General features: G+C 32.9%; 42 protein-coding genes across 42 annotated transcripts; 23 read left to right on the forward strand and 19 right to left on the reverse strand.

The window, feature by feature from the left end:
• Positions 1–595: 595 nt before the first annotated feature.
• On the forward strand, positions 596–2,631 carry K444DRAFT_668832 (uncharacterized protein). Its single transcript, XM_024887457.1, has 8 exons — positions 596–814; positions 866–912; positions 971–1,017; positions 1,093–1,277; positions 1,339–1,595; positions 1,649–1,945; positions 2,011–2,184; positions 2,242–2,631. Exons 1-8 carry the CDS (start codon positions 691–693, stop codon positions 2,488–2,490), a joined length of 1,380 nt encoding a protein of 459 aa, XP_024729249.1. The 5' UTR covers positions 596–690; the 3' UTR covers positions 2,491–2,631.
• Positions 2,632–2,814: 183 nt separating this feature from the next.
• On the reverse strand, positions 2,815–5,547 carry K444DRAFT_668833 (uncharacterized protein). Its single transcript, XM_024887458.1, has one exon. It carries the CDS (start codon positions 5,412–5,414, stop codon positions 3,099–3,101), a length of 2,316 nt encoding a protein of 771 aa, XP_024729250.1. The 5' UTR covers positions 5,415–5,547; the 3' UTR covers positions 2,815–3,098.
• A 3,865-nt stretch (positions 5,548–9,412) lies between these two features.
• On the reverse strand, positions 9,413–11,889 carry K444DRAFT_600885 (acetoacetyl-CoA synthase-like protein). Its single transcript, XM_024878639.1, has 4 exons — positions 11,610–11,889; positions 10,969–11,540; positions 9,777–10,916; positions 9,413–9,717 (listed from the first exon to the last, which is right to left on the reverse strand). The coding sequence occupies exons 1-4, from the start codon at positions 11,859–11,861 to the stop codon at positions 9,606–9,608; spliced, it is 2,076 nt and encodes a 691-aa protein (XP_024729251.1). The 5' UTR covers positions 11,862–11,889; the 3' UTR covers positions 9,413–9,605.
• A 615-nt stretch (positions 11,890–12,504) lies between these two features.
• Positions 12,505–13,293, forward strand: K444DRAFT_600888 (acyl-CoA N-acyltransferase; the record flags this gene model as incomplete). Its single annotated transcript, XM_024878640.1, has 1 exon — positions 12,505–13,293. One exon carries the CDS (start codon positions 12,505–12,507, stop codon positions 13,291–13,293), a length of 789 nt encoding a protein of 262 aa, XP_024729252.1.
• On the reverse strand, positions 13,278–17,734 carry K444DRAFT_573105 (uncharacterized protein). The gene is made up of 6 exons (XM_024877385.1): positions 16,389–17,734; positions 15,735–16,329; positions 15,464–15,681; positions 15,374–15,410; positions 14,987–15,318; positions 13,278–14,938 (listed from the first exon to the last, which is right to left on the reverse strand). Exons 1-6 carry the CDS (start codon positions 17,525–17,527, stop codon positions 13,528–13,530), a joined length of 3,732 nt encoding a protein of 1,243 aa, XP_024729253.1. The 5' UTR covers positions 17,528–17,734; the 3' UTR covers positions 13,278–13,527.
• An 853-nt stretch (positions 17,735–18,587) lies between these two features.
• K444DRAFT_620004 (uncharacterized protein) lies at positions 18,588–20,158 on the reverse strand. Its single transcript, XM_024881622.1, has 2 exons — positions 19,720–20,158; positions 18,588–19,650 (listed from the first exon to the last, which is right to left on the reverse strand). The coding sequence occupies exons 1-2, from the start codon at positions 20,009–20,011 to the stop codon at positions 18,758–18,760; spliced, it is 1,185 nt and encodes a 394-aa protein (XP_024729254.1). The 5' UTR covers positions 20,012–20,158; the 3' UTR covers positions 18,588–18,757.
• Positions 20,159–20,616: 458 nt separating this feature from the next.
• K444DRAFT_620005 (uncharacterized protein) lies at positions 20,617–21,638 on the reverse strand. Its single transcript, XM_024881623.1, has 2 exons — positions 21,102–21,638; positions 20,617–21,049 (listed from the first exon to the last, which is right to left on the reverse strand). The coding sequence occupies exons 1-2, from the start codon at positions 21,631–21,633 to the stop codon at positions 20,655–20,657; spliced, it is 927 nt and encodes a 308-aa protein (XP_024729255.1). The 5' UTR covers positions 21,634–21,638; the 3' UTR covers positions 20,617–20,654.
• A 6,653-nt stretch (positions 21,639–28,291) lies between these two features.
• Positions 28,292–28,917, forward strand: K444DRAFT_620006 (uncharacterized protein). The gene has a single exon (XM_024881624.1). The coding sequence runs from the start codon at positions 28,343–28,345 to the stop codon at positions 28,853–28,855; it is 513 nt and encodes a 170-aa protein (XP_024729256.1). The 5' UTR covers positions 28,292–28,342; the 3' UTR covers positions 28,856–28,917.
• A 3,223-nt stretch (positions 28,918–32,140) lies between these two features.
• On the forward strand, positions 32,141–32,896 carry K444DRAFT_636225 (uncharacterized protein; the record flags this gene model as incomplete). Its single annotated transcript, XM_024883970.1, has 1 exon — positions 32,141–32,896. The coding sequence occupies one exon, from the start codon at positions 32,141–32,143 to the stop codon at positions 32,894–32,896; it is 756 nt and encodes a 251-aa protein (XP_024729257.1).
• Positions 32,897–34,919: 2,023 nt separating this feature from the next.
• K444DRAFT_620007 (uncharacterized protein) lies at positions 34,920–36,656 on the reverse strand. The gene has a single exon (XM_024881625.1). It carries the CDS (start codon positions 36,305–36,307, stop codon positions 35,273–35,275), a length of 1,035 nt encoding a protein of 344 aa, XP_024729258.1. The 5' UTR covers positions 36,308–36,656; the 3' UTR covers positions 34,920–35,272.
• A 267-nt stretch (positions 36,657–36,923) lies between these two features.
• Positions 36,924–38,228, forward strand: K444DRAFT_620008 (uncharacterized protein). The gene has a single exon (XM_024881626.1). It carries the CDS (start codon positions 37,384–37,386, stop codon positions 37,744–37,746), a length of 363 nt encoding a protein of 120 aa, XP_024729259.1. The 5' UTR covers positions 36,924–37,383; the 3' UTR covers positions 37,747–38,228.
• Positions 38,229–40,678: 2,450 nt separating this feature from the next.
• On the forward strand, positions 40,679–41,287 carry K444DRAFT_481518 (uncharacterized protein; the record flags this gene model as incomplete). The annotated part of the gene is made up of 1 exon (XM_024873006.1): positions 40,679–41,287. A coding segment is annotated over one exon (609 nt), but the record flags the coding sequence as incomplete, so codon positions are not given.
• A 1,061-nt stretch (positions 41,288–42,348) lies between these two features.
• K444DRAFT_668841 (uncharacterized protein) lies at positions 42,349–44,178 on the forward strand. Its single transcript, XM_024887459.1, has 3 exons — positions 42,349–43,325; positions 43,384–43,599; positions 43,656–44,178. The coding sequence occupies exons 1-3, from the start codon at positions 42,711–42,713 to the stop codon at positions 43,854–43,856; spliced, it is 1,032 nt and encodes a 343-aa protein (XP_024729261.1). The 5' UTR covers positions 42,349–42,710; the 3' UTR covers positions 43,857–44,178.
• Positions 44,179–45,476: 1,298 nt separating this feature from the next.
• K444DRAFT_668842 (uncharacterized protein) lies at positions 45,477–46,794 on the forward strand (the record flags this gene model as incomplete). The annotated part of the gene is made up of 2 exons (XM_024887460.1): positions 45,477–45,591; positions 46,068–46,794. 2 exons carry the CDS (start codon positions 45,477–45,479, stop codon positions 46,778–46,780), a joined length of 828 nt encoding a protein of 275 aa, XP_024729262.1. The 3' UTR covers positions 46,781–46,794.
• Positions 46,795–47,514: 720 nt separating this feature from the next.
• K444DRAFT_543617 (uncharacterized protein) lies at positions 47,515–47,775 on the reverse strand (the record flags this gene model as incomplete). Its single annotated transcript, XM_024875978.1, has 1 exon — positions 47,515–47,775. A coding segment is annotated over one exon (261 nt), but the record flags the coding sequence as incomplete, so codon positions are not given.
• A 2,076-nt stretch (positions 47,776–49,851) lies between these two features.
• On the forward strand, positions 49,852–53,139 carry K444DRAFT_636230 (ankyrin; the record flags this gene model as incomplete). Its single annotated transcript, XM_024883971.1, has 5 exons — positions 49,852–49,911; positions 49,943–51,138; positions 51,263–52,191; positions 52,288–52,442; positions 52,522–53,139. The coding sequence occupies 5 exons, from the start codon at positions 49,852–49,854 to the stop codon at positions 53,137–53,139; spliced, it is 2,958 nt and encodes a 985-aa protein (XP_024729264.1).
• Positions 53,140–54,154: 1,015 nt separating this feature from the next.
• Positions 54,155–54,322, forward strand: K444DRAFT_488240 (ankyrin; the record flags this gene model as incomplete). The annotated part of the gene is made up of 1 exon (XM_024873160.1): positions 54,155–54,322. A coding segment is annotated over one exon (168 nt), but the record flags the coding sequence as incomplete, so codon positions are not given.
• Positions 54,323–56,310: 1,988 nt separating this feature from the next.
• Positions 56,311–57,808, reverse strand: K444DRAFT_543556 (amine oxidase B; the record flags this gene model as incomplete). The annotated part of the gene is made up of 3 exons (XM_024875972.1): positions 56,311–57,065; positions 57,113–57,422; positions 57,479–57,808. 3 exons carry the CDS (start codon positions 57,806–57,808, stop codon positions 56,311–56,313), a joined length of 1,395 nt encoding a protein of 464 aa, XP_024729266.1.
• Positions 57,809–58,637: 829 nt separating this feature from the next.
• On the reverse strand, positions 58,638–59,442 carry K444DRAFT_620016 (uncharacterized protein). Its single transcript, XM_024881627.1, has 2 exons — positions 59,112–59,442; positions 58,638–59,056 (listed from the first exon to the last, which is right to left on the reverse strand). The coding sequence occupies exons 1-2, from the start codon at positions 59,152–59,154 to the stop codon at positions 58,812–58,814; spliced, it is 288 nt and encodes a 95-aa protein (XP_024729267.1). The 5' UTR covers positions 59,155–59,442; the 3' UTR covers positions 58,638–58,811.
• A 512-nt stretch (positions 59,443–59,954) lies between these two features.
• Positions 59,955–61,650, reverse strand: K444DRAFT_600898 (carbohydrate-binding module family 18 protein; the record flags this gene model as incomplete). The annotated part of the gene is given in 4 exon segments (XM_024878641.1): positions 59,955–60,974; positions 61,006–61,013; positions 61,031–61,493; positions 61,543–61,650. The coding sequence occupies 4 exon segments, from the start codon at positions 61,648–61,650 to the stop codon at positions 60,063–60,065; spliced, it is 1,491 nt and encodes a 496-aa protein (XP_024729268.1). The 3' UTR covers positions 59,955–60,062.
• Positions 61,651–62,520: 870 nt separating this feature from the next.
• K444DRAFT_543636 (UPF0103-domain-containing protein) lies at positions 62,521–63,568 on the forward strand (the record flags this gene model as incomplete). The annotated part of the gene is made up of 2 exons (XM_024875979.1): positions 62,521–62,672; positions 62,725–63,568. 2 exons carry the CDS (start codon positions 62,521–62,523, stop codon positions 63,566–63,568), a joined length of 996 nt encoding a protein of 331 aa, XP_024729269.1.
• K444DRAFT_620019 (uncharacterized protein) lies at positions 63,421–64,180 on the reverse strand. The gene has a single exon (XM_024881628.1). The coding sequence runs from the start codon at positions 63,992–63,994 to the stop codon at positions 63,623–63,625; it is 372 nt and encodes a 123-aa protein (XP_024729270.1). The 5' UTR covers positions 63,995–64,180; the 3' UTR covers positions 63,421–63,622.
• Positions 64,181–64,690: 510 nt separating this feature from the next.
• On the forward strand, positions 64,691–66,166 carry K444DRAFT_600906 (uncharacterized protein). Its single transcript, XM_024878642.1, has 3 exons — positions 64,691–65,091; positions 65,141–65,900; positions 65,952–66,166. The coding sequence occupies exons 1-3, from the start codon at positions 65,047–65,049 to the stop codon at positions 66,047–66,049; spliced, it is 903 nt and encodes a 300-aa protein (XP_024729271.1). The 5' UTR covers positions 64,691–65,046; the 3' UTR covers positions 66,050–66,166.
• A 1,730-nt stretch (positions 66,167–67,896) lies between these two features.
• Positions 67,897–68,247, forward strand: K444DRAFT_636236 (uncharacterized protein; the record flags this gene model as incomplete). The annotated part of the gene is made up of 1 exon (XM_024883972.1): positions 67,897–68,247. The coding sequence occupies one exon, from the start codon at positions 67,897–67,899 to the stop codon at positions 68,245–68,247; it is 351 nt and encodes a 116-aa protein (XP_024729272.1).
• A 771-nt stretch (positions 68,248–69,018) lies between these two features.
• K444DRAFT_600909 (putative MAK1-like monooxygenase) lies at positions 69,019–70,645 on the forward strand. The gene is made up of 3 exons (XM_024878643.1): positions 69,019–69,185; positions 69,253–69,677; positions 69,749–70,645. Exons 1-3 carry the CDS (start codon positions 69,113–69,115, stop codon positions 70,532–70,534), a joined length of 1,284 nt encoding a protein of 427 aa, XP_024729273.1. The 5' UTR covers positions 69,019–69,112; the 3' UTR covers positions 70,535–70,645.
• A 354-nt stretch (positions 70,646–70,999) lies between these two features.
• K444DRAFT_647271 (putative maltose permease) lies at positions 71,000–72,963 on the reverse strand (the record flags this gene model as incomplete). The annotated part of the gene is made up of 8 exons (XM_024885310.1): positions 71,000–71,158; positions 71,210–71,521; positions 71,572–71,798; positions 71,852–72,214; positions 72,290–72,353; positions 72,407–72,582; positions 72,649–72,763; positions 72,814–72,963. 8 exons carry the CDS (start codon positions 72,961–72,963, stop codon positions 71,000–71,002), a joined length of 1,566 nt encoding a protein of 521 aa, XP_024729274.1.
• A 4,752-nt stretch (positions 72,964–77,715) lies between these two features.
• K444DRAFT_668849 (uncharacterized protein) lies at positions 77,716–79,395 on the forward strand. Its single transcript, XM_024887461.1, has 2 exons — positions 77,716–78,343; positions 78,401–79,395. The coding sequence occupies exons 1-2, from the start codon at positions 77,781–77,783 to the stop codon at positions 79,335–79,337; spliced, it is 1,500 nt and encodes a 499-aa protein (XP_024729275.1). The 5' UTR covers positions 77,716–77,780; the 3' UTR covers positions 79,338–79,395.
• Positions 79,396–80,981: 1,586 nt separating this feature from the next.
• Positions 80,982–82,281, reverse strand: K444DRAFT_647272 (uncharacterized protein; the record flags this gene model as incomplete). The annotated part of the gene is made up of 2 exons (XM_024885311.1): positions 80,982–81,816; positions 81,869–82,281. The coding sequence occupies 2 exons, from the start codon at positions 82,279–82,281 to the stop codon at positions 80,982–80,984; spliced, it is 1,248 nt and encodes a 415-aa protein (XP_024729276.1).
• A 1,421-nt stretch (positions 82,282–83,702) lies between these two features.
• Positions 83,703–85,938, forward strand: K444DRAFT_668851 (uncharacterized protein). Its single transcript, XM_024887462.1, has 5 exons — positions 83,703–83,869; positions 83,949–84,022; positions 84,073–84,503; positions 84,551–84,965; positions 85,012–85,938. The coding sequence occupies exons 1-5, from the start codon at positions 83,759–83,761 to the stop codon at positions 85,733–85,735; spliced, it is 1,755 nt and encodes a 584-aa protein (XP_024729277.1). The 5' UTR covers positions 83,703–83,758; the 3' UTR covers positions 85,736–85,938.
• Positions 85,939–87,719: 1,781 nt separating this feature from the next.
• On the reverse strand, positions 87,720–88,179 carry K444DRAFT_620026 (uncharacterized protein). The gene is made up of 4 exons (XM_024881629.1): positions 88,141–88,179; positions 88,063–88,082; positions 87,967–88,003; positions 87,720–87,909 (listed from the first exon to the last, which is right to left on the reverse strand). The coding sequence occupies exons 2-4, from the start codon at positions 88,078–88,080 to the stop codon at positions 87,752–87,754; spliced, it is 213 nt and encodes a 70-aa protein (XP_024729278.1). The 5' UTR covers positions 88,081–88,082; positions 88,141–88,179; the 3' UTR covers positions 87,720–87,751.
• A 1,483-nt stretch (positions 88,180–89,662) lies between these two features.
• K444DRAFT_219422 (uncharacterized protein) lies at positions 89,663–90,153 on the reverse strand. Its single transcript, XM_024871137.1, has one exon. It carries the CDS (start codon positions 89,954–89,956, stop codon positions 89,705–89,707), a length of 252 nt encoding a protein of 83 aa, XP_024729279.1. The 5' UTR covers positions 89,957–90,153; the 3' UTR covers positions 89,663–89,704.
• K444DRAFT_219367 (uncharacterized protein) lies at positions 90,154–92,060 on the forward strand. The gene is made up of 5 exons (XM_024871136.1): positions 90,154–90,371; positions 90,422–91,353; positions 91,417–91,743; positions 91,796–91,893; positions 91,951–92,060. The coding sequence occupies exons 1-4, from the start codon at positions 90,350–90,352 to the stop codon at positions 91,802–91,804; spliced, it is 1,290 nt and encodes a 429-aa protein (XP_024729280.1). The 5' UTR covers positions 90,154–90,349; the 3' UTR covers positions 91,805–91,893; positions 91,951–92,060.
• On the forward strand, positions 91,819–92,265 carry K444DRAFT_543462 (uncharacterized protein; the record flags this gene model as incomplete). The annotated part of the gene is made up of 1 exon (XM_024875967.1): positions 91,819–92,265. A coding segment is annotated over one exon (447 nt), but the record flags the coding sequence as incomplete, so codon positions are not given.
• Positions 92,266–97,425: 5,160 nt separating this feature from the next.
• K444DRAFT_620028 (uncharacterized protein) lies at positions 97,426–98,614 on the forward strand. The gene is made up of 4 exons (XM_024881630.1): positions 97,426–97,761; positions 97,835–97,873; positions 97,923–98,096; positions 98,151–98,614. Exons 1-4 carry the CDS (start codon positions 97,548–97,550, stop codon positions 98,507–98,509), a joined length of 786 nt encoding a protein of 261 aa, XP_024729282.1. The 5' UTR covers positions 97,426–97,547; the 3' UTR covers positions 98,510–98,614.
• Positions 98,615–172,831: 74,217 nt separating this feature from the next.
• K444DRAFT_706436 (uncharacterized protein) lies at positions 172,832–173,173 on the forward strand (the record flags this gene model as incomplete). Its single annotated transcript, XM_024888131.1, has 1 exon — positions 172,832–173,173. One exon carries the CDS (start codon positions 172,832–172,834, stop codon positions 173,171–173,173), a length of 342 nt encoding a protein of 113 aa, XP_024729283.1.
• Positions 173,174–194,623: 21,450 nt separating this feature from the next.
• K444DRAFT_620030 (uncharacterized protein) lies at positions 194,624–195,303 on the reverse strand. Its single transcript, XM_024881631.1, has 2 exons — positions 195,019–195,303; positions 194,624–194,967 (listed from the first exon to the last, which is right to left on the reverse strand). Exons 1-2 carry the CDS (start codon positions 195,230–195,232, stop codon positions 194,741–194,743), a joined length of 441 nt encoding a protein of 146 aa, XP_024729284.1. The 5' UTR covers positions 195,233–195,303; the 3' UTR covers positions 194,624–194,740.
• Positions 195,304–195,467: 164 nt separating this feature from the next.
• On the forward strand, positions 195,468–196,831 carry K444DRAFT_573140 (uncharacterized protein). Its single transcript, XM_024877386.1, has 3 exons — positions 195,468–195,931; positions 195,998–196,490; positions 196,538–196,831. Exons 1-3 carry the CDS (start codon positions 195,529–195,531, stop codon positions 196,590–196,592), a joined length of 951 nt encoding a protein of 316 aa, XP_024729285.1. The 5' UTR covers positions 195,468–195,528; the 3' UTR covers positions 196,593–196,831.
• A 126-nt stretch (positions 196,832–196,957) lies between these two features.
• On the reverse strand, positions 196,958–197,221 carry K444DRAFT_500413 (uncharacterized protein; the record flags this gene model as incomplete). Its single annotated transcript, XM_024873340.1, has 1 exon — positions 196,958–197,221. A coding segment is annotated over one exon (264 nt), but the record flags the coding sequence as incomplete, so codon positions are not given.
• A 9,552-nt stretch (positions 197,222–206,773) lies between these two features.
• On the reverse strand, positions 206,774–208,198 carry K444DRAFT_620032 (uncharacterized protein). Its single transcript, XM_024881632.1, has 3 exons — positions 207,669–208,198; positions 207,509–207,586; positions 206,774–207,459 (listed from the first exon to the last, which is right to left on the reverse strand). The coding sequence occupies exons 1-3, from the start codon at positions 208,030–208,032 to the stop codon at positions 206,894–206,896; spliced, it is 1,008 nt and encodes a 335-aa protein (XP_024729287.1). The 5' UTR covers positions 208,033–208,198; the 3' UTR covers positions 206,774–206,893.
• A 503-nt stretch (positions 208,199–208,701) lies between these two features.
• K444DRAFT_647276 (uncharacterized protein) lies at positions 208,702–209,879 on the reverse strand (the record flags this gene model as incomplete). Its single annotated transcript, XM_024885312.1, has 4 exons — positions 208,702–208,796; positions 208,862–209,525; positions 209,576–209,697; positions 209,747–209,879. The coding sequence occupies 4 exons, from the start codon at positions 209,877–209,879 to the stop codon at positions 208,702–208,704; spliced, it is 1,014 nt and encodes a 337-aa protein (XP_024729288.1).
• A 366-nt stretch (positions 209,880–210,245) lies between these two features.
• Positions 210,246–216,363, forward strand: K444DRAFT_600934 (WD40 repeat-like protein). Its single transcript, XM_024878644.1, has 6 exons — positions 210,246–210,665; positions 210,724–211,287; positions 211,351–211,401; positions 211,533–211,817; positions 211,877–212,039; positions 212,095–216,363. The coding sequence occupies exons 1-6, from the start codon at positions 210,651–210,653 to the stop codon at positions 216,000–216,002; spliced, it is 4,986 nt and encodes a 1,661-aa protein (XP_024729289.1). The 5' UTR covers positions 210,246–210,650; the 3' UTR covers positions 216,003–216,363.
• A 202-nt stretch (positions 216,364–216,565) lies between these two features.
• K444DRAFT_668857 (uncharacterized protein) lies at positions 216,566–218,473 on the forward strand (the record flags this gene model as incomplete). Its single annotated transcript, XM_024887463.1, has 1 exon — positions 216,566–218,473. One exon carries the CDS (start codon positions 216,566–216,568, stop codon positions 218,471–218,473), a length of 1,908 nt encoding a protein of 635 aa, XP_024729290.1.
• Positions 218,474–254,057: the final 35,584 nt, after the last annotated feature.

The raw sequence follows: 254,057 nt of genomic DNA on the forward strand, positions 1-254,057 counted from the left end.
GGGGGGGGGGGGTCGTTCTAGTTTTTCCCAAAATAGGTGAGGTGCCGCCATTACTCAATTCCAGCCAAAACACGATTTGCAGTTAGGTTTAGGCTGCTTATGCCCTTACTAAAAATTCTAAAAAGCAGAATTATTATTTAGGGTATAAAACGGTGATTTAGCCACTTATATTCCTTGCGACTTGTGGTTTTGGTAGAGGTATAATTGATTTTGATTTTATGGATTTTTGGATTGATTTTTTGATGGGGTGGAGTGCTGACTAATCCTGGCTTTTAGTGTGTTTCTACCGCCTAATGAAATCGAGTTATCGCTGGAAATTGAGGTTTGGCTGCACCTCGCCTATTTTTAAGGAAACTAGGCGGAAAGCCTCGCGGATTACGCTTTCTTTTGACAAAAACCTGCTGACACTCTCGGCCACGAGGCCGAGGACCAATATGCGTATTGGTTTTCGTATTTCTATTTTTATCTGCACGCTTCTTCAGGGTCATGGGTCGCGAGTGAAACTGGTGGCTGGAGAGCTGAAATGATTCAAATGAAGAACTCAGCCCCGGCTAGCACGGGCGCACGCAATCCTTTCTGTTATTTAAAAAGTTGGCGGCCACGGAAAGAAATTTCTTACTCACTTCTACAACCTCATTTTTCACAATACCCTCTACGTAAGGATTCTTAGTCAGGATTCCGGCAGACATCATGATGGCGACGGCTGGTATTAATCCCGAATTGGCAGCAACTATACAATATGGAGTGGACGTGGGCCGATTCAGCACGACTTCGAAAGTGACGTTGGTTGAAGTCTCGTTACCTGATCTCATATGTTTGTCAACTTGCTCCTTGGCATTTTAGCCAACTATTGACTAGATGCTAGCCGAAGAACCAGATTTTGATGACGAAAGTTTATTGCGGAGACTCGAGGTATGAATATGACGATTATTGTTTGGAGTGAGGGTCTTAGTTAAGAAGTTATTCTTAGACTATAAGAAATGAGACACCAGGCACGGCTGTAAGAATACGGAACTTGTAGGTAATTTCTTGAGGATAGTGATAAGTTTGGAGTTTTGTATATGCTTGTATCTTCTAACTCAGAGCTTCTAGTTTTATCCCATGGGCTGTCCATGACAAGCAGCTAGCAATCACTTCTGCTAGCCTCCTCCAGATATGCACCATAATCCGTGTTCCTGTGCTCTTTATCGAGGGACTACTACAATATGATTACTGGGTCAGGCCTGGAAATGGCTTATTCTTTCCTCGAGATGAAAACGGGGGATACTTAAAATTAGGTTTGTCCTTTCCGAATCCAGATTACTCCTTGCACAAGTTAACATCGGAGTGCTTAATCAGATCTCTTCTATCGGTGTCCTTCCTCTGGAGGTGGTCGGGCGTATATCTTCACAACATATGACTTTGCAAAGAAGCTTACAACAAATCTCTGTTTTAATGTCCAGCCAAATCAAATGCTTCTAGTCGAAAAGCCTGGAATTAGACTTGTACGGTCTTCTAGTGAAGAGCTATTGACAATTCATATACGCCTGGCATCGCAGATCCTACAAAGTCTCAATAAAGAAGCTTCTAACTTCAGAGTCCTCTTACTACAGGACGTAAGCATAAGGAAAATAAATTTCGGATGTAATACCTTCTGACTCCCGAACAGGAAAACAGGCAATTTAGTGCCGATCCCAAGGCCAAATCCGAAAATCTTCACAGGATTACCCAGCAACACAGGATTGCCCAGCAACTCCATATCGCTGTGGAAAATTTTATAGACTTGGAAGAGCTAATAAAATTCCTCATTGGGGCGAGCGAAAAAGTCAGACTTGCCATCGACCCGACTCCGGCGGCGGGAACCACAAATGAAGCTGATATGCTGTCATACCTGTTGTCCAAGGTCCACTATTCTAAGCGCTGGGTCTCAAACTATCGGGACCGAGCTAACATTCGCATCAATTTGGTTAGTTATGCATTAGCTTCGATTTAGAACTAGAGGTCTTTGACGGGACTTGCTAACAACTGCAGGCTTTTCACCTCTCTACTCAAACAGATAACAACGTCAACCTCCGCCACGCAAGACTGGCAAGGCGCGATACAAAGCTGAACACGTTGATCGCAACCCTCGCACGGAGAGACAGTACGGACATGCGAGTGATCACTTGGATAACCCTTGTCTTTCTCCCTGGGACATTCACGGCGGTAAGACCAAGCTCATAGAAACGGATGAGTGTGAATATAGAATCTGACTATCGATAGACACTCTTTAGTACAAGCTTCTTTAATTTCCAACTAGACAACAACGGTTCGCACGTATCAAGATGGATCGCGCTCTACTGTGGAGTTACAGTCTTCCTCACTGCAGCGGTCTTCGCCATTCGCTCTTTACTCTTCCGCAGCAAGACGAAGCTAAAGGTCGATGACATAGACAAACTGCTTCAGGAGACCAAGAAATTCGTGAAAGAAGATGATGATGACGAAAAGGAAGAGCTCAACGAATATATTTGAGCGCCCAGGATTGGGTTTTAGCGGAGAATGGATTCCGATAGCTCTGTTTCTTGTTTCATCAGTATCGAATGCTAATTGCTATTTCACAACCAAAAAATCTTTTCACGCGTGCGCTGTAACCTCAACCCTTTATTATATAAAGGAAATATAGGGAAAAGCTCAGGTAGGAAAGAAGCAAGCTAATTTTAGATCAGGCAGGGTAAATATTTGGGATCCCTTGCTAGGGGAAGAGGGACCATTCGGGGCCCTCGTTAAAACCTGATGATTTCTAGCAACCATGTGGATAGAGTGAGCAGGCCTGAGCAAACCTGAGCCGAGCCTAAGTGTTGCAATGTTTTGGAGGTTGACGACTTGATTTTTCAGCTTACGCGGGGTAAGCACTCTATATATACATCTGGTATATAAACTACAGTGTACCAGCGTACACTCAGTTCCAACACTAAGCAAAGGCGGCGCTGGTCACGTGAGAGAGAGAGTTGGGAAGAGCAAACATTCGTGTCAGGAAAGAGAATAACCCGGATTCCCCGCGACGAGCTGGGCGGTAACGCCTTCTACTTTACAACGAGAACACAAGATATTAATCACTAACTAGACAAATGCATTCAAACTTATTCATCTACACGAAAGAGCGCCAACGACATGGCGTCGGCTAGCATCGCACGGCCTGGGCGTTGAGTGACGCTGAGTAACCTGACCAAAGATGCTTCGCCAGAGGATGACGATCGCGGCCGTTTTGGCGTTTCATTATCCGTTGGCACCGTCAGATTGATCTGGTCGAAGCGAACTGGAGATGGCGATCGTGCCGCATTGCTTCGTTGTAGCGTCGGTTCTAAATGACTGGGCGAGGGAGATCGCGGTCCGGGAGGAGGAGACAACGGTATAGGAGAAACACCACGTGGTGCTTCGAAGCGAGACGAAGAGGGCGACCGAGATCGATTGGCTGTCCCCTTGCTCGGCCCGTCTTGTATCAAAGCGAATAGTTGTTGGAGCCACTTGTTCTTCTCTTCGGGTTTCATCGATCGAATAGGGAGGACCTCTGCTCCACCCATCTCCCTTGTCGGCCATGGAAAGCTGACAGCCATCTCCTTGAGAGTTAACGATGTGAGCTGTCGTAAGACGATGCGTAGCTGTGGCTCAATGTTCGCGATGGGTTCAAAGGGCCAGTCCGCCCGTTCCTGAAGGCGATCCGCGATCTGCATCATCGCACCAACCAACCACTCAATGGCGACATTGTCCGGGACAGTATACGCTTTGCTCAACAGCCAGCCCAGCGTTTCCGGTGTTCCCGATTGGTTGAGGATTGGGATGCTGCGTTTATCATGCTCACGTCCCTGAAGTTTGAGGATGAAGTCGTTGTACTCCTTCATCGCCGCCAGTGGCAGGCCGATAAATCGGCCACTATTGAGCGCATGGACGATTTCATCCCCCAAAGCGATTCCGGACTTGATACCGCTGTTCAGTCCTCTGCCAGGCCAGAAGTGAACTGTCATTGCAGCATCGCCAGCCACGGCAACGAGTGCGTGTGGACGATTAATACCCTGGACATCTCCCTGAGGAAGATGTTGGACACCCTCCCTGACAGCCTGCACCACGATTGGGATCCGCACGACATTGATAACTTCGCTTTCCTTGAAGCCAAACAGCTTCAAACCGTCTTCAATCGACTTCCAGAGCAGGCTCTCTCTATCCTCGGATGGCGCGAAAACCTGGCTTTCTTTGAAGCCGGCTGGCACTTTCCCATCAAGTCGTAAGCAACCGGGGTTCCCAAAAGTGACAGGCTGACCGTCAACAGAGACCATCTTGTGCCACTCCTCCTCTGTGAGTTGCATGTTAAGGTAGCCCCTGCCGTCAAAATTACTTGCGTTGAGGAGATAGCGAGTTTGCCCGAGAGTCAGAAACATATTCAAGGGCTGAGACCAGGGCAATCCCTCAGGGCGATCGAAAGCCAGACCGAGCGCATAACTCCTCCCTCGCTCTTTCTCATAGCCCTCGAAGTACGACTTTCGAACCCAGGAAGCAGCACCATCAGCGCCAAGCAACACGTGGAAGTCGCCAACTTTGGAGAGGCTATCTCTCTCTACCCCTTCCGGGTGCAGATGGATGAGGCCGCGGAACTCCTCAGCTTGACACCGTTTGAGGAGACGGTCCTCGACTTTTCGAATCTGGATGTTGGCAGAGCCGGGCCAAACGTTCTCTGGGCGTCCCTCGAAGAGGGCTTCTCGCGTTGCTATGCTCATCAAGGTCGTGACAGAATCTTGCAATGTCACAACTTGGTCGCGTCGCCTCGCGGTGGGAGGATAGTCGATGTAGGTGCCATTGGGACCGGTTTTCGCTACCCAGCGCCTTTCATACATATGGACCTCGACCTTTCCCGCACCCTTTTCGGCCAACGAGATGGCAGAAGATAGGGCCGTCGGGCCACCGCCGGCGATTGCGACCTTCAGATGTGCTGCAGGGTACTTGTAGACAATCGGGTCCCTCGGGAGTGAGTCTAGATTTCTCGCCATGGCGGGGTCGAAGAAGAAATCAAGGACAACTTTGGTTCGGTCGGAGAACATGACTTCTGAAACCCGGGCCTTGATGAGTAAAAAGCGCATACATTGCAGCAGAGGAGTCGCTGCGAAGGTGGCATGGCGGTTTGCGAATATCCTCGTCTGAACTGCAAAAGCCAATGCTGGGACTGTCCGATTGTGCTGATTCGACGCAATTGCTAAGAGCTCGATCTGTATCATGGGGTCTTTGCTCGTGTTGCCGAACCGGATCATGAAGAAGCGAGCCCTCTCAAGATCTGTCTTGCGAGCATCTGCTAACTCCCACTCATCCTCGAACGACTTTGGAAATAAGATGTCGTCGAGTGCAGGGGCTACCGATTGGCTCCTGCTTCGCCTGTGGAACACCGCTGGGGAAAGAGATCTGCCGCGCATGATGGTGATGGCTGTCTAGAAATTTCGCGAAGGACTACGAGAGGACTCTAGGGAAAACGATCGAGTCTTCCAGGTTGGTAGTTATACTGCAGCAAAAGGCGGCAGAATTGGCGAGGCAGTGTTTTGGCATCTAAAAAGAAAATGAAAGGTCAACAATTAGCGATTTATAATCGCCAGGTACGGGGGGTGGCTGAAGTGTCTCGCGTTTTGTTCGCGCCTGCGAGCGAGACAAAAAGGGGCCACAAGCGATCCTTCACCGGCAACCCCCAGCCAATGAACGCCGTGGCTTGCGGCTAGTGCTGACTTCACGTGAAGCCAAGAACTTATTTTAGAGTCTCGCGGCAAGCTTTCCCGCTTGTACTGTAAATTACGGTTGGCGAGACCTAAAATAAACTCTTGGGCAGCAATGCGGTCAAGGCGGCTGCGGCGGCACGCATGCGGCCTCAGCGAACAGAATTGCAAGGCTATCCCTAAAACGAGGTACGACGAATGGGTGCTATTCTTGGACTAGCTTCCTTTCGAATCAGGGGTTTCTTTTTCGTCAAGAATATGGAATCCTCCGGCCCCACGGCACTCCGAGCTCACAATGTCAAATCTATTCTTTTTCAACCAAAGATAGAGACGTATGAGAATAGGCTTTGCTCAGTAACCTCGAGTATGCTCGCGCTTATTCTATTTTCTACGATTCTTATCCCTTCGTCCGGTAAGACATTGCCACATCAGCGGCCGCATATGAATATCCCTAATTCGGCAGGAACATAATCCGAATCAGGGATATTTATGTGCGGCCGCTAGTGTGGCAATGTCTCACCGGACGAAGGGATTAGGGTATGTAAAAAACCGTATTTTATAAGTAAGACGGTTTTAATGCATGTTTTATATGTTTTTACGAGCCATAAAACACGGTTTTAATAAAAAAAAACCTACAGATCACATGATATTCACGTGAAAACTGGCCTAATTTGGCTAGCTACATAAATTTTGCTGCGAGATTTTCTCGGGCTTCTCCTTGACCAAGCCTTCTAATTTCCACCACTATTAATCCAACCACTCAACCACGCATCTATCATGACTCGAACGATCGGCGAAAAGAGAAGAAGTATGAAGCAGAAGACGAAGATTAGGCTGGTTTTCCACTATATAGCTATCATGTGACCCTTTGTTTTAAAACACCGAAATTATAAAATACCGTTTTTTATACGTAATAAAACGTACGACACAAAACGGTTTTTTAGGAGCGACATACCCTAGAACGGATAGTTATCTATTAGTTATAGTATATTCGAAGCCAATGAAGCTCCATTAGCTGCTTGGAACAGCACTAGAAGTAGCTTAGGAAGGCTACTGATTTGAGATCAACGTATCTACCCATTTAAATGTAGCGAGACAGGGGAGTCCAGGGCTGGCACATACCGGAAAGTCAACGGCACGAGTTTTTCATTGGCCTTCACTCCCTGTCTGTGGCTGGCTCGCTACATCTAAATGGGTACATTTGTTGTAGTTCAGACCCTCTATTCTGGGGTACATTGTCGCTACCGAGGCTTGCAGATCTGCCCTCAGTTGACGAGTCCTAACAACCCTGCAAAATTCCCGGCTACAACCACAGCGCCCCCGGTGGTTGCCCTGCCAGATTGGGGGCGTAAACCTAAAATTAAGCGGTTGCAGTGCCCAATCGCTTACGAGCCCGGCCTCAAAACTCCGCGTTTTTAGACTTTAATGCCGATCGTCCCCTATGTACTCTCCCCCCCTAAATAAATGTAACAGTGGGTCCAAGTGCAGGGGGTTTTTGGTATGGCGACTGGACCGTGCCAGGCTGGTTTTGCGGGGACCCACTGTTACATTTAATTAGGGGGGGGGGGAGAGTATAATCGTTCGGCGTTTCCCACCTACAATTCGCCTAGCACGCCTTGTAGGTGAGGAATAGCGATACGCACAGAACAGCGATACGCAAATCTGAGATTTGGTGGGAATCTCTCCTTTACTCCCTTTGAAGTCTCACAACGCAGCGTAATAAAATAGTGTCTAAGTATTGGGAATTGATCCCAAGGTGTAGGCCCTTTAGCTTAGTAAATTTTAAAACTAAAAAATTAAGGCATTGTTGTGATGCAAATCTGCCCGATTTGACCATACAAATTTTGGTGCGATTTGCGTATCGCTATCCCTCACCTACAAGGCGTGCTAGGCGAATTGTAGGTGGGAAACGCCGAACGATTAAATGCAATCGGCATTCGATGCATTTTATAGTTTTATAGAGTACGTCGTATTTGCCCAAATAACTCCATATGTGTTTCCAATTGAGACCTCTGATCTGAATTAAAATGAGAATCCCTCCATCTTTGGTCATTTGAAGCTTGGATTAACATCTTTGCAATAACTGCTCTTGGTACTCAGTCGCACATATTGCTCTGAGTATTAGAGACACATAAATTTACCTACGCTGCAGTATCTCTCACTCATTTTGCGTCTGACCACCTCTTAATCTTCTGCATGGACATGATTCAACAACTTTCAACGGAAATCGACCTGCGCTATCAAAAATGTAAATCAGCCAACACACCCTTAGAAGCAATATGTAGGATTCATGTTGAATCACGTCACAATTTGTCCTCAGCATCTCAAGCATAAATTTCATCAAAAGTCGTCGACTCAAACTCCTTCAACTGTCGTCAGAACTCTCTACCCAGTAATATCATGCTAGAAGAAATAAAACTTGGCTTTCTGTCACGATAAGGTGATGTTGCAGTGGTGGTAAAGAGCTTGAATTGAGCTGAAGGCTGTGTGCCGGGCTAAAAGCACTGGCTACACGCTAAGTCACGTGCAGTGGCACCACGTGACTGGTGCCACGTAACACTTTCCCTGAGATCAGTGTGGGCAAAAACTACTCAAGCTACTCAAGCTACTCTAGAGTAGTCTTGAGTAGAGTAGAGTAGAGTTTGAGTAGCATAATATGGTACTTGAGTAGAGTAGAGTAGAGTACTACTCTAGAGTAACTCAAGAGTAGTCACGTGCAAGTCACGAAAATATAATAAATCAATATTTATTTAATTATTAACAAATAAATAAGATATATATTAAGCAGCACTATATAATTTAAGCTAGAGCTTATATAAGGATACTTAAATACCACTTTTCTTCTATAAAAACCAGATTTCCCTCCTCGAAATCTTTCTTTTCTTGCTTTTTTTCTTCTCCTTTTACTTCTTCTAATTCGTCTTTAAATAACCCCCAGCTTTTTAAGTAAGATATTATCTTAATAGTACTCTTATTAAGTCTATTATATAATTTAAATAATAAGAGTACCTTGAAAGAAGAGTTTGCCCTTAATAGCTGAGGAAGCCTAAGAATATATTAAGGTTCTACCTTGCTTACTAAGCCTTGCCACTACTTGATTGGGCAGTGCAGTGGCGCTAGACTCGGGCCACCCCGGAGCCTTACCTAATTAGGCTAGCGTGTCACGTGTAACATCACGTGTAGTATCACGTGCATACTACTCAACTACTCTAGAATATTCTAGAGTAGTTGAGTAGAGTATTGAGTAGAGTATGAGTAGTGAGAAATTTATTTGAGTAGAATATAAGTAGGGCCCACTACTCTACTCTACTCTACTCATTTCCCACACTGCCTGAGATTCACTGGACGATATTGAGAGTGTGCTGAAGAACGTTTCCATCGCACAAAAGCTGATTCTTCTCCATTGTTCCGACCCAAATATTGAATAAGCACACATTGATCTAAATTATTTAATTATTTCAATTGTACATTTGAGAACCAAATGTGTAGCCTAGTCCAGGAAGCGACCATCTACCCCTTCTACGGCAACGAAGAGCTAGTGGGCTCGCCTCGACTTGTGTTTTGCAACGGGAACGCATACCATGACCCACGTTGGGCCAAACAATGTTCTAAGGAGTCAGGTGGTTTGGAGATGAGATACACAGTGATGACATGTGACAGGTGTGACCGGTAAGCACTTTCACCGCTGAAGACACAAAAGACGATATGGCTAACTTCCCACACGGACTACCCCCGGGATGGTAATAGTATTGCGGAGAAGAGTGAGAGCTGGTGAGCTAGCTCCACTATTCATATCATCGCCAGGAACACAGCTAGAATTAGTACGTTCCTTTCTCAGAAAATTGCTACAGGACCGTCCGTGATGCTCTCCTTCCAAAACCGACCAAAACATGGGTGCACTCAATGTGTCTCCGCCCATTCCCGGTACCACTCCAAACACTCCTTATTCATAACACTCGCTCCAACTTTGATATTCATCCCGCACAGAATCTGCTTAATCGCAATTTCGACCCTATATTCGTTAGCCCTCTTCCTCTCCCCACGAACCTCTCAAAAGAAAATCGAACTCACTTCTTCCCATTCCCCGTAACCGGAATCTCAAAACACTCATCAATGACGCCCGGAACATGTCTCGCACTCAACTCCTTCCTTATCACACCACTAATCTCCTTTCTCAACCCCTCATCACAAACCATCCCCTCCTCCATCTTCAAAAACAAAACGACCGTTTCATCAGTATCCATTTCTCGTCTTCGACCAACACAAATAGCATCCGCCACCCTCCCCCCAAAGTGCTTCAACAAAATGTTATATATCTCCGCACTGCCAAACCTCACACCACTCGGTTTCAAAATCCCATCGCTGCGTCCTAACATAACCAAGCCCTTCGTCTCTTTCTCGAAACGTACAAAGTCGCCGTGATGCCACACCCCAGGGAATGTCTCAAAGTAGGCGTCACGGTATTTCTGTTGTCCTGCTGCCGGGGACGAGGAAGAAAAGAAGGTGACTGGTTGGCAGGGGAATGGTGCCGTGCAGACGAGGTCGCCGTCTTCGCCGTCTGGGACGGGGACACCAGAAGGTGAGTAGGCGGCGATTGCCATTCCCAAACCGCTACATTGGATTTCACCAGGATAGACGGGGACGAGAGGGCAAGGGGAGCCGAAGAGGGAGATTATGTCTGTGCCACCTGTGATGGAGCCGAGGTTTAGGGAGGATGGGTAGGCTGAGTAGACGTATTCGAATGTTGAAGGTGCAAGGGGAGAGCCTGTGGAGTAGATCGCTTTGAGGGAACTTAGGTCCAGATTGTGTGGTTCTTGCATAGGAAATATGCGTTTTTGTTCCAGGATTGAGAGATACTTGGCGGAGGTGCCAAAATGCGTGATTTTCAGATCTTGAATCAAAAGCGGCAGACTGAGGTCGCCATGGGGATGGAAGGGCGAGCCGTCGTACAGGACTATTGCGCAACCGGCAGAGAGAGCAGAGATAAGCCAGTGCCACATCATCCAGGTTGTGGTTGTGAAGTAGAGCATGCGGTCTCCAGGTCGGATGTCACAGTGTAAGATGTGCTCCTTTTTGTGTTGGATGAGTGTCCCGGCGGCGGAGTGGACGATACATTTTGGTGCGCCAGTTGTGCCGGATGAGTAAAGAATATATAGTGGATGTGAAGGTGGTAGTTGCGCGAAGCTGGGTGGCCCGGAGAGATCGCCGGCACTGTTGGCCTTGTCAGTTGAGATAGGGGTATCACGTGATGGCATCAACTCACCTCCTCACAAACTCTTCATAAGTCCACATCTTTCCCTCCCCCACCTGCAACCCCTCAACCTTCACCCCATGTCCCTTGGCCGTCTCAAATATAACACCGGCTTTTAACCCTTTCAAGCCAGCGAGGATCTCCTCCACTTTCTGATGACTCGAATGCGTCTTCCCATTATACACCACGGCATTATCAACAAATAGCACCTTGGGTTGAATCTGAACCAATCTCTCGAGCACAGCGGTGACCCCCGTATCAGGACTGACTCCCGTCCACACTGCACCAATACTCGCAGCTGCGAGCATCGCTACCACCGCATTGGCGTGATTGCCTAGGAAGCCAGCTACGCGGTCTAATTCCACGACACCGTGGGACCGGAGAGCAAGAGCACACTTTTGCACTCGAGAGCGGAGTTGAGCCCAAGAAATGGTGGAGGACCCAGTCTCCGTCGCTTCGATAATTGCTGGGGAGTTCTCGTCAATCTTGAGCTTTGCCGGGTAGAGCAAGTTCTCAGCAAAGTTCAGTCGAGAGCCGGCGAAGAAGTCTGGGCGAGGGAATAGAGGCGCAGCCTTTGGCACAACCTGGCGTGAGATGTTAGGAAGAATTGGGAAAGGAACTTGATGATGATCACGTGATAAGACTTGACATACTTCACTGTAATGCTTCTCAGCAGTGATGCCCGTAAACTCCCAAACTTCTCCCCAAAACGAACCAATAGCGTTGATTGACCATCGGTACAAATCGTCGTAGCTCTTCAGCTTGAGACCGTACTTCTGGTTCACGCCGCGCATGAACTCCGCCATTCTCGTCGTCTCTGGGTCAGGATGCGCCCACAACTTCCTCTTTTCCTTTCCCGTGGCTTTATTTGTGCCATTAGCCATCTGTGGAATGTTTGACCCCATTGTGATGAGTATTCGTTGCTTTATTGAGGCAGTTGGAGTGGAAGAAACATGCTTGAGACTTTGGCCCAACAAAAGTTGATGGCCTGTCGGGGCCACGTTGATCCGGTCCCGCCAGCGGAAGCGGAGGGATTTGCCGAGGTTCCCCCTGAGGGCTCCGGCGCGGAAAGCGACAGGAAGAGCAGGCATGGCTTTCTCAAACCAAAAACTGTAGAATTTCTAACGCTGCGGAACATAGAAACTAAGAGTATTTTATATGTAGGTCCTCCGATCAGGGCTCTGTTGGTACCCCGACTTTACAGATTGCCGACGTTGCACTTGGGATTCTGCCCTTCTCTGGGCTGAACTTTGAGGTCAACTTTGAGCAAGTGACGCAATTCAAGGAGGCATGGGACCGACAGTAAGAAACGAGGAATTCTTTCTTCAAACAAAAAGCTCCATGGGAACGTTGTCGGCATTTACCTGTGTCTATCCCAAAGATTTATTTATCCATACACGCTGTGTTGTCTGACGCCGTCCTCCGTGACCTCACACGGACTCTCCCCCTGATCTCTTCCCACCGCGAAGTCGAACCCTCCTTATTGAACACTCACAACATCACCTTCTTCTTTCAACCAATTTCATTAATCTCTACTCAAAATTCACAATGGACCCCGCCTGGCTCCCCGAAGGCCCTCAAATCACTTCACCCCCAGCCCTCCTCCCTACCCGCTCAACCTCCTTTTCCGTCATCGGGCGCCACATAACCCTCGCTCTCCTGACCCCCTCCCGCATCCCCGCACTCTACACTATCTTCGGTGGCACCCAGAACGCACACATCTTCAAATTCCTACCTATCGGCCCTTACATCTCGCCTGAGAATCTCGGCTTGGAGATCTCGAGCCTGCTCGAGAGTGCTAACGACTGGATATATGCTGTGATTCCCACCTCTCGCTCTCCCTCTCAATTAAAAATGGAAGAGAAAGAGAAAGTGGATGGGGAGGAAAGACAAGAAGCGAGCAAGGAGGAAGTTCTAGGCATCCTGTCCCTTTCACGCCCCCTCCCCGCCCACCACACCATCGACCTTGGCGCGATCTTCTCCTCTCTCCTCCAACGCACAACCGGCGCCACAGAAGCCGTCTACCTGCTCCTGCGGCATTGTTTCGTCGACCTCGGGTATCAGCGCGTCGAGTGGCGGTGCAATGATAGGAATGAGGCTAGTAAACGAGCGGCGGTTAGGCTGGGGTTTAAGTGGGAGGGGTGCTTGAGGCGGGAGAAGGTTTATAAGGGGAGGGGGAGGGACACAAATGTTTTTGCGGTGGTGGGGGATGAGTGGGAGGAGATGAGAGGGGGGATGGAGCGGTGGTTGGAGGAGGAGAATTTTGATGAGTGGGGAAGGCAGAGGAGGGGGTTGGAGGTAGTGAGGGGGGAGGTGATGAGGGAGAGGAAGGCGTGAAAAGGAGGGAGGGAGAGAGGGTTGTAAAGGTGGTATTGAGGTATCTAGAGTATCCATCTAATGCCAGCCCTCGACCATGCTTCCGCTAGTAAGCTAACGCCACAGGCTATCCAAGTCCATACCGAAAATGCTGCAGACCTCCTGGTTCTCTCCCATAAACGCCAAGCTCAAAGATGCATTTTATTACAAAGCTCTGCCGAAAATATGCACAACTCCCCACTTTCCACTCCCAAGCTAATCCGGAGCAAAGCTTGACCTCTCCAACTCAACTGGTCTCCCCTCCCCTCTTCGAACCTGCCTCTCCATCTCCGGCAAAAGCTCCGGAATCCTAAACGGTTTTGTAACAACACTATCCATACCCGACTCCTTGGCTGTAGCAATCTGCTCGCTCCTCGCATTGGCCGTAACAGCAATAACCGGAACATGTCTCGTGATCACCCCTTCCTTTTGTAATTCTCGAATCCTCTTTACGCATGTCAACCCGTTCATTACTGGCATTTCGAGATCCATGAGTATGATGTGCAGAAGGAGGCCGCTGTTTTCGTTTCCGGCCCAGAAGCGGGTTTTCGAGAGGAAAGAGAGTGCTTCGCCGCCGTGGTTAGCAACGTGCACTGTGCAGCCAGCGCTGCGCAGCTGTTTCGAAAGGACCTTTTGGTTGACGATGTTGTCTTCGACTATCAAGACATGCTTCGGTGCCACGGGTTGCGTAGCTTTCTCCCGAGGTGTTGGTAGCGTGGATCCAGTTTGAAGTCGTGCCAGTGCCACAGGACTGATAATCTTGTATTGCGCTCTCATGTCGACTGACTGGGAAGTCATTCGACTGCGGTCTTCTGGAGGATTGCACCGCCGTGCTCGGAGATAGAATGCGAAAGTGCTGCCAACGCCAGCTTTGGATGCGACTCCAATTTGGCCGCCTTGCAACTCTGTCAGCTCTCGAGAGATAAAAAGTCCAAGACCCGAGCCTCCATATTGGACGTGGGTTCGTGGTGATGCCTGAGAGAAGCGTCTGAAGAGGAGGTTTCGCTCGTCTTCATCCAATCCTCGACCAGTATCCTCCACTTCGACGTACAGGTAGACCATTTCTCCTGTACCCCAGGCGGTGCCTAATGTGAGGTCTTTGCGGTTGCTGCTGCGGGGTAGATACTCGATGCCATTTCTCCCCGGCGGCGGCTCGATGGAAGCACCAATACTAATGCTAATCTTCCTCTTCGTCTCGGTCTGCGTAAACTTGATGGCGTTCGTCGTTAAGTTGATTAGCACTTGAAGAAATCGACTGGGGTCGAGTCTAACCCAATCCACCGCCAAATTCGAGTATGAAGGATCAACATAGAACCGAAGCTCCACGTCGCTCTTTTGGAGCTCGCTGTCGAACATCTTCAGTGCGATCCGGATTACTGATATAGGTTGAACTTCGACCGGGGTGACGAAGAGAAGGTCGGAGTCCAATTTTGAGAGAGTAAGGATATCATCGATAATTCGCTTCTGATGTTGAGCACAAAGTACAATCGTTTGTGCTGCATCCACATAGCCATCCACAAGCTCCCTTGGGATGGTGACGTTTTGGCTCTCGCCACCAAATTCAGAAAGAGAAGTTCCGATCCAGTCACCACACTGGATGATTGCCGACAGAGGGTTTCTCATTTCACTGGCGATGATAAGCGAGGGCCCGCAGGCTGTGTATCAAAAGACTTACTGAGACGTCATATCGATGAAGTTCTCCTGCTGTCTCTTTAGTTCGACGGCTTCCATCATCTTCCTGGTCTGGAACCCCTCCATCCATTTCTGACGACTGATGTCTGTGATGCAACCCAAGATACCGATAACCGTTCCATCATCTGCTCTCTCCGGGTATGCGGCTGCGATGATCCACGAAAAACCTTCCACCTTCTCTCCAGGAACGATCTCCTCGGCCACAAATGGGCGTTTCAATCGAAGCTCGAACACTACTGTTTCTCCGCCTAGAAGCTTCGCCCACTCACGGTCCATGATGGGATGATCGGAATCGTGGAGGACATTGTACCAACTCTGCGAATCCTTTTCAGCAACATGGCTCGCACTCTATAAATATTGAGAAACCTACCAGTGGATATGAGACATTCCGAGGATGCCCAGTCATCCTTGAATTCCAGCGTCAGCATGGAGCAGCATTTATTTAAACCAACGAACATACTTGTAGTAATCGTTGTTGCCATATAACAAAACTCCCTGTGGGTCAATATGGAACATCCCTACTGGCGCGAGGTCCGCCATTCTTCTAAATCTTGTCTCAGCTTCTAGCGCTTCGTGTGTTTGTACAGCGAGCTTTTTGGACAGAAGATTGCGGTCGTGTGTTGCTTGTTCAGCAGCTATTTGGCCTCGACGGATTTCTTCTTCAAATAGAAGTGCAGACTGTAATTAATATGAGTATTTGCTTCCCGTTCCTAGAAATGGTGGAAGCTTACCACCATCGAAGTAGCTAATTGCCTACTAAGAAGCTCGACAAAAACTTTGTAATCAGCATCAAACTGTCTCCGAGGATTTACACCAAGAATCATAAAACCGAGAACATTGTCTGACGTAGATCGGATTGGCAGGAAAATAGCTGACTTGCACGGATGCTTTCCATCCATGATTACCGTGATATCTCTTGAAATAAACTGCGGTAAAGTTCCATCGTCTGCTCGGAGCAGAGTCGGAGAGTCTTGCTTCACCAAATCATAGAAATTTGGGAGGAATTCTTCCATGCCCAGTTCATTGTTGATCCGTTTCGGAATGCTTGTGCAAGATTCTGGAACTCTGACTAGTCCTTCAAGGGTCCAGTTCCGAAGGTTCTGGCTCAGTTCTGACGACTCTGAGAATGTTTCATTGATATCTCCACCGGCAGAGTAGAGAATTGCGAAAGGTAGGTCGAGATGGTCGCCTTGAAGAGCAAGAAGCAGTTGATGCCAGAAGTCTTTCGGCTCCCGCGACGATGCGATGTACTGTCCAAGCCGGAGGAAGAATGCCATTCGCCTGTCTGCTATGACTTGTCTCGTGGAATCGGAGACGGGGTTGTAGCTGCAGACAAATCAGTTGGCCGGACTTCGATACAGTGAGCAAATGCAGAGTGTACTCACAAACCAATATCACCATCCCCGACACTAAATGGAATGATGGATATCGAGTAATATGTTTCCTCGAGATAACCCTGTCTATCGATGTAAAAACGAGCATCGTCAAGCAAGTACGACGTTCCCGTCTCGTAAGCCGCATCAAATGCCGGACTGAAGTCACCTTCCACCTCTGCCCAAGCGTCGGAGAATGTCTTGCCCATCATACCAGGATGCTTTTGTCCCATGACTACAACATAGGGTTCGTTATATAACATGGTTCTGTGCTTGCCGTAATACATTGCAGCAGGTCGAGGGTCGCTCATCAAAATATTGGCCATTCTGCGCAGTTCAGCCGACCATTGGTTGATAGGCCCCAGTTCGGTGGATCCCCAGTCGAAGTTGAGAACAAATTCATAATGGGAGGAGAGGGTGAAGGATGGGTTGGGCTTCGTGAAATCGATCCGGCCAATATCCTCTGGATGTTTCATGCTGTCCTGCCTTTGTGCTGGTTGCGCTCTTGGTGCTAGAGACGGAAATACTTGGATTTCCTCTTCCCGGCGAAGTCGGAATGCAGAAAGCTGTGCTTCCAAAGAGTCATTCGAAGTGATTGCGGGTTTCGACCAGTCTCTTCTTTCGACCCTGTCCATCGTCTGTGACCTCCCTGGCCTTGGATATTCCGACTGATGCCGATGGACAGCCGCATCCCCAGCATAATCGTCTTCTTCTCCAGACACCACTCTCCACCTCTTCCTTATTGTCTTTGCCTTCCATCTGAGCCCGTAGCAATTGGTTTCTGTGAAGCTTCCTAATCTTGTCGTTGCAGCAGCCCATTCGATAAACGCGGCACATTTGGGGTCCCTCTCTGATTTCCCCCCTGATATCACTCCCTTCCCAATCTTCAGTTCTAACAATGGCACTTCCCGCAACCTCGGATTGCAATATATCGGGATGGTTTTCGAGGTGCTCGCTAAGTCGAGGATGAACACTGGCCGATCGTCTATATCTAAGAGTTCCACGAGTCCCACTGACAGCAATCCATCTTTCGGACATTCAAGGGTGACATCGACGGTGGCGGTGATATCCGTCTCCGCCTTCTTGGGCAGATCGCTGGGGTTCCTTGGTACATCGCTGCCATTGACTGTGGCATCGCCCAGATCTGCCATCTCCCAGTGTCGACGGAAGTCCGTTTTCCTTTGTCATTCCTCCTGCCCCACCCTTCCGCAGATTCTTGGCCGAGGCCTGTTCAGTCAGCAACAACAGCGCGAGATTGTCACGATAGCAGCTGACACTCGTCTGCCAGCATCGTCCGCGCACCTGCCACCTCAACACAAAGAAGAGATACGTATGAAAAGATAGATCGGAACATCCTCACCGTGGCGCCGACGAATGCTAGGGTTGAGCACCGCTTCCGCGTGGACATGCCCAGTTCTAAGTTATTGGATTCCAGAACACTGTGGAGCATTGCAGCCAGGCTAAAGACACCCCAAAACCTTTTAGTCCTTCAGGTGGCGGATTCGGAGGTGACTCCGAAGGCGAGAGCGGAAACATCGAGAAGATTTCATCCGGCTTTGGGGCTCTAGATTCTTCATCGAATTTAGGATTTGCATCATCACTTGTTGTTGCGAACCAGTGCTTGCTCGGAAGAGATCTCCTGGATCAACCATTCCAACCCCCCTCCCAATGCGTGACGATTGACAGCGCCCCGACGCGCTGCGAGGGTCTCCGATTTCATCCGTAGAGTTGAAGTGGCTTGCCGAAGGATCGGATAGAAGCGCAGGCTTGCAGTGTTCGGGATGTGGGAGAGAGTTTTGCGCTGGTTGAGCACAGTTTTATCGACTAATTTAAAGTCTGGGACGACGTCAACGATGCACAGGAGCCACGTGACATAGCCCTTTCTTTTCCTCAGTCGCGAGTAGGTTTATTGCATCCGGAGGTGAGAGTATTTCCCGAGTCATAATTAAGGGTTCATATTGAACTTGTCTTCCAATCTTCAACGCTAAGTAACTCGTAAGCGCAAAATCGAGCTGGAAAGACTATCAGAAAGGTCTCGTTTTGTCTGAAAACTAGGCCGCCACGGCACGGCGGCGCGGGGCATTTTCACATCACAGGCGATACCAAACTCTGATCCAAAGATAGACATTCAACTTCTGTAATGAATCCTTCATTAAGCTCATTAAGCTTTTTTTTGTATTGCAAACAAGAAATCCACTCGAAGCAGAGTGTACCGTTTTCACTTGGAACTTGAAACATTCTATTTTCACTTTTTAGTCGTGACCTTCTTTGTACTTTCTGCAGCATTCATCCAACATCAAAGCCATATTAACGTTGAACTCCCTGTCTATTAACATGAACGCCACCCAGCCAGAAAAAATACTCGCCATAACCCACCAGCCTCAATACCTCCCATACGGCCTATTTTCCCCCCTTGAAGGCGCAGGCGACGCATCCAACTCAACCGGCATAACAGCAACACTGTACTCCGGCGCCGGACTCCTCAACGGCTCCCCATACTCACCCCTCATCTCCGCCACGCCCGTCCTCCCAGCTCCCATCCCCATAGCAGCACTCTTCTCCCCACGGCCATGAACCGAATGATCGTCAATCTCATACGTATCCACCTTCGGACCCACATACCCATACTGCCGCCTCAGCTTCTCTGCATCCCCGACCTCGTTCGCGGGCGCCTCATACGGATATATTTGATCGCGTCCAACGGGTCCGTTTGGTGGTGGTGGAGAAGCGGTGTTTAAGCGGATGGCTTCTTCTTTCTTCTTGAGACGCTTGTTGCGGAGGATGACGGCGGTGCCGAGACCGAGGGTGAGGAGCGCGATGATGGTTACGATGATGCCAATTAACGCTCCAATAGACAATGTTACTGCACCTTTCGTGTTCGAGGATGTTGAATTAGAGGTCACGGGGACTGGCACACCGGATCCGGATCCGGTTGTTGTGGCCGCAGCAGCGCTAATCTTGCTGGTAAATGTGCTCGCGTATGTGGTTGTCAGCGTCGTGGTTTCTTGGCTGGCGGTGAGAGTTGCTGTGTATGAAGATGTGAAGACGGAGTACACTTTCGGATCAACGGTGGGAGGAGGTGTGTAGCGGGCTGCAGAAGTGGTCGATCCTGTGGTTACGAAATTTGAGCCTGCGGTTTGTGCTGCTTCGTTTGCAGGGCAGGTTATGCTGGTGGGACTTTCGTGGCCGTAGTCGTCGATGATGCCGCAGGCCCAGGTTTCCGCTCCGCCAGCGCCGTCACATTTGATTGCCCAGTTCCAGGTGGTTTCGAAACCTGTGGTGGGGAGATTGGTTAGTTGGCTTTGTTGGAGAATTCGCACTGCGTGAGATGGATTGAACATACCAGTCACGCAGATGTCTGCGTTGCAAGACGGATCGTTCCATGTACGATCTGTACAAGTACCACGATACGAAATGCCCGCAGCGGGATAATAACAAAGTCCATCAGGTTGGCAGATATCTCCTTCACTCGGCACACAACAACTCGAATACTGAGCCCCCGTACAGGCCTCCCAAATCCAATCTGTAGGTATCGATCCATCGGGATAATAACACTGCTCAAACGCCTCAACAAACCTCAAGTGAGAAAGACCAAAAGTAACGAATGGAACGACCGAAGTCAAGAGAGAACGCATATTGAATAAAGAGTGGAAGGGCTTTCTACGACCAAAAGAACGTGGTACAAAAACGCGGAAGGAGAGAAACGAAATGATGGTTCTTCACATTTTACTTGTAAAAACAAAGGATCCGTCCCCCAGTCCAAAAGCCGGGAGCTTGCTTGGGGAGTGATTTTCGTTGCCGCCTTTCTGCTGGATGTGGTTACTGTTCAGCCCTGTGGCGGTTGTAGCTTGCACCAGCCTCATTTTTTGCGAGAGGCAATTGGATGCCACAATCTACGTGCCGTTGCTGCAGCGAACGAGATGAAAGATCAAGCGCCACTACTGCTGGTGGAAGTTAGACAGTGTCGTGAGACTTGGAGGCGGGGGGGGAGAGTGATCAGCTGTCTGTGCGGATGCTTGGCAAGGCTGTTTTTGGAATGGTCATTGCCCCCTTTTCGGGCTTGACCCCACGAGGGTTGGCTGACTTAAAAATGAGCAAATTTCAAGCATAGAGAAAATACTGGAGATCTTCGACCCAGAACCTGTCATTTTAACGTTCTCGTACTGAGAGTGCTCGACGTCTGTCTTGTGAAGTTGTGATGATTTGCTAGGAAAGACACTGAAATCGTGCACTTGGCCTGGAAACGACTATTATTTTGCAATTGTTCTGAATCTGATATTAAACATATTCTCGCAACCTATCCTCCTCAAAAGACACAGTCCACTCTTCGGACGCCATAGTTGGAAGCCCTCGTTCACTCGCCAGCAACCCTCTTTCTGACGGATCCTCTTGGTCTGATATATGCGCCATTTCCATCTCCTCAATTCTTCGGTGTCTGTCAAAGAAAACACGATTCTCATCGTCACTCCAAGTTGTAAATCGAACCACTTCCCAATTGATCCAAATAACGAATGCTGCGATCAAGAGCTGGGTGACTAGTGAGGCAGCGGTCATTGGTAAGTAGAATTTGAAGATGTTTTTCTGGATCGTGTCTCTCATGTTCAGATCGATGAACGCTTCTGAGGCGCCTTTGCTGAAATATGCAGACCAAGACTTGCAGTTGTTGTACCATCCTATAGAAGTTAACACGGAGTGTCGGGGATAGAGCAAATGAGCGCAACATACCTTGGAAGGCCCCGAAGAGAATGTACAAACTCCCGAGTGACCAAAATGTGTTCCAGAAGTAGATCTTGAACAGTTGGTGAAGGTTTTTCTCAGGCAACATTAGGCTTCCCGACATTGTGATGAGGAAATTCAGTATCCACATGCCGGCGAAAGACAGCTCCATGATCCCCCTGTCACCCAGACCCGTCGTTGGTGTATACCAAGACATTATGAACGCAATGACAACCGGAAATGCAACGGCTGCAATGGCAGGGAGTAGCAAAACCTTTTGTCGTCCGGTCATTTGCGGTTTCTGTCCTCGCTTGGGGTATTTCCAGCTGTAGTTTCCTCCATCCCAGGGCTCGATTGGCCTGAGAAAGATATTATCCCTCCGTCTTGCGGCGTCCCTGAGATTCCTCAGTCTTCCATCCAAGAAGTCGGCCAAGAATGCGTGACTGGACCATTGATCCGCAAAACCTCCAGCAGCGCCGCTCAATATTATCGCGCAAAAGAGCCAGTAGTACAATTGTCGCAGGGCGAGCGTATGCGGCATGTGGTAGGGAAAATTCTGATCGACATACGACTGAAGGAGGGCCACAAAGACATCTTTTCCATAGACAACGATTGCCAAAACGGAGTGGAATTTGTTGTGCCGCCGATCCCCGGCGATGTTTCGAGCTGCTGATTCAAGGAGAGGACTAACGGCTTCCCAATGCGAAGTCGCATCGTCTTGGCTGCCCTCCTCAAGAGGCCGCAGGAGCGTCTCGACATGGATTCCGTGCTCGAAATCCTCCAGCGCATAACAGATTCCGCAAAGGTATTTCTTCTCCACAGGCTGTATTGATATTTGCGGCCTCGGTGGATCAGTTCGCTCACGGATCTCACATATTCGATCGATGCGCTCTTTGATCTCACGACCAGAATCGAGTTTCAGCGCTAAATTCCAGAGGAAGTCGATCGGATTCACGAGAAGATGCGAGATCACAGCGACCCAATTCAGCCAAGGCCCGCAGTTCCATCTCCAGATCCTGAACACTTTGCTGGCACTTTTGGAATAGGTAATGTTGCCGAGAAGCAGGAAGAGAGGTATTACCCAGTCTGTGAGAGCGCTGACAACGGACCAGATTGGATAATTTCCGTACCCTACGCCGCACTCCTGACGGCATTGTTCATAGGATATGATAAGAGGGCCGAGCGCTGGTGAAGTGCCATTCAAATGGCGTGCCCGACAATCATCGATGCTCACAAATTGGCGCATGATGGCATGTGATCAAATAACAAGAATTTCAACGTTTAAGAGAGGGGGAAATGCAAGATCATCGCTATTTATGTTGAAGCTGGAGCCACCTCCAGGGTTTCGGTGAGCCTCTTGGTATTGGAGTCATCTTGACGCCCACGACTCGAAGAGGAGATGTCACCACATTAAGACAATGCGCCAGCGGTGGCGCAGCCTTGCTGCACCCGTCAATGGCATGGATGAGGCTGCACAAGAAGCAAAAACCAATAGAAATAGAGAAGTGCGGTAAAGAAGGATAAATTATGCAGCTCAGCTGAAAATGTGTGCGCCTTCAGCCTCATGTTTCGACCCTGGGCGTCAAAGAGTCTAGACTTTGGGGGTGTGCAGGTACGGGCTCCTTTAGCAACGCTACTGCATCTATTATTTTTTGAGAAAATCAATTCGACGATATTTCAAAAATGTACTATTATTAATAATATAACTAATACCTATGGTAGAATATAATTAAAACAGTCGATCTATATAGTGTTTTATCGCATTCCATGGTAGGAATGCGATAGGGTAGGAAATTCAATAAAATGCACGTAATATGCCCCCTGACATACTAGCCCTCCTATACACTTCGTTCATACTTCTGTTCCTTTATTATTATTAATTCCTTAATCTTCTATTATTAACCTCTTCGTAATGGCTCGTTTAAAGATTAATATCGATTGCTATCAAGCCCATATTCTTTGTTTAATTGAGTAATAGCTATTATATAAGGAGATTATTAAGAGGTTATAGCATGACTTTGATATCGATATTTCCCTTAGAACTCTACGCAATAGGCTTTCCGAATAGAAAGCACCTTCCCAACGCTCGATATTTGAGCCTTCTCCTCAGGTAAAGGCTCTTATCGCATAGTTCTTTTATAATATCCATACGACTAATACCAATATACTTGCCAACCTCTGGAGCTTAGGATATAATATTCCTAATCTACGATTATTATAGCAGGTTCGCCGAGCTATAGGGCTTTAATGTCGAATACTTAATTCGCAAGTTGAGCTAGAAAAGGAGCAACTTTGCTATATCCTCAAGTAATATATAGTAGATAAAGGCCTATAGGGCAATACTAGAAGTTATAGATACCGGCTTCTATATACTTATCTCAATTTCCTAGGTAATAGCAAGAAGTTTTCTAGGAATAGAATAGCTTCTATAATACAGGAACTTAATCCAGAAAGTATATAGTATTATTTAGAAGAGATAAAGGTAGCTAGGGGGGAATATAATATTTATAGGCCAAACTTTATTTGGTCCATTAATAGCTATTATAAGGTAAATATAGTATAAACTTAACTTCAAAAATCATTATTTTAATAATTACTAATATATTTACTTAGCTACGATTTTATAATATTAAGATATATACCGATATTAATACCTACTTACGATTTATATCTTAGATTTATATTAGAATCTCAAATAGTTATACTATAAGTAGTATTACTTCCTAATTTGGTATAGATATACCCCCTTGGAAATAGCCAATATTCACTTAGTTATAATTCCGGCTATATAATTCTAAGGTATTATAGAGAACTAGTTATTTGAATTATACTTAATTTAGGCAATAAAACCCCTAAATCTCTATACTATATTCTTCTTTGGCCTAATTAATATCATACTAATATATACTTACTTATATTACCTTCTAGGTTACTATTCTAGTTTAATACCTTGACTTAGTAGACGAAATAGAGATTATTCCACTTTATATTTAATCGGATAAAGAATACAAAACACTTATAATTACTAATACCCATTATATCCTTTATAAAGTAATATATCAAACAAGGAATATTAATCCATATTAGTTCTTAGATCTTTATTAGTTTGGGACTAGTATAGCTAATTAATGAATTAAGGCATAGTAGGAGCAAATTACAAAGGTAATTTATTTAGTCTAATCCCATAAAAACTGATTTAATTAGCTAATATTATATAGGGCATACTAAATAAATAAAAGATATTTTTTAAATAACTATATTCTCAAAGGCTTTACTCTCGCAAACTTCTCCCCGATTATATAGCTATACTTTTCGTCTATTTACCTATTATACAAGAGCAAACTAAAGAATTTATCCGGATTTGGAATATCCATTTAATTAGGAAATAGCCTAATCGTTCATATATTATTCCTGGCCAACCCTTCCAGAACTATATGTTTTCAGAGCAAAAGGGGATTAGGGACTATAGTATTCCTATTAATATTAATAAACTAAACAAACTATATAAAGAATATACTAGCTATAATAAAAATACATATTTACCAAAAGTTATACTTAAATAGTATAAGCAAGAACTTAAGGATACCGGCTTTATACTCCTAATTATAGAATCTATACGTAACTCGAATAGAGAAATAAATCACCTGAGTACCTATATATATTTAAGGGAATTAATTACCGACTACCTGATTAATATAAAGAATACTTATCCAAAGCTAGGGCTTTTATTAATACCCAAGGGTATATATAATTGGAATCTATTACTAGAGGTAACTATAGGATTAGAGGAGGCAAGGCTAAAGGATTATAATAACTAAGATAGTATTTAGTTCGTTAATAAAGGGAGAGATACTAGCTATAGAGATAAAGATCTCATCTATATTAGCTCTAATAATAAAGCAAAGGTTAAAGATAATATAGAAAATACTAGATTTACTATAGATAATATTACTTTTAATAGGGCAAATAGTAATTAGGTCATAAATAGCCAAGAGTATAGGCAGTTTATAGAGAATGAATATATATCTGAGCCTAAAGTAAAGAAGGAGAATAATCTAGAGATTCCTCCTATAAATATTAGACGGTTTGCCCGGTATTAGAGAAGTTAAATAAGAACATATTAATATATATTCCAAAAAAAGAATTAGCTAAAAACATTAATATTTACTAAAGTAATTAAATATAGAAGTTAATAGTAATCTACTTAATAAGTTAAATTCATATAGTTACAGGTAATTTATTTCCAATTTAATATTAAAAGATTACATAATTCGCCTCCTCAGAAAATTAACCCCTACTCCTTTAATTTCTATACCCCCTATAATTATTCTATTAACTTATTATTTTAGTAGTAAGAACTCTATAGTATAAATCAAATTCTCTATTAATACTAGCTTTATTGAATTAATAGTTCTTATAAACTTTTAAAGTAATTACAAGATATATTTAGTAAAAATAATAAGAGTTATATCTTAATATATAGAATTTAAATTTTCCCCCTTAATTCCTATAGCCCCTTACTTAATATTCTATTACCACTAATATAGGAAATCATATTTTAAGTAATAATAATACTAGGAATAAATAAAATAAATCCAATTTTAATTTATACTAAGGGGCATCCCTTATAGTTCTTGTATTTATTCCTTTTTATATATTAGTAATATACTATTATTAATAATCTTCGAAATAGGTCCCTAATATATAAATTCTTTAGGGAAAAAGTTATAGGAATATAGGTGTTACGAGGCCTGGCTCTGGGCTTGGAAAGCAGGGTAGAGTGGCTCTTATTCCGATAATACTAAACTAAGGAGAGAAGAATATACAAGTGTATACGAACGCCAGGTAAGCATGCGAACCAGCCTAGCCCAATATAGCCTAGCATACCACGTGCAGGGAGCACGTAACAGCCATAGAGCGTATAACCATAACAATAGGCTAAAGAATTAAAATAATATTAATATATTATAGTTCTATCCTACTAATTATCTTCATACTACTATTTACTAAACTACTAGATTTATTAGCTATATTCTTCTTCTAATATTCAATTATAAATCAAATCCTTATTCTTTTATCCCCAAACGTTTATAATAGATAATCTCAATCTATAAAACTCTTATTTTATACGGGAGGCACTATACCCCCCTTTTATAGTAAAGTATCTATTATATGGTATAATTAACCCCGCTACTCCTCCTCTAGCTCCTATTACTCCTATACTAATTATTATATTAGACGGTATACTATTTTCTAGTCAAACCCAACTTCAAAATACTACCGCCCAATTATTAAAAGATCAAGGAATTAATATCTTAGCTAATTCCTATCCTTTTTACTATTCCCCGGATATAGATCTCTCAGAGAAGGTCCTTAAGGCAGAAGCACGTAAGAGGAGGCAGTAGGCTAAGCTCGAATATTTAGAGTAATTACATAGTAATTTCTATTAGGAAGCTCAGGGCAAAAATACATATCTATCTATTTAACTCCTAATATTAATATATTATTTACTAATTTTATTAGATTTGGCCCAGAAAAGGGGTAAAGCTATGGGATCTCTTACTCTCGGCCAGGGAACATATATAAAGGCCTTTAGTAAGGGTAAATCGATAATCCCTCCTACTCCTATTATCGAAAAATGATACAAGGTCCTTATTTCTATTATACTATATACATATAAAATAGAAGAACTAGAGAGTAGCTTCACTAGAACGAGTATACCTACTTCGATTATAAAGAAGTTCCTTAACTTAGAAAAGTACCGGAAGGCTCAAAATATTCAAATTAAGCTATAGATAGTAGAATAGTTTAATACATACGTAAAGCTTACTTATAGAAATACACACCTCTTTACTAATATAGTTATTTATTATAGTCAAAAACTGGTATATAAGGATTTCGCTATATATTTAGCCAAGGCTTTTTTATTATCAATTCCGTTATTTGAAAACTGGGAGCTTAATTAATGAATTACGATCTTAGAACACACAAATATAGTCTCTTTTATAAGTAAAGTAAGCTATTATTTACTAGTATCCTAATAGAATTAGTACTAATATAAATAGGTTTGGCCAAGAGGCAAAAACAAAAGAATTAACCATATAACTAGCCAGATATTTAAAGCTAAAAAGGATATTAATAGCTTATTATCTCACTTCAACCAATTAAATAAAAACACACCAAAGCATATTTATCTTATATTTAATTAAGATATTAATATAATTCAGGAAAGAGATAACGAGATTCAGGATAAGCATAAAAGAGCTAAGGGGGAGTTTCCTTTCCTAGATTTTAGCCCCCCATTAGAAGGCTCTCCTAATACCACCCCTAATATAATATCTATATCTATAATTATATCTACGGCATCTTCTTTACCTGCTTCGACTCCTAATTAATAGATCGAAGCCCTATGGGAGAAGGTTGCTCCTTCAGAGAATGGGTCAGGTGACGACCTGAATTCTGACGATTTTAATTCGGACGATATGCCTACGCTAGAAGCTAGAATTACGGTTTCTCCTGCTCCTGATCCTACTCCTGATCCTGGTCCTGCTCCTGCTCCTATAGCTAGTAAGTTTTAATAGATTTAGATATACTAGTAGATCTGACGTTTTTACTAGCCTTCGCTCCCGCTCCACCCACTAAACCTCCTCAACCTCCTCTGAAGTCTATATTAAAGAGGAAGCGACAAGTAGAAGTGACTATATCAAGCGATAACAACGATAATAGATCAGATCTTGACAATAGAGGGAAGGAATTACCAGGGGATGGTGATTATAGGCCGGGGAATAGGTCAAGACATAGGGATAATCGGGGGCAGTTCAAAAAAGCGAGAACAGAGTAATAGTACTGGGCGCATTTAACTATAATACATGGGAATTGCGTATTTGGCCATTATTAGGTGTGTTTTCCATATAAAATGTGGCCATTAAAAAAATCTCGATTCATAATTCTCATTTTGCGATTGCGAAAAATAATAGATGCAGTAGCGTCGCTAAATCAGCCCGTAGCAGGGGCAGTTTGTAACAAGGGCGCGCAATTCGTTAGTTTTAGGCGAGCGAAATTCCCTCTTTGAGCAACATGTGACTTGTCCCCCTTTCGGCGATCGTCAGGACGCGCCCTTCCAAGGCCTCGTGGGTTGAGGGCCAAGTAAGTGAAATATTCTCGGATAGCTAGCGGTAAAGAGCCCTGAAGAGTACGAAGAGCATCAGGTCGGCTCGGCCATCGTGTAAGGAGAGGAGAAAGTAACAAGTATGAGGATCCCGACGTTCACTCCTCTTGAGGTGAATGTGTTTGTCAATGCAAGGCAAGTTGGACCTCGCCTAAGCTCACCCCCTCATATTGCGCTTCTTTTCTTCGTTGCCCCATCGCCCCCTCGACAATCCATTCGTCTTCCACAGGAGTTCAACCAAGACAAGACAAATACAGCACCAGGCCTTTCTCCTCCTCGCGATCTGAAAGCTTCATCTCCCTCCGGTATAAGTAACAGCCGTGGACTCCTATTCTGCCTCTTCCGAGATTTGCTAAACGTCAAAGCAGATCGTGCTCATCTCGCCTTCAACTCGACTTCCCTCTCCAGATTCACTTTCTCGTCACTTCGCCCCGGGTCGATCACTATTTGTGATCTCAATCTCCCAAATCGTACATCTTTTCAACGACTGCCACCCCAGGAAGAACCTCCCGGCAGTTGTACCATCGACTCATCGCACAATGTCACACGCCGAAGAGCTTCCCGAACTCATGACGCAGCTGGAGATTGGAGATGATAGCAATCCCAGGCAGACCGCAACATCTTCATCGGTTCCCTGGCCCTGGTCGAATATTCCACTCAAGACATGGAACGATGTTGCAGAAGACGGTGACGCCGGTCAGAACTCGACTTCCACTATCAGCTTTGAAGCTCCAACCTTCCCCTTGACCGAGTTCACTTGCTTCCCAAAATTGCCGAAAGAGTTGCGTCTCAAGACTTGGAAACACGCTGCCACGATTCCTCGGAATATCGACCTCTGGGTTGGACCATGGGGAATTGACAGTGCGCATGGGTTATTTGATATCCTGGATAGGCCGCACTATTACTACATGTCCACAACTCTGCCTCCCGCGATTCTCTCAACATGCCAAGAGTCTCGCCAAGAAGGCTTAGCCATCTACAAGCTTGCCTTTGGCACTGAGACTCGCGTGAGGCGTCATCACCATAGTAGCGATGCTTACATTTACATCAACTGGTCTGCTGATACTCTTTGTTTGATGAACCCAGACGAACTTTGTTTTTCTTACATGCCCCATAAAGGCATTATGCTAAACCTTGTGGAGCAGTGCAACGCGGGTCAGCTTCGTGCTGTAGCTTTCAACAAGGATAATGGTATATGGAACAAATACCGCCACGGAGACTTTCATTATCCCCGAGACTTGGACGCATTACTGTTTGTTATGAAGAGCCTTCGCTATCTTCAGGAAATTACCTTGTTCGCTACAACAAAACAACATGACGAGGCTTCGGTTTGGCAATGGAGAGCCAAGTTCGACTTTGCGACCTCTGTTCAGGAGAAGTGGCAGCTTGACTCTCTCGCACAAGCCAAAGATGAACTTGAAACGAAGCTCAAGGAAACCGCCGAAGACCCGAGGAACGGAAATCACGATCTCCTAATAATTCGATCATGCCAATTAGTTATACACGATCACCCAGGTTCGTATAGTGGTTTGGGATTTCCTACCCGTAGGCCGGTTAAGGGTGGCTTTTAAATTGTCGAGTTGGGAAATCGGCGGAAATTCTGGAACTGATTCATTCTTCCAAGTGCCGAAACAAATTGTGGGCGAGTCTCACGGTCTCAATGAATGGGGGGTGCGGGCGGTGGTTTACTAGCTGGACTGTTGGGAGTGTTTTTGGGTGACGTCATGCGAAATCGTCACGAATCTCTGCTTTTTGAGTTCAGGTTCAGACAGGCGATGCTATTAATCGATGTGAACCCGGGAAATTCCCAATTAGAGAAATACTGACTCCCTGGCTCTCTAACGCTCAGGGCTTAGAACCTGACTCGCATCGAGAAACTTCTAGGCCCTCCATAAAATTGCTTCTTCGAGGAGAAACAGATCAAGCAAATGAATTTAACTAGCTTGAGATTTCAAATTGAAGGAATTTTTTAAGAAACATTTAGCGTGTCTGTTCCTCGCTGGGCTGTGTTAAATGTCATCTGGTTTTCGATTTTGTACCCTTGAGAGACACCCCAAACACTTACAAAACGCAGGTCTTTGCAGTTTTCACACTCGGCCAAAAGACATCATGCATGTTCTCTAATGCCATCTTCTGTCTAGAACTGCTCTGGCCTCTTGAACATCTTTTCAGGTAGGCTTACTTGAGATCAAACGATTGCCCCCGAGTTTTTCAATAGGTCTATCAGGAGCAATCAATATGTGAACAGAGGAGTACAATTCAGCCAAGCTCGCCATTTGCTTTCTTGCTAAATTCTAGAGTTTTAAAGTCGGCGAGGTGATAAGGCGTTGTCCAGTGTTAACTCGGAACAAAAACGATATTGGCCAGTGCTGTGGCGTCTCAGTTACCGTCAGAATTCCAGATTGCCTCCGCCGTCCTCGAATCGGCTGCCTCAAGCAATACTATCAAAATGCCAGCGCCCTCAAGCAGCTGCATTTACCTGCTTCCCAAGTTGCCTAAAGAGCTGTGGCTCATGATATGGAAATGCGCTGATTTCCAAACCCGCAACATCAACGTCTGGATCCGGGAAAGAGGTGTTTCTACACAAATCAATGTAGGCAGTGCATACAGCTTCTAATTTTATTCTTGGCAACACATCTTCCTCCCATGCTCCACACCTCTCACGAGTCTAGACTTGAAGTTCTCAAGTACCACAAGCTTGAGTTCGGTGCTCAGGTAAGTTACAACTTCTCGGAGTGATATTCCCACTTCTATACCCGCTTTAGAACAATGCCCCACAGCTCCTGGAACACTTTGCCTTTCACTATAGTCTGAAGAAGTATGCTGGCTCCGGTCTCTGGGGAACAGTACGCAGTGGCCCACATCCACGCTCCTGGTCTGCGACCGTCTGCATTCCGGGTTTCGTATGAACTCTCGATCCACATACACTGAGCTGTCGATACGAGATTTGTCAATCCCAAACTGCACACCATGCAAGCTATGACGGCGGAGTTGCGGTACATCCCTGTAGAACAAGCAGCGAAAGAGAAGAATGTCGATGGCTCAGAGCTTGTCAAGCTTATTCGAAGAAAAAATCCGACTTTCCGAGCTAGTCCCGAGTCTCCCAAACCAACGCGCATGGGGTTGGTAGCCGAGTTAGAAATCGAGGGCGTGACCATGGACGAAAAGGTGCATTATCAATCGACCTCTCTTCTTGTCTTGGTTGAACCGCAGATATGGGTGAATAGGGGAGAGGAGGATGAGGAGAATCCTCGATCTTTGCAGCAGACCCTTTCTGCAATATATAGTTGAGTTTTGTGTGCAATACCAAACTGTTTTCCAGCCCAATGTTCACTTGAGTTCTTATAAATTTATGGTTGGTTCCGCCTCAATTTTCACCTTGACTGAGGGTGTCGAAGATACGAGTGCCGCATTTATAAATTTGCTCACCTCCTTAATTCCTCGGTTAACTTTGTTGACCTGAATTCCATTTTCCCCTTCGCCTTTCTACATCCGTTTTCAACGTCGCGAATTCTTTGAACAACAACAAAAAGCACCTTAAACTGCCTCCCTTGTCCCTTTAAAATCATCAAGGGACTTCCAGAATAATCGTGGTTTTCAGTCTTCCAACGATTCCACCGATCCTGGAGACTTGCTTCGTTGTAGCTTTGAGGCGACCTTTCAAGACCGTTGGGCGCCACGAGAGATACTCCTGTCCGAAGAGAATTAGCAGGGCCCTATCGCCAGCTTCGTTCTTCTTTTCTCGGGCAGTGCATCCCCCGACGTTCGTTGTTTGGTGTTTGCTCTTTAACTATCAACAGAAGCTCGCCTTCCTTGCACCCCTGAATACATGTGTATTCGATCTTTCCTGCATCACGACTAAAAGGACCCCTCCCACACCATGGCGACTCCCTTTCCTTGCTTTCCGAAGCTTCCCAAGGAAATTCAATTCAAGATATGGAAGGAAGCCGCCTTCGAGACCAGGAATGTCGGTGTTTGGGTGGTGCGAGTGGACTTTGGAGGCTTTCACGATGAGAATGACGATCACGATCCATATTACTTCAGAACGAATGTTGGACCACCTGCCATACTACACACTTGCAAGGACTCTCGCTCGGAGGGCCTGAAATTCTACCAGCTTAGCCTGGGTACAGTCTTTGAAGTTGAAGAACGCCGACACGCACCATTTACCGTCACATTCCCTCCCAGAACCTATATCAACTGGAATGGTGACAGGATTTGCATGATGTTACCTTGGTGCGAGGGTGATTATCAAACTCATCTCGAGCTTCTATCGCAAGCTGAGAACAATAACTTGAAACTGATTGCGTTCAATACATTCGGATCAACATCTCGTTATTCCAACGTTAATCGACTGATTGAACACGCAGTCCACGCATTCCACCCGGTAGAGCTCACCCTTTTCGACATCGGGAGCGGTCTGGATATAATGCGATCACGCTTTACATTCGATGTTGGTCATACAAAATCCCATAACATGAAGTGGACGAGATCACGCTTGGTCAAATCAATAAAAAGCCATAAAAGCACTGAAGTCGGAAAGGGAGTAGGTGTAGCTGATGTAGAGGGTGATGTTGATTGGCAATTGGAAGTTCACCTCTGCCGTGTTCTGTGCGATGGTGAGCCAAAGGAATGACTGGGACTGGCTGGCTATCATTGGGTCCCTGGATATCAATGGTACCTTCTGAAGGTCCGATGAACATTAATGGGGAGAATGGGGAGAATGGGGAATTGAGCAATAGCTGCCTTTTCAGATTTTGAAGAGTGACAAAATCAAGAAAAGATACCAAATTTTCATTCCAACCATCCATCGAGAAGTCTTGAAACTGATTCTGCTGTAATTCAAATCCTATTGCATAAGAAGATAGCAATATCATTGACAAACAGCTTCAAAATTCTGCTCGCTTTTTCAAATAAGCCTTTTTAAATTTGAAAGTGATGGACACCCAACTCAAGAGAGTGAATTCTTCCATGCAGTCAGTCAATGCCTCCTCGGTCGCTTAATATCCATATAATCCATAAATTGCCTAGACTTCCTCCTCCCTTTCTTCCCAGAAATTAACACCTTCTCCTCCTCGAACCCTCAACAACGACTTCCTCAAACAATTTCCTCTCCGTCATTAGAACTTTAGAGATCCTCAAAGTAACCAAAGCTTGTCTCCATCAATGCACATGCGGTAAGTCCCAACTTCTCGGAGTATCGGTCCTTGTAGCAATGTCTCAAGAGCTTTTGGGACATACTGCTCGCATTGTCTAATGAATCTCGGGAAATTATATTCCCTATTGTCCTGGAGTCCCCCGTGCGTTCTGCCCTCAATGTTCTACAGCTCCTCGAACATTTTACGCTTGATCATTAGCCCAGCAAAAACCTACATCAATTGGAAGTCAGATGGGATTTGCTTGGTTGATACCGATACCGATGCAATAAGATCTCTCGAATGACGCTCCAACTTCCTCGGAGATCTCGCGCATCTCTTTAAGGAGAGGCAGCCTCGTAACATCGCCACTAATTGCGAATCTTGTTGGGGCGAAAGTCTGGTTCAGGTAGCTCTAGACACCCCAGACTGGCGTTGAGGAAGTGTTTCTATTTGCAGCAAACCCGCCGGCTGTCAAGAAACTCGTACTGAAGCAGAAGACGGCGCTTTTTCAGACCACTGAAAGTCATCCACAGCTGTTACTTTCATAATACTCTGGACGCAGAGGGATGGAGGACAATAATGGCGGAGATATTCTATGGGACCCTGCTACTCATATTTGGGAACTTGAAGGGAAAGAAGATTGCTTGCGAAAACATTGGGTTGAGCACAAACAGAAGATAGCTGAGGAGGTAGTCGATTCAGCCTCGGAGAACACCAGCACATCGACTACGGTCTGGCGCCGTCCCAAAATAAAACTCTGCACAGTTCAGTTGAAACTTTTTCCTCGGGCCACTGAAGGAGCTGGCGCAAAGAATTGACACGATATGGTGGAGCATGGCAGGAACTGGGAAATTTCTGGGAAAGAAATGGGGGAATGAATGTCCCAATCTCTCGAAGCATTAATCCCTCTTCTTGCAATGTCTCACAGCTCTTCAGACATTCTACTCCCACTGTCTAGGAGTTCTTGGAACAATCTGCTGCTAATGCCCTACAATCTCAGGAACATTCTGCCCCTGAAAATATCCGAAATACTAGGTGCTAGATATGATTTCTCGAGAGGGGGATGTGCATTACATTGCAATACTTGGGCATGGGAGCCTTTACTGAACTACTAGCAGATATGCATATTACCTTTGATAATTTGAGAATCTTTTCATTGGTGCCACAGTTAGCCTTGACCCCATTCTTCCTGGTAAGTGACAGGATAAAAGTAGCTAAAGACAACGCCCTTTCAAAGACTGCGTTCAACTTTCAATTATTAAGGAGATCTATAGACTCCTTGACAAGGAATAGAAGAACTCGAAGATTCCCGGCCAAGGACAGCAGCTATCACTGACCGAAGAGATATAACCAATAGTAGACCGGAACTCCCAACCGTCTTCTCAGAACACCACAAAACAGAATTTCAACGGTTGGCCGTTAATAGCCCAGCAGCCTTCAACTCTCTAGCCACTGCCCGCTTACCCCATTCTTGTTTCTGGCCCAGGTGAGTCCTAGAACATCTTGTTTAGAACGGACGGCGTTGGAATTCCTGATATTTCCCTAGAAGTCGGAGTCCTTGGAGTAGAGTTGGGCGAAATTTGTGGCGAAGGTGTTGGCGACTTGGCTGGCAAGTTTGTTTGACACATGATGTAAGATGGCGCTTATGGTCTCGTTTGGCTCTTTGAACTACATAAGAGGAGAAAAGGAGAGGAGGAGAGAGAAGACGCGGAGAGATTGATGGTGAGAACAAGCAAGGGATTATTTCATTCTTAGTACCGGTCATTGGAAATCCAGGGTTGAACTTCGAATGAGCCCTTCGACGGTTTGACGCCAAAGCCGGGGGAACACAGGGACCAGGACCCAGCAATCTCAATCCCATTTATCCGAAAACTTCACGGCATGTCCGCATAGATAGTCTTCCCAGGTAGGAACTCCAGTTTCGCTACACTCCATCTGACGTTGGGACGAATCCAACTGGACGCTCCTGCCACGTTAGTGGCTTTGTTTGACTTCGCCTGCTTTGCCAACTTCTTCTCGTACTTCTCAAATCCTCTCATTAAAATTTTCTCCGCGCGTTCAAGATCTCTGGAATCTGCCATTCTGTCCCAATTGATGTCTCCTTTGTTGTTATATTTTCCCTCTCCCCGTATCACAGCGCGAATGATAAATGTCTCGGACATAACCAACAACTTCAGAGCCGCTCGATCTTCTCGGAAGACCTCACTGTTTATCACCCATCGATTGGCACTGAATAGATTGATCTGTTCGAGAGACGTAGGACCTTTGGATATTGCCACCAGAAGATCATCATAACGAAGGGACTCCACGTTGATGGCAATATTTCGGAGACTTCTTTCCTTACACAGATTGATGAAGTCGTTAAAAAAGTTGAATTTCTTGGTATTGAACAGCTGAGGTTCAGTGATGCAGACTCGATCTGCTTTCCAGTTGATGTAAGTTCGAGGTGGGCTGGTGAACGTGAATAGGGGTTGAATGTAATTGACGCCGAAGTCGAGCTTGTAGTATTTCAGACCCTCTGTCCGAGCCTCGTGAGAAGTGTGGAGGATAGCTGGGTGAGCAGAACGGGAAATATAGGCGAAAGGGCAAGCCCATACTTCTTCAAGTAGGTCTTCGTCCCACGTACCCAGTTTCTTGATCGAGATACAAATGTTGCGCCTTTGGAAAGAAGCCTCCCACCAGACCTTGCAACGGAGTTCGGGCGGTAATTTGGAAAAGCAAGCGAAGGCGGCGGATGGTTCTGCGGTGTCCTGGGGACCGTTCGAGGTTGTTGCTTGCTCTCTGCCAAAAGTTGCGGTAGAAGGTTGTCCATCCGGAACAGAAGCAGTTAGAAGAACTTGCTTCGAGGCAGGTTGAATTGAAGAAGGCGGATCGTCCATGGCAGGAACAGCCGCAGAGTCGTTGGACATGACTGTATGCCCACGGTCAGGCGATCTGGTGTTGAGAGAGGGACAAAGGAGGCTTCACGACGATGCGGACGAAGATAGATGACTTGGTGTGTACTGGCCTTTCAAGTGTATAGTTGGTGCTCGAGCAGCTGATCCGAAGAGCGTGGCTGGTACGCAGTTGCTTGCCGTCGCGTTTGGGGGGAGGATTGAATGTGGAAGCGGGTGGCTGGGAGGATGGAGCTTGAAGCTTGAAGACAGGAGTTGCCAAATCGTTGTGCAAATGCGCCGCGAAGATGGTCAAAAGCAGTTGAATTTTCGGTGACGGTTCAGGTATTTCTTTGGAGTGTGACAGAGAAAAAGTTCTCAAAGATGTCGTCCGTTTAGTGCGGCAAGGCGATGTCTGGTTAAGGTTAAGGTTGGGTGACGTTTCGGACCCAAACCTTCTTTCGAGATCAGCTCTCCCTACCCCAACCCACCTCTTCATCAACTCCGCCAATTTGGGACCACAACTCCGTGCGTAGACTGTGTGCAGTTTTGCGATGAGGTAAGACGTCAAAACATGTAAGGCTCAGTGCGCAAAGCTAATATTCATTTCAAAAGTTCGTGCTCCGCCTCTGCAAACTCGCCCATCCTACGCCTCAATTCAGGCAGCCCCACGAATAATTCTCAACGACCGATCACGTATTCACGCCGCCATGCCCCCAACAGAAGAACAAGGACAGGAAGAAGCCGTCAGGGAGTAAAGGAGGAAGGTAAACGGGCAGGTCGAAACCAAGACTCTGCCATTCGCGCAATAACTAGACTGTCGACTTCTCCATTTGCCTCGCGAGACGCGCACAAAATCTACGATCATCTCTTCGACTCGACTCGGGTCATGTTTGAGAAGAGATCTACTGGGCGAATTGGGAGGAGGAACTTGAAACCAGCAGCCCAGTCCCCGGCTCTACCTACTCTACTACGTACTCTGCGTTTGCCGACAGATCCATGAAGAGACAAAACCTCTCTGGCTCGATGAGTTCTGTTCAACTTCGAATGGGTGTACAATCTCCGGGATAAATTCTCGTTGCTGCCTTCATCCACGTTGTCGCAAATTCGTCATGCCCGCGCTCCCGGCCACACGTCGATGTTGTAGTTCGAAGACCAGGATATATATTACCAGCTCCCTGGACACTCGGGTTGATTCCCGGTCTTCGAATAGACGCACTCACGGTTCTTGGCTCGTCACAAGGCCTTGTCCCTCCGATACCCTTGCAGACTTAGCTCAGCATGGTAACGAATGGGAGGAACTCCACTACATAACAATGGATTCAACTATGCTTGGGTTCAAGAACGAGGCTAACTTTGCCTCGGCTGAGGCAAGAATTCGATGGGTACTTGCCCAAGTCGCGGCGAAAGGAGAAAGGGTAAACTTAGTTTCAGCCACTTTGAACTTGACTTCTCAATATCCCATCAGTGTTTAGTTTCTCCTGGCTTTGTTCCATTTAGTTCCAAGATGGTTATCACTCCTCCCCCAGCCTTGACGCCAGAGCTGCCCGGAATCCACGACCTCCCCCTCTGTGATTTCATATTCGACGAAAGATATGGCAGACATCCAATTGCAGCGTCTCGGGACCCCTACATTTGCGGCCTCCCAGGGAAATTATACAGTGTTACCGAACAGAGGGATCGCATGTAGTACTTGGCAAGAGCATTGGCACAGGAGATGGAGTGGGAAGTCAATGCAGGCAGCGAATTTGATAAAGCGATTTGTGTATTTTCTCTTAACACTGTGGCTTCGTTCTTCTCCTCTGCGTACAATGTCGGCAGGTGGGGAAGGAGGTTGATCTCTGGGGCTTAGATCGATATCACGATGGTAAACCGAGCAATCCTGCGACTCAACGGCGTTACCTCGCCAGAAAACGCAGTCTATTCAGCAGAAGAATCAGGTTAGCAGCCCACTAACAGCCGTGCAAAGGCAATCCTTACCGCCGCTCCTCTCCTCCCCATTGCCCTATCCCGCAACTGCAAAAGCTAGTATACCAAGCACCAAAATATTCATCCTACCAATACCCGGCCACGAACAAATTCCCCACGGCTACAAATCACTCTCACAACTCATTGACGAAGGCAAGAGACTGCCTAAATAGAAGTAACTAGGTGGAACAAAGGCCAAGCCGAGCGTCAAGCAGCATTTCTCTGCTACTCAAGCGGCACCTCCGGCCTCCCCAAAGGCATCATCATCTCCCACCGAAACGTAATCGCAAGCATAAGTTTCCAAATCAGGAATCTCTTTGGTATAGCCTAAGCTGCTATGTTATTTGGGCCGCATCCTCGGGGCTTTAGAAGTTGCGGTATAGCAGTCGAGCTCGTCTAAATAATATTGGAATTAAATTGCAAAAGTCCGAATATTCATTTACCCGTCGAATACCAACCACACTTGCATATCGATCACTTTAGCACAGTATCTTTTTAAATGCTTCCCGCTGGTTATATTCCCAGTTAGCTCCACGCTGCTTTATATATAATTTCGTAATAGATTAGAGGGTATTGTGAGGGGACAATACCGAACCATGTTACATGACTTGGGCTTATTAGCTAATAGGTTTTATAAACTTGGAAGTCAAGAAACCTAATAGAATCCAAGAGATGAATTCTAAATCCTTTTATTTTCCTTTTTTTTTTATGAAAAGCTTTCGGCGTTCGGACTTCTTAGAAATCCGAACTTGTAACTCACTCAATAAGCGGCTAGCCTAGCTCAGGGGCTCAAAGGGCTACCGCAGTGCAACGCTACTCAATACTTTGATTGATATCAGTCCATTAACTTCGTTGTTGACACTTAAATTTAATGGTCTCCGTAATAGCAGTATCAGCGTCTACTCGTTTATAAATAGCCAGATACTTGTCTACGCGGCGAATGTGTTGCCATCAGACTCATTGGCATCGACTCACGCCTATTCCCCAAGCCTCCGCAAAACCAGCCCCCACCCCCTCGGAATGACCAATATTCGGTTTGCCTCGGTGAACAAAACGGTATAAGGGGTGGCACCATGAAAACTGACTAAGCAGGCTTTGTCCTATTTGATGATTCGCGGGTTGGGGGGATGACACAGCCACAAAGTGGTGGCACACCTTCGGAGCCTGGAAGGTTGGAAATCCGCGTCAGCCATTTGGCCACCAACAATTTGAGCTGAGTGAGTCTAAAAAGGGAAAGTTTCTAGAAGGGTCTAATGTGTCTCAAACAAGGGGACGCGATACAAATTCGGCAAGCGTGGAGATTGAAACCCTGTGCTGTGACGGCTCGATTGATGGTTCAGCGCAGTGATCTCTTGAAGTTTGATCAAGCGCGTGACAAAACATCTTCTCCTCCCTATTTTTGGGTGTAGCTCCCTCCAACTGATTCCAAATTCCTTGGAGCATCAATAATGAACGAGAAAGTACGTTGTGAAAGTACATCGTGAAGCAAAATCACTTGCTGTGCCTGTCTTCTGACTCTTCGGGTTTTGAGGAGCCCGAGCGGTGTTACCGAGCAAGCCCATTTGCCATGAGCTCCGTTTATCTCCCCAGGTTGGCTGTGCAGCAGCTATTTGCTTCGGTCAATAATTGTTCCACGCACCCACGCTCCGGCTTCCACCGAGGCGGCGATGAGCAGGGGGATGAAAGGCGGCAAAGGTTGCGCCGGCTTCGTCGGTCTTAACCATCACGAAGGGTCGTACGGTCGTACCGCCAGTATCTAGTCATTTCAAATTCGCCTCACCTCAATAAGGGAGGTCTTATTAATCTTCACTTCCCCAGAAAACCCAAATTCATAGTTGTCACACTTCGGAGAATGTCTGCAGTTGCCAGGCTGAAGTCATCAATCTCGCCCATCACTGGCACCGCGAGAGAAAGACGAAGATGGCATCCACCATGACAGTGCAGAACAGAGCAAGCGGCGTTGACTCTCCTTCGCTTTCAAGGTTTTCTTTCGCATCGAGAGGGCGCTCTTACGACAATGGGCCTGCTGTTAAACAAAAAAGTTCCTTGAAAGATCTATTCAGAAAGCGGCAAGGAACATCGCCGTCTCCGCATCGCTCTTTTCAATCCTCTATGTTTACAAGGACGTCGACACCAACGAAATCCCCTTCCTCATCCCCGAACGAAGACAAGAACATTGCACTGTCATCCCAAGATCTAGCGATGGCAAATCAGTTACTCAAGAACGCCCAAAGGATAGCCTCAACTGGCGATCTAAGTCAGAAGGCGCGGAGGTGTCCACAGAAAGCATATCGTACATCACCAAAGCCAGTTCGACGTCAGTCTACATCTCCCCGCTCACGGCAGCTGTGTGAACCCCAAGCTTTCTGGCCAGAAGAGCTTGAAGACACACCCTTATTGTCTCTCCCAGAAGGCCTTGCAGGCAAAATCTGGCAACCCCAGCCGTCGCCCGGATGGCGGATAGAGACAAAACCTCGAGATCTAGAATTATGCATTCCAACAGCATTGCCTGCTTACTCTGCAATCCTACACTCGCCTCTAGCGACAAAACATTCGCGCATGGTGTATGTGGAAGCGGAGAACAGACCTAGGCATGGCGAGGATGCGATTGATTATCTTATGTTGGGCTTCGTGGCGGGAGGGGATCGTGTCTTGAAGATGCCAGGGCACGAGCGATGGAGCATTGGTGTTCAGTGCTTCGATGGAAGGCTCTATTTGAACGGTCATTTCGCCGATACCATCATGACTCGGGGATTCAAGCCTGGCCAACGGATAGGAATAGGGCTGAATTTTACTATCGGTGATCATGGAGGTCGACAGACTCAAGGCAACGTTGGTACGGGTGTTACTTCCTCCTCGATTGTCGTTGAGGTCTTTGTCACAAGTGACGGCGAAACAATCTGGAGTCGGAAAATGTACGAGCTATTGAAACGGCATGAAGGATTGTCGGATCAGGGTTGGGAAGGACTACATGACTTGTACGCTGCAGTCGGCACAATGGGGGAGGCTAACGTCGACGTTTTGTTGGAGAAGAACCACTGGAAGTACGTAGAGCAGGATGAATGAAAACGGGGAACTGAAGGCGCATCGGTGGTGCGAGAAACAGAATTTTCACCTGCCACCTCTGGCCTCTGACAATGTGACGGTGTAAAAGAAGACAAGGGCAGTAATGGGAAGGCCAACCAGTCTATCGGTTTCCTGCTCCACGGCAGCTGCTTGGGCAGGAAAGACACTCGGGCCCTACCTCATTCGCTACACCCTCCAAAACAGTGCAGGGGCTCGAAGTGTCTTCAAGCTAATTGGGGACACATGCCGATATCAACTCCAATCAAGAATGGGTTCTGGGGGTGGGTGTGCTGCAGTCGTCCTCCAAGAGAAGTGATGTGCGTGTTGTGGGGGCTGTGTGCAGCTGGATCATCCCACCCTCACAACGAGGCTGAAGCGCGTTGAACTCCGCTTTCTTCAGAAATCTCTTGGGGTTTCAACGAGATGTATATTCTATAATATGAATGCAATCATGAATTCCCCTCCGAGCCTCCCTACTTTTGAACCATTGGAGTGCCAAATCAAGTCTCACCAACTTGTCGAGCGTCCTTTCACACCATCTTCCCATGACTTGATCATCTTCACTCAGGATGGAAAGCCACGAATCGCAAAGAATGCTTCATCGTCCCAGATAATAAACACCATACAGCGCTCAAATAGCAGCTGTAGTGGAGTGCAATTGGACGCAGACGGTGATGCAGATGCTCTTCTGACCATCGTGTAAGATTTGTATTGAACTGGGATCGATTTATCGGTGGAAAATCGATATATTGGAGATTGACAATCTGTAGAATGACTAGTTTTGACTAGATACAGGAGAGTGATTCCATAAAAAACAGAGGGAATGGGTTCCCTAGCTATATTCCTGATTTCCACCCCACCATGTGATTTACCCCGCACTTACTTGGTGGTGGGAACGATTTACCAATCTGATTCCTGTACGCACGTTTAAGGAACGTAATCGAATGGCGATACTAATAAACGATTGGTGTGTTCGTACGTAAGTAATACCCAATAATTGGACGAACTGAATTAGTGGTTGAACCTGGAGTGGAAGGAAAGGATGCTAGCCAAGCTAGCTAGTTCAACAATTTGCTCGACTGGGCTCATATTGAAATATGCTAATCCACCTTATAGTCTATTCGGAGAAGAGGTCAATATTGAAGGAAGCCCATCTCAATCTCGCGAGGATTGGTCACACTTGTGGCCTTGCTTTGATTGCTGTTGCAATGATGATGACAACACAAACTTCGTAGCAAGGTTTCGCCAAGAGGACTATCACTGTACGACTTCGATTTCCAAGCATAAGAAGACACACGTTTCACGTACGATTGAGTGCAGCAAAATCTCTTACAGCCTCAATCTCCGCGAAAAGCACATACTCCTCGCTCATCATTTCCACAAAGTCGATGGAAAAGACAAGCAAATGATCAGAATGGCAACTTCTGGCGTCCCCTTGTCCAATATCGAAACAGTTCTGTGCAAAGCTTCATTACTGTTGAAGACACCACCTTCAATGTCCAATATCGAGTTGCTCGGCGGTATTGAGCCTCTCGCACGCATTCCACATCCCAAGGTCATCATATGTGCCATGCTGGAGTTTGTCGAGCAAAACTGTGGGAAACAAGTTGGCCGTTATCGAGATTGGATCGCAAAAATCGAGAAAGATGTAAATGCACAGCGAGATCCAAGCAACAGCAAGCTCAGAGGCTTACAATTCGACTACGATCCGTACGTGAAGTTGAGTGAAACAGGAATTGACCTTGGTGAAGTCAAACAAAAGCTTCAATACTTGTTGTCCTCGATTGAATCGCTTCAAGAAATGACAGGCTGTCCAGAGAGCTGCAATATGTTCTCGAAAGATTCACAGGCTCAGCAAAACAATGCAACTGTCTCGGAGGAAGCAAGGATCCGGAATTCACGATGGTGGCATCAACTTGAAGCCGCAAGAGTTCGATTAATCGCGCTTAAAGGCAATTGTCAATATCACAACATCAATGTTGAGAATTTGCGGGAAAGAGTTAAAGGCATTCTAAGCATGGTATGGAAGCCTCTGCATTGGTCCGAATCAGCAAAATCAGAAAACTAATTCATGTTAGGTATCCATTCTGCTTGCAGAGAGGGAAAACGCATGGGGCCGTCAAGCACAGATCCAAAGACAAGAGACATCAAATAATCAACTTAAAATCATTGAATATCAAACCAGCATGTTCGAACAGCAAGAGATCATCGTCGCTCAGACGAAGCGAGATAACACAGTGATGAAAGTAATTGCGGTTTTGAGTGCGCTCTTCTTGCCAGGAACCTTTATCGCTGTAAGTGAAATGTCGACTCTTTCCCGTAAACGTGGCTTTTCTGATGCCAAGTCCAGACTCTCTTCAGCGTTCCCGTCTTCAACTGGGACCAAGAAAATCCTATTGGTCCACATTTTAAGACATATTGGTATTTTACCGCGCCTATTACAACGGTTCTGGTTGTAGGTTTCTCGGCCTGGTTCTTAAAGATGCGGTATGACGACAATCTTGAGGAGAAACGTAGGGTTCACATCACGAAGGAAGAAGAGGCAGGATAGATTCATAGAATTCACACTTTCTCTCCTTGACGGGCAATTCTGAGAAGAGCCAATCCTTTTACGTCAAGGATTCAAGACTGAGAAGACTGAGCTCGGGTTAACAATCGGACGCGCTGCAAGTTGAGCGGCCTTGGCTACTGATTGGGTCTAATTAGCCCTTATATTTGAGGTTCACATGAGATATCTAAAGGCTCGTATTTGACTTTGCTCGGGGTATCGGTGTTCGCTTAGAATCGGAGGGGTTGAATTGCCCCCTCAATTGCTCCCACAAAAATATAGCAGGAGGCGGTCTTACCTATAAAAATCACAACCTCGTCCTCCCTTCTTCAATCTCATAACAATTCCTCACAATCACCAATTTTCACCTCTCTTGAATCGTAATCTCTTCATACGTCTACAGTTATTAATGCTAGCAACTATTAAAGCCTTCAATACCCAGTAACTACTAAAATACACATCGGAGTATTCTCAGAACTACCTACGAAAGCGCGCGGCGTTGAAAACCGTCCATCTGCCAAAATGCGAGGAACACCAAAATCGTTACGTTCAGAAAATTACACCAAATCTCAATGGAACGCCCGAAACTCTTCAAAGGTGCTTTACATAATAGAAAAGAAGCAGATCTAACTTTGGCGAAATTTTTATAATAATAGAATATAATGCGAGCATTAAAATTACGCCGGTCCTCGCTTATCGTGTTGGACGGATTTCAATGCCGCGCGCTTTTGTACTAGCAGTAGTTCTGGGGAAACAATAAGTATTTGAATATTGGATTTTCGGTTCCCCTAGCTATCTTTATTGACCTTCTTAAAGTACGGTATTAATTCCAGCTTTGTTTTAAGTATAAGTATTGTGGTGGGGATTCTGGCTCCATGGTCACGTGGCGCGGTCAGGTGACCTCCGGATGTCCGTACGTCCGGTTCGCATGAATATTACCCCGCTCTCTTAGACATCAACTAACCTTCACTCTCTAATTCCACGTCTCACCGTACGCTGTGATCCCACACTATGGAAGCCTATTATCTCGCGACTTTATATAAGTTTTATACTAAATTTTTTAGTAAGAAATACTAAATTTTAAAGGGCTATAATCTTCTAATTTTTTTATAATATATTATTTCCTCTATTTTATAGTAATTCTAACCCAAAAACTATATACTCAAATTCTAGTTTTAAACTATATAACTACTAATTAACGTATCGTAATTAACACGTATTGAATTAGAATCTTTATAGTTACTTTATAATAAGGGTTTCCAGGACAGGAAAATGGCTTAAATAAGACAACTCGCTTCCCCCGACTAAAGGGAAGGGCCCCTTTAGGCGTGAGGTCATCTCTGATAAAGAAAAAATCAAGCAAGGCATCGGGGAAATTAGTGAGGCTGAGAAAAGCGGTTTGATAAACTAGCGGAGATGACTCTGAGACCTCCGTAATTACAATAATTATTGGCTGTTTGATCTTGGCAAACACTTCTTTATATGGACATCATCTTTGAATATTGAGGATTGAAAGCTAGTAATGATTGGTTGCTAGCAATAAAAAAACGTGCGTAACCGGGCCTTCAGGTGACGCAGCGAAATTTAACGAGGCATATTCCCAGATAGTTTCACGTGCCCGGTATGCGGAAAATGATCGCCGCTTTGGAATTAGGCTGCAAATTCTCAGAGGTCGCCTTGGGTGACAAAAGTGAGGCGGCGATTGCGGTTCCAAACATGCCCAATCGGGGATATCAAGGTACGTTATGTGTTGGCCAGAGCTAAGGTGACTCAGCCTCACTGCTTCCTACTCCGGCGTTCTGCTTCAAATCATGTCATACCTACACGCATTTATCTACTAACTCCCAATCATCTCTCGTAGCAGTTTCTCTCAGCTTTATTAGCAGACGGAGTCGTGCAGCCGAGACTGGCTGAGACACTTGAATTGTAGCTGCCGCCGTAGAGTGTTTGCGACCTAGATGTCCAATTTCCTCAGCAATCTTTTATTTCTAGTCAGTACTCTTAGTCACAATTTTCTTTACAATTTAGGATCTTTAAAGCAATTCATACCAACAGCCATTTCCTGACAAACCTCTATCATGTTCATATCTCCGCTCTCAAGTAACAGTCCTCCATCAAACCTTGTACTTCGAGGAAAAGACACAGCGTCAGATTATTTTATTACGCTTAGTATTACCGAAATATATACTACCTATACTACACTTATCCAGTTAGGAAATGGGCAAATGACCTCAACCCAACAAGCCGCATCGCCTAAATCACAGTCCACAGCTTCTCCTATCGAACCTATTGTCTATAGCGGCAGCAATGGTATCTCGGGGGGAGATATTGCAGCTATAGTAGGATGTATTCTTGGGGTTCTTTTAGTACTTGCCGTGTTTTGCATTGGTCGGAGGGGAAAGCGGGGACCGCGGGGACCACGGGGACTGCCAGGAGAACCAGGAGAGGCTGGAATACCTGGCCCTGATGGAGTAGCTGGCCCTGACGGAGCAGCTGGCCCTGATGGAATACCTGGCCCTGATGGAGCAGCTGGCTCTGACGGAATACCTGGCCCTGACGGAATACCTGGCCCTGACGGAATACCTGGCCCTGACGGAATACCTGGCCCTGATGGAGCGGCTGGCCAGCCTGGTCGAGATGGGGCTGCTGGCCAACCTGGCCGAGATGGAGCGGCTGGCCAACCTGGTCGAGATGGAGCGGCTGGCCAGCCTGGCCAAGATGGGGCTGCTGGCCAACCTGGTCGAGATGGAGCGGTTGGCCAAGATGGTGCACCAGGAGAACCAGGTGTGCGGGGCGAACCAGGAGAGCGAGGAGAGCAAGGAGAGCAAGGAGAGCAGGGAGAGCAAGGAGAGCAAGGAGCGCCTGGCCGAGGCGGAGCGGTAGAGGCTGGAGCAGCAGGACACAGAGTGGTAATAATCTCTGGTTAAATTCTTCATCCCAGCGTGTCGCGCTTATCTTCTCTTGATGAATAATGTTCATTATAGTAGTTGTGCATCCTCCACCAAGTTGTACTCAAGCCACACAACATCTGCATTTAAAGTAATATACAGGTTGCTAGTTGTCATTGGTGATCCATTTCTAATTGTTAATTCTGATCCACTTTCCATCAACCCCACATCCACAGCACCCAACCCCATAATATTCCAAACTCGGAGAGCTTCGTTGCCACTAAACCACTCGATGCTGACACAAAGATCATTAGCAGTAAAGCGTAATTCATAGTCTGTACTAAGCTCTCGCCGAATTTTGACGCCTTGGATAAGTTCTTCAGAGGTAGGTTTGAACCAACCCGACGTCCGCTTTCTCAATCCTCTAATATCACTTATTACGGAACTAATGGTTGGCTTCTCTATATTAGCTCCTCTCAGCTAGGAGGGCTGCCAATCTCTTCTGCCACATTATCTAAATTAGATTGATATTATGCGGATCCAGTTTTAGGCAGTAATTCGCCATTCTTGGGCATCGACCAATCCGACGTTGTCCAGGATGGATATTGGATAAATATGCTCTCATTGGGTTGAAAATGGCTCAGTCTGCGTTTGGATAGAAGCATACCACTGACGCGGTGCTCGATAGCAGTATCAAAACTTCGAATGGTCGTTATGTAAAGTTGCAGTCATGTGCTCGAGAGCGATAGGCCTCTGATAACCGGCAGTCTCCACTATTCATACAACCTCCCATGCGTTCGCGCGAGGTAGAACTTTCCGTGAAGCATAATGAAGAGGCCAAATAAGAAACAGGCGCTCTTGCTGGAGCATATAACCCTTGCGCGAATTTTCACTCGGCGCATCTCGTAGTGGTAGATGATCTGGATCTCCGCGTGGATCTCACTTGAGCCCAAGACTCGCGGCACGAGTTGTTTGAACTCATATTGTACTGACGCTGGCGATACACTAACCTTTCGTTCGAGACGCGCATAATCGATTAATATTATGGGTACTGTACCAGAACCATTAATCTGTTACAACGTGGCTGTTAAGCCCGGTACGTAATCGGGCACTTTTAAAAATTTGGTTGCAGATGCTGGCAGTGAGATGGCCTCTATATCTATCTTTTGGAAAATCACTAGCTTCCGCACTGCCATAAATAAAAACTCGCAAGGTGACTTTTACCGCCCAATCTTCTGAATGCCGATAAACAGGCTCTCTCGTTCGCTCGAACCAAGCTGCTTGTTTGACAAGACGTCAATAAGATTGCTGAGCGAAAGCTTTATTGCAAGCGCATGAGCGCAATTAACTAGAATTGCGAGTAAAAGGTGACTTGTGCTAATCTCTAATCCCTTCTCCTTAAGCTTCTGGAAGGTGGTTTGAAATATTCCGGCTTCAGCCTCTATTGCAATGAGGTCGATACCCGACGATGCAAGCACAGCAGTGTAATCCATGCTCCAATGAACTGCTTCCTCTAGCCTCGCACTTATTGCAAGTTTGTTTCGATTTCGAAAGGATTTCTGAGCGTGCTAGGATCGAAGTCATTATAGGAGTCTGCCACCATTCAAAGAGTATATTTCCACGAACAAATATCTTATAGACGCCGCGCTGTCTTCCGATTTGAGCGGAGTTAGGACATGTTCTTTGGATAATCAATTAATGCTTGCCTTTTAATGAAGCCTTCTCCAAGATACTCGAGATTCTCTGAAACCCTTCTTCCACGATACTGAGACTGCCCTTACTGACTGCTGTCCTAACTATACACCCGCGTGCATTTGCATGCTCCTCGATGCAAATAGCTGTGACCTTCCCTGGATTATCCGAGGCAGTAGATAGAAAGGCCAAATTATCGACAATGTCACTCTCCCGCTCGAAAGTAAGTGTTCTCCCTTTCTGACCATTGCACGATCACCGACGGTCGAGTTGTGCTCTGGTGTTTCGGGGATACGATTTATCAAGGAGAGAAGAGCAATGTTCTCCGCAATAGCTAGATACTGTGAGACATCCATTGTGATAATATTGTTTATAATAGGCCATAGCGAGGCAGGTGTGGTGAGGTAAAGAGACTCGAGGGAGTGCCGGATTGAGATGACGCGGATGTGATGGTTTATAACATAGCTACGATATTCGTTCGTCGCGGATTATCGTCGATTCCAAGATTAACTGTGCGAGATCACAGTCAGTAAAAGAACAAGATCACACATTTGCAGAAGAGATAGACAGACGGCTGAGAGCACTGAGGCAGCAGGTCAAACCCTTGGCTAGATAATCCGAGGAGCAGCACCGGCGCTGTAATCAAGGGGTGAGGGGGACATGTGACCAAGAGATAGGTTTTTTTGGCCTTTGTAGTGCGATTGCTCAGTACCGGCGAGGTCCCGAGTCAACCTGAGGGTCAGTACCAAGCGTAGTGATGTGACGGGAGGATTGGTTGACCACCCGGCTGCCCCTATTCAGAATCAACCGCCTGAGGCCAATATTCTGTGGAGCCCGGCTTTCCGTACGAAGTAGAACTACTCCGTACTGTAACAGCCACCGTGCCACAATAAAGCGGGGGTGGCTGCGCAAAGCGACGATTTAGTTCTAGTACTTCTCGCTTAAATTCGGGCTTGACAGGCAGTTTCGCACATGGCTACACTTCAACTTTCGCTCGTTCCACTGGGTGGGGGCAGTGCCTCGCAAGGCTCTGCGCAAGGCTCTGCTTTGTTGGCATTGTGGCTGCACATATCTTCACAATGTATGCTGGCATGTGTGGGCGGTGTGCTGGCATCGATTTTTACCTGTAGCTAGGTAGGGAGGCTTTCTTAATACGATGCCTTCCGACTACGCAACCCGAATAATATGATTTTCCCTCCTTCTCCAACGGACGCCCGCTCAATTGCTCACTGGCAGTAGGATATATTACTACGTCAACTTCACCCGCCTCTGCACACCCGCCCTAGCCCGCTGACGATTATCTTGCTCGCCTTCGACTTCCCAAACGCTATTTCCCACTTGACTTCAACGCGCTCCATCATTCAAGGCCCGCGCGAGGCTACATGTAATCAGTGCTTTGCCGAAGGAAGCAGACAGCTATGGCGGATCCCCTGTCCATCGCGGCCAGCATCGCTGGCCTTCTCTCCTTGGCTGATGTGGTATTCGACCGACTCATAAAATAATTCCAAGTCCGCCAAGAATGCAAACGAGGAGATTCGGGGCCTGGCCAACGAAGTGAATCTACTCATCGGAGCCTTGAGCAGCCTGGAACGTCTCGCCAAGGGATTCAGGGACGAGCCGTTCGACAGAGCGTTTCGCATGGACCACATTGATGCTTGTCAGACACTACTTCAGTCGCTGAGGGAGAAGGTGCCCAAGCCAGACGCCAATGACTTGAAGAATAGGCTCACCTGGCCTTTCAAGTCGTCGTTTGTCAAAGAGAAGCTCGAAGAACTCACCCGTCACAAACAGCACATAACTCTGGCGCTGACCGCCGACTCGATGAACGCCCTTCTCCGCGTCATATCGGCGCAGAAGGATTCGCAAGATACAGCATCCGAGACCCTTGGCCACGCAAGGCAAACCCACGAGATTGTGTGCCGGATTCATCACGACGCAGAAAAGCGCAAAGTCTTGGAGTCCTTCCTTCAATGTAACCCTCAGTCCAACTACGAGATGAGTCTAGGCCTTCGCCATCCACGGACGGGGCTGTGGTTGTTGCGCATGCTGGACTTCCAGACATGGGTGTCGACGCCGGGCTCCAAGATTTGGTTCAGCGGCATACCCGGTGCTGGAAAGACGGTTCTTGCAGGCTCCATTATCGAAGCAGCTCTTGAACAGAGCACCGAGAAGATTGCCACAGCGTTTTTCTTCTGCGACTACAAGGATGCAAAGACACACGATCTCGTCAACATCCTCGGCGCCCTCGCTTACCAGTTGGCGATTCAGAAAGACGAGGCCTACGACATCCTGGAGGGATACTATGAGAAATTGCATCCTGCCCGAGGCCTACCCAGAAACCCTACAGCGTCCCAGCTAGCAGATTTGTTGGGAAAGATGGCTGCATTTTTCGGCCATGTCCTCGTTGTCGTGGACGCACTAGATGAATGCGGGAACTCGACAGTCGAGGTGGTGAGGTGCCTGGTTGAGATATCAGAGAAGATCAACCACATGTCGCTCGCTCTTCTAAGTCGCGACGAGCTTCACATCAGGTGTAGGCTTGACGGCTACTTCAAAAGCGTCGAAATCGCGGCTAAAAAGGACGATATAATCCTCTATGTGACATGCGAGATCGAAGAACGTATTCGTGGTAGGAGGCTCCATATCGAAGATGCCGAGCTGAAGGAGGAGATACTGGAGGGGCTAATCGATGGGGCGAAGGGGATGTGAGTTTATACCTTGCATTTGATCTCCGGAGCCTTCAGGTTTGAGGCAATTCTAATCTTCCCTAGGTTTCGATGGGTTTCGTGCCAACTGGATCCTTCGGATCTTGCAACGTGTTAAAGGCAGCCAGACGACTCTTGTCCAGATGGCGCTACACTTCGTGGCGTATGCCCAACCAGCGCCCACCATCGACCAGCTGCGCGAGCTGCTTTCAGTGCCTACATGTGGTAACTCCCTAGGACCTCAAAATTTGATCCACGAAGATACCATTGCCAAGCCGTGTAGTAGTCTTGTCCGGAAGTTGAATGACGGACAATACTACGAGTTTGCACACTTCTCCGTGCAGGAATTCCTAGAGGGTGATTGGCTCGACGACAAACACCAGAGCTTATTCAAAATCACCAAGGCACACTGCAACCAACTTCTGGCTTCCACTTGCTTAAGCTATATCCAGCTAGATAACTTCAGCCCCTTCCTGAAACTTGAATGCGCAGAGGACTGGGTTGAGTACGTTGAGAAGCAGAAAGAGGGGCACACCCTCTACAAGTACGCAAGCTTGAATTGGCCAAAGTTCGCAAGAGGCCAATGGCACGTCAAGGAGATCGTCATCTTGGCCAAGCGCCTCTTCGATCCTCGAAAGCCTGCAGTCTTCATTTGCTGGGCTATAGTGTTCTCAAATTGGATCTTTGGTTTCGATGACAACGACTACTACTGGACAGATGAAGACTGGCAAGCACTCGACGAAATTACCAGCAAGAATGTTACACCTCTATATTTTGCAGCAATGTTATCTCTTCCAGAGATATGCAAATTTTTGATTAACCACACAGCCGACGTAGACATTCGGAGTGGACTCGGCAGCCCCATACAGTGTGCCATTGGCGGCTTGTGGATCTTCCGGTGCAGTAGGTTTAGCCGCTCAATTGGGCCCAATCTGGAGGAGTGGTATATTGCGGATTATAATAGGGAGCCTTTTCACCAAGCTACAGTTGAAACCATCGACCTCCTCGTGGCGGCTGGGGTGGACCCTTCAATCATCAGTTTGGGCGACGTTGGTAGAACCTATTCGCTAGTTCAAATGGCAATGAGATTTCCTGTCGGATGTTTACCTATCCTCACTGCTCTCGTATAATCCGGTATGCCCATGGCAGAGTCTGAACTAGACATCCTGCCTGATAATCTGGGTGTGCAGTTATCAAAGTTTCCGGAATGGCACTCCCAGTTTGGTGAGCACTGCCAACATCTTCTGCGAGAGCTCAGTGGAGCGATGGGCACATCAGCCTTCGTGCTCAAGCTCTGCTCGCTGGTGTGGGGATTTTCGATCTCAGCGGGCTTTCAATTTGCAAAAGACCCTTATTCGGTTGATACGCAAATTTCTCTAACAGATGCTGATCTCTCGAGGTGCGCAATCAACTGCGTCAAGCACGGGACCGCCGAGACCCTCGGGAGATTACTTTCTGACGCCAGATTTCGACCAGCAGATATTGATGCTGAATATGGCGAATCATTACTGCACCTCGTCGTTAGATTGTGGTATGGAAAGCCAAGATTTATCAAGGGCACTCAGAACAACAGATCGACTTGGTTATACTCCGTTGGTGCTTGCCATCGAATTAGAGCACGTGGAACTAGCACTGTTACTCCTAACAAACTGCCAGAACGACGCACCCACTTGGGAAAGTCCGACAACGCATGTACTCCGCCTTGCAGCTCGAGCAGGGTCTCTGCCCTTATTTCAAGGTCTTCTCGATGCCGGGGTAGATGCTGATGCTGGAGATCCAGGCTTGTTTTCGCCACTGCATTGCCTCGGATCAGGGGCGACTCTTGAATTCATCGACTATCTTAAATCCCAGTACAAGGACGCCTGCGCGCAGCGCCTTCATGGCAGGCTGCCTTTGGAGAATTTCTTGCAGGCCTGGCTGTGTCAGGAGCATATTCCAGCTGGGGAACTGGATCCCAGACTGATTGATGCCTTGACTAGCCCGAGCGACACGCTCTCCTAGATTATGTCGGAAGGAACAGCGATCTGGCAATACGTAACGAAAGACCTCTTGCCAAAGGCACGACAATTAAAATTTTACGGGACATCTAGAAGACGCAGGGTTTGGAACATGGCGGTAGACTGTTTAGTTAGACTGGGGATCTTGACGGCATATGAGCGTGAACGCCAAGAATCCGGCCTTGTCGCCCTCGAGGCCGTTTTTAGTATAGGCTATAACAGCATGGAGCACTTATATCCACTAGAAAGCCGAACTATTGGCAAAGTCATCGAATCCACGGGATATTGGCGCAAAGTCTGCGATTCCGAGTTACCCACAAGGCTCCTCCGGGCTGCCGTCAGTTCTCAAGACATCTCCTTCGCCAACCTTCTTCTCGAAAGGGGCGCCAGTGTCCACACTCAAGTTTATGGCCTGTCCGTACTGGAGGTGGCGTGTAGATGGGAATTTTGTGAACATAATGAACCAAGTGAGGCTGCCCGAACACTTTTCCGATTGCTGCTAGACAAGGCCGGCCCCTCTCGGATCAACGAAATCAATCCGGGAGGGGCAGGTCTGGGCCTCATTCATCTTGCCCAACAATAATGGAAGATCGACGAGCTCATAACACGAGGGGCCAACATTAATCTCCGTAATGGAGCTCAGGAGTGTCAGCCAGCTCTCATACCACCTGCGGAGACGCTACGATTCAATAGCACTAGCTCTATTGAAGAGAGGAGCTGATCCCACTCTCACTGATAAATTCGGAGACAATGCTGTTTATGTAGCAGTGAGATGGAGCAGCAGCCCGGTATTTCTCGAAGAGCTTCTAGCCTTCGAGAATCCTCCGTGGCAAATCAATTGGCATCACACCAGCAGTCTCTCCATTATTCAAAAGTGTAAATTCAAGGGGTCGCCAATGGTATACTATGGACTTAACCTATTGCATATTGCTGCAGCCCGCCAAAATCTTTCAGGCCTCATATTTCTCACGAACAAGACTCCTCTATCGAATGTCAACTCCAGAACTGAGGATTTTCTCACTCCGATGCATTTTGCAGCCATGATTGGACATGCCGAGATGGTTGACTTTCTTCTCTCCAAGGGAGCAAGAATTAATGCACAAGACGTCCACGGCGCCACACCACTTCACATGGCTATCAGCAATTCCCATCTGGCGGTCGTCAAACTTCTAGTCCAGTCCGGGGCGCAATTTACCGAGGACAGGGATGGATCGAGCCCCCTTACATATGCGCATCGAGTTGGGGAAGCTCCTATGATCGAATTCCTTCGGCTGGTGCATCGACAGCAGGCAAGTCAGCTGGAGGACAATACTCTTGTGAAAGTTGAGACTAGAGCATTGCCAGCTCTGACTAGCCGATACCACAAAACGCTTGCAGCAGCATTCGAAACCGCCATTCTTACAGGCGAATTGGACTCTCTCCGCGAGCTAAACAGGCAGGGGTGTTTCCTCGAAACCGATATGCCCTCCTGCAATGGCTGTTCTCCCCTGCTCTGTGCTATCTTACGCGCAGAGCTCGGGATAACTCAGTGGCTGCTGGAAATTGGAGCCTCCCCCCTTAGGGTTTCTTGCAAGGCCCATGGTAATCTCTCTACTTTGGAAGCGGCCCTGAAAAAGAAATTCCCGAATCCAGTTCTCCGCTCTCTATTGGACAGGTGGCTTGATGCCGGCGGTAACGTGGTTGACGAGTTTCCTAATGCGGTCTATTCGGCTGTGAGGGCTGGAAACTCAGAGGGTTTGTCTTCGTTACTGGGCCACGTGAAGCAGAATTCCAGAATCTATGGGTGAGTCTTTATCGATCCCAGATCAAAGCAGGCCTAACTTACTTTTATTTAGAGAGAACTTGGGCAAGGATCCAGACAGTTTGCTCTCCTTGTGTGTGAATGGAGCAGCCAAGTTCTCTGCTGGGATGAACACACCTCTGCATAAGGCCGTTTTGCGTGGCAACCTCCAAGCCGTCGAACTCCTGGTCAGCAGTGGGGCTGGCCTGCTCGCGTTGAACGAGCGCTTCGACACTCCTTTGTGTTGCACTGCGGAACTTAAAGGAGACGTATCCTCAAGAATAGCTGAATTACTGATAAAAAATGGCGCCGCCGTTGATTCACCAGGTCTTTCAACCCCACTGGTTTCGGCAATCAACTGGGGTAAGTTCGAACTGGCTCAAACTCTCATTAAGGCTAGTACCTCTTTGAAAATGTCAGCTTACTGGGGCCTGAACCCTCTACACGTTGCTAGCTTCCGGTGGGGAAGAGAAGGCCCAAATCTGGCACTATTCTCTGATCTTCTAAGGCGAGGCTTTGACCCTTATTACCGAGCCACGGGGATGGGCCTAGCGACGTCAGCGATCCATAGCGCAATGTGCCGCAAACCTTTCACCGCTCTCCTCCTAAACAGTGACCTAAGAGTAGGGGATAGCGGGCCTTTCCCGTCAACCGAATTGAATATGCGCGGTTACGCATGGCTCACCGATATCTTTCGGCTATATCGCCGGAAGGTAGAGCCTGGACAACTCCGAACTTTGATGAACATGGAACACAGAGGCGGGTGGACACTTCTCTGCAGAACGGCAAGCATCGGGCTTCTTGCTGAAATGAGGACTCTGATTTCCATGGGCGCTAACTTAGACTACGAAGGGTGTCCGTTGGGATCTGCTTTAATTGCTGCCTGCGAAGCCGGCCGCCTGGGATCGGTTAGGTTGTTGGTTCGGAGCGGCGCTGCCATCTCTTACCCCACGAACCAGGGAACGCGGTCCGCGGTCACGGCTGCCAATGGGTCAAAGGCAATACTCAACTGGTTGTTAGTGTTAAGGTTTACTGAGCAGGGGAAACTCGAAAACCCGGCCGAATCGGGAGGGACGCCGTTGCCGTGGGGCGGTGTCGTGAAGGCTGAGCTTATTCTTAGCGGGCGTCGCGAGAGACGCTCTGATGAGTCGTCTCTTGACTACTGGTGCCGTCTCCTACGTATTCGGACAGAGCTGCGGGGAACGGTCATTTTCCCGGGGAGAGGTCATACCTCCCGTCCTTCAAGGCTACAGCCTGAAGAACGTGTACATGTTTCTTTAAACGACACTCGTATTCCTTCAATTAGCTGATATAACTAAATAGACTTCAATCTTCCAAACGCCGCGCGGCCTTCCAGATTTCAGTGCCTTTGATCCATTCTCTTCAAGCTCCACCCTACAGCTTTGCTGCAACCACCCCACCACCCAGACGCTCAGTAACTTCCCTAGCTCCTCTAACCCCAGACCTCACAGCTCCCTCCATATACCCCGCCCAAACATCACTCGTCTCCGTCCCCACGAAATGCAAATTGCCCACCTTCTCAGTTAACGCCTTCCCAGCCTCTGTCAACAATCCCGGCCCGGTGACAGGAGACGGAGCGCCTTTGCTCCATTCCTCCTTAGTCCACTCCTGCTCAAACACTTCAACTGGCTTGAACACCTCTTCTTCATTCCCATAAATCTTGGCAACTTGTTGCATGACCTGGGCACGGCGTTCGTGAGCAGGAAGAAGAGACCACGCCAGTCCCGGATCTCCGCCGAGGAAGCAGGTGAGAGAAAACTGGCCGTCGGCTGCGACGCTCGTGTCACGGACAACGCCAACGGGTGTTTGGTAGGAGAGTGCAAGGCCACACTTTTGGGTCTTAGTCCACCAGGGAGAAGAGTAGCAGAGGATGAGCTTGGAGTAGTAACCGAGTTTTGTGTTGGATGCGAAGGTCAGTTTTTTGCCGGTGAGTGATGGAGAGAAGGTAAGGTCTCTATAGAGAGGTGTGGGGATGCTGAGGATAAGCTTCTTGGCGGTGAACATCCGGGAAGTTGTTGTGGTTGCTGTTACTGATGAGCCCTTATCACAGATGGAGAAAACTGGGGTTGAGAGGTGGATAGTTCCTGGTTTGAGAAGGGAGGCGAGGCCAAGCGAAAGGGATTGTGTCCCTATGCGGTGTTAGTTTAGTCCATTTCGTATTTGTTGGAGAGTGTACCTTTTCTGAATCTCAAATACTGCCCACCACCTTTCCCGTCCGAGCGAAGAGTTTTCAATCCTCCGCCCTTTCCAGTGTACTCGATAAAAAACTGTGCACTCAGTTCTGTCGACTCAACACCCAGCATGACACGACTCCATATCTTGACCATATCAACAGTTTTCTTCATTCCATCTTTGGCGATGACGAATTGCTCCAAACTCATGTGATCATAATTTTCGTCACTTTTCCCTTTAGCATGATATATTACAGAGAGGTCGTGAATGATGTCCCGGATGCGTTCGAGGTCCTCGACTTCTGCATTGGTGAACTGTTTCTCTTCAGTCATTTCCTTCCGCTTCCTTTGTTATGGGCAAGGAAACTCACCTTGGGAGAGGCCTCATACGGGAACACATGAGTAGCACCATCCTGATCTTGGAATATACAATCGCCCTCGATGTTTTGCTGAACAATCTCAAGTCCAAACTTCTTCACCAAGGCAGTTATATGCGTCTGATTCGTGTCGTTGGTCCACGCCGCTCCAATATCGACGCATCCTTTCCCACTTGCCAGCGGCACGCTCCATGTCTTCCCTCCGACTCTGTTGCGGGCTTCGAGGATAACACAAGAGAAGCCTGCTTTTTGGATGTTGTAAGCTGCTTGAAGACCGCTCAACCCGGCGCCGACGACGATCACGTCATGGATCTGCTCTGGCATCGCTACTATTATAGATAATGAGGACGCGATCAAAATCTATATGCGGCCAGCAAAAATCAAGAATATAGATGGGAAAGAGGATAGATATGATAATCAGAAAAATAGCCTCCCACAGTTTTATACTTTTATCCAATCTCACCCCACTTTCGACACATCCTTGAGCCTTGCAGGGATCAGAATCAGGGTTTACTCAACAATGTCTCATATCAGACTCTGAAAGCCAGGCTCCTATTCACGGGGCTTTATTCAAGTCCGGAAAGTTCAACCGTGCGATGGATGTTGGAGGAGTGGGAGGTGGGGAGAAGTGGTCGGGTTCTCTTGCTAAATTTGCATGGAAGCGGGGCGGGGTTGGGCTAAGCGAGAGCTAAGCGAGCCAAGGTAAGGGGGGTTAGGGCGTATTCTTTGACCCACTGTTCGCGACGATTCGGCGAAAAACTGATGTTTTCTTCTTGCTTATGATATCATTCAGGGAGATTTCATTTCCACTCTATTAACTATCAGTTCCCTAAAGTATCGTGTGTTGATCACCGAGCCCAAGCCTATCTAGGCCCCTATTTCGATCCCGGTTGTACGCTCTATAGGTCTTATGTTGCTTCTTGATGAGCCCGACCTTTTCATGTTACTTTCGTAGCACCATAAGAGTCGGAAACCACCTACGTGCATTCATATCACGGAATTGCAGCATTTCTCTTCCCGCAAGTCTGCGGAACCCAGCATCAAAGGTCATTCATCATCCCAATATCAGTCAGCGTTTGGGTGCATGCTTGGCACTCTGTCTTCAAAGGGTAGGGCATGCCGTACCAATCGGGAATCGGGGTAAGCTGATCGCGTGAAAAGCAGTCTATATAAAACCATGCTTTGGGACAACGAACCGTTTGTCCATCAACCTCCCCAGGTTGTTTGGTAGATATCAGCAAGGTAGCCTTCCGCGTTGATGACGAAGACACGGATGGGGAGGTAGCCGGTCGAAATTTCTCCTTATGTGACAGAAATAGGGGTACTGCTATGTGCAGGAGGATGCCTCTCCTGCTATCGGAGAGGAGCCAGGATTCGACCCCGAGGTGGAAGTTTTGGAGCGGAGACATATGATGGAAGAAGATCTAAAGGAGTGAGGCTGAGGAAGTTCCGCGGTCTGCAGAGTATATGTCGGGAATTGTGGCTGCTGAGAGGGCGGTGTTATGCATTGGAGGGGAAGCATTGCCCAGATGGGCGGGACTTGTGGGCGAAGATGGGTTAGATGTAGGGGAGCTAAACACACATTTAAATGACCATATTAAAACAAATCAGATATGTGAAGTTTTACCTGGGAATTGCTGTTGCAAATTGGAGAAAGCCACCTCAGTCATTTTCTTGGCGGAATTCTTGCTCAGTTCAATCCCGAGGGAAACAGCGAGTACAACGGCTGGAGGCCTTTCTCTTGAGTCTCGGGAACAGTCGTGATTCTTTTGATGGCCAGTTTGCTATTGGCGGATGCACGACCCGGCCAGAGCGCCACTCGAGACGCCTCCAACGAAGGCGATTTAAACCTCTCAAGTCGGAATATGTGAAATCAGGCAGTACCTTGGATTAAATGTCTTCATCTAAGCCATCTGGTGATTTCTCTGCTTGAGGTTCTCTTGATCGATACAAATGGCATCGTCCAAAAGTAGCTCACAGCTGTCTTGCTCTCGCATGTGCCGAGTGAATTGCCAGAGGTTATTCCGTACTTTGGATGCTTTGCCCATCGAGGAGATTTTCCTTTGTGTTTGTCGAGCCGGCCCAATGTGTAGGAAAGCGTTGTATATGTTGTGGAATCATGAAGCGTGTGATTTTGGAATCGGCAGGCTATCACCGCGGTCTGGTCGCCTGGCAAAACGTCAATCAGACGGATTGCCTTAGTTTTTAGATCGAACTGTAGGGTTGAGTATATAAGGTGAGAAGTCTTATTGGTGGCCGTTATATCTGAGGTAGATAGAGCATTTGAAGCGAAGAACAAGATGGAAAGAAAGAAGTTTGTGTGTCTGGCTTCAAAAGGTGTCTGGGTGAACGCAAAGATTGCAGCCTTGGTTATGGTCGCAGAGAGCGAGCAATAAACACACCAGTCAGCCTCGACAACAATTTATGGACAGGATATTGCTCGGGGTTGCACGAGTAGAGCGAAGTGGGTGGGGATATAAGATATATTCTATATCTTGCTGAAAATTCACCAAAATAGCTTTGCAACTTACACCTGGCCAGTTACTCAACCCATCACCACAATCCCGGATTTCGTCCTTCAACCACAAATCCCAAAGGCAGGCTGACATCCTGTCGAACAATACGCGGCGCCATTCCCGCAGTATCCATACTGCGAACAACAATAACCCGCCGAGCAAGACACTCCATACGGTGCTCCGCATGCTCCGGCTGGGGGAGAAGGGCCCGGTGATGCAGACAATGAAGTGGATTTCGAGATTGTTTCCGTCGTAAAAGTGCTCGAGGAGGATTTGGAGGTGGTCTTGTTTCCGGGGGGCTTGGTGGATTTGCTGGCTTGTGATGATGTTGATTTTGTCGTTGTGGCTTTTGAGCTGCTCTTGGCGGTCGAGGTAGTGGATTTCGAGGACGAGGTCTTTGCAGAAAATACGGAAGTTTTTGTTGCGCTCTTGGCTGAGGAGGTGGTTGAGGTCGCAGGTGGGCACAGTCGTGGAGGCTTTGAGTCGTATCCCGTCAGAATACTCTTCACTGCTGAGTAGTATGGTCCTGCTGCGTTAGTGTCCGCAGTGGTTGCTTCCCAGATCATCACCCCACCAAATCTCCCATCGCAGTAGCACACATCGACCAGACTGGAGAGTTCGTTTAGACTGAGGTAGTAGTTGCTGGCATCGGGAGCTCCAAGCACCCCAATATAAAGCTTTGCCGCCTTACTTGCAGTTCCGTCAAGAAAGGTCGTCCAACTGTGGTACCCAAATCCACTCGTGACCTCAGGTTTCCCGTCAACATGGTTGGGATTCGCCGTGATCCAGCTGCGTGCTGAACATTGGGGTGTGTTATAGAATTGAACCCAAATGATATCAAACGCCACGGCTTTCATCAAAGCGCCCATGTTCGCATCAGGTGCAATGCATTGGGGAGCACCTGTAAGCAGATACGGCTTGCTTGCTCTTTTGAATAGAGTGCGAAGTCTTGATGCCATGGCAATGTAGCCAGCCTGAGTATCCAAATAGAGTTAGCGGGGCGACTATATTGGCTTGGAAAGAGACGAACCAGTTGAGGGCATCTCAATATCGAAATCAAAGCCATCGACTTCAACTTCTTGGCCGTTGGGTCCATCGAAGGGTCGTGGTTGACCACTTGCTGGCCATGATGGAGTTTGCGGCCCGAAAGCTCCCCAAAGAAAATCTGCAAAGGCAACCCCGTCAGAGGCGCCTGTAAGTTGGTATGTTTGAGATGCACCTCCTAAAGACAGAACAATCTTCTTCGAGTAGGTGCCTTGGCAAATCGGAATATCTGCGACCAAATTCGGGCACTCAGACTGGAGCTGGTTCAAGGTTGGATTGTTGCCCGGTCCGGGATAGACATACGGAGGGCCCCAGCATTGATTTCCGAAGTTTGTTCCCGGAAACCCATTTCCTTGGGCAGGAAAGATATTCACAAACGCAATTGGTATAACGTCGACTGTGGATTTTGCGCAGAAATAAGAAAGGCGCTGCTGGCCCGCTCCCTGGCCCTGTTGGGAATATGAGATGAGAATTAGCTCATTGAGTGGACAGACGTACCCAGTATAGAGCAATATTAGACTTTGAACTCGGATTGTATAATGCTTGACACGAATGGATGAAAATGAAGACAGTAATGATCGAAGAAAAGAATGTGAAGAGCTGCATGGTCGCAGCTAGATGGAATATTTACAGTTGAACAAACGAGTGGAAAGGTGCAAAGACCATGATGTATGCAACGGAAACTTAAACGTTGAGGCAATGAGCTGAGGAGCTACTTCAAAATGGGAATGTTTTGTGTTTCATCCATCGCGAATGTCTTGCGGAGGGCGGGGTTCTTTTTTTCTTTCCTCGAAGGGGAAATTACAAGTCAGCCACCGAGAACGCCACCTCCTGATTAGGAATGTTCCGTCTCTCTGTGGTTCCCCTTTTGTAAATATGAAGAGAAATTTGCCATTTGCAGCGAAGCATGATCGCGAGAAAAGAGAAGGCTACTGTACTAAGTCCCGACGCGTCGTCAAGGCACAACAGTCCCGGAATTCGGAGGACGATTACCACATCGAGACATCCGGCACTGGTGTTCATGTCCACCAGTCTCCATTCACAGATCGGGCCCAGGCCAGTCCGAAGATCGGGTCGACCGGGACTCGATAGTTGAGCGCGTTTTGACTCAGGGCGACGGGCGTCGTCGCGTCCATTCTCAACGCATATCCCGGAACTCACTGCGTCTCAGGACTAGAGGCTACTCTTGATAGACCGACATGGCGAAGAGTGCGCATGTGCTGATTGCAAAGTTGGAATCTGGTGGTGGGTTGTGTAGATGTCACTGGGAGTCGACGTTGTTCTTGATTCGTGAGGTTCAGACAAAAACGAAGAAAGATGAGTTCAGCCTCGTGCACGTGCCATCCCAGCCTCGTGCGATCATGCCTCGAACAGGTCACAACTCACCTTGAGTGCCTCGCCAACAACCACCCCGCATTTATCATCCCATTCAACCCTAAGATCCCGACCAGCAATTCCAACTCCACAAGCTACAAGATGACCACGAGAGTAGCAAGCCACGCCGGCTCGTGGTACTCATCTCGAGCCTCAACTCTCTCGAGTGAGCTCGACGAATGGCTTGCCCAAGTTCCCACGTCCATCGACGGAAAAGAGCTGCCCGTACCAGGCGCAAGAGTCATCATTGCGCCGTGAGTGAGCTTCTCTGTTCTCCCTCCCCTCCCCCAATCTAATAAATTCAAGACATGCAGGCTATTCCTACTCTGGCCCCGCAGCCGCATGGGCATACAAATCGCTCGACCTCTCGAATGCCAAAAGAATCTTCCTCCTCGGACCCTCCCATGCTCTATACCTACCCGGATGCGCACTCTCGAAGCACTCTAAATATGCCACGCCGCTGGGAGATCTGATTATCGATAAGGTGACTGTCAAGGAGTTGCAGGAGACGGGCGAGTTTGAGAATATGAGCACTGGGGCAGATGAGACGGAGCACAGTCTGGAGATGCACCTGCCCTACATCTACAAGATTCTGTCTCAGAAATTCAAATCTGCAGCCGAGTACCCTCCTCTGATTCCGATTCTTGTTGGCAACACAGATCCATCTGTCGAGCGGGACTATGGCAAAATATTCGCTCCTTATCTCGCCGACCCAAAGTCTATCTTCGTTGTCTCTTCGGACTTCTGCCATTGGGGAAGTCGCTTTCAATACACACGATACCTTCCAGCATCTCCCTCTTCAGCAGCCGCAAGTTCGCCGGGAGGATATGACTTGAAGAGACACGATAAGAAGCCCACGAATCCACCGATCTACGAGAGCATTGGACGACTGGATAAGATGGCCATGGACGCAATCGAGACGGGAAAGCACGATAATTTCCTTGGAAACTTGGAAGAAACAAAAAACACAGTGTGTGGAAGACATCCAATCGGCGTGGTGATGGCAGCGATAGAGGTCCTAGAGAGCGAGGGCAAGGTGACAGGTGAGGGAAAAGGACGATTCAAGTTCGTCCGATACCAGCGGAGCAGCGAGGTAGAGGATATCTCTGATTCCTCAGTCAGCTATGCAAGCGCATATGCTGTTCTCTGATAGACATAGACTCATAATCTCATTCGATGATTTTCCACGCCCATCGTTTTCACGTCACGTCTCTGCCCTGGGCTCAACAACCTTCTTCCACCCCTTCGTCGCCCAATCATCACTCCTCGGGAACTCCATCCCAGGCAACTCCGTCCCAAGAAATGCGCAAAGTGGCGCCCACCCCTCCTTCACCTCGTACACAAGCAGGTCTCTTCCTCTCTCCTTCGCCCATCTTTTCACATTCTCATTATGACCTCTAAATCCCCTTCTCTTCTCTTCCTCTCCCCTTTCCTCCTGGGGCCCAAAATGATAGCTCGTGAAGTGGGGAAAGAAGGTTGACTTAGGGGTTGTGAAGAGCGTGCTGTTCATGGATACCAGCCAGGAATCTTCATCTCTGACTGTTAAAATTATCTTGGCCGAGGGGTAGGTATCCATGAGCTCGGCGGCGAAGGTTAGGGCAGGCCAGTCTGTTGTGCTCTTTCTCGTCCATTCCTTTCAGTGGAGATTCTATGAAGGAAGACGGGTAGAGGGAAAGGGGGAAATACAGCATAGCTTCCGATAATAGCGTCGAAATCCTCTACCGTAATGGGGAGACCATCTATCTTGCGTTCGAGGAGGGCTTGCCATGCCTCCGTGTGGTCGTTTTTACGGACATCACGCATGTGGTATATGGGTTTTATGCCGAGAAGGTGGAGGGCGTCTGCTAGTGCTGGGAATTTTCAGTGATATATTGAAGAGAAGAGGATATGTATACATTGGGTTCCTGTTCGGCCCATTCCTAGGCAAAGGACTTCCACGGGGACGGTTCTTGCGCTCATCTTGAACAAAAATGGTATTCTATGTCAGATTCAAGGATTAATGTGAGAAAATAAGAGAAGGACTTGAGTTTTAACGTTTCCAAGGAGCTACGGAGTATACATTTATATGAGTATCAGAAGGCCGAGAAAGGAAGGTGAAGTGACACTCATCACGGGGTTCGTCACTTATCCGGATGTTTATCGTGAGCTTCATTGCTGATTGGAAAGCAGGCTGGAAATTCGGACAGAGCCGCTCACTAACTGTCTCGTCTTGGCCATAAGGTGCGGAGGAGCCAACATGTGAGAAAGGTTCCTCGAGGAGCTGGGAATAATCGGCTGAGATTGGATTGTACAGAAGTTGATGTAAGTGCTCAGATATACTGGTCTCGGCGGCCTTCGCATACTTTTCAGAACACATCTTCAGGGATCATCGCTATGCCTCGGCTATCTGCAGGGATGCTTATCGTGCTGAAAGCGCCGTCATAGATTCAAAACAGACTTCACTATTGGAACTTCCTCGTCAATATTTGCATACAGAGTTGACCGATTCTGATCTATCGCCTTCCTTATTAATCTGCATCTATGGCAAGGTATTGACCAATTATATCTTCATTCTCCCGCCAAACTCCGCTCGCCAAAGACTCCATCAATCCGAACATTGCCCCGCCTCTCCTCAAATTCGACATCAAAATGGTATCAAAAACCTCAATTGGGCTTGCAGATTTGCCCAACGAGGTCAGCCTCCTCGCTCCATCAAGATTCATATTTTAACAACCTATCGCAGATCATAATTCATATCCTAACCCTCTTCCCAACCCGCCAACTCCTCCCCCTCACAACCATCTCACACCGAATCCACGCCCTAATCCTCACTATAATCCACACCCGGATCCTCGCAATCACCTCCTCGCCCTCCAAAAGGGTAATCCTCGAATGCTACCACCCATCCGCCAAGTTATCAACCCCGTATTTCTTCTGCGACTACCTCTACACCGAGCCCTTCGCCCTCTCCTCCGCCTCCCCCACCTCGTCGCCCTCATCCCTTTCCCAACTCCGCAACCTCTACTCCTATTTCCGCCCCACACCCCCAGAAGGCGATCGCAAAGTCTGGCGACCACGGCCCTCAGGCGGTTGGTCATGGGTCCCAATCTCCTCTGTCCTTGACAAGGGAGAGGAAGAGGGGCAGGAAGGAGAGGAACTGGTCAGTCAGGATATATATCTAGAGAGTCACGAGCTGTTTACCCAGTTGCAGAGTGTAGTTAATGTTGTCAAGACGGGGCCGACGAAGGATTTGTTTTTAAGCTGTGTGACGGTAGGCGAGGGGCTAGTGAGGGTCTGGAGGGATTGGTTGAAGGAGAGGGCTGAGGGGGTGGCGAAGAGGAAGGGTGAGGAGGAGGAGGAAATTGAGAAAAGGTTATTGTGGAGCGATACACAGAAGCATGTGGGCTTGAGGTTGAGGGTTAATGGGAGGCAAGATGAGAGGGTTCCGGTGTTGGTGAGTAGGGATGAGGATCCGAATGTGGGTTATACGTTGCAGTACGAAGGTATGTGCCGTCTGCTTTCCGTCAATATGAGAGATACTTATAGGAGAACAGAATTGGTGGTCAGGAGTAGTCAGTTGCTGCTTATGATGGAGGATTCGCTGGACCGAGATATTGGGAATACGGGGAAGGCTATTGTGATTGTGTCATAAACAGTAACCAACTGGGGTAAATCAACAATATTTCTTTATGTACAGTACAGCTGCAGTCTCATAAGGTTTAGATGCATTTCCAATTGCCTTGAGGTGACTTTTGGTTCTTATGCAGGGATTACCAATCCCCGGTGCAGGAGGAAGGTTTTCCGAAGCGGACATATAACTCGAAAGAGTGAATTCTCCTCCTGAACGTTTCGTTGCACGTCGCAACCCAAAGTTGATGTCTGATATTGATATCGGGGTTGTTGAGTGAATCTCAAGCGAGGCGCCCTAGCACTCACTCTGCTTTAGTGAATCACCCTCTCCGGAAGTTTCGTTGCATATCGCACTAACGGCAAAATGCACCTTTTTGTCGGACCTGAACATTGAATTTTTGCTAGTAATAACGGCGGGGGGTTGCGCAAATCTCAAGTCGATCACCTTCACCTGCTGCTATTTCCCAGCTCGCAGCTAGCTAGTAATTGTGAAGTCTCTACTTAAACTAACTCTATACCTTTGGAATTTAATTGATTGTCTGTTTAGCCTGAGGTATCTCTGAGACTCTGAATAAATAGTGAGGTGCTTTATCGCTTTTGTTTGTTATCTTGAGATATCTTTGGAACGGCCACAATTAGAGAAACGCTTATTTAATGTAATCTTACTTTATGTAATTTTACAATCTCTTGAATTAGTCTTTGTTAAAGATATAATGGGCTCAGCAAATTCTCGATCTTTTTAATGTTGGACCATGGTAAAAGCAAACTTAGGTCATTTAAGTCTAATATAGATTCCACTCACTAGCACAATGAGATTTTCGCTACATTTTTGCACAACCACTGTTTCCCTTCCTGGCCATCCCAATATTGCTCACAGTGAGTGAGGGGCCGACCGACATGACCAAAATGGCCAACAAGTCTGCATCTGTTTCGAATAGCCTGCTCTCGAAGCGGCTCGGCACTCCTCTGTTCTCCGAATCCCCTCAATGCCTAATAATCAGTCGGCTAATCCTCATGGGAAACCACAGGAAAGGCGTCGGCTTCATGCCCGACTACTTTATCCTGCATAACCCGAAACCCATCCTGCATACAAAGCAACAATTGAATCTACCAAGCCATTCATCGTCTATAAGGAAGAACTCAGTCTCGAGTTCGCTAAAGGTGAATGTTTGTACGATATCTTGCCCACCCCGGAAGCTTATGAACTAGTCAAACCCCGCTTCCTAGTTCGTGACCCGATCCGCACATTTGATAGCTGGAAGCACATTGAATGGGTCGATATCGAGAGCTTCTTGCAATGCTATCGTAACATCTTCCACATGCTTCACGCCTCTTCATCTTCATACGTCCTCCCCTACGAGAAACGTATCTCTGCGCTGGAAAAGGAATTACAAGTTCTGTGTGCTTGGTGGGAAATTTCTCTCAACCCCGCGTGCTGGAATTCAGCAAGCCCTTCGGGAATTTCTGACTCCAGACGGAGTGCGAAAATAATATCTATGCCAAAAACCCACCTGGCCTCTTCTCCACCGTCAAGCCCAATTACCATATATCTCCTGACATTCCGTTATATAGCCTCGTATCAAACCACGAGAAAGAATAAATCGAGCGCTCGGTAGGTATGTCATATATCTAACTCTGTGAAGAAAGCGCAAGCCAAATTCGGAATGAGATGCTAGAGAAAGAGTGGTTCGGATTCGGCCTCGATGCCACGCTGCATGAATTTTGAAAGGCTTCGGGCGCCGCAACCCCGGCGACGCAGGCAAAGGTTTCCGAGGTTCACAGAGACCCGATTGAGAGGTTAAAGGAGATTAATGCTCGCGTTCTGAAGCAGGAAAACTACGCAAGTTTTCACGGGTAGCAGGACGTCTGATGAGTATACAGAGTAGGAAGGGACGCTTTGCTGCTGTTCTGGATGAAATCAACTTCCAGCCACCAGTCGGGTTTGTCGACGAACTTGCTGCCAATTATAAGAGTGCGCTTGAGATTGTTCTGGAGGCGGAACCGGGAGCGCTCAGTTTGCTCAAGTACTTGAAGCCTATTAGAAAGGAGGTTTCGATCATTTTGGAAGGACCGCAAGGTACGCAGGAGTGGACTATCGAGAAACTCGGCTTTGAGGTTGATTTCCTGGCTACGACGAATTTTTTTGGTGTTTCGGAGGTCGATGGGCTTTTTGGAAGGATGTTGGAGAAATTGAGGCTCGAGGTTGGTTTGCGTGGATGATAGTGAGGAGCGAGATGTCATCCCTGCGAGGAAGGACGGGATCTTCATGGTTCACTACTCAGAGAAGGAGAGTGTTGAATTGGATGTAGACAATATGGAAATCAATACGCTTTGGAGATTGGAGCATATCTTGAGGGCAGAGAGCACTCAGTAATGTGAAGGGAGGTTGTTTTTTATGGGATTCTCGCTTCGAGATTTTGGAGAGCAAACATGACTGCGACCGCATCATTTATAAGTAGAAAATAGACTCCAAGAGTCGCTCGGAGTGGATATTGTGTATAGTATCTGCAAAAATATCAATGAATTATGCGAGTAAAAAGCCATTAGCTCTTTCAGTCCTTCGATTCCCAACTAGATCCAAAGTGAGCTTAACTCTTTACCACAATCACTCTCGCTTCGGTCTCTGAAAGGGGGCCAGACAAAATCAAGGGTCAACAAACCCCTATCTTAATTGACCACATTCATCTTCCTGTTCGCGTTCGCTCTCGCCATCTCATTTCCAAAGACCTACCCACCCACCTGACCGCTCCGCGCGGGGTAATGCAATGTGGGGATTCTTCCGCTCAAGAGCCCCACAAAGGCATCCTCCCCCTCAACTGCAAGTTCACCAAGGAGCATAGAAGCAATTGATTCGATAGGTCTCAGAACCTAGTCTCAATCCTGCTGCTGCTGTCGGCAGTATCGACACCGAACTCGGGCAGTGGCGACCTAGTATTGATGCAGCTCGGAAAAATGTTTCTGGTGCTGAGAGCTTTATCGCTCTTGACATTTGAATGTTCTGATTCTTTGGAGAGAAATTCGAGAAAGAAATCTGTAGATAAACCTGAGTGTTAAAGTTGGTTGGTGGTTGAAAAATAAAGACAAAATGGCAGTCACGGTAGAAACCAACGGGGTCCCAGGACCACCAACTGGAATAAACGTGATAGTTGTCGGTGCAGGTCAGACCATTACCCATCCATCCCGCCTTCGTCACAAAATTCGATTTCGAACTGACTTTCAACACAGGATTCGGCGGCCTTACGGCAGCAATAGAATGCCACCGCCAAGGCCACCACGTCGAAATCTACGAGTCATTCCCTGAGCTCAAGATCCTCGGGGACATCATCTCCTTCGGCTCAAATGCCGGACGGATTTTCTACCGCTGGAGCGATGGCAAAGTCGCCGCAAAGATGCGCGCGGTGTCTATCGACCTGAGTAACTATGGTTTTAAGATTCATAAGTATGATACTGGGGAGGTAGTGGCGGATCAGAAGACGCCGCAGATGGACCCCACAGCTCCGGTCTTTAATGGGCATAGAGGGGAGTTACACGAGATTGTGTTTGAGTATGCAAGGGATGAGTTGGGCATTCCGATTCATTTGGGGAAGAGGGTCGTGCAGTATTTTGAGGGTGAGGGAAAGGCAGGGATTGAGTTGGAGAGTGGTGAGAAGGTACTTACTCCCACCCTCCCTCCAAATCGTCTTCCCTAAGGAGAACATGCGTGGAGCTAATTGAGAAATAGATAATAGCAGATCTCGTCGTCGGCTCCGACGGCGTTCGCTCAAAAGCACGCACTCTGGTACTGGGCTACGAAGACAAGCCCAAGAGCAGCGGGTACGCAGTCTGGCGAGCCTGGTTTCCAAACACAGACATGAAAGCCGATCCACGAACGGCGCAGTTCTGCGAAAATGGTGATACATTCAACGGGTGGATTGGTCCTGATGTGCATTTCTTGTTCAGCACGATCAAGAATGGATCGGATTGTTGCTGGGTGCTTACCCACCGTGATGAACATGATATTGAGGAATCGTGGTCTTTCCCGGGGAAGCTGGAAGAGGTGTATAAGGTGCTTGAGGGCTGGGATCCGATGTGCAAGGCGATTGTTGAGAAAACGCCCAGTTTGGTGGACTGGAAGTTGGTATATCGAGATCCGCTCCCAACCTGGGTTTCGAAGGAGGGAAGGATTTGCCTTCTAGGAGATTCTGCACATCCTTTCTTGCCAACCAGTGCTCAAGGTGCGACACAGGCGCTGGAAGACGGAGTCACCTTGGCGATTTGTTTGAAAAATGCTGGGAAACAAAATATTCCAGCGGCTGTGAGGACGTATCAGGAGATTAGGTACGACCGAGTGAAGGCGGTGCAAAAGACTGGAGAGACGACGAGAGATATGTGGCACAAGACAGATTGGGACAAGGCGAAAAAAGATCCGAAGGCAATTGAGTTGCCTAGGGAGGATTGGATTATGGGGCATGATGCTCAGAAGCATGCTGAGGCGGTGTTTGGTGAGACTGTGAAGAAGTTTCTTTGAGCCGGGTAATGCATTTGGAAGATATTGTTTATAGAATGGAATATCGATCTCCGCGTGAATCGAAAATGGCACTTTCTGTTGGACCACAAGACACCCAGAACGTGGTCCTGGAGCCAAATTAAATACTGGTCTGACTACATATAAGATACGAATTTGATGACCCCGCCACCTTCTTTGCTATATCCGGAAGTACAGTACTTACTGTGCAGAAGCTCCTCTGTTTCACTTGAGCCCCATTTTTACTATTCCTTGGCAGACTATAGGGTGCAGCGCATTTCAAACATCACTTAAATTGTCTTCCAAGATGTCTTCCAAGACGTTGAAGTTTGCAATGAATCATTGTATAATTCAAGATTAATTCGTCCACAATCATCAAGCACCACGTTCCTACTTAGGCTGCTTCTGATATATGCCTTCCAATTTATCAGCGATCCTTCCATTGTACTCTCACATCAATGTGGTCACTTATTTCACATTCGTCGTAGTCTCCGCGACTGCATGCGGGTTCGTCCAAACAACTTCCTCGACAGAGACTCTGGTCTGATTCTTCTCATCAACAGCAAAGACAGCGGGACCGACACACTTGTATCCGCGGAACTTGCGAGCTGGAAGTTTGGCCATGAACTACCCAGGAATTAGCAAACCCTACCCCAAAATCTTCAACAACAAACTCACCATCTCATCAATCTCTTCGAAAGTGCGGTTCTTGACCTCAGGGAGGTAGAAGTATGTCCAAAGAGCACCAATAATGCAACTTGGTGCCCAGATATACCCGTACTTGGGACCCCAGTTGAGCGCATCGGGGTTGATGAAATATGGGGCAGTGAAGGTGGTGAGCCAGGCGCCGAAGAAGCCGACTGAGGCGGCGATGCCGAAGGTGAAGGATCGGAGGCGTTGGGAGGGGAATTCTCCGCCGCAGAGCCAGGCGTAGGAGGAGACCATTCCGTTATAGCCCATGATGTAGAGGACTGAGATGCCAACGATGGCCTGGAAACTGTTAGTTAGGACCCTTGGAGCTTCGGGTTGGGGATTCTTGCCTTCCCAGTTGCAAGTGTGCCTGGATGAGTAGTGTATATAGCAGCAACGATTAGCTGGCAGAGGCCACAGATAAGCATTCCATTGACGAGGAAGACTCTGCGACGGCCCCATTTGGTAATGATACAGCTGTTGATAATGATGACGACAACTCCCACGGCGGTCAAAATACAAGAGTTCATAAATGGAGATCCGACCTTAGCCATTTGGAAGAAGTATGTTCCGTAAGCTGCAGGGATGTTAAGTTGCGGTACACGCAGATGTTGGGGGGCTGATTCTTACAGATCATATACATGGCACCAGAAGCAGCCTGAAGAGTGACAGCACCAACAGCTAGAAATGTTCGACGGCGGTCAATCGGATTGCGCCAGATGTCAATAATTTCAGTGTTAACCGCAAGGAGCTTCTCGGCGTCGATTGCAGCTTTCATTTCCGCGAATTCAGCATCCACAAGTTCGGGAAATGGTCTCAGCCATTTGAGAGCTTTCCGTGCGTCCTCTTCTCTATCCATTTGCAATAGCCATCGGGGCGATTCGGGGATGAAGAGCAAGCCGATGGACACAAGCCCGGGAATAACGTAAACAATACCAAGAGGTATGATATAAGCTTGCTTTGATGGGATGGATTTTGTACCGTTGTCGATGACTGTGCCAACGAGGGTGCCCAAAGTAAATGTTAGTAAGACAAAACACATTAACTAAAGCAGAGTTCAAGGCATACCAAGTGAGACCCATGTTTGAAAGGATGCAATTACAAGACCTCGATACTTTGCTGGTGCCACTTCCTGCTCAACAGTAAGTAATCTCCTCCGATCAATCCCTGCATCTTTATTCATACCTGCAAGTACAGTTGGGCGAATGTCATAAAAAGACCGTTAGCTAAACCAATGAGAAGGCGACCAGCGTACAGGCCGCCAATCTTATCCGTGGTCATCATGATGACATTGGCAACGATACACAAGACACATGCAGACCAGATAGACCACCTCCGTGACAGATAGAGAGCGATGGGGCCTGGAAAGAGTTAGGCATAAGTCAAGTGAATCCTCTGCTCAAAATAAAACCGCAGGCAATGCATACCAGCTGCGCTAGAGGCAAGGAAAGCCCCGAGAATCATCAAGGATGAGATCAATTGTTGGCGGCCGGGCGAGATATTCCATCCGGTGGGGGACAATGGGTCTTCATGCCCAAAGACCTGACAATGATTAGAATAGCTGGCTGTGCGCTTGTGATAGTAGAACATACCTCCAAGAATCCCTTCATTGCCTGAAGACTGCCAATGATACCGAAGTCTACTCCATATTGGAACGGGCACATGGACATGAGGGTGCATGCTGCAAGGCACTTCCAATGAGCCGCAAGGTTGTCCTTTCTGTTTGGTGTTGGTGAAGCCATTGTTGACTATTCTTGTTGAGAAATTGATCGTAACTCTCCGATGAAGTGACTCGATCGTAGAAGAAATCTTGTGAGGGAAAGAGCTAAAGTTAGAAAGATGTGCCAGTTGCAGAAGGTAAGAGATATAATGTAAAGATACTATGCAAACCGCAGAACTGCCGTCCCCTGCGTACATACAGCGGGGTAATAAGTCGAAGTCTACTCCTAGTGGACACATCTTTCCAAGAAGTTCGTTTCGGCTCATCTCGTGCCTCGACATTATTGCCCCGGTTTGTTGTTCGGGAGCAACCCTGGTAGTGAGGCGCGAAGCTATATGGTCGGAAGCATTGAAGCGACGCAACGTTCGGACCGTCACAAGGAGTATGAAACAGGGCCAGTCCACCTCTAAACCCCAAAGAACTGCCCTTCGGCTCCAACCGGATATCGAGCCCCAAAAAGCTAACTGGTGGCGTCGTCCACATGAAGAATCTAGTTAAGTCGATCAGATGTGTCGGGATGCGGCCAGTCAGCGCGAGGGTATCTGCAGGCAAGCAGTGTACAAATGGCACGGAGGGTGAAAACCTGGCCAGATAGGACCGGGGTCTAGGTCGCTTGACAGGAACAGCGCTAGGCCCCACATTCAACAGTTGTTGATGTGGGGGGACTGGAGAATTCTGGGGAAGTGGATCTAGACTTAGGGGAACTACCGGGACCGCCCAGGCGGGTTTGTCGGTTCGTCAGATGTGTGCATATATTTCTTATGTGAAGTCTGCGGCCGTCAGCGCCAAACGCCACATTCTCATCTAAATTTCTGGCACAATCAATATCAGATTTGCCAGATCAAAATCATTTGGAGGAGTAAGGCCCCGTGTCGCACGGCCGCACGTCTTTTGAATACTGGTAATTACAACAACCAAATGCTAGCTTTTATTACTCGATAATCGAAGCTACTGTAGTATTTGACAAATTAAAAGTGTTTCGCAAGAAACAAACACTCAATAATTATCGTAATTACGGAGGTTTCAGCCTCTCTTCGCCAGCGTATTCAGCCTCTATTTTTAGCCTCACGAATCTCCTACTTCTCCTTCCCTAATAATTAGTAATTAATCCCCATAATTTCAGCGTCTCAAAGCCTAGATTTATTTTATTATTAAATAAAAAAGTAATAAATAAAATAATTATGTCTTCTATTACTCACTAACTAAATAAATCAATGTGAGATGTATCCTATTAGAAGCGCAAAATATAAAGCTTTAGAAAGATGTTATGCTCTAGAGAGGCCTATTTGTTCCGCTAGTAGGAACAACTTTTATTAGCGAATTTTCTCATTAGTTTAATCTGAAATAATTTACTACGAAAAGTAATAAAAGTTAATTCCTCTTTAGGATTTCTAAAGTACCTTTTTTGAGGCAATGAATACTGATAAAAATACATTAACTTACATTATCTAATAGACTACTGCCAGTTCTAAAGTTACTTATAGTGCCTTTAATTGGGTCTCTCCATCCATCTGGACTGGCCGCACTCTGCCAAGTTTCGTTGCCGGAGACGGACATTGCTGCTAGCCTCCCTTGCCATTATTTTGGGTATTTGGGTCAATTAATGTATGATGCGGTTGCCCTTCGGCTTTGGAAGGACTGGTTGTATATTTCTAGAGTGCGTAAGTTTCTAGCTATTGGAAGCAGAGCAAGACTAACGGCCGTAGCCTTTGGCATCTTGAATAAAGAGAAGTTATCGCAGTAACTACAAATCGGAGATTGTAGTTCTGAATCGATATTCTCGGGCAGGTCTTGTGTTGTGTGAGGACATACATTTACCAGAGCAATTGGAGATGGACACGGTGTAAGAGGTGTGGTAGATAACTCGAAGGTATATGTTTGGGTGTTTGGTAGCCAAGATGACTTAATGCGAAGTGCGAAGGTGAGATGCAAAGAAAACTAAGTGCACAGGCAATGAAGATCGATATGTTGAATCACTAGTTGGAAAGATGGATTTTGCACTATTATTGTCGATCGTGACCCTCTTTGACTATCAAGGACAACGTGAAAGTGTTGGGGTTGTAGACTCCGCTGATTTCGGTTCATATACTAAAACAGGATTTCAGCAGAATACCTTGTCAAGATGAAACGCTCTAGAGTGCGAATAACCTTTATGTTGCATCTCCGAAGGTGATCTGGCTCAACCTGGCCAACAAAAAGCAACTAGAGCGTGGATCCGCACCTTAGATCGGGAACGAAGGGGGTGACGTATTGAAGGGTCGCTAGTAGATAAGTCCTTGCTATCCCCTGCATATTTATTAACATTTGCAGATTAATGCCAGATGGTGCATTTAAGACAGCTTGATTAATAATTGATTATTGAATTGATTGAGTCTGAAGTTTAATCTAAGAGAGGGAGAGGAATTTTTGAGATTATATTACAGTGGGATACAAACCAGCTTTGAATCTAGTGAGACATCGATTTTTGGAGCAAAATCACGTGAACGGCACCGTCTATTAACCATCTAACAATTAGGGGTCGAATAGGCAAGTGAAAATGCAAAGAGTAAAAGCAAGATTTCTCTATAATAAGGAGAGGTAGAAAGCTATATGAGATATATTTTTGAAGTATTAAGAGGCCCTTGACTCCCCCGTCGGCATAAAAGCGTATAAGAGAGCGTATTCTTTTAATATCTTAAGAGGTAAAACTAGTCTTTAATCCTGGAAGGACACCCCTAACACCCCCTAAAGAGAGGAGGGAGCGCAAAAAGGTAAGGATAGGTAATTAATTTTTTTATTAAAAAAAAAACCTCCCTTAAACCTCCAGCGGTTTTTTAATTCTTAAGATCAAGCAATAGTATCTTTCCGCAGTCACATGCAGCAATTTCCACACAAGCCACGTGGCGTAACCAAAAGCCTCGCTTTCGATAAGTGAAAATCTTAGTTTTAATTAAAACAAGGAGGTTGGGAAGGACATTAGAGTGACTACTCCCCGCTATTCACGATCTTGACTCAGATGTGAAAAGGAGTATACAAATAAAGGGATTAAATCAACATAATCTACACCAAAAATGATAAGGGGGAACTTTTAAAAGTGGACCAGCGGATGTAATTTAGGCTTCTAACAGAATGGACCATGTACCCCGCCCACGCCCACGCCTTCGAATCGAGAGTATCTTGCAGGAATTATTGCATAGCGACGCCTCGATAGCCACAAAGCAAATCATACAAGGTTTACAAGGCGATTTATTTTCAATGCCTCTAATTTATCTCAAAAAGCCGACAATACAGAAGCCACAATTCCTCAACAATTTGAGAGAAACATTACTGTCAACAGACCCTTAAGGGATTGTGAATTGGACTGTTACTGACAAAAATTCTATCACTCCGTTCATAATTCTCTTCAGTGGGGTAGTGTTATTAAGCAGCCGGAAGTGCCGGAGATAGGGAAATCGTACCATTTCCCCGTGTTCGAGCGGGGAAATTGAAGATTAGGTATTTGGTAGTGCGACTAAGCGATCACAGCTACTTGCGTCGGACCTACCGAACTCGCAATCACTTCCACTGCCGATGAACCGACCGATCATACAGACCCGAACCGATGCAGAGACTTGCGATCATGATACCGATCATGCAGCCGGAGCCATTCCCTTCTCAGATTGCCCGCAGTTTCCATTAGCGTCGTGAAGGGATCAATGCAAAATCAAAAATTGACAACAGAGACTGGTTGGTGAATAGACGTGTGGACCTTCTCTCCGGTCTGAGAGGGGTTTGTCACTGGTACGTGGAATGGATCGACATTAGTATGCAGTGTCCCACAAATACTCACTTCATGCATCGAACAGACCACCTTTTTAACTAATCCCTCCGAACCAAATCAGGGAGAACATGAATGTGAGTTTTATCTTGGATCGGCTTTTATAGCGAATGAGAACGGAACGCTTTTAGCCCAGGGACCCGAACAAACAAGGGGTCGACCTGACGATGACGACGGACAGCGGTTAGTTTCTGTGATGTCGACAACGGCGCGACATATTTCTCAGGCAAACGACGGCTCTTTTGCCCAGTAACTGACTAGAACAGGGCATTTCAGTCAAATGCTTGAGTAGTGTACTTCAAGTTCATAGTGTTTAGATTTTACTAGCGCCATTGGCGGTGTGTCTCACCATATTTGCAGGTGGTGAATTACCAGTCTGGACCAATCGTGCACCAGGAGGAACTAATTGGGCCTTCGGTAGTTGTCCCGTCTGCCGGCGTTTTGAGCACCCACTTTCGATCGCGATCTGGGGGGGGGCCGGGGGGGGGAGCAATAATAAATAATCGGCACGGGACGAGGGCTTGTTCGCTGATTCGCTCCAAGCACTGCTACGTATAGCAGCATCTAGAAGGGAGACCTTGTGCATCTCCCAGGTACCTCTCAGCGGTCCCTATGGTGCCTGCCGTGCCATTGTCCCTAGACGCACTCGCCAAGTACTTCTTCAGGGTCCATCTTTCAAACCATTGTCTCGGAACCGAATTGAGTGAAGCTTGGCGTCCTTTCTTGAGGTTGACCTTAACCCATTGCGGTTGCTTCATTCCCTTCATCTCTGTGCTGCTCAGCAGATGCTACTCGTCGCAGAAAATGGTCCGGCCCCCTCGAACTTCGATCGACTGCATGAGAGTTACGGTGGCGACGGTCCTGAGTTTCTTTCGCTTGTGATCAGTCTAGCAGTATAGACTTTGATATTATATCCTGCCATCAGCGCAAAATGGAAGGAGGTAAAGACATAAGCTTCATCTAACGAGCGATCGTCGCCTCTAATACGCAGAGCCAGGGTTGCATTTAGAGCTTGACCAGGCTTCACATCGTCGGAGAACAGAATGACAGAAGTCTCTTCTGTTACTGCCCAGCCTGATTGGAACTATTCTTTCTCGTCGCCCACACTTCATCGTTCGTATTCCCAATCGTCATTCCTTGTGGGCTCTTTGTCCTTCCAACCTCCTCAAAAGCCTCGCGTCGAGGCTGAATACAGCTGTCGGATACCAGTCTCCGTTCACCCGCCCGGTTCCTCGAGTCCTCGAACGGCCCATACTGACTGCTGGGATTCGCCATTGCTTAAACCAACACTGATCACCAGTGACCCTTACACCGTCCCACCAGCGTCCGGTAGCATCCCGATAAACAATTCATGTCCTAGTACTCTAGTTCCATCTAAGCACGCTGAGTTCGCCGAGGACGACGCTATGGTACAGGTTCAGCCTTCACGACATGTCGACTATCTCTCTTACGACTGGAAAGAGGACGATATCTGGTCGACGTGGAAACACATTCTCTCGAACCGAAAGGTGTGCAGTAATAGTGCGAGACTCGAGAACGCGGCATGGCGAGCATGGGCGAAGTCGAAGTACCGGCTTAAGTCCGTGTCCCCTGAGTCTGTGAATTGGTAAGATTTTCACGATCAATGCTCTAGCGGATTCGTAACCTTGTTAAAATGTACTAGGCTGAAGGATCGCGACGTAACATGGTTGTACGGTCCTCTCCAGACAAGCTGCGCCAAAATATCAACGCCACCTGCTTCTATAACCGGCGTCGGAATATCGAAATCGGACTCTTTGCTCAACAAGAAACCTATCCTGAAGAAACGAAGTGACTTCGAGATCATGCTTCGACTGTCGCCATCCTCGGCATCACTCCTAAATCCAGCAGCATTGAGACAAGGCATTGGCAATGAATTCCCCTCCGCCACTACATCGCGGGAACGGTCACCAGCAGCGATCGAGAAGCGACATATTCATTTCTATGACAAAGTTGAGCAGTTTATCGCAATGGGTGTCGAAGATGGCGATGGCGACAAAGACCCAAGAGAAATCTACAGTTATGATGATGATAGCTCGTCGGACGATGGACTTCTCATCATGAAAAGGCCATCGAAACCGAAGGTTCTACAACAAAGCAATCGAAACTGCTCGCAGACCAGCTTTAGTCCTAAGAGCAGAACGATAGCAATCCTGCCATCCACAACGCTAAAGTCCGGAGTAGATACTTTGGATCTAACTGAGCTAAAAACAAGAGACGACGGAAGGCTCTCTTGGTATCTCTCGCCGGAGACATCTCCATTAACAGAGTCAGCTATAGACATACTGCTCGAGAGCCACGACGAAATTGCAGACGTATCCTGGAACCTGCCCAGTGCGTCCGCCAACCACAAGAACCGTATCTCTATGGCACACGATAGTTTACTACAGAACTCTTCATGGGAGACGAGCGGATGCGAAGCGCATAGGCATCTGAGCTGCAATCCTCGTGGGATGTCTATGCTCTGCAAAGAAGGCGACAATGATGTGGTAGCAGCGGGTCTATTTGGGCGAGTGACGGATGGTATGAATACTGCAAAGGACATCGCATATGTCTTATGGAACGTCGGATGGGAGAAGTAGTCTTCAACCTCCCCAGTCCCACATGGCTGTACAGGTGGGCGTTACCTATGACTTCGACAAGGTTGTATACAGCTCTTAATTCTCCTTCCAACACATCATCACTAAGCCATTTGCTTATATGAAGATGACGAGTAAGAGTTGTTACTTTGTGTCTACTTTGCTCGTAGTTTTCTGCAATCCGTGCTTTTGGTTAATGTATTTTGGGGCATGCTCTCTAGGAATGTGGCGATAGTGAACAGAAGATACAATGTGTTGACCCCGAGGAGGTATGGTTTAGCAAAAGTCAAAGAAGAATGCAGCCAAAGCGAATGTAACCTCACTATTTAGGACATGCACTCTAGTCACATATCTCAGACCAAAATACTTAAGCAATAGTTGCGGTTGCCACGTTGTCCCCTACTTTCGTGAACGGGTAGTTGGGGTTACGTCACTACAGTACTTGCCAGCACGATGCGAAACGCACACGGCGCACCCTCCAGCACTACCTATCTCCTGGTTAAATCAACCTGCAGCCTCACCAACTGCTTAATTTCACGTGTCAAGGTCTCTTTGGTTGCTTCAAGCCACAGAAGCCTCCTCTCTAGCGCTACTATCTCCTCGTTGCAGGATCCAAACCCTGCCCTTTGCTCATGGGTGTGTCTTGCCGAGTTCTGTGAAAGCCACCAACCTGAACCCGCCATCATGTCATCCGAAATCGCGCGTGAAGTAGACTCTCGAAGAGGTTGTTCAAACGCGTTCGATATCGCTGCTCGGTATGGTTGTATGTGTTTTCCGTCTGCGTGCACAAATATTATCTAGAGAGTAATTTAAATAAAAGTAAATATACTAGAAACAGCATATTATTATAAATCTTTTAGGGGTAATTAGAGTAACTATTAGAGCAAATAAGCTAATTATAAAGAAGTATTTAAAATCTTTAATACTAGATTATAATAAGGTTTGCACTCTATTACTGATAAGTACTATTAGTATAGCTTATATAAGTATAATAAATGAAATTATATACTTATTTTATTAGAGATTTAAAATTAAAATTTAGCTAGCAACTGGAGAAAGCCATAGCGCTACTATCCTCTACAAAGTAGCAATATAGCCTCAATTCCTTCTAATAGGAATAAGAGCACTACAAATATACGAAACTTGCTATCTAGCGAGCAAGAGAACTTAGATGCGCTGAAACACAGCCTAACAACCTGCGCGAAAAAAAAGTGAATTTCAAAGCTCAACATAGGCCTCGTTATCCTCCTAATGAAGGGTCAACAAAGCCGGCTGAGAAATAAATATAAGCTGATGAGGCTTGCATGTGAGTAATAGGACCGTAGGTACCCACTGGAGTTGAGTTCGAGGCCGAGTTGCTGGTTGATGATAATATTTCGTAAAGTAGCACCCAGTGGGTTGATGCTTTTTGGGGATGAGAAAAAGTCACACCAGGTTGTAGAGAAAGAGATGCCGAGGACGGATCTTCAACTCTGCTTGAGAAGGTGTGTTGGTGAGGTGCCCAGGCGTTAGAAACCTACAGACTATAAAAGAGATCAGTTACTACGGTCTAACCAGGAACTGAAGGGGAAGAACGAGGTACAGCTCTTACTCGGAAGTAAGAGAGATAGATATGGAGGGTGAGTCCTTCTGCTTAATCGGCCTGCCCTATTTGGGTGGGGTTCCGACGCCCTTCAAGGTTTGTCCGCTAAGCTTGACTCCCGTTCCATAGCGGCCCTCAAATTCTGGCTCTACTCTCGTCCGAGGTTCTATGTCTTTCTCAGTACCGATATGACGCGACAGTTGCTGGAAGGATTCATCAGACAGCTGTCCAAACACTTGGAACGATCTGGATCCAGCTGTGACGCGCCTTGCTGCGATCAGAGCTCCCACCGTTGAGATGATCACTTGCTGGCCATCATCCACTAGGGATATATCCTCGTAAACATTGGCATGATCTTGGTTTGCTTGCTTAGAGGCATCAACGCAAATGTCTAAGCTTTGTCGGATGGCGTCCCTCTCTTCTTGCATTATTTCTCGCTCAGCAGCCTGCTCGTTCGATAGGTCTGTCGGTTGCAAGGAGAATCGGTTTAGTCGATTGTTGATATCTCGGAGTTGCCTTTCGAGATGAGTGGTTGTATCGGTGAGTTTCTCTTTGCATGCCTTAAAGGTAGTGGCAGTGAGTTGTTGAGCCGAGGTAAGACCACTAAGCGTGGTGACGGGTGGATGATGAGCAGACGAAAGGTTTATAAAGGCGTTGGGCTGGAGTTCATCTATTTGAATCAAGATTTTGGTGCAGATATCAAGGCACTGTTTAGTGCTGGTTCTCTCCTCCTGTATTTGTTGCCGCTCGTCCGTATCTGCATTGGAAATTCCCGTGCCTTCTGAGATGATCCGTAGTCTATTGTCAATACTTTGGAGGTGCTCTTCGAGGTCGGCAGTCGTATTTGAGATCATTTCTTTGTATTCTTTGAGCACTTTGATGGTAATAGCAGCCGTACGCCTATGCGGGAGAAACATCAGCTTCGTCTACACGGGGTATACATCAAACTCACATGTTTGCGTTGCCGAGCGCAATAGAAATGGTAGACTTATACCCCGCTAGCATGTTTTTAAATCCAGCGATATCGCCTCCCAGGTACTTTAACTTTGCCCAGTCCCTAAAACTCGTCCTGGGGCCACTAGAATGCTCTGCACAGCTGAGAATCACCGCTTCGAATTCCTTGCAAGCCTTGCCGCATCGGAGGAGAGGAAGCTTAAGCGCTGTAAAATCAACATCCGTGCTGACCGAAGTCTCTTGAAGAGACTGTAAGACTTCGTTAAGGGCTCTGAGCTCTTCCTTAAGCTCGCGCACATTCCTCTGGTTGCTGCGAAAGCTGTCGACTAACTGGTAGAGAATAGTAGTTGATTTAAAGGCAAACAGCGTCAATTGTAATACCCCAGAAGCAATGCCTATTGGATCTGCCATTCTAAGGATTGAGCGGGAAATGATAGGACGCAGAATTTGTACAGTATATGAGCAGGTCAAAAAGGCGGGAGGGGGCGGGGAATTGCGCCAAGGTAGGCGCGGTCAAGATGTTAAATAATCTGACGGTGGCGACGTTGATGGCTGGCGATGGCAGGCTCGTAGGGAGAACGGTTTGGGAGATGGCAAAGAGGCGAGGGTCGGGATTTGGCAGAGGCGATGAACGAGGAGGAGAGGAGCAGCAGCCTTGTCGTCGCCTTTCCTGCTTTTTGGCGGCAGGCGGCTGTTCCTCAAATCCCGCATGATTGGCAAAACCACATTACTAATCATGACCCCACGCTGTACGGAAAGCCGTAAGGATCAGATGTGCCAGCGCAACTTCGAACTTCGCACTGGTAGCGATGAGAAGCCTATAATTATAGGGCTTCCTTTTCCTCGCGACTCACGTGTCTCGAAGCTCACTTCTCACTTTTAACTTACTCGCCCTTCCCCCCTAATATCCTTCCTCTCCTACCCCTATACTTACATACATAAGAATAAGAATTAAAGAGAAAGAGTAAATATCCTAAGTAGTAGAAGAGGCTTAGTGAGAGGGGAGGGGGAGGGGGGGGGGCGTGTTGTGAGGCCTGAGCGATTTTTGGTGGGGTTCGAAGTTGCGCTGGCACATCTGATCCTTACGGCTTTCCGTAGCGCTGAGCCAATAAGCAGATGAGCCAATGAACTTCCACGGCGTGGACCACAGACGTACAAGTGAGACGTGGTCAAAGAGTGAAGATTGGTTGATTTCTAAGAATAGAGAAGGAGAGCGGGGTAATATGTGTGCCCTGCTACGGGCGCGCGGACCGCCGGAGGTCACATGACCTGCGCCACGTGACTAAGAGAACCGAAGTCCCTACCATTGTGCTTTTTACTCGCCTTTTGTATACGCGCCAAGGGCCGAAATATAGCTCGAAAATGAAGCCTTATTTTATAATAAAGTTATGGAAAGTCGCTTTTTAAGAGAGGGAAAGGAGGCTAGAATGGAATCAAACTCTCAATTCCATAAGTACCCTTCTAGGGCAGCTTTAGAAGGGTGCTAGCATATATCTAAAAGAGACTTAATTCTTGTCGACTGCGAATATGACTCATCAGTGTTCATAGGACGACTCGGAAGTTATCTGATGGGGGGTGTTCGAGCGGCCAACACAGCCACAACCCTACGGGAAATACCCACATGAAATAGACTCGCAAACCAGCGAATAATACTTCGTCTTGAGGTTGCTTCTCGCAACCAACCTCATCGGAAAGTTCTATCTGTACTAAAATCGTGGCTGAGTTCAGCTTTCAACCCCGAACTCAGCTAAGTTGCTAAGCGAGTTAATTCCGATGGCTTGCAGCATCAAGTCAACACAGCCTCACTGGCTTCCGTATTCTCCTGTCTGGGATTTGGAAAGACTCAAAAGGAAGGGGGAGACTCTGGCGAGAAAGTAGCAGACTCAGCATGTCCGAATCGGTGCAGCAAAGTCGCCAGAAGTATCGCGGAAGCAAGTTCTGGGAGGGGAGGCTGAAATTGAGTACGAGCTGTACTGAATGCCATAGGAGGAAGCAGAAAGTGCGTTATCCTTCTTTCATTTTGTGCAATGGATGGGAAGTAACTTCCGGAGAAGTGATATAGATTCTAACACTTTCAGTGTGACCAACAACAGCCATGTAGACAGTGCGCCAGAAGGTACCCACAGCCAGAATGCATTTATCGGGACGTGAAGTAAGCATTCTATCCTCAATTATAGATGGCTGGAAACTGAGGCAGCAGAGAATACCGGCCAATAAGCGAGAACACCCATCTACCACTGTGATCGCAACTCCTCTTGTGAGAAAGCCTGCTCTGGAGTCTGTGGGAGTCGAGGAAGTCACAGAGACGAAGGGCGCAACGATCTCGATCGCTACTTTACACCAGTTCGATACTGCAGAGGGTTATCAGCAAATGTTAAGCTCTATGGTCTCTCAATTGCAGTGCAATACACTTTCCGACCACCAGGTTGACCAAGATACTGCCAGCCCCAATTTGAGGGCCAAATTTACTTGGGAAGGCGGCTCCAATAACAGTGAAAGCCAATGGCAGCTCCAAAAGTCAAGACGCAAAAAAAGCAGTGTATCTCCCCACGATATAGCCATCTCCTCCGTAGATCCACTACACTTTCTTGGCATCACGCCGACAACTCAGAATGCAGGATTGCTCCATGCTTGTAAGACTGCCACTGAAGCTCCCTACAAATGACACTGACCGGTCTAGTCATCAACATCATAACCAAATACGTATTTTCGATTGATGGAAAGCCAGGACCGAATCATTACAATGACGTTTGGATTCCCTGGGCAATGAAAAGCCCACTGCTGGCCTACCTGGGAATCTTCAGTTCGGCATGCTACCAAGCAGAAGCCCAGAGATCGTCTCCTGAAAATGCAGCGCTTGCTCTAGGGTACAAGACCAAATCACTTCGCCTTCTGAATGAAATGCTCAGTGATCCAAAATTGGCAACTTCCAACGAGGCGATTGGTGCAGTGGTGAATATCATGATCACAGAATGGTATTGGAACAATCACGAGGTCGTCAAACAGCATATGGAAGGGTTAGTTCAAATAATAAAATTGAAGGGAGGTCTGGACGAGCTGGGACCAGGTCACTGTTTGCGAGAGATGATTTTGACGTACGTTACAATCACCACAAATTATCTCAGTACTGATTTCTTCAAGTACCGATTACTGCCTATGTGTCACATATGATTGGGAGCCATTGTTTGAGCACCTAGTCAAAGACCCGTCCGAATATCCAGTCCACATCAGCATCCCGTTCATTGACCCACCGTCAAGCTTTGTCGAAATCGCATCCCAGCTGAAAATCAGCAAGGAAACAGCAATCATTCTTGATGACATGCGCTTTCTCTTTAAGACAACTGTGCACCAACTAGACGGCGATGTTTCTGGGTTAGAGAAAGCTAAAATCGCTTCAACATCGACTTGGATTCAGCAGAGAATCTCCGATATGCCAGACGGATCGCAAGGCCCTCTCCTCGTCCAGGACTTCATCTACAAATCCTGCCGCATAGCAGCATTGGTTTACTGTAACGCAATTGTCTCTCACATTCCTCTGTCGAAAGCCTGTTCGCTCACAGATCTGAACCAACTTTGGGCCGTTATGTGGCAAGTCAAATTATCACGATGGAAGCAAATCCCAGGTATCTTTCTATTCATTATGTTGGCTGCAGCGCCAGCAGCCCAGCATACGCCCCATGGTAGATTTTTGAAGAATATGATGAAAGCGACGGCTTTGAGTATGATGCTGGATAGCTGGGAGGTGGTGGATAAGAGTATGTACACATATGTTAACTTGCAAAGGTGGTTGAGAAGGGGCAGCGAGGTAGCTATGGGGTCGAGTACGCCAAAGGCTCTGGAGTTCTTGCATTTTTATCGAATTTAAAAGTTTTGTGTGAGTGACATTCAACGTTGGAAAGTGCAGTGTGTCAAATGAGTAGAGTAGAGTAGAGTAGTGGGTCCTACTCATACTTTACTCAGCCAAAATATGTCCTACTTATACTCTACTCAATACTCATTGAATGTGTATCTAAGTAACTTAAGTAATAAGTCACGTATAAGCACGTATCCTTATAAGAGGAACCAGCGACTTAATTATTAGTTTTAAAACTTACCTTAAAAGGCTATATATTTTAGTAAATATACTATTATATATTATCTTATAAGTATTTCCTCTTTAAGAGCTTATAAGCTTAATATTATATTCGATTATCTTATTCTAGTAAATAATACTAATTCAGAAGTTCTTTAAATTAATATTATTGAAATTGAAAATAATATATATATATATAATATAATATAATATAATATAATATAATATAATAAATTCATTATTAATCCAATAAACTATATTGAGAAGTAAATATTAAATATACCGAGGTATTATTTAATATAGAAAGAAACAAGAAATAAGAAAAGAATTAATAATATAGTAAATAAATTATAAATAAGAAAATATAGGCCGAGATATAAAGAAGAGAAGCTCTTGAGTGCGGGAGCTTGGTATTCTAAATACTAGGACAGCCACATGCGTCATCGCAGTCACGTGACGCTAAATTTACCAGTGAAGCGGCTGAGCGTAACAAAAGAGAGAGATATATATATATATAAATCATCTAAAGAAGTATATAATAAGTATTATATATAAAGAAAATAAAAGAATTTTCTGAGTTTATATTTTGAATGTTTTTCCCTTATATTAAAAAGGGGCCTTATTATATATAGAAAAAGGAAACTTTATAAGAAAAGAAAGATTATAAAGCTAATCTCAATACGAGAAATTTATTAATTAAGAAAGTTAATAAATAAAAGTAAGAAAAGAAGTAAAGAAAATAGCTAAGAAATTAGAAAAAGGCTTATAAGAAGGCCTTTAGAGAAGTACAAAAAATATAGAAGTATAATAAGAAAACTAGTACTTATATTATAAAGAATAAATAAAAAGAAATTAATTAGTATTAATATTAAAAGAGAATCTTAAATAAGAAGCTCTTGCCCTTTATAAGGGAATATTAAAAGAGTTATTTTAATACTCTTATATAAGAGAATAATATAAGACCTTATAAGTTATATTATTAAGGAAAGATTTATAATTTATAAAAGATTATAAAGATATTTTGGCCAGGAAACTTATCTAATCTCAATGCAATTAAGAAAGCCTGGTTCTAAATAAAAAAGGAAATTACTAAGCAGGGACCTACTAGTAATAGAAAGAAGCTGAGAATGAGGTGAGAGAAATACTAGAAAGATCTTTTTCAGAGCAAGATTCAAGAGTAAATTATAGTAATTTCCGATTATATAAAGAAGATAATATATTTGGAAGGGGAGAATAAGTATAAAGAAGGTAGAAAGAAGGGTCAAGAAAGGTGGCTATATATTAGATAGTTATTTATATAGATAGAATCGAACCAATCAAAAAATCATCGAAATCGGAGGTTTAGCGAGGTAAGCCATATTTCAGGGGACCCTTATAGGGCTTACAGGGGACTAGGACGAGCTACAGGGAGATTAAAGTAAGACCTTACAGGGCATTTAGTGGCCTTTATAAAATAATGCCCTGTTCGCGATACTTTATGCCGTTTTCTTCGTACAAGGACCCCAATCTTCTGCTTGCGAGGGAGGCGGAGTGGCTTCAGGAGCCAGAGGGGAAGGGACAATATCGTAAAATCCGTCGCCACGTTAAACACACCGCCAGCCAAAAAATTGGGTTTGAAATTTAGGCACTTTCCGGGGACTGAGAGATTCCAATAGCTTTCTATAGGCCGACACATGAGAAGAAAAGTAAAGGCGCCCCAGAGGGAGTTGGCACATACAACAAACATAACGATATAGATAACGATCTTGAGGTGCTGTTCCGATGGGAATCGGAGATAGAAAAGGAGAATAGAGCATTTAATGAATAGTGTTACCATTCCGTATAAGGGTCCGAAAATTCCACCAACCTGGGGAGGAGTGGCTTAGAAAGACTGCCGGTAGAAGAAGGACTTTTACGTACGAAGAAGTATTTTTCATACTTAGTCATAGTGATATCCCACATGTGGTACCCTGATCCGTTTTTCGTTTCTGCGAAGCTTCTTAGTCTCGAATAGTACAATTTAGAATGGCTGCCGTCAAACTCACGATACATCTGCAAGATTGAATGTGCGAGTGCAAATGGCTGTAAAAGGATATCAATTAGCAATCGAAGCAGCGCACTCGGCAGGCTTGGAGGCGCACCAGTGCCAATATAATCATGTCTATCCATCATGGTCAGCCTGAATCTTTCTCCTTTTGGGACGTTGAAGCTGTACTTGCAGTCATCTGGGTGGAACTTCTTGATCAGAAATATCTTTGCATAGAATCTTGCCAGCAGAAACGGGATTGTAAGGATCGGAAAGACAGTGCCAACTATCACGATGCGATATCCAATGTAAGGAGGGTTCACGAAGTTGGGAGTGACTCCTGGTGGTGGGGGAAAGAGCACCGACGAGGGCTGTCGTCGAGTTCATGGCGAGAGTGACCAAGTTCAGCCTCCGTTCCGTGAGCGGTTGCAAGTCTGCGATGACGGTTGTGTCTATCCTCGTTTGCTGGACTCGAAAGTTCGAAGCATAATCGCCATCGGAGACCTTCTCCGTCTGAGGTTCCGTGTCCTGCACCCATGCGTGGAGGGTAAGATCACTTATACTAGAGATCTACGCCAAGGACTAATCAAGAAGTTCTTGTGGCCCTCTTCAGCGGAGTGCTCCATGTGGTGGGGGCGCGGGGTGGGAGGGATGATTGCGCGGGCGGCCGGTTTGGTGAGGGAGCAGGGGGTGGGGGGCTAGGGCGCGAGGGGCTTAGCGCGGAATGGGCTGGGACCGTTATTTTGGGGGGGGTTCAGGCTTAGAAGGTATCACCCACCAACCGCCCAAACCCCCTTTCCGCTCAACTTGGATTCTGGAGACCTTAACGCCACAAAATCGAAAATTAATGTGATATTCGCAATATTTCGAGTATTCTCTATAATCTAGCAAATTTTTAGAATTTTCCAAAGACTTTGAAAAATCGAGAAAATTTTGGTGGGGTAGGCGTGGGCGGAAAGGGGGTTTGGGCGGTTGGTGGGTGATCCCTTCTAATTCTGAAGGTGCCACGTACGCCATTGCTTTATAGCCAATAACGCCCCGATCTCGTGCGATAAGAGCCCATGCCATGGGCGATAGAGGCTCTGCTCTACTCCGTACAGCTTTCGCTTGACAGCGCTGGAAATACATTACATGCGATACACTCATCACCTTCGATCGCGACCTTCGTACAGCTGATTCTATGCCATGAGGGGAGCGAAGCAGGGCTCTGCCACAATGTAATGCATTTCCGAGGACACTAACGCCCAACAGCCTCGATTGCGCAATATCTAATCGTGGTTAGCTACAACTGGTCCGTCAGCCTCATTCCCTTCACCTCTCAAAGTCTCAATGCTCTATCTGCCCTGTCTCAGCCATTCAAGTCGAGGACGAGCTGACGCAGTCGCCTATTCGATTTAAGCCGCCAGCTAGTAAGAAGGCACTATATTTCTAGGAATGCGTTGGTGCCCAGCCCCCAACTTCCCCGTTCCACGATTGTTGATCGCTCACCGAAATCAAAGCGCCCTGTGGACTGTCCAGAATCACCGTTTGAAACCCGGGCCCCGAATGTCAGATTCCACGCTTCACATACTACTCGTCAACGAAGATACATGTGCGACAGCAAGAATGAATGCATTGGAGGAATTGGTGAGGCTTCGGAAGAAGAGAGCGCCAGGCGCTGGAAAGGCAGATGATGTGGTTGGTTGTGAGTGGCCTCTTTGGAGAAGAGAAGTTGATGCCAGGAAGCTGTTGATGCCCTGCTGGTCGGAACGCCCGAGTTAGGTAGCCAGCTGCACGGCATTGCGACCCGACCCTTCTTTGAATCTCCACAACGTACTGCGCCCCCGGCGGCTTAGAAACCACAATGGATACCAGATGCAGGTGAGGCCAAAGCCGATTTGACCAATGGAGCGGTATGCGAGGACTGAGAAGAGATTGAACCGTGAGGTTGGTCGAAAGATATCATGGGATCCATCTTGTGCGTCCTCCTTGTCCACTATGCGAGCTTCAGATCGTCCGTTCGCTGGCATGGAGTCACGGTGGACATTATCATTTCTCTTAGACTTGTGTCCGGATCCAAGAAGAAGTGCTCTCTCCCCCTGATTCTTCTTCTTCAAGACGCTGTTGAATCTCGTACCATTTCACTGGGGAAGAAACCGCTGCCTCATCTTGCCAGCCGGCATGCTTCAGGCCGAGATCTCGAATCTTGATTTTTACCATTTAAGCATAAAGTCGATTATCACAACTTCTGCATCCTGTCGATCTCTTTGGGGGCCGATATCTTCGACCATGATTGGCTAGCATTTTATCTAACCCAAACCTTCCCTCTTCACCACCTCCAATCCTCCTCACGACGACGAAGAGAAACTGGTGGAAGACTTCATACCATACAGAGATGGTACTCTTGAAAGGGGAGGATTTGGATGAATTCCTGGAAAATTTTTGGTATCCCGAATTCTCAACCCTTCGAGCGCTTAATACCAAGACGACGCTAGGCAATGTTAAAAGCAGAGGAGATGAGGTTTATGACGGGGAAGAGATCGACCTCTTCTTCACGGATTCTAGCGACGAAGACTCTCCACGTGAATTCGAGGTCTTGACAAGATACTGCCGAGGTACCTGCCTCGAAGACGTTCTATCAGGCAAAGGAACGGCCGGAGAATTTCGAGTAGTTTGGGTAGACGATAGGACTAGCAGTCCGGCTGAAACAAAGTGTACGCTCGCAAGGCAACATAAGAATCCCCTCACAGCCACTGGACTCTACCGAGTGTTGGACAAAGCAAGATTCGACCACGAACAATTGCCCGATGCCTCAAGGAGGCTCATGTACTTCTCCGACCTCAGTCCTGCCTGCATTCGGGCTCTTGCAGCCACAGTCTCATTTCATCATGCCCCTGGGTTGAGAGACGCTATCTACAAATATCTGGAATTTCAAACTTCGATCACTGTTCAAATCAGATCAGCTGGTCTCCTGACATTCCAGTTGGATTTTCACCTGCCATTCTTCATTTTGAGCAGGTCTTCACCCCCATTGGAGAGTTTTGACAAGATAAACACAAAGCCACGGAGAAAATGGACCGATCTTTCATTTCTCAATCTGGATAATCTAGATTCAGAGGCGGAAGGACGACTAATCGGAGAGATTTGGGGAATTCAAGAAGCTCAGATCTCTTTTGCTGTCGCTGGATATGATGATTGGCGGTGGATCGGGTATGGCTTCGTGGATTCCGAGGTCGACGGCATTCTGGCTGAATCAACAGAGCAAGATCTACAATTCGATCAGATTGCAGCGGGAAAAATCGATTCAACCCGGCCAATTCAGAAACCGAGAGACTACTGGATCAGAATTTTAGAAATTCGGATCCTCTATGTGAAGAAGAAGTGGGATCACTTAATTCATAAATTGGAGCTTGGAGTTGGCCAATATGTACGTTATCAACTACAGAAACGGGAAAGGTTTCCATCGTTTCAGCTGCTGACTTCCTTCTAGATGAAACAATACCCACTGACCTTGTCCCGTCGTTCCCGGACGGCGCAAGAGCGGGCCCGCCAGATGGAAAAGGCCTTTGATGTCAATTCCGAAACGATGGAAGTATTGGGCCGGATTGAAGGCGTTCTCTCGGACACCACAAAGGCATGGAAATCGTTTCGTTCTAATGATTCTCACATGGGCTTTTTCCATACAACAGAAGATGCAGCCATCTCAAGCCATTCCAAGCGATGTCTTCAGGCTATAAAGGCAATCTTCCAAGAGATGGAAGGAGATCATAACAAGATAATGTTGCTTAAGCAGAAATGTTCCGAGTTTTCAAGCACTGTGAGCCACAAACTCTATTTCTTTCCTTCCAGTTTACTTACAGCCGGAGCAGAGAGTCTAATATTACAAATATAGTTGAAGCTTCGCTTGATTCTAGAAAGCAAGGCTGCGGCAGACGAGAATGGTAAGATCTCGGAGTTTACCATATTGGTAAGTACTTGTTGGTACACGCTAGAAATCACTCTTGCTGATGCCGGCTTGCTTCAGGTCCTCTACCCTCCCGCACTTGCAGTAGCGATATTCAGCATGCAGAAGTCTGCAGTACCATTTGATTTAACTCCTCAAGCTTTTGCCTTTGCTCTTGTCGTCCTTTTCATCATGGTGTACGTCATTCGATTTGTAGGCAGGCATGTTTTGCCACATTTCAGAGTACTTCAAGAAATTTCGGCCGCGTGGCTCAAGAACAGGAACCTGAATGGTAAGGCTCATGCAGTTGCTGACATCGAACTTGGAGAGATTGTGGCAGATGTCAGTGCAGATAGAATCGTGGTTGGTGAGGAGACGAATAACTCTAGGTCATGAGAAGCTAATGTATGACTCGGGCTGCGAGAGGAAGAGTGGAAGATTTGTGTTTTTATGCGAAGGAAATATTACATGCACGATTACGTCTTTCCCAGCCTCTCGAATGCTTAGCAGTACTGGTATCCCCTTGGAATAACAGAGCTGACACTGTGGGATAATTTTGGATCTGTGAATCGAGTTAGTAAGGATTTGTATTTGCGTGCATTTGTGTGTAGAGTTTAACCATGAGACTTCGCACTTCGGATGCAAGACGTACAAGGCCAAAGCAGGGCTGTTATCACGGTGATATACAGTGCCAGCAGACATCCCTCGTATTTGACCCTGATTACCAATTTTTGGTAATGTTTGTACGGCGTGACTCCGATCAATTATATCCATGAATTGGGAAAATTTAGTGAACCCCAGTACCAAGAACCAGGTATGACAATTCCAGGGGGGTATGCCGTGCTTCAAAGTCTGCTGTCACATTCTGGCAGACAAACAAGACTAGAAGGACGATCTGCAGTCATCCGGCTGCTGCTTCCGTTGACGTACTCGATCATGATCACCAGATCGTAGTTGTAGGATTTACAAACTCCAGAAGCGATCCTTGGAGCTACCACTGAAAGGCACCCACCCGTGTCCTCTAGAGAATGTGGCAAATTCAGTTTGATGAATGATGCCCTGAAGAGCCAATGCTCGGATACTCGACCAGAATAGATTTTGTGAAACGGGAATCAAGCATAGTCCTTACGAGCCGGGTCCCACTAGTCTGTGCGTACAGGGCTGTTTTCAGGCCACACTTTACCCCGCACCCACCACAATTTCCTGAATACCATTAAAATGACTACTACGCCCCCGCCAGAATGGATTAATCAATTGATTCTAAAGCACGCGCACTGGATATATGCATTAGCAGATCGTAGAGAGTGGTCAACTCCTAATTAAATTAAATGATTTCGTATCGCGATTTGCGCTGTGAAGTGTGTCTAGAAGCCTGTACGCACAGACTAGTGGGACCCGGCTCGTTACACCTGAGCTCTGGCTGTAGTGTCCATCCTGGGGTCCGTAAATAGGGTGTCGCGAGGTCAAAATCAAGCGTTCACATGAAACTGCTGTGCCTGTCTGCAGAGAAAAGCAGACGCTCAGGTTCTGCTGACGTTTTATCCGTTCCGCCAGTTTGATTCGGAGGTACAGTCGGTCTGATCCAAAAGCGACAAAACGGTTGCCCTTTTGTGTCCATAATAACTTTTTAATCACAACCCCGAGTAATTAATACTAAGTAATGCAATTATAGAAAAGAACCAAGCAAATAAAACCTATTAATCAGATTTTTAATGCGATTTGTAGTTAATTAGTAATCGAGTTTTAAAGTATATGAATATTTCTTGCTTATTTCATTTCTGATTATATAAAACGCAAAAATATTTTACGAAAGTTATATATATATAAGTAAATAATAAAATTAAACTTAGACTTATAAGGCCTTATAAGGCCCTTTAAGCTTTTATAAGCTTAGTATATATAATAAAAGCTCAAATTATAAAAGTTGCTATTAAAGAAAATATTAAATATTAAAAGTATATGGGTGTGATGGGTACACGTGATGGCGCATGGACAGGTATCAGATGTCGTGGATCTAGTTTCCTATTTTGGGTAAAGCTTGGGATCGGAATCGTACGAATCGCATGGGATTTCCTAATTAAGTAAAGGGCTTCGCATACTTGGCTAAGTACTAGGGAATATATAGGGAGACGCTCCTAGCTTTGAAAAGGGGTATCGATTAGTCTTTTATTAGAATCAATTCTTGGAATCAGTTATACTTACAAGCGTCACTCTACAGCTTACTTACCTTAACTACTTATATATTATCCTACTATTACGTGCCTAATAATGGGTTTAATTATATATAGCCTTATATATAAGATATAATTTTTTACTCTTATTCCTTTATCTATTGAAACATTGCTATATTAGCGGCCGTATATAAATATCCCTAATTTGGATTATATTTTGGCTGAATTAGAAATATTTATATACGGCTGCTAATATAGTAATATCTCAGTAAACAAAGGAATAAAACGCAAAAATTTCTATATAAGCTTATATAAAAGTAATTACATGCTTTATAACTCCCGTAATATTAAAGGCATTAAAAATCGGAGATCAGGCAATTAATTACTATAAGATATATAATAATTCCGATTAATACAATTTATATCAGTTAGTATTTTAGTAGACTGTTTTTTTACTTTATTGCTCTTGGATCGAATTGACTACGCAGGCGCAGACTCTAATATTTGTTATACTGCCTTGTATTCTACTGAGTAAAAGTCGGCTACAGTGCATTGCTATAGGGCATTCCAGTGCAAACCCCTGCAATGGCGGTATAACAAACATTAGGGCCTGTACCAGTATATAACGTTACTTGAGGCTAAGCAATTCAAGCCAGTACTCTCAATAAGTGATTTAGCTGGACTTTCTCGCTAAAATTCGCGACCTGAACAATTTATAACTAGGTAATTTTGGAACTAGGTTAGCCCGGTTCAGTTATATTAAAAGCAGTTTTTTTTAAATAAATTTTTTTTGCTATATATATAAAAACGCGTAAAACTTAAAGTAAAACTATAGATTTCTATAGAAAAATCTTAAAAAAATCTTAAAAAATCTGATTTTGATAAGCTAAGCTTATTTAGGCTTTAAAGTACAGTCATAACCCCCCCTATCGGGCGAACCTGGTCCTTGGGAAGTTATGACCAGGACCACTCATTGGGAGTACTGGTTCAAGCTCTGGGCAACTAAATCAATACTTACAAATCAGGGAGAAATGTGTCGCAGGATAGTAACGTAGCATTTAAAGTAGCGGGAACAAACCTCCCGAACGTTTGCATTATTGCATGCAAAGCAGTATATCGTATTATCTGGCGCATATAGTCGGTCCGATCCAAAAGCAACAAAACAGTCGCCTTTTTGTATCCATAAAAACTTTTTAACCGCAACCCCAATTAATTAATACTAAGTAATGTAATTATAGAAAAGAACCGGGCGAATAAAACCTATTAATCAGATTTTTAATGCGATTTGTGGTTAATTAGTAATCGAGGTTTAAAGTACATGGACGTTTTTTACTTTTTTGATTTTTGATTATATAAAACGCGAAAATATTTCATGAAAGTCACGTATACCTAAGTAAATAATAAATTAAACTCAGACTTATAAGACCTTATAAGGCCCCTTAAGCTTCTATAAGCTTAATATATATAGTAAGAGCTTAAATTTTAAAGAGTTATTAGTAAAGAAAGTATTTCTTTATCCGGTAAGACATTGCCAGGCGCTAGCAAGGGGAGTATAGCTATATGCAAGCCTCTTAAAGTATAATAAAGCAAGGTGAGGCTTGCGTGCAGCCACACCCCCTTGCTAGCGCCTGGCAATGTCTTATAGACCAAAGTATAAAAAGTTCATGATTTTAATTACATATAACCTCGTATACTATACGAGGTATAATTTTTTACTTATATAAAACGCGAAAATTTCTATACGAGCTCATATAAAAATGGTCACGTGCTTTGTAACTCTCGCAATATTAAAGGTATTAAAAATCGGAGATCAGGGAATTAATTACTATAAGATATATAATAATTCCGATTAATACGATTTATATTAGTTAGTATTTTGGTAGACTTTTCTTTATTTTATCGCTTTTGAATCGGATTAACTATCCCTTCGTCCGGTGAGACATGGTCCGTACTAGCAGGGGAGCCTGGCTCAGGGCGAAAACGCGATAGATGACTAATAAGTTTCTAAGTAAAGGTACGCGTTTTCGCCCTGAGCCAGGTTCCCCTGCTAGTACGGACCATATCTCACCGGACGAAGGGATAGTATACAGGTACAGGCCCTAATATTTATTACACCACTATGAGTTCTGCTAACGAACTAGGGGACAGAAGCCCGTGCGTTCAGGGCATTTTCTCGCCAAATTCAAGTGTTGTTCAGGCACTTGAAACATCAAGTCACTATAATTGCTAGTATATATTTAAATTGTTATTCAATTTTAAAGCCTTGAATTCTGGAAATGAGTAAATATTTGGAGAATTATCACTTTTATATAGACCGAATATGCAATATCAGTATTTTATATTTTTATTTACTAGTAAAATACCCTGAACATACAGACTTTTGTTCCCTAGTTTGTAAGCAAAAGTCGGCTATAATACATTACTACAGGGCATTTCAGTGCAACCCTTGCAAAGGCGGTATAACAAACATTAGAGCCTGTACCTGCATACGGACGTTGTCTTACCGGACAAAGGGATACTATCTCATTTTTCTTTTTTTTAACTCCTATACTGGGTTACTCCAGGGGACCGAGCATAATTGCGCGATTCCACCGGAAGCGATTGCTCTAGTGCCAAAAATAGGTGCGGCACCAATCCTCAGGTATCAAATCACGCAAACTAGGCTTCTTTTAGAATAGCTAATATAAAATCGAATTGTAACCAGAAAGCAAAGCCATATACAACCACCCAAAAACAGACTTTTATATAATATATATAATATTTAAAAGATTAGTATTGCTACCGAAATTAAGCTATTAAAGCTCTGCTAATCTCTGATGCCTTTCTTTGCCTTGAAAGCTCTTTACTTTCAAAGAAATTATCCTTACTACTTTCGTTAGCTTATCGGGCCGGCAAAGTGGCCTATTAGGCTGCTATACCTCCCATAATATCGTTAAAATTAGTATTAAAATTTGGGGAATTAATATGTAAATGATTACACTTTTAATAGACCTCAGATATTAAAAAATTATGAATTTTCATATTAATTGCAGCAAAATGGGACAATTTTTGGCGGTAGATAGCAAGTGCGACGTCCAAATTCGCTTATCAATCGGTGAAGCCCTGTAGGCCCTAAACGATGCGCTCGGTCCCCTGGAGTAACCCAGTGTAGGAGTTTTGTAAGGTTTGAAGTTCAGACCCCTGCTAGCGCTATATGAATACTTATGGGCTGTACTCTCTCCGCCCCCCCCCAATTAAATGTAACAGTGGGTCCAAGTGCAGGGGTTTTTTGGTATGGCAACTGGACCGTGCCAGGCTGGTTTTGCGGGGACCCACTATTACATTTATTTAGGAGGGGGGAGGTACCTCCGTATGATTTTTGGAAAGTACTCCGTAGTGATTTTGGGCGGTTGGGTGGTCTGGGCGGTTGGCCAGTGAACCCTTCTATGGCCTTATCTTGTTTTAAAAATTTCCTGCTCATTCCAACGAAATTTGTTCAAAACTCCTATTAGCAGACAGGATTGGCCAATGATTTTGAAGCTGTTCCTCTGTTACTTACTCCTCTTCCTTAATTCATGGATCAATGGCACCAAGGGGGATCCTGCTATCCATCAACCAATCACCGCCCTCACGATGTCCCTCCAACGACTGGAGCTCGAGCCAGAGCGAGTACAACCCCAATCGAGCCTTATCTGCACCGCACACATGTGTCGATCCAATAACTCCGTTCCAGGAGATGAAAGTGGGTAGACTAGTCAAGCTCGCCGTCTGCGGGCCTTCAATGGGTAGAAGAAAAGCTAATAATTGATCGGTAGCCCCCGTCGAAGCGGAGGACAGTCTACGTCTGGGAATGTGTGAGGAAGAGGATACCGCACGGCACAAGGACTAGCTAACGGTTTGAAGTGTCAATGTGGACTTGCGGCCATTCGTATACAGACAGATCCATGTCCAGAGTGCTCCACCCCGCGGTGTCCGCACTGTCTGACGAGCAAAGTTCAAGTGCGTTAGATCAACGAATCTCAAGCGCATATCAAGGAGAAGGGCGCGGGATTGCGGTGATTGGGAAATGGGTATCTGGTGAGTTTTGAATGTTTTAAAGAACTTGGAGCGGAACTGACGGCTAGAATGTAGAACACAGAGCTCTACTCGAGATCGGATCCTCCGAAATATACTTTCCTTCACGGCTTCACTCGAATTCGGAAAACAGCTATGCATGCACCAGATATATTTGTAGCCAAGATGTGCGGTGGCTTAGATTGTACAGGGTTTGCAGAGAGGCAAATTGGCTCGAGAGCATCTCGCAACAGACTATCAGATGTGCAGGGCTGCAGGGTCTGTGGTCTTTTTGGACCCATGCACGAAACTTACGTTCTCGCTCTGGTTCTGCTTATTGGTCTATGCCGAATCAGGAGCTATATTTAAAGTTCTACCTCAGACAAGACCACAAATTCCAAAGCCTCCACGATGACTTCGATATGCGGCGCGAGTAGCCGGGCTAGGTAATCCCTTTGTCAGAAGGCTCCCTCTTTCCAGAACCGTGAATAAAGAGCTGTGGGCTCTTATAGCTATATTCAATTATACCCCACGCGTTAACCGGTGTAATATCCCCGCGGTGAAATACAGCTCTTATTTCCTTTTAAATAATATATATAAAGACGGGATACTGCCCCCTTATTAAGTGTTACTGTGAGAATCACTGATTTGGGGCTAGCGCGATCGCTCTGCTTAGTCAGGATCTGTGCACTTATATTCTGGAGCTTCACACTTCACTTAAGCTCTTTTCTAGCTAGTTCTCAATTAACTCTTTTACTATTAATACAACTCCCTACTCTGCAATCTTTACGTGCATTAGTTATAAGCCCGGCCTTGTACTAATAAGCTTCTAATTAGTATACCGCAAAGAGCATTCAAGAGCTCATTTAAGTAATTTCTTTAAAAATCACACTTTAGTTCGCATTTCTATTATTAATTAATTAATAAATACTCTTTTTATTAGTTCTATTCTTTCTATAGTTCAATTGCAATTATATTAGAAGCTATAATAAAGATTATTATTTTAAAGAACTATAGTTTCTAAGTAAACTAGTTTAATATTCTTTATAAAATAGCTAGTAATAAAGGTATTTAATAATAGAATAATTAAAATAAATATAATATCTTCTTTTAAGTCTTTTTCTATAATTAATAAATATATATTATAGGAAATAAAGATTTATTATATAAGATACTAGATTAAGGTAAAGAATGAAAATAAAGACTATTAATTTATAAATAAAAAGAAATTAAATCTCGAATTTTTATAGCTTATAATATTCGGAAATATTAAAGATTATTATTTAATATTCTTCTAAAATTATAAGATTAAGAAACTAGATTAAATAAATAAGCTAGTATAATATTATATAATTAAATAATAGCTTTATTAAATTATTAATATTAAGATTCTTATAAACTTTATTTTAAGATTTAAAGAAAATAAATAAATTCTTATTTATAAGATTTTTAAGGCTTTATTAATAAAATACAATTTTATAAATATAGATTAAATTATTATTATTAAAAAGTATATAACTCGGTTTTATTATAAGAAAGCAAAGAAAAAATTAGTTTAAAATACTAGTTTATTAATTAAAAAAAGATATTTAATTATATTAAAGCTTTTAAAATTACTAAAATTAAAAATATTTTAATAATAATTAAATTCTTAATTTCTTTTAATAAAAGTTTATATTAATTTAAATAAAATAAAGCTTCTAATTATTATATTTAAATAATATAACTAATAATTTTAATTAAATAATTTTAAAGAATTAGATTATTAAATATTTAAAAGAAAATTAAACTAATAAAGAATTAAATAATAAATCTAATTCAAATAAATAAAAGTAATATATATATAAATTATAAAATACAAAGTTATATTAAATAGTAAAAGAATTAATTAAATTAGTTAAAAAAGAGCTTAAATAAAATATAAAGCTTTAAAAAAATAAATATATAAATTCTAATTAAATAAAGTAATTATACTAGCCCTAAAATAGTAATTTTTATTATAATATGATTTCTAAAAAAAAAAAATATTATTATATTTTACTTGTTTTATTTAATTAAAAGACTTTAAAATAATAAAAATTATTTAATATATAAATTTTATAAAGCTGTATTAATATTTCGAACTAAATAGACTTAGTATATATTATTTTCCTAGATTACTAAATTTTAAAAAAGCCCTATATAAAGCTTATCTTTTTACTAATACTAGAGCCTCTAATTAAATTACTTTTCTTTAATATTTTTCTAAAACTCTTTTTTTAAGCTTTTAATTATTATAAATATATCTTATACTAGTTTTATCTCTTTTTATACTATTATTAAATTAATTCCGGTTTATAAATTCAAGATATTTTTAACCTAAAATATATTTTTATTTTATTTCTTACTAACTTTAAATAATATTAAATAGCTTATAAATTTATTATAAATATAATAGCTAATATTATATAATTAATTTTAGCTAAGATTTCAAGCTATAATTCAAATTAAGCTTACTTTTAAAACTCGGTATTTTAATAATCTTAGCTATATTTATTTATTTATTATTATATTTTATTTCTTTTCTTTCTTAGTTTTAAATTCTTAAAATATTAGAATTATTATTTTTTATTTTATTATTTTATTACTATTATTATAATAAATATAACTTTTAATTATTAATATAAAGCTTATATTTAATAGAATATTAAAATTAAAATTTCTATTAAATCTTTTAATACTTCTAATACTCTTTTACTAAAAACTAAAAAGGCTATAAAAAATCCTATATTTTTTTATTTTATTTATATTAATTTTAAAAGAATTTCTTATATAAATTATTATAAGTATTAGTTTACTAGTAATATATAGTATTATTATATAATTATAGAATACTATTTATATAAGATTAGTAAAGTTATTATTTAGAAGTAAGAATTATAGTATTATAATATTATTATATAGTACTAGTTATATAGTACTACTGCACGTGGCTTAATATATAGCCAGTGCTTTTAGCCCGGTATATAGCCTTTAGCTCAATTCAAGCTCTTTACTACTACTATAATATTACCTTATTATAACAAATATTAATATATAATTCCTAAATCTATTAAGCTTAATAGAAACTAGCTACTAGTCGAGTTATCTATAGAATATAAGGTTATATAACTATATCCTATATTTTATATTTTATTATTTATATTCTATTATCTATATTCTATATCTCGAGTTTCGTAATTATATATATAACTTCTAAAGAAATAACTATACTAATACTAGAATCTTTCTAAAAATACAAAAAATAATATTTTCTTCTCATTATATATAAATTCCTTAATTCGGCCTAGTACTAGATTTCTTAAATGCTTTATATATCTATATCGCTTTTTGAGGTATTAGTTATATACTAAAGGCTATAGCCTTTTATATATAATTTCCTCTTCTATAATATTCTTCTATTTCATATATTTATTTATTTCTATTTTATATATCTATTTCCTGCTCTATTTATATTTAATCTATTTCTTTATATTCAATTATATTATATTTGTATTAATTAGATACTTAAGGGCATTTAATAACTTTAATTTCGTTATAAAATTAGTAGAATTCGATTTTCTTTTAATCTATTTAATTTCTATAATCTCTTATTATTTATATATTTAGTAGAGATATATTATATTAATTATTAGGTATTTCTCTTAAATAGTACCTAATTTAATAAGGCATTTATATAACGATTTCGAATCTATATAAATAACTAGTAAAAGTTCCATTTCTAGTATTTTATTAATTATTAATTTAATAGAAGTACCTATATTAAAACTATAAGCTATACTATAAAGTTCCAAAGCTGGAATACTTCTAGTAACTCTCTTATATTTAATAGAGGACTAGTAGATAATATTAATATATCTAGTTCCGTTTATTAGAACTAGAATATATCCGATTTAGGAAAAGAGATTTCTATTATTTGCAAATAAAGTATTTATAAAAATAATTAAATATAAGAACTTCTTTACTAGCTTTATAAATCTCAGTTCTCTAGTAATATTCTCAATTTGCTATTAAATACACTTATTAAATACCTTAATATTAGTTTTTAAAGATTTAATAGCTTAAGCGGTAATTAATAGATTATATAAAGCTTTTAGTTAATAGATTAATATAATATATATTTTCTTAGTATATTAGGTAATATATTAATCCTTAATAAAGAGATCTTAATATATAGTACCTCTATTACTTATAATAATAGTATTCTTAATTAATATAGTTCGGAGGTTTTTATATTAATATTTCTATATAAGGGTAATTCTAGTAGTTTCTATATAAATAATATTTCTATTAAACTTGAGATTATAGTTAAAAGTAAAGTATTTATACTTTTTAGTTAAGAACTTAGCCTTATAAAGCTTTAATTACTTTGTCTTTATAAAATTATTATTTCTAATAAATAAGATATTATTAGTTTAAAAGCTAATAATTCCGAATAGTTACTTACTATAAAAAAGGCAAGGGTTATAAATTAATTATTCTATAAAAAGCTTATTAATATAGTAGAAATAGTAAGTCTTAAACTAATAGTTTCTAGCTTCCGGTATATTATATAGTAATTTTATAACTTTTAGAACCGAATTATTATTCAGATTCAGCTATCTAGTAAGCTTATAGAATAGATTAAGATAGAAATTGCAATTAAGTAAGGTTATTAATTAGATATAAGCTTGTAATATATTCTATAAGTATAGTTCTATAGTTCCCGTAATTATAATAGTAATATAAAGAATAATTCTCTGGTTAATTTATTAGATAATTAGTAATTATATTAATATTATATATTTCTTATTATTATTATAAGCTGAAATAACTAGTCTCAATTTCTTAAGTTCTCTTTCTGTATTTTTATCCTTAATCTCGTTAATAAACCTGAAGTTAAAGATATATATCTCCTTTAATATTTAAGATCTGAAAATAACCTTAAATATACCCTTTTCTAAAAGACTAGTAGTATGGTGGGGTTTTTCGTCTCTTGTCCCGTGACTACCGTCACGTGTCCTGCTTCCCAGGCATACTGGCGCTAGTTTAAGGGGTTGCATAAGACCTCCGTTCATATATACGATTAGCCTTCCCAATACATTAACCTTCGGAGCCCCTTATTCTTGACCATTCGTATTATTTCGTTACTGGTACTGAGAGTCTTAATATTATTACTTCTACTTATTTAGCTTCCTATCCTCTTTACCTCCACCTATACATCCAATGCCTATATATGGTCCGATATTCATATAACAATCAAATCCCCATTACAGTAGCTTTAACTTAATAAAAGTTCTTATATAGGTTATTATTCTATAGAAATACCGTAATATTAGAGTTTTATAAGGGTATCCTCTATTATACTTTAGTAAAATAGCGAGAATAATAAAAGGAATTATATCTGTATTACCTTTAGCTTTATTATAGAGTTCGGAAACAGATTTAAATTCGGGGCTATTAGTACTAACTTTAATATTCTTTTTATAATAGGGCTTTATAGAAGTTAAATAAAAGATAGTATTACTATATAATAAAGCTAGTATATAAAACTTCCTATCTATTACTATAAGCTTATATAGCCTATTTCAATTATTAGATTAATTGGTATTTCCTTTTTACTATATAAAAATATCCGAATTCAGGAAAAGTTTATAAATATTAGTAATATTAGAACTATTTCGGGTATTTAAAGCATTTATAATTTGATATCTAGTTTAAAGCTTTTAAATTTCTGCTATTACTTTCTTAAATACTACTAATTACTATAATATAGTTAGTAATAGGGTATTATATTTAGTTATTCGAGATAAAGTACTATAAACTAAAAGAATTAAAATAATACTATTAGATTCTATAAAGTTATTAATAGCTTTAAAAGCTATTTGAAATATAGTATTTTTATTAATTCTATTAATTTCGGCTATAATAATAAAATAAATATATTAAATCGGGCTATAATAGTATTTTATAATTCCGATAGAGTTATAAGCTTCTATAGAAATAATTTTAACCTTAGTATCTATAATATTTATAAATTAAATAAACTTCTTACTAATAAACTACTTTCTAATATCTATTATAATTTAATTAAAAAGGCCTAAATAAGTATTAATCTAATACTACTTTAGAGTATTCTAAATATATAAAGTACTAATATTTTATAGCTATTAGTCGGCTTAATATCGGGTACCTTTATTAATAATATAAAATATAAGCTTACTGGAAATATAGAAAATATTAATAATAATAAAATAATTAAAGCTAATATTATCTTTTAGATTAAACTTGAATTATTCCGGTAATTATTTGAATTTCTAGTATTACTTATAGTATTTTATAAGATATTTAAGGGCTTCTATATTAATATTATAGCCTATTTATTCTAATATATTTCGGAGTTTATTAACTAATAAATAATTAAAGTAATAATATAAATATTATAATTCGATATTTATAAGGAAATAGAAATTATAAATAAAGAATTCAGAAATAAAGCTTTATAATATAATATCTAGTAAAAGTAATAAAATAGTTAATAAGATTATTAAAATAGATTTCTAACTTATCTATATTAGCTAAGCTAAATAAAAATAGAGTTTTTATAAATATAATATAGAATTATATTTACCTAATTAGTATTTTTATTATTATAGATCTAATAGAAAATATAGATCCGATACTAAACTAGATATTAACTTAATCTTTAGTAGTTTCATTAAGTTCAATAGTATTATTAGTTTATTATAAAGCTTGGAATTAATCGGAACTAGTAGTTAAGAATCTAGAAGCTCTAGTATTAATTATAATTCCGTAAAAATAACGGGTATTATATCTAAAAATACTATTTATTATAAAGGTTTAGGTATTCTTTATAGCTAGCTTTATAGATAATTTATTAGATTTTAAAATATAATTCTTATTTATTAATTAGTATATAAGAAAAATGGAACTAAGATTATTTATAAAAGTATTAGCTATAATTATTAGTATAATAGAAGTAGCTAGAAGGCTTTTAATTAAAGTAAAATAGAAATCTAAATACTATTTCTTTATTTTACTTATTAATATTAGAAGAGCTTTAAAAGTACTATCTAAATAATTCTCTCTATTATTATTTTTACTATTTTTGTAATATTTTTTTTCTTTAACTTTAGCTACTACTAAATTCCTTATTAAATTAATAGAAGTTCGGAGCCTTAAATTAATAGAGGTTTTGAGTTCTAAATCGAGCCTTTTTAGTCTTTTATTTCTCTAGTATATATTTCCAGAAATAGTATTTAAATCTTCTATATATAAAATATAACTTATTTGGATAATTATTATAATTATAGAGTTTATAGTTATTTAAATAGCTATTTCAGAAGCTGTAGTTATAACTAGAATTATATTAATAATTTCCGAATAAATAGTTATTTGGCTATTCTTTTAAATAATATTATTAATTAGTAAAAAGAATTTTAGTATTAATCTATTATTTCTTTTTATAGATAGTAATAAATAATTAGAGCTTATTAATAAATTAGCCGAGATTAGAAAAAGAATTCGAAACTATATATTAGTATACTAATATATCTTAATAAAAAGTAATAATTTCATTATATAGGAATTCGGTATTTTATAAAGCAGATACTATAATAGGAATATAAAACAAATAGTAATATATAAAGTAGAATGGGCTTCTATAGCATGAAATTATAGTATATAAATAAGACGTGGAATTAAGAAATAAAGGTTTATTTATTAGTTTCTAAGAACAAGAAAAAAAGAGAGATAATATAAGTAGACTATAGACTATATAGATATCCGGAGGTTATATAATAGAACTATATAACTAATAGAAGTAAAATTTCTATTATAATACTAGTTTATATTATAATTTATATAGGTTATTAATTAGTAATTAGAAAAGCTTAAATATTATTTTTTCGGGATATTAAGCTATTATAGTTACTATTATAGTAGTATTTCACTTATCTAAGTTTTAATATTAGAAATTAGAGCTTTTAAAAAAAAACTACAAATATTTATATAAACCTCTTTATATATTATAGTATAATAGGCTATACTTATTAAAAATTATATTATTTTAGCGGTTTTAAGGTTTAGATTATATAGTAAAGGCTATAACCTTTTATATATAACTTGCAGAAATTATATAAGAAAGCTGGTTTTTCTATAGTTCTAGAAAATAATTCTTTATAAGTATTTAATTAATTAAGCTTTTATATACTATATATTATTTATACTTTACTATTTATACTTTTAATTTATTATTTTACTATTAAGTTACGTTTTATACTCTAGTATACTTTATATGGGTTTTTATTTTATTATAGTTTCCCTCTTATATATTTTATAATAAGTAATATAAGGAGATTAAAACTTTATAGTTAAGGTAATATTCTTATAAAGTTCTAAGAAATATCTATAAGGCGAATTATTAGCTTAGTAAGTTAGAAGAGAAAAGGGCTATTATAATATCTTAAGCCTAAGGCTAAAATATTAAGAATATATAAGTATTAATCTTAGTATCTTATATTAATTTCTAATATATCTAGTAACTTGGATATAGGTTAGCTATAAGATATAATTACTAGTATAGTATATAGGAATAATAGAAATAAAGGCTAATTATAAAAGAAAAAGAAGTAGAGGAAATAAAATAGGAAATATTATACTAAGATAATATAAATTAGATCTTAGTTAGAAATAGACTTTAGTATACGGAAATAAAATTATATTATTAATTTATATATTATTTTTAGTTATAGTAAAAGTCGGAATTAAAGTAGCTTTAATCTTAGTAGTAAAGCTTACTTCTAAGTTTAAAGAGGATATCTAAAATAGGAAATGCCTTTAATTTCAAATAAGATAGTAAATAGAAATCAGAAAGAATTAAAAGGAAATCGAAAATGAGAAATTATATAAATAAATTAGAGAAGCCTTTAGAAAAAAGAAAGATTACTAAATAAAGATAATAAGGAGAATTTAGAGAAATCAGGAAAAATAGTAGAATTAGAAAAATCGTTTTTGTTATTATTATTTTTATTATATTTATTATTATTATTTTTATTATATTTATTATTATTATTTTTATTATATTTATTATTATTATTTTTATTATATTTATTAATAGTATTATTAAATATATCTAATTTAGTAAAATTAAAGGAAAATACTATAGGTATTAAGCTAACGGAATAGAGAAGAAAGTATAAGTAATAGAAATAAGACTAGAAAAGCTATTACCTTATTACTACTAATACTAAAACTCGAACCTTAATTATATCTATTATTATTAACTAGTTTCTCTCAAATCCCGGTCCCTAAATTAAAAGATATACTTAAATAGGAAGTTAGCTCTTTAGAAATCTTATTAGTAGAAGTATTAGATATAGAAACTTTATAATTAATTATAAAAGAAATTATTAAGATTAATATAGCTAAAAATAAGTATATACTAGTACCGGATTTAAATCTGCTATTTATAAGAGCTTCTAAAGTATTATAGTTTTAGGAAAATAATATTTTTATATTCTTAAAATAATATATGAATATATATAAGAACTATTATATTTCTAATAATACTAAAAAAGAAAGAATTATTTATTATATCTCTCTTATTTATAAGAATTAGATTAAGGCTATATTAGAATACTATATTAATAATTTAGAAGATTATTAGGAAACCAAGTTCTTTAAGGTTTTATTAAAGGAATTCCGAGAGTATAACTAGGAAATACTTAAAATTAGCTATAACTTTCTTAATTGAATTATTATATAAGCCTAGAATAGAGGGATCTCTTCTAAGTCTTATATTAATATATTTAATAGAGTATTAAAGAAATTACTAAAAAGAAAAGAAATAAATGAAATTAGTTAGTACCGAGAATTTATAAGAGAATTATCTATTTCTATAAAAGATTATATTTTTAAGAATATAAACTTTAAGTCTATAGATATTTCTACTTATAAATATAGTAAGATATATAAGAAGGTAATAATATTCTATTAGTATAAAAAGAAGAAATACTATTTTAATATTATTAATAACTCAGATATATCTAGACTTAGATAAGAATACTTGAATATAATAGTTTATAATATAGTTCCTAAGCTAGAAAATAATTACTCTTTACTAGTTTCTCTTATTATATTTCTTGAAACTACTATAGATATAAGTAAGAAAAGAACCTAACCTATAACTAATTATATAAAACTTACTAAAAGTAGTAAATCCAAGAAAGATAATAGAAATAAAAATAATAATATTAATCTAGAATATATCTATATTTCTTAGTTCTATTACCTATTAATAAAAGAGCTTATAAACTATAAATATATTTACTAATTTAATAGAAGATAATATAAAGGGCTATTTAAGCTTAAATAAGAAAGTATTTTCTTTTTCCTTATTAGTAAATACCGGTAGTTTAATTAAATTATTTCCTAAGTCTAAAGAGAAGAATTTAATTATAACTTAAATACTTGACCTAAAAATATTTAGAGATTAATAGGGGATACTTAGTTTACTAAGCAAGAAAGAGAAAGGGGAACTAGCTAACTGGGATTTATATATAAAAGTAAATAAGTTATATCTAGGGAATCTAAATAGCTATTTTATTTTAGAGGAAATTATATTAGAATTACTAATACTTCAGATTCTGGAATTAATAAATAGTATTAAGATTTGGCTATAAATAGTATTTCTATTAATATTATAATAGGTTTATTATTAAAAAAAAAGGAAAAAGAGATAGAAATAGCTAAAGAAGTTTTCCGAAAACAAGCCAGAATAGAAGAAAAGCTATCCTATATAAGAGGCCAGAAAAATAGTACTTTAAAAAGTAATAGATAAGGAAATAGCCTAGCTAAAGATATAGATATTAATAGTTCCGGAAATAAATAGAACGAATTAGAAATCTAGTATATTCTTAACTATAATAAATATAGAACTTCTAAGATTAATAATATTCTAATAAGGCTATTAAAGAAAATAACTATTTTATTTCTAAAGATTTAGAAAAGAATAAGAATACTTATTAATGCCTTAAAAATACCGGATCTAGTTATTATATTTTAGAACTAATAAATTAAAAATAATACTTCCTATCTTACTATTTTATAAATAGGAAATACTATTATATTAAGTATAGTTATATATATTAGAAAATTTATAAAGCTAGTAGCTATAGCTTATATAATAGATAAAATATTTAAGGAATTAGAAATACTAGCTTAGATACCTAATACTAATAGAATTATTTAATTTAAAGATAATAGTATTAATATTCGAATATTACTGGCTTATTAATATATTATATAATCTTTATATTTCTAATTCGTATTTTAAGGACCTTAAGAAAGTATTAAATATAAAGAAATAATTAATACTAGGGCTAAAGTTAATATTTTCCCTAAAAAGATCTCTAGAAGTATTAGTAAAATAGTATATAATACTATAGATTATTAAATATTTATTATTACTAGGGCTAGATTTGGATTTATAGAAATAGTAAAGCTTAGAGCTAAAGTTATAAATAAAATAGAATATAAAGATATATTCTTTCTAGTTAAAAAAGCTCTAAAGATTCCATTTAGTTAATTATTCTTAGTAAAGATAAAAATAAATATTATATATAGAAATAATAGTTTATAAAATAAAAGATTTACTAATTCTAAAAATAACTAGAATATCTATACTATTATAGTTATTTTATTTTTAAAGAATACCGGAAAGTAAAAGAAAATAATAGTTTAAAAATACTAAGCTTCCAGAATTAAGAAATTAAGTAATACGGAATAGAAAACTAAAAATAAAAATAAAAAATAGAGCCTAACATTATAACTAGTAATAATATTAGAGGAAATAGAAAGATACTAGGATTTTTTATAAATTCTTTTATTTTAGGTTTAGAAGTTTAGGAAATTAATAATATTTTTAAAGAAACTAAAGTAAAAAAGGCTCTAATAAGAATATTATTAAAAGTAATTCCGAATATAATAGAAAAAGAAAGAAAGAGAATATTAATTAAAGATATTTCTAAAAAAGAAATAAAGTAGTATCTTCTAATAATAAAGAAATATATTTCCGAAGCTAAGAAATATAGAACCTAAGACTAGAAAAAATTCTAGAATATATAAGAACTTAAAAAAGATATATTAAAATACTAGATAAAAAGGCGCTCTTTATATCTAACTAGAAAGAAACTAAATAAGAAAGTTATAAATTCCGGAAATTAGATAAAAAGAATACTAGAGAAAATAGCTATAGTATTTAAAGAAAAGAATAATAATTATAGTTTATTTCTAGTTATAAAAATATATAAAATAAAGAATAAGAAAATTCGACTAGTAAATACTAATAATAGAACTAGAGAAGGCCCTAGTAAATATCCAAACTAGTTTAAAAGATCCAAAACTAGAGAATACTTATAGAAATATACTAGAAAATATAAGAACTACTTTTTACTAAGAATATTAGTTATTTCAAGAGATTTATAACTTACTTCGAAATATCTTAAATAATTAGATATTAGTAACTGCTCTAGAAAAAGAAACTAGCTATATTCCGAGAATTAATAATTAATTAAAAAGATATAATTATATTTAATTAGAAAGAAATAGGAAAAGTTTATAAGAATATTAGCTTACCTATTCTAATTAAAACTATTAAATATAAAGCCTAATAAGAGAAGAATTTCCTATATCTCAAAGCTCTAGTACTAGTAATAATAAAAATACTATTAGAATACTTAGATTATAAAGTTCTTAAGAAATATAATAAACCTTACTAAAATCTATAGTTCTTAGTTATAAAAAAGATTACTGGAATTTATAAACTAATTAATACTACTATAAAGATAAATTTAGTAACCCTATAAAATACTAACTTATTTCTATTTACTAATAAGATCTCAAAGAAATTTACTAGATATACTTATACTTTTCTAATTAATTTCTTTTCTAAATATAATTAACTTATACTAGATATTTATAATAGAGATTTAACTATATTTATAATATTTCTAGAGCTATTAAGAATAATTATACTATCTCAGAAAGCTACTAATTCTATTATATAGTTTATATAGGTTATTATAACTATTTTAGAGAACTTATTTCTCAAAATTACTATACTATTTATTAATAATATTAGAGTTAAGAGATCTTATATAGACTATAATAGGCAGCTTATTTTATCTGAAATTCGGCGTTTTATATTTAAATACTTTTAAAACCTGAATATAATCTTAAATAAAGTTAAATAAGCTAGAGCTAGTATTAGAGAAAAATCACAGTTCTATTATAATAATATAGTTATTATTGGCTTTATCTATAAAGTATTTAGAAGAAGCCCTTTAAGCTTAGGAATTACTAAGATTTTGAAATAGGAATATTATAATAGTATAACTAAAGGTAAGGTATTTATTAGAATTATTATTTACTACTATATTTGAATTAAAGGCTTTATAATTATTACTAAATCCATTTACTACTTAATAAAGAGAGATATAATATAGGACTAAAGTAATAAATAAGTACTAGCTATATAAATTCTTTAAAAAAAGCTTATTACTATTCTAATATTCTATAAGTTATACTATAATTCGTTAGAAAATTAAGAAATAATTATATTAGTAATAGATACTAGCCTAGATAAACAGGGCAGAACTCTTAGTTAATATAATAATAAAAAGAAAAAAAGAGTTATATAATATAAGTCTGAAATCTGAAATAATACTAAACGGAAATATAATATTATTAAGAGAAAATACTAAAGGCTAGTAAAATATCTATAGAAAGTATAATTCTGGCTATATAGAGTTTATTTTATTCTTAAACTAAATACTAATATACTTGTTATATAGCTAAATAAAGCGGCTATGGATCTTCCTAAAGCTCTAATTATTTACTAGCTAGTATAAATTTAATTATTTGATTTTAAAGTCAAGTATATTAAAGGAACTAAATATATTACTACTAATAGATTATTAAGATACTTATAGTAAGAAGGTAATACTAAAGATAATAAGGATATTAATAAATAGTTAGTAATAGAGCTTAATACTATTAGAATAGTATCTATTAGATAGAAGGTTTAGTTAAAGGAAATAGTTCCGGTTTAGTTATATAATATTATTTTAAAGAATTAGATTCCCAAGATCTTTACTAGATATTTAAATACTAGTATCTAGTTACTAGAGATTAATAATTAAAGCCTTACTATATTTGAAAATAAATTAGTAATATTAAGAAATAATAATATCCGGAAGTAATATAATAAAGGCCGTAGTCTTTTATATATAACCTCTAGTAAAGTAATAAATAATAGTACTAACTCTTATACTTTATTTAATAATTTGACTATTTTACTAGATTTCTTAGATAATAGCTATTCCGAATAATACTAGAATATTATATAATATTTTATAATATTTTCTAGACCAGAAGAAATATCTAGAGCCGAGTTCCGAAAGTTAAATAAAGAAGCTTTAAATTATAATATAAGAGATTAATTATTTTAGAGAGTTATATCTAAAGTATATCTATTTTAACTTATTATTAATAACTAAGAATAAAGAAAGATTATTATTAAAAAGCTATATAATAAGATTAGATATACTAGAAGAGAGAATATCTTTTATTTAGTAGCTAGCTATTATTACTAGAAAGGTTACTATAACTATATATAGAAGTATATTAATATCTATAAAGTCTATTAGTATAAAAGTAAAAGAAGATAAAAAGAAGCTCTATATTTAATAAAAGCCATATCCCTTTTCTATTACCTTAGAATTAATATAATTAAACTACTAGACTATAAAGGATATAACTTATTAGTTATTACTAGAGATAACTTTTCAGAATAGATTAAAGCTAGATCTTTAAAGAACCTAACTAGTAAAAAGATTACTAAGTTTATTTAGAAAGAAATTATTTATAGGTATAGTTTATTTGGGTAATTCAAGGTAAATAGTAGATCGGAATTTAAAGAAGTAGTAATTTAAGAACTTAATAAGCTAGAAATTAATAGAATTATTATTTTAGTCTATAATTCTAAAGGAAATAGTATAATTAAAAGAGGATATTAACTAATTATTTAAGTATTTATTATACTTATAATAAGTAGAAAGAAGCCTTAGGTAGATTTATTACTATATATTCTATTTACTAACCGAGTTACTATATATAAACTAACTAGATTTACTTCTTTTTATATAGTCTATAATAGAGAAGCTATATTACTTATAGAAATATACTTTCTAATCTAGAGAATACTTAGATAAAATAAAGTCTATAATAGAGAAATACTTCTGGAAATATATATAAAGCAAATATAAATAAGAGATAAAGATATTAAAAAATCTAGAATAAAAAAGAATAGATAATACCGAGAGAAAAAAGAGTAATTTAATATTATTTACTAAATTTATTTAAAAGCTATTTCTAAAAAGAATCTAGTTCTTATATATAATATTAAATTAATGAATTAAGATAAGTCAAGAAATATAAAGCTACTATACTACTAGCTTGGCCTATATAGAGTAAGGTATATAGATTAACTAAAAGAATATTATATATTAGAAGAGCTTAATAGTATTATATTCTAAAGAATATATACCGGAAATTAATTTAAATAATTTATTAAAAGAAATGAATTCTAGTATTTCTCTAAAAACAAAGTTAATAATAAGTATATATTTATAAATAAGTATTTTAAAACAGATATAGAACTAGAAAAGGAAGTAATTATAGAGTATTATAAGCGAAATAGTATTCAGGAAATTAAGAAAGCTATTAGTATTATTATATATATTTCAGAATTACTAGAATTAGAAAAAGTAAAGTATATTTTCTTTATAGAAGACTAGAAGAAAGCATTTAATAATAGAAGCTCTTCTTAATCTAGAATAAAGCTTATTACTTTTAATTCTTTATATATTTTTCATTTTTCTTTTCTAACTATTATTTATAACTTTTAAAGAATATTATTATTAGATTATTATTCTGGAAATCAAATAAGCTTTATTATTACTTATTTCTTACTATTATCTAATTATTATTACTAGATAATATTTCTAAAGTGAGATTCTATTACTAGATCTTGGGAATTAAATATAAAATATCTCTTTTAGTATAAATATAAATGAGAGATCGAGAGGTTACTTTATAAACTCTTAATTTCAAACTATAGCATTTCCTAAAAGGTTTTTATAGTATGAATAGTAACTATATTTAGAGATAGTAGAGAAAAGAAAAAGAAAAGGGGCCTTTTATATATATTTTACTAAACTAGAAATCTTCTAGAAGTTCTACTCGCCTTTTTAATTAGCTATTCTCGCAGCTTATACTAGTCTAAAGCTTAACTATAATATCTATAGATCTCGACTTTAATTTAAACTACTATTACAAGTTTACTTATAATATCTAAATAAACTTCTTAATTAGAAGTTATATATAAATAGAATAGCTAAACTAGAAGTTCTATAAAAGGAAAGGAAATCTTATTAAACCTAATAGTTATTTCCGAAGAAGTTTAATATTATATAATTCTGGAAATCTCTTAGATATTAGATAAACTAGATCTGCCTATTTAAAGCCTATCTTATACTAGAAAACTTATTTTTTCTTTAATATAACTATAATTGCTTTTAAAACTTATACTAAGGCTTAATTAATATATTATATTTTTATTTCTATATAAAGAGAACTTCTTTTATATAGAACCTATTTCTTAATTAAGATATTGTTTTATTACCAGAAACTAATTACTTCTTTAAAAAGCTAGTATAATTCGCTAATTCTTATTATTAATTTATTTCTTACTATTAAATATTATCTAAATAATTCCTATATTTTTAATACTAATTTAGAATATCTAATCTTTTTATATTCTATATTAATCTTAATATTAACTATTTCAAACTTAATAATAGTATTATAAACCCGATTTATATTATCTTATAGTTCTTGTTTTTATATACTCTAATACCTTTAATATTACCTTTACGGATATAGATATTACTTTAAAGTTCTAATTAACTAAATAGTTTTATATTATATAAAGTCGACTTTAGTAAATACTAAATAAATATAATTAGCTTTTAGAAGAGATATAGATTAGTTTTAGAAAAAGTAATACTTTATTCTAAGTTATTTCTTAATTCTATTATTCTGATTTCTTTTCTATTAATACTTACTTTATATTTTTCTAATATTTTTAGTATATTTATATATTTTATCTTTTATATATTTCCTATATTATTTCTCTTCTTTTATATTATTCTTTAAGTTAATAGAGATATCTATATATAAATAGAGGATTAGGGTATATCTATATTATAAAATTTTTATTATTTTCTTCTATATTCTAATATTTTAGATATTATTATTATATTTATATTTCTATTATATTACTTTCTTATTTCTCTATTATTACTATTTAGTTTACCCTGCCTTAATTATTTCCTTAATTATATTTTTTTTTTTAGATATATATATTTATATTCTTTTCTATAATAGAAGCCTAATTCTATATTTTACTTTCTATAATTATTTCTAATTTATAACTATATTACCTTAAATATATCTAATTATTATATCTACTTTCCCTATTATATATACTACTATTTTAGTTTTATTTTTTTATTAGAAAGAAAGAAAAACTCGAATATATATAATATTTTTATATAATCTAAAACTATTTTAATTTACTTTTTATTTTGAAATATACTTAAAAGAAATTCTTATAATCTCGAGAATCTTTAACTTTATAACCTATAACTATTATACTAATAATACTTTTATAATCTATTAAGAATAATAAAATGGCTAAAGTATAGATTTCTTAAGCTAGTAAAGTATAGTAGCTAGTTCTTATAAGCCGTAATATTATTAAAAGCTTATAGATTAATAGTATTAAAGTTCAGAGTATTAAAAGAGTTTGGGTAGTTATAGAAGGCCTACTAATATTAGAAAAGATAGCTATAATTGCCGAATTTAATATAAATATTCTAGATAAGCTAAATAGTATATATAATAAGCTCTTAAAATAGAAAGCCTTTATTAGAGACGGAACTAGACTGGAATTAACTAAGAAGAAGCTAAAGAACTACTAAGTTAATAATAGGGAATTCGAGAATATTATTAAAGGCATTTCTAAGATAGATAAGAGAAGCTTAATAAAATTAAGACTATAGTAAATAGTCTTAATACTAAGAGTTAGAATAGAATTATATTATATAGTAAAGCTTTTAGCTAATATATTAATAATATCTATAATAATTTTAGTAAAAATATCTATAAGAAGTTATATTCTCTCTTTAAAATAAAAGCTTTAGTATACGAAGCTATTTAGTTAATTAATAAAGCTATTTTAGAGTATATTAAGGATAAGAAGTATTAGAATACTAGTATATTTATTAAATTAGATATTACTAAGGCATTTAAGTATACTAAAGCTATTTCGGAATCTGGAGAATTAAAGTTTAAGCTACTATTAGCTAATAATCTTAAAGCTAGATAATATACTTTTAATACTTCCGGAATTCTAATTAAGAGAGTTTATAGTAATAAGCCTTTTCCTGCTTTCCGAAATAAGCCTAAAGAATAGGCCTCTATTATAATTTCAGTTTTAACTTAATCGGATCTAGCTAATAAAAATAGAACTAATTTAATATAGCCTAGTAAGAAAACTGCTAGTAAGACTAGTAGAACTAGTATAACTAGATAAGAAAAATCTGGTAAGAAAGAAAAGTAAGCTAAGTCTAAGACTTCTAAAAAATAGCGAAAATCTGAGTACTAGTTTAAGTATAAGGCTAGTAAAGTTAAGAAGAATAAAAAGGAAAGCAAGGAGGAACTCTCTACTTTAAAGAAAAAGATATTATCTAGAAAGACTCCTATATCTATATCTAGAACTAAGAAGCAGAAAACTAAGGGTATTAAATCCGGAGAATTTAATAAAGATATTTAGTATACCTATAAGATATTAGCTAAATAAAAGCTAATACTTGCTCGGTAGAATAAGTATATCTTTAAGGAAATATATAGTAGTATTTTGGGACCTATTTATAAGCGAGAATACTATAAAGTTAATAATGGATTTCTTAAAGCTCTCTATATAGAATATATCTAGTAGCTTACTAATATTCTCTCTATTAATATATAAGATATTAAGGATATTCTAAAGCTAGTTACTAAGATCTATATAGTTACTAAAGGCAAGAAGTATATATCTATTACTTAAATAAATAAGAAGATATAGGATTTCTTTTTTAAGATCTAGAAAATTAAATAATATAGATATAAGTACCATATTTCTAATTAATTCTGCCCAAATCTATAGTTCTAATTTAATACTATAGTTTCTATTTCTGAGTCTAGTACTATTAATCTAGATATAAATAGTTATATTTATAAGAAGAATTACTTAAAATAGATTAAGAAGTTTAGTATTTAAGAGCTTTTAATAAAGGAGATAGATATACTATAGTTCTATTTCTAAAAAAAATAATATATTAATATATAGAGATCTTAGTAATAGCTACTTTATTTTAGCCTCTTAACTTTTAATAGCAGATCTAATAATATAACTCGAATTTTATAAGGTATTAAATAAGTACCTTATTTATCTAGTTACTTATTTTTAGCTAGCCAGATATTTTATATCTGGAAACATTAATTATAATTAGTATAAAGGCAATACTGAGGATCTAGCTACTACTAAAGCTTTAAGTAGTGAATTTTACTTTAGTAAAAAGTATTAGAATATTAGCTATATTTTCCTTATAAACTATAAGAAGGCTATTACTTTTAGTAAGAAGTTCTTTAAAAATATTAATTACTCCTTTATTTTTAATAAATTTGAGCCGGAAGTAGCTAAGGAATTAGGTAAGTATTTACTAAAGGTAGTAAAAGAAAAGACTTCGAATATAGTCTATTTAACTAGATAAATAAATACCTTTAGCTAGGTAATCTATAAGTCTGGAATTATAGAAAAGTATTAATTCTCGGATAATATATAAATTAAAGAATAGCTTAATAATAATTTGCTATTTAATAGGCCTTTTATTATAGTTCTAATAAGTCTAGTTACTATTAAGGATAGAATATACGAAAATGAAATCTTTTATAAGGTTATTAAAGCCTCTTATCTAGAGCTTTCCTCTTTTATTAAAAGTTAATTTAAGAATACTATAAATAATACGAAATTTAAAAAAGCTATTTATTTAGAGTATATTAGTATAATTTATAATATAATTCGCTATAATAAGTCTTTTTATTACCTAGTAATAAAGACAGAAATTAAGTAATAATTAAAGGCAAATACTAATTAATATAGAGAACTATATCGGATTTAGTATAAAAATATAGCTAAGCAGATTCGGATTACTTTTAAGCAGGTTTGGGAGTATGAAATAAAACTATTTAAGGGTAATAAGTTTTATTTTAGGTATATAAAAAAGAAATTAGATTAACTAATAAAAGAGAATCCTGAATATTTCGTTATTTCGGATTCTAAATAGGGATTTTCTATTATTTTTAGTATTTAGTAAATAAGTACAAATAAATAGAGAGTCGGATATAATATAGCAGGCTATACTTATTAAAAATTATATTATTTTGGCGATTTTAAGGTTTAGATTATATAGTAAAGGCTATAGCCTTTTATATATAACTTGGGGAAATTATATAAGAAAGCTAGTTTTTCTATAATTCTAGAGAATAATCTTTTATAAGTATTTAATTAATTAAGCTTTTATATACTATATACTATTTATACTTTACTATTTATGCTTTTAATTTATTATTTTGCTATTAAATTATGTTTTATACTCTAGTATACTTTATATGAGTTTTTGTCTTATTATAGTTTCCTTCTTATAATATATATTAAGAGAGCTAATTATTATAAAAGTAATCTTATACTAGTTTCTTTAATATAATAGAGAAAGCTCTTACTAATACCTTTTATAAAAGCTCTATATATTAGTAAATATTAAGGAAAATAGTAAGCTTTTAGTTAAAACTACTATTAATTCTATTATACTTTTATATCTTAATATATATCTTTACTATTTCTCTAATTAGCTTTATAATAAAAGAGCTATTTAAAGGGCTATTTAAAGGTAATAGAAATAGTAAAAAATTATTAGTTTTAGCTTTCTATAATCCGGTACTAATAGAAGTAATTATAGATAATAAAGAAATAATAGATAATAAAGAAATAATAGATAATAAAGAAATAATAGATAATAAAGAAATAATAGATAATAAAGAAATAATAGATAATAAGAAATAATAGATAATAAAGAAATAATAGATAATAAAGAAATAATAGATAATAAAGAAATAATAGATAATAAAGAAATAATAGATAATAAAGAAATAATAGATAATAAAGAAAAATAGAATTATAAGTAATAATCGGTTTAATATATTAATTTCTTATAATACTATTATTTAGAAATATATATAATAAGGTAATAGAGCCTGCTTTAAGGTCTTATCTAATAGTAATAATATTATTAATAGTTCAGATATATTATTTTCTTTCTAAATAGTATTAATTAAGAATTATATAATAATAAAGTAACTATAGTTATATTTAATATAAATACTACTATATTATAAAGTAGCTTATAATTAGTATAGTTTATATTAATCTAGTTAATTAAATGTCTTAAAGTCGAAATTACTAAAAATTTTCTTAAATAATTTCCAGAAGTCTTTATTAATTAATTTCTCTATCTTATATTAAAATATTCTAGTATTAAAGTAATTCAGGAATTCCTTATAATTAGAGCTAGCCAGGTTAATACCGTTCTTCTATTTCTTTATCTGCTTATATCTATTCTATAGATTCGCTATCTCGAACTCTTAGGGCTAAGCCTTTCCCGGTATATATATATATTCGAGGCAGAAGGGGTTCGAGGGAGGGGTAGTTTGTAGTAGGTTTATAGAAAGGGTTCAGTAGTAAAAATATCCGGATACCCAGATGCCTGGTTCAGATATCCGGTTCAGATATCTAATTAAGATATCAGATACCTGGTTTAGATATCTGGTTAAGATGCCAGATATCTAGTTCAGATATCAGATATCCCAGATACCTAAAGATATTAAGGGTATTAAAGTAAATATTTCGCTCTTAAATATTTTATTTATAATAAGAAATTTAGAAAATAAAATATTATAATTCCGGGAGAATCTAAAGCTCGAAAGGCTCGATTTAATAATAAAATCGAAGTTGCAGTTAAAGAGTTTTAAAGGTATATATAGGATATATATTCCGGAAAAAGAGTTCTATAAATACAGGTATTATATAAATAGAAAAGATGATTTCTAAGAAGGTAGTTTTAGGGCCAAAAAAAGTTGGTTTTAAAGAATAATAGAAGTTAAATAAATAGATAGTTAAATAGTTAACTATTTATTAATTAGTAAGAACTAGAGTTTTCTCTTTTAGGCTATTAAATACTTTTTTATAGAATTAATAAATAATTCCTTCCTTTAATATAGCTAGATTAATATTATTAAGGGCTATTAGATGCCTCTTTTAGTATAACTATTTTGTCTCTAATCTATAAGTACTAACTAATTAATATTAGTTTATTAGTAATATATAACACTATTATATAATTATAAAATACTATTTATATAAGATTAGTAAGTTATTATTTAGAAGTAAAAATCGTAGTATTATAATATTAATATATAATTTCTAAATTTACTAAGCCTAATAGGAACTAGCTACTAGTTAAGTTACTTATAAAATATAAAATTATATAATTATATCCTATATTTCATATCTTATTACCTATATTCTATTATCTATATCCTATATTTCGAGTTCTATAATTATATATATAACTTCTAAAGAAATAGCTATACTAATAAGAAGTTTTCTATATTATTTTAAAGCTTATTTTTAATTTAATATAGTTTCTTTTATTCTAAAAAATAAAAGTAATAATTCTTATTATAATATTATTAATAAAGGTATTTATTACCTGAAATATATTTCTAATTATTTTTATATTATTATTTCAAGCTTTTATATTTCTATTATATAATTCTTTTTTATTAATTTTTTAATTACTTAAAATACTATAAGTTTCTTTTTTTTTAATTTTCTTTATAAATTCTAAGTTTTGAAATATTTATTTGTATTATATTTGAAATTATTAAATCTAATAAAAAGAATAATAATAAAAGGTCTTTTATTAATATTTAGACTAAAAAAAGAAATAGTTTATTTAGGTAAAAAATCCTTTATATAAACTTATTAATATTATAATAGAATACTTTTAGACTTCTTATTATTAGCTTTTAAATTCTATTATTTTAATAGGTTTTATAAATAAAAAATATAAATAAAAGCCTTTTTTTATATTATTTACTTATTCTTATTTTTATTTTAATATTTTAAAAGTTTAATAAAGTTTTAAAGTTTTTGAATTTAAATTAAAATAGATTTTTTATAAATTTATTTATAAATATATAATTTAAAAGATATTTTTATTATATTTGAAATATTAAAATAATAGAACTTCATATTTATTTTTTAATTTTCTTTAATAATTAATTTTCTTTAATAATTAATTTTCTTTAATAATTAATTTTCTTTAATAATTAATTTTCTTTAATAATTAATTTTCTTTAATAATTAATTAAAAAGTTTATTTATTATTATAAAATATAATTTAAAGCTTTTTAAAATCTGTAATATATATAGAGTTATATATAACTTAAAGATATATAATAAACCTCGGATATTACAGGTATTAATTAGGGAAATTGGCAGCCCTTTAATATTATAACTAATTACTATTTATATTATAAGTATTAGACTTATAAATTACTAATTATATATATATTATCGGGGCCTTCTATTTAGAGAAGGCTTCCCTAGACCTTATAAAAAAATAGAGATTAGTTCTATATTAAATTTAATACTATAGTTTTATAACTTACTAATTTATTCTATTATTTTATTATTTACTAATAAATACCTTATAAACTAATTTCTATATCCTTAAAAAAGGTAGTTTAATAAATAATTATATCTCGAAATCTGTAAAATATATAATCTCTTACTAAAGCTATTTCTATAAAGGAAGTTAACTAGATTAATTCCGATACGGGTAATAGTAAAGACTTATTTAATACTTTTAATAAAGTCTCTTAGAAGCCTCCGAGAGCCAGTAATAATAACAGAAATAATTCCGGTAATAATTAAAATACTAAGATTAATACTCGAGTTACTATTATTTAAGCTATAGAATAGAGCTTATATATTAAAGTTAAAGTACTCTAATAAAAGCAAGAATTAGTAAATATAATTAATTAATATATTTTATAATTAGAATAATATAAGAATATTTTCAGAAATACCTTATAGTTTACTATATCTTATAGAAACTCTATTTATAAGTTTATTTTATCTTTCTCGGTAATTCTTACTAAAGAACTTCCTAAAATAGAATTAGAACTTATTTCCTTTTCTAATATAATAAGCTTTGAAAGTAATCTTAATACTATTTATTAGAAGCTATTATATAATATTCTAAAAATATATTTGAACTAAAAGAAGCTTTTTAAGGTTTAAATACCTAATTTATATTATAGAAAGTCTTTTAAGAAATAGAAAATATTTATATTCTTTTAGGAAATAGTCTTTAGAATCTAATCTTGAATTTATAATAGATATTTTTCTAGAATTAACTCTTTTATAAATACTCTTAAAAATAAACCTTATAATACTTAGAAGGCTATAATAAAGTAAAGCCTACTATTATATAAGGTCTATTAGAAGTAATTTAAGGCCTACTTAGCTAATATATTTCAAGTACCTCAAATCCGTTAGTAAAATGCTTTTAAGAAACTCTGAGATCTTTATTAGAAGAATAGTAAAGTAATTATCGAATTATATATTTAGATAATTAGTCTCGAAGTTAACTAGAACTTATATTCTAAAAGAGACCGGATCCGGATTCTCGATATTACTTTATCTAATTATAAGACTTATTAGATACTTATATTTATTCTTTTAGAAAATAAGGCAGTATCTATTTCTAAATAGCTTAAGAAAGTTCAGAAAATAAAATATATTACTTATTTTAAATTAAGAAAAGTAAAGATAAGAAACTCTAATAAAAGTAACTCTATTTATAAAAACTTTAATTTAGTAAATTCTAATTTATAAGACTATTAAAAAAGAAAGAATAAATTCTAAAAATTATATAAGAAATCCTTAAATAATACTTTAGCCCCTTTAAGGCCTTAATAAAGTACTAGTTCTATTTTAGATATAGTTTATTAAACTTATAGATAGAAAGAATACTTTTTAGAAAGTATAAAGTATTTCAAGTATATTAAATAGGCTTAGTAGAACTCTAATAAGACCAAAACTATAAAAGAGTTAAGATATTTATAAAAGCAAATTAATACTATTATTATAGAGAAGTATTTCAGAAGAGACCTTTCTAAGAAATAGGGAAAAGGAAAGGCTAAATCTTAAATATTAATAATTTTAGCTATAATAAAAAAGATATATTACTTTATATAATTATTTAAGCAAAATTAATATAGCTAGAAGTAAATGCCTTAAAAATATATAGCGGATTCGGTAATACTAGATTAGATTATAACTTCCTTAATAATAATTAGGCTTAAAGTCAGGACTTTATTATCTTAGCTAAATATAACTAAGAATTTATAACCTTTTATAGGAACCGATTTAAGATCTATTAAGCCTATAATTTTAAGGTATTTATTATAGATAATTATAGTAAGATATATTCTTTTAAGCTCCGGTTTTATAAATATAAGAATATTAGCTTTTATAGTCTTATTTTTAGTATAAAATTTTATAAAGTAACCTTTATATAATATATAGACTATATTAAGAAATAATAGATATATATACTTATATAGCCTAATAATATTAAGATCCTAATACTAAAAGAGTTTAATAAGAAATTTAACTAGTATTTTAAGCTAGTACTTTAAGTTTTATTCTTAATTAAAGGCAAATATAACTATTCTAGATATAGGCTTTATATATTTATAATAGTTACTAGATCTTTACTTTATTATATAGTTCTAGTAATACTAAATAAAAGTTTTTAATATAGTAAATTAATATCTTCCGGAAAGAAGCCTTAAAAATACCTATTTATTTCCGGAATAATAAATACAAAAATTTCTTAGAGGGTTTTACTTGCAGGCATTTCCGTACCCGGTTCGGGCCAGCTCGCTATACTTACTAGTAATACTAATTCCAATATCCCAGTAACTCTAATATTAATTTTTTAGTCTATATATTAGATTAAAAAACAACTATATATCTAATAAAGATAATTTTTTTATATAATTATAGGCTATACTAGACTCTATAATTATATAATAAAATATTTTTTTATACGATTATATAGTATTATACTATAAATTAAAACGTGATTTTTAGAATTCTTTTTGGAGGAAACTTACTTAATACCAAAGCCAAAAAACACCAAAAATTATAGGGTATTAATTATATTAATTATTAATTTAACTACCAAATTAACTACTAAATTAACTACTATACCAAAAGCCATATATTAAATATTAAGAAAACAGGTTAAAGAGCTTGCTAGGAGGCTCCGGAAGATACTAAAGTATAAGACGAAGCTATATTTAGAGAAGGAGGCTCGAATACAGGAGGCCCTAAAGGCATACTATAACCTATCCGAAACCAAAATTACTAGCTTACGGATTATAGCAGGCGTATTTAATGTCTCTTATACGACTTTATATAAAAGGGAACAGGGAGTAAAGCCTCTTTCGGAGAATAGAGGACATAATATATACCTAAATAAGGCCTAGGAAATAAGCCTAATATAATATATAGATATAGCTATTAAGAGAGGTTTCCCGCTTTAATATAATATAGTTACTCGGGCTGCCATATAAATTCTAGAGACTATAGGCCTAATTAATAGAGATAATAATCGCCTGGGGAATAATTGGGCTCTTTATTAGATAGAAAAGCAAAAGAAGCTTAGGAGATATCATACTATATATATAAAGCCTATGGATTATTAATAAAAAGAGGCACTTACTCCAGAACTAGTCTTAGAGACGTTTATATGGCTCTAGGCTATTTTGGATAAGTACGAAATATAAATATTTAATATATATAATATTAATAAGATTAGTTTTTATATTAGATATATTACTAGTTTAATAATAATTATATATAAGAATATTTGAGAGATAAGTACTACCCGATAATTATATTTAGTACTTTATACTTTATACTTATTAATTAATAATTATAGGTTTATATTAAAGATCCAGCTAAACGAGAGTTAATTATAGTAATAGAGTATATTTCAGCCAGAGGTTTCGCAATTAAAGCCTTTATTATTATACCTTGCAAGGTATTTAAAAAGAAGATATTCAATAATAATCTCTCTAATAATACAAAAATCGCCCAGAGCAAAATAGGCTATATAGATAACGGGCTAGCTATTAGCTAGCTATAGCACTTCTACTATTAAACCAAGGATATACAAAAAGGCAAATATTGTCTTCTTATCTTTAATAGCTATAATAGCCATATGACTTACGAATTTGTATTCATTTATAAGTAATTAGATATAATACCCTTCTATTTACTAGTATATTCTATATACTTCTATTAACTACTAGATATAGGCTATTTCTTATAAGAGAAGTACTAGTATAAGCGCTCTATTAAAGACAGAGTTTATATAGGGAAAAATAACTTTATAAAAACTATATTTCTTTAGGTATTAACTCAAATTCATAAGAAAACCTTTACTAAAGGAAATATCTAATTATTATTCAAAAGAGCAGGCATCTATTCCCTTAATCCTAAGCCAGTTCTTAGGGCTATAAAGCTTTATACTAAGAAGAAACTAGGCAATTAGGAGATTAAAGAACGGCTTTATACCCTCGATAAAAACTGCCTTAATAAAGCTATTTACATATCTATATTAAACGAGCCCTAAGCTAGAATAGAACCTCCTAATTACTTAATATAGGAGAAATAGCCTAATGCCTCTCCTGATTTTGAGCTTCTTTATTCCGATATTCCTTTAAGTAATAACGAAATAAAGCTTCCTCTACTTAATTAAGCTCAAAATTAAAGTACTAATAATACTAATAATCTTATTTAATCCTTTTCTGAGACTAATATTACCGATTATAGTAAAGAGAACTCTGGAATTAAGGATCTTAATCTATAATAGTATACCAAAACCGCTTTTATATAGACCTTCTATGAAGTAAAAGGGATCTTTATATATACAAATTTTCTCGAAAGATATAAAGATACTATATTATCTCCTTCTTAAAAGCTTTCAAATAAGAAGTTTAGAAAAGGGGCCCAAATTAAGGCTAATTTGGGAGCTATTACCAAGCAGTAGTTACGGGACAAGAATAATCGAGATCTCTGGGCTAGTAATTCCCCTTTTATAAATAAAGAGGATTACGAATAATACATTAAACCTATTTATAGAGGCCGTATAATCTCCTCTATAGAAGGTCTATATAATATTAAAGCTAGAAATAATAGGGAAAAAGAAGACGAACTTACTAGAATAAGAAAAGAGCTAGAGCTAGCCGAATGCCAGTATAAAGCAGTGGTTGAAAAGGAGGAAAATAAGATTAGAAGAGAGATTAAAAAGGCTCAAAAGGCAAAAGATAATCGAAAAAAGAAGAAATAGAAGACTAAGGAAAAAGCAGAAAGAGATAAGAAGAAGAGAATAGAGGAGGAGGCCAAGAAGGCTAGAAGACAGGAAGCTTTAGTATAGGGAAAGAAACCACAGGGCAGGAAATATAAGATTAAAGCTATTAATACTCAGATAATACAGGAAGATATATAGACTTCTAATTTTAATAGTAATATATGATTTAATATTAATAAATATAGTAATTAGTTAATATACTATAAACTAATTTTAATAGAAAGTATAAATATTATTATGATTTTAAAGTAAATTATTAATAATTTATATCAGAACCCTTTTATTTGGCAGAAAGCTTTATTAGGCGATTATAGACTTAATTAAGGGCTATAATAATCTAATTTTATTATTTCGATATTTTATATAATTAATTTAATAATTAATATTTTATTATAAATGTCGGAGTTAGTAGTATGTCGGAGTTAGTAGTATATCGGAGTTACTGGGTCCGACTTGCTAGTGCAAGTCGGCCCTAGTAAAGCGAGGAATTACCGACGAGTAATTCTAATAAAGCTTCGGAATTTCCTGATTTTGGTAGTATTAAATACTTTATTAATATAGATAATATAGTTCTCTATAGACCTTTATATAACCTATTAGAAACCTAACTAAAAGTATTATATCTGTATTTATAAGATATATTTTATAAATATTAGATAAGGCCTAATAAAAGCCTAGTAAAAATGTCTATTTTTTTTATTTCCAAGAAAAATAGAGGGCTATATCTTTATATTAATTATTATAGACTTAATTAAATTATAATTAAGAATTAGTATCTATTTCCTTTTATTAATAAAACCCTTAACCGGCTCTAAAAAGCTAAGATTTTTATAAAGCTAGATCTTAAAAATATATATTATTAGATAAGAATTTATAAAGAATATAAATAGAAAACGGCTTTTAGAATCTATTATAGCTATTTTAAATATCTTATAATACCTTTTAGGCTAGCTAATATACTAGCTATATTTCAAATATATATTAATATTATATTTATAGGGCTTTTAAATTATTTTATAATTATTTATTTAGATAATATTTTTATTTACTTCTAAAATAAAGATAAATACTATAATTATATTTACTAGATACTTATTAGGCTATATAAAAATAACCTGTTTTATAAACTTAGTAAATATAAGTTTAATATTAAGGAAATCGAATTCTTAAGCTTCCTTATTAGAATAGAAAATATTTATATAAATCCTAAATAGGTCTATAGTATTATTAAATAGCCAGAACCAGAATTATTCTATAATATTTAAATATTTCTTGGATTTACTAATTTCTATTATAGATTTATTTATTATTATTCTCAGATAATTATAGGCTTAATAAATCTCTTAAAAGAAATAGAAAAGGGCCGGAAATCCGATTCTTTTATATAAATAGATAAAGCGGCTAAAATCTTTAAAACTTTAAAAAAGCTTTTATTATAATATTTATTCTAGTTTATTTTAACTTTTCTAAGAAGATTTATATTAAAATTAATATATTGAAATTCGTAATTACTAATACTATTTTATAATAAGTTAATTCTAGTAATAGCCCAAAGAAATATTAGTATCTAGTAGTATTCTAGTTCCGGAAACTTTCCGGAATTAAATATAATTATAGTACTTATAATAGAGAGCTACTTATAATTATTAAAGCCTTAAAGTATTAGTATTATTACTTTAAAGAGTTCAGGTTTATAATTGAGGTTATTATAGACTATAATAATCTCTAATACTTTATAGAAATAAAGTATTTAGAAAGCTATTAAATATATTAGATAATATATCTTATAATATATAATTTTAATATTATTTATTATAGAGATACCTTAAATTCAGTAAATAGATCTAATAGAAAATCTAATTATAAAGAAGGTTCTATTAATATAACTTGGCTTTTAATCTTTTAGAATAAGCTAAAGAAACTTTTATAATTATAATTTAGAGATTTTTATAGATATCTAAAAAGAGAACTTTTTAGAATAAGTATTATTTAATACTTACTATATCTATAGTAGCTAAAAAGAAATATTTACTATAAAACAAATAGATAGATTATTTTATAAATCCTTTAATTATAGAACTAGTTAAGAAATAAGATATAGAAGAATACCTTAAAAGTTCTATTACTATAACTAAGATAATAGAGATATCTATAACTATATTATTTAATAAAACTAAAGACTTTTTAGTTTCCCGAATTTTTAAATTAAATAGTTATAAATATCTAATTCTCTATATATAAATATATATAGCTACTAAAAGAGCTATAATACTAGTTCCTTTATCTAAATCCCTTCTAGATATTATCTAGATAATTCAGAGAAATAATTCTTAATATTAGAATATTATAAAATAGAGGCTTAATAAGAAAGATATTAAAGGGAAAAAAATCTGGAAAAATAATTCAAGCCTATTTAGATACTATTTAAGAATTATTATATCTAATAATTCCGCTTTATATTAAGAAGTTATAAAGCTTTATTATAATAACCTAATAGCCGAATACTATAGAATAAAGAAAACTCTTAAGCTTTTTAGAAGGTTCTAGTATTAGAAAAATATAGAAAAAGATATTTATAATTATTATTAAAAATATAATATTTACTAGAAAGTTAAGGTAAAGAGGTATTTACTATATAGTTTACTTAGTAGTTTATTATAGCCTAAGAGACCCTGGAATAAGATTTCTATAGATTTTATTATAAGTCTATTATTATATAAGAATCTAATAAAAGATCCCGATTTTAATATAATTCTTATAGTTATTAACTAGTATTCTAAAATAGTAAAATATATTATATATTATAAAATTATTAACTCTCTAGAGCTTATTAAGATTATATAGAAATATATTTTCTCGATTTTTAGCTCTTCTAATAGAATTATTTCTAATTAAGAAATAGTATTTACTAGCTAGTTCTAATTTGCTTTCTGCTTTTATTTAATATATAAATAGTATTTAAATATAGCTTATTATTCTTAGATAAATAGTTAGATAAAAAGGCAGAATTAGGCTCTAGAATACTATCTGAAATATTATTATAATATCTAAAAGAATAACTAATTTAAGAAGTTATTTTTTATAGAATTTATATATAATAACTTAAAATATTAAGTTTTATAAAATATATCTATTTATATATATTATAAATACTATCTCTAATTTCTATAGAATTCTAAGAATAGAATTATAGAAAAGATATTAGCTATATATAGAAGGCTAGAAACCTTTAAAATAAAATAAAGAAAGCTTAAGAATTTATAATATTATATATAAAGTAACTAGAAAATCTATTATAATAAATATTAGTTAGCTAAATACTACTTTAAAGAAGTTTAAATAATACTATTAATAAAGAATATTAAATTTAAGATAGAAAAGCTTAAGCTAAAATTTATAGATTTATTTAGAATTCTTAAATATATTAGTAATTTAGTATATAAATTAAAACTACTAAATATATATAATTATTTATATCTAATTTTCTATATTTCTTTTTTTAAAAAGTATATAATAAAAAAGAATTAAAAGCTATATTTATACTTTTCTAAAAAACTTCTGAAATTAGTAAATAATAATAAAAAATAAGAATAGAAAGTAAAAGCTATTATTAATTACTAATAAAATAATAGAAATAAGAAGTAGTAATATTTAATTAAATAGAAAGCCTAGTCTAAAGATTATAATATCTAGTTATCTGCTTTCTCTAATTTTAAAAATTCTAAGAAACTTCTGAAATTATATAATTAAAACTATAGCTTAAAATCCGAAATTATCTTTTAATAATTTCTTAAAATTAAAAAGAATTCTAAACTATTAAGAAAAAGACTACTTAAAAGAAAGAGAAAACTTAGATAGCTAAGAAAAGGCCCGGAATAATAATAGAGATATTCTTTCTCTAGGTTTTTTTATTTATAAAGGTTTTCTAGAATTTTATTAAGGCTTATAAGAATTATATTTAAATTATTAGAAAAAGGTTTAGAATTAAGAAAGATTTATTATAAGTAAACTAGCTATAAATATCTTAAATAAATAAACTCTAATTTCTATAAATTTCTAATTCCTAAAATAAAAATATTAAATACCGGCCCTATTTAGAACTTAATAAAGAATTAGATAATACTTTCCGGAATTCATTTATTTCTTAATAAAATATAGTTATATTATAATAATATTAGTATTAAAAATATTAAGAGAAGTAAATAAGGAACTTATAATTATTATATATATTTTATAAAAGGCCTGAATTTCTAAAGTTAGATTTCAAATAGCTATAAATATTATATTATTAGTATTTAAAGTATTAGTAGTAGATTATTTGAAAATCTCGATAATAATCTTAGTAATAAGATTAATATCTTAAAAGTAGACTTTATAATATTTCTTTAAGAAATTAGTAAATATTTAAATATATTAGAAAAAACTTACTTTTAAAATACTAATTTAAATAGTATTATTATTTGCCTTATTAAAACAGAAAGAAGAATTCCGAAGTTTATTAGTCTTTTTCTAGTCTTCGAAAATCTAATTAATAATATTATTTATATTAGTATAATACTATTTAAAATATTCTTTAAAAAATTTCTTAAAAATTATAATAGTATTTTTCCAGAACCGGCAAGTCTCTAATAAATAGTAAGAAATCTGAAATTATATTAGTTTTAATAGATATTAAAGCTAAAGAACTTACTAATATATAAGACTTAGAATTCTTATTATAATAGTTATAATTCTTTTTACTAGATATTATAATATATAAAATAAAGGAATTAATAAATAAATATTTGAAATATTTCAAGTATCTACTAATAATAGAAAAGAAGACTATAAGATTACCTTTATACTTGAAATTATATTAGTAAATAAAAAAGCTGGAAAAAGATATTATAGAATTAATTAAAAATAATTAAAAAAGATTTAGAGAAAAGTAAAAGAGGCTAGAAGATAATAATAGAAGAAGTTATTATATATATAGTTATTAGAAAAAAAGAAAGTATATAGTAATATAAAGAGGTTCTTTTATAAAGATAAAGAACTACCTAAATTAACTATTAGTTTTTATATTAGTTCTAATCGGAATTTAATATAACTAATTAATATATATTTCTAGAAGCCTATAAATAATCTTTAGGACCTTAGAAATATTTATATAGGTTTCTTATATAAATATTTATTAAATTCTAATATAAGATCTAATAAATAGTATTAATTTTATAAAATAGTGCCTTAGTACTTTAAATTAAGCTAATTAGAATATTCAGATTCCAAACAAAATTATAATTACTGGCTAGCTCCTATATCTGAAATATAATTACTCTTTCTTCTTACTTATTTAGCCCTAATTTAATTAGACGGTTTTTATATCTATTATCCAAATTATATTAATAAAACTATCTCCCGAAATACTGGGAGTTTACCTTAATTAAATAAATAATCGATTAAATATTTACTAGAATAAATTAATAGATCTTGGAAATATAGTTATAATATATATAGAGTTATATATAACTTAAGAGTATATAATAAATCTCAGATATTACAGGTATTAATTAGGGAGATCGGTAGCCTTTTAATATTATAACTAACTACTATTTATATTATAAATATTAGGCTTATAAATTACTAATTATATATATATTATCGGGGCCTTCTATTTAGAAAAGGCTTTTCTAAACCTTATAGAAGAAATAGAGATTAGTTCTATACTAAATTTAATACTATAATTTTATAATATACTAATTTATTCTATTATCTTATTATTTACTAATAAATACCTTATACTAAAAAAAGTAAGAGACTATAGCAGAACTAATAATATAGTAATCTCAATACTAACTTTTATATTAGTTTAGGAATTCCGTAATATTAGGTTCTTGAAAATAGAATATTTCGGGGGCTATAGCAAATAGTATAGCCTATATAAGATATATAGTCTGAGTTTTATTAATAAAGAGGTTTACTAGGGCTATAGGCAGGGCCGAATAGGTACTGCTCTAAAGGCAAGTAGTAATATTTATTTTAGTATTAGAAATAGAGCTAGAGAAATTAGTTATAATAGAGTTTAGACTATAGGCAAGAACTCGTATAATAAAAAGAATAAGTAATAATAGTAATAAATATAGTTCTATAATTAGAAATAAGGTAATCTCGGTAGCTTAAGTAATTAAAGTTAATAATATTATAAAAGGGGGTAATAAGTTTTAATTTTATAGTAATTACTTGATTTTCTAGAGAGATTATAATATATAAGTAATTGCCTTAATTTTAAGAACCGGTCCTAAAGCCTTAGTAAAGAAGCTTTTTATATAAAACATATAATATATAGATTACCTAGCTATTTATATAAAGAATTACTAAATATAAGGTTTTCTGCTATAGATTCCCGAAGCTATAACTTTAATATATACTAATTTTATACTGACTTCTTTAGAATAAGCTACTAATTTCCTAGTAAAATAGTCCGGTATAAAGGGATCTCCGGGCCTTCTAATAATTATATATATATTATAAATAAGTATAATAAGAAGGTTAATAATTAAAAGATATAATAAAGGAAATAGTTTTATAAGCTACTTTATCTATAAGATTAATATAAAGGAATATACCTCTATAATTGCAAGCAGATAAGATTAATAGCTAAGCGGCTAGTATTTTAACTTTGGAAAACTTATATAATTAAAGCTAAAATATATAAATGTAATTAAGAGCAAATATATTCTTAGGGTCTAGAAGATACCTATATAATTTAAAGATACCGGCTATTATAATTTGAATCTTTCCTGAATTACTAATATAATGGGAATTTAATTATTATATAGTTTTCGGAGTATATATAGGCATTTAAATATATGAGAGAAAATAAAGGAGAAATAATAAACTAAGTACTTAAAAGTAATACTCTTAATAGTAGTAAGAAGTAAAATAAAGGTTAAAAATAAAGGGCTTTAAAATATAATATATTAGAAAGGCTAATTATATATATAAACAGAAGTCTTATATAATTCCTTAAACTAGTACTAGTATATCTGGGAAGTAAGACACATAATAGTAGTTACGGGATAAGAGAGAAAAAACCCTACTATAATAGTAGCTAGTAAAAGTTTTATTAAAGAAATTTAAGAAATTTATAGATATCTTTTTTAAAAAAATGTTAAATATTTTATTTTTATATTAATTATATAATTATAAGATTTAAATTAATAATTCTAAAAGCCCGAAAAGCCTAAGGTATTTCCTGCTTTATTAATAGTTAACTTATAAGCTATAGGAAATCAAGTATTTCCTTAAAAAGAATCTTTAATAGAGCTTTATTAAAACAAGCTAGTTCTCTTTTATATTTCTAATTCTTTTTATAAAGAAGGCTAATAGAGCTTTCTAATTCTATATTAACTATTATAAGCTAAATAACTTAATATAAAAGAATTATTATTCTTTTTCTTTTATTTATAAAACTCTTATATAGCTAGCTTAAACTAAAGTCTATATAAAGCTAGATATTTAATAAGTATTTTATTAAATTAGAATAGATCCAGAATTAGAAAAACTTATAATATTCTATATAAGATATAGAGCCTATAAATATAATTATTTTTTTTGGAAAGGCCTAACTAATAGCTCTATTATATATTAAAGATATATAAATAATATTTTTTTTAATTACTTTAATATCTTTTATATAACTTATTTAAATAATATTCCAATTTATTTAAATAATTTTCTAAAGTATAAAAATTATATATAAAAGGTTTTTTAGTAGCTATAGAATATTAGCCTCTAAATAGATATTAAGAAATTAGAGTTTAAGATTACTTATATAAAGTATCTAGACTTTATTATTTCTATTAAGGATATTAAAATAGATTCAGATAAGATAATAGTTATTAAAAACTAGTAATTACTAATAATAGTTAAGGAAATATAAGGTTTTCTAGGCTTTTATAATTTTTATTAGTATTTTATTACGGAATATAGATATATAATAAAGCTTCTAATAGCTCTAATATATAAGACAGTTCTATATAAATAGATAGATTAGTATTAAGAAAGTTTTATTAAGCTAAAGCAAGCTATATTCTCGGTATTAATTCTATATTATTATAATCTAAATCTTTCTATTATAGTTAAAACAGATATATTAAATAAAGTTTTAGCCGGTATTCTTTTATAATAAGATCTTTAAATAAAACTCTAGTATCCGATAGTGTTTTTCTCTAAAATTATATAATTAATAGAGCTAAACTATAATATCTATAATAAAGAGATACTTGCTATTATTCTTTCCTTAATTAAATAGTAAACGGAACTAGAAGGCCTATAAAAGGCATTCTTTATAATTTATTTAGATTACCGAGCTCTCAAATACTTTATAATTATAAAAAAGCTTTTAGTAAAATAAGCTTATTAAATAAAGTATTTTTCTTGCTATTATTTCAAGCTTATATATCGGGCAAATAAGTCAAATAAATAAATAGATATCCTAAATAAAAAATATAAGAATATAATTATTTAAAATAAGATAATAATAGCCTATTAGATTCAAATTCTCTTCTTATAATAATAGATTAATAATAATATTATACGGGATCTCTAATTAGCCCTAATTAAGGCTTTAATAAGCCTGGCTTAGAAAGAAATCCAATATAATAATATCTAGCTTATAGATAAGCTATTAAATGAAAACAGAGAGTTATCGGAACTAGAAAAACTATAAAATAAGGCAAGAAATAAGAAGAAAGGTACTTAGATATTATAAGGCGGCTTTTTCTTATAATATAATAAATTATTTATATCTAATAATATAATAATACCCGAAATACTCTTATATATTACTCTTATTTAGAAGATATATATATAGCCTTTAATAGAATATTTAGAAAAACCTAAGCTTTAATAGCTTCTTTAGGCCTGCTATTATTAGCTAGGCCAGAAAACGGATATTAATTAATATAGAAATAACTATTATATCTACTAATAATTCTATATCTCTAGAAATAAAGAGCCAGATCTCTTATATCTATTACTAGTTTCTAATTACTTCTAGTAATATATATTAGAAGATTTCAAGAAGTGTCTAAAGAATAGAAATAAGTAAAATATAATAGTAATCTTTATTAATTATCTAGGCAAATACTCTATTATAATTCCTGTTTAAAATATAATTATAACTAAGGAATTAATATTCTTTTTATTTATTTATATAATTTATTAAATTAGTATTCCGGAGACTATAATATCTAATTAAAAGCTCTAGTTTATATTAGATTTCTGAAGCGAGTTCTATAAATATATTAATATAAAGCTTAAATTATTAATTATTAACTATTTCTAAACTAATAGCTAGATAGAGATTATTAACTAGTATTTTAACTAATAATTATATTTCTATATAAACTACTACTAGAATAATTAGAACAAATAAATAATAATAATTAATTACTAGTAAATCGCTCTAGTCTATAAAATTACAAACTAGTTTCCGTTTCTTATAAAAAAGAGCTATAAATTACGGATATTATTTAACTAGAAAACCCAAATATAATTAAATATTTCAAAGAAAGAACTAAATAGATAAGAGGTAAAGGCCCTAGTAATATAGCTCTATAAATTATAATAAAAGATATAGGAAAATATAATACAAATATAAGAATATTATATTACTTAAACTAATAAATACTATTAACTAGTAAATTTCGAAATAAGAGATAAGATATAAATTACTATTAAATACTAGAAAAATAATTATTCGAGCCGCAAGCTAGCCTATTAAATAAAAGAACTATATAAAATTCTGAAATAAATAGAATATTTCTTTAGATTTAAGCTACTAGAATTAATAAAAATATATCTAGTATTTCATATAGAAAAGCTATATAAAAACCCGGATAATTCTCTTTCTAAATAAGCGAATCCGGAGCCTCTACTATTAGAATTATAAAACAGGAAAACGGAATATAAAATTCAAGAGATACTAGTAATAAAGCTGTTTTATAGAAAGCTAAAATACCGAGTTTAGTAAAAAGAATAGAATCTAGATCCAGAATAATATCCTATATCCTTAAAATAGTATTCTAGCTCTTTAGAGCTTTTATAACAAGAATCCCGAATAGCTAGAACTGCCCTAAAATCTCTTTTATTAGTTAAACTATACCAAAAATAATATATTACCAGAATTATATAATATAAATAGAAATTCTTTAAGTTATATATAAAAGACTTCTAGTCTTTAATATATAACTTGTAATTTGAGAATTTAATAGAAACTTTTAAAGCTCGGAAATAAATTTACTTTAAGAAAAAGAGTAATATTATAATTACTATAATATATAATTAGACTAGAACTAATAAGGCATCTGGTATCTAAATAAGATATCTGGTATCTAAATATAGTATCTATAGTTATCTAATAGTTAAATATAACTCCGAGCTTAAACTAATATATAGGCCTATATATAACTCGTAATTATTTAAATTCGAGACTCTTTCGAGATTCTTTTCTTTATTTAGCTTTAAATTATTGAAATAGAAATAGTCTAACTATATTTTCTAGACTTTAGATCTTATACTTATAATATATATTATATTAATTATAAGTTGCTTTTCTTATATAGTTTTTAGCTTAATTAGATATTTATAGAAGAACTTGGAATTTATATAAATAATTAGTAGAACTTTAATTTCGAGAGCTTTATTAATTATAGACTTAATTAAATTACTTATATTAAAGCTATAAGTTATATTATAAAGTTTAGAGACTAGAATACTTTTAGTAATTCTCTTATATTTTATAGAGAACTAGTAAATTATATTAGTATATCTAGAGCTATTTACTAGAACTAGAATATATCTAATCTAAAAAAAGAAATCCCGATTATTTATAAAAGAGGCATTTATAAAAACAATTAAATATAGGAATTTCTTATCTAGCTTTATAAAATATAATTCTCTAGTAATATTTTCAATTTATTATTAAATATATTTATTAAAAGCTCTTATATTAGTTTCTATAGATTTAATAATTTAAATAATAATTAAGTAGTTATATAAGACTTCTAGTTAGTAAACTAATATAATATATACTTTTCGGGCTTATTATATAATATATTACTTCTTAATTATAAGGTTTTTATATATATTACTTCTATTACTTATTATAGTTATATTTTTAACTATTATTATTTAGAGGTTTCTATCTTATTATTCTTATAAAGAATAATACTAGTAGAATTAATATAGATAATATCTTTATTAAACTTGAGATTATAATTAATTATAAGGCATTTATATTTCTTAGCCAGAAATTTAGTCTTCTAAAGCTTTAGATACTTTATTTTAGTAAAGTTATTATCTCTTATAAATAGAGTATTATTAGTTTAGAGGCTAATAATACTAAAGAAGTAGTTATTATAGAATAAATACAAGTTATAAATTAATTATTCTATAGCTCGTTTATTTAGATAATAAAAATTATAAGTTTTAAACTAATAGTTTCCGGCTTCTAATATTCTATAAAATAGTTTTATAACTTTTAATACTAAACTAGACTCTAGATTTAGTTAATTAGTAAGCTTAAAAGGCGGATTAATATAGAAATCGCGATTTAGTAAAATTAATAACTAAATATAAACTTGTAATATATCTTACAAATATAGTTCTATAGTTTCTATAATTATAATAATAATATAGAGAATAACTCTTTAGATAATTTATTAGATAATTAGTAATTATATTAATACTATATATTTCTTATTATTATTATAGGCTTAAATAACTAGTTTTGATTTCTTAATCTTTCTATTTATTCTCTTATTTTTAATTTTATTAATAAAGCAGAAATTAAAAATATATATTTCCTATAATATCTATAATCTAGAAATAACTTTAAATACTTTCTTTTCTAGAAGGCTAGAAACTTTAGCTTAATAGAAATACTAGTATATTAGGGTTCTTATAAGATTAATCTCTATTATACTTTAATAAAATATTAGTAAATATAATAAAAGAAATTATATTTATATTACTATTACTTTTATTATTGCCTTTATTTTTATTTTTAATATAATATTCGTAATTATATTTAGAGCTATTAAAACTGGCTTTAATATCTTTTATATAAAAGAATTTTATAGAAATTAAGCAGAAAATAATATTATTATATAGTAAAGCTTATATTATAAAACCGGGTTTCTAGGCTTAGAAAATAAATAAAATAGTTTTATTTCAAGAATATTAAACTAAAAAGAAAAGCTCTAAATATAGAAGCTCTAGTATTCTAAATACTAGTAATAGCTATATATATTATTACTATTATATAATACTAAATTTACTAGTAAAGTAATATATATTATAGCTAGTATATATAATTCCCCTTTTATTATTACTAATTATCTAATTAATTTATATTTCTTTTATATTATACTAAAATATTTAAATTAAGTATAAGTTTATAGATATTATTTATAAAAGGGCTATTATATATATTTAGAATATCTTCGATTTAATACTAAGCTTATAGCTTTTAAATCTCTATTATTATCTTTTTTAGGGCTATTAAATATTAGGAAATAATAGATATAGAAGTATTATATTTGCTTAATTAAAGTAAAATATTATAGACTAGAAGAATAAAAACGATTTTACTAATTTCTATAATATTATTAAAAGTTTTAAAGGCTATTTATAGGGCTATTTCCTTACTAATTCTTTTAATTTTGGCTATAATAATTAAATAGATATATTAAACTAGCCTATAATAGTATTTAATAATTTCTATAGAGTTATAAGCTTCTATAAGAACGATTTTCACTTTAGTTTCTATTATATTTATAAGCTAAATAAACTCTTTACTAGTAAACTATTTTCTAGTATCTATTATAATCTAATTAGAAGAACCTAAATAAGTATTAATCTAATATATCTTTAGGATATTCTAGATATATATAATACTAATATTATAGAGCCAATAGCCCTTATAATATCTAATACTCTTATTAATAATATATAGAATAAGATTTCCGAGAATATAGAATATATTAATAATAATTAAGAAATTAAAACTAATATTATTTCTTAAATTAAACTTAAATTATCTAAATAATCTTTTATTTATCTAGTATTATTTATAATATATTATAAGATATTTCAGGGTTTTTATATTAAATTTATAGCTAGCTTATTCTAGTAAGTTTTGGAGTTTACTAACTAATAAATAATCGAATTAGTAATAAAGATATTATAATTTAGTTTCTATAAAGAAATATAGATTATAAATAAAAGATTCGAAAATAAGGCTTTATAATATATTATTTTAAAATAGAAAGAAATAACCAAAATATTATATAACAGATATATAATATCTAGTAAAAGTAATAATATAGTTAATAAGATTATTAAAATAGATTTATAGCTTATTTATAGTATTTAAACTAAATAGAAATAGAGTTTTTAAGAATATAATATAGAATTATATTTGCCTGATTAGTATTTCTATTATTATAGATTTAATAAAAATAAAAAAGCCTATATTAAAATAAATAATAATTTAATTTTTAGTACTTTCATTAAATATAATACTATTATTAGTTTACTATAAAGCTTAGAATTAATTAAAACCGGTAATTAAATATCTAGAAGCTCTAGTATTAATTATAATTCTATAAAAGTATTAACTATTATATTTAGATATATTTACTATTATAAAGGTCTAGATATTTTCTATAAATAGCTTTTTAAGCTTTATAATATAGTTTTTACCTATTAACTAATATATAAAGGAAAGAGAAATAAGTTTATTTATAAGGCTATTAGTTATAGTTATTAATACTTTAGGAACTTATATATTAAAAGCTTAATTATTAGATAATTATATATTTGAAATAGTTAGAAGACTTTTAATAAAAATAAAAAAGAATCTAAATATTAGTATTTGTTTTCTATTTCTACTTTATTTATATTATTAATTATATTTATTAAAAAGCCTTAAAATCATTATTTAGATTATTTTTATTATTCTAGTATATCTTCTATTTATCTTTTATATAAGCTATATATTATAGATATAAGTAACTAAATTCTTTATTAAAGTTTCGAGAGTTTGAGGCCTTAAACTAATAGAGATTTCTAGTTCTAAATCGAGCCTTTTCGTTTTATTATTTCTCTAGTAAATACTTCCAGAAGTAGTAGTCTAATTTCTTATATATAAAGCACGATTTCGGGATATTTGAATTACTATTACTATAGTAGGGCTTATAAGAATTCGAGTAGCTATTATAGTAGTTATTATAACTTCTGCTTTTATAACTATAACTATAATTGTTTTAATAGTTTCTAAACTAATAGTTATTTAAATAGAATTATTAATTAGTAAAGAAAATAGATTTGCTATTAATCTATTATTATTTCTTTTTATATATAGTAATAGAGAACTATAGCTTATAAATAAGCTAGCCAAAATTTATAAAAGAATCTAAAACTATATATTAGTATATTAAAGAGCTTTAATAAGTAATAATAATTTTATTATATAGAAATTTAGTACTTTATAGAATAATTATAAGTTCGAACTATAGTTAATATAGCTTATTAATTAGAATCTATATAACTTCAAATATCGACTTTTTAAAATATTTAATTATTATAGAATTTAAGTTAGTAGTGTTTTATTTATTTAGGTTTTATTATTAATATTTAGAACTTTTAAAAAAGTTATAAATATTCGTATAAGTTATTTTATAGATTTATTAAAATAAGCTATTATTATAAAAGAAGTCTTATATTAAGCCCTTTAATATAATAGGAAAAGCTCTTATAAATACCTCTTATAAAAGATCTATATATTAATAAATATTAAGAAAAATAGTAAATTTATAATTAAAACTATTCTTAGTTCTATTATACTTCTAATCTAGTATAGATTCTAGTTATTTTTCTAATAAGCTTTATAGCTAGAATTATCTAAAGAGCTTCCGGGTTAAGTAATAATAATAATAATAGTAATAAAGGAGATTAGTTAATATTCTATATACCTTATTCTAGTAATAGTAAAGTTAAAATTAAGATTAAAATAATAAAAGTAATAGTTAAGAGATATATATAATAATTAGTTTAGTATATTAATTTCTTATAATATTATTCTTAAGGCTTGCTTTAAGGTTTTAATAATAAGAGATAATATTATCTATAATTTATATATATTATTCTTTCTTCTTAATTATATTAACTAGAGACTATATAATAATAAAGTAATCTTAGTTATATTAGATATAAATATTACTATATTATAGAATAGCTTATAGTTAATATAAATTATATTAATCTAGTAATTCAAATATATTAATATTAAAATTAATAAAATCTCTCTTATATAGCTTATAGAGGTTTTTATTAATTAACTTTTTTATTTTATACTAGAATAATCTAGTATTAAGGTAATCTAAAATATTTTTCTTATTAGAGTTTTCTAAGTTAATACTATTTTTCTATTTCTTTATCTATTTATATCTATTCTATTAGTTTACTATTTCAAATCTCTAGGGCTAAGCCCTTCTTAATATATATATATATAATTTGTAATAAGAGGAATTTAAAGGTAATTTGTAGTTTATAGAAGGATATTAGTAATAGAGTTATTAAGGTTTATAAATATTTCATTTATAATAAGAAATTTAATATATTATAATAGGGATATAAAATACGGAGTAATATAGGAGTAAAGAATGGGCTTCCATAGCGTGGGATTACAGTATACGAGTGAGGTGTGAAATTAGAGAGTGAAGGTTGGTTGATTTCTAAACTAAGAAGGAAAGAGGGGTAATATATAAGCGGGTTGCGGACTGTACGGATGTCCGGAGGTCACATGACAGAACCACGTGACCAGGGGATAAAATCCCCACTATAATATGAAATATCGAGTTTTCCGAAAGAGTTCTAAAACTCGAAGGGGCTTAATTTAATAGTAAAATCGAAGTAGGAGCTAAAAAGCTTATAGAGCTTTAGAAATATATATTTCTAGAAAAGGAATTATAATAATATATAAATAGATATTATTAGTTACTAAAAAGATAGTTCTAATACTAAATAAAGTTAGTTTTAAAGAATAATAAAATCGAATAGACTAAATAAATAGTTAAATAGCTAATTGCTTATTAATTAATAAGAGCTAGCTATTTTCTCTTTTAGATTACCGGATGCTTTAAATTATAAAATTAATAAATAGTTTTCCCTTAATATAGACTAGATTAATTTTACTAAGGGCTATTAGATATTCTATTTAATATAATTTTCTATTCTCTAATTTATATATATATAAACTAATTAATATTAGTTTACTAGTAATATATAATACTATTATAGAATATTATAGAATACTAGTTATATTAGTTAGTAAAGTTATTGTTTTCATAAATAGGAATTATAGTATTAAGGTTCTAATATATAATTCCTAAATATACTAAGCCTAATTAGTACTAGTATCTAGTATATCCCGTTTCCTATATATTCTATATCCTATATATAAGAAACGAGGTTATATAATATAAATTATATAATCTTCAGGAAACTATACTAATAGCTTCTTTTAAAAAATACTTAATAATAAAAGTACTAATATTAGTAATAGCTTTTATTATATTCTTAAAAAAAATATTATTAAAGCTAACATAAGTATAATTCGAGTAATAGATAAAAAGAATTAGTTAAATTATATTTAAAATATAAGTAATTACTAAGAGATTAAATAAAAAAGGCTATTAAATTATAAAAGAAGAGTTTTTTTCATTAAATAATTCCTTAAATAAAGGTATTTAGATTTCTTTTAAAAAAGAAAATAATATATATAATTTACTATAAATATTAATTATATAAAAGGAAATATAACTAAAACGAGCTTATAAGCTATAAATTAGTAAAAGGCTATTAAAGGTCGAAATATATTCTTTTTCTTTACTTACTAGCTTAGTATTTTTAATATATAAAATACTCTAAACTTTAAGCCCTAATTATTATATTAATATTACTATTATATTAATCTTGAATCTTAGTTAGAAAAAGTATAATATATAAGTACTTTATTTAGCTATAATATCTGTAATATCTCTCTTTATAAGAATAGTACTTGTTTTGCTCTATTTTATAGCTTAAATAATTAATAATAATTAAATGAGTATATATTAGTATAACCGGTTTCCCAGAGGTTATATAATTTGTATTATATAACCGGGTTTCCTATTTATAGGTAATGGGATATAGAGGCAATAGGATATACCAGATACTAGTACTAATTAGGCTTAGTATATTTAGGGATTATATATTAATACCTTAATACTATAATTCCTACTTATAGAATAATAACTTTACTAACTAATATAACTAGTATTCTATAATATTATATAATAATACTATATATTACTAGTAAACCGATAATATATTTGTTTATTAATTTAAAGAGTAAATATAGCCTATATATACTAAAATTAACAAGTAAACTACTTACTTAACGGATAGATTACTTTATACTCAATTCTTATTTCATATAATATACTTAACTAGTCTACTTCCAAGGCTGCTATATATATTTTACCTATATAATCTTATTTCTATTCTTCTAGAACTCTAGAAAGCTTATATCTAAAACTTTCTATCTCTCTACTAAATTATAGCTATATAGCTCTATTATCTGTCTTCTGCTACTAATATTTAAACTTGTTTATCTCTAAGTATACTAGTTATATGAGACTATAAAATTATTCGATATAAGTAGCCTATTCTATTTATTACTAGTATATGCCTTTTAAAGCTTAATAATAATAGTAAGCTGAGCTTAGTTAAGCAAACTAGTAATTAGGCCCAGAAGTATATTATTCTTTTCTATATATAGAAACCGGATAGTAATAAGGTCAGCTATAAAGACCTGATTAATAATATAGGCAAAAATAAACCTGGCTTGAATAAGCTCTGTTTTTATATAAAGCAAGCAGATCTAGATAGACTGAATTATATCTGAATTAATACTTATTATATTAATAAAGCAGATTTTACTGAACTTTCAGGAGCTATTAATTCTATATTTCATTAGTACTAGAAAGCTACTCTATATTATATATATCTTTCTGATATTTCTAATCCCGAGAATTACTTATTTACTATAAAATCCTTTTCTACTAGTAGATAATTTAAGTAGAGTTAGATACTTTAAGAACTAATAGTATTTTTAAAAGTATTTTTTTTTTATAAAAAGGCTAGTTCTTAGGAAGTAAGGTCTCTAGAATACAAGATATCTATTATATTACCGGAATTCCTTCCAAAATCCTTTAAAAAGAGTTTCTAGCTTAATTTTTTATTAATAAGCAATTTTTATAAATATAAACTTATTAGATAATAGTTAAAGAAAATGCTATATATTGCCTTTTAGGCATTTTTAATATCTATATAATACTTATTTATAATAAGAGGTAATATAAGATACTAGATAGGTTTTAGAGAAAAATATATAAATTCTCGAATAGAATTTCCGGAACTACTATATAGACTTATCTTAAGGATAATAAAAAGGCCGAAATTCTAATATAGATATTAATAGTACTATTTAAGGATAACTATAAATTAGCTTATAGAGGATATATTTCTAGTATTAGTAATTAAACTTTTTAGAATAGTAGTTATATTTCCTGGTATTAGAAAAGCTCTAGATAAATTCTATAGATATATAAAAATAGTAAATAAAAAGTTAATAATTTTATCTAATTATAATATTTAATTCTAATATAGTTAGTATAGGTAAAATAAAGCTAGTTACTTATATTATAGCCTTATTCTTAAAAGAAGACTTATAAATAGATAAGGCTCTTGCTTTCTTCTATTATAACTATAATAAAGATACTTAATATAATATAGCTAGTATTTTTTAAAGTTTTATAAAATAGCTTTCTATTTCCCGTAATAATATATACTTATATAGTATTTTAGCCAAGATATATATAAAAAAGCATTACTTTAGGTTCTCTTCTATAGAATTATTAAATAAAGAAGCAAATACTCTTTTTTAACTAATTATATAATCCTATAAAACTATTACTTTTATTATTAATATACTAGATAAATATAATAAATCTTTAAGGGCAGTTCTAATAGAATAGCTTAATAGTCTTATTTATAATATACTAAATTTGAGAATTCTGATTTTAAACTAATGGAATACTAAAATCGAGTATAAACTATCTGAATTAAAGGTAATACTAGAAGTTAATATAACTAAAAATCAGAATAATATTAAGAAATTTATACTAGTAAAACTTAATAAAAATATTACAAACCGAGCTAGATCCTTCTTAGACTAGTTATAAAGTAATATTATTGAGACTCTTTTCTAAAAGAGTAATGAAATATAAGTATATCCTGGTTTTATTATAAATACTTGTAGTTTTATATTTTAGTTTATACTAATAATTGAATTTAGGTTTTAGTAAATATTGCTTCAAATCTCTCAATTTCTTAAGCTTGAGAGAGAATAAAATATTTAATCTAGCCTTAGATTACTTTCCTAAAAACTTATTATAATATATAATAAGATTTATATAAGACTATAATACTAGAAAAGAATAAGCTAATAGTTACTAGATATACTTTTTAGTAAATCTTCTTTTCTTATATTTCTCTTATATCTAATTATATACTTGCTATTATATATTAGGAATTTAATAACTAGAAGCTTTAGTAAGTTAATATAACTATTAATTTTATACTTAGCTTATATTTGAACCTTATTATCCTGGATTAAACTAATATTTTCTGTCTATTATATCTCTTTATATATAAATACTTCAAAAGAAATTATTAAGAATTAATATTAGATAGTATTTGTTTAATAGCCTATATTTGTCTATATTTATTTATATATTCGAATACTCGAAATATCCTGCTATTAGATCTTATAAAATATAAATCTTCTAAGATTATATTAAGTTAGGGCTCTATAATTATAGCTCTGAATTTACTAATCTATTATATATAATATTTCTAGCTAAACTATTACTATATAATAGATAATACAGATAATTCTACTTTTTTGGCTTTATAAATAGAGTTTATAGATTCTTTAGAAGATATTAGACTAGCTTATAGAGAATAGTATTATATAATAAAGCATTATTAGATGCCTATAGCTTTCCTAGAAATAGCCTTTCTAGAAATAATATCTAGGTATTATATATTCGATTTGAAATCTATTTATTTGGCCCTATTACCGATTTATACTTTTAATTTATAGAAGGTTCTTTAAGAATTTAATTCTAAGTCTACTATTAATATAAACCTTATAACCCGAAAAGAGTTACTTTTATTATCTCTAGTAGTAAAGTATAGTAATTAGTAAATTGCAAAACTGCTTTTAAATTATAATACTAATATAAATATATTAAATAGAAGAAATATAGGCAGAAATATACTAGCTATAATAGCTAAAAAAGATAATAAATTAATAATTCGGCTATTACTAGATTATAATACCGATATTAATATAAAACTTAATAGTATCTATAATAGTACTCTTTTAATAGTAATATTATTTAATAGAGAATCTATTATATATCTATTACTAGAATATAATACTAATATTAATATAGTTAGTAGTATTAATAGAAGTATTCTAGTAGTAGTAATATTAAATTACAGGAAGTCAACTACTAAAGTATTATTAGAGTATAAAGCAAATATAAATATATAGTTCTTTACTAGCTTTAGAGATTATAGAAGTATACTAGTAATAGTAGTAATAATAGATAATAAGTAAGGCATTCTATTCTTATTTAAATATAGTATTAATATAAATATATTACTTTATAATACTTATAGGAATATATTAACTATATTAGTAGCAGTATTATTAAACTGCAATTAGCTAAACCTTATAGAGCCAGAAGAGAGACTAGATAGTAAAGACTTGCAAATTATAATATTATTATTTGAATATAATATAAATATTAATACTTATATTAGAGGTTTATATAGAAGTATATTAATAGTAGTAGTATCTAGTAAGGGAAATAGAAGTAAGTTTATTATTTGAATACTACTAAAATAAGAAGCAGATATTAATATAAAGCTTAATAGTAACTATAGAAGTACTCTAGTAGTAGTAGTATTTAGGAAAGGTAATGAGCCGGTTATCTGTTTATTACTAGATTAGGATATAGATATCTATATATAACTAAGTAGCTTCTATAAAAGTATACTAGTAGCTATAGCTGCTTTAGAAGGGGAAAAGTTAATAATTCGGCTATTACTAAAGTATAGTACGGACCCGAATATATAGCTTAGTAGTAAATATAGAAGTACTTTTATAGTAGTAGTAGCTAGTAAATAGAAAGATAGTAAAGTAATTATCTGGCTTTTACTAGAATATAGTATAATAGCTAATATATAGCTTAGTAGTAATTATAGAAGTATACTTATAATAGTAATATTAAAAGGTAATAAATCGATTATTTGGCTACTATTAAAGTATAGTATAGATATTAATACTTATACTAGAGATATTAAAGGAAATATACTAATAGTAGTAGTAATAGAAGAATTAAAGAATATAAAAGAAATTATCTAGCTATTTCTTAAATATAGGACAGATATTAATATATAACTAAGTAGTTAGAATAAAAGTACCTTATATTAGAGAGCCTAGTATAGGAGTACCTGCTTTAGAAGTGCCTTAGTTAATAGCTATAAGATATTATAAGAAATTAATTATCCGGCTTCTATTAGAGAATAGTATAGAAATTAATAATAAGCTTAATAGTCTTATAGAAGTACTCTAGTAGTAGTAGTAGTAGTAGAGAACAGGAATATAAAGATAGTAAGGTTATTACTTGAATATAATATAGAGGTTAATATATAACTTAATAGAGATTATAGAAGTGCTTTAGTAACAGATATAAGAAGTTGGGTTTATTCAGATTTAGAAAGCAAAAACAAATAAAACAAGTTAGTTACTTAATTACTAATTAAATATAATATAGATATTAATATATAACTTAGTAGCAGATATAGGAGTACTCTAGTAGTAGTAGTATATAGCAGTAGTAAATAAGCAGTTTAGCTACTTATTAAGTATAATACAAATATTAATATATAACTTAGTAGTAAGTATAGAAATATCCTAGTAGCTAGAGTATAGAGAGGTTATAAATAGATAGTATAGCTTTTACTAGAGAATAGTATAGATATTAATATATAGCTTAGCGGCTCCTATAGAAGCGCTTTAGGGGCAGTAGTAATAGGGCCTTATAATAGAAGAAAGAAGATAATTATATTATTACTCGAATATAGTACTAATATTAATACCCGGCTAAATAGTACTTATAGAAATATATTAGTAATAGTAGTATTATATAAATATAATAACCAGAATAACCTTAACTCGGTTATCCGGTTACTAGTAGAATATAGTATAGATATTAATACTTTACTTTAAGGGAATTACAGGAATATATTAGTAGTAACTATTATAAATAGATATCTATAAAGTAAAGCAGCTATCCGACTAATACTTGATTATAGTACAGATATTAATATATTATTTAGTAGTAAATATAGAAGTGCTTTAGCTATTATTACTACTGAAATAGAGAATTGGCTATATAGTAAATTAGTTATTAAGTTACTATTAGAGTATAATACAGATATTAATTTATAGCTTTATAGTAATTATAGGAGTATTCTAGTAGTAGTAGTAGTAGCTATAGATAACTAGAGTTATAATAAACTAACTATATAACTACTACTTGAATATAGAACAAATATTAATATAATATTTAGTAATAATTATAGGAATATACTAATAGTAATATTAGTTAAAAGAGTAGCAAGCCAATTATTTAACTATTATTAGAGTATAATACAATTATTAATAAGAGTATTCTTATTACTATAAGTAAGAATAAAGATTCTAGAATTATTTTACTACTAGATTTGTATTCGAGATTATAACAAAATAATTAAATAAGCTAAAGCTCTATTTTCCGTTTTATTAGAACCTAAATTAGGGTAATAGTTCAGTAATTATAAAGTAGTACCAGGTAGTAATATAGTATAAACAAACAAGTTTTATTATTAAGTTAACCGATATATAAGCTATATACCTGTTAGGGTTCTCTATATAGGATAAGATATTTAACTTGGTAGTTTACTTAGCTAATATATACTAGTATTAAGAATAGTAGTTAGATATAATATATTGAGATATTTCTTTTCTTTTCCCCTATTTCTTTCCTCTAATACAAAACAAATAAAACCAAAATAAAACAAAATACTTACTCTGAGATATAATAGTCAAGCCAGAAATGGCCTATAACCCAGTCAAAATTCATAAAGTTAATTACTAGGTAAATACTTCAAGTTCTCCGGCTATAGGCCTATATATCCCTTGCTTGTAATATCAGATAATATTTAGTTAATAGCTAGCTATATAATATGGACTATTTTAAAGAGTATTCTAATAGTAGATTACCTGCAAGTTATTATACTTAATAATAAAGGACTTATTAAGATTAATTCGAGGTAAGCCAAATCTATTTTTTCCTATTTAAAATATTCTCTAATACTCTATAGACTTAATTTTATTAGAGATATTACTAATTCTAAGTACTATTTTGCTATAGGGAATATTATAGCCTAATTAGGAATTAAATACTATAATATAGTAATAGTAATAAGTTATAATACTGCCTTTAATATCTATTAGTAAATACTCGAATTATTATTTAACTATATACCGGAATTTATTAAGTTTACTGAAATTCTATTTATAATTATATTAGTAATTAAAAAGAAGGCTATTATTTATAATTCGAGGAAAGAAATATAATTCGGGACTAAAGTAATAAAGAATTTCTTTAAAAATAACTTAAAACTAAAAAGTATAAATTTATTCTTAAGAATTTTCTATTAATTACTAATATCTCTTCTAATATATTATAATTACTTGAGATTAGAAGTTTATAATAGCTTAAATAAAATAAAATAAATAATAGAGTTAATTATAAAATATAAGAAATTAGAAGATTTTCTTAAAAATTAATAAGTAAAAATAAATAATATAAGTAAAGCTATTATATAACTTTAATTATATCTTTTATTGAATTCTTTTAATCTTACTATATTAGATATATATTATAACTTTAAGTTTTATTTTATTTTATTTTATTTAATTATATAATTATAATTTCTATTTATTACCTATAATAAATCATATTTCTATAGAATATATATAATAAATAATACTTTTATATAATTTACTAGAGGCTTAATATTAGAAAATAAGAATAAAATATAATATTAAGCTAGAGATCTTAGTATTAGTTTACTAGAAATACTAAATACTATTATATATAATTATAAAATACTTATTATATTTATTATTAGTAAAGTAGTATATTATAGAAAATTAAGAGTTTAATTCAAGAAATTAATCTCCTGAATTATATTACTAAACCTCTATTATATTTAATTGGGTCTAGTCTATAGAATAGGCTATATATATAATATAGTATATAATAATCTATAAAAGTATATTTAAATACTAGAAGCTTTTTAAAATATTAAAATATATAGTTTCCTATTTAAATATATACTAGTTTTCTAATTAGGTCTAGTCTTATGCTTTCTAATTATATTATATATTTATATAATATTCTTCTATTAATATTACTGCTTCTATATATCTATTTCCTATTAATATATCTCTCTTCTATTAGTATATTTCTTTTTTCTATTTTATATATTACTTTATTTATATTTTATTTATTTCTCTATATCTAGTTATATAATATTTGTATTAATTAAATACTTGAGGGCATTTATAGGCTTTAATTTCATTATAGAATCGGTAGAATTCAATTCTTCTTTAATTTACTTAATCTCTATAATCTCCCGTTATTTATATATTTAGTAAAGATATATTATATTAATTATAAGTTACTTTTCCTATATAGTTCCGAGCTTTATAAAGTATTTATATAAGGATTTCGAGTCTATATAAATAACTAGTAGTAAATTAATTTCTAGGGCTTTATTAATTATTAATTTAATTATAGTACTTATATTAAAACTATATATTATACTATATAACTTAAAGGCTAATATATTTCGGGTAATTCTTCTATACTTTATAAATAACTAGTAAATAATATTCGTATTCTAAATAATATTAGCTAAGGCTAAAATATATTCTATTTATAAAAATAAATCTCTATTATTTATAAAGAATAAATTAGTTAATATAATTAAGCAGAAAGTGTCTCTTTATTTAGCTTTATAAATTATAGTCTCTTAATAGTATTTTTAACTTATTACTAGAAGTATTTATTAAATAAACTAATATTGTTTTCTATAAATTTAATAGCTTAAATAGCTATTATAAGGTTATAGAAGGCTTTAGGTTAATAAACTAATATAATATACGTTTCTTAGGTTTATTAGATAATATATTATTCCTTAATTATACGGTTTATATATATAGTACTTCTATTATTTATTATACTAAAGTTCTTAATTAATATAGTCTTAAGATTACTATACTAATACTCTTATATAAAAGTAATTCCGGTAATATAATTAAAGGAAATAAAGGGTTATATTTGCTTATTCGAGGTAAAATACTATAAACTAGAAATATAGAAATAATTCTATTTAATTCTATAGTATTATTAATTATTTTAAAGGCTATTTATAATACTATATCCTTATTAATTCCTTTAATTTTAGCTATAATAATTTTATAAGCTTATTAAACTATATTATAGTATTATTTAATAATTCTAATAAAATAATAAGCTTTTATAAAAATAAAAATAATTTTAGTTTCTATTAAATTCGCAAGCTATATAAACTCTTTACTAATAAACTGCTTTCTAGTATTTATAGTAATATAATTAGAAGGGCCTAAATAAGTATTAATCTAATACTATTTTAGGGCATTCTATATATATTAAATATTAAGGTTCTATAGCTAATATCTTATTTAATACTATATTTCCTTATTAATAATATATAATATAAGCTTTCTATATATATATATAGAAAATATTAATAATAATAAAGTAATTAAAGCTAATATTGTCCCTTAAATTAAACTTGAATTAACTAAGTAATTTATTATATATTTAATACTATTTATAATATCTTATAAAATATTCGAAGGCTTATTTATTAACTTTATAGCCCGCTTATTCTAAAACGTTTTATAGTTTCTCAATTAATAAATAGCCGAATTCATAATATAATTATTATAATTCAGGTTTTATAAAGAAATAAGAATTAAAAGTAAAGGATTTCAATATAAAAGTCTTTAGGAAAGTATTTTATAATAAGAAAGAATAACTGAAATATTATATTATAAATATATATTATCTAATAAATATAATTAGATAATTATTAAAATTATTAAAATATATCTTTAATTCGTCTATATCTATTAAGCTTAATAAAAATAAAGTCTTTAAGAATATAATGTGAAATTATATAAACCTAATTAGTATTTCTATAACTATAAATTCTAAAGAAGATAATATTTTAATTCCAAACTTAATTTTAATATATCTTTTAGTAAATCTATTAAGCTTAATACTATGATTTATTTATTATAAAGCTTAGAATTAATTGAAACTGGTAATTAAGTATTTAATAGCCCTAATATCTATTATAATTCTATAAAAGCAATTAGTATTATATTTAGATATATTCTCTATTATAAAGATTTAAAAGTTTTCTATAAGTAATTTACTTAATTTTAAGATATAACTCTCTCTTATTAATAAATAATAGTAAGAGTAGTTTATAAGCTAATTTATAAGGTTACCGGCTATATTTAATAGTATATTAGAAGGTTATAAATTAGAAGTAATAAAAAGAATTTGAACTAAAGTAAAATAGAAATCTGAAGTATTCTCTTTAAAGTTCTTTATATTTACTAGTAAAGTATTAAAAGTACTATTTAGTTTATTTATATTATTTCTATTATTTTATTTATCTCTTAGTTTGCCTTTAATAAAAGCTATATAACTTAAATATATTCTTATAAACTTTTTCTTAAACCCTAAAGAGTTTAGAGCCTTGAACTAATAGAGGTTTCTAGTTCTAAATTAAGCTTTCTTATTCTATTACTTTCTATTAATATATTTCTAGAATTAATAATCTAGTTTCCGGTATATAAAGCACGACTTTAAAGAATCTATATAATTATTATCTTAGTTATAGGGCTTATAAGAGTTTATATAGTTATTATAATATTAATAATTCCCGAATTAATAACTATTTAAATAATTATTTAAATAGTATTATTAATTAATAAAGAAAGTATTAGTATTATTTAAATTAATCTTCTTAAAGGCTATAATTAAGAACTATAGCTTATAGAAAATCTTACTAAAGTCTATTAGAGGATCTAAAATAGTATATTTATATACTTCGAAATCTTAGTAAATAGTAATAATTTTATTATAAAGAAACTTAATTATTTATAAGGTAAATATAAAGCTATATTATAATTAATATAGCTTATTAATTATTAATTAAATAACTTTATAAATCGATTTTCACGTATATTTCTTTAATATTAAAAACTATATAATTATATTTTAATAAAAATCTAACTAAAGAAATAACTATTAAAAGAGAGAATTTAGCTAGAGAAGTAGTTATTAAAAAGAAGAATCTAGCTAAAGAAGAGACTAGAGCTAGAAAGAAGTCTAAGAAAGAGCTTATTAAAGGAAAGGCTAGAAAAAGAATAAAGTTAGTAAAAAATAGCTAATAAAGAAGAAATAGTCTACTATTTTTATAGAAAATCGAAAATTCAAGTATAAAGTAAAGAAAGTAAAGAAAGAAAAAGAAAATATTAAATTTATTAATATAAAAAATAGTACTTTAAAATAAAAGATAATATTTAGAGGTATTCTAAAAGATATATTAAAGTTTAAAAAATAAAAGATTCAAGATTTTAATTCTAGTAAGATTTCTAATAATAAATATAAATATAATATATTAAAAGAATAAAAAGAAATACTTAGTAACTAAAATAACTATAAATTTAATAAATTATATCCTACTATTTTAGAACTAATTTATAAATAAAAGTATTTTAAAAGTATTAATAAATCTATTAGAATTCCCTATACTAAATACTATAAATAACTTAAAAGTATCTTTAAGCTTAATATAAAACTCTTTATAATAGAGAATTTTATAAATTAGCTCTTTTTAATTTATAATATAACTATTTATATATAAAAGAAAGCCTAGAATAAAAGAATTTAAAGTAACTACTATTTATCTAAAAAGCCTTTTATATAAAGATATATATATAAGATAAAGGAACTTAAGATATTTATTTATTTCTTTTTGAAATAAAGAACCAGATATTTGTTTAGAAAAAACTATAATATAGAAATAAAAAAGAGTTTTACTAGTTTCTTTTCTCAAAAAGCTAATCTACTATTTTATATAGACCGTCTAGTCTATATAAGCTATACTATATAATTAAAAACTAATAAAGTATATTAAAAGTAAAAAAAGATTTAAAAAAATAAAGATATTATTATATTTAAATAATATTATATATTATTTATATATTTTAATAAATATAAGTTATTATAAATATCCTTTATATTAAATATTTAAAAAGAATATTTAATATAAATAAAATTAAAACCTTAATACTAAGTTTTAATCTAAGTATTTAAGTATTTAGTTTTATTATATAAAAACTATTAATAATAAAACATTAATTTTTTAATATAAAATTTATTATTATTTTTAGTATTCTAATTTTAAAATTAGAGTTAATTTAATAAATTTCAGAACTAGTTATAAGTTATTAAAATTTAATTAGTATATTTATAATTTCGGATAAAGACTCATTTTAAAAGAGAAGTAATTAAATCTCAGGCTTAAAGAAAAAGAAATAATAAATCTCTCGGTTTAATAAAGAGAAGTAATAAATTTATTAGTTTAATAAAAAGAAGTAATTAGTAATATTACGGCTTAATAAAACGGGATATATTATATTAAAGTATTTAATTCTATATTAAAGTAGAGTAATTATTAATAAATAATTTATTAAGGTATATTTAATTAATAATAAGGCATTTTAATTTGAAATCTAATAGCCGTAATAGTAATTTTATTAATAATAATTACGGCTATAATAATTTAAATCTATAGTTAAATTAATTATATATAATATTTAGTTTTCTCTTTAGTTTTTAGAAAATTAAATACTCGGTATTTATTTAAAATTATAATTACTTTATTATTAAAAATCAGCTTTTAACTAAGTAATTTTATTATTTTTACTTTATAATTAATTAAAATATATAATTCTAATAAATATAATTAAGGAAAAACCTTTATTTAATATTTTTAGAAGAAGTCTCAAATATAAAAAGATTCTAAAAATTAAGGTTCTTGAATTATATTATAAGAAGAATATTAAGAAATAGAGTATATTTATATTTATCTAAAAGGATTTATTTAGGGCCTAGTAATAAACTTATAATACTTACTCGAATAAGGTAAATATTATTATTATTATATTATATAAAACTATTAGTTTACTAGAAATACTAAATATAGTTATATATATATTATAAAATAATAATTATATTTATTTATTAGTTATAATACATACTGCTTTACTAGTAAATTTAGCATCGCGTAATAGTAATAATACATATAGCTATTACTAGTATTTAGAATACTAGAGCTCCTATATTTAGAGCTTCTTTTCTTAGTTTAGTATTCTCGGAATAGAACTATTTTACCTGCTTTCTAAATCTAGAAACCCCGTTTTATAATATTAGTAAAATAGTATATTTTAGAAATAAAAAGAGATATATATTATAGTATTAATATATTCTCTCTAAATTTGCTATATCTAATTGGGTTTAGTCTATAGAAAGAGCCGTATATATAATATAAGGTTATATATATAATAAATTAGTAATATAGTTATTTTAATAAAAACTTTATATAACTTATAAGAGGCTTATTATAGAAATAGTTCCTTTTAAAAACTAATTACCTAAAAGAAGTTTAAGGCTTTTCTTATAAATATAATTAAGTTTTCTAAGACTTAAAGTTAAGATACTTTTAAAATAATTATAAAACTATATACTTAAATAATTATATTTAAGACTAAATTTAGGGCTATAAATAAATCTAGTTATATTTAGACTCTTAATATTACTTTAATAAACCAGGAACTTAGGAAGATATTAGTTTTTATATTTTATAAAAGATTAATTATCTCTATTTCTTATTAATTAAAAATAATATAATATATTAAATATATTATTAATTATTAGTATACTAAATAGAGATAGAGTTCTAGAATTATAAATAAATAATATAAAGCAAATAATTATAAAATTTGCTTCTTATTCTATATAAAAGAGAAACAGGTAAGCTTCTAAAAAAAAAGCTTGCCTTATATATTAGCTAAGTAATTATATAACTAAATAAGTAAATATATAGCCTGATATTATATAACCTTCTTTATATATAACTCTTATTCCGATATTAATAAAGATTAATATTTAAAATATAAAGCAAGTATTAAAGAATTAAATTTAAACTCTAATACTAATAATAATATTTAATCTTTTAATACCTCAAAGAGAGATAAAAGAAAGAAGAAGAAAAAAGCCTATAAGTTTTAAAATAATTCTAAAAACAATTAGGCTATTTCCTTTAACCCTAATTCTAGAATCTAAGTAAATTATAAGATTATTTATTTTACTTATAACTAAAAGAGATATTTCTCTAGAGATAAAAGATACTTGAAGTATATTAATTAGGCCTAAAAGTTCCCTAAAAAGGCTAAGGCTAAAGAAGATATTATTATAACTTAATATTATATAAACTAGATTATATAAGCTAATTAAAAGTAAAGCTTCTTAGCTAGAAGTATAGAAATAGTATTTGATATTAGATTAAACCTATATAACTTATATTTCTTATAAGTAAGTAATCTAATCTAATTAACCTTTATAAGTTTTATAAATTTTAACTTAAGGTAATTATATAATACTACAAATTTTACTTTATATAAGAGACTTCTTATATAAATAATATAAAAAAAATCTATAAATAACCTTAATAATATTATATTACTCTTAATATCTTTATATATATAAATACTTCTTATACTATTATTCTTCTAGTCTCAAACTATTCTTAAAGCTTATATATTACTCTTATAGTAATTCTTATGTCTTTCCCTCTTCTTTTAGGGTTATATTTAGAGATATCTTCCTTATAAGAAAGCTAATTCTTCTCTAAAGACCCTAGTAATAGTTCTAAAGATATTAGTCCAAATAAGCCTTAATAGTCTCTTTATAATACAAATATTCTAGCTATAACTTTCGGTTTATTATATCCAGTCTCCTTTAGAAGTTCTTACCCAACTTCCGGGATAATAGTAGCCTCAGACATAATAATAATCCTCGACGTTTAGAAGATCTAGTTATAGGCCCGGAACCATATAGAAGGCCTTCTGGATATAGAATATTATAAAGAAGTTTCGGTAAAGCTGGGTATAAAGTGGTATAGGAAAGGCTACGGGAAGTTCGAGGTACCGGAGGCTTTGGATAATTTCTTGGCAGAGGGTAGAGAAGAAGTTGATTATGGCTTTTGTGCCCAGATACTAAGAGTAATATGAGACGCTAGAGTCGGGGTTGCTTTAATATTAATTAAACGGCAGGTTCGAAGGATGCTTGTATTAGCTAGGCTTGATTCTTTTATAGAAATCATTTCATTTGACGAGAGTAATAGAGGGCGACTAGGCTTTGCAAGGTGAGATCGGAGAGTAACAAATAACTGTACGAGAAAAGGAAAACAGGACAGGGTAGAGTTATCCAGGCAACAGCCATGGCAATAGGGAATAAGGCCCTCTATATTTAGCTGCCTCTCCATATTTGGCTGCCCCTGATAATGCTTGCTTAATCTGACTAATACTCGTATAGTTTTCGTATTCCGACCCCCCTAAAATAGCAATATAACTATCCCGGATCCGGGGATTAAAACACTACTACCTTAACTCTAAGAGTAATATATTAATATTAATATTTATTTTACTAATTAATAATATTATTCTTAAAACCTTTTGAATTATTATTTATTCGTAAATTATTAATATAATTTTAGTTATAATTTTAAAACCTGTAATAATTATATTTTAAAATCGTATTTTATATATAAGAAACTCAAATATTATTTTCAGAAATATATATTAAAGAAATAAAAAACTAAAAAGATTTAATTTAGATTTTGAAACTTTTATAATTTTAAGAAATACTTTAATAATACTTGTATATAATATATTACTAGAACTAAAAAAATAATAAATAATAAAAATAGTAAAAATAAACTAGAAAATAAAACTTTTAAAGCTTTATTAATAAATAAATAAAAATAAATAAAAATATTTAGATTTCTATTTTATTTCTATTAAAAACTTTTTAGCTACTTTTACTATTTCTGCTTTTATTATTTCTATAACTAATCCTTTTATAAATAACCTTATTTCTCTTTTTTTATATATTAAATAATAAATAATAAATAGAAACTATATTTTAAAGCTTATTAAATAAATAAAGAATACTAGAATATTTGTAATTAATAATATATTAAATTTTAAATTTTAAATTTTTTATAAAATTATAATTAATATTAGAGCTTTTAGATTTTTAATTATTAGTTCTAACTAATTCCAAACTTTATAATAAACCAATAATAATATTTAATTTAATAAAACTATTAAAGATTAAGTTAATATTTAGTTTAATATTAGATTTATATTTTTTTATTAAATCTATAATAATAAAAATACTAATTAGATAAATATAATTCTATATTATATTTATAAAACCTTTATTTCTATTTAGTTTAATTAATATAAATAAGCTAGAAATCTATTTTAATAATTTTATTAATAATTTTATTATTTTTATTAGATATTATATATTTATAATATAATATTTTAAATTCTTTATTTATAATTCCTGCTTTTTTTTTATAGAAATTAAATTATAATATTTATTTATTAATAAACTCCGGAATATATAGAAATAAATAAGCTATAATATTAATATAAAAGCCTTTAAATACCTTATAAAATATTATAAATAATACTAGAAATTCGAATAATTACTAAAATAATTCAAGTTTAATTTAAAAAATAATATTAGTTTTAATTATTTATTATTTCTAATATTTTCTATATTTCTAAAAAGTTTATATTTTATATTATTAATAAAAGTACTCGATATTAAGCTAGCTAATAGCTTCAAAATATTAGTATTTTATATATTTGAAATATTTTAAAATAATATTAAATTAATATCTATTAAGGCTTTTCTAATTAAATTATAATAAATACTAGTATTAGTATAACTATAATTTTATATTATATAAGTAATTTAACTAGTAACTAGTTCCTATTAAATTTAATAGATTTAGGAATTATATATTAATATTATAATATTATAATTTTTATTTCTAAATAATAATAATTTTATTAACTTATATAAATAATATTAATTAGTTTATATTTAGATTAGAATAAGATTTATTTATATATATAAATTAGATAATAAAAAGAATTAAACTATATTTATTTAAGATTCGATTTCTTGAAAATAAAGCTATTATTTTATATTAAAAAAGAAATAATTATTAATTACCTTTATTTATAATTCGATTTTATAAAAAGAAAAAAGTATTTAATTTTATTAAGGCCTAATTAAGCTATATTAAAAGAAGGAAATAATAGTTACTTTTATTTATAATTCGGTTTTATAAAAAAAACCATTTCTTATTAGTTACTAAATAGTTAATTATTTAATTACCTAACTATTTTATAAAACTATATTTTTTACAAAAATTACTCTTTTTATAATTACCTAAATACTTGAAGTTCTTAAGCTTTAGAACTATTAAGTTCTTCCGAAATCTTAATATTTTATTTCTTATTATAAATAAAAAATTTATTTTAAATATAATAATTTCTATTTATTTATTTTATAAATTTTTCTTTTTTTTATAAATTATTATATTTTAAACTAAATATAAGCCTATAAAATATATAATAATAAAACCTATTATAATAAATAATTCCTTTATTAGATTTATTTAATTTAATTATTCTATATTTATAAGAAATAATAATTTAAAAAAAATAGTAATAAAATAAAATTATGAAATTAATCTAGATATTATTATAATATAAGAAAAATTCGAATTTTTAAATACTAAGCTATTTTAATATATTTTTTGTAAAATAAATAATAATAATTTTTAGGAATTATTTAAATATAATTTTAAAGATTTTATTTATTAAAAGAACTTTAATAAGCTTAAACTTCCGAAAATACTATATTTATATAAGATTTTTTAGTATAATAATATATATAATAAAATACTAGTATTTTTATTATTATAATTATTTTATTTTTTATTATTAAAGAAAATATATAATATATTTAGATAAATAAAAATCTATTAATAGCTAAATTAGATTTTATATAGTATGTTAAATAAGTAGAATAGAGTAAAGTAGTAGGTTCTACTTATACTCTATTTATATTCTACTCAAGCTACTTATAAGTAGTATAAGTAGTGTGAGTAGGTACCCACGTGACAGGTACACGTGACAGACTAGCCTAATAAGGTAAGCCTCCCGTCTAGTACTACTCTAGTACCACGTTTCTACCCAATTAGGCAGTGGTATTACTTAGTAAGTAAGATAGGAGAAATCAAGATCTAAAGAGTATAACTAGTTTATTATTATAAAAAATTAGTACTTAGCTAGTCTTATATAAGTCCTAACTTACCTTTACTAGGGCTACTTAATAAATACTTGTATTATTTAATTATTATTAAATAAATCTTAATTTATTATTATTATATAATAGCTACTTATAACTACTTATACTACTTATAAGTATATATTCTACTCTACTCAAATTTTTAGGACATTATACTACTTATATTCTACTCACGCTACTTATAAATATTCATAAGTAATATAAGTAATATAAATAGTTCTTTAATATACTAATCTTATAAAAGAACTAATTCTATTAGGCTTTATTATTTTTATAAAGAATAAATACCTAAAATCTATTATTTTTAATATTTCTATATTATTATTATTATTTTCTTTTTTATTATTATATTCTATACTTTTATTAGATTTATATACTAGTATAAAAGCTTTATTACTATTATTATAATTATATTTAAATACTTTCTAATTATCTTTTTTATTTTTAATTACAAAATTTATTAAAAAGGTTATTAAGATTTATATTAAAGAATAAAAGTATAATAGATCTAATATTAATTTTAATTATAAATTTTTTTTATTAATATTTACTAATATATAAAGTTTTTATAAAAAGTACTAATATAAGCTTTTTTACTATATTAAAGAAAGTAGCTTAAAACTACTTTTATAATAATTAGCTCTTTTAATATATATATAGAAAGGCTTATATTAATATTTACAGATTTTTTAAAGACTCTAAATTCGAATATCGAAATTTCAATAAATAAAATACTATTATATTAGCTTTTATAATAGCTAAATTTCCGGAAAAGATAATATTTAAAACTATTTAATTATTAATTAATAAATTATATTAATTATAATATAGTTTTATATCTAATTTATAAAATATTGAATTTCTTTATAATAAAATTATTATTTTTTATTAAAATTTCCGAATATATAAATATATAATTTCAAATCTTTCTATAAGTCTCGACTAGCTTATTAATAAATTCTAATCGTCTATTACTATATATAAGAATAAATAATAAGCTAATTTTAAAACCTTTTTTATTAATTAATAATACTATTTTTAGAATTCTTTAAATTATTATTTTCCCGGAGATTATTAATATAAATCCAGCTATAATTTCGGAACCTATAATAACTATTTTAAGTTCTATAATTATAATAATTATATTTTAAAGTTATATTTTATATATAAGAAATTCGAATACTATTTATAAAAATATATATTAAAAAAATAAGAGACTAAAAAAGCTTAATTTAAAAATAGAAATATCTATTAGTTTAGATTTCGAAATACCTGTATTTTTAATAAACACTTTAATAATATTTATATATAGTATATTACTAAAGCCGAAAATAAAGAGAATAATAAGAATAATAAAAATAAATTAGTAAATAATACTTTTAAGGCTTTATTAATAGAAATAAATAAAAAAGAAATATTATTTAGATTTCTATTTTATTTTAATTAAGAGCTTTTTAACTGCTTTTATTACTTTTATTTTACTAATAATTATAACTAATACTTTTATAAATAACCTTATTTTTCTTTTTCTTATATATTAGATAATAAATAAAAACTATATTTTAGAATCTATTAAACCCTTAAATAGAAAATACCTAGACTTTTATAATTAATATTAGAGTCTTTAAATATTTAATTACTAGTTCTAATTAATTCCAAGCTTTATAATAGATTAATAATAGTATTAAATAATTTAATAAAAGTATTAAAAATTAAATTAATATCTAGTTTAGTATTAAATCTATTTTTTCGATTAAATTTATAATAATAAATATATTAATTAGATAAATACAATTCTATATTATATTTTTAAAAACTTTATTTTTATTTAGTTTAGCTAATATAAATAAGCTAGAAATCTATTTTAATAATTTTATTAATAATTTTATTATTTTTACTAAAAACTATATCTTTATAATATAATATTTCGAATACTTTTTCCTGTTTTAAAATACTATATTATAAAACTTTATTTCTAAATTCCTTATTTATAATTCCTGCTCTTTTATTAAAGTTGAATTATAATATTTATATTATTAATTTAGTTATTTATTTATTAATAAACTCTAAAATATACTAGAATAAGCAGAATATAATATTAATATAAAGGTCCTTAAATATTTTATAAAATACTATAAATAATACTATAAATATAATTAATTATTTAAATAATTTAAATTTAATTTAAAAAATAATATTAGCTTTAACTATTTTATTATTATTAATATTTTTTATATTTCTAATAAGCTTATATTTTATATTATTAATAAAAGCACTCGATATTAAGCCAGCTAATAGCTCTAAAATATTAATATAATATATATTTCAAATATATTTAAATAATATTAGATTAATAATTATTTAGGCTTTTCTAACTAGATTATAATAAATATTAGAAAGTAGTTTATTAATAAAAAGTTTATTTAGCTTATAAATACTATAGGAATTAAAGTTAAAATTATTTCTATAAAAGCTTATAATTCTATTAAAATTATAAAATATTATTATAATTCGATTTAATATATTTATTTTATTATTATAACTAAAATTAATAGAATTAATAAAAATACTATATTTTAAATAGCTTTTAAAGCTATTTATAACTCTATAAAACCTAATAATATAATTCTAATTCTTTTAGTTTATAGTTTTATTTCAAATAACTAAATATAATATTCTATTATTTATTATATTATAGTAATTAGTAATATTTAAAATAATAATAATAGAAATCTAGAAGCTTTAAGCTAAATATTAAATTACAAATATTTCAAATATCCAAAATAGTTCTAGTATTATTAATATCTATAAAATATTTCTAAATTCGAATATTTTTATTTAATATAAAGAAAAGATTAGTTAATCTAGTAATTAGAATAAATTATATAAGCTAATAGCTATTAATAAAGAGAATTATATATTAGCTTTATTATATAATAATATTACTTTATATTTAATCTTTATAAAGCTCTTTTATATAGGAGATATTAAAATTATTATTAATAGCCTCAAATTTAAATCTATTTCCGAATTTTATAATAAAACTAAAAGTAATATAAATATAATTTCTTCTATTATTTCTGCTATTTTTCTAAAGTATAATAAAAGATACTTTTATAAAACTTCAAATATTATAATATTTCTATAAAATAATAACGTATATAAGAATTCCTACTAAATTGAAATTATTAGCTTTTTAGAAAATAATATATTTAAAGTCATTTCCAGATTTCAGATACTAAAAAAGATATATATTTTTAATTTCTGGTTTATTAATAAAATTAAGAATAAGAATATAGAAAAAAAGTTTAAAAAGTTAAAACTAATTATTTAAACTTATAATAATAATAAGAAATATATAATATTAATATAATTATTTATTATTTAATATATTAGCTAGAGAATTATTTTTAGTATTATTATTATAATAATAAATATTATAAAATTATATTTATATAATATTTTATAAGCTTATATTTAATTATAATTTTTATATTAATTTACTTTATAAGCTTATTAGAAAGCTAAATCTAAAAAATAATTCTATTCTAAAAATTATAAAACTATTATATAATATATTAAAAGCTAGAAACTACTAGTTTAAAACTTACTATTTCTATTATATTAATAAGCTTTCTATAAAATAATTAACTTATAAGTTTATTTTTTTTATAATAAGTAAATTTTCGGAATTATTAGGTTTTAAATTAATAATATCTTATTTATTAAAACTAATAATTTTAAAAAAATAAAGTAATTAAAGTTTTAAAAAACTAAATTCTTGGCTAAGAAATATAAATATATAAGATATATAATAATAGAATAATATATAAATAGTTAAAATAAATAAGCTATAAAATAATACTTATAAATATAACTAATTCCAAGAATTAATTTTAATAATAGACTAATTAATATCTCTTTTTAAAACTAGAAATACCCCTTTATATATTTTCTAATATTTAGCTAAATATATAAAGCCCTTTATTTAATTAGAAAATATAATTCTATATAATTTATATAATTCTAATTATAAGCTTTATCTAAAATAGGAAACTAGATCTATAATATCTAATATCTATTTATATATTATTATATATATCTATTTATATATTATTATATATATCTATTATAAAATACTTTTAATTATAATCTTAAATTTAATAAAAGTATTATTTATATAAATATTACTAGAATTATTCTTATATAAAAATACTAATATAAAAATCTCTAAATTATTTCTATAAAAATATTACTATTATAAATAATAAAAGTATTATTTATTAAGATTCTTTTTTTAAAAACTACTATATTATTAAATATATTAAAAAAGTATATATTATATTAGTTTATTAATTAAAAGCTTTATATAATTAATTAATTATTATTTAAGTTATAAAATTTCCTAAAACTAATATAAAAGTATTTAATAAATATATTTAATAATAAATTAAGAATATTATTAGAGAACTAAAATTTATAAAACTAATAAAGAAATTCTTATATTTAATTATTTTTATAAATAATAGAAATTTCTTTTTCTAAATTAAATATATTTTAATTCTAATAAATAAAACTAGATATACTAATATTATTTATTAGTTCTCTATTAAATATAAAAGAATTACTAGAAGTATTCTCGCTTTAGAACTTTATAATATAGCTTATAGCTTTAATATAAGTATTTTAATTAAATTTATAATTAATAAAATACTAAAAATAGAACTATTATTAGTAATTTATATAAATTCGAAACTATTATATAAATACCTTACTAAATTAGATATTATTTGAAAGAAATATCTAATAATTAATATAATATATTTTTATTAAATATAAAAATTAAAAAAATTAAAGAAAAATTAAATTATATTAAATCTATAATAAAATTAAAGCTATTAAATATTCTCAAGTATTTAATTAATATAAATATAATATAATTAAATATAAAAAACTAAATTAAATATAAAAAACTAAATTAAATATAAATAAAATAAAAAATAAATATATAAAATAAGAAAATATTATAAAAAAGAAAATTATATATAAAAAACTATAGCCTTTAATATATAATTAAAATTTTAAAAATAATATAAATATATAAAATATTTGGAAAAATCTATTAGATCGAATTAGGAAATTAGTATATAATTAGAAAGAAATATTATTTTTTATATTTTTAGAAAAATTTTAATATTAATATAATTTTTTTTTTAAAAAGCTATATATATATAGCTATAAAACTCGAAATAAGAAATATAAATAATAAAATATAAAATATAGTTATATAACTTTATATTTTATAAATAATCTAATTAGTAAACTAGATTTTATTAGATTTAATAAATTTAGAAATTATATATTAATATTATAATATTATAATTTTATTAATTCAATATAATTAGTATTTTTATATTTATATAATAGTATTATATATTAAAACTATTAAAGAAATATATTAAACTAATAAAAGTAAAAAAGATTTTCTTTAAAATTAGTAATAAAATCTATTAATAATTCTTATAAATAAAATAAATAAGAAACTTAATAAAAACAAAAGAATTCTTTATAAAAAAAGTAAATAGTTTATTTTTTAAAATAAAAGATTAAATAGTAAAGCTAAAAAGAAAATAAATAAAAAAGCTAATTATTAAAATTAGAAATAAATTAATTCAAATATATTTATATAAAAAAAATATTAGTTTACTAATAATATTTAATACTATTATATAAATATGAAATACTAGTTATATTAAATTAGTAAAGTTATTATTATTTAGAAATAAGAATTATAATATTATAATATTAATATATAATTTCTAAATTTATTAAGCCTAATAAAATCTAGTTTACTACTTAAGTTATTTATAGAATATAAAATTATATTATTATATCTCGTATTTTATAATTATATATATAATTTTTAAAGAAATAAATATATTAATAATAATATAATATAATATTTTTATTTTTATTTAAAAAGCTTATTTCGAATATTAAAAATAAGTTCTTTATAGCTTATATAAATTATATGAATTTATATATTCTTATATTTTTTATTTCTAATATTTTTTATTTATATATTTTATTAGTTTCTAATATATTAATTCTTTTAGATTCGAATCTAAATTAGAATTAGAGCTATAAAAACTAATTAAGAAATTAGAATTAGAATTATAGCTATTGGAATTTTTAGTTTTAATAAGAATATCTTTTTCTTATATAATTAAATATTATAGTTCTTTATTTAATACTTATTATTTCTATAATATATATATTTATTTTATTTATAATATAACTGGTATTTTATTAGAGATATAAATTATATTTAATTATTTATATGAAACAAAAAGAAAGATTATAAAATTATATTAATAGTATTAATAGTAAATATATTTATAATATTATTTTATTTAAATAATAAAGCTTTTTTCTAGAATTATAATATTTAGCTAATTATAATATTATTTTAATAAAAAGTTATAATTTTATTTATTTTATTCTAATTTTATTTTTATATCTTATATAAAATAGATTTAAATTTAGTAATAAAAATATAAAGCAAATTAGTATTTTATCTAAAAAAAAATATAGCTTATTTTCTATTTTTATATCTTATTTAAATCCGAGTAAATATAAGAAAGTTAATTAAAAATTAAAATATAAAACTAGATTTAATTATTTCTTATTTAAAAGAACTAAAAAAGAATTATAACTTTAAATATAAAATTCGAGATTTAGATAAATATAATAGAATTAAATAATAGTATTACTAATAACCTTATTATTAACTTGTAACTTAGCCTTAATTAATAAAAGCCAGATATTAAATTTATAGATCTAGTTATTAAATTTTTCGAAATATAAAAGAAAGAATTTTTGCTTTATATTTATAAAAGAGAAAAAAGAATAAATTTATAAAAGAATAAGCTTATTATCTTATTATTAAATAATCTCAACTTGTTTTATTATCTCTATTTAAAGCTTAGTAATTATATTAATAATCTGGATTTATAAAAGTTATTTTATAATATTAGAAAAAAGAAATACAAATTATAAAAACTTGAAATAAAAAAGAATTTAATAAGCTTTTAATTTCTCTAATATATAATAGTTCTATAACTATATATATTAATAGTACTATTATTTAAATTACTATAAAATCGTATTTATATATAAAATATAAGAATAGTTTTACTTTTTTTTTATAAGAATAAGAATAGATTTAAAATAATATTATAAGACTAGATTTCTGGATTTAAAAAATAAAATAAAGTAATTTAATTCCGAGAATTTTTAAATTAAAAAAGAAAATATATAAATATAAGAACTTAGTATTCTAAATATTATAGTTATATAATACTAAATTTATTAGTAAAATAATAGAATATAATAATAATAAAAAATTTTATAATTTTTTTTTTAAATTTAACTATTTAATTTCTATTATAAAAAAATTCTTAAAAAATAATAAACTTTTATATTCTTCTAATAAATAATTTTTAGAATTTAATTTTAAACTTAAAATAAATACTTTTCTAGAATTAATTTTATTATAAGTACTTTTAAAAATAAATCTTATAATATTTAAAAGACTATAATAAAATAAAGCTTATTAGTATATAAGATTTATTAAAAGTAATTTGAGGCCTATTTAGCTAATATATTTTAAGTACCTTAAATTTATTAATAAAATACCTTTAAAGAACTTCGAGATCTTTAGTAAAAAAATAGTAAAATAATTATTATATCTATATATATAATTCTTAATATAAAGATATCTCGGTATATTTTTAAGAATTAGTAATAAAAACCCTATCTTTATAGCAAGTTTTTATTATAGGAGGCTATTTAGCTATAATATATATTTATAAAATCTCTATAATATTAAGGAATTAATACTTGTATCCGGTACTATAGCTTATAAATATTATAAGATCTCAAAAATATATAGCCTAAATCCCTAAAATCCGCTTATTTATTATTATTAAAATATATATAAGTAATTTATTAAAAGATATTCTATATCTTAAGAAGTTATATATCTGGGTATTATAGAAGCTGGAATTTCGAAAGCAATATCAAAAGCTTGAAGTAACTGTGCCATTGACTGTATTACTACTGCAACCGACTGGCTTTGCCGTAAGTACGGCGGATCGGAGGCCAGGAAGCCATTGAGTCGTTGCAATTATAGTTCTGAAGTGACTGCTGGTTCTGAGAATTGAATCGGGCTCTTTTATTAGCAAATCGGACTCCTCGCTCAGGACCGATTAATTACTGTTACCCCCTGTTTGTTAATACGAGCGGTTAATTAATCGGTTCTAAGCGAGGAGCCCGATTCGCTAATAAAAGAGCCTGATTTTAAAATAATATATAAATTTCTAATAAAAGATAAAGGCCAAAATTTAATTAAATAAAAAGAATTAATAATTATAAGAGACTTAAATAAATTTTTCTTAGATTAAATTCTATTAAAGATTAAAATATATATATAATTTTATATTTTTAAATTAAAATTATAATAAAAAGGTTTTAGAGTTCTAATAAAAGGCTAAAGCTAATATTATTTAATTAATATAATTAACTAAACTATTTGTAATAAATTATATTAATAGGATTTTAATAATTTATAGGTTTTAAAATATTTTAGTATTTTAAAAATTTGCTTGTATTCGACCTCGTATTTATAAACCGGAGTTCGCTTAAGCAAGCGATTAAGCAATCGGGGCCCGCAATTGGGCAATGGGGACCCCGATTGACTAATCGCTCGTATTGACGAACGGGGTGGAACAGTACGAATATTAAATGCCGACCTGCAAATGCTGACTTTGCAGGCAGCCGCCAACTTCGTCAATCCCACGAATAGCAATACATACAAGGGCGCCATTACATTCACGAGCCTTCTGCGACTCCATTAATATGGAAGCATTTAGGAGCAAGTACTTTCTACGCCGAGATCTTTAAATATCTGTAGAGACTAATCAGGCACTCAGCTATTCCAATTATCGCTAATATACACGAACGACAAGCCGCATCCAAATGCCTGCACCATAGCTGCCCGCAACCTGTACGGAAGATCTATTCGAACTATTCGGCCATCTCCCAAAGGAAATTCGGCCGATAATATGGTCGTTTGCTGTATAAGGAGGTGCTCGGATGACCTAGCTTCGTACTCAAGATTGGGGCGATTGCGGTTTGATTCTACTGCTTGCTGATTTTGGCCCGGGGGGAGGTCAATAAAGGCGGAAAGGGTGCGGAGAATCTGCATGAGGGAGAAAGGAGCCGACGAGGTGAATTTGATACGTCCCTGAAATGGGAGACAAAGTTAACGATTTTGGCGCAAGCCCTTTTTGGACTACCTATTCTAGCACTGTCTTCAGGCTTTACCTACGACTGGTCTCCACTTACCTGGTTTCACCTGGCGATCTTTACGTGTCTATCTGCGACTTGTCTCGGGCAGGGTAGGGAATAGTGTGACCTCAGTCCAGTGCCACCGCGGTGCCACCGCAGTGGTGCGGTGCAATATAGCCATAGTCTAGTTTAGTACAGATGTACCGCACCGCGGTGGGTATAGTGTAACTGCGGTTGCACCGCAGTGCAACCGCAGTTTAAGGGGCAGTCTCGCTTAAAATTACCCAAGGGCGTCAAGTGACTTATAGTAAATAGAAAATAGCCAAACCTTAGCGTAATTAAATAATTCTTTCATTATTAGAAAGGGTTAATCTAGGGCTTTAAAATATATTAAAAAATTTAATTTTAGGTATAGTGGTTATGGAAATATATCTAAATACTTAATCGGAAATTCTTGAAGCTATTTATTGAGTTCTCGCTCTAGTACCGGAAAAGAATTTTTCTCTAACTCAAGCCTTTCTTGAATTCCTCTTAATTAAAACGCTTCCTCTTAATTAACTACTATATAACTATATCTCCAAAGGCCTAATTAATACTTCCTTTTAGGAAAACCACTTAGTTAAGCTTTTCTAATAAGAGAAATTCCTTTATAATTAACCTAGAAGCTTCCGAAATTAATAGCCAAGCCTCTATAAATTCGATTCTAGCCCTTCCCGAAACCTCGAATATTTCTTCCGAAACCTTTAAATTCCTCCAAAAGCCTCCGAATAAGAAGATTCTATATATTTTCTGAATATTTAAATAAATAAGAGATATAGATAATATATAGTATATATTCTATAATATAGCTAGTAAAAAGAAGTAGTATTATTAATTTTGCTTATAAAATTACTAAATTAGTAATAGAACTAGTATTATTAGGGCTTATTTAGATATATATAATATTAGAAAAAAGTTCTCTATAAATATTAAGGTAAAGAATATATAAATTACAATTAAAAAAGCTATTAAATTAGTAGCTTAGAACTCTCAGAAATATAGAAAACTTAATAATCCTCTTCTATATTATCCTATATTCGGACTACCCTAAGTAATTGGCTCCTAGTACTTCCTGGAAAAAGCAGGTCACGTAAGGAATACCAGAATCTCTTTCTTTTAGGAAATCGCATATCAGAACGTAATTACATCCAAATCCTTAGGGCTTAGCTTAGGATAAGAGAGAAGAAGCTCAAGTACCTTTCTCTATATTTTAGTAGTTCTGGAATATAAGGGGCTTTTATTACGATTTTTTAAAGCTCGGGAGGGGGCAAGGGAAATTCTTAAGGTACTAGCTAGCTTTCGGGGCTCCCTAAAAAATACAGGTTATATAAGGAATACTAAAAAAAAAAAAGCTAGCCTTATATTACTCTTCTCTTCTTCTTCTCTTTATTACTTTCATATTTACTACTTTCCCTTTTACTTATATTATAGACTCTTCTCGCTTTTATACTACCTATAAGTAAAACCGGCCTGCTTCTGACTTTATTATAGAGCAAGGCAAGTAATATAAGACCTATAATTACTATTAAGTTTATATTTTCCCCCTTTTCTAACTTAACTAACCTATTAATAAGCCCGGAATATTACTAATCATACCTAGTAATACCCTATCTTATAAGAACTTAATCCAAATATTCTCCCTATTTCCCGGTAATAATAATAGTCTATTACAAATATCTCTATAAATAAGCTAGCCCTATAGTACTAGTAACGGATCCGTTAACCGTCCATTATGGCCCCAGTTAATATCTTAGAGGACCCTCCTATAAACTTACCTATTATATGGCCTCCTGGCTTCCTCTTATACTTCCGGCCAGCTCCTATATATATAACTGGTCTGCTTACGGGTTACTATATAGCTTGCGGAGCCCTCTATTTTAGTTATATAAATAATTGCTTTAAGGCCTATTATAAGAAGGGTAATATAATACTTCCTTTAATCCGCAAGCCTTCTCTATATCTCTCTTACCTCTTTATAAGTAATAATCTACTTTACCGGGCCTTTCGGGTAAATATCCGGGTATATAATTATACTTTTGCCTTTATATTAGTTAAGTATAAAAAGGATATATAAATCAACTTCTCCTATAGGATCTAGTACTTTTAGATTCATAGCAAGCTCTTTTATTTCCAAGGCCTACTATAGCCCGCTTTATATACTAAATCCTCCTTTATATAATTCTTCTTTTATAATCCGCTCTTTATAACTAATATACAGGCTACTAACTTCTCTTACTTAGATTATATAGTTCTTTTATAGCTTATAAATATACTTACGGATTATAATCCGTTTATTATAGTTTATAAGATAGCCTATAAGTATTTTATAAGCTAGTAAACCAATTTCTGGATTTTACTTAATCTATAAATATACTTAATTCTCAAGTCAGATACTAATTATTATTATAAGAACCTCCTAATAAGTAATAAGGTTATAGCCCTTATTCCGGACAAGTATATAAATGCAAGCTGCCATAATCTAGTACTTATAATCCGTAAGGCAGGCTACGAGTATCCGCAAATATATATAGTTAATATTATATATATAATATATATACTACTTTACTATATCTTACTTTTCCCATATAGTAACCCGGGCTAGTACTACGGTTTATAGTTATAAGACTATAATAGAACTTATTAGCAGATATGGCTTAAGTAATAGATCTTTTACTAGTACTATCTCTATATTTATCTAGCCTTTTCCCTATTCTTTTATACTAGCCGCCTCTTTTAGTAATATATTATTAATATATATATTACCTATAAGGCTATCTCACTTAACTAGCTCTACTTATATTAATAGAATATTCGTATAAATATTTATATAGGACTTGCGGATATTCTAATTCGTAAAAATATCTATATAAATAATATTAGCTATTACTTTATTCTTCTATTAAGCTTTATAAGTAGTAATTACTTTATATAATAGCTCTTTTAAGACTTAATAGCTATTATATAGTACTTTAGTAAGCCAAGCTTCTTTATTACCTTTATAGCTAACCTATACTAGCCTAAGATTATAAATTACCTCTTAAATAGGTAATAAGTAATTAATTATCCGGATCTTCTCTACCGGATCTTTATCCTAAAAATAAGAGAACTTCTTATAAACCTCAAGAACTACTTTTTTAAATAGTATACGGGCTATATCTATATAATTAAGTACTAGAAATATAGCCTTTTATATATATATCTACTCTTATTTCTTAAGAGAAATACTTTTTTCTTAACTCCTAATTTATTTAATAAGATTATTTATATTAAGCTCCTAGACCTATTATAAGATTCTATAGGCAAACTTATAGCTATAATTACTAGCCAGATATCTTATAGGCCATATAGCCTTAATAATAATCCAAAAGCCCTATATATAGTTTATAAAATACCTATAGCCCCGCTTATATATTAGAAAAAGTTCCCTAAAGCATTTGCAGCTATAATAATTATTTATAAGAATAAGTATCCCGAGTACTAGTACCGGGATAATAGCCATATATTTATAGTCTATAAACCAGGCTTTCTAGACCAGGAAATCGTCCGTAATAACTACTAGGTTATTTCATATAACCCGTATCTCCTCTAGAAGTTCCGCTTATATATTAATATTAAGATTTATATATCTATATAAGTAATTAAGTATATCTATAAGTATATTTATAAGAGAATAGATTATATAACTATTACTATCTTGGGAATAGATAATAAGATTATCTAGTATCTCTAGGCTTAGTATATAGGCCCTATAGAGGCTTTCTAGTATCTATTTAAGTACTTAATATACCAGGAGTTTCTCCCGGTTTAATATCTTATAATCTATCTTTCTAGATAATATATAATCTATTTTATAGCTAATCTCTTATCTAAATAAATTATGAACCGGGCTATAAATACCTGCTTAATCTTAATAGCCTTTTTTAAGTATAATATAATATATGAGGACAGATACTAGTACTTATATTACGAGTTCCTATAGTACTTTATATAGGTTATTAAGACCCGGATATAGAAGTACTATAAGCAAGAGTATAGTATTAGTTATATTTACTACTATAGCCTAGTTTCGGGCAAGCGGTTCTACTTATAGCTCTTACTAATAGTTATATATAGTCTATAGTTCTTTAATAAGCTCTACTTAGTTAAGGGTATCCGTTATCCTATATACTATACTACCTATATTACCTGTAGCTTAATAGAAAATAATTAGAAATAGTTCTAGTACTTTAATAAGGCTATTTTATTAATAACCGGCTATAGTTTACAGATACTCTTTCTTATAGGTATCCGCTAGTAGCTAATTACAGATATATAAGTAATCTGGGACCGGTATAAGAAATATTTCTATAATAACTTAGTCTATAAGCTTGCCTATAACCCGTTAATTAACTTCCTATTACCCTTAGTTAATTCTTACTATAATTATAGCCTTTTCTTACTTAGTCTTGGCCTTATAAATCTCTAGTAAATACTTATAAATATTACCTTGCCTGAGAATACCTTTAACTAGACTATAAGCTATTATATAGCTAATTTATAAGTTAATTATACTCGTAAGATATTACTAGTAACCATAATATAAGCCTAGCTAAATATAGACTAGTACTCTTGCTTCTAGATAATTATAATAATAATTATAGATAATTTATAAATGATTTACTTTTATTTATAGGGCCCGGGTAAAACTAGTAAGATATTTCTTTATAAGACCCTCTATTACTATTATTATAGCCAAGATAAGATAGTCCTATATATAATATTAATAAGTATTATAGCTCTTTTTTTCCCGGATAGATATATGTCTTACTTTTAGTTCCGGATCCCGCTCGAGCTTAATAAATTATCTATAAGTATAATTATTAAGACAAACTAGCTCGGAGTACTCTTATAATCTATAGACCTAATTATCTGGGACGAGGTATTTATATAATATAAGTATTACTTTAAGGTAATATACCGGCTAATAATTAATTTATAATTAGTTATAAATAATATTCTCTTTAGAAAAGTACTTATAATTCTCGGGGGAAACTTTACCCAGATCTTACTAGTAGTCCTATATAATTCGCAGGCTAATATAATACGGGCCTACTTATAGTAGATATAAATGTGGCTATGGCTCTATTAGTTATTATTACGGATTAATATATAGGTCCGTAATAACTTGTCTAAGCAGGATTTTATAAACTAGATTAGTTATCTATTATATAACTTATTCTTAAATAAGTAAATTATACTCTCGCCTTTTATTTCATATACCTAGTTAGTTACAGACCTAATTAATTATATTTACCTGTAAGAATAACTCTTATAGGCCCTATATAATTACCGAGTCTTTAGTAAATAAGTAATCCTATTAATCCTAAATAATACAGTCCGTAAACTTAATTAAATAATCCTAGATATATTTCTTAGCCAGAAATAGATATATTTTATAGTAAATTTGGCTAATATAAATAAGGCAGATCCTGAAATTATAGAATTATCTCTAGAGATCTTATAAAACATCTATTTACTAGATCTACCTCTTTCTAAGCTATAACTTAAGATTAGTATATCCGTAATATTCTTATAGAATCTCTATTTATAGAAAGGGCTTTATAACGAATTATAAATATTAATTTATAGCTTTGGGAAATTCTCGATTTATATATAATTACTAGGTAGCAACTTTAATAACTAATTATAGACAATTCTATGGATTAAGCTCTAATTAATAAATTAGTAATTATCTTTTATACTTTCTTATAAGTAGTTTTTATTTACTTTATTTTTTATAATAATTATTAATAAGTTATAGGGCTAGTTATTTAAGGTAATAGGAGTGGATTTATAATTACTAGTCTTTTCTTATAGCTAGTTCTATATAGTAGTCTTATAAATAACCTTATAAATAAGGCTTTATATTCTTTTATTTCCTAATATAAATTATATAAGTAATATAGTATACCCAGAAATATTATAAGGTCTTATTTAGCTTTTAATTTACTTATAGGCTATTCTCCTTTTTATATTATTTATAAAGGCCTTTACTAAGTTATATACTTCCTTTAATTCTAATCCTATTTAAAATATATTTAGGGCAAAATTATTAATTAGCCCCGGAGCTTATATAGGGCTACTAATTAATAATTTTAGTAAAGTAGTCCTAAACTCATTCTCTTTTATATTATCCTATATTTAAACTACCCTAAATAATTAGCTCCTAGTATTTCCTAGAAAAAGCAAATTATATAAGAAATACTAGAATCTCTTTTTTCTAGGAAATTATATATTAGAATATAATTATATCCAAATTCTTAGAACTTAGCTTAGGATAAAAAAGAAAAAGCTCAAGTATCTTTCTTTATATTTTAGTAGTTCTAGAATATAAGAGACTTTTATTATAATTTTTTAAAGTTCGGGAAGAAATAAGGGAAATTCTTAAAATACTAGCTAGTTCTCGGGGCTTCCTAAAAAATATAGATTATATAAGAAATACTAAAAAAAAAAAAGCTAGCCTTATATTACTTTTCTCTTCTTTTTTTCTTTATTATTTTTATATTTACTACTTTTCCTTTTACTTATATTATAGATTCTTCTTACTTTTATACTATTTATAAGTAAAACCGGCCTGCTTCTAACTTTATTATAGAATAAGACAAGTAATATAAGACCTATAATTACTATTAAGTTTATATTTTCTTTCTTTTCTGACTTAACTAACCTATTAATAGGCCTAGAATATTACTAATTATATCTAGTAATATCCTATTTTATAAGAACTTAATTTAAATACTCTTTTTATTTCTCGGTAATAATAATAGTTTATTATAGATATTTCTATAGACAAGCTAGCCCTATAGTACTAGTAACGGATCTATTAATTGTCTATTATAACCCTAGTTAATATCTTAGAGAATTCTTCTATAAACCTATCTATTATATAGCCTCCTGGCTTTTTCTTATACTTCTGGCTAGCTCTTATATATATAACTAGTTTACTTATAAATTATTATATAGCTTGCAGAGCCCTCTATTTTAGTTATATAAATAATTACTTTAAGGCCTATTATAAAAAAAGTAATATAATACTTCCTTTAATTTATAAGCCTCCTCTATATTTCTCTTACTTCTTTATAAGTAATAATCCGCTTTATTAGGCCTTTCAGGCAAATATCCGGATATATAATTATACTTTTACCTTTATATTAGTTAAGTATAAGAAAAATATATAAATTAACTTCTCCTATAAAATCTAGTACTTTCAGATTTATAATAAGCTTTTCTATTTCTAAGGCCTATTATAGTCTGCTTTATATACTAAACCCTTCTTTATATAGCTTTTCTTTTATAATCCGCTCTTTATAACTAATATACAGGCTACTAACTTCCTTTACTTAGATTATATAGTTCTTTTATAGCTTACAAATATACTTACAAATTATAATCCGTTTATTATAGTCTATAAAATAGCCTGCAAGTATCTTATAAGCTAGTAAACCGATTTCTGAATCTTATTTAATTTATAAATATATTTAATTCTTAAATCAGATATTAATTATTATTATAAGAACCTTCTAATAAGTAATAAGATTATAGTTCTTATTCCGGACAAGTATACGAATATAAGCCGCTATAATCTAGTACTTATAGTCTATAAAACAGGCTATAAATATCTATAAATATATATAATTAATATTATATATATAATATATATATTATTTTATTATATCTTATTCTTTCTATATAATAACCCGGGCTAATACTATAATTTATAGTTATAGGACTATAATAAAACCCGTTAGCAGATATAGCTTAAGTAGCGAGTCTTTTACTAGTACTATCTCTATATTCGTCTAGCCTTTTTCCTGCTCTTTTATACTAGCTACCTCTTTTAGTAATATATTATTAATATATATATTATTTATAAGATTACCTTATTTAACTAGCTTTACTTATACTAGTAAAATATTTATATAAATATTTATACGAGACTTATAAATATTCTAATTTATAAGAATATTTATATAAGTAATATTAGCTATTACTTTATTCTTTTATTAAGCTTTATAGGTAGTAATTACTTTATATAGTAATTCTTTTAAGACTTAATAGCTATTATATAATACTTTAGTAAGCCAAGCTTCTTTATTATCTTTATAACTAACCTATACTAGCCTGAGATTATAGATTATCTCTTAAATAGGTAATAAGTAATTAATTATCTAGATCTTCTCTACTAGATCTTTATTCTAAAGATAAAAGAACTTTTTACAAACTTCAAGAATTACCTTTTCAGATAATATACGGGCTATATTTATATAATCAAGTACTAGAAATATAGCCTTTTATATATATATCTACTCTTATTTCTTAAGAGAAATACTATTTTCTTAACTCCTAATTTAGTTAATAAAATTATTTATATTAAGCTCCCAGACCTATTATGGGATTCTATAGGTAAACTTATAGCTATAATTACTAGCTAGATATCTTACAGGCCATATAGCCTTAATAATAATCCAAAAGCCCTATATATAATCTATAAGATGCCTATAGCCCTACTTATATACTAGAAGAGGTTCCCTAAAGTATTTATAGCTATAATAATTATTTATAAGAATAAGTATCCCAAATACTAGTACTAGAATAATGGCTATATATTTATAGTCTATAAACTAGGCTTTTTAGACCAGGAAATCATCTGTAATAATTACTAGGTCATTTTATATAATTCATATCTTCTCTAGAAGTTCTACTTATATATTAATATTAAGGTTTATATATTTATATAAATAATTAAGTATATCTATAAATATATTTATAAGAAAATAAATCATATAACTATTACTATCTCAGGAATAAATAATAAGATTACCTAATATCTCTAGGCTCGGTATATAGGCCCTATAGAGGCTTTCTAGTACCTGTTCAAATACCTAATATACTAGGAGTTCCTCCCGGTTTAATATCTCATAATTTACTTCCCTAGATAATATATGGTCTGCTTTATAGCCGACCTCTTACCTGAGCAGATTATAGACCGGGCTATAAATACCTGCTTAATCTTAATAGCCTTCTTTAAATATAATATAATATATAAAAACGAATACTAGTACCTATATTATAAGTTCTTATAGTACTTTATATAGGTTACTAAGACCCGGATATAGAAGTACTATAAGTAAGGATATAGTATTAGTTATATTTACTACTATAGCCTAGTTTCGGGCAAGCAGTTCTACTTATAGCTTTTACTAATAGTTATATACGGTCTATAGTTCTTTAATAAGCTCTACTTAATTAAGGATATCCGTTATCCTATATACTATACTACCTGTATTACTTATAGCTTAGTAGAGAATAATTAGGAATAGTTCTAGTATTTTAATAAGGCTATTTTATTAATAACTAGCTATAGTTTACGGATATTCTTTCTTATAAGTATCTACTAGTAACTAATTATAGATATACGAGTAATCTAGGACTAATATAAGAAGTATTTCTATAATAACTTAGTCTATAAGCTCGCCTATAATCTATTAATTAACTTCCTATTACTCTTAATTAATTCTTATTATAATTATAGCCTTTTCTTACTTAGTTTTAGTCTTACGGATCTCTAGTAAATACTTATGAATATTGCCCTGCCTGAGAATACCTTTAACTAGACTATAAGCTATTATATAGCTAATTTATAAGTTAATTATATTTATGAGATATTACTAGTAATTATAATATAAGCCTAGCTAAATATAGACTAGTACTCTTACTTCTAGATAATTATAATAGTAATTACAGATAATTTATAAACGGCTTACTTCTACTTATAGGACCCGGGCAGGACTAGTAAGATATTTCTTTATAAGACTCTCTATTACTATTATTATAGCTAAGGTAAGATAGTCCTATATATAATATTAACGAGTATTATGGCTTTCTTTCTCCCGGACAGACATATATCTCACTCCTAGTTCCGGATCCCGCTCGAGCTTAATAAGTTATTTATAAGTATAATTACTAAGACAAGCTAGCTCGGGGTATTTTTATAATTTACGGGCCTAATTATCTAGGATAAGGTACTCATATAATACAAGTATTACTTTGAGGTAATATACTAGCTAATAATTAATTTATAGTCGGTTATAGATAATATTCTCTTTAGAGAAATACCCGTAATTCTCGAGAAAGATTTTACCCAGATCTTACTAGTAATCTTATATAATTTGCGGACTAATATAGTATAGGCCTGCCTATAGTAAATATAGATCTGGCTATAGCTCTATTAGTTATTATTACGGATTAATATATAGGTCTATAATAATCCGTCCGAGTAGGATTTTATAGACTAGATTAGTTATCTGCTATATAACCCGTCCTTAAATAAGTAAATTATATTCCTATCTTTTATTCTATATACCTAGTTAGTTACGGACCTAATTAATTATATTTACCTGCAAGAATAACTCTTACGGGCCCTATATAACTACTAGATCTTTAGTAAACAGGTAATTCTATTAACCCTAAATAATACGGTCTATAAGCTTAACTAAATAATCCTAGATATATTTCCTGGCCAGAAACAGATATATTTTATAGTAGATTTGGCTAATATAAATAAGGCAAATCCTGAAATTACAGAATTACTTCTAGAGATCTTATAAAGTATCTATTTACCGGGTTTACTTCTTTCTAAGCTATAACTTAAGATTAGTATACCCGTAATACTCTTATAGAATCTCTATCTATAGAAAAGGCTTTATAACAGGTTACGGATATTAATTTATAGCTTTAGGAAGTTCTTAATTTATATATGGCTACTAGGTAGTAACTTTAATAGCTAATTACGGACGATTCTATAGATTAAGCTCTAGTTAATAGATTAGTAACTATCTTTTATATTCTTCTATAAGTAGTTTCTACTTGCTTTATTCTTTATAATAACTATTAATAAGTTATAGGGCTAGTTATTTAAGGTAATAGGAATAGATTTATAATTACCGGTCTTTTCTTATAACTAGTTCTATATAGTAGCCTTACGAGTAACCTTATAAGTAGGGCTTTATATTCTTTTACTCTCTAATATAAACCATATAAGTAATATAATATACCCAGAAATATTACAGGGTCTTACTTAGCTTTTGACTTATTTATAGGCTATTCTTCTTCTTATACTATTTATAAAGGCCTTTACTAAGTTATATATCTCCTTTAATTCTAACCCTACTCGGGACAAGTTTAGGGCAAAATTATTAATTAGCCCCGGAGCTTATATAGGGCCGCTAATTAATAATTTTAGTAAAGCGGCCCTAAACTCGTATTAATTAATAGCTTTTAATAATATATAAAATAGTTTAAACCTGAGTTTTATATTAATTTAAAATTAAAAAAGGAAAAATTAAGATATATTTTTAAAACTCTAAGACTAAGATCTATTTATCTTTTAATATTTGGACTTTGCCTAGTAATAAGCTAATCTTTAGTATTATTACTTATTATATATCTAATATCGGGATATTAAAACGGGTTATACTTACTATAAAAGAAATAGAAAGTAATTATAGTAGATTAAATCTTATACCGGTTCTTCTAGATATAATTAGGAACTAGGGAATTATATTAAAGCTAGAATATATTATAATAGATAATATAAGTAATAATAATATAATAATACTAGTATTTTTAACTAGTAAATATTTTATATAATAATTTTGCAAGTCTTAGCTAATTTAAATAAAATTACTTTATAAGTATAATATAATTTATAATTCTATTATTTATAGAATTTAATATTAAAGCTATATAATTAATCTATTTATTAACTCCTTTATTTATATTACGGATAAGAAGAATCTAATAGAGGAAAAAGAGCCTGGAAAGCTTAAATAAACTCTTAAGAAGATTAATTAATAGAGGAAGTTTAAACTAATTAGTAAACTATATAATATTATTATTAATATTTAAAGTAATATCTAAAAAATACAAGAGTTTTTAATATTAAATAAATAAAATTACCCGATATAAGATAATAAAATATAGTGGAATTCTATAGTATATATAATTAAAAAGGCTATTAAACTATATATTAAATACTATTAATTAGATAAAGTTAGAAAAAACAAGCTTTTAGAAAAAGATTAGACTATTTTATATAATATTTATAAGCTCCTAAATTAACTTATCTAAACTATACTTATACTAGAATCTTTTATATCTATACTAGATAATATTTTACCTATAATAGACTTTATTCTTAAGCTTTTTAAATAAGGTAAGGCTTAATATAAAAAGAATAAGTATAATAGCAGAATTAATATAATAGTTAAAGATTTAAAGTTTAAAAAATCTCATATATTAGAAAATACTAAGCTATAAAATAAAATAGGAAGAATGCCTTAACCTTTAGTATTATTTCATCTAAGTAATTCTGGCTTAGCTTCGTTTTATATCTGTTTTTAATATCCTGTCCTTAATAGATTATACTCTTATACTAGCTATTATATTACTCCTTCCCTAAAGAGAAGTCTAAATACCCTTATTTAGGGAATTATTTAGCTATAGTATAGAAAAGAAAAAAGAGGAAATAATAGCTATTAACTCTATTTTATCTAATCTCTATAGCTTACTTATAATTAAAGTATAGTCTTGACTTTACTAGAATAACCTAGTTCCTAGTATATTCTGGCTAGTTCTTAGTATTTATTACTTGTATTATACTTATACCTATATTAATAATATAGTCTAGAAGTATTATATAGGCCATAGCTAATATTAGGACTATTATTATCGGGCAGTCTTTGAATAGGGGTAGTAAATTAAATCTATCCATTAATATAGGCTTTAATATAGTAGCTTGCTTGCCTTTCTTCTTAATTAGGATAGTAGTATTTGGCTTAATTATACTATTTTTGAGCTATTTAATTAATTTCTGGGCCTTCTCGAGCTTAATATATATATTATCAAGTTATTTCTCTATAATAGAGACTTATATATTAAGGGCAGCCACTTGAGCTATTTTATTATTAAATTCCTGGGCCTTAAGCTATATGATTTTGGTTTTATAAGAGCTTCTAAAGAGTTTTCTGACTTCTTAAATAGTATTATCTACTAATTCATTAATATCTATAGGGTATTACTTCTTTAATTCGGCCTTTAGGATTATTTACTAGCTCTTGGTTTCAGACTAGTACTTTATATAATAACTATTACTTGGTATTATATGTTTTCTAGTTATAATAGGTATCTTAATACTAGTTTGGCTACTTTTATTATAGTTAGAGTCTCCTTTATTACTAGAAGTCTTTCCGTTCTTAGTCTTTTTATTATTAGAATCCTTACTATTATCCGATGTCTTATATTTCTTAGATAAGCTAGCCTTACTCTTTTTTGCCTTCTTAGTATTTGGCTTTATAAGGTTAATTAGGTAGCTTTTATTAGTACTATTTATTTCGCCTATTTAACTATTAGACTTATTATTACTAGTAACTAAAACCTCTATTTTATTATTATTAGAATATTTTACTAAGATATTCTCTATAGTAATTTCAGGTATATTTTCAAGAATAGTACGAGCCATATTTTATATATTAACCTGTTCTTAGATAAGAGAATTGCCATTTTCGTCTATAAAGGTAGTTTGGCCAATAATTATATTAATAATAATAGTAGCTACTAAACTTGAGATACTATTACTACTACTTAAGTTATTTAGGATCTAGTAAGTAATCTTACTTAGTCCGGCTACTAATAATATATTACCGGAATTTCTTATCTATTTCGCCTTTATTAATAGTTCTATTAAGGTAATAATAGTAATATAAATAATTAAGGTTATAAAGGTTAAAGTAGTTAGGAAGATTTCTTTTAATTTTTAATAATATTTTAAACTAATATAGGCAAGTATTTACTTTTAGCTTAGCTTTAAAAAAAAAAAATTTATAATTTGCCTAAATAGCAAAATATAGCCTAGTATAGTAAAAGAAGGTATTTTACCCAGATTTCTAGAAAAGAGAATAGATACTAATATAGTAGAATAAAGGAAATATACTAGGGTTTAGATAAAACCCGGGAAATATCTAGGTTTTTCTTTTTTTTCTCTGGTTATAAAGGCCTTATTATTAAGGTTTATTATTATCTAGATAGTTTTTATTAAACTTGTTCTTTTTAGTATACCAAATTTATTTATTTAGCTAGATAAGAGGTCCTGTTTTACCAGGGTTCTACTTATAGAATTTATATAATTCAAATACTAAGTTCTTAAAATTTAATATAAGATACTATTTATTATCTATATTCTATTTCTTCTATTTAATCTTATAGTAAAGCTTATTATAAAGTACCTTAAAAGAGAGAATCTTTTTAATTTCTTATTTGAGTTTACTATTAATTTTAGTAGAACTAGGCCTTATTAGTCTAGCCAGATAGCAAGTTAGTAGGATTCTTATAAAGTCTATTTATATAGAAAATTAGCCAAATCCTATATAATAGGGAAAGATCTAATTAATATAAATAGCCGATTATTTTATTAATCTTAAATAGTCTAGTAAGGGAATAGTCTAATTTATTAGATAAATAGTCCGTTTTCTATATCTTTTTAATTATATAAACTATATTTCCTAGACCAAAGTTTGGTTCTTACTATTTCTTATTAGCTTACTTGGCTTAATACTCCTAAATTACTATTATATATTCTCGGGCATAATTAGTAGTAGTATTAATTCTTTTAGCCTACTATTATATTTTTTCCTAATTAAATTTCTTTCTCGGTATTTTGAATTCTATTATTAGTAGTATCTAGTTAAAGTTTAGTCTGGGTTCATATCTATAGTTAACTATTAAGAGAAATAAGCCAGTCGATTTATATAGGCAGGCGACGCCTATAGTATTAAGTACCGGAAGTAAATCTGCCTAATTATCCTAAAAGTAATTAATAAAGGAGCAAAGTCAGGTATTAATAATTTAGTTAATAATTTCTATTTATTTATTAGTTTGGGTATATTCTATAATTAAGAGCTTTAGCTTAGTTCTAGTTAATCTTAATAGTTTATTTATAAAGTCTAAAATAAATTAGGGTTCTTAGTTACTTATAATAGTAAGGAGAGATTCTCGGAATCGCCAGATATAGTAGTAAAATAGGCCGGTAATAGTTCTAGCTATAGTATTCTTGGTTATTAGTAGGCTTATATATTATTTGGATAATTAATTAACTATAATAAATATATTATTATATTTCTTATTTATAGAGCCAGGGATATAGAAGTCTATAGATAAATTATCCCATATTCTCAGGAGAACTAGTAATAGATATAATAGGCCTAGTGTTTTATATCTTAGCTTATAAGACCTTTAATATTCGTAGTAGTTTACTATAAAGCGGTTAATATCTATAGAAAGAGTAGGCTACTAGTAAAGTCTCTAAACTAGGATTTTTGTCTTATTTTAACCGGGATATATAGTAGTTATTATACTATGAATTTATTATAGGAGCCTAGTTTATAGATTATTATATTCGTCTAATATAATAAGTCTTTTATTATAAAGTATATAGCTATTTAATATTTCCTATAAATTTATATTTTTCCGGGCTTTCTTATATTTGTTTTCTAGGGCTAGGTTTATCCAATTAGCTTATAGAACTTTAACTATAACTAATAGCTTATCTATTTCTTTTATCTTAGTAGGAATATAAACTATATCTTTTATTTTAGTAGAAGCGAGAATTAGATCTAATAGAATAACTTATCTAGTTCTCTTAGCCTCCTTAGCCTGCTTCTGGATTAGTATAAGCTTGTCTTTTCGAGATAAGATATTAGTAATAGTATTATTTTTACCTGGCTAATAGGTAATCTAGTAATAGAATTATAATAGGAAATTCATCTATTAGATTTATTATTTATTTAAGGGTCTTTTAGTACTAAAATACTCGAGAGCTTTATAGTTAGTAATAATTAGAAAATTAGGTAAGCTAATTAGTTCTGCCTACTATTTCCGGAGTTCTTGGATAATAGTAAGGAGTTTCTTATTATGAATTTCATAATAGCTCTTGGCTTCTTAAAGAGCTTTAGAATAAAACGAGACTAGGTATTATTATCCGTTCTCTAAACTTTTTTGAGAGAATATACTTATAATAGCTAGGTCCGAATAGTCGGTTTCTAGGCGGGTTTCCCTATTATATTTGAAATAAAGAAATATAGAGGTAAAGAGAAATAGATTCTTAAGCTAATTAAAGATATTTAGCTAGATTTTATTAAGTATAAATTTTAGTAAAGTATTTCTTTTGGTTAGATAGTTTAGGGAGCAGGAGATATATCTATAGGCTTAGATAAACCTATAGTAGAAGTTATAGAAGCCTAAAAATAACTATATTTCTCTTTTTATTATAAGTTAATACTAGTTTTAGATAATAGAGGTTTTAATAGAGTTTACCTATATACCCTAATTCGAGATAATAAATCCTAAGAATATTATCTTAGAGACTTCAAATTCGTATTTACGGATATTAACTTATAATCCGGTATTCTAAAGCTTTTATAGAACCATTCTAATATACTATTAATATTTCTTCTTATTTTTAGAGAAAATTAATATATTATTAATATAGGCCAAGTAAAAGTTATCTAAATAGTTTATTAGAATAGTATTAATATATTACTAAAAGGTTACTAGACTATTATAAAGTCTAAATAATAGAACTACTAGTTTAAAGAATTTATATCTTATCCTAAAAGCTGCTTATATTATAGAAGCTAGTTCTATATAAATTCGGTTAAAAGTATATTAAATATCTAATTTAGTAAATACTAATAATTTGGCTAATTAGTTAAGAGTCTCGGTAATAAGTAATAAGAGATAGTAGTTCTTTTTTATTATAGTATTTAGCTATTAATAGTTAATATAAAATTATAGGCTACTGTTTTTCTTTTTAATAAATAAGATTAGTAATAAGAAGAAGAATTTAGACGGCTTAATAAAACCCTTTTTTAGATTTTTAATAAGATACTCTCTTATTTTTTCGAGTTTACTAGAGCTTATTTTATAGAGATAGGCCGTTTTTATTAAGGGGTCTAGTCTATTAAAATAGAGCTTATAATTAAAGAATCGAGACTAGGGAAGTTTATTTATTACTTTCTTAAAGAATACTCTAGCTATATTATATAGCTATATAAAGAGAGATATCCGGAGCTTTTAAAGTTCTTTAGGATTAAAAAATAATATATTACTAAGAATATTAAATTTATTTATATCTAGGGAATATATTAGGTTACTAGTTTAAATATAGTACCTAGCAGACTATAGTATTAGTTATCTAATTACTATAGGTAATAATAGATATTTCTTTGGTTTATAATCCTATTTCTCAAGTATATAGTTAATCTCATTAATAGTAGCTTGACTATTTCAAGAGTATTAAAGTCTAGCTCTTTCTTTCTTACCTAGTATTTAGCTTTTCTTATAAGAAGGTCTTATAGAAAAGTAAGAAGTATATTCTTTTACTTCTCGGGTCTGGTTTTACTAGTTCTTTTCAGGATTCTAGTTAGAATATCTTTAGAATAATTATCTTTTTAATATTTCTTATTAAAATATTAGATTTTCTAAATAAGGTCCGGCTAATTTATTTTATAATTCTCTGGCTAATAGAATTAATTCTATTAATAGTTTAGTAGAATATTATATTTTACTAGCTATTTCTTTCTCAGGATTATATTATAAGAGCCGAGATTAGTAATAAGCAGGTATTATTAAGTTTGGGAATACTAATTAATAGCTAGATTTATAGTAACTAGATATTAAATAGCTTTACTAGGTTATCTATTAAAACCTCGTAAGGAAACAGGGATTTTGAGTTTATATAAGGGTATTTATAGTACTTTTATTAAGGGATAAATATACTTTTAGTTAATTAGAATATATATATTTACTCCGGTATTTACTAAATACTAGAAGGTTATAGTTTTGCCTTTCTAGTATACTTAATAATTAATAAGGAACTAGTTCCTACTAATTAGCTAAGTAAGATCTACAAGTTTTTAATAGAGTTCTTATTCTAGAAAGGCTATCTCTATATCTAGAGCTAGACTTTTCCTAACTTATTAATATTATATTTCTTATTAGATAGTAAATAGGAGTTAGTATTCTTATTATTTATCCCTAAATTATTAGCTTTCTCTAAATAATTCTTTTTAATAGGTATAATCTTATTAAAGTTAGAACAGGCACTTTTTATATATCCAGGCTTTCTATAGCTATAATAATAAAGGCCCTCTGGCCAGTCTAGTCTCTTTTCAAATTCTCAGCAGACTACTTTCTTTAGCTATAAGAATACCGGCTACTAAGATTAATTTATTAGATATAAAGTTACTATAGCTTTTTGGATCCTGGCAGGCTTTCTAGCCCGAAATAATATTTAATAGCAAGTAGTTTCTACTAGTTATTTTTCCTGGAATTATTAATTTTTAATTAAGAGAAGCCTATTCTCTTATTTCATATATTACTTAATAAGGTTCCTGGAAGTATTAAACTTCTTATTACTCAAGCTCTTAAGTAATTCGAGATTTATTTTATTTATTAAATTATTATATTAGTTATCCGGTAACTTCCCTAGTTTTATTATTAAATAAGTAAACTTTATCTAGAATACCAGAAATAGCTTATTTCTTTATCTCAAATACTAGTATATCTCTTTTGCTTTCTAGTATTCTATCTCTTTATTTTTACTATAAGCTTATTAAAAGATCTTAAAGATCTATTTAATAGTTAAGATCTATCTAACTAATCTAGGTTCTAGTTAATTACAAATAAAGTTACAGGCGTCTCTAGTAACTAGTTATACTATATAAGTAATTTTTAGTAATTTACTATTAAACTTAGAAAAGTTCTATATTAGTTTATTTCTTATATTAAATATCTAGTTATTAATCTAGTAATTATTCTTACTTATAAATAGGGCAAAATCCTTAATTCTAATAAGCTATAGTTAATTACTATAAATAGAAAATAAGAAAGAGCCTTAGTATTAGCCCCTAAATAGTATTTCTAAATATTTACTTACTTGGATCTTTACTTTATTATTTCTTCTTATATTAATTTTTCTCTTATATAAAATCGACTAGTAATTACCTCTAGCTTATTAACTTTCTTAGTAAATTAGTTAATATATAAGTGGAATTTCTAGTAGTATTCTATTTATTTATTAGCTATAAGGCAGTATTCGTTAATAAGATTATCCTATATAAGTAATCTTTACTAGGCCTTATCTGTTTTTTAAAGTATTTATACTAATTTTAAGTTCCAAGTTAACTAGTTACTCTTTAATATCTTCTTCCGAAATAGTATTATAATAGCTTTTCCGGTAATATAGGTTTATAATATTAAAATCCGGCTTCTCTATTTTATTATATTAGAGCCTCTTATCTAATATACCTATAATAGTAGTACTTGGCCCCGGGCCATCTATAGTAGCTTTAGAAGAGATATTAGCTATAGAGATAAATACTAAGTAAGTTCTTCTTATTTAATATTAGTAAACTATAACTAATTATTATCTTATCTAGTTTTAAGTCAGTAGACTAAAATCGACTATTATCTTTTCTTATTTTAAATTAGTAGACTATTACTAATTCTTCCTATACTAGAGAAAGAAGCCGGTTCTTTTATTCTTATTAGTATTAAGGGAATATTATCTGCTCTAGTTAAGGATCAGGCTCTGAGGTTAACCGGATTATAAAAGATAATATCTTTCTTCTTTTATATTAGTAGAGGACTAATTACTAGAAGAGAAATATTATCTGCTCTAGTTAAGGGTCAGGCTCCGAGATTAACTAGGTTATAGAGAATATTATACTTCTAGTTAAGATTTCTAGTTCTTTATAGTTCAAGGAGATTATTAAATATTAAAAGCAGTATTCTGTCTTTGCTTTCCAAGAATAAATACGGATCCTTTACCGGCAGTATTATATTGCCTTTATAGGCTAAATCGAGTAAGCTTAGTATTATATAATAGCAGGATTAATATAATAGTCAAAGGCTCAAAGTTTAAAGAATCTCATATATTGGAAAATACTAAGCTATAGAATAAAGTAGAAAGAATACCTTGACCTTTAGTATTATTCCGTCCAAATAATTCTGGCTTAGCTTCGTTTTATACCTGTTTCTAATATCCTGTCCTTAGCAGATTATGCCCTTATACTAGCCATTATAATAAGATAATAGTATTAATATATAATTCCGAATAGGTAAAAATAGAAAAGTATTATAATATAACTAAGGAGAGTTCTACTTATATTACTACTATTATTTTGAATTCTAATTTGAAGTAAAAGTATATAGAAACTAATTAGAATTATATATAGGTTCTAAAGATATAAGCTATAATAGAAGATTTTTGGGAAAAGTATAAATCCAATTTCTACTAATTTCAATTAACTAAAGCTTCTACTTAGAATGCCTTTAGTTAGTAGAAGAAATATTACTAAGATATATTAAACCTTAAGAACAAATACAAGAGATATTATATAGCTAAGTATATATATAATATTAATTTAAGAGTATAGTAATTAGAAAAGACTTAGTAAACTAGTTATTCTAATCTTAGCTATATAGTATTGGATATCTTGAGTATTCCTGCTATATTAGCTGACTCTGAGTGTCTGTTTTCTAGTACCAAGTTACTGATTTCGGATCTATAAAATAAGCTCGGTATAGTGTGGTACGGCAGGCCGTACTTGTCAAAAATCATGTTATTTTGGCGGTTTTGAGGTTTAAGTCACATGGCAAAGGCCGCAGCCTTTTGCATGTAACTTGCGGAAATCACATAAGAAAGCTGGTTTTTCTGTAGTCCTAGAGAATAATCCTTTATGAGTATTTAATTAATTAAGCTTTTATATACTATATACTATTTATGCTTTACTATTTACGCTTTTGATTTATTATTTTGCTGTCAAGTCACGTTTTGCGCTCTGGTATACTTTATATGGGTTTTTGTCTTGTCGCAGTTTCCCTCCCACAATAGATATTATTGAGGCCTTTGAGTACTTGAAATCGTGGTATAAGATTAAAGGGTGGGAGGCTGAATCAGAGTAGTTGGAGAAAATTATTAGTATTAAAGCTAGTATAAGCGGATAAAGTCACGTGAAACTGGTAAACTGCGGTTTAAACCGCGGTTTGGAGGATATAATCGTAGTTTAGTTTAGTGGAGAGATGCCTCAGTTTAGTGTACTTAAATCGCACCGCAGTTTGATAAAAAAAATCTGTACCGCAGTCTGAAACCGCTGTTTGCACTATGCCCTACCCTGGTCTCGGGACAGTCCATTCCACAGTCCGACTGTCCCCAATTCTACCGATAAGCCCGATTCTGCCGATTTTTCTAGCGCTGTTGCCACTTGGTGGTGGTTTGTATTATCGCACGATAAGCTTTGAAATTCAATCAGAAAAACTCTAAGTCGAAAAATGGAGGTATATATATATATAAGGACCCAAGATAGCTATATCAATATAATAATTATATATTTAACTAAAAACTATAACTTTACTAATTTTCACGTAGTAAATTAAGGTATACTAGACTAATTACCCCATTTTTATATATAGAAAAGGCTAATTTGAAGGAGAAATAAGAAGTGAATTATTAAATTAGTGAAACGCTACCCTAGCTAGCCTACTAGTTCTTCTAGTACCAGGTTTAACTACTAATTTAGTACTCTCTACTCTTGTTTATAATACGTTACTTGCAAAGCTTACCAAACTCACTAATATATTATTATTTTAATTACTTTTGCTTTATTAGCTAATTTATATTATATCGGAGAAAGCGGGCTCGGTATTATTAATATTACTAATAGGTAATAGAAATAAAGGCCCTTACTTAAGACAGTTTCTTTTCTACTTTCAGACTTTACTTTACTATATCTAGTTATTCTATATACTATTAACTCTCAATATATCGCTTTTATACTAATATATTAGATTCCGTTTTAATAAGAATAAAGCTATAATTTTAGTTAGTAATTTTAGTAAAGCCCGAAAACTAACAATATACTTACCCTTTATTATAAGCTTCTAAAAGGTAATTCCATTATCTATATATTTACTAATTACGTTATATCCCTTGTCTTTGCCTTCTTCTTCTTCTTACTAGTATCCTTCTTGTATTATTTCTCCTTCTTCTAGCAGTTCTGAGATGCTTGCTTCTTTATAGGTTTATGAATACGCTTGTGAAGTAGTTCAGTCAATGGAGGAGCGGGAGCCGGGGGGGCAGTTAACGTAGGACGAGCTGGTGTAGTCGATGCAGGAGGTGTATGCTGTGAAGCTCTTGAATCGTAGGAAACTGGGAGGAATCGGAATCGTTATCGGAATCGTCGTCAGGTGAGGATATTTCAATTGGAGTTCGAATCTGCGAAAGGTTAGGTTCGGAAGGAAAGGAAGGCGTACGTTCAAGACGCCGTAGAGCCTCAGAAGCCCTAAATGCCGCTAATGCCTTCAAAGCTTGAGATTCAGGAAGCCTGTGATGCTCGGTTTGGGTTGAAGTTGAAGTTGAAGTTGAAGCTAAAGCTAAAGCTGAAGTTGACGGGCTGGCGGGAGCAGGTAATGAAGGTGAAATATCGTCGATATCAAGGATGAGAACCGCGGGGAAGCTGTCAAAGCACCGAAACACGCTTCACTGCCTAGCTTATCGGTGAAATTGGGGACAGCCGGACTGTGGAATGGACTGTCCCGAGACACGTCGGTCTATCTGGGCGACTAGTCTCCCCGTGTGAGTGATCTCATCTGGTTGTGAAGTCTCATCTGGGCGACTGGTCTTGTCTGGGTGATTAGTCTCCCTGTGTTCCCGCGCGTGACCGGTCTCTCCGTACGTGACTGGTCTTGCTGGACGACTGATCTTGCCTGGGTGACTGGTCTTGCCTGGGTGACTGGTCTTGTGTGGGTGACTGGTCCTCACAAGAGTGACTGGTCTTGTGTAGGTGACTGGTCCTCACATGAGTGACTGGTCTTGCCTGGCTGACCACCGAAACCATTTTATGAGCATGAATAACCTTCGCATGCCACTCTTCAACGATTGAACACTCCTTATCAATCTACGACCCCGTACTGGAGTTCGTCGAACACTGGTATTTTCAGCGCTGTTAAAGTGAGAAGCTATAGGATGGGAGATTCCTACTTCGAATAAGTGAGAGACACATATGAGTGTTGTCAGTCGACACTGGTACTTGGCACACTGACAGGGATCGGTAGAGAGGCAGTGGCATATATTTCTACTGAGTCTTCCTCCAGTATCACTTCTCGACGGTGTTGCAGGCAGCTGCTATTGTGCGTCGACGATGTATCGAAGGCAAATCCAGGTGGCATTTGCTTGAGCTTATTAATTTGTATAACAAGAGAGATCGAGCTCGTTGAAACTGTGATGGCATTGAGCCAACAGCTACTTAAGTAGAAAGGATACAGTTGACTCCTCATATCACTCAATATTCCAAGTAACTGAATATTTCTGCGTGCGACATTTCCTCGAAGCAAAGAGTGAAGAGAATAGAGCGTTGGTGGAAGTTAGTTGAGGAATAGAGATGACTTGGTATTTAGGCTTGAGACTTTGACTAGCGTCGTAGTACTCCTCTTACCCCCGACGGGACGCTTTGATGGCAGATCTTTCGTTTGATCAACACTATAAAGTTCATATTTGACAAACGATACTGGCTTCCTCCCTGTGCCAAAACTTACACCACCTGAATTTAAAAATCTCGACCCACTCCTTTACCCTGTTGATCCTTTTCGTGTGGATATCATTGCCTCCAGACCTGATACTTCTTCTACTGTTCCAGACTTCCTCAGCTGCCAAATCAGGTACCCAATTGTCGTATAAGTCTCCGTTGCTCGAGGTGGTATTTTGCCCACTGGCCACTATAAGAGTTACTCATGGAATTTTGTGTTTTAGGAGAGAAGATAATATACGGTAAACGCTACTAAGGTCTTTAGGGATCTCGACCCACGCTTTCCAAATTCCGTTATCATACCAAAACAAAGGATAGTCGACCGGAGAGAGACACACCCATCTACCCAAATGCCTATGCCAGCGGACGGGTGAATCTTCATGATCAGAAGGCGGGGGAGGACATGGAGGTGGATGACATTTACGCCGTCGACGACGGCCGTAGGCAGCACCCATTACGGAGGATTTATTTCGTCTTTGGCAGCTTCATAGTCATGGTAGGCGATTGTGGTGCTTTGAGAGGCGGCTATGAAAGGGTGCACGAGGCTGTGTATACTTGGGCTGAAAAAGGTTTGGGTAACCTTGTTGCCTTAGCGCTTGCATTTTGTTGCCTTAGCGCTTGCAACATCTTGACGAAAGCACAGGATTAGGCAGCTTTAGGAGCTTGACCACACATAGCCTTTGTATGAAAGCAGTTACTACAACTATAAATTACCACGTTCAATTCCTAAAGAGTTACAGCTTCATGAACAATGTCAGATCCCGTTCTTCCACTGCATACTTTGCAACATCGCTCCAGTCCCTCTTTCTCAGCTTGTAACACGAGCAAAGCTTCTGTCACAGCAACACAATTGAATGTCCCCCAGTATGACTTAGAGCAGCGTCCATGGAAATATCTTGGTTATCGAGTGTTTTCTCGGTGGGTTGCGTCCACAGACGCATTCCTGATTGTCCGGCAATTTTCGACCCTGAACGCCAGAATCATTCTAGCACTCCAAGACGACATCAGTTTGCTAGAACAACAACTTGACACCATCGAGAGGAAATATTCTGAAGTTGGCCCTGACGATTATAATAATGGTTCCTTCCGTCAGGAAATCTTCATGGACCGCAAGATTCTACTTGATAAGATCTTCATCGCTCTGGAAAAGTACAGTAGGTCGCGTCACAGACTAGTCCCACGTCAATTTTATATATTTGAATCTGATATATCAACTTTAGACAGCTTTATCAATGAGTACTACAAACTACAGCATCACCCTCCTGCTCCAAAACTTGATATCAGAAGCGTCAAGCGATGGCTCGAAGTGAACCATCCCGACGCAATCTCTAAGGATGAGGCTGCGTATATTAATCACAGCGATGACCTGATTTCTGTTCGACCAAGATCCAAGTCACCTATACGTCGATACCTTGAGTCTGTCTGGTGGAGAACAGGATTCTTTCCAGGTATCTTTAAGAGGCAACCAAGCGATGAGCTCGTTGTTGATGGATTAACCTTTTGGTATAATGATGATAATATCGAAGCTTTCGCATCGATCGTTATCGGTATTGCGGGTCTGATTATGTTCATTGTCCCCTTCTGGGCTCTCGATGTGATTAGCAACACATTATCCAAACTTGGCCTGATCACAGGATTTGTAGTCTTGTTCTATTGCATGGTTACCTTATGTACAACCGCAAGATCATTCGAAACTCTTGCGGCGGCTGCTGCGTAAGTGTTAAATCACTCCTAACCTTCACTGGCTAACAAAATATCAGGTACGCAGCAGTTCTTATGGTATTTATACAAGTCAGCTCTAATACTGCTAAGTGAACGGCCATGTAAAATGGTAGACCTTTATTTCACGGCTGAGGAGGAAGTTAGGAAGTTGTTACGAACTGGATACCAAATGTTATTTCTTCCTTTCCATTTTGTTATGCAAGCTCGGCTCCGTCTAAGTCCTTGTAGGTAAGGACGATCCGCGAGACTATAGAGGCGCGGGCGTCAAGTGAAAGATTGTGCTCTGAACTGAGGATACAAGTGTGATAATATTATATCTAATAAGTAGCTGGTACTGTATCTGCCCTCATACTGCCTAGCGCCAGCAGCTGCCTACCAGGCAGTTACCTGGCACGTGATCTGGGATCCAACTGGATAGCCGGACCTTGTAATACCTCTCTGATCACCTCAAACCAACGTATTATCTTATCATAGCGTTCCCAGGCTATCGCCCTCACTCGTCGTGATTTGAGTGCTGGATGACGCTTCTGGAAGCCCCGGGCCCAGTTCTTGCCCGGAGGCTTGGTCACTTTATTCGTCAAACGCTGGCGGGCGGTACTAAAGGCAAGGGACGGTAGACACTTAATTCGCACAGAATTCCCGAGGTCAGCCATTAGTTTCAAATACTTTTCGAGGGCTTTCTCCTCCGACGGAGTGAGATATTGTTGGCCTTGGGCCTTTTCTTCTTTCGAGCGCCACCTATGATCACGATAATAAAGGGTAGTCAGAGGAACTCCACTGCGTTTTGATGTGGCATCGTATGTTCGAGGCTCTCCTGGCGGGGAGGCCTCTGCAAGGGCTTTACTAGCGCGGTCGCTCATAAGGCATTACCTCCGTGCCTTAGGGGATAGGGATGAGGGATTAGAAGGATTGAGTGGCAGATTCTCCAGAACCAGAAATGTGGCTGCCTGTGGAAACATCCGGAAGCACGCCATACTACGCCACAATTCCACGTGATATCAATAAAATACGTAATCAAAATACGATTCACGTGGCTGTGAATACAGTACTAGGTAAGGGCGATAAATCCTTCCTCGCTTCTTAAGATGCGGCATTTTGTATACCACCCACTTTTGTCCGGATAAATCCGGCAGGCAGGTTTCCTTTTACTCTGTATCTTCAAACTTTAGAATTAGATTTGAACTTAATAGAAGCTCTAGACCACAGCCCCGAATTCCGGGGATAGGTTAATAGTTGTAATAAAGCAATGGGTAATAGCTATAGCAGCTTTTGACGCTCTCAATGGAACGGTCGACGGCATGGCCCAACTGCCGTATTTTTCTAACTACAAGTCGAAACCTTGTAGGGAAATAGCTAAAGAACAATAGTAAACTAATTATTACTCTATATATTTATGTGGTGGGGATTTCAGAACCCCAGACTATGAAGTTTTTCCGGCACGCAGGGATGGACGTTACCAAAAGAAAGGAGTATTGGCGAGATATGTTGAGTTCCTCCACTAGGGACGCGGTCGCATATCTGGTTACGACAAAAGAAGCCTTGCTTTCGAATTTACAGGCGCTGTTGGGAATAGAGCAATGTTCGGCTCCCACGCTGGCGCATCCGCTCCCTGGATGCTGGGAAGCGCTAGCGAAACGGATGCCTCAGCCTCAGGCCGAAATATTTTTGATGTCGATGATCTGACCAAAAAGGTCAGAACATCAGCCATAGGCAGCCGAATTTTGCTCTAGTCCCAATACCGGAATCACGTGCATAGCGCTGAGCTCTGTTACTTTAATTATCTATGTTGCCTAAATGTTGACCAAAGCAAAATACGCAAGAGTATAGTTTTCCTAGTTGGAACTACCAGGAAATACAGCCTGCACAACACACACAGAGCACATGTGAGTTTAGCGTTGATATAAAAGTAGATGTTACTATACCGCCTTGCAACGTACGTAAGAAAATGTCTTGTTTAAGTGCTGCTACTGTCTCTCTACTCTAAAGGCAGAGACACGAAGGTAAATATCGATTAAGAGCTAGTAGGGGTTTTATGATTTCAGGAATCATAAAACCCCTGTCTAGTCTTGTGAAAAGAACAAGAACTAAGCAGAATCGCATATCGTGAGGACAAGTGGCACTATAAAAGGGCTTATAGAGCCCAACCTATTTTAGATCTGAAGGGGTCCAAATCTGGCTCCCCACCACTTGGATTCAAGGGGGCCGATTCAGGCCCTCCATTGCCCAATTAAGCCCTTCCTTCGGCTAAGATTTTGGAGGATTGAGGGTTCAAATGCGGCTCCCCACCACTTTGGTATTGGCGGGAATCGATTCGAGCCCCTCGCTGTACAACCATGGGCTCAAAATCGGTTCCTATGCCCCGTTGGCCACCATACGAAAGTCCTCAAAGACAACCATCCGAATAGAGGGTCTGAATAACAGACAACTCTCAAATGCTATAAGCTTAATACTCGAAGTGCATCAAAACTGACCTGGGCAGATCACCTTTTGGTATTAATAGATACTATAAACATCAAACGAAACGACAAGGGGAAAAGAAGAAAGAGAAAGAATAAGGGAATAAACAGGAGAATGGATACTCTAATTACGAAAGCTTACGAAAATAGGGCAATTCGCTAGCATTAATATAGCTTTGATTATTTGCAAGCATGGTTAATATACTATATATAAATCCAGGGTCTATATATTACGGCTACTATCTATAGCAGAGATAGTAAATAAAGCAAACATTTGCTTTGAATATACTAGTACTAATACTTATTTTTAGCAAACTGCCTACTGTGGGAGGGAAACTGCGACAAGACAAAAACCCACATAAAGTATACCAGAGTGTAAAACGTGACTTGACAGCAAAATAACAAATCAAAAGCATAAACAGTAAAGTATAAACAGTATATAGTATGCAAAAACTCAATTAATTAAATACTTATAAGGGATTATTCTCTAAGTCTATAGAAAAACCAGCTTTCTTATATGATTTCCGCAAGTTATATATAAAAGGCTACGGCCTTTGCCATATAATCTAAACCTCAAAACCGCTAAAATAATATGATTTTTAATAAGTACGGCCTTTGCCATATAATCTAAACCTCAAAACCGCTAAAATAATATGATTTTTAATAAGTACGGCCTGCCGTACCATACTAGCTTATATTTATATATATATATAAAAGTATATATATATATTTATAAAAGCTAGTAGATATAGATTTTGAAATAGAATTCTATAATTATAAAAAAAACTTATAAAGTTATTAGATTTACTTAAAAGATCTAAAAAATAACTAAATATTTCCTATATTAAAAAAGATAATATATAAAAAAATAGCTTTTAGGGCCATTATACAAATTTCTTAATTATCTTTTAGTAATAAATAAGGTATTCTGGGTTTTTATTTCGGCTATAGAAATAAATAAGTAATATATTTTTATATTTAAACTTCTAGTAATACTAGATAAAATCTCTATATATAAAGCAAATAACTAGTAAGTAATAAAGTATTAAATATAGTAGCTCAAGTTCTTTAAAAAACTTAATCTAATAATTAAAGCCCTATTTTTTATATTAGGTAAAGAGTTTAGTACTATATTTTACTTATTAAATATATTATATTTCTTTATAAAATATTCTAAAAATTAAATATATTTCACTTATTATAAGTTATAATATAAAGCTAGTATAATATAAAATAATAGCCCTAATATTTATAAGCTTATTGGCTACTTTATTTCTTTTAATTCTCGTATATTCGAAAGCCTATTTAATTCTAATATTATAAGTAAATATAATTCCTTAATAATTATAAAAGGCCTATTATAAAAAGAATAAAGTATTATCTAGGAAATATCTAATAATTAAAATACTATTAATATAGAGCTATAAATAATACTAGCTAATATCTAGTAAGAATTTAATTATATAAAAGAGCCCTTTCTAGGCTCTAATAATCTCTATATTAAAGATATATAAAAGTATATTAATTAAGCTAAAACCGGTATTAATTTATTATATATTCTAATAAATAGTAAAGCTATATTCTATTAATTTAATTCTTTATTTATTCTTTTTAGAACTATCTAAAAAAAAATAGTAATATCTTTAAATAAAAGAGCTATTTACTAGGCTTTAAAATTATTCGAAGCTATCTTTTTATTAAATTTCTTAGTAGAATCTGTTTTACTATTAGAAGTAAAATATAGTATTATAAGTTTAGGGCAAGAAATATTCGGAAATAAAATACTAAGCTACTAAACTTTAATTTTAGGGCGTATTTTAGTACTTATATCTTGGCCTTTAACTATATTAAATAGAATAATATATCTAATAAATAGGTAATATTAATTAACTATTTATAATTATATTATAAAATATAGCTTTAATTCTTTAAAAGCTATAAGAGCTAAAAATATACTAGAGTTCCGATATAATATAATTATAAGAATAGTTCTCTAAACTAATAAGATTTTATAATAAGCGAGAATAGGTATCTTTTCGAAAACATTTATATATTATTTATTTCAAGTACTAATAGTCGAATTATAGGCTATTTACTAGATTTTAGATATTTATTTCCGGCTTTTATATTATGCTTTAATACTATAAAATAGTAATAGTAAAATATAGATAATAACTATTTTATAAAGGCAAGAAATAGGTATTCTTAGTTCTAATAAGGCTTTAAATATATTATATAACTTTATAAACTTTTATAGTCCGTTTAATAATATAATAATTAAATATAAGTTTTTAATTAAACCAGATATTAAACTAGTAAAGTACTAGCTAGCTATCTTTAGCTAGAGTAATAATAATAGATTTAATAATAAGGTTATTATTAATTCCATATAATAGTATATATTCTTTTTTTTCGAATAAAATAAATTATTTCGAATTTCTCGAATATAAAAAAGATCTTATACTTGTCTCTATAAATAAAAATACTATAGATATCTAAGCCTAGTAATTTAATATTATTATTAAGGAATATAGAAACGCGGTATAAATAGAAATTATTAATATATCTGAAATATAAAATAAGATCTTATATAATAAATTAGGCTAGATAAAATATATAAAGAACTAGTAAAAATAAAGAGCCCTATAGAATATTATATTTAGTAATATAATATCCGGTAATTAATTTCTCTAGTTTAATTCGGACCTTCCGGTTTATAAAAAAGCTTTTTATAAGCTTAAATAGAAATAATAGCTAGCCTTATTTAATTATATATATAAGTAGTCTTTTAATAAATAATATATTAAAAGCGCCTTAAATATTTATAGTAACTATAATTACTTCTATACTATAAGATATAATAAACTTAATATTATAAATAAAAGTACTAATAAGATTTATAGTAAAGTACTTTAAAAAATATTCTTATATTAAAAAAAGAAAATACTATAAATAAGAGTAATTCAGGTAATATATCTAGTAATAATTTATTCGAGACTCTTTAAAATATATAAAAATAAAGTAATAGATCTCTAGAAATAAACTAAAAACTTATTCTTTTTCTTAACTTTTAGTAATATAATTACTTTAGCTAGCTTCTATAATTCTGGGAAATAGTTAAGGGCTAAATAATAGTTAAATAGCTTATAAATAATATATTTAATATATTTCTAATAGGCCTTAAATAGTTAAATAGTAATATTATTTATTTCGGGAAAGATATTTAAAATACTAATAGTATTTTATATAATTTCTTTAAATAAGACTATCTAGTTCTAGTTAAGATTTCTAGTTCCGTTATAGTTAATAAAAGGGTTTTATTCTAGGTTATTATTTATATTAAAATATCCGAAAACCTTTTTATAAAGGGCCTCGGCCTTTTCTAATATATCTTTAATTCAAATTCTATTAATTTCTAATAATAATATCTTAAGATTAGAAGTAAGCTTATACTAGTTAATAGTTTTATATAAGTCTGAACTACTTTTTATACTATTAATTCTCTATTTCTAGTATTTTTCCTTAGTCTTATATACTAAGTTCTTGAATTCATATATCTTAAATAAGTTATTTCTTTTAGATATAAGATTTTATATTACTAGATATAAATAATATATCTTCTAGTATTTAGTAATTTACTAAAAAGCTAAATATTCTTAGCTATAATTCGGCTTTCTGGCTATTTCTATTAAGGAAATAAAAACCTTAGTAAGTGCCTTTATATAGCTATTAATATATATTTTATTTAATAGAATTTATAGATTTAAAAGCCTTATTATACTATTTTTAATAAGTCTAATAACTTAGAAAGCTTAGATTCCGGTATTTAGTATTAGTTTTACTTAAGAGAAACTAAGTCTTATTTCGGAATAATAGTAATCTGGGTTTTATAATTCGATCTATTATATATATTATTATAAATAGAAATATAAATAAATAGAATATTAGAAAAAGTCAAATTTAGTATATATTCGAATTCTTAAATAGATTTATCTGGTTTCCTAATAAAGTTTATATTACTAGTAATTATTTAGCTAATAAGTTTCTTAGATTAATAATTAGATTTAATTTCTAATTTAAATATATTATATTATATATTGAAATTATTTCTAATTAGGTAATTAGATAATAGTATAAGATATAAGATATAAGTAATAATCTCCGGTTTTATTAGTTATTAATAGTAGTTAAAAATAATAAAGCTATTTATATTTATTTAGAAAAGATTATAATTATAAATCGAATAATATTATTATATTCTAATACTATTTTCTTTATAAATATAAGTTATAATTCTGGGTCTTTTAGCCTTAATAAGTTCGGGGTTTTTATTATTCTATAAGTTAACTAGAATATAATAGTTAAATCTTAAATAGTTTTAGGTTTTAATACCCAAATAAGTTTATGGTTCTTAAATATAAATAATATTTATATTTTTTATATATATAATTTAGAGAAATATAATATAGTAAAAGAAACTCTTGGCTATATTTATCTAATAAACTTATAAATTCCGGTTTCTGGGCTATTAATTAAGGTATTTATTATAGAGCCTTAACTAGCTTTCTAATATTTAATATCTTTATTATTAATATTTATACTTATAGTTTCTCTAAAGCTTTTAGCTAAAAGAGTAAGGTTATTAAAGTTTTTATTTAAGGTAATAAAGTATTTCGGGCGGCTTAATAGTAAGATAAAAAAGAGTAGGAAAAAGGTAATAGTAGCTTATAAGAATCTCTTTTTATAGGCTATAACTACTATATCTTTCTATTTCTTTAATTTAGTAGTATTAGTTCTCTAGTCTTATACCTAAAATTAAAGTTATTAAAATATAATAGCCTTTATAAAAGATAATAATATATAGAATAACTAGAACTCTCTATTATTATAATAGCAGATTATATCTAGCTCTTTCTTAATAAGTTTAATAACCTTACTATTCTTTTAGTATAATACAGCCGGATAATAATTATATTTAGTAAAAGAAGGTCTATAATAGTTAGTATAGCAGGTGTTTTTTATATAGTTTACTTTAGAGAAACTAATATATTTATTAATTCAAATATTATATATATTATAATATATATATCTTATATATTTTATAGAATTATAAAAGCCTTAATAGCCCGGGTTATAATATAAAATAGCCGTTTTCTTTTTAATTATTTTTAAAAGCTTACTAGTATTAAAAAGTCTAAAGGCTCTATTAATAGGGGCTAGAAAGGAAATAATTTAGGTAATTTTACTAAATTAAAGGTCCGGTTTATATTAGGAAGATTAGTAACTAATAGATCTAATAATAATTTATATATAGACTTTTTTTTAATAACTAAAGTAATATAAATTAATATATTACTAAGTCTAGAAATAGAATAGAAGCTAGATAAAACTTCCGAAATAATATAATTATATTAAGTTTCGAGGCATTTAATTTTCTTTTTATAAAAGATTTATAAAAGAACTTTACTATTTTTTTAGGGGCTAAAAAGGTCCCGAATAGTAAGGTCTACTAGAATAATAGCCTAGCTAGTTCGGATTAGTATAATTAGTAAAATTAAAGCCAGAGTAATACTAGTAATCTTGGCTATAAGTTTCTGGTAAAGTATAAAAGGCTTTAGCCTATTAAGAAGAGCCTATAGCTTTACTAAAATAAGGGGATATTAGTTTTTTTTCTTTGGATATCTATTGCCTCTAGAGCCTTTATTAGCTAAGTTCGAGTAAGAGGAAATAAGAGATATTTCTCCGGAAATTAATATAGATCTGCTTTCCGAAAAGAAAGTACTAGTCAATTTTGGGATCTAATAATCTGCCCCTGAGTTTTTTAGGGTCTTTACTATATTTGTAAAGGAAACCGACTTGGCTAAGCCAGAGAATAATATATTAGAACCTGGCGGGCTCTTAATACGGAAAGGGATAAAGATATTTGTTTCGGCGAAAAGAGAGCTAGTAAGGAAGCAGATAACTTTGTTATATATACCTTATATGGCTTTATACTTCTCTGGTCTATTATATATAGTAATAAAGGCGTTTACTATAATAGCGAAGTCATTTATTATAGTATATTAGATACAGGCTTTGTATTTGAGAGCTTTCAGCTAGCCAGAAATAGCCTTGGAAGAAGTAGTACAGATACGAGTACTACTACCTAATTCGAGACGGGGAGGAGAATTCATATTTAGGTCCTTTTGTCTCTTTATAGTACGGTTAAGGTTAGAGGGTAATTGAGGTTCTTGCGGGTATATAAAATCTGCGGTTTGGCTCCCGGAATAGGAGGAATTCGAGTTTTTGGGGGTAAGAGACGCTATTATTACCTATAGTAGTATGCAAAGTACTGGGAAAGATGAAATGAGGTCTAATATATCAATTAGGATGGTTTTTATATGCCCTTAGGGCTTGTAACAAAAGTTGTCGAGCAAACAGTGAGTTTGGGGAAAATGTTATAGGTGAAAGGATCAGCTGGGGGTTTATTCAGAGGCACTATAGAGATTCATGTATCTGCTATACGGCACAGAGGGGTCAAAGAACAGGCTTGATGTACGTGAATACGACACTTGTCCTATCCCGGGAGGGTAATATAAGGCAGAATTTATCTCGGCGCAGCTAGGAGATTCATACACTACAGGTAAGTACGACCGACCCAGGACAGGCCTATAGCGGTGCTCAGGCGGTTTTGTCACGCCGCATGAGAGATACCACGATAAAGGGTGTATCACAGCTTCAACATTTGACGTAGGTAGGAGACAGACGAGGGAAACGAGCTTTCAAGGCAAGGATAGCAGAAAGCTGCATTGATGAGTAGCGTCATTCTTGAGCAGCATAACTCTATATAGCCCGGGTATTCCAATGGCATACGCGGCCCAACCAACACGCCACTAAGCATTGACAGCTGAAACCCCTACGAGGCAGACTCGGGTAATTGAGGCAAGTCGTTATGCTAGGAGGTCGTTGCTCCGCCGTAGGAGCTGTCGACCTTTCCTTGACGTACGCGCTGCTGCAAGAATCTCACTGTCGCTAGCGAATATGCGGTCACCACAAGCCACTCGGTCAATGCGGCCCAGAGGTTCCTGCTTGCATGAAGCTTCTCAATCAGGGATCTCACCCTCAAGGTTTGTGCACTTGCCACCTCCTTTAGTTAAAAAAACATATTATACGAGTGTTCTAGCAAAGAGCCTTGACTAATAAGAAAAGACTTTGTTATAGTCTGTACAATCAGGGATGGATATGTCCGTCTGAAGCCCAAGGTGAAGATTAACAGGTCACCTTGTAACGCAAAGGTAGTTTTGATCCAGTAAGGAGAAGAAAGGTTATTCGAGGGAAGCAGCAATGGGTGGTGTGGTAGGGTTTATACTAATAAAGGACGGGTTCGAGTGCTTGGTTCGGGGACGACAATAATTCCATATACATCATAGGGCAACTCTGCAAGGTCTCAATCATCTCAACACGAACCATCGAACCTCCAACCCACCCTTGAAACACAACATTTTCTATTATCAAAATTACCTCAGAACTCCACTTGGAGCCATGGGGCTCTTCAACTTCAGTCCTCTTCAAATTCGAGGTCAGACCTAACACTTGTACTATATTGTAAATGGATAAAATTAGAGTATTGGTATTTAAACTAAAGCTCTAAGTCTAATAGTAGTAAAGTAGATAATATATATTCTAAGGAAATAAGCGAAATTATTTCTACTTGCGTGGTCAAGTGTATAACAATTGATCAGAAGGGATAGATCAACTGTTGACTCTTACAGTAGCTTAATCACTCAGTGTGTGTAGCTAAAACGCGAGAAGTTATCAATGTGAATAAGTCAGAACTAGCACAGCGAAGACTTTTAGGATAGCTCAGTATATAGCAAGAAATGAATTCAAGAACAAGCCTACGTAAAGAAGCACACTTGGCAATCCTATTTAGCTCAAAATGAAGCCCATTTCCAGACCTCAAAAGATAGCAACCGCATTCGGCGGACTCGCGACTCCACCAGGGACCTTCAGGGGCACACTACACAAAAAGAAGCTCCACCTGCCCTTGCGCCTGCACATCTCACTCAACCCCTCCAAATCGAACATTTCCCCAATCGGCATTCCCCAGCCCGCCAGCAACCACTCATGCAAACACCACATCCCATCTCTGTCCGGCCCTCCTTTTACTGGACTGCTCTCAAAACTGGGACAATCGCCCGCTACGGCCGCGAATTGGTTATCCCACAGGAATTTCAGGGTGGCTTCTGTGGACTCGACGCCGATAAAGTCGGCCGTTGCTCGCGCCGCTAGAGCTTTCTGCTCGGTGTCATCGAGGGTGTTGAAAGCAGCGGTGAAGCCGGCGCGAAGGAAGAGGATATCGCCTGTGCGGAAGACGATTTTTTGGTCTGTGATGAGGCGTTGGAGGTGAAGGAGCGGGATTGTGGTTGAGGAGAAGGGGTTTAGCTCAATTGAGTTCTCCGATGCCCATGATGCATAGTCGAGCAGGACACCGCGGCCAACGATGCCACCGCTCTCTGCCCAGGCTAAGTAGAATCAGAATATGTAGTCAGGCGAGGAGAGGAGAGGACCCGCCATCGATACCAAGCACGGAAGAGCTCATGATATCTTCATGAGTCCGATTATTGAAGTATCGTTTCTCCTTCAAATACCCTTCACATCAACGTGAACATTAACATATGCTTCTCAACCGCGCTCGCCCCCACCCCCCTAATCTTGCAACAACTGAACTTACCAAAATGCCTAAACCCATCCCACTGACTAGTACTCTGCGTATTAAATGCCAAGACATCATCATTCACAACTCTCAACTCCTCGCCTTTCGCACGGTTAACGACCTGATGATGGAATGCGGTTCGCTTGTAGCTGGGATACAAGGGCTTGTTCAGAGGCCAGTCGAGCGAGATCCGCTCTCCGGTTTTGATTTCCAGCGCCGCGGCGGCGACCACGGGGGGCGTGAGGAGGTTCAGCATGCCGAGGGAGTCGCTGGGCCCGAAGCGGCCCCAGGCGTTACCGCGTGGACCGCCTGCTGAGAGGGGAAGGGCGGAGAATGGGGGGAAGGCGTGAGGTTCTGGTGGAGGGCGAGCTTGAGTTGACATATTTTGATGAGATGAGACGACAGGCGATGAGGCTGACCGGAAATCGGGGAATCTGGGAGAGACCACTCAGGCTTCGGTGATATGTAACAGTGCTAGTGACGAGGAAGACGCAAATTCGAGGGTGTGGTATTTCCAACATTCGGGGGATTATTGTCCCTTATCTTTCAGCCCGGTGAAAGTCGGGCGTGAAAGATGAGTGCTTTCGCACACTAAAATGGAGCGCGCTTATTACGCAATAAATACCTCTGCAAAATGATTCGTTGGGATCTGTTTTACAACGTGAGACCAGTGTTTACGATTTTTATAAGAAAATTAGACAATTAATATATCACGTATATTATTTTCAACAAGGGTAAGAAGAGTGCAAGAATAGTCCATATCACGGCGGTTACGCAGAACAATGAAGAAACAAATATGCGTTTATCCTCCAGCGATCGCTCCTTTGGACGCTGGACCTCTATACTTCTTTTTCCTCTTCTTCCTCTTCCTCCTCTTCCTCCTCCTCACCGTCGCCCTCATCGACCCTATTTTTACCTGGGAGCCCAAACTGAGCCTCAACTTTCTTCAATTCAGCCGGACAAAACTTCCGACATAGTACTTTCATATCTTCAAAAACGCTGGTCAATCTCATTAATGGTCTAGGCGTCATAAGTGGGTTGAAATGATCACTCACACCTGGCGCTGGCCGCTTGAAGGGACTAGCACAGAGAGGGAGATGTTCCACCTCATCGAATACAGCAAGTTCCTGTCATCCCAATCCTCCTCTAAAGCACCCAATTTAGTAACAGGTCTGCTGCATTGGTGTGTTCGAAGTATTGAACGGACTGACCTGGCTCTGAAACGGGGAAATGCTTCTTATATGACCTCACATAAGTCCTGTTACTCAATCGATGTCGGATCGGCCTCCAATACCCAATCTCATACTCATTGTGCGCATAAATACTACCTGCATCGAATGCAAACGGCTCACCCGTATTCATATCGTCTGCACAATTCTCGTCCCAAAGATCACCATGAATGAGGCATGGCTTGATACTCCTACCCTCGCTCTCCAACGGCTTCAGCAGCCTCGGAATCACAAACTTGAAAAGCAAAGATCGGACGGCATTGAATTCAACCCACTCGCCGTGTCTCTCTTGATCGATATCCATGGCTCGCCCCAGAATCTTGCTGAACATTACTTCCCAGGAGGATTCCCAGCCAGTGAGCTGTGGGAGTCGTCCATGGCACGTGGTCACATGGAAGCCGAACTTCCCAGTCGGAGACACGGAGTTCTTGTGGAGTTCAGCGAGACGCATTGTGAGCTTTCCTGGCGCGGGGGGTTGCTGTCCCACCTCTCGGAACTCGGAGAGGAGGAAGTATCCTGGGCCTTCCTTAAGCGGTCCCCACGCGTGGGCTACGGGAATAAAAGATGGCACCACGGCATGCATCGCTGTTGCTGATTCGTATTCTCCTTCGAGCATGTTTCGGCCTGGGTTCTCGCTCGGAACTATCTGTGATTGAAGTCAAGCATGCGGCTAGGGAAGCGAAAATTTGGTCTCACCTTCAGCATATAGTTTCTTTTGACGCCTCCAGGAAGCTCGGTGACTAATTTTGCAGTCAGGCCCCACATGGAGGAGCCATAGTGGTAAGCTGTCAGAAGCTTTGTGCCGGGGATTGGCAAAGCTGAGGGGGTCAGACATCGAAATCACAAGCAAACAGCTTTCTCTCATACCAGCAATTATGTTTTCGTCAACTGGGAATTCACCTCCAACCTTTGGGGGTAGAATCTTCTCCACAGGTTGCCCAGCATTCTTCGAATGGGGATGTACGTAGTCTGTTACAATAGTAGGGTCATCAGGATCCATTTCGCTCGTTGGAATGCTCGCCTCCAAAATGCAGGGGCCGGTCGTTCGTGGTCCTTTTGGAGGGTGGCAAGTTCAAGGCGCTTCGAAATAAATACAGCCGAGTGCGAGGTATGCAAGTATAAAAAGGCCAGATCGATAAATGGGGCGAACAGAATCGGGAACTCCATGTGACGCTTTGTTTCGAGTTTCGAATCCGTACTCGGCGTGGTGTGTTACACGATGGCGACTCTCGTGCAACGATGCAAGGCGAGCTGAACCAGTGAGAAAGGGGGTCTTGGCGCTGTCGTTCTTTTTTCCCTGCACGCGGCACCACACCTCTTCCTCGTCCACGCCCGGTTTGTGAGGCTTTTCTTTCGGATTGCTGATGGCTTGCAGAATCGATGCGCTGTCAGAGATGGGGAGGGTGGGATGATGGGGCGGCGACGACGATGAGGCCAGACAGCCAGTTCCAACGAGCTCTAATACGTCGCTTTGCAGCAGCGGGCGTACTTCCGGGCGTACTTCAGGGCGGCCCGGAACGCGGGATGAGAAAGAAGGCTGAATGGGTCGGGCCGCAAAACCTTTGACTCGCCCAGCTTCCATCTCATTCACCCTTCCTCATCGTGGTTCTCCCTTCGGCTATGGGCTGCTTTCGCCCTTCAACCATACTCGAAACTCGGTTCGGCGCCTAGAAGTCACAAGCTTTCCTGTCTATGCAAAGTGGGAATGATGCTAGATGATTGAAGAGGAAGTAAAGTGATCTTACGTATACTGCTGCAGCCTTGCATAGCTATGGATGGAGGAATGGTTCGTTCTGCCCTACTCTATTATTATTTATGATCCATATATTCACCTGATATGTTAGTTCAAGAAGAAGCTCACACGGCCCACATTTCTACAAAGTCGTGATACCTTTTCATTTCCTCCCGCATATGAAAGCACCTTCGAAGAATACGACGAAGATGCTAGCAAACAAGATGCTGGCCCTTCCGACCTCAAAACCCGGGATTTCTTTCAAAACAAAGACCGTGGAGAAAGGAGTCACTCCGTCCCTGAGACCCGTCAAATATCTCAAATAGTGACACCGCCACTGCCTCCAATACAACAGGCTAGTGGAAGCTCCAAGAAGAGGCCCAAAGATCCCATAGGATTGCACTCCGTGTCTTTACCTCGCAATCCGGTCGTCGATATCATCTTCCTCCATGGGTTAGGTGGCTCTGCATATAGATCGTGGTCATGGGGGCATGATCTGAGATATTTCTGGCCGCAGTGGCTTTCAGTCGAGTCTGAACTGTCGAATGCGCGAATATGGAGCTTTGGATACGCCGCTGGCATTGGAGGGTCTTCGAATATGATGAATGTTTTTGACTTTGCGAAAGACTTGCTCTTCAAGATGAAATACGAACAACAAAGCCCATCTATAGGAAGCGTAAGTTATAGTCTTGTGGCGCTAAAGTTTGTTCTATGCAAAATACTGACCCTCATCTTATAGGTCCCGATTATCTTCGTTACGCACTCAATGGGAGGGCTCGTCGCGAAAAAGGTAAGCAGCTTCAATTCTTGACTCCCTTCTATCGAGAAATATGCCCTAATCCCCCCTTCGGGCATCGAATTATCATCGTTAAGTTCTCTGGTTTTTAATATTCCCTATGGCGAATTTGATATCTCGTGCAGGCGTACATAACGGGACAAAACGACAAAGGATATGTGGATATGATTTCTCAGGTGAAATCAATTGTCTTCCTATCCACGCCACATCGAGGGGGCAATGGAGCAGAACCACTATCGCAGCTCCTGCAAGTGTTTAACATGTCCAAGGAATACATCAGAGAACTCGCATCTACCTCGCCTTTTCTCCAAAATATCAACGATGATTTCTCGAACATGTGCCAAGATCTCAAACTCTTTTCCTTCTACGAGACACTCAAAACATCTGTCCTTACCGGGAAATCATCATATGTGAGGCTCTTCGAAATTGCTTGGCACTAGTAACTACTCCGATACTAACCAAGTCTTAGATCGTCGATAAAGACTCGGGCGTACTCAACCTTCAGAACGAGACGAGCATTCCTATGGTGGCCGACCATCACACTATATGCAAATTCGAAACTCGCGATTGTCCTGGATATAAAGACATTCGCAATATTCTGAGTAGTTTGATCCCCCCATGTATCAACGATAGTGAGTTTGCGTTAAAGAATTGTCTGTCAATCTTCTATAAGCTGACCTCTCGTAGGCTTTCGAAGTCCAACAATTGACGTTGCGACTGAGATCAAGGAACTGGGCAGCGTACTGTCGATCAGCGAATCCGAAGTAGCCGAAACCGCCGAGCGATATAAGTCAAAACTGAAAGATGGAACGTGTAGTTGGATTAGACGTCGAAAATGGTTTACGAACTGGCTAGAATACGAGGAAGATGGCCCTCATATCCTTTGGATCTCAGGAGCGCCGGCAACTGGCAAGTCCATTCTGGCATCATACATCGCCGATACCGTTCGCAGACAGTGGGGAGAGAACGTTTGCCAATACCACAATTTCGACTTCTCCGACAGACCAAAGCGCTCTGCCTCTTACCTTCTCCGATCGGTAGCTTTTCAAATTGCTCGAGCCTCATCCCCGCTCCGAGCTAGCCTGGTTCGATTAAGCGAGCAACTTGGAATTCCTTTCGTGAATATGCCCTCTACCACACTGTGGGAAAAGCTCTTCTGCGGCTTACTTCTTGATATGACACTGGCTAAGACATTATACTGGGTTGTAGACGGCATTGACGAAGCCGAACCGGGTGCTTTGCAATCTATTTTCCAATGCTTGAAGAGTCTCGATTCGACCACCAGATTGAAGATTCTTCTACTCAGCCGACCAACGACGGATGTCACCATGCGCATAAAGCAGTTATCGTTCAAGTGCACTATGCACAATATTTCGACTGTGGATACTTATGATGATATTCGAGCTTATGTGGAAGATGCCATAGTGATAATGATTCCCAAGGGCGTTGCTTCACGTCAAAGGATTGTTGACAAGGTAATGATGAAAGCTTCCGGGAATTTTTTGTGGGTGGCTTTGGCTACCAAGGACCTCGAGGAAAAGTGGCACCTGCGAAGCGATATTGATCTCACGCTTAGCGGGTTTCCGAATGAGATGACTGATCTCTACTCGCATATGATAAAGAAGATCGAGAAACAGCCGCAGAGAGTGATGGCAACAACCTTTCTCACTTGGGCAACATACTCCTTCAGACCGCTCCATATCCCAGAATTGAAGCAGGCGCTTCAACCCCAGTTTCCTGATTTGACTAGCTTGGAGGACACTATCAGTCATATCTGTGGCGACTTCGTACAGATACAAAGCTCGAGGGTGAGCTTAATTCACGAGACAGCACGATGGTTTCTGGTCAACCATCATACGAGCCCTTCGGTATCGCTAGAACCGGCCGAAAGCCACAAGTATATCACAAAAGTCTGTCTGAAATATCTCTCATCCAACAAAGAGCGACAGTGGCGACAAATTCTCAATATTGCAGAGATACGACGAGCTAAAGTTGCTTCACCTGACAATTCGTCCAATTTACTCTATGAAACGGAACCTTTCCTATCATATGCAGCCACGTTCTGGGCCTATCATCTCAGTCTTGCAGGAACAGACTCTAAAGAGTTCCGCGCAATTATTTGCGAGTTTTTCGACAATGATGCTCTGACATGGATCAATACACTGGCACTACTGGGCGATCTGAAATCTCTCATGAAGGCTGCCCAGTATCTCAAAACCTTCGTTAAAGCCAGTGGGAAGACTCAATCCGAGAGGAAGCAACGCGAAATCCCAGGCGATGATATCGAATTCCTAAGGCTTTGGACGTTGGACTTAATCAAGATTGTCGGCAAATTCGGGAGTAACCTTATCCAACACCCGTCTTCAATATACAAGCTGATTCCGCCGTTCTGTCCTGCCAATTCTGTCATTCAAAGGTCACTGAGATATGGTCATGGTGGTTTGTCTGTGGTGGGAGTATCGTTTCCGGACTGGGATGATTGCCATGCCCGGCTTTCAGTCGGCACAGACGAGTCAGGTTCGAAGGTCTTCGCCACCAGCGAAATCTTCGCAGCCTTGGTACCGCAGGCTAAATGCCTAGTTGTTTGGCACGCGGAAACTTACGAAGAGTTACGGAGGATAAATCACGGGGAGTATGTCACCGAAGTTGCTGTCAATAGGAAAGGAGACCTTGTATGCACCTCAGGTTTGAGCAGCATCAAGATATGGGAGGTTAGCGCCGGGAAGGAGCTTGCCACCATTAAGAAACATAGCGATGATCGAGTGCTTGCAGTTGAATTTGGTATCTCAGACGACCATATTGTGATTGGTTATCAAGACCAGCTGATAGCTTGCCACAACTGGCGGCTAGGAGCCCTGGTATACGCTTTCCGTACCATTTTGAAGGGAGACGAAAACGGTAATCAGGGTTTACGGTGTGTGAGCTTCAGTCCCGATAGAACGCAGGTGGCAGTTGGGTCACGAGCTCGTCCGGTAGAACTCTGGGACCTGAACACGATGTCTCGCACTCACAGATGCGTCAAGAAAGACGAGATATCTCATTCAGAACAAGAAGTCTTTCTTCAGCCCGAAGTCATCCAGTGGCATCCAGACTCCGGCAATCTCTACATTCTCTACCACAACACGACGTTGATCAGTTGGAACCCTGTCTACGATGAGCAAACGGAACATAATATTGGTGCCAAAGGGATGGTAAACAGCCCCTGTGGAAATTACCTCCTCACAAGTGACCACGACGGCTCGGTGAGAGTCTTCACTGTTCCGGATTACTCTCGCGGTCGTGCTACAGATTTTCATGCCATTTATTACCTAAAGAACCATGGGTATGTGTGTGATCTTGCTTTCAGTCCAGATGGGCGACGATTCTATGATCTTCGCGGATCCGTTTGTAGCGTTTGGGAACCCGAAGCTCTTGTCCCAGCCGAAAAGCCTGACGCAGAAGATGACCGAAACTCGTCCAGTAGCAGCTTTTGGGACAGCGAAACTGTGAAAGATTCAGCTACGTCGCATGTTCGTGCCAGTATCACCGCCATCGCCTGTGCGCCAAAGGACGTGGGCTTTTGTTGCGGGTGTGACGACGGTATCATCACTGTTCATGACTTTGCAACCGGTAAAAAGATTCGCGCTCTTCCAGGCCACGCCTCTGAGATGGCGATCATAGGTCTTACATGGTCATCATCTGGTAGGTATATTGCCTCCGGGGACGATTCTGGCCATGTACTGGTTAGGCAAGTCAAGATGCCTGTTTCTGAAGATGCGAAGATGACGGTCTACAAGCCCTCAGACTTGAGAATAAGAAACGATGGCATCAATCAACTCCTGTTTAGTTCGAATGACCAATACCTCCTTGTCTCGACATTTTCTGCAGACACAGTATGGGATGTATCTGCCAAACGAATATGTCATACGAGAACGCACCCATCACCACGCCATCTCAAGTGGATCGAACATCCCAAGGACCCAAAGCAACTCGTATCTATCGATGCCGGCGAAGTTCACATATTCCACTGGGTTGACTTCGCTAATTTAACATCTAATGGCAGCCTACGCCTGATGCGCATCAATCCAGATAACAATCCCAGCGGGAAACGCAAACTCCCCATCGAACGCCCATTCGACGAGCTCGCACTCCAAAGATCATACACCGACACCCCCCAGATTGTAAACTGCGTCACCTCAACTAAGGACGCCAAATCCATTATCCTCGAAACTCTACCCAGCTTCGGCCACGACAGAGACCGCAACAAGCACCGCCGCATCGAGCTGATCTCGACCTCCGATCTCAAAATCGCCACTCCACCTTCTCCCGGCCCTGATCGCGTAATCCTACTCGACAACAGCATCCAAGATCTCGCGCGTGAAGTGTCAAAGCTCGTAGGCAGCTATCAGAATCAGGTGGTGTTTTTCAACCATCAGCATTGGCTGTGCACGTGGGAGATTGGCACGAGCGTCGGGAACTACAAGAGGCATTTCTTTTTGCCGAAGGACTGGGTGGGCAACGAAGCTTTGGCACTTGTGGCGTTGAGTGAGGGTGGCACGGTCTTGTGTCCTAAGAATGAAGAGGTGGCGATGATTAAAAATGGGATTAAATTTTGAAATGGAGGGTGGGATTGGCGTCACGGCCGGCGTTCAAGACTGAATCTTATTTAGAATGTAGTTTTATGCCTCTCTTTTTCGAAAACTCAAGGTAAATGAGCTAGAAGATACAGAGGAAGAGTGAGATCGGTGACTTCTTTAATAGAGGGCAAGGGGTCGGAGGAGGTGTTGGGTAGAATCGAAGTATTTGATAGATCGGCTGGGAGATAAATTTACGGCCGAGACTGCAAATTTCAGGTACTTTTGACCTCGCCCTGCTGTTAAGATTACGACGGAAATGGAAGATGATTAGACGGAATAAACGATATTGGTAATGAAGCTTCTTAGGCTAAGTTCTTGGGATGGAAGTTTTACACTGATCAGTGAAGCGTATATATGCTAGAATAGGCTTATATTAGCTCTAAGCCTCTAAAAAATAAGGTAAATTTGATACCTGACACGTGGCCATGGGCGGGGCTAATCAAACATCTTCCGGTCGTCCCCAATAACCCAAAGCAGATAAGCAGCCTTCAGCCTTCAGGATCAATACTCCAGACGTAACGCGAGATCGCTGAACTGTCATTATGGCGACGGTCCAACAAATTTACTCTGCTGAAGATTCTACTCTTCCCCGGACGATTGGAATTTGGGGTGGTGGGCTCATCGGGCTCAGTACTGCTGCTCATTTCGCACGGAAAGGGCTCCGAAGTATCATATACGACATCAACGCCACACAGGTCTCTCGAATCAACGAAGCACTTTTCCCGCCAAATTTCGAGAATTGGATTGGCTTTCCCATAGAAAAATACATAGCAAGTGGGCACATCAGAGCGACGATAGATACAACTGAGCTTTCTCGCGCATACGTCAAGGCCCATTTTGTCGCAGTTCCGACCGAACGCAATGGTGAGCCTTACATGGACGCCATCGAGACAGTTATACAGCAGATTGCAGGGCTATCACCAGATCTTTGTATAATCGAGAGCACTGCTATCCCAGGCCAAACTGAAGCTCTTGGCCTCAAATACGGTCTCCCGCTGGGTGTCGCCACTCGACGGGATTGGTTCACCGCAACGGATAATAACCTCGAGAACTGCGTCCGCGTATATTCGGGGGTGAAAGACGACGTGAGCGAGCGAATGCAGGTGATCCTCTCCGTGGTTTGCAAGAGGCTTGTTCGTGCAAGTTCGTGCACTGTTGTCGAGCTGACCAAATGTCTCGACAATGGCATCTTCCACACCGTGGCCATGTACGCTTCCCAAATCGCCTCAGCATATCCAGATTCCAATGTGGCCGAGTCTCTCCAGCTGGCTGCTACCCACTGGCGGCTCGGGAATCACGTTTACTTCCCGTCTCTCGGGACTGGAGGACCTTGTGTCCCTCTCGCAAATAAGTACCTGCTCTTAGGAGCTCTACATCCCGAGAAGTTGACCCTCGCCGCTGACGCGGTCCGTTACGATGCCAGCAACCCGTTGGAGGTTGCTGCTCGTGTTAAGCAGCAGCTCCGGGTCGGTGATCGGGTCGCTGTGTTGGGTATTTGCTACCGCGGCGACATTCGAGTGCACATCGAATCCCCTCATCTCAAGTTCGCCCGCGAACTCGTCCGGCTGGGTGTCCTAATGAGCGTGCACGACCCGTATTACTCGGATACGGAGCTAAGTGAGATAACTGGAGGGACTCCGCTCATCTTTCCCGACGACCTCAGGGACTTCCAGTTCGTGTATGTTGGGGCCAACCACACAGTCTATGCAAAGAAGATCTATTCTGTACTCGCCTTTATGACCCGTGGTCAAAGTATCCTGGACAATCAAGGCATTTGGGAGGTGTTAGCGGACGATGCCAAGAGTCTTGGGATTTCCTATCATCGAGTAGGTGGGGCTCACTGGCTTATGGCGGAACCTGATAGGCAGCGGGACATCAAGTCTCCTCTCTTCTACAGTGTCGAACCGAACGAAACAGTCGTATTCAAGACCAAATGGTTCCAGATACGCACCATTCCCGATCCAAAACTTCTCTCTTCCGACCCGTATTTCGTTCTTGATCGCCCGGATAGTGCCACCGTCATCCCCGTCACCCCAACAGGACGACTTCTTCTGCAGAGGCAGCACCGTCCGCATAGCGGTAGTACTTCGTGGGAGTTCCCGATGGGTAACATCGACCCGGGAGAGATTCCAAATCAAGCGGCAAAACGCGAATTGTTTGAAGAGACTGGTTTGACGTGTAGCTCGGTCCAACTGCTGGGTTGGTATCATCCCATCCCAGGACTTGCAACTCAACGCACCCACGTTTTTCTCGCACATGTCACAGACGAACAACTGCTGGAACCTCGTTCCTTGGTATTGGACGAAGGTATCTCAGCACACCAGATTATAGATGTGACAGCGTTTCGTTCGCTGGTTGCTTCGGCTGAAATTATTGACGGCTTTACGCTGGCTGCTTTCGCGCTCTGGCAATCTGTTTCTTTTCCGCAGATTCAGCAGCTAGCCCGCTAGAAGAAAATGGTTCGTAGTTAATCTTTATTGAAACGGTCGTGACCTTCACTCGTTTGTTAGCGAAGGGATATGGTTGCTATGCGCTGACGGAAATAGTTTGGGGATGACTGGAAGAGAACGAAGCGTAGGAGTTGAATTGGTTACAGCTCAAAATTTACGTGACTAAGTAACTAGTAGTCGAGTGACATTCTGAGCTTCAACGATCGTTTACGATATAAGGATCCCCTGGGATGTAGAAGCACTGGCTTTGCCAGTGTGTCAAATGATTAGATTAGATTAGATTAATGGCCATTAATCTAATCTAATCAAAGGATTTTGCCATTAATCATATTCTAATTATAATCTAATCAGATTAATCAATTATTAATTAATTAATTTGATTAATGGAGCACGTGACAGCGCAAGGGCCAGTAGCCGAGCTGATGCCAGATTAAGGTTGGGGTCTAGCCGTATCGGGAACGCACCTTACCTAATTAGGACTAGGCGCGGCCTGGCCCGCCGCTTACCAAGCAAGCGAACCACCTAATCTCCTTGATTTTTCGGTACTTCTCATCCCCTTATAAATCATATTTATTATAAATAAAGTAATTAGAAATTAACCTCTATTAGTAATAAGTGCTTTGAAATTAATAGATTATCTCTAATCAGAAGAAATATTAAAAACTACTTAGAATTAAAAGTTTTCCTATATAAAAAGCTCGTTTTCTTTAATATATTTTTCTAGTATTAAACTTCAAAATATAATATTATACTAACCACTATACCTATTAAAAAGCTTTATACTATAGAGTTACTCTATTTTACTAGATATATTCGAAAATGTCTCAGTAATCCTTAATTAAAACTAACTTAATTCAAAATCGAGACGATTTTATACTTGAACTATTTAAGGAATAACCTTTCCTCTTTTAATTTAAATACTTCGAAAGGATCTTAGATCCCCTTTAAGAAGATCCCGAAGATATTCGAGCATATACTATTAAGTATTTAGTTCGGGAATATAAGTAAGTAATTATTATAGTTCTATTTTAGATTTTAATTAATTTTATATTAGGAAAATCTGGCTTAAATAACGGATATACGGCTCTATAAGTAATTATTATATTTATTTTCGATATTCTCATAAATCTATAAGTCTTTTAAGCTTAAAGGCAAATGAGAATAATAGTAAATTAATTGATATTAATCTTTAATTAATATAACTAATATATATTTTAGATAAAAGCGAGATATTAAGTTAGTCTAGTTAATCTAGTTAATTTACTATAGCTTAGCTATTTAATAAATATACCGGCTAATATAAAAAAAGCTTTACTATTAATTACTTTAAAAGATTATTATTAAATTTTATTATTTCTAATAATATATCTTTTAGAGCTATTATTATTCCGAGCTTTAAAAAGCTTTTAACTTATTTAAATTAGTAAATATAAGTTCTTTAATTAATCTTACTTAAAGTCTTAATACTAATATATTATTAGTTAAATACTACCTTTATATAATAAGGTTCTTATAAATAAATTAGAATTAAGCTATATTAAAAAAAGCTTATTAATTAAAAAAGAGTTACTTGAGAATATAAAGACTTAAGAAATCTTTTTTATTACTTTAGATACTTGAATAGCTATAAATTAAAAGGCCTTTCTTAATATTATTATATAAGTTATTAAATAATTAAATTTCTTTTATTTAAAGATATATTAATTATATTTTAGATATTTTATAAAGAAAGATTTTAAATTAAAGTCTTATTTATTAGTTATAAAATACTTAAGTAATATCTATTTAGATATTTATATACTTTCTGTTTTATTAGATATCTTAAAAAAATATAGTATTAAATATAATATAATTAAATAAGTAATTTTAATTCTATTTAAAATTATTATTAACTAACTTATAATTAGTATTACTTGAGATAATACTAGCTTAAATAATATTTTATTAAAGGCTTTTATAAAGTATTATAATAAGGAAAATATTAAATTTCAAAGAGATATTTCTTATATAGCTTATATCTTAAATTTAGTAATTCAAGATATTTTAAAGGCTTTTATTAAAAACAATTATAATACCTTCTATTCTATAGACTTATATAAGTAAGAAATAGAAAAACTCAAAGATAAAAAAGAAGAAAAAAAAGAAGAAAAATAAATAATAAGTAAATTTATATAATATCTTCTTTTATATTATTCTATATTTAGGCTATCCTAAATAGTTAGCTTGCAGAACTCTATAAAAAAACGAATTATATAAGAAATATTAGAATCTTCCTCTTTTAGGGAATTATATATCGGAGTACGGTTATATTTAAATCCTTAAGGCTTAGCTTAGAATAAGAGAGAAGAAGCTTAAATATCTTTTTTTATATTTTAGTAGTTCTGAAATATAAAGGGCTTTTATTACGATTTTTTAAAGCTCGGAAGGAAATCTTAAGCTAGAGATCTTATAGAATATACTAAAAAAAAAAACTTGGCCTTATATTACTTTTTTCTCTTTTCTCTCTTTATTACTATAGATTCTTCCCGCTTTTATATTTTCTATAAGCAGAACCGGCCTGCTTCTGATTTTATTATAGAGCGGACTAAGCTATATAAGACTTGCTATTACTATTAAGTTTGTATCCTTTCCCTTTTCTGGCTTAATTAACTAGTTAATAGGCCCGAAATACTAGTAATTATATCTAGTAGTATTCTGCCTTATAAGAACTTAATCTAAATACCCTATTTTTCTTCCAGTAATAATAATAGTTAATTACAGATATTTCTATAGACAAGCCAGCCCTATAGTAAGAGCTTGCAGTATTACTTACTATATATCTAAGCGAGTGCCACTTCTATATAACTACCTCTTTTATTTTCTCATATTTCACTGCTTTTTCCCCCGTAAATCTCTTTATTTTTCTTATAATTTGTATTTTCTCTATTAAAATTAGTAATAGATACTCCTCTTTGCCTCTCTCTATCTATAATTACAGAGTATAAGCCAAAAGAAATATGGAAAACACCTATTCGCTCCTTAGTTCGTATCCTTTACCGGTAAGGGAAGAGCTATAATTAAATTATAGCTGAGACTGGCCTAAAACGATCTATAATTCAAGGCATTATTAAGGGTGCTTCCTCCTGTACCATATATAAGGGCAAGGCGACAAAACAGCCTGTTTTTAAGCAGGCAGATATAAAGTATATTTTCCGATTTGTTTCCCAGTTTTGAACTAATTGCACTAAGTTATAGGCCTCTATTAAAGCCGAGCTCTGCTTAGAGGCGTTTATAACTATAATTTGTCGGGTAATAAGAGAGTATGGATATTGCTGCTATATTACTTGCTGCCGACTATTTATTTCCAAGAGACAAGCCGCTAAATGACTAGTATTTGCCTTGAAATACTAATAGTAGGGTATAGTAGATTGGAAGAAGATTATATAGAGTAATAAGGCAATATTTGAGATAGAAAAGAGAGAGAGGATTTAGGTTATATATCGGCCGGATAAAAAGAATTATCCAGATTATTTATAAAGCATATATTGGAGCAAAAGAGTAAATATAATAGTATAGGCGGCAATTAGCTGGGATTGGAAGTCTCTACTTATTTTTTTTAGAAAAAGAGAAGGAAATAAAGGGAATTTATAATATAGTATATTTGAATTAGATTTTAAAGTCTATAGTTTTTTCTTGGCTTAATATACTTATAAAAGAATAGAAGAAGAAGTTTATATTTATAGAGAATAGAGCAAAGATTTATAAGAAATATATTATTTTATTCTGCTAGCTTAAAGGTCTTTATAGAATTAATTAGCTATCTTCTTCTTCTAATTTGAATTTAATTAAGAAGATTTAGAAGTAAATAAAAAACGAGATTATAAAGCTAGAGACTGTTTCTACTATAATTACGGATATAAAGAAGGTTATATAAAAGCTATAGAATAAGATTAATTTAAAGAAGTAGAGATATTTAATAGAAAGGCTTATTTATAAGCTTGAAGATATTATTAATTATAAGGAAATAGTAACTATATATTAATTCCCTTTAATTTTAATAGTAAAATCAAGGCTTTATATAAATCAGAATTATTTAGTAAAGTATAGGCTATAAAAATAATATTTTGGTAGAATTAGTAAGATTAGTAGAATAGTTATATAGATAGATAATAAGTAATATTACAAGCTTTTACTAATAGCGGATCTATTAACCGTTTATTATAGTTCTAGTTTATATTATAGAGGACTCTTTTACTAACTTACCTATTATATAACCTCCTGCTTTTCTTTCCTGCTTCCGGCTAGCTCCCGTATATATAACCGGTTTATTTACAGGTTACTATATAGCTTATAGAGCCCTTTATTTTAGCTATATAGGTAATTGCTTTAAGGTCTATTATAAGAAGGGTAATATAATATTTCCTTTAATCCGCAAGCCTTCTCTATATCTCTTTTATCTTTTTATAGGTAATAACTTGTTTTATTAGGCCTTTCAAACAAATATCCGAATATATAATTATACTTTTGCCTTTATATTAATTAATTATAAAAAGAATACCCGAATTAATTTCTCTTATAAAATCTAGTACTTTTAGATCTATAATAAGCTTTTTTATTTTCAAGGCTTACTATAGCCTGCTCTATATATCGAACCCTTCTTTATATAGCTTTTCTTTTATAACCTGCTTTTTATAACTAATATCCGGACTACTAATTTCCCTTATTTAAATTATATAATTCTTTTATAGTTTATAGATATATTTATAAACTATAATCCGTTTATTATAGTTTATAAGACGGTTTACAAATATCTTATAAGTTAATAAACCGATTTCCGGGTTTTATTTAACTTGCAAATATATTTAATTCTCAAATTAAATACGGATTATTATTATAAGAACCTTTTTATAAATAACGAGATTACTATTCTAATTCCGGATAAATATATAAATATAAGCTACTATAATCTGGTACTAATAGTTTATAAGGCAGGCTATAAATATTTATAAATATATATAGTTAATATTATTTATATAGTATATATATTACTTTATTATATTTTGCTTTTTTTATATAGTAATTCGGGCTAATATTACAAGTTATAATTATAGAACTATACCGGAATCTACTAGTAGATATAGCTCAAGTAATAGGCCTTTTACTAGTATTATCTCTATATCTATCTAATCTTCTCTTTATTCTTTTATACTAGCTGCCTCTTCTAATAGTATATTATTAATATATATATTATTTATAAAACTATTTTACTTAACTAGCTCTGCTTATACTAGTAGAATATTTATATAAATATCTATATAAGACTTGCAAATACTCTAATTTATAAGAATATTTATATAAATAATATTAGCTATTACTTTATTCTTTTATTAAGCTTTATAGGTAATAATTACTTTATATAATAGCTTTTTTAAGACTTAATAGCTATTATATAATACTTTAGTAAGCCAAGCTTCTTTATTATCTTTATAGCTAATCTATTATAGGAGAGAAACTATAATAAAACAAAAACCCATATAAAGTATACCAGAGCATAAAACGTAACTTAATAGTAAAATAATAAATTAAAAGTATAAATAGTAAAGTATAAATAGTATATAGTATATAAAAGCTTAATTAATTAAATATTTATAAAGAATTGTTTTCTAGAACTATAGAAAAACCAGTTTTCTTATATGATTTCTGCAAGTTATATATAAAAGGCTATAGCCTTTACTATATAACTTAAATCTTAAAACTGCCAAAATAATATAATTTTTAATAAATATAGCCTATTATATTATATCTGATCTTTTATTTATTTGTACTTATTCTCCAAATACTAAAAATAATAGAAAATTTCTATTTAGAATCCGAAATAACGAAATATTTAGGATTCTTCTCTATTAGTTAATTTAATTTCTTTTCTATATATCTAAAATAAGACTTATTGCCCTTAAATAGTCTTATTTTATATTTCCGAACTTGTTTAAAAATAATCCGAACTTACTTAGCTATATTCTTATACTAAATCCGATATAGTTCTTTATATTAATTAGTATTTGCCTTTAATTATTACTTAATTTCTGCCTTTATTACAGGATATTAAGAAGGCTTATTATAGCAAATTATATTATAAATTATATTAATATATTCTAAATAGATAGCTTCTTTGAATTTTATATTATTTACTATATTCTTAAATTAACCTTTAATAGAAAGGAAAAGCTTTAGATAAGAGGCTTTAATAATCTTATAGAAGATTCCATTTTCATATATTCTATTCTTAATAGTAACTAGACTTATTAGAACTATAATAAAAGGCCTATTAAGTAATAAATTATTATTAAGCTATTCTTTAACTTATATATTATTCGAGAATTAATACTTTTCTATAATTTCAGACTTATAGATTATCTAGCTAAAGGTATTTATTTGTCTAGTTAAATAGACTATATTCGGAGTCTTCTCTTCTATTACCTTTAGTAGATATTTGCCTAATTCCTTAGCTGCTTCCGGCTCAAATTTATTAGAAATAGAGAAGTAATTAATATCTTTGAAAAACTTTTTACTAAAGATAATAGCCTTTTTATAGTCTATAAGGAAAATATAGCTAATATTCCGATACTCTTTACTAAAATAGAATTCGCTATTTAAAGCTTTAATAGTAACCAAATCCTTAGTATTGCCTTTATACTAATTATAATTAATATTTCTAGAAGTAAAGAATCGGACTAGCTAAAAGTAAGTAACTAAATAAATAGAATACTTGCTTAATATCTTGTGAAATCCGAGCTATATTAATAGATCTACTATTAAGAGTTAAGAGGCTAAGGTAAAGTAACTATTATTAAGATCTCTATATATTAATATATTATCTTTTCGGAAATAGAACTATAATATCTCTATTTCCTTTATTAAAAGTTCTCGAATACTAAGCTTTTTAATCTATTTCAGGTAATCTTTCTTATAAATATAGCTATTTATATCCAGATTAGTAGTATTAGATTCAGGAACAGGAATTATAATATTGAATTAGAGCTATAGATTAGGGCAGAATTAATTAGAAATATAGTATTTATATTTATATTATTTAATTTCCTGGGTTTTAAAAAAGAAATCCTATATTTCCTTATCTATTTAAGTAACGGAAATATATTTCTTGCCTTTAGTAACTTTATAGATCTTAGTAACTAGCTTTAGAGTATCTTTAATCTCTTATATATTAATAGAAAAAGTATTAGCAAGTTACTAAGTATATATTATATAGGAAGCTTTAAAGAATTCATTATTAATTTTATAGTATTCTTGCTTATAAATGGGTTCTATAATACTACTATATATCTTTTTAAAGATATATTTATTCTATTAAGTAAGTATTAACTTCTATTTAGCTAGTATCTTACAAATATACTAGATACCTTTATTAAGTTCTCTGAACTTAATACTCTTGGTTTTCCGCTTTTTAGTTCTAGATATAATTATAGAAGTCTTTCTAGATAGTATCTTTTCTTTTGGAATAAAGGGTTCCTTATTACTTTTTTTTATTTTACTAATCTTATATTTAGTCTAGTATTTAGATCTCTATTATCTATTAGAAGTTTTAGGCTTAGCTTACTCTTTTTCCTTACTAGATTCTTCTTATCTAGTTATACTAGTTCTGCTAGTTTTACTAATAGTTTTCTTACTAGGCTATATTAAATTAGTTCTATTTTTATTAGCTAGATCTAATTAAATTAAAGCTGAAATTATAATAGGGGCCTATTCCTTAGGCTTATCTTAAAAAGCAGAAAAAGGCTTATTACTATAAACTCCCTTAATTAGAATTCCGGAAATATTAAAGGTATACTATCTAGCTTTAAGGTTATTAGCTAATAGTAGCTTAAACTCTAATTCTCTAAGTTCCGAAATAGCTTTAGTATACTTAAATGCTTTAATAATATCTAATTTAGTAAATATACTAGTATTCTAATACTTTTTATTCTTAATATATTTCAAAGTAGCTTTATTAATTAACTAAATAGCTTTATATATTAAAGCTTTTATTTTAAAAAGAGAATATAACTTCTTATAGATATTTTTACTAAAGTTATTACAAATATTATTAATATATTAGCTAAAAGCTTTACTATATAGTACGATTTCATTCTAATCCTTAGTATTAAGACTATTTACTATAGTCTTAATTTTATTAAGTTTCTCTTATCTTCCTTTAGAAATACCTTTAATAATATTCTCGAATTCCCTATTATTAGCTTAGTAGTTCTTTAACTCTTCCTTAGTCAATTCCAGTCCAGTTCTGTTTCTAATAAAGGTTTTCTATTTTAAGAGCTTATTATATATATTATTTAGCTTATCTAGAATATTTATATTAAATTCGGTAATTATAGCTATCTTTTCTGGTATTAATAGTTCTTTTATAACTGCCCAAGCTCCTTTAATACTCTAAACTTTAATACTATTAATCTATAGGCTTTTGATAATATTATAGCTTATAAGAACTAGCTGCTATACTTTACTAGCTTAAGGAATCTATACTTTAGCCATTTTATTATTCTTAATAAATTATAAAAGTATTATTAGTATAATAGTTATAGGTTATAGAATTAAAAGTTTTTAAGATTATAAGGATTTCTTTTAAATATATTTTAAAACAAAAAGTAAATTAAAATAGATTTGAATTATATAAAGATATTATATATATTCGAGTTTTTTCTTTCTTTCTAATAAGAAAACAAAGCTAAAATAGTAGTATATATAATAGGGAAATTAGATATAATAATTAGATATATTTAAGGTAATATAATTACAAATTAGAAATAATTATAGAAGATAAAATATAGAATTAGGCTTCTATTATAGAAAAGAATATAAATATATATATTTAAAGAAATATAATTAAAGAAATAATTAAGGCAGGTTAAACTAAATAGTAATAATAGAAAAATAAAAAGGTAATATAATAGAAATATAAATATAATAGTAGTATTTGAAATATTGAAATATAAAAGAAAATAATAAAAATTTTATAATATAGATATATTCTAATTCTCTTATTTATTCGGAGATATTTCTATTAATTTAAAGAATAATATAAAAAAAGAGAAATAATATAGGAAATATATAAAAGATAAGATATATAAATATATTAAAGATATTTGAAAAGTATAAAGTAAGTATTAATAGAAAAGAAGTCAGAATAATAGAATTAAGGAATAACTTAGAATAAGATATTATTTCTTTCAAAACTAATTTATATTTCTTCTAAAAGCTAATTGCATTTATTTAATATTTATTAAATTCGACTTTATATAATATAAATTTATTTAATTAATTAGAACTTTAAAATAATATCTATATCTATAAAAGTAATATTAAAGATATTAGAATATATAGAAAAAAGAACTATAAAATAATATAAATAGGATTTATAATACTATTATTGAGTTTGGAATTATTAATATTAAAATTAATATAGAATATAGAAAAATTAGATATTCTGGGAATTAGTATTAAAAATATAGGAATTATTCAAATAATATTTAATAACAAGAAATAGATTAATAGTAAGAATTAGTAAATTATACTAGCTTTTTAAAGAAATAATCGGTTTCCGGTAATAAAACAATATCTTAATTAGGGAATGGGCTCTATATAAAAGAAGTTCTTTTTATATAGAAATAGAAATATATAATATATTAACTAAGCCTTAATATTAGTTTTAAGTATAGCTATAATTATATAGAAAGAAAGGTGGATTTCTTAATATAAGATAGGCTTTAAATAGGTAAATCCAGTTTATCTAATATCTAAGAGATTCCCAGAATTATATATTATTAAGTATCTTTAGTAATAACTATTGAATTTAATAAGGTTTCCTTTCCTTTTATAGGGCTTCTAGTTTAACTATTCTATCTATATATAATTTCTAATTAGGAAGTTTACTTGGATATTATAAGCAAAATTATAATAGTAATTCAAGTTAAAATTAAGATCTATAGATATTATAGTCCAGTTTTAGACTAGTATAAGCTATAAGAATAGCTAGTTAAAAAGGCAAATAAAGCTTTTAAAAGATTTCTAGCTTAGTAAGAGATATATAAAAGGCTTTTTTTCTTTTTTTCTTTTTTTCTTCTTTCTCTATCTCCTAATATAATTACTATCTATATTATAAGAACTTTCTGGGAAGTACTATAGTTCGGAATTAAGAGTCTATAAGGTAATCTCTTAATTTCCTATTTATATTTATATTAAAAGAGATATTTTATATTTGATTTCTAAAATCCAGTAATAGAATCTCATTTCAGGAATACTATCTAGTAGTAATAATCAAATAATAATAAGAAATAAGTAATAGTAAAGCTTATCTGATTTCCAGAATAGTAATTCAATAATAATATTCTCTAAAGATTATAAATAATAGTTAAAAGAAAAAAAATAAAAGATATATAAAAAAATTTAAAGTAATAGGCTTTATTTCAGATTAAAAAGAGTTTCTATTATCGGATATCTCTTTTTAATTCTCTATAAAGGAAATATACTTTACTCTTTCTAATTCCGGTAATTCTGAAATATATATAATAATACTAGTAGCTTTCTTAATCTTCTAAATACTATTTTATTTATAGTATTCTATAACTATTTCCTTTTCTAGTTCTATATCTATTTTAAAATATTTATTTACAAATATATATTTATTATTAATTTTATTTTTAGGGAAATACTAAAATCTATTTCTTTTAATAAACTATTTAAGTTAAGTTCTAGTATATATCCTTCGGAATATAATACTATTAAGCTCTTCTAATATATAGTATTCTTTTAGTTAATTTATATATCTTATTCTATATAGGCTAAGCTAGTAATATAGTAGCTTTATATTCCTTAACTTGTTTTAATCTATTAATTTAATATTATATATAAGAATTAGATTCTTTTCGGAAATAGACTTTAAATAAATCTAGTAAATAGTATTAAATTGCTTTTTTCCCTCTTAGTATTATTTATTCTTTTTTATTTTGGCTTTTTTAATATTTTTATCTCTTATCTATATTTATTTTATATATATTTCCAGAAGTATTTCTCTATTATAAACTTTATTTTATTTAAGTATTCTCTAGATTAGAAAGTATAGCTTCTCTATTATAAACTATATAAAAGAAAGTAAATCCAATTAGTCTATATATAGTAACTTAATTAGTAAATAGAATATATAGTAGTAAATCTACCTAAAGATTCTTTTTATTTATTATAAGTATAATAAATACTTGAATAATTAGTTAATATCCTCTTTTAATTATACTATTTCCTTTAGAATTATAGGCCGAAATAATAATTCTATTAATTCCCAGCTTATTAAGTTCTTGAATTACTACTTCTTTGAATTCCGATCTACTATTTACCTTGAATTACCCAAATAAATTATACCTATAAATAATTTCTTCCCAAATAAACTTAGTAATCTTTTTACTAGTTAGGTTCTTTAAAGATCTAGCTTTAATCTATCCTAAGAAGTTATATCCTTTATAATTTGGCAGTTTAATTATATTAATTCTAAGATAATAGAAAAGAAATATAGCTTTTATTAAATATAGAACTTCTTTTTATTTTCTTTTATTCTTATACTAATAGATTTTATAAATACTAATATATTTTTATATATAGTTATAGTAATCTTTCTAGTAATAGTAGCTAGCTATTAAGTAAAAAGTATTCTCTTTTCTAGTATATCTAATCTTATTATATAGCTCTTTAATAATAATTTCCCTTTACTTTTGGTTATTAATAATAAGTCGAGATAAGTATATTTTGGATATAACTTTCTATAGTAATTAATCTCTTATATTATAATTCAAAGCTTTCCTACTTAACTTTTAAAATTCGGCTCTAGATATTTCTTCCGGTTTAGAGAGTATTATAAGGTATTATATAATATTCTAGTATTATTTAAAATAGCTATTATCTAAGGAATCTAGTAAAACAGTTAGGTTATTAAGTAAAGTATGGGAATTAGTATTATTATTTATTATTTTACTAGAGATTATATATAAAAGACTATAGCTTTTACTATATAACTTTCGAATATTATTAATTTTTAATATTACTAATTTGCTTCCAGATATAGTAAGGCTTCGATTATTAATCTCTAGTAACTAGATACCAGTATTTAAATATTTAGTAAAGGTTTTAAGAGTCAGATTCCTTAAAACAGTATTATATAACTGAACCGGAACTATTTCCTTTAACCGAATTTCTGTCTAACCGGTACTATTCTAATAATATTAAGCTCTATTATTAACTATTTATTAATATTCTTGTTATTATCGGTATTGCCTTTTTGCTATAGATGTCTCAATAATCTATTAGTAGTAATATACTTGGTTTCTTTAATATACTTAATTTTAAAATTAAATAGTTGAATTTATACTAGCTAGTAAATAACTAGAGCTTTAGGAAGATTTATGGCTGCTTTGCTTAGCTATATAACAAGTATATTAATATCTAGTTTAAGGATAAAGTAGATTCTATATAGCCAGAATTATATTTTCTATAAATACTTTACTAGTCCTTAGTATTTTCTTTTAATAGTATTATATTTCTATTTAGTATTATTTTAGTTTCCAGATTTATACTATATAACTTTCTTTTTTCCTTTATTATTATATTAATTAAGAGTTCTGCCCTATTTATCCAGGCTAATATCTATTACTAATATAATTATTTCCTAATTTTCTAATAGATTATAGTATAATTTATAGAGTATCGGAATAGTAGTAAGCTTTTTTTAAAGGATTTATATGCTAGTACTTATTTGTTATTCCAGTCCTATATTATATCTTTCTTTATTAAGTAGTAAATGAGTTTAGTAATAATTACAAAGCCTTTAATCCAAATATAGTAGTAAATAATAATTCCAATAAATGCCTTGCTTTTAGTTATACTATTATAATATTTCTATCTTAAGATCTTAGTAATTCCTAAATTTAAAGAGCTTCTTTTAAATACTCTATAAATAAAGCCAATAATAACTATATTATTATAATAGAACTGCGATTTTTCTCTAATACTAGCTCCGGTTTATTTAACTCTATCTAAAATTATATCCAGGTTTTAAAAGTATTTAAATACAAAATACCTAATATTAGATAAAATAAGCTATTTATTATAGTCTATATATAGTTCCTTAACTCTAATATTATTAATAAATAGTATAGCAATTTTGAGAAATAGATTTTCCAGAGTAGTTATAATAACCTATATAAACTATATAATAAAATTAGTAGTTTTCTAAAATAATATAGTTATTCTTAATAGTTCTAGAGATATTATAAATATAGTTAAATCTCTATTACAAGTATCTAGTATAAGTTAATTATATCCGGGAAAGAAATTAATTAGAGAGATATAAATATATCTAGTAAATTTCTCTAAAATCTTATTAGTAAACAGAAATAAATTAGTATTTTATAGAATTACTGAATTTATCTTTATAATAGTATTAATTAGTCTATAAGTCCCAGTAATCTTTTTTATAACCAAGAACTATAGGTTCTGGTAAGGCCTATTATATTTCTTAAGAACTTTATAATCTAGATATTTTAATAGTATTTTTACTACTACTAGTACTAGAGCTTTAGAATATAAGAAATTCTTCTTTTATTAGGCCTTATATTTAATAGTTTTAATTAGAATAAGTAGACTAATATTCTTATAGACTTTCTCTACTTCTTTCTAATTAAATATAATTGCATTTTCTTAATTAACTATTAATTCTCGAAATATAGCCAATTCCTCTTCCTAGAGCCAGTTACTAATATCTAATTATTTAAGATATTCCAGAGTAAGTTATAAACCTTTTAAAATAGTTAATATTCTTAGTAAAAAGTAATTCTTATATTTCCTAGTATACTTCTATAAGTATTCTCTAATTTTGAATTTCTTAAACTAGTTCGGATATTTACTAGAGCCTTTTCTAGTTCCATTATTAGTATTTACTAGTTAAACCTTCTTATTCTTTATTTTATATACTTCTATAACTAGAAATAGATTATAGTTATTATTCTTTTTTTCAAGTATAATAGCTATTTTCTCTAGTACTCTTTTTATCTAATTTCCGGAATTTATAATCTTTCTATTTAGTTCCTTTCTAATTAGATATAGAGAGTGCCTTTTTATCCGGTTTTTTAATATACCTTCCTTAAGCTCCTATATATTCCTGAATCCTTTCTAGTTTTAAGTTCTATATTTCTTAGCTTCAGAAATATATTTCTTTACTATTAGGAAATACTACTTTATTTCTTTTTTAGAAATGTCTTTACTTAATATTCTTTTTACTTCTTTTTCTATTATATCCGGAACTATTTTTAATAATACTCTAATTAGAGCCTTTTCTATTTTAGTTTCTTTAAAAATATTATTAATTTTCTAAACTTCTAAACCCAAAATAAAAGAATCTATAGAAAATTCTGGTATCTTTCTATTTTCTCTAATATTACTATTAGTTATAATATTAGACTCTATTTTTCCTTTTTATTTTTAGTTTCCTGTTCTATATTACTTAATTCCTTGACTCTAGAAGCTTAGTACCTTTAAACTATTACTTTCTTCTATTTCCCGGTATTCTTTAAAAGCAAAATAATTATAATAATATAGGTATTCTAGTTATTTTCAGGGTTAGTAAATCTTCTATTTTATAACTTATTATTTCTATATATAATATTTATCTTTATTTTTATTAAGAATAGTTAATTAAGCAGGATTTTTAAAGCTTTTTTAATTAGGAGAAATATATCTTTATATTTTACTTTATTTATAATCTTAGCTCTAAGCTTTATTATTTCTATAAATCCAAATTCTGCCCTAGTAATAGTAGATATTTAATAATCTATAGTATTATATACTATTCTACTAATACTTCTAGAAATCTTTTCGGAAAGAATATTAACTTTAGCTCTAGTATTAATTATTTTTTTATATTTAATATTTTCTTAAGGTTCTTAAAATATAAATTAAAGGTATAGAGATTATATAATATATTTATAAGCTAGTAATATTCGAATATTAATACTATTACTTTTAAATCGAATAATTCTATTAGTATTAGATACCTGAGCTAGTATTTCTAATTCTTTAAATATTCTATCTATTATATAAGCTATAGCTACTAGCTTTATAGATTTTCTAGTATATCTAATTATATTTAATATAATAGTATTTCCTATTTATAAAATAGTAAAATAGGGAATATTATCCTTAATCTATTAGTTCTAAAGTATAGTAGCTAGATTTAATATTTTCAAAGTATTAATAAGTATTCTTATTTTTTTTTAAGTTCTTAAAAGTAGAATAGTTGCTTTCTTTAGTAGTTTTATTAGAATATTATTAACTTCAGGAGTTCTATACTTATTATAATTAAGAATATATTAGGTTTCTAATTTATCTTATTTATTTCCGGAAGTATTAATATTTATATTCTTAGCTAGGCTTTTCTTTTATCTATTACTTCTTAAAATACTATTCTTCTAGCCTCTTATATAGGATAGCTTTTCTTTTACTCTAGCTTGTTTTCGGAAAACCTCTTTAGCTATTTCTATCTCTTTTTCCTTTCTTTTTAATAAGAAACCTATTATAGTATTAATAGAAATACTATTTATAGCCAAATCTTAATACTATTTATTAATTCCAGAATCTGAAATATTAGTAATTCTAATATAATTCCCTTTAAAGCAAAGTAGCTATTTAGATTTCCTAGATATAATTTGCTTATTTCTATATATAGATTCCGGTTAGCTAGTTCCCCTTTCTCTTTCTTATCTAGTAAACTAGATATTTCCTATTAATTTCTAGATATTTTTAGGTTAAGTATTCAAATTATAATTGAATTCTTCTTTTCGGATTTGGGAAATAATTTGGTTAAATTACTAGTATTTACTAGTAAAGAAAAAGGAAATACTTTCTTATCTAGACTTAAATAGCTCTTTATACTATTTTCTATTAAATTAGTAAGTATATCTATAATTTATAAGCTTTTCTATTAGTAGATAATAGAACCAAGAGATATAAATATATTTTAGATTAATATTATTATTCTTATTTCTATTATAGTACTTATAGCAAATTTGTTCTTTTAGTTCTAGATTTATATTATAGGCTATATTAACTTAAATAGTATTTTCTAATTATATTTAAGACTAACTTCCTTTAAAATATAGTTGTTTAGATCCTTTATTTGCTCTAGCTTAATTACTATAGCTACTATAGTATTCTCTATAACTTCTATTATAATTTCTAGTATATTTTTCCTAAAAACCCGAATTATATTTACTAGGTTATTAATACTATTATATCTGCTATAGTTGGCTAGATTATATAAATAAACTATAGATATTTTCCCGAATTATAATAGTAGCTATATTAAATTGTCTCTATAAGTTCTCTTAAGTTATAGTAGTAATAGATAGTTTTTCTAGACTTTTTACTAGCTAGTTAATATTATTTCTTTTGGGTTTACTACTTTTAATAGGTTTTATATAATTAGCTATAGATTGGGTTCTTTTTTTATTTATATCTATAGTAGTTTCAAGAAATATAATAGAAGGAATTAGTAAAAAGTAATTATCTTCTGGCTTAGAAACTATATTATAAACTACTATATCTAAGTATTCTTATCTAAATCTAGATATATCTGGATTATTAGTAATATTGAAATAGTATTTCTTCTCTTTATACTAATAGAATATTACTGTTTTTTATATATCTTACTATATTTATAGGTAGAAATATCTATAAACTCGAAGTTTATATTCTTAAGAATATAATCTTTTACTAAAACAGATAATTCCCTTATAAATTCTTGGTACTAAATAATTTTATTTCTTTTTTTTCTCTTTAGTAATTCCTTTAATATTCTATTAAATATATTAATATAAGACTTGGAAGAGATCTCTTTATTCTAGGCTTATATAATAATCCAATTAAGAAAGTTATAGCTGATTTTGAATATTTCCTAGTTATATTCTCGGAATTCCTTTAGTAAGGCCTTAAAGAACTTAGTTTCCTAATAATCTTTTAGGTTATTAGTATAATACTTCAATATGGCCTTAATCTAATTCTTATAAATAAAAGAGATATAATAGATAATTCTCTCTCTTTTAGTATTATTAGAAATATAATAGTTCTTATATATATTCGTATATTACTCTAAGAATATAGAAATATTACTTCCCTGAAACTATAGTATTTCAGAAGCTCCTATAAGTAGTAAATTTAAATCCGGTACTAGTATATACTTATTTTTAGCTATATTAATCTTAATAATTTCTTCTATAGTTAATTATAGAGTTTCTATATCTGAGACTTCTTCTAATAAGGTTTTTAAAGGGCTAATTTCCTATTTAAATATATCTTTTAATTTAGGAACCGGAATTTGAAAGAAACCGGTTAATAATAATAGATATAGTTAAAATTTAAGTTTTAATATTAGTAATAATAAGGTAATAGCTTTTCTAGTTTTATTTCTATTACTTATATTCTCTTTTTTATTCTATTAGCTTAATACCTATAATATTTTTTCTTAATTTTACTAAACTAGATATATTCTATAATACTATTAATAAATATAATGAAAATAATAATAATAAAAACAATTTTTCTAATTCTATTATTTTCCCTGATTTCTCTAAATTTCCTTTATTATTTCTATTTAGTAATCTCTCCTTTTCTTAGAGGCTTTTCTAATTTGTTTATATAATTTCTTATTTCTGATTTCCTTTCAATTTCTTCCGATTTCTATTTACTATTTTACTTGAAATTGAAAGTATTTCCTATTTTAGGTATTCTCTTCGGACTTAAAAGCAAGCTTTACTATTAAGATTAAAGCTATTTTAATTCCGACTTTTACTATAACTAAAAACAATATATAAATTAATAGTATAATTTTATTTCTATATACTAAAGTCTATTTCTAACTAAGATCTAACTTATACTATCTTAGTATAATATTTCCTATTCTATTTCTTTTATTTCTTTTCCTTCTATAATTAGCCTTTATTACTACTATTCCTATATACTATACTAGTAACTATATCTTATAGCTAACCTGTATTTAAGTTACTAGATATATCGGAAATTAATATAAGATAATAAGATTAATACTTATATATCCTTAATATTTCAGCCTTAGGCTTAAGATACTAAAATAGCCCTTTTTTCTCCTAACTTACTAAGCTAATAATCTGCCTTATAGATATCTCTCAGAACTTTATAAAAGTATTACTTTAACTATAAAGTTTTGATCTTCTCTATATTACTTATTATAAAATATATAAAAGGGAAACTATAATAAAACAAAAACTCATATAAAGTATATTAAAGTATAAAATATAACTTAATAGTAAAATAATAAATCAAAAGTATAAATAGTAAAGTATAAATAGTATATAGTATATAAAAGCTCAATTAATTAAATACTTATAAAGAATTATTCTCTAGAACTATAGAAAAACCAGCTTTCTTATATGATTTCCGTAAGTTATATATAAAAGGCCACAGCCTTTACTATATAACTTAAACCTTAAAACTGTTAAAACAATATGATTTTTAATAAATACAGCCTGCCGTACTATACTATACTGGCCTGAAATTATAAATTACCTTTTAAATAGATAGTAAATAATTAATTATCCGGATCTTCTTTACTAGATCTTTATTTTAAAGGTAAAAGAGCTTCTTATAAACTTTAAGAACTACTTTTTCGGATAGTATATAGGCTATATTTATATAATCGAATACTAGAAGTATAGCCTTCTATATATATATCTGTTTTTATTTCTTAGAAGAAATATTGTTTTTTTAATTTCTAATTTAATTAATAAGGTAATTTATACTAAGCTTCTAGACTTATTATAGAATTCTATAAATAAACTTATAGCTATAATTACTAGCCAGATATCTTATAGGCTATATAGCCTTAATAATAATCCGAAAGCCCTATATATAGTTTATAGTATATCTATAGCTCTATTTATATACTAGAAGAGGTTCTCTAAAGTATTTATAGCTATAATAATTATTTATAAAAATAGATATCCCGAATACTAGTACTAGAATAATAGCCGTATATTTATAGTTTATAAATTAGGCTTTCTAGGCTAGGAAGTTATTTGTAATAATTATTAGATTATTTTATATAATTTATATCTTTTTTAGAAGTTCTATTTATATATTAATATCGAGATTTATATATTTATATAAATAATTAAATATATCTATAAGTATATTTATAAGAGAATAAACTATATAACTATAGCTATTTTGGAAATAAATAATAAAATTATCTAGTATTTATTTAAATATCTAATATATTAGGAATTCTTTCTAGTTTAATATCTTATAATCTATTTCCCTAAATAGTATATAGTCTACTTTATAACTAATCTCTTATTTAAGCAAATTATAGACCGGATTACAAATACCTATTTAATTTTAATAGCTTTCTTTAAATATAATATAATATATAAAAACAGCTACTAGTACCTCTATTATAAGTTCCTATAATACTTTATATAGATTATTAAAACCCGGATATAGAAGTCCTATAAGCAAGAATATAATATTAGCTATATTTATTATTATAGTTTGATTTCAAGTAAATAGTTCTATTTACAGCTTTTATTAATAGTTATATATAGTCTATAGTTCTTTAATAAGCTCTATTTAATTAAAGGCATTCGTTATTTTATATATTATATTACTTATATTACTTGTAACTTAATAAAAAATAATTAAAAGTAGTTCTAGTATTTTAATAAGGCTATCTAATTAATAACCGGCTATAGTTTATAAATATTCTTTTTTATAGATATTTACTAGTAACTAATTACAGATATATAAGTAATCTAGAACTAGTATAAGAAGTATTTCTATAATAACTTGGCCTATAAGCTTGCTTATAACTTATTAATTAATTTCCTGCTATCCTTAGTTAATTCTTATTATAATTATAGCCTCTTCTTATTTAATCTCGGCCTTACGGATTTCTAGTAGATACTTATAAATATTACCCTATCTGAGAATACCTTTAACTAGACTATAAGCTACTATATAGCTAATCTATAAGTTAATTATATCTATAAGATATATTTCTAGTAACTATAATATAAGCCCAGCTAAATATAGACTAGTATTCTTGCTTTTAGATAATTATAGTAGTAATTATAGATGATTTATAAATAGCTTATTTCTATTTATAGAATTCGAATAGAACTAGTAAGATATTTCTTTATAAAACCCTCTATTATTATTACTATAGCCAAGATAAGGTTATTCTATATATAGTATTAATAGGTATTATAGCTTTTCTTTTTCCGGATAGATATATATTTTACTTCTAATTCCGGATTCTATTCGAGCTTAATAAGTTATCTATAAGTATAATTACTAAAATAAATCGGCTTAAAATACTCTTATAATCTATAGATCTAATTATCTGAAATAAGATACCTATATAGTACAAGTATTACTTTAAGATAGTATATTAGCTAATAATTAATTTGCAGTTAGTTATAGATAATGTTTTCTTTAGAGAAGTATTTATAATTCTCAGGAAAAACTTTACTCAGATTTTACTAATAATTCTATATAATTTGCAGGCTAATATAATATAGGCCTGCCTATAATAAATATAGATCTGGCTATAGCTTTATTAGTTATTATTATAGATTAATATACGGGTCTGTAATAACCTATCCAAATAGGATTTTATAAACTAAATTAATAGTCTTCTATATAACCTGTCTTTAAATAGGCAGATTATACTCCTGCTTTTTATTTTATATACCGGATTAATTACGGATCTAATTAATTATATTTATCTGTAAGAGTAATTCTTATAGGCCCTATATAATTACCGGGCCTTTAGTAAATAAGTAATTCTATTAATCCTAAATAATACGGTTTATAAGCTTAACTAAATAATTCTGGATATATTTTCTAGCTAGAAATAGATATATTTTATAGTAGATTTAGCTAATATAAATAAGGCAGATTCTAAAATTACAAAATTATTACTAGAGATTCTATAAAATATCTATTTACCGGATCTGCCTCTCTCTAAACTATAACTCAAGATTAGTATATTTGTAATACTTTTATAGAATCTCTATTTATAATAAGGGCTTTATAATAGATTACAAATATTAATATATAGTTTTAGAAAGTTCTCGATTCGGGTATAGCTACTAGATAGTAACTTTAATAGCTAATTACAGATAATTCTACGGATTAAGCCCTAGTCTATAAATTAATAACTATTTTTATACTTTTCTATAAATAGTTTCTAATTGCTTTATCCTTTATAATAACTATTAATAAGTTATAAGGCTAGTTATTTGAGATAGTAGAAATAGATTTATAGTTTCCGGTTTTTTCTTATAGCTAGTTCTATATAGCAGCCTTATAAGTAATCTTATAGATAGGGCTTTATATTCTTTTATTTCCTAATATAAACTATATAAGTAATATAGTATATTTAGAAATATTATAAGGTCTTATTTAGCTTTTAACTTATTTATAAGTAACTTTATATATTTACGGGCTATTTTCCTTCTTATATTATCTATAAAGAATCCATATCTGATTTATATACTTAGCTAAAGGCCTTTACCAAATTATATACCTCCTTTAATTCTAATTCTATTCGGGACAAGTTTAGAGCAAAATTATTAATTGGCCCCGAAGCTTATATAAAGCCACTAATTAATAATTTTAATAAAGCGGCCCTAAACTCATTCTCTTCTATATTATTCTATAGTCGGACTACTCTAAGCAGTTGGCTCTTGGGATTCCCTGAAAAAAGCTAGTTATATAAAAAATACTAGAATCTTTTCTTTCTAGAAAATTATATATCGGAATATAATTATATTCAAATCCTTAAAGCTAAGCTTAGAATTATAAAAGAGAAGCTCAAGTACCTTTCTCTATATTTTAATAGTTCTGGAATATATAGGGCTTTTATTACGATTTTTTAAAGCTTAGAAGGGAATTTTTAAGGCTCTAGCTAGCTTTTAAGGCTTCTAAAAATATAGGATATATAAGAAATACCAAAATTTCCGTATATTACATACTATAATTCTAATATCTAGCAAGCTTAAAGGAAGTTTTATAAATATAAGAAAGAGCTTTATAAGCTTATAAGATAGTTTAGAAAAAATAATAAATAAAAGAAAGAGCTATAATAAGTTATAAAAAAAGAAAAAGCTTTATAAATATAAAAATAAAAGTTAAGAAAAAACTATAAATAAAAGTATAATTAATAAGAAATTTATAAAGGTAAATAAAACTTAAAAGAACTTATAAAAGAAAAAGAGCTTTATAAATAAAAGTAAAGGCTATAATAATTTATAAAATAATTTTATAAATATAAATAAAGCTTTAAAAGGTTTATAAAAAGAGAAAAAAAAAGCCTTATATATATAATATTATAAGAATTTATATAAATAATAGTTATATTTACATATAAGTAAAAGCTATAATAATTTATAAAAAAAGTAAAAAGTTTTATAAATATAAATAAGGCTTAGAAAAAAATATTAAAAAAAATATTTAAGAAAGCTTTATAAAATAATATTTTTTTTATATAATTTATATTAGAAATGAAAAATAAAAATAAACTAAATTTAAAATATTAAATATAAGTTCTTATATATAATTAAAATATATAATTAATAAATTTAAGACTTTAATATTTATATAATTAATAATTTAAATAATTTAAAGAAATTATTTTAAGTTTAAAGTTTAATAATTTATAAAAATTAATTATTTAAAAATATAATATAATATAAAAAAGAGTTTTATAAATTAAATAAATAATATATAATATAATAAATATATAACTTAAATTATTTATTAAAATAACCTTTAAATTAAGGGATATATTTTTAATATATTTAATAATATAATTTCTTTTAAAAAGCTCTTTTAATTAAAGTCTTTTAAAATTATTATATAAAAATTATATTTAATATTTAAAACTTTTTTTAAAATAAACTTATATTAAAGTAAACTTATATTAAAGAAAACTTATATTAAAGAAAACGTATATTAAATAAATATTATTAACTTTTAATAATAATTTATTTTAAAAACTTATAAATAACTTAAAATATTAAAAGATTTATTAAAATATACTTTTATATTTAAAGAAAAGTAAAGAAAAATATTATTTAATATTAATAAAAGAATTTTAAAAAGAAATTAAAATTAAAAGTAAAAATTTATTAAAATAAATAAAAATATTATATAAAACTTAATAAACTTTTAATTTTTTTTAAATAATTTATATATTAATATTCTTTAATTTTTAAAACTTATTTATAAGTAATTTTATATATTTATAAGCTATTTTCTTTCTTATATAATTTATAAAGAGTTTATAAAAGATTTATTACTAAGAAGTATTACTTAAAGTTATTTAAAACGAGTTTAGGGCAAAATTATTACTAGTCCCGGAGCTTATATAGGGCCTCTAGTAATAATTTTAGTAAAGCGGCCCTAAACTCGTTTATTAATAAGTTATAAATTTATTTATTTAAAGAAAGGTTAGAAAAACTATTATAGATCTTAAATATAACCAGAAAAACAGACGGCTATTAGAAGCTTAGATTAAAGCTTTTAATATAGAAAATACTTAATTTCATTAATTTAGTAAATAATTATTTATTTATTTATTTATTAATAAATACTAATTAATTATAGATTAAAAAACCAGGTAGTCTTTAATTTATTATATATTAAACAACTTTATATATATATATATATAAGGCTATTAAAGTAGTTATTAATAGCTCTAATTTAAAGGCTTTAAAAACAAGAGTCTAGTTTTAACTAATATTAAAATTATTTATTTAAATAATATTTTAAATATAATTTAAATATTTATTAAAGCAATAACTAAGCTATAAACCGAAAACTATTCTATTATATATTATATTATATATAAAATATATAAAATATATAATAAACTTAAGAAATTTAAAAAGAAATTTAAAATAAGTCTTTTTTTAAAATTCTTCTTATATTATTAATAATATTATACTAACTTTTAATAGAATAAAACATTTATAAATACTATTAATAAGAATATAACTAAACTTTATAAATATTATTCTAAAATAGGTATTTTAGATAATAAAAGTAAAGCTTTATATTTAGCTCTTATTCTTAATTCTTGAATTAAATAAAAAGAATTAAGTAATATTAGCTTATCTAGTAATGTATCTTTAGATATATATAATAGATTAAAGACTAATTATAATATATAAGTAATTCTTTTAATTTCTCTTTAATAAGTTAATTAATAACTAATTTTATTTAGATATAAATATAATTATAATTTATCTCAAGCTAAATCTAATTTCTCGGATATTAATATAGCTAATTCTAATAAAGATAAAGATAATATATATATTACTAATAAGTTCTCTAAATAGAAAATAAATTAGTAACTTATTTAGAAAAGAAAATAGAAAAGTAAATAGAATTTACTTAAATTCTATTAAATAATTCCCTAATATTTCTTTAATATTTTTTTAATATATAAGTACTAATATATATATAGATTAAGCTATTAGATTATTAGAAGTCTAATATTAATAGATTTCCTATTTTAGCTTTAATAGCTAGGAAATACTTAGGAATCCCGGCTTCCTTAATAGCTAATAAGAGATTTTTTTCTTAAGAGGCTCTTATTATATCTAAATTATATAATAGATTTAATAAGAGTACCTTTAAAAAGATATCTTATTTAAAGAGCTGGGATATATTTAAAGATAAATTAGAAAAAGTAAAAAGAAAAAGAAAAAGAGGACAAATTAGATTATAAAAGAGGATAATTAATTTATTATTATTAAAAGAAAGTAGTTAGTTAATTCTTAGCTTAATTTAGATTTCTCATTATAATATTATTAATAGGCTATAAAATTATTTAATAATTAATAATATATATAAAGATTATAGAATAAAGAGTTAATTAAATTAGCTAGTAAAGAGCTTGAGTAAAGTATAAAGCTTTAGAAAATAAATATATAGATTCTAATTAAATAAAGTAATTATACTAGCTCTAATTTAGTGATTCTTACTATAAGATATTTTTTAGAAAAGTATAATATTATATTCTATCTATTTTATCTAATTAGAGAGCTTTAAAATAGTAAAAATTATCTAATATATGAGTTTTATAGAGTTATATTAATATTCCGATCCGAATAGGCTTAGTATATATTATTTTTCCAGATTACTAAATTTCAGGAAAGTTCTATATAAAGCCTTTCTTTCTACTAATTCCAGAGCTTCTAATTAAATTACTTTTCTTTAATACTTTTCTAGAGTTCTTTTCCCAAGCTTCCGATTATTATAAATATAACTTGTATTAGTTCTATCTCTTTTTATACTATTATTAAATTAATTCCGGCTTATAAATTCAAGGTATTTTTAACCTAAAATATATTCTTACTTTATCTTTTACTAACTTTAAATAGTATTAAGTAGCTTGTAAAACTATTATAAGTATAGCTCTTAATTATTAATATAAAGCTTATATTTAATAAAATATTAAAGTTTAGATTCCTATAATATTTTCTAATACTTCTAGTATTTCTTTACTAAAGATAAAAAAAACTATCCCAAAATTTTATATTTCTTATTCTATTTATACTAGTTTTAGAGAAATCCCTTATATAGGTTATTATAAGTTCTTTTTACTATTCTAAAGCTCGTTTTAATTTAATATAATCTCTTTTATTCTAAAGAGCAAAAGTAATAGTTCTTGCTATAATACTATTAATAGAGGTTTTTATTACTAGAAGTATATTTCTGGTTATTTTTATTCTATTATTTCGATTTCTTATATTTCTATTATATAGCTCTTTTTTACTAAATTTCTAATTACTAAAAATACTATAAACTTCTTTTTCTCGATTTTCTTTATAAATTCTAACTCTTTTAAAACATTTATTTATTCTTAGATATTTTATTTATATTATACTTGAGATTACCGAATTTAATAAAAAGAATAGTAATAAAAGCTCTTTTATTAAGGTTTTGAAAGCTATTAAAAAGAATAAAAAGTAGTCTAATCAAATAAATGGCCTTTTATATAAGCTTATTAATATTATAGTAAAGTGCCTTTAGATTTCTTACTATTAGCTTTTAAGCTCTATTATTTAATAGATTTTATAAATAAAAGATATAAATAAAAGCCTCTTTTTATATTATTTAATTATTTTAATCTTTATTCTAATATTCTAAAGATTTAATAAAGTTCCGAAATTCTCGAATTTGAATTAGAATAGATTTTTTATAAGTTTATTTATAGATATACTATTTATTTAAAAATATATAACTTAAAAAATATCTTTATTATATTTTTAATATAGCTATATATTAATATAATAAAGCTTTATAGTAATTCTTTTATTCTTTTTAATAATTAATTAAATAATTTATTTATTATTATAGAATATAATTCAGAACTTTTTAAGATCTAAATATAAATCCTTAAATAACTTCTAAAGAGCTATAATTTTCTTTATTATATAAGCGACTTTATATATTTCTAATTTGGTTAAAAAAGTAATTATAGTATTTTATTAAATAGCTTTTTATAATATTAAACCTCTAAATAAGGAAATTATATATCTATAGCTTAATTATTATATATTTAAATTATTTATATATAAAATATTAGATATAATCTATAGCTATATCTTTCTATATTTTCTATTATATTAAATTACTAAAAACCGGGTTCTAAAAAGATATTAAAAAGCCTAATTTATAGCTATAAAGTATTCTAGAGCAAGATTTATTAAAAACTAAAAGAATATTAAAGTAGTAAAAGCTATATCCGGCCTAATTATAATTATAATATAAAATAATAATCTAATTTTCTTTTAATATACCTTGATTTAATATAAATAAGCTTAATTATTATATTTTCAAAAATCGATTCTAGATAATAAAATACTAGAATACTTTCTATTTATTACCTTAAACTTCTTAGTAATTTTCTTAATATAGGTATTATAAACTAGCTAAAGCTTTTTAGTCTTTCGATTTCTAATTATATAAACTTCTAGGAACTATTTTATATTTCATATATTATAAAGCTTATAAACCCTTTTAATCTAAATAATAATTAATTAAATATATATTTTATTATTTTTATAATAGAGTACTTAAAAGTTATTTATATAGAAAATAATAAAAACCTTATAATCTATATTTATATAAATCTAGAATTCTTTATTAAATCTAGAGAATCTAATTCTTTTAAGAATATCTATCTAGTATTTATATTATAAAATAGAAGAATCTTATAGTTTATATAGAACTCGATTTATTTCTATTATATAGCCTAATATCTTAAAACCGTCTAGTAGCTTATATATTATTATAGGTCTATTAAAATCTCTTTTTATATTAATAAATATATTTATAATATTAAATTACTTTATTTTTAGATTAAATAAACTATAATTATACTAGCTATTTAAAAAGACCTTACTATAAATATAATAGTATATATAAACAAAAATAATTTCTTTTTTTTAGAGATTTCTATAAACTATTAGCCTTAAATAATACCAAGTAATATATTTATTAAAATTAATTTTATATATAAATATCTATTTCAAAAGAATCGGAAATATATTTGCTTTATTACTAGAAATAATTCTCTAATAATTTCGAGCTTTAAAGTTATTAATCTCTAATTTAATATCTGATTTAAAATATTTCCTAACTAGATATTTCTCTAGATTATTTGATATCTTTAAAGCTTTTAGAAAATTATTAATATAAATTTTTCTTATTATTATATTACCCGGAGCTCTTTATTCTAGATATATTCTTAATTAAATTACTATTATAATTATAGTATATATAGTTTTATAATTGAATTTCTTTTTATAATTCTCTAGCTAATTAGATTAAAGAAATTCTAAAAGAAATTCTAAATAGTTAATCTAATTCGATTTATTTATTATTTATAATAGTATATTTATTATAGTAATTATACTATTATTAGCTTTATCTAAATCTCTATTCTAATTATTTCCTTAATATAAATATATTTGAATTAATCTATTTCTGGTTTTAATAATTAGTTTTCTTATTTATTTTCTTTTTAGTTTTACTATTTAATCTTTTATTTTAATTAAGCTATTTACTCTTTTTATAAAAGATTCTTCTATTTCTATTAATCTTTCTGTTTATTCTATAGGTAAGTTTCTTGCTTTACTTATAGAAGCTATTAGTAGACCTTATTACTAGTTCTAAAAAGATTCTTTTCTGCTTTTATTAGTTTAATATATTTTCCTAATAGTTCCGATATATTCTATTATATTTCTCTTTATAATACTAAGCTTTTTTAAGAGCTTAATACCTTTATTTCTATTATTTCTAGGCTTTAGTATATTTTCTAGCTCTAGAGTACTTTATAAAGTTATAAGTCCTATTTCTAGTAAAGCTATAGAGCTTTTTATTCCCGAATTATAACCTATTAATATATTTATAGGCTCTTTTAATTATTAGTTTATTATTTATTATTCTTTAGTTCAAGCTTATTTTCTATTTATTCTAATAAGTAATTATATTATAATCCCTTATTATTAAAGATTAATTTAATATTCTAAATCTTATTTTCTAGAAATAGTTCTATTATATTCTTTATAATTTCTATATAATAGCCTTTTATATATTTGTAATTCTTTTTATAGAAAATATTCTTATTAAATATAGGAATCCAGATTTTATAAATATTAGATATAATATATCTAATTAAATATCTAATATATTTATATAATATAATTTTAAATATTCTTTTATTTTATTCTATTTTATAATCCTTAACTATTAGATATATCTTAGAATTATATATATAAATTCCATTCTAATTAGGCCTTAAATCGACTATTATTTATATTATAAGCTTTGGGTTATACTAATAAAAATAATTATAAAACTATAAATCGAATACTTTATTTAATATTTTCTAATTATTTATATATAAGAGGCTCCGATTATATAAATAAATTACAGTTATAGAACTCTTTAGCTATAGCTTTTTAGGCAAATTAGCTATTAAATATATTATAATAGCCTTATTTATAATCTTCTGCTTTATTTACTTAATATTACTATTTGGCTTATATATATATATAAAAGAAAGCTCGATTTTAATATCTTATTTCTTTATTTAGATCTAATAGGCTAATATTTCTTGAATTAGAATAATTACTTTCTTCTAATTATATTTAATATAAGTAATTAAAAGATTATATTACTTATATATTTATTATTTAAAATTTCTAATTATATTAAATACTAGTAAATTTTCTTTATTTAGTAAAAGATATCTAAAGAGCTTTCTACTAAATTTGTTTTTAATTATTAGAATCTAGTTCGAACTATTATAGCTATTTAAATAATTAAATAAGTTTTATAAAATTCTCTAAAATAGTTAAATAGACTTTTTTTTAGTTAGTTTATATGAGATTACTTATCTAATATATACCTAAATATATAATTCTTATATAATTCTTATTAGTCTGTTAATTTTTATATTATATATATAATTAATGAGCTTTTATAAAGTTTATAGGCTAAATATCCCGTTTTTATATATTTTCTTTTTTGAATTACTTCTTGGCTTGAAATATTTTTTTAATCTCTTATATTAAGCTCTAATTAAATATTCGAGTATTAGAAATATAAATATACTACTAATATTAGTAGGAATTTCGAATGAAATATTAGAATAAATAGAAAGCAGCTTATATTTAAAGAAAACTAAATTAAATTTATATTTTAATAATATTAATATTATATTTTTTTTGCAATTTTCTAGTTTAATTATAAAGTTATATCTATAATATTAAGCTTTCTTTTCTGCTAGGCAAGCTTTAGAAATAATATTTAAATAAAATCCTTTAATAACTATAATATTATAAAGAATTAGATCCTTAATATACGGTTCTATAGGTTTATTAACTGTGTTTTTAATTATATAAATACTATATCTAATAATCGGAAAACTACTTATTTCTATTTTTATATAATTATTAATTTTTGCCTTAATAAAAGTACTAGAATTAATTAGATTCTTACTATTAATTAAATATATAATATTATAATTATTTAATAAGGTATTTTAAAAAAGCAAATATCTTAAGAAATCAAGTATTATATAAATCTCCTGATTTGGGCTCTAGATTATAAATATAGGATTTATTAGAATAGTATTAAAGTTTTTAAGAAATTAGATTCCGGATATTTTGGGCTTCTTTTTAGAACTAGTATTAGATATTAATTTCTTTATAGCTTATTTACTAGTAATTTTCATATTATATTTCTCTTCTAGCTAAGGTTTTAGATCTTTTTAATATTCGATTAAAAGCCTTTCTCGGATTTTTCTAATTTATTTCTTATTAGACTTGAATTTTATTTAAGTTTTACTTAATTCGGTAATTGCAATTTCTATAGTAATATAGCTAAATAGATTATACTTATACTTAAAGGTCTTGGAACCCTTATAAGAGTACTTATAGTATTTATATTTATCTGAATCGGGTTTATTATCTAATTCTTTACTAGTTTAATTCCCGAATATAGTAAAGATTATAGAAGTTTCTAAATATTTAGTATTTTGATTTTCTAAAATAATCTAATTAAATATTTGGCTATACTATTTGAATATAAGAATTAGAAGCTCTAATTTATTTTTGCTATATAGATTACTAAGCTATTCTATTATCTAGATTAATACGAGTTTCTGCTAGAAGGCTATTAAGAACTTAATTACTACTAGAATATCCTTAATTTTAGTAATTTTAAAAGCTTTAGCTTAATTAAATATCTTTTTCTAATTAGTAAACTAGTATTTTGAGCTTATTTCTCCTTTATATACTTATAGTAGAATCGAGCTATATACTCTTTAAATAGTAATAATTTGTATTATATTTATAGAACTGTATTTTATTAATAAAACCTTAAGAATTTTGCAAATAGAGCTTTATTTACTCTTTTTAAGTTCTAATATTATAATTCAGCTTTTGATCTTATTAGCTAATATAGTTAGCTAATATAGTTGCCTATATCCTATTACCTATATCCTGTTACTTATATCTCATTATCTTCTAGATATATGTAATACGGCTGCTTTATTAAGGAAATATACTTGAAATATACTAGCGATATTTAAAAGACTAAGCCCCTTATAAACTAGTATATTATAGGATATATATATTTTCTTATAGCCTCCTATATTCTAGTTTTCTCTTCTTTAGTTTTGAATTATCTTTATAAAAAACCTTCTATTTTACTTTTCAAGCCCTAAATACTATATCCGTAATAGTATTTAAAGCTTATTTCCTTTAATTCTATAAAGAATTTCAAATAAACCAATTTAGAACTATTAGTAATATAGGTACTACTAAGATAATAGAACCTCAGAAATACAAGTAATAGATTCCAGAATAATAAAAACAAAAAGCTTCAGAACTTTTAGAGGAATCAGATATTTATATCTTTATAAATATATACTAGTAGTATATTAGAAACCCTCCGAAAACCTGAAAATCGAAGAACTTCAAATAAAGGCTATTCTTTAATCAAGTTCTAGAGTAATAGGTATATATAGGCTAATAATCTAACTACTACCCTCAAGCCCTATCCTATAATCTTATAGGCTCTATATATATACCGGTAATAAGACTACTAGAGAGGATATAGTAAAGAAAAAGTATAATAGATTAATTTCCTAGAATACTATATAACTAGAAACTATATTAACTTCTATTAAGGCTTCCGGTAAAGCTTTTACTAGTTCAGGTTATCTTATTAGTAGCCTTTCTCAAACCGAATATCCTATTAGTATTTCTAAAGAATTTATAAACAAGTCTATAGAAATAGAATTCTCTGCTTTTATTATAAAGCTTTTAGAAACTAATAACTATATTACTATCAGAAAGTTATATAAATAGACTAAAAAACCCAATATCTTATTCTTAGATATTAATATTATTATAAAGAGCTACTAGAAAAATATCTAAAGAGCTATTTTATATAAGAATACCTATAGTTATAATAAAGCTATTTACGAGAATATTAAGCTCTATAATATTAAGCTCGAGAATAAAGTCAAATACTATATAGCTATAGTAGATTAGCTTATAATAGCTCTAACTACTTCTGTTTTATTTATTTCGGCTATTTTAAACTTCTTTTAAAAGAATTCCGAACTATTTCCTATTTATTTCTATTCAGAATTCCCTATATTTTATACTTCCTTTAGAGGTACTAAAGTTACTAAGTTTCCAGATTTAACTCTCTTTACTAGAGATTATACTATCTTTAATAACTAGCTAGTTTAGATTAAAAATAAGCTATAAGAAAATACTAATTTATATTTCTTAGAGAATCTTAAGATTATTTATATTTCTAATAAACTTACCGGTAATACTCTTACTCTAACTAACTCTTATATAAATAAAGATAGTTCGAATTAGTACTATTAGCTCTTAGAGCTCTATTCTTATTTAAAGAAGCTATATTCTAATTCTAATAAGATATAGAATATTTACTATAACTTTAGTAAGCTTTAAATATACTCTGGTTAAGTATTTCAGAAATTCTATACTCTCTTCTTATAACTATTTATAGAAGGCAGTATTAGTCTTTAAAATATTAAATATAAACTAAATAAGAAGATTCTACTAAAGCTCTAGAAGTTAGTATATATATACTATAATAATTCTTCTATTAATACTACTTGCTTTACTTAGTACTATACTACTAATAATTAGTAAATTAAGGCTATATATAAGAAGACTAAGAAGTATAAGAAAGTAGGAGCTATTCTAGTTAAGTTTACTTTTAGTATTATACTCCTATATATTTCTAAGAAATATACTTCTAAAAAGAAGCCTAAAAAGCCTATATTAACTACTTTTATTAAGTATATATTTCCTTATAAGTATAAGTAATATTTTATAAAGACTAAGAATCTTTTAATTATTAAATACTTTAATTATAACAAGTTCGGCTACTATACTAGATACTGTCCGGTTTTATATAATAAGGAAACCAAGGTAGCTCTTTCTGAAATTAAGCCGGGTTTAGTTTCTATTTTACTAGAGTATATTATTCTAATAAAGTATTCGGAGAATTTAAGCTCTAATTCTAGTATATAACCAGGAAACAAGTATCCCTAAAGAAAGTCTTTACTTTAGGGGCTTATAGTATGAATTTAGTAGAGATTAACTTAACTTATCTAATAAAAGGAAATACTCTTATAATGCCCTATACTATTACTATAAATGAATTAGGAATTAAGTCTATTTCCCTTATTAATACTAGAGCTAATAGTTATGCTTTTATTAATATAAAGCTTATTTAGCTTATAAAGTAATTCTTAGAAGTGAAACTATAACTCCTTTTCTTATTCTATACTATATACAGTTTTAATAAAAAGCTAGCTAAGTTTACTAAGAAATATATAAAAGTCTTATTTCTAATTAATAAATGAAGTATTAATATATCTATAATTATTTTAAATCTTAGAAATTATAATATTATTCTTGATAGAAAATAGATAATATATATTAATATTCTAGTTAATTATAGAAGATATAGGCTTATATAGCTAAAAAATAAGCCTAAATCTATATAATTCGATTATATTATTAGTATTTCGCAGTAATAGCTAGAGAAGTAACCTAATAAAAAGTATTAAAAGAATACTAATTAACGAGATTCTATTATAAGCTATTTCTAGAAATCTTTTATTCTAAAGCAGTTTTTCTTTTTTTCGGACTAATTAGAGGAAATTATATAAGACTATAGAAAAGAAGCTTTTATAGCCTAATTAAGATATAATACCCAAATAAAAACTAAAGAAATAAGAAGAGGTCTTTAATAAAGAGCAAATATTAGATCTAGCTATTCTTATCTCTATAGTATTTAACTATATAACTAAGAGAGAAGATAATATTATTAGTCGAATCTCTATTTATAAGATTAATAAAGAGCTTAAAGCTCGGAAAAAAGAAGCTATCTCTGGTCCGGAAAATTAATAACCAGGAGAAATAGAGCTTTAGTAGCTATAAAGGATATTATCTCCGGAACTTAAGAAATATACCTCTATTTTCTCTAAGAAGAAATCTAATATTCTTTCTCTTTATAGACTATATAATTATAAGATCCAGATTAAAGGCCTAAAGGAAACTGAAAGTATTAGATATTAACTCCTTTAGTAGTAGTCTATTTAAGAGTTTCTAGAAATCAAGTATTTCTTGAAAAAGAATCTGGCTAAGGGCTTTATTAAAGCTAGTTAGGCTTTCTTTACTTTACTAGTTCTTTTTATAAAGAAAGTAAATAGAGGTTTATACTTCTATATTAATTTCCGCTATCTAAATAATATTATCCGAAAGAATTAATATTTCTTTTTACTTATTAATAAGACTTTAAATTAATTATCTAAAGCCAAAATCTATATTAAATTAGATATCTATTAAGCTTTCCATTATATAGCTATAGATCCGGATTTTCAGGAGCTAATAATATTCTATATCTGCTATAAAATATATAAATATAATATCTTCTAGAAAGGCCTTATAAATAGCCCAGCTATATATTAATACTATATAAATAATATACTTTTCGAGTATTTAAATAACTTTTATATAGTATACCTTAATAATATTTTTATTTACTTAAAAGATCTAGTAAAGTATAAATAGTATATATAAAAAGTACTAGACTACTTATATCTTACTAGCCTTTAAGTAAATATTAAAAAATCGGAATTTAAAGTTATATATATAAAATACTTGGGCTTTATTATTTCTATATCTGGTATTAAAATAGATTCTAATAAAGTTAAAGTAATATATAACTAGTAATCCCTAAAAATAATTAAGGATATATAGTTCTTTCTCGGCTTCTATAACTTTTATAAATGCTTTATTAGAGAATATAAATAGATTACTAGACTTTTTACCTTATTTATAAAAAAGAGTATTTCTTTTAAATAGTTCAAGTAATATTAAAAGGCTTTTACTTACCTAAAGGAAGCTATAATTTCTATTCTAGTTCTATAATACTATAATCCAGATCTGCTTATAATAGTAGAAATAGATATATCTAAAGAAGTAGTTATTAGCCTATTTTCTTAATAAGATCCGGAAATAGGCCTTTAGTATCCTATAGCTTATTTTTCTAAAACTATACTTCCGGTAAAGCTTAATTATAATATATATAATAAGGAAATACTTGCTATAGTATAAATACTAGAGAAATAGAAAGCTGAGCTAGAAGGCTTTTAGAATACTCTTTTTAAGGTTTACTCTAATTACTATACCTTAAAGTACTTTATAATTACTAAGAAGCTCTTTTCTTAATAAGCTAGATAGGCTAAGCTCTTATTCTGCTATTATTTTAAGCTTATATATTATTCTGGGAAATTAAATAAGTAAGTAGATACTTTATTATAAAGATAAGATAAAGTAAATACTTAGAGCTAGATTAAAGAAAAGCTATAAACTTAAGTACT

Source organism: Hyaloscypha bicolor (genome assembly GCF_002865645.1).
Source record: "Hyaloscypha bicolor E unplaced genomic scaffold K444scaffold_175, whole genome shotgun sequence".
In the NCBI taxonomy this organism is placed as follows: Eukaryota; Fungi; Ascomycota; class Leotiomycetes; order Helotiales; family Hyaloscyphaceae; genus Hyaloscypha; species Hyaloscypha bicolor.

What these genes read in the sequence shown, in the direction of transcription:
- K444DRAFT_573105 (XM_024877385.1), bottom strand. Translation starts at nt 17,527, where the DNA reads ATGGCAGATCTGGGCGATGCCACAGTCAATGGCAGCGATGTACCAAGG. An exon ending in GGGGATGGTGATATTGGTTT is followed by an intron (nt 16,330 to 16,388) that starts GTGAGTACACTC and finishes ATTTGTCTGCAG; the next exon opens with CTACAACCCCGTCTCCGATT. An exon ending in GGCAACAACGATTACTACAA is followed by an intron (nt 15,411 to 15,463) that starts GTATGTTCGTTG and finishes CTGGAATTCAAG; the next exon opens with GATGACTGGGCATCCTCGGA.
- K444DRAFT_600909 (XM_024878643.1), top strand. Translation starts at nt 69,113, where the DNA reads ATGGCAGTCACGGTAGAAACCAACGGGGTCCCAGGACCACCAACTGGA. An exon ending in CGTGATAGTTGTCGGTGCAG is followed by an intron (nt 69,186 to 69,252) that starts GTCAGACCATTA and finishes CTTTCAACACAG; the next exon opens with GATTCGGCGGCCTTACGGCA. An exon ending in AGTTGGAGAGTGGTGAGAAG is followed by an intron (nt 69,678 to 69,748) that starts GTACTTACTCCC and finishes ATTGAGAAATAG; the next exon opens with ATAATAGCAGATCTCGTCGT.
- K444DRAFT_620028 (XM_024881630.1), top strand. Translation starts at nt 97,548, where the DNA reads ATGATTTTGAAGCTGTTCCTCTGTTACTTACTCCTCTTCCTTAATTCA. An exon ending in CTCCGTTCCAGGAGATGAAA is followed by an intron (nt 97,762 to 97,834) that starts GTGGGTAGACTA and finishes ATTGATCGGTAG; the next exon opens with CCCCCGTCGAAGCGGAGGAC. An exon ending in CAGTCTACGTCTGGGAATGT is followed by an intron (nt 97,874 to 97,922) that starts GTGAGGAAGAGG and finishes AACGGTTTGAAG; the next exon opens with TGTCAATGTGGACTTGCGGC.
- K444DRAFT_620004 (XM_024881622.1), bottom strand. Translation starts at nt 20,011, where the DNA reads ATGCGTTCTCTCTTGACTTCGGTCGTTCCATTCGTTACTTTTGGTCTT. An exon ending in CGCAGACATCTGCGTGACTG is followed by an intron (nt 19,651 to 19,719) that starts GTATGTTCAATC and finishes TCCCCACCACAG; the next exon opens with GTTTCGAAACCACCTGGAAC.
- K444DRAFT_668841 (XM_024887459.1), top strand. Translation starts at nt 42,711, where the DNA reads ATGATCAGAATGGCAACTTCTGGCGTCCCCTTGTCCAATATCGAAACA. An exon ending in TTAAAGGCATTCTAAGCATG is followed by an intron (nt 43,326 to 43,383) that starts GTATGGAAGCCT and finishes AATTCATGTTAG; the next exon opens with GTATCCATTCTGCTTGCAGA. An exon ending in TGCCAGGAACCTTTATCGCT is followed by an intron (nt 43,600 to 43,655) that starts GTAAGTGAAATG and finishes TGCCAAGTCCAG; the next exon opens with ACTCTCTTCAGCGTTCCCGT.
- K444DRAFT_620005 (XM_024881623.1), bottom strand. Translation starts at nt 21,633, where the DNA reads ATGCCGCATACGCTCGCCCTGCGACAATTGTACTACTGGCTCTTTTGC. An exon ending in TCTCTTCGGGGCCTTCCAAG is followed by an intron (nt 21,050 to 21,101) that starts GTATGTTGCGCT and finishes TAACTTCTATAG; the next exon opens with GATGGTACAACAACTGCAAG.
- K444DRAFT_620032 (XM_024881632.1), bottom strand. Translation starts at nt 208,032, where the DNA reads ATGTCAACTCAAGCTCGCCCTCCACCAGAACCTCACGCCTTCCCCCCA. An exon ending in GGATGGGTTTAGGCATTTTG is followed by an intron (nt 207,587 to 207,668) that starts GTAAGTTCAGTT and finishes GTTGATGTGAAG; the next exon opens with GGTATTTGAAGGAGAAACGA. An exon ending in TTCCGTGCTTGGTATCGATG is followed by an intron (nt 207,460 to 207,508) that starts GCGGGTCCTCTC and finishes GATTCTACTTAG; the next exon opens with CCTGGGCAGAGAGCGGTGGC.
- K444DRAFT_668833 (XM_024887458.1), bottom strand. Translation starts at nt 5,414, where the DNA reads ATGCGCGGCAGATCTCTTTCCCCAGCGGTGTTCCACAGGCGAAGCAGG.
- K444DRAFT_668849 (XM_024887461.1), top strand. Translation starts at nt 77,781, where the DNA reads ATGACAGAAGTCTCTTCTGTTACTGCCCAGCCTGATTGGAACTATTCT. An exon ending in TCCCCTGAGTCTGTGAATTG is followed by an intron (nt 78,344 to 78,400) that starts GTAAGATTTTCA and finishes AAAATGTACTAG; the next exon opens with GCTGAAGGATCGCGACGTAA.
- K444DRAFT_600885 (XM_024878639.1), bottom strand. Translation starts at nt 11,861, where the DNA reads ATGGGGTCAAACATTCCACAGATGGCTAATGGCACAAATAAAGCCACG. An exon ending in CTGAGAAGCATTACAGTGAA is followed by an intron (nt 11,541 to 11,609) that starts GTATGTCAAGTC and finishes ATCTCACGCCAG; the next exon opens with GTTGTGCCAAAGGCTGCGCC. An exon ending in GTTACGGGGAATGGGAAGAA is followed by an intron (nt 9,718 to 9,776) that starts GTGAGTTCGATT and finishes TAACGAATATAG; the next exon opens with GGTCGAAATTGCGATTAAGC.
- K444DRAFT_620026 (XM_024881629.1), bottom strand. An exon ending in TTCAATCTTGCAGATGTATC is followed by an intron (nt 87,910 to 87,966) that starts GTGAGTTTGACG and finishes GAAGCTTCGCAG; the next exon opens with AAACGAAAAACGGATCAGGG.
- K444DRAFT_219422 (XM_024871137.1), bottom strand. Translation starts at nt 89,956, where the DNA reads ATGCCAGCGAACGGACGATCTGAAGCTCGCATAGTGGACAAGGAGGAC.
- K444DRAFT_219367 (XM_024871136.1), top strand. Translation starts at nt 90,350, where the DNA reads ATGAATTCCTGGAAAATTTTTG. An exon ending in GAATTCCTGGAAAATTTTTG is followed by an intron (nt 90,372 to 90,421) that starts GTATCCCGAATT and finishes AGACGACGCTAG; the next exon opens with GCAATGTTAAAAGCAGAGGA. An exon ending in AGCTTGGAGTTGGCCAATAT is followed by an intron (nt 91,354 to 91,416) that starts GTACGTTATCAA and finishes ACTTCCTTCTAG; the next exon opens with ATGAAACAATACCCACTGAC.
- K444DRAFT_600934 (XM_024878644.1), top strand. An exon ending in GAGGGCTCGTCGCGAAAAAG is followed by an intron (nt 211,402 to 211,532) that starts GTAAGCAGCTTC and finishes TATCTCGTGCAG; the next exon opens with GCGTACATAACGGGACAAAA. An exon ending in TTACCGGGAAATCATCATAT is followed by an intron (nt 211,818 to 211,876) that starts GTGAGGCTCTTC and finishes ACCAAGTCTTAG; the next exon opens with ATCGTCGATAAAGACTCGGG.
- K444DRAFT_620006 (XM_024881624.1), top strand. Translation starts at nt 28,343, where the DNA reads ATGAGGATCCCGACGTTCACTCCTCTTGAGGTGAATGTGTTTGTCAAT.
- K444DRAFT_573140 (XM_024877386.1), top strand. Translation starts at nt 195,529, where the DNA reads ATGTCAGATCCCGTTCTTCCACTGCATACTTTGCAACATCGCTCCAGT. An exon ending in CATCGCTCTGGAAAAGTACA is followed by an intron (nt 195,932 to 195,997) that starts GTAGGTCGCGTC and finishes TATCAACTTTAG; the next exon opens with ACAGCTTTATCAATGAGTAC. An exon ending in ACTCTTGCGGCGGCTGCTGC is followed by an intron (nt 196,491 to 196,537) that starts GTAAGTGTTAAA and finishes ACAAAATATCAG; the next exon opens with GTACGCAGCAGTTCTTATGG.
- K444DRAFT_668832 (XM_024887457.1), top strand. Translation starts at nt 691, where the DNA reads ATGATGGCGACGGCTGGTATTAATCCCGAATTGGCAGCAACTATACAA. An exon ending in CTCGTTACCTGATCTCATAT is followed by an intron (nt 815 to 865) that starts GTTTGTCAACTT and finishes ACTAGATGCTAG; the next exon opens with CCGAAGAACCAGATTTTGAT. An exon ending in GCTGTAAGAATACGGAACTT is followed by an intron (nt 1,018 to 1,092) that starts GTAGGTAATTTC and finishes CAGAGCTTCTAG; the next exon opens with TTTTATCCCATGGGCTGTCC.
- K444DRAFT_620030 (XM_024881631.1), bottom strand. Translation starts at nt 195,232, where the DNA reads ATGGGTGCTGCCTACGGCCGTCGTCGACGGCGTAAATGTCATCCACCT. An exon ending in AGACCTTAGTAGCGTTTACC is followed by an intron (nt 194,968 to 195,018) that starts GTATATTATCTT and finishes TAACTCTTATAG; the next exon opens with TGGCCAGTGGGCAAAATACC.
- K444DRAFT_620016 (XM_024881627.1), bottom strand. Translation starts at nt 59,154, where the DNA reads ATGACTGAGGTGGCTTTCTCCAATTTGCAACAGCAATTCCCAG. An exon ending in TTTGCAACAGCAATTCCCAG is followed by an intron (nt 59,057 to 59,111) that starts GTAAAACTTCAC and finishes ATGTGTGTTTAG; the next exon opens with CTCCCCTACATCTAACCCAT.
- K444DRAFT_620008 (XM_024881626.1), top strand. Translation starts at nt 37,384, where the DNA reads ATGCCCGCGCTCCCGGCCACACGTCGATGTTGTAGTTCGAAGACCAGG.
- K444DRAFT_668851 (XM_024887462.1), top strand. Translation starts at nt 83,759, where the DNA reads ATGTCCGAATCGGTGCAGCAAAGTCGCCAGAAGTATCGCGGAAGCAAG. An exon ending in GCCATAGGAGGAAGCAGAAA is followed by an intron (nt 83,870 to 83,948) that starts GTGCGTTATCCT and finishes TAACACTTTCAG; the next exon opens with TGTGACCAACAACAGCCATG. An exon ending in TTGCGAGAGATGATTTTGAC is followed by an intron (nt 84,966 to 85,011) that starts GTACGTTACAAT and finishes GATTTCTTCAAG; the next exon opens with TACCGATTACTGCCTATGTG.
- K444DRAFT_600906 (XM_024878642.1), top strand. Translation starts at nt 65,047, where the DNA reads ATGGTATCAAAAACCTCAATTGGGCTTGCAGATTTGCCCAACGAG. An exon ending in TTGCAGATTTGCCCAACGAG is followed by an intron (nt 65,092 to 65,140) that starts GTCAGCCTCCTC and finishes AACCTATCGCAG; the next exon opens with ATCATAATTCATATCCTAAC. An exon ending in TTATACGTTGCAGTACGAAG is followed by an intron (nt 65,901 to 65,951) that starts GTATGTGCCGTC and finishes ATAGGAGAACAG; the next exon opens with AATTGGTGGTCAGGAGTAGT.
- K444DRAFT_620007 (XM_024881625.1), bottom strand. Translation starts at nt 36,307, where the DNA reads ATGTCCAACGACTCTGCGGCTGTTCCTGCCATGGACGATCCGCCTTCT.
- K444DRAFT_620019 (XM_024881628.1), bottom strand. Translation starts at nt 63,994, where the DNA reads ATGGATACCTACCCCTCGGCCAAGATAATTTTAACAGTCAGAGATGAA.